The sequence below is a fragment of the Chaetodon auriga genome, chromosome 5, assembly GCF_051107435.1.
Source record: "Chaetodon auriga isolate fChaAug3 chromosome 5, fChaAug3.hap1, whole genome shotgun sequence".
NCBI lineage: Eukaryota > Metazoa > Chordata > Actinopteri > Chaetodontiformes > Chaetodontidae > Chaetodon > Chaetodon auriga.
This window is the reverse complement of record NC_135078.1, coordinates 23985109-24195908: the sequence shown is the minus strand read 5'-3', so window position 1 is coordinate 24195908 and position 210800 is coordinate 23985109. Positions and strand designations below refer to the sequence as shown.

The following is a 210800-nucleotide window of genomic DNA, read 5'->3' as shown; positions in this document are numbered from 1 at the left end:
TGTTTCAGCTGACAGGCATCAGCCAATAGGAAAAAGGGGTCTGGACCACGCCCTTACATGTTCCACCCATTCTGCTTCACCAACATCTGACTGCACACACGCACACACACACACACACACACACACACACACACACAGAGTTTTTCCCTACCACTGGTTCAAATGAGCAAAAGTAAGTTTTTCTGCCGTAATTTCAGTGAAGTATCCTGATTAACTCTGCGTCACCCGTCTTCTTGTTGCATTCAAAATTGCACGTTTTCATTCACTTTGCCACTTTTTTGTTCTTTATTTTCTGTGTTACGTGTTAAGTGTTAATTCCCAGAAGTCCACATTTCTCAAAACAGGCTGGCTTTGCTTTGTTTTTCTCTGCACACAAGAGTCACTTCGGGACAAGGGCAGCCCGGTCCGGTCTGCTCCAGTTCTGTGACTCATTTTAATCATTTGGAGCGGCTGCCAGAAAAAAGAGAGACTAAAAGGCTTCTCTCATTTCATCTAAATGAGTCAGTTTTTGGCAGGCGGTCTCTTTTCCCTCCAAATAAGCAGAGCTGAGGCAGTGAGTGCTTTGCTCATCGTCACTGTGAGCTGAGCAGACGGAGAGGAATGTGTGACACACATCGGTGCAATCGCCTTCTGACCAGTTCGCCCTCTGCTCGCCATGTGCTCGGCTGCTGCCTGCCTCCAGCTTCTATTCACAGCGACACCACAATATGTGATATGGATGTTTATGAGGTAAACGTTAAATGTGATCTTAGCATTTTAAACACCCTGTTGCAGGAATGTGATTTTTACATCTTGATAATCCACTGGAGAACTTGCGCTGGATGTTTAATGTGAGACTCTTTAAAGAAAGGCACAGCAGCACAGCAGAGCCACTTCCAATAGACACAGTAAATGTTAGTATTGTATGTTTCTGCCACCTCAGACATGTTTAAACTTTACATTTCAAACCACACATGTCAATTTTTAATTCGATGTTGAGACTAAAGTTAAAGCTTGAATAAGTTGAGGCTCAAAAACTGCTTGGTTAAGATGAGGAAAAGATCATGTTTTGGATTAAAATGTCTGGTTTTGTTGCCATGAACACGGCTCTTATTTGAACATATTTCAAGCTTATTGCATTCATCTTGTGTCCGATATCTTTTCAGTTATTTTGCTGCCCTGTGTGACAGTGTGCACGTTCTCAGCCACGTTCAGGTGTAATTTGGCTTGGAGGATGACTGATTTTTTTGGGGGAAAAATAACTTTCATTCAAACATCGATGACCACTGCAGAGTTGAGTCACGGTGAGACAGGAAATGTACTCATTTCAGGTTTATTCCTGTGGTCCGCTAACATACATAAACACCCACACGCCTAACTGTAATGCTACTAAGGCCACACTCCGCATGTGCTTCCCTCTGTTGTTCTTCACGCCTGCCGACGCGCAACAACAGGTGTTGGACTGCAAACAATATGACCTACGAAGCACGCGGCACATTAAAAGATCACATTATCTCTGAATAAATGCTTCCTGGTAAAGATGTTCAAGGTACTATCAACAGTGTGATATTGAGGTGAGAGAGGGAAAGAGGTGGATGGGTGCAATTTAAGGTTAAAGTCGGCGTCCTGTGCTTGTTCTTTAACCTCCTTTTGAAGTCTATCCTCAGCTCTTTGATGCAGATCTCAGACTCCGAGCATGTGGCTGGGGGGAAGTCATGGGAATGGTGGAGAAGATACAAACCTCCTATGAAATACCGCCATTATCTTAATGAAAATTACACTTTGTGCTTCATATCTGAGTTCTCTTCTCCCTCGTCACAGTAAGTCCATTGTTCCAGGTTGGTCAGTCCGCTTCCCCGCCACCAACCCTCAGGTCCTGCACTGACTGCCTTACATTTGACATTTCATTACGGACACACAACAATAGCTGATATTGTTCTGGTACGCGGTCAGAGCCTGACCGGCCGGTTACTCTGCCTCATGCTGCTGCTGCTGCTGCTGTTGATGCAGAACTGCTGGATCAAACCAGCTGTGACTGGCTGAACACACACAGAGGAACCAGTGTGACATGATGACTGTCTCTCTCTGATGTGTCACTTCCTTCAGCTTGGAAAGGTCACACGTCTCTCCACTGAGGTCACCGCTGGTTTTCACTACAGCAACTTTCTCCCAGCTTCCTTCCTCTTTTGCTTAGTGGTTGTGCTGTTATCTGTTAGGCGTGCCTGTAGATGCTAATAGAACTGCTGTAAGTGATATTTGTCCACATGATGGCCCGCATTTCCACTTATTGTGCTTAGATTGCGGTATTTATAGAGTGCATTCTCACCGCTGAGGTCAGAAAGTGCTCTTTCTCTCTAGGCAAGCAACGTTTATTCAGTTGAGGGGCAATGCGATTCGTCCTGCTTTACTTTGAAATGACCAAACTGAGATTAGAAAATTAAACATAGTGACTAAAGTGGCAGGAAACAGGTCTAATGAACGCGATAACATAGAAAATGGCGCCGCCGCTGATCATTTTCATTACTATGAAGATGATATCAATGATGATGATGGCAGTCATGGTGGTGATAGTGGTGTTAGAATACTGTAAATGGCCATGAGAGGATGACAGCAGGGCAGCTATCTGTCGCTCACGTGTATGAAGCTGACACAGAAAAAAGCGACTGCTGGGTGATAAGCAAAAACTGGTCTCAGCCTGCTCGACTGAGCAATGCACGCCAGGGAGAGAGAGCATGAGGGAGAGTCAGAGAGAGAGAGAGAGCCAGACAGGGAGAGCCGGAGAGGGAGATTCAGTTAGAGAGTTTGGTACTGACTCGCCACAGATAGCTTGCAACGCTGAAATACTTTAAGCTTCTCCTTCATAGCATAGATACAGATGTACACAATCCCTTTTATGTACATGCACACAGAGCAACTGGCTTTGAGCAGACACGTGCACGCTCAAGCAGGATTGGGTGTGGTGATGGTGGCGGTGACAACACAGCCTGCAGAGATCAGTCCTATGGACGTGACCTGCACCGGGACATAGCATTGCTTACAACAAGCAAACAAAAAGGCAATTACATCACACGCAGCTTTGATCCTGTGAGGCTTTTTCATTCAAATGCACACTTGGGATAAAAGGGTCGCGAGATGAGTTTCAGGCTCGGAGTGAGGACTGTGTTTCCAGCAAAACAACTCATCTGTCCAAACGTGATGACTATTTCGGGCTGCTGGAGAGGGAATGTACTATATGGCAACCAGCAGGGTACAGCTCCAGTGTCAAATTTCAATCACCTGAAAGCATATATACAGTAACACAGTGGCGCACGGGCATGCACTGAGGGCGATACAGTGATTTGCACACACTCTTATGTGTAAACACGCGTAAACGCATGCATGCCCTCATACATTTTGAGCACACGCACACAAACAAACAAACACATGGGCATATATATCTGTATATATAAGTACAGATAAGAGCAACCAGCAACATGCCACACAGGAGACAATGTTGTTTACTCGCCAAACAGACGGCATAGTGAGAACAAGACAGAGTGTCATTTGCAGACATGATATGTCTACTCCCTTTGGCTACGTACGGCCCAGCATTTACGGCCCTCGTTCGACCATGTTGGCAAAGCCGCCATGGACAGTGTAGCCTTTCACTTTGCAGAATCGCATTTCATAGAGCAGCTACAGCCTGCAACTACAGCATGTTGTATCTACTGTAATGTGGCAGAGACACAGCGAAAGGCTATACGGAAGCTGAGTAAGAGAAAGTCTGTCTTTGTTATTCGTTTTCCTCCACCACGGTTGAGCTCGTCGTTCTGGGCCGCTCTGCTACTCCCCGCCGTCAATTTCAATCAATAAACCTGCTCATTTCAATGAAGATGCCGTATTGATCTATGATGTCTATGTCTATGGCTCAAGACACCCTGCTTGCTCCGGTGTTCTTGGCTACAACTCTACGAGCTCTCTTTTAATCTGCCTGACCTTTGGAGTTAGTGGACGGAAAGAGTCAAAAGGTTACGTTATCTGACCTGAGTGTCAGCAGCTTCAAACGAAGGCCAGACTCCTACAAAACATAGCCGGCATTCAACGGCTCAAGTGCACCTCATTACATTAATACAGGAGCACTTAAGTTAATTTCAAATGGCTAGAATGTGTTCGAACATGAAATGGAGAATCAGATGATGTTGTTGGTTTATACCTTTCACTGTAAAGTAAACAGTCCATAGTTTTCGATAGATGCTAAATAACACAACTACACTGATTAAAATCAGGATAATTAATACATTATTTATAGTTTAATACATTTAAATATGTGATTTAAAGGTATTAAATCACATGAATACCAGACTAAATAACACTAGATGGAAGTTACTGCTGCTACTCTGCTAAGTGAGCTAGCTGACGTTAGCAGGAATTTAGCTGGGTTTTTTTTTTTTTTTTCCTCCAGCATGACTTGATTTTACACTACAGCCTAAATTAGCAAAACAAATGAACAAAATATTTGTTCATCAAAGTGGATATATTTCAGTTACAGATATTAGATAAACAAAATTTAGGTTTAGTTTTAGCTAGCGAGCTGTGGCTAGCTTGCCAGCTTGCATTCACCTGGGCTAAGCTTAGGCGTCTTGCTTCCAGCTTTGCAAATGCAAATTTTAGATCCTGTTTTGACCAAATATACATATTTCCATAGCAAAATCAATTATTATAATATAGTAAAACAGATAAAATTCAGCTTCCAATGTAAACTTAATTTTGACCAAAATTTGTAAGGGTGCTTCTGTGTAGGCAGGTTATAAAAAATCTGTTTTGGTGTATCTTTGATCGCTAAAACATTGCCATTGAAATGATCTAGGTCTTATAATTATATGTTAGGCTAATGAATGCTATATTTCCATATTTGGCTGCAGAAGGCCAAAGTCTTCATCTAATCACCCAAGAATAAACACACAGTTTTGAGGCAGTGTGACTCCGCTGGCACTGCTGAAGCCACCGGATACCCTCCAGGAGTTGTCGGTGATGTCAGACACATTGAGGCGGTGATGAGTGCGATGCAATTGACGGTGGATGACCGGATGGTCTGGGTCACTTTGGCTTGTCGAGGGGTGGAAAGAAAAGCACGCTCTGATCTCATTATGGAAAGGTCATCATTTGCCGTCTTAATGAGGGGCCATATAATGAGCACATACTGTTTGCCTGCGCACACACGCATGCATTTACACTGATGTAGGTACATATTTGCATCATGTCCTCACTGTGGTTATTGTCTTTTTCCTCCCACAGACATGTGGACAGATGGAAAGACAGCACGAACATATGCAAACACATGCACAAAAGCTCTCTCTCATTTAAACATGTTTACTTTTAGCCTCCTCCCATCATGCAACTATGCATAGCACGCATAAATAAAGTTTGTGCTGACTCGGCGTCCTACCATTTTTTAGCTCTGTGGTGTCTCAGGGAAGGTTGACAGGAGCATGTGGAATGTATTAGGAGTGTAAGCGCCATGTGCGTAATACACTGATTCACAAATGCTTACTAAAGGTGCAAATCATCCACATCTGACCTTGACCAATTCTGAGGCTGTGAATGAAGACAGCAGTGCCTGCAGAAATATCTTGCTATGGCTGTCATGCATGCATATCTCACCCTCAGTAAGGTATGTCCGTATCTGATGCATTACTACTTCGGTCTTCTCTGGGATGTAATTCTCTTTTAGTTAAATCTCTAAAAATCAGCTCCCATACCCTTCAAATTACCTGCAAGCAAGTTATTGATTATCAGACAGACGTCAGAGAGCGCTGATTGATTGATGAAATTACTCCTCCACTGCCATGACACTTCTAATGAGGTACGTATGCTTACAGTGGTTTGATGCTGTCTGCTACGCGGTGAGAGTCTGAGTGCATGTGCATTTCCTCCACAAGAAGCTCAAATTATATGCAGCACAGATCATTTTAAGGACGTGAAAACAGAGAAGCAGGGACGTTAACCAGAGCAACAGGTAGCACACATTAATTCTGCTTGTTTGTTACGCCGCTGCCTCCTTCTTTTACCCATCTCTCAGCACTACAGCGACTCCTGACTCGCTGTCTGGCTGTATTGATTCAGCTGATGAGGGCTGCTGCTGCCAGGCTTTTATGCGTTGACCTGGGACGCTGTATTGTAGTCTGACACGAGGTGATGCATGCTCCATTAAAAGGTCAGACTAGTTTATATTCACCCAAACTGTATACTTATTCACAGCCTAAAGAATTCAAGGAAGGTTTTCTTACGTTCATTATGCTGCAGAGAAAAGCGTGAAAACAGTCAAAAGGTGACATTATCACATTTCGGAAATTCACACCCTTTCCATTGAATTTAAACAATGATGGAATCCATGGAGACTGTTGTTTCCATGATAAACTTTAGCTGAACGTCATTGAAAGTATATGAATAAACACAATGCCATTTCTTATTGTTTGGTGGCGTAACTTCATCTCTGTGAAAGACAAGTGCGTTCATCTCTCCTGAAAAACACCCATTCATAACTCCACCAATGAGGCCAAGCGAGCTGTAAAAAGAGAGACAGTTCTTAACATAGGGCATGAGTGATGAGAACCTGAGCTCTTATCATCACCCAGTGTTTGCTGTCTTCCCTCCTTTAATCTGTTTGACAACCTTGCGTTGAGGATGTGGTGATTCACTGAGAGCTGGAGGTGCACAGTCATCATCTGAGTATCCATACAGGCAGACTGGAAAAGAGCGTGAATCAGCTGTTGCCTGCTCGTCTGCTGTCTTATCTCCGGCGTTCCCTCTGGGCACAGACAGATAGAGAGGGCGCACAGACGAGACGAGACCAAGGACTTCCCCATGTTTGCCTCTTGTCTTGTGTCTCTGGGACCAAGGCCGGTGGGTTGGGACATCAAGCTGTGCCTGTTAAATTGCTTTTCACTGTACAGCTAAGAGAGACGATTTAGATGGTTTGAACACTTTTACTAAACCTCTCAGCATCTCATCAGAGACTCTGTGCCTGCAGAAAAGTTTTATTACTTTTATATCAGCCACCAAATCAGTGCCTCACATACCTGAAAATGTCTCATTCAGACATCGTGCACTCAGGAAGAACCAATTCCACAACAGCACATCGCACATTTCATCATATCTAATCCTTGAGCTAAGGTTCATTCTTGACCTTGGAAATAGTCATTTCAAAGGAAGTTCTTATCATAATCAGACTCTGAACTGTTGGTTACGTCACTTTTTATAAGAATTGAACAAACGAAGTATAAAGAGTTAATTAGGGAGCTTTACAGGGGGTGGCAGGTGGAACCAGGCTAATTGTGCTAAGCTAAGCTAACCATCGTTGGGCTCCAGCATTTTTAGCTTTTAGTATCAATCTTCTCATCTCAGTCTTGCATGAAAGTGAATAAGGGTCTGACTATTCCTCTATGACCAACAACCACCTGTTACATTATTATGCCAACGAACAAATCCTGTTTATTAGCAGCAGTCTTTCTTTTCATCCCAACTTTTGATGAGCTTTTCTGAAGACTTCAAACATCCATTTCTCAGCGTGCATGAACTAATTTAAGCTTGGTTACTGATCAAACACTTGACCCCCAGCATTAGATAAGATTGTTTCTGCACACTGTGGTTAATTACATAACTAAAAGATGCCATGTGCTCTGGGTTTCCCCGTCGTCAGCAGGTTTTAAGCAGCAGTTCATTTAGATGTGTATCAGAAAACCAAAGGTCTGGAGGCCTTGGTGCTTCTTCTGCAGCACATCAGTTTTCTGTGCACTATTCAGAAATTAGTGATGTTGGTTTCTCTGTGTCTCATTAACAATGATGACATAACACAGTCTACGGGCAATGCAGTTTACTCTAATGGATACATAATGGAAATATGTCTGAGCTCTAATGTCGCCATGATGGCAGGCTGCAATAGTGCATGAAAATTAATTGCTTGTGTCTTAACTGCTTTTCTTAGAAGGAGGTAAACAATGAGACAGGCCCCTCAGAAATGCAAGAATCATGTTAAATGGACTTAAGACTTTGCTTTTTCTTTGTTTTTCTTCAAATCCCAGAGGAAAGACGCTTCGAAGACGGGCCTCAAAAGTGATTTAATCATATTGCAGAAAACAGGGAAGACGTGCACACTGAACATTGTTGTGTTTGAAGGTATAATTTGTTCAAGGGTAGAGGTGTTTCTGGGACTCCCCGTTGCGAACACATCCCACAGTGTGCTTGCTGCTTTGCTCTCAGTGGTGAAAAATTGCCACAGAGGTGGACAGAAAAACAAAAACAGGGGAAACAAAGAGTTCTGCACCTCCTGCCAGGCTGCCTCTCCCTCTGTAGACAGGGGAGATCAATAGGTTTTATAGATTTCAGAGCAAGGAAACACTGGCTCTGATTCACTTCCTTAATAAAAATACCTCATGTGTGAAAGAAGAAAAAAAACTTTCTTCTTCCCTCCTATTCTTCCCTCTACAGTCTCACCCCCATTAGCCTGCAGGAAGGAGAATGAAGTCATTAACCAGTGGGAGGTAGATATATAAAGAAACAGCATTTTCTAGCCAGTTCCATAGCGTCAAAATATCTTCAAGTAGCACGCTCGTGGCCTGCCGCTGCTCGGTTTTCTCTTGCAAACTTCTTCTCTCCAGCAGTAAAAGTAACAGCCTCTCGTGCGACCAGGAGCCAAGTGCAGCAGTCGAGGCGATGTCAGATGGAGGTTAAAGGTGGGCGCAGGGGTCAAGTAGACGTCGGATTCCAAGAGGTTCAAAGCTGCTGTTGAAGTTAAAAGGGGAATATTTGCTTGTACTTTCGACCCACATGCCCCCGATTCTTCACAGAGCAGATCAAAGACGAGCCTTGGCTGCGTGCTGCTCGGTGAAGCTGATTCAAACATGAGTAGTATAATTCAAATTTTACAGTATTTTAAGTATTCTCCACACTCCAGCAGAGGGTCAGTGTGCAGTTTGTGAAAGGCCTGCGAGGCAGCGATCATTCTCACAAACCATCCTCCATGAACGTGTGACCTCTGACCCCACAGCAACTCACTTACATAACCATCAGAGGCACCGTCCAGGAGTGAAGTGCCTGTTTGACAGATTACGAGCAGGAAAAATGGAATCAGCACAGCCAAATGTAAAATATATGGTAAATCATTTATTAACAATGTTACACAATTTCCATCCTCATCAGTTCTGCTGAGGGCACGTCTCATTTTCTAGGTCTATACAGAAAAAAAAAAAATCCAAATATACATTCAGAAAACCATCAAGGACTTTAAAAAAAATTAATTTAGTAAAACATTTATGTATAGGTTCATATATATATATAAAAACAGATGTACAGTAAAAATCACATACAGTATCAAACATCTATATGAAAACGTTCTATTCAAAAAACTGTTTTAGTGCAAAAGTATTTTATAATATAAAAATACTGTGTTGTAATTTGTTTCTGATATGAAGAATAGAGGGCGTGGGGTGTGTGTGAGGTGAACAGGTTAGAGGTGTGTGTCAGCGATGGGGATTCGTCTCAGCTCGACTATCTGCGAGTTGGTTACGCTCCCTCCGTCGTGGCTTCCAGGGATGGACTCGTTATCGCTGACGTTAAGGCCGGTCCCTGAAACACACACAGCTGCATTACGCATCTGTCCAAAAACATGATCTTCTTTGTGTTTGTGAGAGCTGCACGAGCGGGGTAACAGATGCACAAGAGGGAAGACCCAAATGCAGATGCTTGAGGCAAAGCTGCAGTTCAGTGATTTTAATGCATAAAACACCAAAATGCAAAAGCTTACAGGGACGAGGGAGTCCAGACAGGCACAAAGCAAAAACCCAAAAACACGAGGAAACGGGCTGGCAGGCTGGTCACAGCACAAAGATGAACTGGCAAGGTTGGAGGGAGAGCAGGGACAGGCTAACGAAGGACAGGTGAAACCAATCAACGATCACAAAGGCGGGAAAAAAACAAAGACAGGAAGTACACATGACACAAGAGGAGAGTGAACCGTCAACATAAAACAGGAAATGACCAAACTCGAGTTCTTTATGCAGTGTGTGCAAGATTTCTGCAGTTCAGTCACATGAATTTTGAACAGTGTTGGACCATCGGATATCCACAGTTTCATCAGTTCAGCTGAAGAAATGCACACAGTTGATCATCTGAGGATCATCTGTCACATTTGTGCAATTAGTGCTAACATGGTATTATGTGATCAATACTGTTTGTCATGATCAGACAGCGTGCTGCACTCGGATCAGTCGTGCTAATAAATGGAGCAGAGTGACAGACTGGAGGTAGGCAGCGAAATAAAGTAAGTCATTATGAGTCAAAGGAGAAAAAACAGAAAACACAATCTCACTAATGCTCCACAGTAAGGACTCAAGATCACATTTCCATATGTAGAAATACTTGAGGCTACTACAGATTCACCACCCACGGTCACCCAGGCATGTGTATTCTCTGCTGTGGGCATTCAGCAAGAAGAAATCATAGTTAAATCCACCAAGAGGGTTACAGTATGTTCTCAGTCTGTTTGTTTGCAGGACATCTTAAGAGCCTCCAGGGTTCATTGTGCTCGGCTGAAAAATGAGGCAACAGACCAAGAAACAACAGACGAGTTTCTGTGTCAATCCAGTGACATTTTTAACTGAGCTAACAAAAAACTGAACAAGAAAAAAATGTAATTTAAGTCTGGATCCAGACTCACATCTTCAATATCAGGATAACAAACTTAGAGAATTATGCGACCCTGGTCTTCTTCTTTCTTGCTTCCTAAAAAAGTTGCTTTGGTGCTTCACTTTTCTCGTGTTTAAGCTGCTATTCTACAATATTTCTTAATTTCAGACACTGAATAATTGTCCCTGCGTCGGTAAGGGTTGACAGTTGCCGCTAACGATGCCAAACGCAGCCTCCTTGTCGTTGGTTCAGTCCTTTGCATTGTGCATCAAACGGTAGCCTACAGAATAAGGCGACCTGTGACTTCTGTGTCATAACCAGCGGAGCGTCCAGCCCGGCGATGCGTCATGCGCTCAGGTGTGTCAGGGCTCTTTCTGACGCTGAGTGTTGAGTACAAGCTGCCCTTTAGCAATAAAACCAGCGCGTTAATGATCAGCTCTCACTCGTACTGTGCTCAGAGTAGGCGTGCGCTCCTGTGCGCGTTAATGGTTCACTACCAAATGAAGTGTGAAGACCGTCATTACAGCACTACTCGCTGACCTCCGTCAGGCGGTGCCCCGTTATGTAATTGTGATTAGGGAATTATCTCTACTGCTGACTGACTCAGATCAAACCAGGTTACAAGTTCAGTGTGACACGTGTGGACAGAGAAGGTCAGAAATGCTCTCATGACAAGCTGAAACACTTGACCCAAGTTTAGCAGAGAGGTTGTTTTTAAGCACATTTGCGTTGCATTCGAGTGTCCACACAGCAAACATCAAGTGTCTGCTTGACAGTTATGTGATGCTGAGGCCGTGCCAGAGGTCTGCGACGAGCCAACTGATTTGACTTAATTAAATCTAGCGAACTTGCCTCTTTGCTACCCTGAATAATATGAATGATCTCTCCATTCTGCTGAGCTTGCAGGCGAGGGGGCCAATAAATTCCCTGGCTTGTCTGCCGCAGCCTCAAGGCTATTTAAGGTTGACCGCCACGCCGGCTCAGGCCAGCAGGGAGAGGTCAGGAGCCAGAGACGAATGTCCCGCTGCTACAACTGTCCACTGGAGATGGGACACACGCACACACGGACAAACACACACCTCTGGGTCTGACTCTGTCTCCATACAGTCAATACGAGGTTGTCTCCGTCCAAGACTTTGCGTAACACTATCCTTCAGCCTAATCCACCTTTATTAACACCCGTCAGTCTCTCGAACTCACACCTGCTCGGAAGGACTTTTAATTCGGCTCTCTCCATGGTTACAAACTTTGTTTTTCTTAGATGCACGCTAGCAGGTCTCAAGTGGACGTAGAATCATTAGTTATCGTTTCACGTAGATCTACGTATTCTCTAATTCTGTTTTCTGTGTCACAGTGATCTGGGACAGAGACCCCACATGAAAAACAGATGTTCTGTGGAGGATAAACAGCGGATATATTCTGTGTGCTGAGGAATATGTTCACAACATGACTTTGTGGCGACTGGCCAGAGTTTGAGGTATTAATAAGCAAGTTATGGTCAGTGCATGCGTACCTAATGGCTCTTTGCCAATTGGTCAGAAGTTCGGTAAAAGTTATCAAATCAGAAGAAAGTTCTTTTTCGAGAGAATAAAAATTTTGTGTTGTGGAAAACATTTTGAGACAGCTGCATGTGAACGACCTTTCCTGACCTTAGTTTTTACTCTTTACTGTAGCTTCAATAATAACGATGATCTTTTTCATTTACAACCATCAGTGTGTTTGTGCATTATCTGATGTGTTCTTGCTGCACACACACCGGCGCTGCACTGAGGTCCCTGAACAGACGCTGTGAGGCTCCAGCCAAGTAAAGTTTGATGTAGGTTTCAAGTTTTTAAGATTTCAGATACATCTCTGATGTCTGACCTCATCAGCTTCACATATTCACCTTCAACTAGCTGCTTGTTAGCACACCTATTAGCAGCATATTGACTCTTTTTTAGTCATTATAAAGCACGTATTAATGCCTTATTCTGCACGACCATATTCTACAACTGCTAGGCTATTAGCTAAGAGTTTTCCCTCCATAATCTCCTCATTATTGCTTATTGATAGCAACTAAGGAAGGTGTTAATAACTTAACCCTTAATAATTCTGACATCAAAACGTGCTTTATATAAGTGCTGTACAATGACAATAATGCTGCTAATAAGCTAAGAGATAATGTCGAATATGTCGAGCTCATCGTTCTCAAACGTCAAACTTTTTTTCTACCTGTTGAAGGGATAACGTTTACTTAATCTGCAATGAGACTCACATGTTTGAATGCTGCAGGAGCAGCGCCAAACAGCCGAATAAATAAGATGTACGTTCTAAATTTGAGGCTATCCTAACTGATTAAACTAATTTGAGGCTCAGATTAGATTTACAAGAACATCGCCGCATTTATTCTGCGTTAACTTAACCAGTGACAGAATTCAGTTTATCCACATTAACCGCTGAGGTGAGACAGCCGGCTCCGCGTGCACCTTCGCTTCATCTCAGTGGTTATTTTTCCAGTGTGTGAAAATGAGCCCAGCGGAGTCGGTCGCTCTCCGACAGCGTCTCACATTAACAGCAGAGGAGAGTCCCGGCGCTCTGAAGCTCCTGTTGGCTGCAGTCCAGCTGGGCCTGATTCTCATTCGGACGCTGTGGAGCAATTACTCAGTGATTTGAAAGCGTAAGGAGTGTGTGTGTGTGTGTGTGTGTGTGTGTGTGTGTGTGTGTGTGTCTTGGTGATATATCAGTGAGCAGTTTGGATGCTCAGCTCATGAAACATTGATGGCAAGAGAGGAAGAATGGTTTCCATGGCAGCAGAGAGATTTAAGGTAAGCAGAGGAATGACGATGTACATGCACGCACACACACACACACACACACACACACACACACACACACACACACACACACACACACACATAGAAAGGCAATATTATTTCTCTCTGTCCTTGTCTCTACATGTATAACCTCATAACATCTCTATTTTTCTGCTTCCAGCCACATGAGCCACGCCTGGTTATAAAGTCTTTATTTTGGAAGCATGTTTTCCTTGAATGTTTAAAAAAGTATTGTGGTCAACACATTGCATTGTGGGGATCTTTTGCACGGCACACACTGCCTCTGTTTTTATATTTTGTGGACAAAGTTTGGACAGAACACGATGTTTTCATGCTCTCAGTTGGACTGAAGCGACGTTTCTCGACAGACTCGATATGTAACAAACGAATCTTGTAAAAGCTGGAGGAGACTTCAGGAAAACAAAAGAGAAATAAAAACCTGGAAACTCTTTCACCTTTCTGTGATGACACTGCTGACATCGAAGAGGAAATTAAATATTATATTGTGCTCCAGCCATGTGTTTTTACTGCTGCGTAATTTCCCAGAAACTTCTTTGTTTGTACTGCTGCTATCTCGGTCAGTTCTCCATTAAACCTCAATGGGACTTTCCGCTTTAAGGCAGCCTCAACAAATTAATAAACTAAAACCAATATGCACCAAGAATGAGATATAATGTGACTGTCTGGATGCATTTCAGTAATTTTTATAAGTCTCTGAGGTCGAATAATGGGACTTGGAACTCATCACAAATCGAAAATGATGTGGAGAAGAGAAACTTCTTGTGCTGCACCATAAAAACAATATGAAAGTGTGTGCGTGCTGGTGGGATCCTCACCGGTTTTTAAGGCAAATATGAGGTCGTCGAACTCCTGCGACTCCTCGTCTGCGGCGACCAGGTTGGTGTTGATGAAGCCTCCCTCGGTGGCGTACGTCTCCATCACAGGACTGGGTTTAAAGACGCTGCTGGGCTGACTGCTGGGACGCAGCGAGGCCCGCTCCCAGTCTGCTGACACCTGAAACACACACACACACACACAGCCACATCAGCACACACACATGCTACATGCATGTACTACAGTCGCTATTGACTTGGATTCAGCTTTGAGTCTGAATGAATAACTTTAACCCACATTATCATGTAAAGCAGCTTATATAGAGAGTAAATGTACTTGCAGCTACTACATATCATAGTTGACCAAAAATGCTGTTCAACGCCCAAAAACCTTCACACGGACGCAGGGCAAACCAGGTCGACCATCCTCATCATCAAGCCTCTCACACGCACACAAATACACACACATAAGTAGGATTAGTGAAGCAGAGAATGGCTGTCAGCCGTGTAATCATGTGTGTGACGAGTTAGGGTCAGGCAGGGTGCACGCTGTCCGAGCACCCCGAAGGGTTAAGGCCAACCCACGGGGTCACGCCGGGTTCATGGGGTGAGAGGAAGGTCAGTGGGTCTTGGTTGTCATAGTTTCGGGTAGTTTAGTAGTTTAGGGCTTCGTATTAAATCAGCCGAACAACACAGGACTTGTGCTCCCAGCACAGTTAGACAGATGACATTTTATTTAGTGTTCTGGGGAAAAAATGCTTTATTCATGTATCCGTGCAGCAAAAAGGAGATGATGGGACAGAAGACGGCAGAGAGTGGAATAAAGAGCGACTACAGGGATTTTTTAACCACACAAGCACATCACTGTTTGGGTGTAACTCTCCACTTCTTCACAACAGCTGGGTGAATCCATTACCTCCTGCTGTTTTACGCTGTGTTTGTTTATTATGAATGTCCATGTTCATGCATAAACGTGTGTGTGTGTGTGTGTGTTGTACAAGCGTCTGAGGCTTGCTGGGCTGCCACCAGCTCAGAGCATCTCAGTGGGGCGAATGAAGCACCGCCAGGCACCTCAGATCTGTGGCGTCCACTTTGAGGGGATGACTCAAGCCTTTCAATAAGCTCCTCAACCCCAAAATGACGTTCCTCTAAATCTCTCCTAAACACACTTCAATCTCCATTCAAAGAATCCACTCTGCAAATCGACACTCATCTAACAATGACACTGCCACTCATTGCGGCCTCTCTCTCTGCGCTCTTATCTGTCTTACTGGGCTGTAGCCAAATCATGGAGTGTGCTCTCATGAATAAAACAAGATTACTGGATTCCTCCATGTGGAAAGAGACTGAGAAACTGAGAGGGAAGGAGGAGTTCCCAGGAGTAATGAAGTTAAAGCTGCCCCCTTTCTTCTCCGTCGTTCTCTCCCCCTCACCAGCTCAGTCCTTATAGGGTATTCTCCAGGGACAAAGCTGCTGAGGAGAGCTGCAGCTGAACTGCTGCATGTGTGTGTCTAAGCAGTGCGTGTTCAGTGTGTGTGTTGCATGACAGAAAAGGTCAGAAGAGGAGCTGATGTGGGCGTCCGTGGGAGTTATGAAGACTGACCGTTTACACACACAGTTTTACACAGATGTTACATAACGAGAATCGGTTTGAAGCAGACGGGCCAGAGGAGTGTCGCTGTTGTAAAAACGAGTGACTATGAATGTTCTCTGAGGAGTCACGCTCAGCTGATGTGAGAAATGTGTGGAGGAGCAGCGGGAATGGGCAAATAGAGCCATGGGAAAGAGGGCATGGGAAAAAGAAGGGAGGGAGGAGAGTCAGGTGGAACACGGCGAGGGAAGGTAAAGCCAAGACTGAAGTGTAGTGTTCAAAGGATAATTCCAACTATATATATATTTTAATTTCCATAGTTTGAGCTATCAAGATAATATTTTACTCACACCATCTTTCAAGTGGGGCATGGTGACACTGCCTGAACACAAACCAAGACTGGAGGTGAATCTGAATGATTCAGAGATGAAACCAGAAGTGAGCACACCCAAAATGTCACAACTATGGCAGGTTTAAATTGAACCAGGAAGTGGAATTTGGACTCCTTGCTGCATCTCCAGGTCTCAGCAAGGAAGACTGTGAGCTTAGTGTTTTTATAATCGAGAGAAACGAAGGCCATATCTACAAGCAGGAGATCATAAAATCCATTCAGTTGTGAGATAAGGCCATTGTTAAGAGAGTATGACGAAGCGCAATGGAACTAAACCAAAACTTCTAAGAATAAGAGGTGGAGAGTTTGGCACATGAGGGTGATAAAAACTGTAAATCAGTATAGCCGAGTATGTGTTTACCTCCTCCATGGCGCTGATGAGATTCTGAGTCGATTTGCTGATGTCGCCCCCGACAGTGGTGGGTCCCCCTCCCTGGTAGCTGGAATCTGGACCATCGTGGCCGCTCATCTCCACTGTGTAACTGGCTTTAGTTGGCCAACACAGCTGGTTGTGCATGACGAAGTACACTGCAAACACGTACAGGCCCTGCAGAGAAAGTGGGAAAAATAAGCATTAAGGCATAAGATATGGAATCTGTAGCATCGTTAAAGTGACACTGCAGTCAGGATACATTACTGTTAAACAATGGAAAATGTAACTTCACATCTCTTAATGAAGAATGACCTCATCATCAGGCCATGACATCATTGGCACCCTGATATTCCTGCTTCTTCCACTTCCTCGTCATTACCAAATCCCCTTGGTCAACAGCACCGGGCTGAGAATTACCCCAAAACACCCGAGTGTGAGATACCACAGGGCCATCCCGTATTTCGCAACACCCATCACCGGGCGATGACGGCAGACAGAGATGGAATGCACAAGAGTGTGAATGTGTGTGCGCACGGGTGCGTGCAAACACACAATCCTCACACACAGAAACACACACTGTGGTTCGGTGGAGAAATGGACATAAAGGAGGTTCCTGGTTCCCATGACGGACAGAGAAAAACGACATTTCGATGGTTTGAGAGCAACTATCATCAAAACAGAGATTTTAAACATGTTGCAGCGACAGAATTTTTTAAACATCTCTCTTCATGACGAGACATATTCAAACTATAAAGCTGAGCATTACCAAACCACCTGCTTCTGTTTTATGTCTAACAGAGCACAATGAACCGCAGAGCAGACAGCCGATAAACACAGAACAGTAAACTCGCCCAGCACGCTGCTTATATGAAGCAAAGCGATCATCATTACCCATGTAACCGAGGGATAGCGACACTGAAATGGGATTATAAACAGTGCTGATGTTTACAATCACCATTACAAGGAAGACATCAGGAACCATAACTGGAAATTGTGTGTTTATGGACGCACTGTTAAAACAGGAACATGCAGCTTGCAGGTAGGAAAAAAAAAAAAAGGGCTGCAAATAGATAAAAACACATGGAACACATAACAGGTCATTGGCTGTGCTTTATAGCCCGCTGTTCCTTAAAGAGTGAGTTATGCAAGCCGTCTGTGAGCGCTGCACATCCTGCAATAATACACAGTTCAGGGTTAGGAGCTCAGGTGTGGAGCGATTATACAGTCATGACTTCTTGTTTGCATTTTCTGAGCATGAAATTAAAGAGGGAACCTTCCTCGTGTGTTAACATAAAACAGTGCCCGAAAGCAGCCAGGTGTGTCTTCACGCTATCCACTGTGGCACGGATGATTAGCACAGATCATTAGCGGGCTGTGCAGCCTGAGGGACGGGCTTTACCTCCGTAGGCCTGTTATGTAAGTGTTCCCTCATCAGCGGAGAGGCCACGTCTATAGATATGGAAAGCGCAGACGTAAGGAGAGGAAGGACGGGGAAGGGGGTGGGCGGAGGGGGAGCAAAGCTTCGATCAAGAGAAAGTGAAGAGGGGTGCAGCAAAGACCTCGAGCAGAAACATTTGGAGCCAATAAATGGTGACGGGAAGGAGGAGAAGAAGAGTTAGTGAAGAGTTTCATACAGAAAAAGTGTCTTCTGAACTGGCTTATCTGAGAGTGATAGTGTTGTTTTGGGGTTCAATGTCATTTTTGTTTTAAACTGGATAATTGACGCAATATTCCCTTCAATCCCAACATGGAAAAGTTGTGTTGTGTTGTGTGGAATCATCTTCCGTGCTCATGAAAGCAGCAGATCTATTTCCCCATACATCCTAATTCTTTGCAGGCTCCACACAGCCGATCCCGTGTGTGCGGACACGTGTGGCCCGCGTCTTCTTTTCCATAATAACACCCAGATATCCTGTGTCCTATTTTTAGGCGAGCACAAAGGTTGAATGAGGAAGCGGAGGTGGAATTGAATTGTAATGGAGCATGGTGCTGCTTCACTGCTGTCGATGTTTCACAGCGAGGCAAGTTTTACCGGCAGAGGGGCCGCCGCAGGAGGAGATAATGAGGGGTGGTGCTGTGGTGATTTGATTATTGTCTTCTAATTCAGCCTGATGTGGCACAGATGTGGATCCAGAGTAACAGTGTGGTACAATGGAAAAAGCGGCATGGAAGGAAAATGAGAGAAAAGACTTAAAAAAAAAACAGCGCTCTGTGGATGAAAAAGTCTAATTTTGCTCCTTATCACTGCACGTATGATCAGTGTCACAGCTTGGTTCTATCGACTGCCCTGCTGGAAACTAAAGGTTGCCTTCCACAAACACAGCGCTCAGTAAGAAAAGACTGATCTGTGCTCTGCAACACACACACAGCTGTGCACAGCTGTAACATCTGCGGCTGTTTAATGGCGTTCAGTAATCAGCTGTTGGGAGGTGCGCCACACAACCACATCAACAACAACACCAAGGTAAACATGGAAAATTCTCCTAATGGAAAATTCACGGCATGAAGGAAACAACAACAACCGCTCCACTGCACTTTGCAACAGAGACCTACAACATAATGACTTCCAACCTCAAGGCAACGGATCAAAACGGAAACCGATGGCTTAAAGACCTGAGCAGTGTGTTTAAATAAGCCGACAGAGGAGCAAACAGAAACAGGTGGGACGATATGTAAGTTGAGTGCAGAAGGGGTGACATGACATCTAATCTGAACAGATCTAACGAGGGCGGATCATCACAAGCTTTGGTTGAAGTCTTCTTGTGCAGCAGTCTGCAAAGAGCGCTTTCATCAGAACTTGTTGCAAAGACACCGGGACAAACACAGACGAGACCTTCTCTGAAGGTCTGCGTCTGTTCTGAATCACAACAAACTCACTGCCATCAAGGTTTGCAGAGAGCTCGATGAGAGGCACATTTTCAGGATCCCATTTGCTTTCATTAAACTTCCATTCAGTCTCTAATGGAAGTCCCACAACAACACAAAATGTCAGCCCTCTTACTGCAGCTCTTTTCCCTTCCACAGCTAAATAAATTAAGTGCACACACACACACACACAGACACACACACACACACACAAACAAATCTAATTGCTACCATGCTTGGTTCATGGCAACAGCGTCTCCATCGACACGGGGAGTCTTTCCTTTGCGGTGCTTTGTGAAAACTGGGTCAAATGAGTTTGTTTACTGCTAATCAATGTCCTCGTCCTTTACCTGTCTGTTCCACTCAGATGAATCCTTCTTTAATCCTACTGCAGACCCACACCAAACCCCACAGGCTCCCGTTTTAGTCTGAGCTTTGAGGTTGCGATGCAGGAGCTGGGACTGAAAATCAATTGACATAGTTCTATCCCAAAAGACTTCTTTTCCTCCCAGAGAACGCTGAGTTTGAAAAGTTGGCGGCGAGGGTCAACTCGCCAGAAAATGTCCCTCCAAGGGCAAACTGGATGCAATAGGAGGCAATCTATTAGGCAGGCATGAAGTCCTTTTATGTTGCATTTCTCCTCTCTCAGTAGAAACGTAGCTGATTACCAGCAGCAGGAGACGGGTGTTTTATGTGTGATTTGGTGTGTGTGTGTGTGTGTGTGTGTGTGTGTGTGTGTGTGTGTTTTGTGTGTGCGTGTGCGAATGCATGCCTGTATGTTTGTGTTATTTGTTTGAAGGCAGACGTCGGAGGACTGGAGGCAGAGAACCAGGAGGCCTTGGGGGCCTAAATCAAAGACAAGAACACATTAAGGTCACTCCAGACGGAACAAAGGACTTTAATTTGAAGTGCTCCTATGGGATGATGGCAGTCAGAAGAGCAAACTCGTGTCTAGAAAAACTGTGACAAAAACGTTCAGGGAACAAATAAATGGTCACTGATTCTCTCAGGACAAAAGGGAGCGAGTCACTGAACTGTGGACAGACTTAAATGTGTTCAAAATGTAAATAAAATGTAAAATATCCTGTGATTGACAAACACGGTCATATCGCCACTGACTTAACAAAGCGCACCGCCACACTATCGGTCAGCTGGAGAAACTGACCACATGATGTCACAGAGTGAGACAAACTCAACTGGAGCTCATAAACAAGTGTTAAGTGCGACATCGACTGTTGGCGTTGACATCACTTCTCTTCATCAGTCACTGCACCAGCAGGAGAAGTTGACTTTGGTGCAGCACTGCCGTCTCTTGCACGTGGATGCCACATATCACCGCTGGTTACCACAGACCTCTTATGGCACGCTTTACAGGCAGGTGGTGTCTCTCAGAGGAGACCGCAAACATTTATAGATTAAACAGGAAAGAAAAGAAGCTATCGTACCAAAGAGAGCGGGGCCGGGAGAGCTTCCTGGACATTACTGACTCGAGATGCAGCTACACTCCTCTGCTGCTGATAACTCCTTTGAAACAAGCGCTAAATCAATTCTAGCTAGTCCGAGTCCCAAGTTTTTGATTTAAGCTTCTGTCTCTATGTTGAAGCCATGCTAGCCTTTCCTAAAGCTTCCAAATTAGCACTGGGACATCATGTGACACTGTTTGACTATAAAAGTATACTCAGATGGTTCAGCAGCCCTTTCAGGTTATGAGAAAGCTTAGTTTAGTGAAATTCTCCCACACAGCCATCAAGTATCATAATAACACTACATGGCAAGATTAGACAAGAATAAACTAAAAATAATCCACTTAGTTATGATGATGCACATTTTTGTCTGCATATCAAAACAGTGACACACTACAGATAGAGCCAGGCCGCAGAGAAATCTACGCTCTAATAAAAGCCACTATGAAACACTGGAACCAGTAGCATTAGCTGAGCTCAACCTCTGATCATTGATGACTGTCTGGTTACTCTTTGAAGCCACGGTAGCGGTTTAAATGTCTGGGCTGGCTTCCAGCTGTGAGGAGATATTTGGTGAAAAGCGTTATCTTGTGCCTCATTAACGTGCCTTTATCTCGTCTGATACCGAGAGCACGGAGTCAGAATAAAGACAGGGAGCAGCAAATCAAGAGACAGGCGAATAGAGGGAAAGTAAACAGGCAGAAATACAAATGGAGAGCGGAGACAGAGAGCGGCTCGGTGAGATGTGACACAGTGATAACCCTGCCTCTCTCGCCGCTCCTCAGGCTCTTGTTGTTCTGGCTCGCCAACACATCAAAGCAAGGCTTCAAAGTGAGGTGAAGTAGCCTTCATCGCTCTCCTACTCTCTAAGTCAACAAAACACACACTCATTTACACGCACACACCAGTCTAGTGGCCTGAATCATCAGTACGTTATTTGTGGTAACTTCCAAAAAGCCCTCTGATCATCACAATCCATGAAATGCAAACACAATGAGCAAAAACCGTAAGGAAGAATAAAATCTAATCGAAGCGCACATCCTGATATCATTACTGAGCCCAGTCCCATCCTAACATCCCTCAGCTAATCTGTACAGCTTCAAAATAGCAACATTTGGATGGTAGGTAGATTGGAGATTTGGGAGGTGATATCAGGAGCGAGTGAACCTTTAATGCCGTCAACTCAAGTCAAACCTGAAAAAAGAATGCTTGGCAAACTCCAAATCTGCTATTCAAGCTTGAGGGTGCAGATCAAAACATTTCTTAAATTAGTTTCACTTCATAACTCTGCACTGGGGACATTAGCAAAGACGACAACTTACATTAACGTAGAAGGAACCAGTGAAATTAATGACAAAACTAATGATTAGATTAAGAAGGACTATGATGAACAGTGAACCGGTACATTCGTCTTTTTGGAGTGTATAACCCAGAAGGGAATAAAGAACTATACATGAACAAATACACATGTAGGGAAGCATGTAAACACACAAATAGATTAAAAAAAGTCAACGAGCTCACCAGCAAGCAGTTAAAGATGACGTAGAGGATGAGCATCCACAGGTACCTGTAGCCCATATGGAGTCCCGCCCACAACCAGACCAGGGAGATGAGCAGGAACAGGTAGAGGACCAGCGGCACCTCTGGAGCACAAGATAACAACAGAGGAGGATTAAAAAACTACGTCTGCACAAGTTAGCACATCAAAAACTAAATAAAACAGATAACTGAAGTGTATTCACTTTACACTGTGACACCCTGAGTTCAAGCTTATGATACCTGCGGTGTTAATTGTATGACACAGACACACACACACACACGCACATACAACTTCACATGCTTCACACTTCATGCTTGATTCCAGATGTTGGCGTGGCATCTAGGTTCTGGCTGACGTACAGTATTGTATGTTTCTGAAGCAAAAGGCTGATAACGCCCAACAGCGGGGCAGGAAGAGGAGAAGGTCGGGGTGTTGGAGCTACAGCCTCAGTTCAGCACTGGTGTACAGGCCTTATTCTGCTCCCACAGTCTTAATGAGTGCACGTGGTGCACATGTGGACTCCTGACTAAAGCCCAAAGAAGTGACTGCTGTACGCTGCTGGAGAACAGAAACACAGACACTGAAAACTTCCATGTTTAGCCACTTTGATATATACTGTATATTTAAAGGAGTGGCAAAGTTTGGGTGCAAAGAGAGATTATCAACATGGAAATATAAATGACCACTCTGCCCAGAGCTGGAACATCCAAAGTGCTCACTATTCATCTCGGTTTGCACTCAGTAATCAGCACACCCTTTATTTAATACAGCCCTAACAGCACCCTCTCAAACACATGCAATCCACCACTTGAAACAAAGCATACAAACACGTGGCCTGGTGCTACACTCTTCCTCCTGCATGCTGCATACAGTGAACACACACCACACTGTACACAGCTGAAGAACGTTCACACAGACCTTCTGTATTTGGACAGCGTCAAGTGTTTCTAAGATAAGGCAGGAGGTCTTTGGTGCACGTGTTTCTAAACTGAGCTCTCCTGCTAACCTACTTTCTGTCAGGGCTGAGACACCACATGCAGTGCACGATACACAAGGAGAGCTGAAAGCTGCACCACTGACTTTATTTCTAAAAGTGAGGACAGAGCATTTGTGTTCCTTAAACAATGCCCTTTGTGCTATTCGGGATTCATGATGCGAGAGCTGAAGTGAACATCCTCAGTCTGTCACCGAAGAGGAGACTAAACGAAGGCCACTGATGCTGCACCTCGTCTTCATGGGTTCACAGTGTTCCTCGCAGCTTGATAAAATCATTCCCGATCCTTTTATTAGAACAGCTAATTAGAGGACAAACAAAATGAGTCAACTGTCAAGGGTGAGTCATCAGAGAGCAAGGCCCGATAAGTAAAACAGCTCATTACTATCCAGCTTGTTTCCTTCAGGAGGGAATAATGAAGCGCACCACGATTGAAGCAGCTGCTGAAACAAGTCAAAATACTGTACAATTCAGCGAAGGGGGTGTTCGTTTTAAAGACCGTTTTACAGAAAATGAAAGAGAGGAGTGCATTTGCAATATTTCATAAAGTTGTAAGTGTTTTCATTAGGCATGCAATGTCAGTGACGCTGGATGTGGATTATATGCATTGTGTGTGTGTGTGTGTGTGTGTGTGTGTGCACACTACTTGAAGTACTGTGTTTCCATTAGTGTTTTTCGTGCCACAGAGAACATGATGTTCTATTGATAATATTCATTCAAGCTCCACGTGGTCATATTTACCGCGACCCCACAGAGAGCATGTTTCAAACTGACTGAACTCTCAGCGAATGGAATTCAAGGCGACGCCTTCAGAACCAGCTCGGACTCACGTAAACGCTGACCCTCCGGTGGGAAATGGAAAATGCTCCGGTTCAGAGTGTCACTCCAGCTGTAGGGGAGTGACACTCCCCTACAGCTGGGGGGGTGTAACACTGGCTGGTGTTATGTAGGACAGACTGTGCAGTTCACTTCACAAGTAGGATGGAGACACAGGGCACGGGGCCCAGGTTTGCACAAAGAGCCCTCACTTAGGTGCCACTTCCACCACCCTGTCAGTCCCACTCTGCTCTTGTCTCGCTGCCCCTTTCCTCTGGAGTTATACCGCCTTAGCGTTTCCTTTCTCTTACTTCTAAAGCCTTTCAGACTTCTTTCCTGTAAGTGATTAGTTATTCTCCCAGTGCTGTGGGTGTTGCTGTGCTTCAGTATTATGATTTCACACCTAGTCTCTTTGTGCTTTACACCCACTCCGGGCATTCTGTCTTATTTTGGTGTGTTTGCTCAGAGTCGATAAATCTGCCTAACGAGCCCGCTCATCCGTTGCTTTTCACCACTTTACTTCTCACACTTTCTGCTGCTTCCAGTCAGCGCAACATGGGCTTTTTCGATCTCTCTCTCTTTCTTCTATCTTGCGCGTCTGTCTCCTGTCTCCTCCCTCGCTGGTTTTGAGTTTTCCAACCATGTAAGCACATTCCAGTTTGTGGACAGGGCAGAGTTCCCACAGTAAGAACAGGTTCCTCGAGCCAAATGGAGACTAACTGCAAAATGCTGACTGACTGTTTGGCTTGATATCAGGAGGAAGAAGCAGACAGAAGCAGAGCAGGCATGAGTTGTCCACTGTATGTGCACATATGCTGGTGTGTGCGTGCGTGAACATGCATATGAAAGCCTTCGCACAAAAACAGGAGCGAGGCTCGCTAAATGATGTCATCTCTCCATCTGACGGAGCTCAGAAGAAAACAGTTTAACCCCTTAAAGAGCAATTTCTGCTCCAAACTCTCTCCCCCCCGTCATTTTCTCTGCACATGATCGAGCTACTTTTCCCCACAGGAGGACGGGCCGAGCTGGTTCCTGGTGTGAGAAGACAAACCGAGAGGAGTGCGTGGGTTCAGCAAAAACAGCTGGGCAGAAACTCAAGACGGCACTGACATTACTGTCACAGGGAGGTCAGCAGCTGTAATAACAACAAGCTGGAGGGAGCGTGTGTGGAGCGCTCACGAACACCCCACATGCTAGTAATCTGTGTGTGTGTGTGTGTGTGTGTGTGTGTGTGTGTGTGTGTGTGTGTGAGCTATGGGTGAACATAAAGGTGCAGTACAGCTATGTTTCTTAAATCTGATTGAATTGCAGAGAAAGCAGAATAACACTGAAGACACTGAAGGAATTTATAAGTAAATTTAGCAACTTACAAAGAAAAATAAGCCCAACAGTGATGGAAGAAGAGCTCAAACTAGTTATTCCTAAAAAAAAACAAAGCTATAAAACACTCTTAACTAAACATATTGATTTGAATTCTTGGTATGTGCACAACTGTGAACAATAATATCTAGGACGCCGATAACGAGGCTATGACACGAGAGCAAAATGTAAACATGTGTTTGGCATCCCAATAAAGCAACTGCACGGCTTCAAACACACAAAGCACATAATGCAACGCTGAAGTCGAGCCTCATCCATCACGTGTATTTGTTTATTTCCACATTCCTGACCAATAAATGATCAAAGTGCATTCAGGGAACACCTGGAGCCATAAAAACCAAACAATAATAGTTATTCATTCAACTCTGCGCTGTTGAAATCAAAAGTCTGCTCTCTGCCCTGAAAGAACATCATGTCTTGCAAACACACCTTGTGTGTTCAGCGGGGGCTGTGTTCATGTCTTACCGATACTGGTCCGATTGTAAATTTAGTCTGTTGATGTTTTTTTTTTTTTTGCATCTGGCACAATGTCAGAGTTCCAGTCTTTGCTGAGGCACAGGAACACCACACACACACACACACACACACACACACACACACACACACACACACACACACACACACACGGTGGTGTACTCGCTTGATTTCACTGACGTCAGAAGTCATGCCATATCTTGCAGGGCCCTGTGAGTTTAAACATGTGGGCTTCTCTCTCTCTCACACACACACACACACACACACACACACACACACACACACACACAAACAGCTATGGACCAATGAAAAACACGTGATGAAATAGGTATCATTTATCCTGTTTAAAGGTAACACGTATGATACTACAGACAGAACACATGGAGGCAAACCATGATTTTTAATGCTCGGTCTTTGTCTGAGCGCTGCAAACTGCAGGACTGAAACAGATCTGAGTTGTTTTAACAGTGCCTGTGGCTTTTTAAACCAACTCTGACAAATTGTCGGTAAGTCCAGGGAATGAGCGGAGTCGCTGTCTGTGTTGAGAACAATAAAATATTATAGGCCTCCAACATTTGTTTTACTCCTTTGGTCTCTGGACATGTTGAAACAAAGCCAATACTGATATATTACTCTGATAAACTACAATAAAGAAAAAGAAAGGAAAACTACAACTAAATACAGTCCAAACTGTGTGTGTGTGTGTGTGTGTGTGGTGCTCATTCTCATACGTGCACGTGTCTGTGTGGTGACACTGTGTCATTTGCGTCCCGTTGAAAAACACTGATCCATCGCTGCTCATACTTTGATAAATAATGTTGCCGTCTTGTGTTTTGAATTCATTTGTATTCTCATTCATGAGCGGCCTTTTCACAGTGCAGCTGCTCCACACAAAACTGGAAACACATATTCACACCTCAAGGGAACTGTGCCACACACACACACACACACACACACACACACACACACAGAATAAGGGTTTCTCTGCATCCCACAGAGATATGTCTGTGTGTTTGCAAACACTGCAAATACTGTATGATGAGTAATAGTTCATAATATCAATACATTCTACTACCAGACACATGTACACACACACACACACACACACACACACACACACACACACACACACACACCAAGTTACAGCCCAGTTTCCAGAGCAACTGGGTATTTTAAGTGAAAACATGATCTCTCCCTGACCCTAACGCAGGGGTTTTCGCGCCTAGACCTAAGCAGACCTTGACCACGGCGCTGTCACTATGTGACATTGCTTAATTGATTGATTGATTATTCAAAAGTTCATTTCTACCTGACCTTCCCGGTGACAGAGCCATCTTAAACCTGATTGGTCAAACTCTATTCGATCAAATTTAGCTGTGCCCCGATGGGCCTGTTTGTGTGTTTGTTTCAGATGTCCACATTTAGTGGAGAGCAGAATAGTGCTGATGCAGCAAATCCAGTGTGTGTGTGTGTGTGTGTGTGTGTGTGTGTGTGTGCGGGGGTGAGTGAGTGAGTGAGTGAGACAGAGTGAGTAAAAGTTTGTATGAATGTTTCCAATTTCTGAGTGCGCACGCTGTAAACCAGCATTTACTCAGAGAAGGAAAAAGGCTTACAAAGTATGTGAGTGCATGTGTGTGCGTGTGCATGCTAAATTCATGCATGCACACACACACACACACACACAGGAAGCTGCAGGTTGGCATTTGTCAGAAGTTTTAGAAGCTGTTGAAACCATGGTAGATCCATAGCATCCACAGTGAAATGCTCCCGTCAGGTAAAAATCCCAGACTGAACTTTAGCCTCATCCTGGTTGGTGAATGAGAAAGTATTGATCTCTTGTTCATTATGCAGCTCTACCTACCAGCAGCCCAGCAAAGCACTCTTTGGTTTCCTACACTACTTCACAGGCCACACACAGCGCGTAAGGCAAACTGCTTGCCAGCCAAAGGACTGGCACTAATTCAGGCTTTGCTTTGTCATTGGAGGGCCTTGAATGAGCAAAACAAGCTAAAGCCTGCTGATTCTCACCGATGGCCACTGATTACAGCCACTGAGGATCTTCATGTGTGGGCAAAGCGACTGCACTCAATAAATACGACTGATTTGTACTGACCATAACTCTGTGATGCTTATTTCCCTGCACATCGCATGTGGTAGAAAGGTTTTAGAGCTGCCGTATAAACCCAAAGAACAGACTGTATTACACACATTTCAGCTGCTTTGTTAAACTGAGTTCAGCTCTGTAAATCATTCCATTAAGTCAAATAAGTACAATGGCTGAATAAAAGAGCGACCGTGAGCCGTATTTCATTCGGAAAAGCAGCATATTTTGTTCCTGTATCATGAAACCTTTGGGTACACACACAGCAGACAGAGACGGAGCCTGTGAGCTGAGCAAAACAGGGGCTTAAACTTTCAGTCAAAAATAGGGGTGGAAGCAGTCTAGTTCCTGAGGGCACTGCGGTGACAGGTTCCTTGTTTTTGTGGTTTGCATGTGTGCAGAGTGAGAGATTGTGTAATCGCACATGTAAGCAGTTTCATCTTGAGTTCCTATCTTTTTATGTGCATTCATATTTTCATCTCATAAAGCAGTAGCACAAGAGTTCACGTTCTCAAATCTCTGCTTCTGCACAACCGTGTTCATTTATGCACTTGCGTGTCGATTGGGCACCTGTGCTGTTGGTTCGTCCGCGGTAAATGTCATCGTAGGCCTTCCACTGATGGGTAACCTGGTAGGCGTGGATGAATACGACCAGCACTGCAACCAGACAGATGAGAGGCACCAGCACCGCCGTGCACAGAGCTGCATAGATGTTTGGGATGAAGCACCTGCAGGAGGACGGACAGAAATTGTTTTTTGTTTCAGGGTATGCAAAAAGAAGCAGAGTGTGCACACAGAGAAGAGGAAATGGAAAGAGTGAGAGAGAGAGAGAGAGAGGGAAGTGATGCTAAAGAGCATTAAGAGGCGTCCAGCTCAAAGGTAAGCTCTACAAAACGGAAACACATTACATGCCTTAACTGCTCTATATTCATGTTTCACAAACAGGATCTGCCTAAGACTCACAGCCTTCTTATTCAACAGCAGCAAAATAAGTATGTTCTTAACTCTTCTGAACCCTGCAGCTACAGCGGGATAACATCTGAGGTCAAAGTCGCTTAAAAGTGCTTTTCTAGTTGAGGGACAGAAGAACATTTCGAAGAACAAACAACACGATTACAGCGCGTTGTTTGTTCTTCGAAACGTCTCCTGAGTTGAACGGGAGATGAATACGGAGTGGTGATGTGAGTTCACCTGCTGATCCTGCCTGACAGGCTAAAGACAAATAATGAGATTATAATAATAATAAGATCTTTATTAAAAGCTATCAGATTTGGGTATTTTTTTGCATTTCTTATAAGTATGATCAAGTTATTTCTCTGTTGGCGTGAGTCAGCATGTTTTTCACTCTCTATCTCTCTCCTGCTGTCCTGGGAAATCTCAGCAGTCCCAGCTTCTGTCCAATCATGTTTTTTCACTATTAGAGAATGAGTGAATCATTTTTCCCTGGGAAAATCAACATCCTCATATAAACTGCCACACAACCATCAAAACACTCTTGTGACTTTGTCCTTTTCACAAAACAAGCTCGGCCCCTGGTTCGGTGGGAGCGTGAAAAACAGATAGGACCTCACCGCAGGCTTGAATAACCGCAGAGGAATAATTGGAGCTATGCTAGCCACAACATAACATGTGGTATGCCAAATAAAGCATTGCATCACCCTGCCCCAGCAAGACAGCCAGACTATGAGAGCGTAAACACGCTGGAATATGAATATTTGTTCTGCTGTGGCCTTGTGAGAGGATGAGATCCTACTGTGCCGAAAGTCTCACAAGAAAGTAAAGAGGAGGGAAGGAAGAAAACATGAGGAAGAGGCCCATTTCACAAACGTCACGGTTAGTTAGAAGAAATAAAAGAAAAAAGAAAGTGAGCAATGCCTTTCATGGGCGATTTTCATAGAAATGCTGCTGCTTCTCTTTTGTAAATATACTCTACAGCGTGTACAGTTTGAGATGGTGGGTCACTTAAACACAGGGCCTTGTTTGAGGATCACCTAATATAAAGATAATGATATAAAGGATGTGGAAGCTGTAAATTTACATGTCCGCAGGTAAGAACACAAAGCAGCCTGCATGGAATAGCCTGGCTATAAAGCAGCCGAACTAACGGTGCATCAGTCTGTCCAGGTAACACAGTTGATCATATTTGACCCATTTAAGACTTCACAGCTGTTTATAGATTGTATTTTGTTTAAATCCAAATCAGATCCAAATGATGGAGATTTGCTGCACTATCAGTAACTGTGCCGAAGAATTATCTGCTTCATGAGTCTGTTGAATTTTGCTTTTTCCAGTTGAAATTATCAATGTGTCTTTCATCTCAGAGTTTATCGTCTGCTTTCATGTTCACAGCTCACACTGAACCTGAAACTGTCAGATCAAGGATTATCCATCACTGATCATGAATCCTCCCTGACAGTCATGACACAGATCTTAAAGTCAGGTGTGATCAAATAAGTTCTCCATAATTATCCCGTGATATCGAGAAAACAAGCCGTCTTCTTTTATTATCGTGTGTTCTCAAGCCTTTAGTTTTCTCGAGATAACAAGATAAATTAACCTGTGATCATGACAAAACAAGCTTTTGCTACCTCAAGATAATTAACTTGTGATCTTGGCTTCCGTAATGTGCCACAATTAAAGTTAAATGAGGTCCAACCCGCAGAGCTCACACATAATGTGAGACCCAGCTGGATGAAGCCTGTGTGAGTACACACATGTAAGTCAGCGCACCAGCACAGTGATGATAGAAGCAGAATCACTGATTTAATAGTGCCACTCCCTATTATAAGCTCATCTCACCATACCTTTTTCAGTTGATAGAGTATTTATGGCACAAGTCTGTACAACTGCAATACAAATTCAATCTATATGACAGAAAAAAGGTCTGAGCTTGACACCTGTCTGCACGCAGAGTGAAACTGAGACAGAGACAAAAACGAGACGGCGACCTGTTTACGCTGACGGGGAGAGAGAGAGGAAATTCAAAGGCTGCCTCATTCCCTCAAAGAGGAAAGCACACTTCCAGCGAACCTGACTGCTCCTCTGTGTCCTTGAATCTCTCATGTATACGCTCACTGTGTCACACACGCTCACCCAGAGGAAACACGCAGACACACTCAATCCCAAGGATAACAGCCACGCCTGAGACCACTGGCTAATTTTAGACGTGATTTCAGGGTTCAAACTTCATCAGTTGTTGACTTCGCCCGTCACGCACGCTTGATCGCACACGGACGACGGCCGTTCAGGCACATACGCTGCGACGTCAGAAGTTTACTTTGGCAAATACTACACACATACACACACACACTTCAACATAGACGGACCTGACTGGAGACCACTGTGCAGGTTTTTGCAAAGTGACCTCATCTGTTGTGTTCTGGGATTCAGGTGCTCTGTACATAGATCGGTTATTCTTAGCTCTCTCGCTCTGTCTCACACACACACACACACACACACACACACACACACACACACCCAAAGCCACACAGTACAGGGGTTATTTCAGGTTTCCCCTTCCTCTGCACCCTGTTGTGTGAAAGCCTCCACCCCGAAGGTAAAGACTTGAGTTTCTATGTGGGGTGACGCATTCAGTCATTCAGCTGATTGGTCAAGCTGCCTCCTCATATGACATCACCGCCTCAGGTGCTTTCTGTTTGCTCTACTCCAGCCTGAACTTCACCTGAGCCTAAAACAGAAACTGAAGTCACCACGACCGACTAAGACCAGTTTCAAAAACACACTCATGAGTCCTCCTATGAAAACAGTTTACGTTGACATTGGGTCCACCTGCGTGTGTGTTTGCACGCGTGTGTTTTTGACACTCACACGTCTCCTTGCACCAGGCCGTATACGCTGTGTATGGTCCACCCGAAGCCGCCGAGCAAGACGATCACCAGGACAATGATGACCACAGCAGGAAGTCCCCAGCCCAACAGGAAGTAGAGCAGATACCGCCGCTCTGTGTGCTCGTCATTCATCACCAGCACTTGCCAGAAGTTCACCGCCTGGGGACACAGTTCAAGGGAACAACTTGTGAAACAGACGTGTCGACACCTTCACAGTCTACATCATTTCTGTTGAGAGGAAAGTCAAAATGTTTGTCATTTTTTCTTTTGCTTGTGAGGACATTTGGTCTGCAGAGTGAGTCGAGCAGCACAAGCACACTTTTATCACACCCACAATAGCTATGTTTGCTTTGTGATCTAGCAGGCTTCGTTAGTCTCATGCATCTGATACACTAAGCCCTCCATTGTTACATAAACAGTCTTTGTGAACACCTGTTGGTTGCAACACAGACACAAAGTCTTATCCCCGCGTGAAGACCTCAGCAGCCAATCACGTCTTCCAGAAAGTTTTGAACCTCTGCACCGGTGAGCAGCGATGGGCAAAGGTTAATTTTAAGTTTTAAAGTCAAGCTCAAAGGTTAAAAAAAGGACCTCTCCACTGTCCAGGTTTTGACCTTTACTCCATCAAGCCTCATTAGCACCAAACATTTTATAGCCCGTTAAGACTTAACTTAAACAAAAAGATTTAGGTATTATCTGCAAAGCAATCAAGCTCCTTCTTCGGGTTCAGAGTAATAAACATTATGCAACAGCTATTCCGAACGCCAGCTGATGATGTTTGTGGCTGTCCATCTGTCTGCGAACACTTTAGAGGGACATTCGCACAGAGGGCACTGTGATGCAACGAATAACAGCAGTTTAAGGGATGCTGACCTCTCCCTCAGATAACCTCTGTCTCCCCCGGAACCGCATTCATGTTGTATAACCACTGACACAACAAGCATTCTGCACAAGCAAAACGCAGCACACAAAACGACACTTCAGTTGTGTAACAGCTTGTAACAGCACGATGTCTGTCACATTCAAGAGCTGATTCTCGTTGGCTGTGAGCAGGCCGGAGCTGTTCAGGTACAGTGAAGGGATTACGGTTAACTTTGTGCTGAGCTGTTGCCTCTGCAGTGGCTGCAGCGCTCACTGACTGTTGACGCTGCAGCCTGAGAACAAAGCAATTTTAGCTGCTCACTACTTGGCTTGAGGATTGGTTATGCTTTTGCCTTTGCACTGTGCTGATTGTTTAAAGTGTCACTTCAATCACCAAATAACAAAAAAATCATAATTTTCTTACATCTAGCTCCTTACAGCTCCTTCCTATTGAAGAAATGCTCCCTTGAAAACAGTCCATTTCACACTCAAAGTGTGGCAGAAATCTCACAGCCAAAATCTCAAATTCTTGACAAATACAACTCAAACTATCCGCACTGCTGGATGCCACTCAAACACTCAACCGATCCTTTAAGAGTCACCGAAGCACTTTTGGGAACACGTGACCACACGGCTGGCTGACTGCTTGGCTAGCCTGATGACCGCTGGTGGCCACTTATCCATCCACTATCACAATCAAATACATTTGTCCACGAGCGAAACGCAGGCAGCTATCATCTCACTACAAAGCTGTGAAATTGGCAGCCTGGCTGGCGGTTTTTCTGGCTAACTACCACAGTGAAGCAGCGTAGAAATACTCTGTAGGCCAGTGCTGTGGATTTAGCAGGTCTTTCCTGGCTGGAAGAGCTGCACAGTATTGTTATGTAATATCATGAAGTTTCTCAGCAAACTGAGGTTGCCTCTGCGAGCCTCTGCAGTCAGGAATAAGCCGGTGAGGATGGTGGTTAATTTATTGGCCGTTTTCTGGCATTATGTCAGAGCATATTCCCTTGATCAACTATCGGACGTGCACATCCATACACACGCACACACACACTGCAGTTATTGATTTCTTCTTCATGGTTTGAGATGGGTTGCTGGCGCCTACACACATCAGCCACTTAGCTGAAAGCAGCTACCTGATAGGGGGTAAAAATGAGCGGTGAGACGTCTCTGGGGTCGATACTGAGACGTCTGTGAAGACAGAAGGGTATTAGTGCCACACATCAATGAAAGGCGGAGTGGCAGCAATATTTTCATTGTCAGCTACTATTGTTGCTGACAATAAAGAGGAGGAGACTCTTTTTTGGCAGGGATGTGGAAGAACAAGGGCAATTTAAGAAGAAGTAAATCAGTGTGAGTGGGTGAGTGAGGGTACGAGCAAAGAATCCTGAGTAAAATGTTTTCTCCAAACAACATTGTTCCACCTACTTGAACTCCTTCTCGGGTGAATCATTGTTTATGTTTCTTCCACTCGATCATATCAGCTCTAACTACAACCATGTGTGTTTAAACCTTTAAACCTAAACCTTTTCACGTCAAAACACATGTCACCTCGCTGCCAAGTCTCCTCTTCCAACACGTCTTAAGCCACATGAAAGCCGTTTATCCCTTAAGATATCCCAGAGGCCATCTGGTAAATATTCTGATATGACAGAAAATACAAGAAACTGCCTAAACACACATACAGCTCTGTTGGGTCCCAATATAACCCTGCTGTGGTCGCTCTCCATTAGCTTATTCAAAGGGCTAATCTTATTATACTGCACCAATAATAATATATGTGCCAGGAGAGATTATATCCACTACACAAACAATGATTATGTTCACGAACAAACGTCACACTTTGTGAAAGATTGAAGAGCGATGGAAACAAAGCAACAGTCAGTTACGCACGAGGGGGACAACAAGAGGGGGAGATGATGGAGTTCATGTGGGGACAGGGTCGTGTCGGGACGCTGCTCCGCTGCCCAAGTTTATGTGCTGTCCCCATTTTAATCCAGTCTAAATGACTTGAACGCATTCTTGTTATCCGATTCATGGTTCACAACAGACCAACAGTTGTAAGGGATTTGGAGTAATGACGACAACGGATCACATTTCCCACAATAAAATGTGAAATATCATTTGGGCCGGAGCTTTCGTTACAGTTTTCATAACACAGTGAGCCACCACCCAGGTCAAAAAGTACTACAGTTTAGTGTGTTAGAAGCATAATTCAAGGTCAGGAAAGTCATTACAAGTACGGTTTTACTGTTTATGCTTCATTTGAAGTATGCTTAAGAATTAATATTCAAATTCTGCAGTACTTGAAGTGGAATTTCAAAGTATTTGTAAAAAAATGTATTTTACTGTTAGCGTGTTACAAAATGTACTAATGTTAACTTTTAAAAAGTACTTTTAATAGTAATAAAGAGTACTTATGAAAAGTAAGTATATTTCTGTATATTTCTGACACATCTGTGATATAATACAATCAAGTATTACTAAAGTGGTGCTCAAGGACTTCTTGAGTTTACCAGAGGATGACAAAAATAGCACAATGTGTACATTTCTCACAGTATAATGTTTTTTCACCTTGGTTTGCAGTCTTATGTATGAATTTTGTAAATAAACAAAACAATAAAATATAAAAAAAGTTGCTGATGATCTAAGATATTTTTGAGGTTTTAAAAACAAACAAATGAAGGAGGATTTATGTGAATTAGGTAAATGAATTAGTTTCAGCACAGGGCAGGATTTGGAGGAGGGGGGGTCTGCTGAGGTAAAGGCTCCATCCCCGGGGGGGGGGGGGGGTGTTCCTCTCTGGAGGGGCTGACGGAGTACTCGGGCCCACGTTCACCACATTCCTGAGCTCTATCAGCAAGTCACAAGTCATCGACTTCTCTCTGAAGGATTAGAATGGGCTTAGACAAGATTTACACTGGCAGCTAAAAATCTTAATGTGGCATTGATCTGATGTTTTTTATTAAACTGTATAAAAATGAACTGATAAAACAAATGTAGTACTTTAAGCAGTAATGTAAATCAAGCCTCAACGTCTTCTTCATAGCTTTGTTCTTGGCAGTTTTGTCAAAAGAACAGGGAAAAAGAAATAGAGGGCAGATGGTTGGGGGGGGGGGTGTTAGTAGCTGCTGGGGTGAGGTGTTGCTAAGCGGTACCAGTCTAGGGTCAAGGATCATGTCAAGCAGCATTCTGGTACCTTCATCTCACCCTCTAATCAAAACCTGCCTAAGCCCACATGGTGGAGGAATGAAGTTTCAGTTATTACGTAAAAAACACATGCTGCACGTAAGCGACACGAGAAAGAATGGGAACCCTGTTCATGCCAAGTCATGAGGAAAATGAGCAAGAGAGGGAAAGTTTTACTGACAGGTGCCCTGAAATAAGAAGTAATCATATCACAAAAGGCTGAGATTAACCACAAGAACCTACAGTGAAGAATTAAAAGTGAAAAGAATCAAACTTCAGTGTAAAGTATAATAATAATTAGGACTTTTCATCTGCTCTTCTGTACATCTTTGACCAACAGACTGAATTTATTGGCCCTCTTGAGTTACAGCTCAACACTTGGGTCCCTTGTCTGTCTGTACAGGCCTCGTTGTTGAGGCTTTGCAGACTGGACAGACAGTTTTACACGGTGATGAGGGATGGAGAAACAGCCTCCACCTCATCTCTTTATCCAGGAAAAAGATCAGAAATAAAACAAATAACTCTGATTACATTATGGGCCTTTTGCTGTTACCTGTATGAGCATCCAAAAGAACTGACTGAGGTGGAAATAGTGAGAGAAGAGCGCCAGAGCAGCACAGCTGTCCTCTGAAAACACTCGACCACGGAAAGCTGACACCAGGAAGCAGATCTGTAGAGAAAGAGAGAAAAAGACAAATTTAGAATCAGGTACCATTGTGTGTAAATGAGCCTTCCTTTAGCCAAGGAAGCAGCAGCAAGGTGACGTCTGCAGGTACACGTGCACCTGTTTGCTCTTATTAGAGAACGTGGTGACATTTTCTGACCACCTGACACGCTCGCCCACGCACAAGTGCACTCCTCGCAGTGTCAGCGGGTCATACTGCGCATGAGGCCATGCACTGCTTGTTTCTAAGTCTATACATTTTTAAAGGAGACAGCGGGATTCAAACAGCCCCCCCCCCCCTCCTGAGGAGAGAGATCCTATCCTGCAGACCTGTTACATCACCATGCAGCAAGCTATGCAGGCGGGAGCAAAAATAAAAACATCGACAACATAAACAACGCTGACAAATATGCTCTTTTCGTATCATCCCACACGCACAAAGATTTGTACAAGTCTGTGGGTGCACTGCAGAATCGCCGCAGAAAACAGCTTGTGGTAAGTGTGTGTGTGTGTGTGAGTGTGTGTGAGAGAGACAGCAGGAGAGAAAGCGAGAGAGAGAGTTTTGTAGGCGGGAACGCATCACGGCCAAAATTCAATTTGTAACATTGGAGGCAGGACTGTGTGGAAAACCCATGAGGGCAGCAGAAAATACTGCTGCTCTGCTGTCCATCAGAGAGCTTCATTAACCTCTGGCACTGACAGAGTGCGGTGCCAATGCAGTCGGGCGATTGTTACATAACCCGCAGCCTGTCGGCCCGCTGCCAGCGCTACGGAGCAGAAAGAGGGTGAATGGAAGAGAGCGGGCGCCCAAGGATGTGGGGCGAAAGATAACTTGGTGTCAGATGTTACTTACATCGTATTCATTACACTCGGCAGTCATGCAGCAGCAGACGCAGCTTTGGGTGAAAAAGGAAGGTTTCTGCTTCACACTGAGTATATGTCTGTGAGTCTCTTTACCCCACACACACAGTAATTATCTCTGTTACCTCAACACTCATTTGATTTGACTAAACAAAGCCCAGAAAATTGTTCTGCAGACAGACAAGATGAGCTCTTGATATATCCAAAACAAGCTAGTGTACACTGTCGGTGCCACCCCATGGTTTCAGCTAATTTGTTTAGCAAGACCGTCCCCATAGTAACCAGGTAAATAGGCATGGCGAGCTGTGACTCTCATATACAGGGACACGCAGCGTGTATTTGTTTGCCTTGGTTCGTGTTCAGGTTACTCCTAAGAGAATGACATTAGTGACGCGGCCTTCAGATGACACCATAAACCTTGCCCCTGTGCCTGCGATGACTCCTCAGATGTCTTTTCTCTACACGATTTCTTTTGAAGTGTGTTTTTGCCCTCTTCTCTCCCTCTTTGTGGGTTTTTTCCTTTTTCCTCTGTCAGCCACCAGGAAAACCCTAAATAACCATTCCTGGTTTTTCCAGCTCTTACTAACCCTGTCTGCATCCTCTTGTTGACTAAGGGGAAAAGTCAGGGTCTTTTTTAAAAAAATAAGACTCATGAGTCAGTTTCCCATCCGTGCTCCTAGCCCTGCAGGGTGTGAGTGGGAGGGATGGCACAGGAAGGAAACTCGTGCCTGGACTGCCTGGAATTGTGCCTGAGCGCAGAGGCTGTTCAGGTAGCTTATGGGAACAAAGATTATGCGGCGGGGTTGTGTGTTTTTGGCAGAGAGTTAGCCTCATTCAGCCAAAGGCACAGTATGACAGACCATCTATCCTCTCCAAAGCAAAACAATGGGGAAACTACCAAGCGAGAAATGCTAAATAAACTGCCGGACGCTAGTCACATAATCATAAGCAAACAAGCTGTACATACACGCATGTTTGTTTAACACAAAAGGCTCTAATTTGGTGAAATCAAGCATATAGGCACAGTCAAGTGTAGCATACACAAAGGGGACGGCAGCACACTTTAGGTATTTTTGTGGCTGTCTGCACCAGTAAGGGCACACATGGAACTGGAGTGGGTGTGTTAGAGGCCTCTAACAATCACTTTGGCTCAGCTCATCCCCTCACAACAGCGCTGTCAATACTTCACTTGGCACGGCTTCAAGCAGTGCACCCACACAAATTTACTACAGCCTTTCGTGACAAACCCTAATAGTCTCAGGAACTATTGAACCACTGAAACTACTGACCTGTGCTGAAACGATGACATAACAGGTTGAGAGAAAACGGCTTGTAGGGAAAGGAGGGCAAAGGGCTTAGAAGAGTGTGTGTGCGTGCAGTGGTGTGAATGGAGTTTCTAATGGGTGGCAGCTCCCCAGTGTTTGTGTGTCTGTGTCCTGCATGGAGGACTGGGAACTACCTGGCTCAGGTCAAGGACAGAAACCTGCTTAACAGGTATGATGAACCAGTCTGCATGAGCTGACAGGAAAGAGATCAACAAAGATTTTATTTGATCAGAGCGAGTCTGATCGCCATCTGCCTTTTCAAAAGGCCCTAAAATAAGATGTCACACAGGCACAAACACAAGCAGAAACTTGACCTTACTCTTTATTACTTCTGTGCCTATTACATAATACTCTATTGTCACTGCTCACCAGGGTGAGGTAACATATCACACTTCATGTCATATGGCTGAAAAAGCAGGCCAGAGCCTGAAACTCCATTAAAAAACAAGATCAGAAAGTAAACCACTTAGGACTTACAGTGATTCTATGTGGCTTACAATAACTGATCTTCCTCTGTTACTTCACATGTTGTGCAGAGAGGCAGCAAAGCTTTGTCATTAATCGAGCCATAATGGGCTATGAGGCTAAGAGATTAAGAAAGTTTGGGGGTAGAAAACTCTACGGACCGGCAGCAGAAGCAGTGCAGCGGTTGCTTGTGAGGAGTCAATACCAATAAGGCCTTAAAAAGGATTTTGGAGGAAGAAATCACCCCAAACTTCCTGTAATCTGAGCCTGACATGAACTCGAACCTGTTCACCACACAGTGAGAACAATCTCTACTCTGAAACTAGTGTGAGAAATACGGTGAGACTGCGATAAGGGAGTTACCTCCCTGGAGCTAATTACACTCAGAACAAACAAGCTGAATGTACCAGGACTGTTACTGTGTCCCGAATGCACAGCGCTAACTTCACAGTGAAACAGGAGAGGAGGAGGAGCGGGTAATGGGGAGTCCATCAGGTTTCGTGACAGAGCAGAAGGATCCTTCAGGCAGTTGTCAGCACATCAGCAGAACTGACACGCAAACTGCATTAACTAATTAACTGTGACACAACAACTTCTTAACAGCCTTTGATGATATAGTCATGTGTGAAGATAGAGGGGAGTCCTCGGGCAAATCAAACCCAAACTACATTCATTTGTTCTTTGTCATTCCTTCGTGTTTCTTGAGCACAGTGAAGAGACAGAGACAGAGTCAGCAGCAATGCTACAGGGCTACGATTGATACGGATATGGCTTTTGTCGAGGCCTATTAGCTGGGATAATCTAAGTACGTACTGAGGCCAAAGTCACAACTGTGCCCATTGTTCAGTCAATTGTGACAACAGCACAGGTACATGTCAGCACTGCAGTGATGACGACCTGCCACAGGGGTAGGTCAGTAGGGTGGGGTGGTGACAGGTGTGGATGTGGAGTTCATCAAAGCCCTACATACTGCTCTGTCCTTTGTCCCCAGGCCACCTTCTCTTTTGTGTAAGACACTCGGAGTCGACTTGTCTAGACCCTCAGGCTACAGACTTATTAAAAGCAGAGACTGGGAGGTGCTGCAAGACTAAACACAAGTCATGTCAGTGCAGCATCTTGTGTGCGTGCTCTCGTGTCTGGTAGAACAGGAATCACCGAAGCTCTCACACATAATGCCTGAATGCCACTAATTCGTTCAACAAAGATTACATATCAAGATGCTGCTGTCACGCACGTGTGATTTTGCCGGGAACACAATGCTGTCAGAGAGCAAACGAGACAGAGAGAGAGAGTACGACGTGCAGAAAGGAAGATATTACTGTGGGAGACAGAGGCCATGAAAAGGCCTTTGAGAAAGCATATACAAAGCAGCATATGTGGCCTTGTCATCAGGCCGAAGAACTCAAGCCTGAACTATTGGTCCATCTCCTCTGCTAAATGTCCAATCAGAGAGCTCCCCTTTGTTCTGCGGCCCTGAAGCACCCAGGAGACTTTCAGTTTGCTGTTCCTGTTTTTATTGCAGATCCACTGCTGCCTTGGGAATGATTCTGCTTATCTTTAGATGAGATTTAACCTCACTTTGACATGATTAGCAGGTCTGAGAGAGACAAAACGCTCGTCCTCAAGTTAGCAGTGGTAAATGAAAAACAGCAAATCTGCATAACGGCAAATGGCGTCACCTCAAGAGGGCTGAAACAAAGAAGAAGAAGATGTATAATCAATGTCCATGCACAGCAAGCAGAGAAAGCTAGCTAGCTAGCCAGCCGTCTGCCACAGAACACGATATGTCAGGAGTTGTCATTTTTACCTTCTCCAGTGTGTCATCTTGAACAATCCCCCAGCTTCCCCTCAGATCCATACAAATCTCGTAGGTGATTCTGAACTCAAAACTTGCATGCTTGCATCTCTGTTATAGGGCCAAACAAAGGAGATGAGAAACATGCTGCAAAAACAAACTGCACACAGGAAACACGATATTTTGGAGCAGCCACTTTGTGCTGCTGCTGGTTGCAGCTCCCATTCTCCCAGTGAGTTTTGCAGCTGATCGATAGCCTGTGTGCTGACGCTAACGTAGCTAAGTGTACCAGTGAGGCTAAAAATAGCATGTGCCTGATGCATTACATCACTGAGGGAATGGGGCCTTAGCTCTCTGCCTGCCAGACTATCCATCTACACTCGTGTCCAAAACACTTAACCTCCACCTCTCCCCTCCTCCAGCACCCCGTCTCCCATCCTTTTCCTCTACCCGCAACTCCCTCTCCATCCTCTGCTCCACCCTTCATCTCATCTCCCCCTCCTCCTCCTCCTCCTCCTCCCTTCTCCTTCACCTCCCCCTTCTCTCTAACAGCTACCGGTCTGATCTAGCTGGTTCCAGCCTCAGCCTGCACCCTGGGTGTTTCCTCTTATTCCTTTGTTCAGAGAGAGATAAAGCAAAAGAAAAGAGAAATGTGAGATTATCATCTCACCCTCATTCACTTTATCATTTTCTCACGGAAGCAATGGCGTCAAAAAACTTCCCTTCTCGACACCATCACGCCACCTCTTCTCATTCGCAGGTGACCATTTCACACAATCCAAGCAACTGTAGCAAAGGCAGCATAAATATGTCAAATTGCATATTAATCTTCTGCTTTAAATGAGTAAGGGGACTGGAAACTGCATTAATTTCAGTGCCACTCTCACTCCTTTTTTCTTGCCTTTCACGACCAAGTGCGAGCGAGAACCACCAGTCTCTCTCGTGCTGCAGCCTCATGGGACACGCGTGTGTGTTGTTTATGTACTGAAGCACACGGGACAGCGAGTTGCAAGAAGCGGGTCACATGGGGATGGCTGATAGCTGGGTTAGTGGGCCAGTGTGTGGAAAAGGAGGAGAGATTTAACATTTGCTGACAGGACATGTGAGGTTGCTAAAATAAAAATAAGTGAGGAATAAAAACAGTGTGAGCTGCTGCATCTTGGCGGCGATGGAAAATGAATAAATGTCAGTGGTGTGAGGCATCAAATGCCACTCTGAGACACACACTGGGGCCTTTCACTTTAACAGAGCCTCTGTTGCTATATTTTCAACATTTTGAGCCTCACTGGACACCAACACACTGTGCATGCGTGCTAATGATTAGCTCTCTCAAGTGTTTTTGCAATAGCATGCCCATCTCCTTAAGGTCAGCATGTAGAAGTAAAGTTCACGGGTGTTTTGGGTTGAACCTCAGGCCGAAGCTTACTTGCTGAGCCAGCTGTTGGCAAATAAACACCCACTCCCCTTTAGTCTGTTTCACATTCAAACAACCACAACACTGCATCTACACTTGCTTACGTGAGCACAGGCCGCGTTACAGTAATACATGCCTTTGTGCATCTGTGAGGCCGGAGGGACGATATCAAGAGCTTTCAGCATGTATTTTGGGAATGAGCCTGCAGGTTTCGGAGTTTCAGTGTGATCTGGTGTCACACAGCAATAAGGGACTGTCAGCACTTTGAAGAGTACAAGGCGGCTGAAACAAGCTCAAACATTGTCAACAAGTTTACAGTGTCATTAGTGTCATTGTTTCAAGTTGAGGGAATGCGGAAACCAAAGAACAACCCAGATTTATGTGGTGTAGTCTGAAGCTTTAAAGCTAAAAAGTGCTAAGATATTCTGTATAATACCTAATGCCCTGCACAGTGTATACCTCTGTTGTACTATGTTACAAAAGAAGCCAAATTAATGCATATTTTCAAAAGCATCTTTATTTGTGATTGTATTCATCTGTGTTTTCTCAAATCAAACCCTAACCCTCGACGTATAGATAAATACTCCCAATGATATTTTAGCCGTTGCTGTATCTCCTACCAACGCTCATGCTAAACTCACACAGAGACCAGTGCTCATGCTAACTCCCCCGTACAGAAGATCTCAGCAGTACCACCCACATGATGCACATTTAGCTGCATTCCAGCAGGCCTCCTCTCCTGTCTCCCATTCACACTTCAGTCAAAGAGCGTCTGCTGCTGGGAACCTGCTTTCCGTCACACCAGGGCTACTTTCAAGAAGCCTCTTGCTTTTCCTTCCTCAACATCTGGTGTGAACCAGTCTGGAGAGCAGACAGAGATCTCTTTGGGCTGCAAGGAACTAGACACACACGCACATGGATTCATGTGCATACACACACCTATAAAAACACAGCTGCTCAAGGTCAGCTTCCTGAACACACACACTCGGTGGGTCTACTTTGCTCTTCCACAAAACTCTGTGTGTGCTGATGTGCTCTAGTGCACACACGATGTGGGTGTACACTAACCCACAAACACACTTCTATGGTCTACTGCCACGGTTTGACCATTGAACATGGTGCTATTGTGGATGAAATGCCACACAGCAAAACATCATGAAGACATGACCAGATTCATAAATGGTGCTGTGTCTTTGTTGCATGGCTTCAACAGCACAGCCCATCATTCCTTTTCCATGTGCAATGGATTCAGAATCCGAGGCAGAGAGAGAAAAGGGGAGTGGTGAGCTCAACAATATGTAACATGTCTTTCTAATATATGCACAAGTATGCTGATGTGATTATGAGAGCCCCATGTGAGTTACAAGACTTAAGCTACTCGTGTTTGCAAGAAAGCACAGGCAGACCTTTTTATGGTGACCTGTTGCATCACTTCCAGATCTGGAGCACTAATCATATTGATCAGGGAGCCTACGTAAACCTACACAGGCCCACTAAAGCAGCCTCATCCACTGCTGTCCAACAGGTCATTGATCCGGGAGGGATCCCTTTCATGCAAACGGGCTCATCTGCAGCAGCTCAGTGTCAGTCAGTGGGTGACTGTGAGACCAATCAATATGTGAAGTCTGATCAAGTTAAATACTGTATGCCCATTCATGCTGCTTCTGCACACAGGTGCACAATACACTCCACTTCGGTACCTCGCTGTGTAATTCTGACTTAATCAGAGCCACAGCTGCACTATAATACACTGCATACTATCTCCAAGCCCCCTTCAACTACCCAGCTGAGACTAACATAGCTCGGAAGACTCAGTCCTACAGCTGTGATTTAACTGCAAACAATTTCAGAATTTTGTATTCAGCTAGTTCAGTAGTTGTCTCTTATTCATGGAAAGAATAAGAGATGGAGGATTTGACTTAAACCACTTCCGTCTGGACATCAGCGCAGCAATTTCTGAGTGTGCTCCAGAAAAGGTCTAGTCATAAAAAAGAAGAGCTCAGGGGATTCATTGAGCAGGCACTTCATTCAAAGCGCCTGTTGAACTTGGCTCTGGCTGTGGAGCTACAGTGACCCCTACAGGTCAAAGAGACCCCGAGCTGAAGGCTGGGGCTGTGTTTGTGATGCTATGTATTCTGTATGTGTGTATGTATGGCGGAGTGGGTTAAATGAGTGGCTAAGCGCTTGTGGCCATCTGTGTATGCTTATGTATGTTTGTGCCTTCATTAACGCGAACATATGCATGTGTTTCATAATGATGACATCACAGAGCTGCTCTGCTACTTGACAATATAGTAAAGAGCATTTAAGTGCGCGTATGAGTGAGCATATTCACGTGAATGTGCTGGAATATGTGTGTTTATCTGTGTATGTTTGCCTTGTGTTTGTTTCTGTTGCTAAGATATGTCTTGTTTGTGAGCTTCTGCACTCGCAGTCGGCAGCGCGCCTGCTGTTGTCATCATCATAAACTCATAAATTATTAAATTACACCCAGGCTGAGACTGAGATTCAAGATTCAAGCAAAGCTAAAGACAAACTGACAAAGTGGGTTGATTACAATTTACTGATAAGCCAAGAACAAAAGGCCTTATTATAGATACAGTTTTACTTGATTACCATTAGCCATTTCCTTCCTCCATTCGACATTTCCTGATTCTTTGAGGAAGTTAGGCGACTCTCATTCTCTATTTCAGGCCATGAAGCTGGCATCACAGAGCTTACTCTGTCTCTCTCTCTCTCTCTCTCTCTCTCTCTCTCTCTCTCACCCTCCCTCTCTCTCTCATGGTTTTCCAGGCATGGGAAGACCTCAAACGACTTTAAAGGCTTTCAACAGAATCATCACAAATAATGAATTCATGTCAATACAAAATATTAACAGTACAGCATGTGTAAAAACAGATATTATTCATGTCAATATGCAGTGTCATATATTACAACAAGTGGGGAACATCCTGTTCGGTCTAACCTAGAAAACCAGTGCAAACATCAAGCTCGAGCGGCAACACTACTGACCTCAACAGTTTCAGAGGAAAGCATGTTTTCACTTCTCTAAATCTCCACTCACACTGCACACAAAGGTCTGCCAAGACAAGCTGTCGAACTCCAAAAATAGAGCAGGATCCCGGGGACTTTGACAAATGCAGACTCCCACTTTGTTTATCATTCACAGTGTCAGTAGCCTTTTGATAAAGTCCTTGATGGCAAACTGAACGACTCCACAGAACCAGGTAAAAGGTGCCTGCTGTAGCACAGAGAGTTTGGGAAGCACAGCACTTAGCAGACCAACAATGACTATTGTTACGCTTTAAACTGATTTCCTTCAGCCAGAACATTTACAACACCTTAAATTCTTAAGTTATGAGCCTGTCATAAAAAAATAAGATTACAGGGGTGCCAGCAACTGATAAATGATATAAAGCCTTGGCTTGACTTGCCAGAAGTGATTTCACATCCAGATATTGATCTGTTGATTGCATTTATCTCCTGAAGCAGGTAATGAATGGGAAGCCAATGTGTTACAGCTCAGGGATAGTAATAGGTCATATCTGTTAGATATACAGTGGATTTAGTTAATTCAGAGACTCTGTAGGTGCACAGTGCACGGTCAGCCTGTGGAACATACAATTCATGTAGAAATATCTTACTCCATATTGCAGCTGAATGTCTATGCTTTTGTGAATGGTTTGTTATGCTGTCTCAAGGTGTGTATAACTGCGAAATGAGAAATAACTGCACTCGGCATGGACAGCTTGGAGGATCTGCTCCTGGTTTTGCGCTGTCTCACATCTCGCAGCTACCTGACAAGGCAGGAGCTCACTGTCGAGCCGAGATGAAGGTGGATGGCTACAGCGGCCTCCTGTTTACTGTGCTTTTTCTGGAAATAGAGGAAAGTTCATGGAAGTGTTTCTAGGGTCACCAGCTGTTAGGACAACACACATTTAGCAAAAACGAGAGTGTAACTTCCAGAGTCCAGAAAGGGCAGAGTGTGGCGCAACACAGTGGAAAGTTAGAAAACCAGCACCATTAATTCAACTTATCATGGATACATAACTGTCAGTGCTTGCAACCTATGCAAAAGCACATTAAACGCACATTATTATACTGCAAATACTACACGGTTAATGGGGTTCATGGCTGAATGTAATCAGTTTCATATTACTGGTCAACAGTTTACCGAGGAAAGTTGTACTGGGCTGACAAGGGTGGCCTGGATTAGCAGAAAATGGTGTGTGTGTGTGTGTGTGTGTGTGTGTGTATGTGTGTGTGTGCATGTGTGTGTGTGTGTGTGTGTGTGTGTGTGTGTGTGTGTGTGTGTGTGTGTGTGTGTGTGTGTGTTTCATCCTGATGTCAACCTCATAATGTAAGCCACATAGGACTAATGTCTCACCACCGTGGTAGATAAACAACTAGACAGATTCATGAATAACTGCTCCCCTTAAGGTGTTTGTGCAACAGTACGTGGGTGAGGGCTACAGGCGGTGGTTACTCTTCTCTTATGACAGATTGTTGATGTTCGCCCATACTGTGCAAAACTGCACACAGTGTGACCTGATGAGACCTGAGGACACAAATTAGTTGAACATTGCTTTATGTTCTCATGGAAGTACAGAAGTAAAGCATGGGTGATCTGTGGTCAAGATGTACGTGACAAAGAAAAGGTCAGTGTGAAAAAGCTAAAGCATTAGCTGAACTTTTAGATTTTATGGTTTGATAATGCTTAACCTGACTTCACTGTGTGAAGTCGACTGTCTGCGACGTACAGGTGTGAGTTTAGCATCCCTTTGACTGCCCCTTGCTTTATCCAGCCTGCACAGAAGATGAAGATTATCAGGCTAATACAGACTACAGAACACATGCCACATGAAATCTCATTACTTTTCAGATCAGAACAAAATGTCAAACATCTTCAGAAGCTAGTGTAGTTTGCTGTGTCTGCAAAAAAGATGGACTGCTTGCTGTAAAATCAGATGGCCTATCTACAGTAAATGGTTTACAGACCAAACACTGCAGGCGCTACACATTTGGAACTGATCAGTGAGTAGCTGGGGTGACTGCGCAGTGTTATTGATGCAAACAATGCAGGTTTCAAACTTTTCCAAACAACCTGATTTACACATGTTTTTTGGGAAATCTGACATCTGACAGGCCTTAAGGAAAGACGTGAGAAAGAAGAAAACTCCACAGGGTACCTTTAGGGACTGGCAGTGATTCAATTGTTGATGATTTTATTATACTTTGATAAAAATGGTGCTGGCAGACATCCCGATGTTTGGTGAGTCTCTGAGAGTGAGGCCAGGGTCTGTAACCAGTATGCAACATGTGAAAATATCGTCATTGCTCAAACGATGAGTCACACAGGATGTGACCAGCCGGGGAGACAGAGCGAGGCAGACTTTTTGCAGCTTGTAATGTCGCAACTTCCAGCTAAGCCCAGCAGCAGCCAGAATGATAAAGGGGGCGCAGAATAGAAACAGCGGCATTACTCATCATTTTGTGGAATAAAGGTGAGGTGAGAGGAGAAGGAAGAAGCTGGGGGGGGGGCAGAAAGACAGATGAAAGTAAAACAGGAAAATGCAGATGTGAAAGAACATTTTTAAGGGAAAAATGAGCAATTAGTTCGTACGTTCGCGCCTCATTTTTCAGCATTGGGCAAAAGAGAGAAGGTCACAGTGAACAGCAGGAAGAAAGATGCTGCAGAGGCAGATCAGGTGAAGAGGAGTCAGGGCAACACCAGGCACAAGGCGCTGGACCAGCCAGTAATACGAGTCTCCCAAGAGGCCGTCTTCACCTCTCCGCTGTCCTCTCCACACACTCACACACGCACACACACACACACACACACACACACACACACACACACACACACACACACACACACACACAGTAACACAGGCCCTGACTGCTGATACTTTATACCCCTCCATCACTTGCCTGCCATTAGCTCACGCTGACAGACAGTAAAGAGCTTAGAAATGCATTAAAATCTTATCAAGGGCATGCTGTATACTCTATCTTGCTGATTATTTTTGGATCATGACTTTAAGTGACAATGAACATTTTCATTAAAGCCTTAAGGGACCTTTTACTTGAAGCATCTGAGAAAAATACAGTGGAAGAATGTGAAAGTGGACCGGAGAAGGAATAAGTAAACACAAGTTTTCTTCTCATTCTTTCCCCTCCTCTGCGTTCTCATTTTGTCCCCAAACACTTGTGGGGATAAGCGTGGAACACGATAAGATAGAGGCATATTCTCTGACGTCAACCAGAGAGGTCGACACTAACTCTGTTTATTGATGTAACGACTGATTGGTTATGATGGGAACAGATGAAATTCCTCTGGAAAAGCAGTCACTCACTTCATTACAACAACTTGTGTTGATTTTACGTCCTGCAGAAAAAGATGCGGTGAGGTCTTGGATTACGCAATTCACATAACCCCCCCCACCCCCACCCCTCCCAACAGCAATCAGGCAGCTTCTTTATCCTGCTCAGAGACGGGACGTCAGGGTTGTGGGTGGTGTAAGGGAGGGATAGAAGTTAGTGTTTATACGTGCGTGTGTTTGTGGATTGAGGTGCAGACGTCTGAATGCTGGATCCAGTCCCAGAGCTAACAGGAAATCCTTTATAACCAGAACTAAGAGTCACCTAAACACCTCCCAGATACTGGAATAAAGCACTGGGACCACTGGGGTAAACACTTGACTGAGTGTGTGGGAAAGGCCGTCTGGGATGTGGAGGGCTGTTTAATTACAATGGATGAGAAATCAAATTGTGTTTTGTTTGCAATAGAGATGGAGATTAGATTTTCCTTTCCCACACCTGGATACGTGTGTTCAGGCACACACACACACACACACACACACACCTCCAAAATCCCACTCTGTATTTGACCAGGTGGAAGGATTTCAATGAATTATGAGAATTCTGTCAATCAGATGTTATTTATTAAGAACACCACTGGGCTGGGGAGCATTTACATATGTTTACTGGCCTTTAATAAAATCATACCGTGTTGAAATAACAGGCCTAAATTGACTGTGGTGCCTGTGATTATCTCAAGGCTGTAAATTTTTACGGTTGGTTTAATGACACTACAGGCACCAGTATACAGGGCGACAACAGAACCATAACATCTTCACCTTTCCCTGAAAAGACCGCCAGTGACCCGTGTCATCTGGGAATCTCTTTATCCATGGCCATGAAACTAGTGGGAAAGGGATGAATCTAAATGGGATGCTGAAGTGCCCGAGGAGGTGAAAAAGATGAGAAAAGGAGAGAGAAAGGGTATAAATAAAAAGAGAGATCAGCCATCTAGCTGTGTTTTAAAGGAGGCCTCTAACCAAAAATATCCATCAGTGCTGTGACCTTGCAGCTTGCGACTGCCACTGATTTATTTTCTGGCAAAATGAACGCAGATGTATGACGGCAGCGATCTGTCCCCCGTAGAAAAACCACATGAATACTGATCTAAGAGTTTACAGTGTGGTTTTATTGCATCTAGGCCCACGTATAACTGTAGACCAAATAAACATTCAGTTCAGGGCTAAAACATTTGGGGAGTAAAGCAATGATGTATTGGAGAAAAGTTATGCAATGTGTTTAACTCTGATGGACTTGTGATGGTCTAGAAACATGATTTCAGAGAGGTAAAAATCAAATAGGAGGAAAACAAATACAATCCATGAACACAGATCTTCTTTGAGAGATAGAAAAATTCTCAGTTTCTAAAATATTTCTTCAATAACTCACAAAACGTGCATGAACATGTGCACATTTGTACTGTACTTACATACTGTTTTAATGTTCGTTAATTATTGAATCTGGGCTTTATTGCTTCTTGTATGATGAGGCCTGACATGACAACACATAACATCCAACGCACATTGACATACATCCACTCGTACGACCAGGTGAGGCTCACTTACACAGTACATATGCACTGGGTAAATTTCCACTCTACACAGACAATCTTCAGTTGTCTTGCTGAGGGGAGGACAAACTGCTGGCCGGAGCCAGAGACTGTCACCACACAGCCTCTGATGTGACAAAGACGTGCGCACACACACACAAAACCACAATCGTTCACAGCGAGAGGACTCTCCCTTGAGGTGGTGGCTGGACAAATCATTATTATCTCTCAGTAGGAGGTCTGATGTCTATATCCATGTCAGCGGCTGCTATCAGTTTGCCTCTCTGACAGCGACAAGACACTGGCAATATGCTGCTCTAGACGTTTGAAGAAATTTGATGGACGTCTTTTAGCTTCACTCAAAACTTAGGGAAGCAGTAGTGATGGAACTCGCTGTGTGTTATGTGGCCCTACCAGCTGACAACAATGAATACATAATTAATTGACTTTCATTTTTTTTGATTATGCTGCCCACAGGTGCCTGATGATGAGATGAGGCACATCCCTCTCACTACTGTGGCCTGTATTCTGTGGTTCCCATACAATGGAGCTATTGTGAAGGTGCTTTTCATTTATTCTTTGGAAAGAGAAGCAAAACTGGGGATGTGAAATATGTGATGTCTGGAAACAAGAAGGAGATGGAGCGTCACCGCGAACAAGATAAAAGGAGAAACTAAATGCACTTTGCTTGCTCACTTGCTTGTATCCACACTCAGGTTGCCTTCCTTTCGTTCGTGGTTTAAGACCCTTGATGTGACATTTTCTAACTAGAAACAAACAGACAACATACTGAGACAGTCAGACAATTAAAAACTACGTACACTGAACCTCGAGCCTCCACTTTCTCCATCTCCCTCATTTGCTCTCAGCTCTCAGACTCCACTGAGGGGCGGGATGTTATTCTTGTTCTTTCTAGCTGACTGTAGCTGTTGCAGAGAGAAATAAATCAAACGGGCAGCTTTAATTTTCTCCCCACAGAGGGCAGCGTCAGTGACTAATTACAGCCCAGCCACCACAGATGGAGAGCCCTCTCTGTCAGAGGTGGTTGGAGCTGGACCTGACAGTTCAAATCAATGGTGAGGCGCGAGCAAGGCTGAGACCCGCAGGTTCGGGAGACATTTCGGTCACTAATTACATTTTGTGCTATCAAAGATGCGAGATCTTTGGCCTTCTTTAGCAAGACGTTTCACTCTAATCGCTTCCTAATGGCTACCTTGAGCCGGGATACATCCCAAACTCAAAAAGACAAAAGATGAACAAGTTCAATAGCAGAGGAGTGGCTTTAAACTACCAATGAAATGTCACTGCAGGGCCACAGAGCTGAGAGTTCACATAAGTCCTTACAAACAAAGACTCTCATGATGCCTCAAAAAACACACAAAAATATGAACTGATCTCTACAGAGATACTTTTAACAAGTGCTGTCTACACATAAATGAAGCGAAAATGAAAATTTGGCTTTCATTATCTGTGTACATTATATGATATTTTCCTGAAAAGAGGCAGGATGTTTCACACGTTTTACTTATCATTTAGCCTCTAAATCCATTGTAAGTCAATAAGTGAGTCAATACAGATTGACTTTCTTAGTTTTACTTGTGTGCTTAACCCTATGGGAAAACAAAATGGAACTAGGAAAACCTCCTTCCTAGTAAAACACTGAATATGGGATAAAATTTTCCAGTGAAGCAGGTGATTTCCACAAGGACACAACACTGAATCATAAGGACAATTTATCATGTTGTAGAATTAGGTCAGTTGCACACATCGCCTTGTGCATGCACGTTTTGACAAAGTCAATCAGTCGTGACGGTCTACAAATGTTCTTGGACAGAGAAGAAAAAACTTCAGCTGCCGTGCATTTATATAAAAAGGAAGTTTAGTTTTTTTTGTTTCTTGCTAACCACCTCACATCTAAGATTAAGTGCATACTTAAGTGAAGACAATGACGTCAATGGGTCTATTTTAATTCAGCACATCCTGTACTGTGAGCCAACCATTACCTCCGAAATATTCCCAGCAGTGCCAGATTTCCATGCAGAGGGTACATCTTATTACCAGAGAGCCCATTCAGTTAGGCCTTCAGTCAGGGATTCAAGCAGGCCTTCATCGACTGGCCTTGACCAGAACGCCACAGAAACACAGCCTTGTATTTTCTAAACTATAGCACCATCTCAGACATGTGTGCATCCAAGGAAGAGGGCCTTAACGTGCAGTACAGTACCAACGAGGAATCAGAACAGGACGGAATTTTCCATCCAAAACCCTTTTAGGTTCAGGGGCTCTGCCTGGGCCATAAACAGGTCGAGCCTTAGGTGGTTAGCCCCCAACGACAGTCTGCTTTCGTAGGGGCTCGTGTTTGTCAACCAAAGAGAGGGGGGACCAGTGGAAAATTACCAGTCCCGCACTCGCTCACGCACACACACATGCACACGTACACACACAGACATGGCCGGGACCAGCCGAGAGACTGACCTGCAGCCACATATCTATCTCGCTCATTGCTTATGTGACAGCTTGCGTGTTTAATGGGCGAGGGTGCGGGGGGCATGGCTGCGTTGTCAGGACGCGCCGGCCCGCAAGCTACGCAACCAGTGACATTCAGCGATGTGTGTTCACGTCTGTGTATATGTGTGTCTGCGTGTGTGTGTGTGCGCGCTCTCAGTAAATGTAATAATATTTTAATTTGAAGGAGTATGTGTGTGTGTTTTTAATGTTTCTGTCATTATTACCCGTGCTGCAGCTGTGTTAATGCGTGTGAGCTACTGATCCATTTAGCACAGAGAGATGAATGCCTCCATAACCATTTGCAAAGGTTCCCTATCCATCTACATTTAAGAACTTCTATATGAATGGATGAAAATGCCACAGAAACTGATGCAGATGGTGCGGGAGTATGAAAGTCTCAGCTTTCATAAGCTGTGAATTGAGGGTGTTAGTGCTCATTGTGACCTTTATTGTAATGCACTGTACACAAGATGTGAGCAGAACTGTATTACCTGGGTTCCAAGGCAGCTCAGCATCATGTGAGTGAGCAGTTTGGCAGCAAACATGGGGAAACGAGAGCACAGCACGTGGGATATAATGGCCAACGCAAAGCCTGAGGAAGGAGAAGTGAGAACCAATATTAATGATAAATGAACTAATTATTTATATAAACCAGCAGTCGCTATTTATAGCAATGTGGGAGGAATGTGGAAGATAAAGCTCGAAAAGAAAAAGAGAGCTGAGGAGAAGGGCAGGCAGGCAGTGGGCAAAAAGGAAAGTCTCAGGAGTACAAGTGAAGACATATGAAAACAGACGCAGTGTGTTTTATACCTGAGATGCAGATAAATCCCGAGGCGTAGAAGGCGTCGTTGTAGGATGCAAGAGTGGCAAACTCGGCGTAGGCCGTGTAGATAGACAAGTGGGAGCAGGCACATTCCACATAGCTCCCACTCTCCTTCACAACCCTGCAGTATTGACCATCAGAGGACCAGCTAGAGGAGAGAGGAGAGGAAGAGGCTGCAGCATCATGTTTATGAGTACGTCCAGTTCGCTCTCAGGTGTTTGGGCTTCTTCAACTGTGTCACCTTTACCATTCAAAGATGATGTGTGACAAACCAGAACATTGACAGCCAGGAACTGAATGAGCAGTTTTCGAAAGGAAAGCTTAAACTATGCACTGCAACATTGACTTCGACCTTCCACTGACAGCAACAAAGTCACATTGCGACCTTTCCCTATCAGTGGCTTCTCTTCTCTCTCCACCTTCTCCATCTCAGTCATCGCATCTGTTTTCGGGGGTTCATCGTCCTAAGGAGCTGTTCCGGCCAAACCAAACCTGCCAATTCTTGACTTGTAACAGCGTGTTCCAGCCAAGTCCCATTGCACGCCCCAGGAATGTCCTCAACAAACCAACTCTGAGTGGGAAGATTCAGAGTGAAGTGGACTGAATGTGGAGATATGGAGCACAACGATGTGACTTCCGTCACAGCCACAGAGAGGCCATACTGGGAGGCTATTGCCCGTCACTTAAACAATACGAACTACAGTACCAGAGAGAGCTGATAAACAACTTACTTGAGATAAATAACAATTAGCAAAAGACAAAAGTTTCAGTGGGCATAAACTAGAACAAACAACTTCAGCCACTGATATTACCAGGTAACGCTGAAGCGATTCATGGCCGTATCATTGAGAACAGAAACATTTTGGGAGTCACCTTGTTGTTTTCAGTTCATTTAGAAAGGCTGATGGATAGGTGTGTCTGTGGTGGATTACCTGGCGGTGGTCTGGTTCCACAGAAGGCACAGAGACCGGCCAGGTTTAACTTGCCGACCAGGGGTGTGAATACGATACACCACCTCATTGCCATCTTCCAGGGGTCGTGACCCTCTGTCCTGGAGGCTGGCTGAGAACACCTAGATATAAACAAAAGAAGAGAGGAGGGTTCAACTGTTGAGCTGAAAAATTAATGGCTGATTATACTGGAGTAATACTGCCACCTGCTGTTTTTAATCAAACACACTTTCCAAGAATCAAATAACAAACAATTGGAGGCAAATGAGAAGTCTAATCATCTCTGTGTGTCCCTACCTTCCCACTGAGAGCAGTGGTTGTATCATTGATGAGAAACCAGTGCTCAGTCCTAAACTCGGTCAGCTGAATCCGGCTGAGGTTGCCACAGTCTGCGGTCGAGACTGCTGGTACTGGCAGCAGAGTATCCGGGAGCTGGAAGAAGTCTGCATTACGGCCCCTGAACTTGTGTCCATTGATCTGTGTGGGGTACCATTGGAAGGCAGAGATGGTCATATACGGACATGTTTCCAGGATGGTGCCCCTTCTGGAAAAGATCACACCAAGAAAAACGTGTAACAGCAAGCAAGAAAACCTCACAATTAATATTTAAACAGAAAATCCTTGTTGTTTTGATGTAACATGCACAGCGAGGTAGTGTTTATCTGTTAAGACCAACATCTTTACAACATCTTAAAATTCAAAAGAGGGATCTCCACTCCACACCACTTTTCACTCTTTGTGATGATGGACACTCACATCTCACACTGACTGTGCGCGAGCAGCGAGAATGCAAATCGCTCGGCCACCTCAGCAAGGTGGCTGAGGCCTCTGGTGTCCGCTCTGCTGGGATTGGCCAAGGCGCACAGCAGGTCATAGGTTAAATTGCGGCTACTTTCCCGTAAAGGCGTCCTCTCTGCCTCGGCAAGCACCTGGCTCAGAGGAGACAGAGATAAATAGAGAAGTGGATAGAGACCTTTTTGTCAGTATTTGCAGTCAAGCGACAATGCATTGAGGAACAGTTCGCTCCAGTATTGCTAGCAAGTTTCTAGCACTGATGTACTGCATGTGTGATCTGAATTTCAGTGCCTTATTTATCTTCTGGCTCTGTCACTTTCTTTGGTTTAGGCCTCAGTGTTATGCAGCTTTCATAGTGAATTCATGCCTCTTTTTTCCCTCCTCTCTTTGTGCTCCCACGTCTCCTCATGCCGTGTAACTCATTTGTGCTGTCTCTGCTCTCTCTTCCGTCCCCCGCACACTCCGTCATATTAAATTACAGTGGTGTCTCCGCTTGTCTGGAGGCTGAGCAAGTGCTATACTGCATGTAGACTCTAACATCAGAGCGGTGCAGCGCTCAAACAGTGACAAGTGAGACCTTTTCAGATGACAAACTAGTCCTCAGATCTGTCAGAGCAGTGAAGTGGGGCTGATGTATGCCCTTTAGCGTAGAGCTGTCTGACACATGCTACACTGACTCACTAGATTTAGGGGGTGAGAAAGGAAAATCATGCAGAGGCAAGTGTTTCCCTCACAAGTGACTAATTACACAATAATTTCTGCAAATCTGTAATCTGCTACTTGCACCAAGAGCTGGGAAAGACCGATAAAATCCAATATATTCAAGAGCAAATATGTTGAAAATTAGATGACTAAAACTTAAACAAATATTTAAAAAATCATAGACGATACCTGGATTCATATCATGATATTTATATTGTGAGGGGGCAGATAGAACAGTTAGATGTTATCTCATATCATACTATTCTTTCTGCTCAGCGTCAAAATGGCCTTATGGTTTTGGTAGAAGTTGACAGGAGTTTTTGTCCTCAGTCTCACATCTTCTTACCTTCCCCAGAGCTTCGAGCACAGCGGCCATCTGCTCACGAGTAAGAGGTGCAGTGACTTTATTGATCAGTTCTTGCAGCACCTGGTTCAGTTTAGCTGGGTCAAGAGGCTGATGCAGTTGGTCCAGTAAGACCCACACGGCTTCACTTGCTGCATTTGACACCACAGTCACATTAGCTACTCCAAACTGAGGGTGCACTCTGGCTCCCCCTGTAGCATTGTAGAGCTCCACCTGGAAGCGCTTCGGTGTGGGCAATGACGAGGCGAGGTCAGGGGTGAGGTAAATGTCCAAAGATGCGTTACGGTGGCCCACATCGAAAGTTAGCCTACCCTCCTGTTTGGGAAAGTCCATCCCTGCTTTAGCAGGCCGGATTATAGCGGGACCCACCACCTCATCTCTGGAAAGCTCCTGGAGGGAAAACAGAAAGGCTTTTTGTTGGATTGAGTCATGTTAACCAGCTTACAAAATAAACTTACGTGTAACCGAAATGTAAAAACAAAGACAAAATGACAAGGAACCTGAAAACAGTCAGCAACTGCTTCGACTGCTCTTGACCACTGAAAGCAGACTTCTCATTCGGCAAACAGCGTTCACATGGCCTGCATTCCAATAGCAGCACATGTAGATGAGTGAAGCTGACATTGTTGTGAAAGCATAATGTAAACCAAATGAGGACTGGGCTTTCATTATGCATCAATCCTTTTGTCTCGCAACATGCTTTGGTTCTGAGAGATGAAAGCAGATGACCTGGTCATGTGTCTCAGTGAGGTTTTTGTTGAGTGCACTAGACACTCTCCTACTTTGATCTCCAATATCAAAAAGTGAGAGCGCTACTGAATACTTTATGGCCCTGAAGTACATACAGCCATGATATCTCTAATAGTGGTGCCTCGGAGAAGAGGAGGGTGGCAACGAGATTAAAGAGGTGAGGAGAGGAGGAAACATTGTTCATCATAAGAATCAATAAACCATGACAATTATGAATAATAAACATGATAACAAACAGGTGAAGGACACACTGAAAGCTTCAAGGGACCACCGTCAGAAGAAAAGAAAAACAACTACTAACTTCAGTTTAGTTCAATGCCCTCCATTTCTGGATTATATCATGGAAGAAGTGTGAGAAAACATTCTCACACTGTGCAATGGATCGTAGTATTGGTGCTCAGTTAGTACACATAGCATGACAAAGTGAAGTCTTTCTAACTGGCTTAAAAAGCAAGTGTTATGTAAGAGACAAATTAGATCAGTATACCATTAGATTTGTGTCTGCTTAGCATGTGGGAAATCAGGTCAATGAAGCCAGACCGGACAGAGACAGATAAACATGCTCAGGTGTTACGATAAGTGAAGAATCTTATTTCAGCTGGTTAATGGTTGGAATATTATTAGCCTGAACTGAAAATGAGATTTCCTGCTACACAGAATGACACATCCAAGGCAAAGCTGAAAGAACAAGAAGTACGCCCAATAAAAAAGTAAGAGAGCAGTGTTGAATTCAACCAATTACAAATCCTCTCTCAAACATTTACACAGTGCATGTTTGTGTGCATTTGTGCAGATTTTAATTGTATTCACATGTATGCATGCATGCCATGTATGATGTATGCTTGTCCTTTAGGATTATACATCTGTTAATACTGACCAGAGTGCGGTATTGTACAGACATGACTGAAGCTGTGCTTGCTCGTCTGTACACTTGGAGACTGAGCCTTGTGGTCGTCAGGGTGGCAATGGGCAGCCTGTGGCCAACAGCAAAGTACACGAGGCCTTGTGGATCGTCGCTCTCTGCCAGGGTGATGTTGGCAAACCGGGTGGTCTCATTAATGGTTGCTCCAGCACCCACCTGATAAATCTCCACCAAGAACCACGCTTGGTACTCTGGGTCCTATGACAAGAGAGGTGAGTGATATATTTCGTGCACCACAGCTTTTCTTATGAATACACAGACAACAAAAATCATTATTCCACCATATTTGCAATCTATCCTTATACTGCAGGATTCAAGGTCAGCAAGATATCGACATGTTGTTGCAGTGCTTTCACCAGGGGGCCTCTGCCTCTCTCTCACCTCATCGTCCTGGACCTCCACAGTGAGAGCACAGATTATCTCTCCTCTCTTACACAGCGCAGCTCCTGAGGTCTGCACCAGCTGTCTGGTCAGGTTGACTCCGTTGTTGATAAGAGTTAGAGTGTCCTTGCTGAAGGTAACTCTCCAGAAAACCTGCAAATCCTCAAAGGCTCTAAACAGAGAAGGAGTACACAGCAAACAGTAAAACTTCTCGGTTGCATTGTAATACGGAACCATGACGGTTTGTTTTTAACATTCATGTCAAACAAAGGTTGTTTTGTTACCTGTTTTCCTGTCTCTGCAGATGGAGGAGAGCAGTTCTGTTCTCTGAATCCTCATCGAGAACTTGGCCCTTCAGGGAATTAAGACTAAACCCTATAATACCGTTGTGGAAGTCGCTTCCTGGTATGGACAGAGAGAACGATAAACAGAACGAATGCAAATTAATTTCCTCACAACCTCACTGGTTTATTTTTGTAATCGATCACACATGCAGAATAATCAAATAACCTGCCCACTGCAGTGATTATGTGAGAACTGAGGCCCAGAAGAGCAGCTGGAGACTAATGTAGCAGTGATCTAATGTAAATCAGATGGCATCAGTGAAACCGGAGAAGAACACTGAATTACTCATTGAGATAACATTCACATGTCTCTGAGTCCATTTGATTAGACCCAAAAGACTCACTTGGGGTTAAGCTAGTGCTATAAACAGAAGAAGACAGAGTCCAGAATACATATCAACAAATAAACATGATGTAGGATTTTTAATTGCTGGAACAAAATGTGAGCAGAACAGCAATAAATACACCTTATTTTTATCTTCAGTCTAGCTGCCTCAAACAAACTATTTTTTTAATTATTTTACCAAGGATGGTGATCTTGGCAAAAGCTCCAAAGCCCTGGTATGGGCTATCTGTGATTTGCGCTCCTCCCTCTGGATCACTGAGGTAAATGAAGAATACTTCCTGTCCCTCCGGCTCTGAGTCATCCAGGATGAGGAGGACGACTTCTGTCTCATTCTGACCAGCCTGGAACGAAACTACGCTGGACTCCAAGCGGAAATCCTGTTCTTCCTTTGCGAGGGTGCCAAGAGGCTCCAGAGTGAAGGGAAGAGGTGTTGTACTTCCATCTGGACACAAGCGCACAGCAACACAACTTAAAGCAAAACTGTAAACACAGCAGCAAATTATCTTGTAATACATTGTAATGGTGCAATAAAGCAGTGCAACAGAACAAACACACACCTCCGTATGCTTGGACCCGAACCCTCACAGCTCCAGACACACTGTCAGACCGGCGCACCCTCAGAACCACCCTCCGCTCCTGCTGGGTCTCCTCATCCCTGTCCTCAGGTATCTGCACCACGTCAGGTCCAATACTCAGCACTCCTCCGGTCACATCACTGGCCAGGATGGTGACCGTGGCCACACTGTGCCGAGGGTTGAGGCGAGGAGCGGCATCTGCCCAAGCTAAATCTGGAGTGAGGACTTGAACATCTGTAAGGTTGACGTGAAAGTGCTCATCAGCCTCTGAAATGGAGTCGTCAAGTATTGAAAGGCGGAAGGAAGTGTTGGTTTGGCGAGGTGAGTCAAAGACCAAACGGCCATCTGGCACTGCAATAAAGTCCTCTCCTGCTGCTGCGCTGCCTGCTACTGTTGTATAGGACAGGCGGGTGCTGTTGCTACGAGAACCGTAGAGCCTCTGAACATAAAGTGTTATAGTCTGGATGTCCTCTGCTATGACCAGCTGGCGGGAATCGGGGGAAAACTGGTATATTCCCAGAGGCTCCACTTCTGCAACAGTAAATCCTGACCTGTGCAGGGAAACAGATATCAGCAAATATGTCAATTGTATTGATGATTTAAATGAGCAACATTAGGAAATTGCCTCCTCAGATGGTGGCAAAGGGAATAACGAAACCACACCACAGTGAAACCATTACCTGAGCTTGACAGTACCGGCTGCAGAAGCGCTGGACATGGCAGCACTGAGGTGTACAGCATAGGAAGCCGGCTCAGATGCATCAGCAACAGCTGTGAACGATATGGCTTTAGTCCTCTCTCCATGGGCAAGGGTCAGTGAGCCTGAATATGAAGAAAGAAGCACGTGACCAAGATTCAGGGCTGTCATTAGTCCATGTTAGTGTTTGGTATGAGGCTACACACCAGATTAGAAGTGTTTGGGTCGACAGAAAGCAAGTATATTCTTTGAGGGTAGTACATCAGATCAGAGATGAAAGCTCAAATATGACTTTACCTTTACCGAAAATCATTTGAAAGAAAAAATGAAAGCAGTTGAGATAATGTGTGAGTCTGCACTGCTGCAGAGATCGCTCTCTCTCTGGGTGTTTTACCTGCGCTTGGGGTGATAGCTCCCAGTTTGAGCCCAGGTGGAGCCTGTCCTGAAGGATACCCAGCCTTCCACTGCACCATGATGTCCCCAAACAGCCCCGTTCGTGTCACTTTTGCTTCACATGTCCCTGTTTCTATACTTGAAACCTGCAGAGCCAGGGATCTAAAGCCAACCTGCACAACAGTACAGAAGACAGTTAATCACGTTGTTATCTTATTCCCTCTATTACTGTGAAAACAAAAACAAAATAAATCCATTGTTCTTATGATTCTGTTGTATTTTTTAGCACTGACCTTGCATTAAACCTTTACATTAGAATATTCTGCACAAAGACAGTGTCTCTGTATTGTGTACACAAGGTCTGTCATATGGATTTCATTGTTAGCAGCTAAATGTGTTAGCCCTAGTGTGTTATATGGACCTTCCACAAGGCTTGAGTATTCACAGAGCAGTCAAGGACTCGGCACTAACTCAGTTACAAAGGTTTTATGTAAGTTTTAAATCATATTAAAGTCTGTGGAGAGAGATATCACAGCAATAAGGCCAAGTTTGTTGTCTGGTGGCTGAGACATAATTGAATAAACTGTAATGATCAAGTTTCTGTCAGTGTCTGTGTAAATGACTCTACCTTGACAAACAGAAAACAGATGCATCATGTTTGCAAATTCATACCCACATTGTGGGAAGGTAATATTCAATGTAAGGAAAACTTCCAAAACAAAAAACTGTAAAGTGACGCTGAGTTTATGACCAGAAGAAACGTACACCCTATGAAATGTCCTTGATCAAGGCACTGAGGCCCCAACAACAATGAGAAGTGTCCTCTGCAGAGGGCTCAGTTACAAAAAGAATCTCTCTCCTGCAGATAAATCATACACAAACAAACAAAAAACCCACAACCACACCTCACCTCTGAGCTGGCGGCTTCTTCTGGCACAGTCACTGTAGCAACACTGGCCTCACGGAGGAGGCGAGGCGGAGAGCCGAAAATAGGGCTGACTAGCCTGACATCAGTCAGCTCTGCTGTGAAGCTCTCACCCACTGCCAAAAACACCTACAGAGAGAAAAACAGGAAAACTGACAAGTGTTATATGGGTGCTTAAAACAAAATAAAACTAGGTATTTTTAAAAAGATTTCTCTTTAATCATTCACAGAATTTTAAGTCTTGATGCTCATGCTTACCTGGCTGCTGATGGGCACAGTGATCGTACTGAAGGTCTGTCCCTCTCTCAAGAGCAGCCTTCCTACAGCTTGTCCTCCCAGTATCTCCTCGATGGCCATCACTTCATCTATCCCTCCACTGATCCTATAGCCCACACTAGCGTTGCCAAACAGCCCAGCCAGCCGTGTCACATTCATAACCAGAGCTCTGGTGACTTCAGACCCTGACCCCATGACTACTATAGACTGCTGCTCGGGGTTAAGGGAAAAGACACCGTGGGGCTCATCGTTAGCGCGCACCCTGAGGTTGAGAGAGGAAGATTCATTTCAAGTTAACTCAAACAGACTTTTTTTAGTCAATATACGTTATTGAGCAAAACTGAGCCATCACAACAAACCTGATGTGCGCTCTGATGAAGTTCTGATTGGCATCCAGTGTTGCCCCACCCTCCACAGCTGTGAGCCGGACAGTGTAGAGCTCCTCCAGCTCTGGCACTGTATCGGGCATCAGGCTGAGGACAATTTCTGCCTCCCTTTGGCCTTCCAGGATCGTCACTGAGCCAGCTAGGGCTAGGAAGTCACCTGCTGTATCTGAGTCACTCTGTATCTGCCAATGCACCTGAGGTGTGAGAGAAAGTATGGTTGTGTTGACATGTTAAAAGTGGCCATAAAGAATTAAACTCAGCTAATTCAAGCACTAAAATAGGAAATTGTTGATAAATAGTCAATGCATATTGATGCAATCTTACCGTGATGTTACCCATGACACCCTCTCTGCGTGTAACCGACAGGGAAATGTTGAATGGGCCCTCTGCTTCTGTGGATTCATTGTAGACACGCTCTCGAAGAGCATCCTCAGTAAACTGGACGATACCATTTGGGTCACCAAACTTCTCTATCTGGGAGACAAAATAGCATTAGGAGAGAGCAGGGGTGAGTAAGGTGCTGCAGACTGCATCCAGGTTTCATTTGGCAAAAAGTGATTGCGATCTTAACTGATTCATAATGGTGAAATCAACACAGCATGCACGACACAACACAGTGTCACAGTACCTTTAGTGTTACGGAACCAGCCTGAGGATCAACATCCAGCTCTCCGGACAGAATGCTGAGCTCTATAACAAAAGTCTCTTCCACCTCCACCTCCCCATGGGGGAGAATCCGCAGCTCGATGGAGCGCGTCCCTTCCTCTCCATCCCTGAAGGAGAAGGACCCGTTCACAGGCTCTCTGATGTCTGTATTGACAGGAGGAAGGACCTCTCTGCTGTTGGGGCCACGGATGATCCAAGCAACCTGTCAAAAGGTAAAACCAGTTTGAATCAGTGACTGTGCGTGAAGAGAAGCTGAGAGAACTTTTCTTTTCTGGCTGGAGACGTCGTTCCTCATACCGTTGCATTTCCCACGAGGCCCCCTGCTCTCTCCAAAACAAGACTGAGTTTCAGAGTTGAGTTAGGGTTGACCACAGTGATTAGGCTCTCGTTAAGGAAGCGAACCATCCCACTTTGAGAGTCACTTTTGGAGATGGTCACCCTGGCAACACGTTGAGAACCTAGAACTGCTCCCCCTGTAGCTCCAACCAGCAGGACCTCAAATATCTCTGCATATTCGCTGGGGGAGATAATTTCAGTGTTAAACTGGAATAAAATAACATCTTCACGCATTATACTCTCAAATTCATGTTTTTTCTTTTCTCTACAGTTCAGCTCACTGCCGAATGTCTTTCCAAGTTAAGTTGATGTATCTTATTAAGATTTATTTTAATAAATTTTAATTTCTGCTCCCACCTGTCCATGTCATCGATAATAGTGACATTGATGTAGCTGGTATTCTGGCCATGGATGAACACCACTGAGCCATTATTCAGGATGTAGTCGAGGTCAGGGGTTGCGCTCAGGCCTCTAGAGATGAACTGAGCTGAGATCGGTCCATATGAGCCCACTCTCCTCACCACTGGGATCAACACAGAGCCCACATCCTCCTCGACTGAAAGAAAGACAGCCAGAGGAAAACATGGATTTCACATAAAGCAAATAATCTTTTAAACAGCTCCAAGTAGAGTTTGTTTGCACTCTTACCTGTAATGTCAACAAAGTCCTGCCTGAACTCCAGGATACCCTCGACATTGTCATTCTTAAGTATGACCACAGCAAGAGAAGAGATGTTGCCTACAGCTGGAGGCTGGTCCTGCTGGAGACCTGACTCCCTCACTGTGTAGTCCACATCACTGACCACCAGAGGGGGACACAGAATGAAGAATCACTGACAAGAAACCTTTGACAGTCACACCAACAACTATTTTGACTAAATGAAGGTTCTACACTGCTTACATTATGAATGACTATGACTCTCCAGCCTCATTTGCAACATCCTATTACAAGCTATTATTCAGCTATTATTATATTATTAAAAATTCTATCCAACAGTTATTAAGCTGCTCCACCTTGTCGAGTTACTTTACCTGACATTGATGAGCGCCACTTCAGTGATGTTGAGGAAGAACATCTCAGGCCACTCTGGAAGATTGTCATCCTGGATATGCAGCATCACTTGTTGTGAGGTCTGGCCTGGGGTAAAGAAGAGCCGTCCTGAAGCTGGAGCGAAGTCCACTCCGCTCACCGCTGTGTTGCCTGAGGTCTGGTAGGTCACCCACACGCTGCCCAGGCTGCCAAAGGAGCGATTAACTGTCACATTCACCTGCGGTAAAGGGAGAAAATCAAATAGCTGTGGATTAGGTTTCTAACTACACTATATCACATGACTCCATGTATCAGTCACAGTTTGTTGACCTCACCATCCCCTGCTCCTCAGTTGCCCTGATCTGGTGTTGGGTGAAGGAGAACAGGCCGTGGGGGTTGTCACTGGCAGCCATGATAATCTTGGCATGTCTGGCTCTGGGACTGATTTCTAGTCCAGATGTGGCAGAGGTCAGCGTAAGCTGGTACTCACGGCGCTCCTCGGGGAATTCATCATCAATGGCCTGGTATCATGATGGACATGACAAGGATGTTTTTATGGAAAGCACAGAGACACATGTATACCCTGCAATCTATACTACTCATTACCTTTAGAATAATGGTGGCAACAGACTGTCTGTCCCTCATGGTCACAGTGCCAGAAATCACTTCAAACTCAGAAACCACAGCTGGAGTGATATTCCAGTACACCTGGACCTCTCCAAACACACCGGGCCCTCGCACAAGGCTGGGGGATACACACAAATATACACAAGGATTTTCACATTACATTCTCCATTAATAAACAGAGGCAGCGAATTTTAAACCTCTTATTCGTCTTCCCAGGTTAGTGATACAGTTTGATATTTATCTCACCTGATCATGGCACTACCATTGTAGTCTCCCTGAGGTTCTCCAATGAGGATGTTCCTGGAAGGCTCAGCTATTCCAATAATCCCCAGGGCAGCCTTGTCTGCCCTGATAGTGATGGTGGCCATGCCTGGAGGAGTACATGACAGACCAAGGTAGTGAAGAGAAAGACATTCCTGGAAATACTGTCTATTTCTTAAATGAACTGATTCACTGGTGGACAGTGCGACATTTCTTTCATAAATACTGACCATTTAAGGGGTCGATGACAGCGCCACTGTCAGCAGGAAACAGCCGGACAGTGAAATGCTCATCTCCTTCCAGTAGAGTGTCAGCGAGGGCTCTAATCACAAATGTCTTCATAGACTCACTCTGTGAATTACAAAAAATATTTGAGACTACATAAAGAAACTGCTTGATATATGTGGTGGGACAGTGACACCACCACTTTCATACTGTACCTCAGTGAAAACAAGAGTTCCATTGAGAGGTGAAAGGTCATCTAGAGCCTGGTCCTCCAGCTGCCACCCCAGTGTCACTGCCCCCTCGCCTCCAGCACTACGTAGAACTGCTAGTGATGCCACCGCAGCCGGATCGTCCACAAACTCTGGCTCACTGACAGTAACCTGAGAGAGAATAGGTAGATTTAGATAAGCTCAAGATCACTGTGATATTAGAAGGATTTAAAATGGTGTTTATGCTTTGATGAATGGGGAGGCATCAAAGTATGGGAAGTTAGTTTAAGTCCTCAGATCACAAATGTGTTGATGGAGAAAGTGTCCTCAAGTATAAGTAGTTTAGACTCACCTCCAGTTCCTGAAATCCAAATCGTCCGAGAGGTGAGTCGTTGGGTGGGATGCTGATAGTTAGAGAGGTCACTTCTCCCAGTCGAGCTCCACCAATCACACGCAGTAAATTCACGCTGAAGGTCTCCGAAGCCTCCACCTGTGCATCATCCAAGATGGTGACGGCAATTGTGGCTTCTCTCTGAAAATATGGGAGAGGAAACACAAGCTAAGACCAGGAATAACCTGTAATAACCTGTGAGAAAGTCTCACATCATGGCTTGATGTGATATAGCAGGGCCGAATCTAAAAAAGGACAATTACCTGCCCATCTTGAAAGGTGATGTTGCCAGATGCAGGGCTGAAATCATTAAGGTCAGCAGTGATTGGCTCAGCCTCCCAGTAGATAACCAGTCTCCCAGTTGTACCAGCGAGTCGCACCACTGACAGATGGAGGACATTGTCTGGTGGCGGTATTTCATATGCCAGCATGATTCCAGTCATATCCTGAGAAGATATTTAGAAATTATGTTTCATTAGGGTTGAAAATTATTGGCAATTAATTATCTTTTTGGTACATTTAGTCTTGTTCATGTCCAAGTCGTAGAGAGGACCCTGTGCTCACCTCAGACACACTGAACTGCAGAATCCCTCGAGGGTCATCATTCTCCTGGATGGTGACCTCTGCTACTTCCATTCCAGGCCTCTTAACACTGGGCTGCCCTGCTCCCACTGACCCACTAACCAGCTCCACACTGGTAATGTTTACCAGGAAACTCTCTGCCAGCTCTGGGATATCATCCTAAGAAAACACACGTACATACACATACACTAAGTAATGGAAAAACATGCATGTGTACGAACAGATGCTCTCTCTTAGAAAAGCATTCACAATTTCATTTATAGTCTTTGTCACTGAATTTATTTCTGTGGTTATAGCTGCTGTTGTGCAATCAGCAGTAATTTTAAGATTTATATAACTTCCATACAACAATAACACAAATTCACAAGTTCCATTAAAGGTTAAATTGGTCAAAAGGCCCACAACTGTGTCTGCTAGGCAAAAAAAGAATGAGAGAAGAAGGGCAAGAGAAAGGATAGTTTATGGATGAATGGAACAGGAGGAGACGAGGAGGCAAAGCGCTCGATTTATCCTGCTGTCCCGCCTACACTGTTACAGGCTTGTCTTCGGATGGTCACTAGCTGGGCTGGTTTCTGTATGTATGTTTAATCCTGAAGGCACGAAACAGGTGGCAATCTGCATGAGCAGTCTGAATGGGCGTAAGTGTGGGAGGTGTAAGATGAACAATAGGAAGATTCTTTACTCAAGTAGATTTAATAACCATCTCTATCACTCAGCTCTCTCCTTACTGGTAGGATTGTGACAGTGACAAGGGCCACGGTAGCACCATTCATCATGGTGATGGTGTTGTCTTTGGGGGTGTAGTCCTGTCCTGCAGTAGCTTGGTTGGATGGGGGCTGGTACAGGGCCGGCCTGGTCTGGTAATGGATTTCCACCTCTCCTGAAGAGCCCTGCTCCCTCACTATAGAGAGAGTCACATTGACTGGAATCCCTGTGGGTTGGGAGAACAGAGAGGCTACATAAGCCAATAAACATAAAAATGATATTTCCAAGACCTGCCATGTCACGGAAGATGGCAATAACAACCTGAAACAGTAAAAATCCTTCACAGCTCAGCTAATAATATATGAAAGCCAGCATTAAGGTATGTTGCTCGACTTCTCTTACATCTTGGGCCGGCTTCCAACACACAGATTAAGACAAATCCCAAATTACTTCACATCCTGGAAATCACTGCAGATCTCCTTTACAGTAAATCTCAAAGTGAGATTACTGTAATAGCTCCTTAAAAAAACCTCATGCAAAAAATAAAAAAAAGTTGGTTGGTATAAAGCAACCAGTCACACTTACAGCAACCGTTTCTGGAGCAAAGTTTTTACAGTAAATAAGACTCGTCTGCACTGTGATCCAGTAAAAACACACATTTACTGACAAATCGTCACTCATTTATTCATTCTTACTCTCTGGTTCTTGTGTTAGTGTAAACTGGGAGTCCAGATGCCATCCAATCACCCCGTAGGGAGAACCATTTGGTAGGATGATGAGCAGAGCTTGTGCCCGCTGCTTGTCAATGACTGCCGCCTGTCGAAGGTCCTGCAGCCCCACAGTGGTGACATCCATGAGGGTGATAGTGATGCTCTCCCTCAGCTCTGGGACACCATCTGCTATCACTGTCAGTGAGATGATGGCCACCGACTGGCCCTCTGAAAACGTCACCTACGACATAAAACATACAAAACATAAAGCTGCCATTATTTATTTTGATAAGCATTTCATTTTCAAACATGTTGTGACTACATACAGGACTGTGACTTAATTATGATACGAGGTCAAGGTGTCCTCACCACTCCTGAGGTGGGGTAAATGTCTGGCAGACTGCCACTGGCAGCCCAGTGAACAGTCAGTCTGCCAAAAGTCCCTCTTTTCCTCTCCACACTGAGAGGAATTTGATGGTGTTGCTCCAACTCCTCCACCTCCACAGACAGAGAATTCTGCAGAGAGGTAATGATGATAAATTTCAAAAGTATAATAGATTTACATAATGCTTAAAAAATATCACTGAAATTATTCTGATATGGTCTAAGTTAAGTTTGACACAATGGCTGTAATGAATGACACTGTCTAAGCTGTCTAATATCAAAAGGTTTATGTGCTTACCTGAGCAAAGCCGATGACTCCATGGGCATCATCATTGGTTGGGACAATGACAGTCACCTGACCACCAAATCCAATCTCAGCCCCGCCCTTAGGATTCTTCAGGCCGACCTGGAAGAACTCCTGCTCCTCTGGGATGTCATCATCTATGATGTTCACGGCTATCTGGAGCTCACTGTCACCTGGAGCAAAGTGCAGCTCCCCAAAACTGAATGTGAGGAAATACAGAAGACACACCATGTTTCATTTGTTTGTGACTTATTTCTCCCCAAGCAGTTTTTGCTTTCTGAGCTTTTCTCTCTCTGACTTCTGGATACCTGGGTATGAAATCAGACTGATTAGAGACAGAAGTGAATTCATAAACAGTGGAGCGATTCTCCTCAGTGGAGGCCAAGAGGGTCTTGGTGGTGTTGAGGGACGGGACCATGAGAGAGAGGAAGCTAATGGCTGGAGGGGCCCTCAGGATCAAGGCGAGCAGGTTGACATCAGACCTCCAGGAGTACAGGGACGAGCCATTTCTTCCAGTGAGCACGACACAAGCTATGAGGAAGAAAAAGAGTTAATCAGGATGTCTGTTCAATAGATTTTAATAGTACAGCTGACAAACAAAGCAGGTGTGATATTGGTGCTTACTGATCCCAGAAGAGGCAGTGAAGGGGTGAACGGAGGTGAGGTCTGGGTGAGGGATGGACTGATAAAGCTGTGGTGAAGGCTGTCCGGAGCTCCACCGTAACACCTCACAGGATGGAGAGAGACCTGGAGAAAGATGCAGGAATGCACGGAAACACACACAGATTAAGTTTCTTTCACGCTAGAACGACATGTTTATGTAAAGTAAGGACCAGTCGGACTGACACACCCAAGACTGACAAATTACAACCTCTGAGTTGCTCAGTGGCTCTGCTCCACGCTGAGGCCTTTCCCGTAAACCCACAACAGGTCTGAACCAAGAAAACTCACTGCTTTTGCAGACTCAGAGGGATTATGTCTCATCAAAATATACAGAGCATAGTATAAATACATGATCTGGCCTCCATTGTGAAATTTGTCGTTTTAGCCGAGACCACATAACAAGGCTGTTTTTTCTGTAGCAGACACATAGTTTCTGTGCGCCTTCTAAAGTAACACCGATTTGTTTGTACTATCCTAACCAACATCTAACCGCCGAAACATCCACTAGAAAGTACAACCACAGAAAACAGCATCTCATTATTGCAAAAACACAACCATCCTCTTAACATACCGGAGGCTAAATGCACTTCTAGGCCATTTTTAAATATGTAATCTCTGCGCAGCAGTCTTTTGCAAAAACTGGCACATACATTTGAAAATTAATAATCTAGCTTGACACATCAGTTTCCATATGTTTAAATACAAAGAGCTACTTAAATAGGTGAAATACACATAACAGCATCCATTAATGGTATATGACATTAAAGCAAGACAAGTCACCTTCAATCACAGCCAACAGGAGAGTGTCCTCTGCTCTTGTGTTGATAGTCTCCACCTGAGTGGCTCTGCCGGTGAGCTGGAGAGGCTGTAGGTTCTCAAATCTTCCATTGGTCCACTGAAGCAGGAGGCAGCTAACATTCTGTCTGTCTATGCACACCACCAGGTGGGGGACATCTGCATGAGTGAATGGAGTTACGCTGAGGATGTCCTGTTCGAAGTCAAGAGTCTGTAGGAGGGTGAAGGAGCCTCCAGTCCAAACAAAAATCTGTGGCATGAAACGAATAATAACACAAAACTTGAGTTCAGGTGTATAAGACTCTTCCAGTTCCTCCAATGTTTAATGATTTGAAATAACTGAAAACAATTCGGATCTGTCTAAACAGCAGGATGGTCAACCTCACCTGGCTTGATGCTATTAGATAATCTCTGCCCTCAGTGGAGAAGTGTTTCACATCCAGAGCTTCAACACCTAAGGTTTGCTCCTAAAGACATCAGATTGCCTCAAATCATATGAAGGTAACACTAAACAATGCCACAGGGTTACAGCAATGTACAAAAATGTGACACCAATGGTGTACCATGAACTGAAGTTTATACTCACCAGTGTGACATTGAGGTCCTTCTGCAGTTTGAAGATGCTGAGGTTGGCAGCAGGGGCGAAGGGAGGGCCGTTATGTGTGACGCCTATGTAGGTAGAACCATTAACCGCAAACCCAACACAAGAGCTGGGCTCCTGGATCCTAACAGACTGTAATGACCGAAAGACAGAGAGGTTTGTATGCTAACAACATGATGTGAATCAGCTAATTGTTATTTACCCTCAGTCATATGTGTTTATAGTAGGGATATTGTGTACTGGTTGAGGGATAATCCTGCTGTCAGCCTACCTCTACTGGCACAAAAACACCCTGCCACCGATACAGAGTGGCCAAAGTGTAGGAAGATCCAACAACGGGTCTCCTATCCAGCCTCAGAGCCAGGAAGGAAGGTCCTTCAGGGAGAGAGCACCAAGCTGAGGTGGGGTTGTCCTCAAAGCTCTGGTACACACCCATCACTGAGAGGTGACCCTCTGGAAGAAAAAATTAAAAAAATCATCAAAAATCATGAAAGAATAACTGAAGAAAAGAGGGGAATTCATGAGTGCTGGGGTGACTTCTAATGAAAACGTTTCTGGGTCTCACCAGAGGCAGTAGCTGTGTCACCCTGCGTCTCCCATTCCACACTGACAGCTGACTCCAGACCATTACTGCGAGACACGGTGAGGAAGACTGTTCTGCCACCTTCCTCAGCAACCACTTCTGTGTTAGTTCTGTTCAGAAAACACACACTGAATCAGACTACACAAACATGCTTTTAAATGAGTATAGCTGTGAGTGACCTTGTGTATTTGTATGCACTTTCACAGCTACACATGCATGTGACACTATATACTGCACGTGTTGAAGATATTCAAAGCTTCTGATCCTTTTGGTGAAACGGTATTAACACCTGTTGATAGTAGGTCCAATGCGGAACAAGCCAGAAGGAGCCAGGTTCTCCAGGATGGTGACAAGAGTCTGGAGTTGGTCACCCAGTCGTGCACCTCCTGTCGGGTTGGACAGGGTCACTGTGAAGGTTTCGTTCCCTTCAGGCTCAGCGTCCAGGACAGCCCAGATCTCCAGCATCTGAAATGACACAAACGACAAGTCTGATAAACCAAGAAATGTATATGCTGTTTCAAACATAAAACGCATTTGAAATTGATATTTGAACAAACAAGTATATACTGACCACTAAAATGAACTATAGAATACCATTTCTTAGCTTGAGCTCTTCACAGCCAATAAAAATCTACTTTCTCTCACCTTAAATCTGACTCCATCCTCCAGCACCACAAACCCTTGCGCTGGCATCAAATCGCCCTCTGCTAGACTGCCGTTGGCATCAGTGATGGTAAACTGAACAGTTACGGTGCCAAATGTGCCTTCCTCAGGGTTTCGAACCACGTACAGGGCGGCCACGCTCTCACTCAGCCCCGACACAGACGTGGGCTCCCTCAATAGGAAATGCTCGCTGGTGTTAAAGGAAATGACGCCATGTCCATCGTCACTAGCGAGGATATTCACCGTTGCTATAAGAAAACAGAGACATGTAGCTTAGGGAAAATAACATCTTAGTTACAGTATGGGTGGATAAGAATAAATTGTTGGAGCGATAAACAGTTGGTATAAGACCTCTTGAACCTCACATGTTGTTAATCTCCTAACCCTCTTAACCCAAATCTCTACAGAGTCTTGATGATGAATTTCACATTTTGGTTTGCACATTTTCACTGAATATGCACGAGGCTGATGCTCCACTGTCTGTCCACTGGAAGCTGAATTCTGTTCTGCCCTCCTACCTACCTGTGGTATTGGTGCCCAGCTCCAGCCCAGGTGAAGGCTCGGACAGGATGAGCTGGAATCTCTCAGCTCCCTCTGGAATGGCGTCATTGATGATCTGCACTTCTACAAACTTATACCTTTCACCATCAACAAAATGGAGCATCTGGGGGAGACAGACGGGTTTTAATTTTATCTACAGTCATGGTATATCCAGAAGGGCAAAGTCAAGGGCAACTGGACCTGCTCTAGATTCTTGAGAGCCTTTCAGCTTTCATCTCAGGATGAACAGTTGCCCTTGACTTAATCCTTCTGGATATTAATGCTACTACAAGTACAAGATGTTGTGCTGTCTAAGTACGTGTGTGTGGGTCTGTGGTTTTGTGTCTAATGTTTGAATTCTGTTTCACTGACCGTTTCACTGGTATTGTAGTCCAGTCCCAGTTGAGCTTCAAGATTTTGAGCGTAGAAGAAAAGAGAGACGTTTCCATATGTCCCCTTGTTCCTGTAGGCCACTAGAGTCAATCCCATGATTGTTTCATTCACTTCAAACCTGGAAACCACAACACATTTGGATAAGAAAAACTTAATTTCGAGCATGTGCAAATCAGCATAGGATGTGTTATTGGTGGGTGCATTTCTTACATGGTGTTTGTCCATTCAATGACTCCTCTGATTCCATCATTAGCTGCAATGCTAACCTCTGCCACCAAACCCTGGGTGTCTGAGGTAAATATGAGGAAAAATATGATCACCTTTAGACTGTCAATTGTTTAAAATGACTGTACTGCGTTATTAGTACATTATTAGAGGTATTAGCGCTGACTTCAGGGCTGTAACTACAGTGCAGGCAACAACAGCAAGAGGAAACTGCTAAGGACCTAACGTCCGTCATGGCACATTTGAGCAAAGGATAACAACTAAGAAGCGTCTCCTGTAAGTGGCTTGGGAGGCTGAGCAGCCAAGTCTTTCGGGTGGACTGATTTATGACCCCCTGAATAGTCCTCCCCCATTCACTCTATGGCCAAGACACTGGGAGGCCAGCAACGGGTTTAGTTTGGCTTTCTCTCTGCTCACCACACAGTGCTACTCAGCTCCCACCAAATCCCAAGGCTTCCTCAATCATGGAAAGCATCAATCTCACCATCCAAGCCACATAATGAGTGCTGCCAAAAGAGTGGCAGAAGAGCGGTGTTTACCGCGTGTCTCCATGCAGAAGGCTGATAGTATTCTGGGAGCCTCCAAGCGCTGCTCTGCCTGGAGTGTTCTGTCTACTCATCACTTTCTAAAGTTACTCATTCATAAAGTGGACTGTGGTTTGGATTATGTAAAAGCAGTAGCAGTAACTACCAAGCTCTTTCATGGTGTGTTTTGACAGTCAACTACAATGTTGTACTCGCATGTACCAAACAGAAATAGTGCTTCAAACTACATGACATTTTAAGCAAAGCTTGTGGACATATGAATGTGTAGTTTACCTGGCAATGTGCAATACACAACCTCTACTCATCAACAGTGCAAATGGTGAGACATTATAGAAAGAAAAGAAGGAAAGCAATTTCATAAAATTACACAAAATATAAAACATACATCAGAAATAAATAAGAGAGTGGAACAAAGAGAACAGTTGTGGAAATCAATAAAGATTATTTATATTCAGATCAGCTCTCCATACCTAGTTGGGGAACTGTGGCAAGAGTTGTGATGAGTACTGCTGATGTTACGTTGACCAGGAAGAACTCCTGGAGCTCTGGGATATCGTCCTAGTTAAATTAATGGAAATGAAAACCTTTAAATTCCACATTTAAACAAATCTGCTTTGAGGAAGTAGAGCTTGCATCAGGAAGAGAATAAGAGGTCATATAGATTAAATATTAATTTTGTGATTATAATGAAAGAAGTACGATTGCAAACCACAGATGATGCAGATTCTCTTTATAGCAATCAAAACGAAGTAAAAGAATAAATGATGTGGCACAGTGAAAGGACAAATCATGCCACAATAACGTGACCAGGATGATGATGGTGAATAGGAAAATGAAAGAATGTGGACAGCCACAGTCTTTACCTCCAGTATGGTGACAGGGATGGCAACAGAGGTCTGTCCATCCTGAAGGATGACAGAACCAGTACCAGAGATGAAGTCTTTTCCTGGGTCAGCAAGAGCACCCTCCACCTGGGACAGGTCCTGTAGCGAACCTTTTATAACCTCATAGGTGATATTCACCACTCCTGTACACAGCATTTAGGTATAATATCAGTTACAAGGTAAAGGATAACAATGGATATACACACAAATCATTAAAAGAGTACATATTCTTGCGTTTCATACTTGACCCACTGACCTGAGGCTCCAAACTCTCTATTGACGTAAATGCTTATAGTTCGGTCCCGTTCCTCTGTGGTCACCCGAAGGGATGATGGGGCGATGGTCAGCAGTCCATAGGGCTCGTCGCTGGTGTCCACAGTGAGCACCGCCTCACTGCCCTGAACATCCAAAGCAGCATGGCCTGTCACCACAACACCTGTGTGGAAGTCAGGGCAAAGTTAACCTGTGCAACAACTCTGAGCTATGTGTGAATTCATTTCATGTACAACTATCAACCACAAGGAGCAGATGCATTACCAAAGGTTTGTATGTTGGACAAATAAACTTTGTATTCATCTTTGTCTTCTGGAGTGGCATCATCAAGAAGCTGCAGAACGATGGTGTCGTTTAGTTCTCCCTGTAGAAGACACACCCCAAATACACAGTTACTGCTGGAGATACCAAATCATCAGCTGTTTATTTGATTCTAAAAGCTCTGCAGTTGCTGGTCTGTGCCAAAGTCTGCATCACCATACAGTGCAATACATATATTTAACTATGAGTTTAAAATAAACGATGATCTTCATCTAAGAAAATGTATTTACCTCAGTAAAGAAAAGTGTCCCTGAGGTTTGGATGAAGGTCCGGTGTACAAGAGGCCCTTGTACAGTCCAGTCCACAGTGACATTACCGAGACCAGGAGCTGTTCTCAACACTGATAAGGACAGCTTCTCACCTGTAATAGGAAATATAATACAGTCAGCCCTTATACTCAAAAGGCAAGATTAATCTAACTCTAACCCTTATGAGTGCATAAGCCCTTCCTAATCAGTTTGAAATCTACATTTGACTGATGTGAATTTGCCCTTGGCCATTACCTAAGTTTAAACAGGTTTGTAAAGATGAATACATGCATGGACTTCTAATGTGAATCCTTATTCTGTAGATGCCAATAGAGGCAACTCAAGCTCCCTAATTGTATGGATTCTTCTGAGGGAGACTTGAACCGCTCATGCATAGAAAATTTCAAGATAATGACAGACAACCACAGGCTCCACCTGTCGTTGCTCAGTGCTGTTACTATGAGTGCATGCCGTTACATTTCATTCATACATAATTAGGGCACATCTCTAATGAGGAACAGTGGAAAAGGTTTGGTAGTGATAATGAGCTTAGACATACACGCTATAGACCGAATATCCAAACCAAATCATCAGAAATGGCTACCCACCTTCTCTGGCGATGATGGAACGGGAGGCTGGATGGAATCCTACTATCCCAGCCACATTATCGTTAGCCAGTATCACTATGGTTACAGTGTCAGAGCTGGGCAGGATTCGACTTCCTCCCTCCGTATTAACAAGACCAATCATGAGGCTCTCGTTGTCCTCTGGCTCAATATCGTCTCTGATTACTATCTCTATTGTCTTCTTCAGCTCACCTGTAGGCAGAAAGCACATGCAGCAGTAGTTACGTGCACATGCTAATGTTCTTTTAATTCCCTCCACTGTTAGATAAACACCTTCAAATGTCAAGTCAAGAACCCCATGATAGACTGAACCAATGAAGATTTAACAGGATGTTGTCCCAAATGAATTCTGAGATGTTGGTTTTTACATAATTCTTGTGTGATCCACATACCATTGAAGACCAGAGTCCCTCCAGTCCCAGTGAAGTCAGCTTCAGGTGTGGCCTTTCCTCCAACAAACCTCCACTCTACAGTGACAGTGCCCAGATTCCCTCCTCTCCTCTCTATAACCAGGGGCACGACAACACCGGGCTCTTCTCGAACCTCTAGATAGAGCCCCTCGTTGGTGGCGTTGGGACTGAGGCTGTATATCAAAAACACGCCAAACGCATCGCCGTTCATCCCTATAGTGACCACAGCTTTGTCTGGCTGGCCAATGGAGGGTAGGTTCTTCTGAGCCACAGTCAGATTTATCAGCTCTACCTTCAAACAATACAAACAATTATTTGTTATGCAGTTTGCCACAAACCTAAAATAAAATGCACGTAAAAGAAACATACAAATAATAACACAGGTTAATATATATGTGATTGGGTTTTACCTTTAAGATCTGTATGGAAAAGCTCTCGTCCATTTCAGGGAATTTATCAGTCAAGATTGGGACTGAGAGGTTGGCGACCCCCGACCCATCATCCATGAAGGCACTTTGAGCTGTCACAGGGGTGTAATCGCTCCCTGCCACAGCCTGAGCACTGAACAGGACAGCAGCTGCAGTGACGTTTTTTACATAAGTCATAACCTGAGATTTAGAAGTCAGCTGGCCAGCCCCCGAAGTTACCCAAGTGCAAGATGCTGGGGTCACCCCTGTTGACAGAGAGAAGGCCTGGCATGCACGCTCTCTCAGGCAAGCAGCAGCACATGCAGCCAGGGGGTCGCTCTGACCAGTGATGTTCACCGTCCTAAGGGGGGCGGTGGATGGCACGCCTGGTTTTGGGAGGTCATAGTACATGAGCAGGTTCTGGCCATCAGCCTGAGCCAAGCCAACAATGTCAATCTCAGAGGTGCTGTACACGATCTCCAAGCGTCCAAAGTGGCCACCTCTGGAATAAATGGAGGTGGAAAAGGAATTTTAGTAGGGGCACACAAAAATACTTACAACAAAAGTATTCTTCCAGAAGAAAACATTAATTAAAAGTACCTCCTGTGGACAGTAATATTGGCTCTATAAACTCCCTCTAGTGGCTCTTGAATGCGGTAAACAGATTGGTGAAAGAAGACTGTCCCATATGGGTTATCATTGGCAGGCACTATTATGTCAACAGATGCATCAGCTCCAAGGTTTCCTCCATTACTGGCACCAGTAAGCTCCACCTTAATTATCTGGAATAGACAGGAAGAGTGTATCATGTGAAATATTTCAAAGGATGTACCATTCACATAATTCACAAAAGCTCTATCATTGTCAGCTTCTTACCTCAGTGATTTCAGGTACATCATCGGCTAAAATCTCCACCCGGAGCGTCTTCATGGTCTCTCCGGGAGCAAAACTCACCTCTCCCGATGTCGGTCTAATGTCCCCAACTGCTAGTTTACCATTGACAGTGGCCCGCCATTGGACAACCACTGTGCCAATGGTACCAGCATTACGCACTATTGGCAGTGTGACCTCTTTGGAGTTAGATCCTGGTTCCTCTATAGTAACTGGAACAGCTTGGAAGACTAGGTAGAAATAAAATAATGTTAAGAACTTGATTAAATATGAAGAGAATGAAACATATCCTGGATAATGCGTACTAACCGAAGGCACCAAAAGGGTCATCAGAAGGTAGAATGGTGATGATGGCACGTGTGAGCTCCCCCAGCAGAGCTCCTCCAGTGGTCTGGTTGATCAGCTCGATGAGAAAGGTCTCCTCAAGCTCAGGGACCACATCATTGATCACATAGATGGGTACAGATTTACTGGACTCCCCTTCTAGGAGGACCACATCAGTGGAGGCTACACTGTAGTCCTCACCTGTAGGAGTACACACATGGACATACATATGAACACGGCCTGTCTGCTCACACACAAATCACAGATAAGGATTCAACTCTATACTGCAGACTTACTGACTCTGGCGGTCAAAGGCACTGCTCTGAATTTGACTGATACGTCAGCAAAAATCCCACCAACACGCGTAACGTTTATTATGGGCCCAACGTAGTGCTCAGCCACACTGACAGCAGATGCCGACAGCTGGAGGATTCCAAAAGCATCGTCGCTGGCCTCCACTATCACCTGGGCTACGATGTCAGTCGTGGGGCCCAGAGAAGGGGAACTGGAAACTGAGGAGCAGTAAAAGGATGTATGATCAATATATTGTTACATGTTTGAAGTGTCATTACATCTTCAATGATTATTTCAGGTAAAATCTCCCTGTACGGCGCAGCGTCAGTGTCTTACTGAGCCTCTCCTGCTCTCCTTTGATGAGTTGAACACTGATCAGCTTCACAAACACTGACTCGTCCCTCTCTGGATCCTCATCGTCCAGCACTCGCAGGGTGATGTTTGCTTCACTCTGATTGGCCAAAAAAACAACAGAATCCAGGAGGGGAACAAAATCCCGGCCCTCAGTGGCTCGACCCACCCCAGGGGTCCTGTAAGGTTCCGGCTGTGCCTCATTCAGTGTTGCATATGTCACTCGCACCTAGATAAATTAAAGGGCATCCGTCATACTGGTTTAGTTATTTATTAAAAGTTAAAGAAAACGAATCGTAAGTGGCTTCAATGAGGACATACCTGACCCATCAGGCCTCTCTGCCGCAGGATGGTGAGGGAGACAGTTGAGTCGGCTTCAGGAAGTCGGACAGACCTTGTTACATTATCAAACACAAAAACACCATACGGGTCGTCGCTGGCGAGCACAGTAAGAGTAGCAGATGTCTGGACACCCAGGCGACCATGGGAGACGTTAACTAAGGACACGGTGAAGTTCTTGTCCAACTCAGGGATCTCATCATGGGCCACACTGATGATGATGTTCTCTGATGTCTGACCTATACCAAAGGTGATGCTCCCAGATCTGCTGAGAAGCTCCCCGTCAGAGCTGGGATCAGCCTCCCAGTACACGGTTACATTGGAGAGGTCACCAAAGGACCGATCCACCTGGGAGAGAACGAAAAGAAAGCACTGCATGAAGAAACTCATATCTTTTTGAGCCTCACTGGGCATTGCCTCATTTTTAAACTGTGTCTTACACTGACCTGCAGGACCACAGAGCTGCGTCCGTCCTCAGGTTCCGTCCCGTTAACAGACAGGGATTCAGGGCTGAACTCAAACACTCCATGGGCATCATCAGAGGCAGCGATGGTCACTGTGATGCGGGATGCAACTCCCAAGCTGGCTACACACAAAATACCAGATATGACCCTCTGTTACTTTTTAATAAGACATTTTGGTTGCATTTTTAAGAGCTTCAGTCACTTTTTACAGTGTGTGGAGGTTATTTCAGAATAGGTGACAGCAGCACAAACATAGTGGAAAACACTGGGGTCTCTGACGCATCATGTCACCCACTTACCCCTACTGCCTGTGAAAGGCTACAGTATTTGCTTTTCCCACATCGCTCTCTTTGGGTACTTCCCACAGGGGTCACAGTACAATGTAAATGCCACAGAAAGTTAAACACACATTCATGTGCACCCACACACCTAGAGATGTGTGTGCATGTATGTGTTTGCACATCTGACCTTTGTCTGATCAAGTTCATTTCTGAATTAGATCAACACCTAATAATCACCTGATAATTTGAGTAATATAGGTTTCAGAGAACAGTTTTTATGCGCCAAATCTTGTTTACACAATTTTATCTAACCAGCCAAAAATATTAGTCTGGAAAAAAACAAAAAAAGAAACAAAAAAAAAACAAAACATAATAATGACCACATATAAATATCAGATCAAAATATTGATTGCCAGCAGCAGCAACATGTCACTTGATCTCTAATGCAACCAGATTTTGAGATATGCAACCTGCAGGAGTGACAAATTGGTTTGGGGGTGAAGGAATGATGACAAGAGGCAGTTTGGGAAGTAAAGGAAGGGGATACTTACCATGGTGGTGATAGGATGGAAGGAGGAAGTCAGAGTCACTCTCCCCACTACCACTTCCTTCACTACGCAGAAAATGATCCACTGATGGATCACACATGAGGATCAAACAAGTGTCACACCAGGTTCACACCAGAAGAATGGAGATTGAAGGGCAAACGGGAAGGAGGGTAGGCAGGTAGTCACATGGGTAGGTGGGTATGAGGAAGCACACCGGAGCACAGCACACAAAACACACAAAAACAGGAGGGCAGAATACAGGATCAGTTCAGCTCTAAATTAGGTAAAGACGGGTTTCTAATAAAAATCTACTGAACAAAAACAAAAAAGGAAAGTAGTTCTGTGGTTCAAAACCTAATGAAAACAGTATCCTGTGTTTTGGCATCATGGCTTTGGGCTCAAGTTTCTCACCTCCTCCATCAGCGTTGTAGAGCTCCACTCTAAAAATCTTGTCCAGCTCAGGGACAGGATTGTCTACGATGGTCACAGTGATGAACTTTAACCTCTCCCCTGGAAGAAAGTCCAGCATGCCCTCTGAGTCCTGCCAGTGGAACACACAGAAAGAGGAAAAACTCTCTCTTCATCCACCGATCAGTTTACGTCATCGCATGTACACATGAGTTTAGAGACTTTACTGGAAGCTAACCTCATAGTCTTCAGGGCTGGATGCTGTGAAGGGGGTTGTCCTGTACCCTACCATGACCCTTCCCAAAAGGCCTTGGGCTCTGGCCACCACAAGACGGACTTGTCCATCTTCCTCGTTAACAGTTATGTGGGCAGGTTCTGACGCTGGAGAGATCAATCCCTCCCCTGGAGGGCTGGACTGAAACTGCAGCAGGCCTGCATCAGGTGAGGGTGTGTGACAGGAAACAAGGAAGAAGGTAATGAGAGAGAGGTGGGATGGAAGACGGAAGGCAGGGAGTGGGGGAGGAATAATGCGTATGACAGGGAGAAGAGAGAGAAGAGAGAAAATTGTACTTATATTTAGCTGGCCCAATAAACCACTTGTCACAACATAATCTTAGGAATTTGGATCGCTTATTTCTAAAAATAGCAACATGGAAAGTACAACAGTGCTTTTTTGGGAGGATGTGAGTGAATACCATAGGGGTGGTCACTAGCGGTGATAGTGACAGTGTTAACAGAGTTATTTGGGTCGATGCTTGCACCACTGGTCGGGGTGGAGCCTGGCTTCCCGTCACCGGACTCTGCTGACACCAGTGTGACCTGAAAGGACTCTGCCAACTCTGGGAGGTTATCGTCGAATGCCAACAGGTTCAGAACCTGATGGAAAAATGTTAATATAAAGTTAATCATATTACTATAAAATGTGGTCATAGTCATCTATGCATGCATAAAGTATAAGCTTGATCATCAGCTGACACCTGTTGCCTCATTGGTAAAGTCACAAACAACCAACCACTAGGTGGGGCTGGTTGTCTAAAAACGTTGCATTTGGGTGACTACAAAATACTGCTGTTAACTGGACATGCAGTATTTAATTGAAATCAATCAGCCGGATACAGTGAACACCAGGTACATCACACTTGCTTTTATCAACTGCGTGACTGCACTCAATGTGACCTGGGATTAACTCACAGGGGTTTTCCCGAGCTCATGTAAGATCACATTAATACAGGTCCAACCACTGAGTCGCTCTCACATACACAGTACACACACCTCAGAGCGCTGTCCAGGCAGGAAAAGCACAGCTCCAGTGGCATTAACGAAATCCTGGTGGGCTGCTGTCTCACTGTCCAAGCTATCCAGTGGGGTCAGACTGTAGTTGACGTAAACGTGGTCCAGAGATCCCCGCATGCGCTCGATCACACAAGAGACAGTGGAGCCCTCCTCAGTGGTCTATGAGGACAAACAAGGAGATAAAAGTGTTAATTCATTCTGAACCACTGGAGGAAATGATAAATACCGAATGCATCTAACTGCAGTCCTTTAGTTTGTAATGGCTAAATGAGCCAATCTTGCTAATTCCAGCACAGTTATAATGTGATTTGGAGAGAGAGCACCTGAGAGCCCACATGCCTCTACGTCTACGTATCCCCAAAGGATCAAAGACATGAAGATGCTCTAGTTCTGTCGGAATGCCATCCCCAGCCCTGCCACCTGTTGCGCTGATGGAAACGAGGAACTAGATCTCCTGTTTCCAGTGCTGGAACTCCTGATCAACTTCTACAGGAATGCTCGGACTGACAGATCTGCTGCAGCTTCACCAGCTGTCGCTCCACCTGAGAGGCATCCAATCCAACTAAAAACAGAGAGCATGCTCTCTCTGCAGCCAGGCATGAAGACATGAAATATGCAGCAGGACAGGGACCGACAAACCAGGTTTACATTACATGTGTTTCTATGTACGTATTTTATTTTCTCTGTGGACACAACTGAGTGATGGCATTGACAATGTTACTGCAATAGTCATGTAGACTTTCCAAGGCTATTAACTTCTTTGATTACAAGTCTGGCTTACATTAAAGGTGTTTCTGCAGTGTTTGTGAGATGCTCGCAGGTGATCCACTGTATGCCACTGGCTCAAAACTGCACACTTACATCAGGAATGCAGGCACCGGTGAACCCAAAGAGCCCGTTGGCATTGTCACTCTTCATGACTCGCAAAATAGCAGTGGGTCTGGGGTAAGGAAGGCGCGCTCCACCATGAACTGCAACCAATTGTAGATAGAACATCTCCTCTCCCTCCTCCTCATTATCATCCCTGACCTCCACGACAAATGACTTCTGCCTCTCGTCCTGCCGGTACCGCAGGTAACCTGAGATGTTACGCAGGTCTGTTTTAGCAGGCTGGGTGTGAAGCTCGTGGATGTGGCTGCGGTTCAGCTTAGTACTGTACAAGCGAACATCCTGGAGGAGGCCAGTGTACCGGTGCTCACCCTCAGGGTCCGACCCAATGAAAACTGAAGCAGGTCCTGGAGTAGAAGTACGCAGAAAACAACAGTGCATGATATTTTATAAGTATATATAGTAAATGGCAAAAATAAGTAATGTTTAAGCTGTGTAAGAGGGTAATGGTTCATACAAAAGCAAAACAAAATCACTAAATATGCCTCAAGCACAATGTACAGAATATGATGTGATAAAGATGATGTCCAAGAAAAGGTGCTAGAACACAAGCTACCATCAAACACAAAACAAATAAATTACATAATTTTCACACTGAGAATTTTTTGGACCAGAATGTGATCTTTAACATTACCCTAACAAATGTAATTTGATCATATTATTGTTAAAGGTGGAAGTAATTTGGTTGCGATGCTGGAGTGTACTGGGACCACAGACAGAATCTTGATTAAGACCATCAAATGCCTCTCTATACACATAGATACATGCCAACTCTATATACTTGCTCTATATAATTACACCTCCCATGCCTATCGCTTCCCCCACTCATACAAAATGGGACAAATGCAGGATATCTGCCACACTGAGCAAGTACAAAGCCCTGACACAAAGCAATTCCTTTGTGGGTTGAGTTACCAGTAGCAGACAATAACCCATGACATGATTGATGATTATGTATACATGTACTGTGATTGAAGCTAGCCAAAGAGCCATTAGAATATTTCCCCTCTGGGAGCTTTGGGTCCAACACAGACTGTGACTATTGTCTCTATTAATTGAAGAGAATAGGACGAAAAGAAGATGCCGGCTGATTCCCTTTAGGAGTAACAATATCCAGCAGTGCTGAAGCTAAGTGGTCACTCAAGCATTGCAGAGTCCCAGTAGAGCTGAACAATGAGCAAGTGACTGAGAGGTGGGTGCGTGTGTGTGTGTGTGTGTGTGTGTGTGTGTGTGTGTGTGTGTGTGTGTGTGTGTGTGTGTGTGAACGTGCGTTACTGTGTGTGAGCGTGAGCATGCATCGAGTACGTACGTAAGAAGTTAAGACTTGTTGTCATTCCATATGTGAACAATGAGAAGGAAGCTTGAAAGCCTCTCACACAAACTCACGCACAGACTCAATGACATCATCATTACAAGAACATTGTGCCTCTCTGCAACTGGCCATGGTGCTGAGACACTGACTGGCATTTTGTAAAATAAATGTAATGTACATGTAAAAACCGAATGAGACAATATACATTTAAGACTGCAAGAATTAAAAAGAGCAACTTGATCACAGCCTCCCATTCCAACTGAGTGCAAGTATCATCATTTTTCATCATTGAATGCATCACTATATCATTTGATATGGAGTTTTCAAAGCAGCATGAGACAATTAGCAGTAGTACAAAGACGCCAGATTTTGACAACATTTACTAAACACAGTATCGACAAACAGGAGGAGGAGACATAGTGATGACATAAGGCCAAACTGGGTTGACACTATGCTATGTTTGATAAGAATCTGTTCAAAAAAAAAAAACTCACCATCAGTGATGCCCTCTCCCTTGATGCTCCTCAGTCCTCCAGGAATAGGGCTCCCATCCAGGAAGAACTCAATGATCCCATCATCCACAGTAATGATGAGATGTAACCAGGCATTATTCTCTACAAATTTCTCAGCAGTGGCCCGGGCCACCTGCGGATTATTTGATCCGATCACCGTATAGTACAACATCACAGTGATATGAGACTCATTGGTGTGGACCTTCACTCCATAATACAAGGTCCCATTCCTGGTTCCTTTGCAGACTATGAAACCATCAGTGTCTGGTCTGGGCACCAGCCAAGCAGAGAAGGTGAAGTTGCCAACAGCAGCAGGCCCATCTTCTGGCGAGATGGTCCCATAAGCTCCTGGAAGCCCAGAGAAAAACCACGTGTCTGTGGCTGAGTGGTGTCGCCTGGCATGAGGCCTGAGCTCAACCCCGTCTGGGAAGGAGGCTAGAAGGAGCAGGTCATCCATCAGAGGAAGGCCCTCTGGGAAGCGGCCAGAAACAATCTCCCAGGCAACCCGCACATCACCAAAAGTGCCCTGCTGTCGGAGGATGGTAAAGGAAGTGACATCAGCCATATCATCCTCCGAGAGTACATCTTCAGCTACTTCCTGGTCCAGGTTGCTGTCAGCGATGGCAAAGACACCAAACGGGTCGTCGTTGAAAGGGATGAGAACCGAGGCATTCAGGAAAGTCTCGGCCAGTTGTCCGCCTTCCCCTGGGTAACCACCTTGAAGAAATGATGAGAAGACAAGAGCTTCAGGGTTTTCAAGACAAAATCAGAAATGAAATGAAAGTCATTTTTGGAATAGTCAGTACTGAGATTTTATAGCTGATGACTCAAGCCAAGCTTCATGCTAAGTTTTAACTCAGTGACAGTGATTGTTTGTCATGGAAGCTGCACTTTTCCCAAATGATCGTTTCACAATTTTACATTACATTATCTCTCAAATCTGTCACTCTTATCTTGAACTCACCTGAGATATTAACCAGCCTGAGGACGAAGAACTCATTGAACTCTGGAAGCTTATCTGAGATGGCCTCTAGGACAATAGGCTTGGCCTCTTCCCCTGTAGTAAAGGTGATGGATCCAGATGTGTTGGTAAACTCCTGGTCCTCCTCCAGAGGAGTCACTGAGTCATTTGCAAACAGCTGCCAGAAGACTGTGACATTGCCAAAATGGCCCCTTGCACGCTGGACACTAGGACAGACAAGAGAAGAGATTCAGTAAAATATTAGAGATGAAAACATCATATCCCCAAATATCTGTCAGCTTCAGAGTTTCGTCAATGCACAGAAGTTGAATTAATTTGAAATAATTCTTCAAAGCATGAAAAGCTTTGGGCCTGTTCCTTACTAAAAATGATTGGTCTTGCCCTCCTCGACAGGTTTCTCTTGGGCCTCCAGGGAGAAAATCCCATTGGCGTCATCGTTGGCCTCAATCACCACAGTCGCTGTGTCTGCTCCATACACAACAGCATCGCCTGTGCACACACGCATATTATCAGGTTTAGATCGGAATAATATATTGATGCTATGTCAGCGTTTCTGCAGAGATAGAGACTGACATGGATTGCACTGGCCTTATTATTATTACCATGCTAAATTTCATGCAATAGGGGGAGGCTGTCCTCATGAGACTGCAGTAACTTCTTGTAAGTAATACCTCAAGTGTCCAGACTATGAGTAACAAGCATGCACATCTGCTCAACAGGCAAGGTAAAAAATATCCAGGTCCCAGTATGAGTTTGATTGACTTCTAACATGAGGGTTATGGACTTTAAACACAACCACTACGAAAGACGATCCCCTGGCATAAACCAGAGGCTAACCCTTACTCGACTCTACTTCATGTCAATCAGTAAACAGAGAGAGGCCAGTGGAGTGGCCCGTCTTTGTGTCTTAGAAAGTCTGGAGACTGGTAATTAAGGTCCTGTTGGGGCCCACTGGTCTTTCATTCCCATCCCAAACACACAATGCTGGGATTAGGAGAGCTTTCAGTGTCACAACAGACAATGCTAAATATCCCGGCTACTCCTCGCTGTACATATACAACTGGCATTAAGACAAGCAGGGATAACCAGGAAGGCGTGATTGCCTGGTTCTTCTACTATAAATCACACTGAAAAATGAGAAAAGCAACTGATTTTCAGGTGTTTTAATCCTCAGAGGGTATGCACATGATATTGTTTTCATCATCTCAAGCATAAGAGATATGGGGAGCATCCACTATGTTACATAATATCACTATATTACATTCCTGACATTAACACTGAGTCACAGACAATATCTAATATAAAGTACACCCCTGTGCTAACCACATATTTAAAATGAAGCCCATACTCACCGGTAGCATTGTAGAGAACAATGTAAAAGGGCTCATCCGTCTCGGGTATGTTGTCGTCTTCCACCGCCACAGAGATGTTCTTCATCCATTCACCCACGTCAAACACCAGCAGCGTGTCATTACTCAGCATGGTGAGGTCACCTGGGGATGCCTCGCCGTACTCCACACGGTACATCACTGTGGCAACAAAGTCTGTCCGCCCTGCCCTCAGGACAGTGAAGTTGGCCACGGCCCCTTCCCGAAGCCGTACCACCACAGGTTCTGAGGAGAGACAGAGGGAGGAGAGAGGAGTGAGTGACTGTAGCTATAACATATCAACATATTATGACAGCCATTCAGAGGATCCTTCACAAACAATAGTCAGAGCAGCATCCTTACCAGAAAAGTAAATGGGGTCATCATTCTTATTAATGTGTAAATTGGCACTGAGTATGTTTCCGAGCCTTGCACCACCTGTAGCATTTAACAGAGTGATGGTGAAGTTCTCCATGTCCTCTGGGACCTTAAGTATATAAAAAAAAGAATTAAAATTCAAACAAAGAAATGTAACTGAAATTCGGCTTGCGTGCATTTTTGACTTTAGTTTATCATTTTACCTCATCAGGTACAGAGAGGAGCGTGAGGTTTTTGAGGTACTCCCCTTCCTCAAAGGTGATATTTCCCTGGAGGGGGCTGACGTCTCCGGACAGGGCCGGCTCCAAGACCCAGGACACTGACACCTCTCCAAAGTGACCCCTGTTCCTCACCACAGGGTACACCGCTGATGGAGAATCAGAATAGACAGAGATGATCTATCTTGACACCGAAACCTTCCTTAAAGTCATAAACTCCTTTGTGCAATCTTCTCTTAAAATTTTACTGGTTGATCATTATGGTCAAGAATCTGGCTCACAGTTGAACTTTTTCATCATATAGCTCTCTTGTATTGCATGTTGGTGTGCTAAGAGCAAACACTGGTGACACATACACGCTGAGATTCTTATGCATTATAAAAAAATGACATGGGCAACTCTGCTCATGTTTCTGTTAGCTTGCGCCTAAAAGTCGTTTTAAAATACAAACTCTTCTCATCGTTCAGCTCATCCCACATGCAGAAAAACATTCTGTGACTCACTCCAATTAGGTCCATTTTAAGTGTCAACGAGAAACCACTTGACACAGACAAGTATCACCATTATCTAGAGGACTGCTACTTCAAAGTACCCTGGTGCATCTCGTCCTCTTTGCTTTCATTGATGGCCACCGTCAGTCCTGACTGGATGAACTCAATAACACCAAAGGGGTCGTCGTTCTTCCGCACCGTGATGTTGACCTCCCGGTGGTCGCCTAAGCGACTGGGTGGAGTGCTGTGGCTACTTAGTACAACAGAGAATGTCTCGTCCACCTGTATGCATGCACACATGCATGCACGCACGCACACGCACACACACACACACACACACACACACACACAATTTTCATGTAGCACATACAGGTTTAAAGCACATTTTAGCCTACGGGAAGAGTTGTTTCACTTGCTTAAACAATCATTTACAACTATGATTTTTTGTGAATCAAATAGTTATTATATCAATTTCAATGGCCAACACTGAATTGATCATGTTCTTACCTCAGGCACCCCATCAGGCCTCGCCACCAGTGCCACCACCACCTCCCTCTCCCCTGGTTTAAACTCCAGGATGCCCGTGGCACCGTAGAATTCAGCGTTGCCTGAAGGCATGACAGCATATCGCACCAGCTGTTTCAGCAGCTGTCCCTGGGCTCTGACCACGTGCAGCTCCACAGCTTCCCCTTCCTAGGTTTGTTTATAGTTTTCAGGTGTCATGTAAGCAGAACCAGAGACAACAGACAAAATAACAATATGTTGAGTTAAATGTAACAATCATTCACACTGTTTGGAGCTGGTTAGATATTTTAGTTACACAAAGAGATAAAAATCTTCCAGCTTTAAGTTGCAGTTTGCAGACTTACACTGATGAGCCATGGGCCTCTGGAGGATGGTGAGAACTCAAAGACCCCCCCAGGATCATCATTCTCCACGATGACAATCTCTCTGCTGGTGAAACCAGCTTTCAGGATCTGATTCTCAACATTACTCCTGGGAAACACAAAATACACACATACACACATAAAGGGTATTAGATCATAGCAGCAAGTGACCCCTACTAAAATAAAGTAATTTGGCCTGCTTGAACTGCTCCAAAGTATACAAAGCATCAGATGAACATCACCTGAATTCTGCAGAAAACTGACATGGAGGTTTCTTGAACTTTCTCTTTTGATCACATGAGAAAACAGCTCAACTTTAATCTAAATTTTGTAATGCATTCCTTGCATTGTGTGATGCTAATTCATTACTGGTTCCACATGCCGAGGTCCTGCTGTTTAGACCACTTTTAATAACAATGTCAGTCAACGCCATGCCTGCGTCTTTATTGCTCCACGGGGGTGTATGTATGTGTGTGTATGTTGAGAAAACTGGAGCCAAGAAAGCATCACATGACGGGTAAATTAGAGACAAAGACATGACAGAATGAAGCACTCCAAACAAACAGTCACGGCCAAGGCGCTGCATGCATACAAACACTGAGCAATCTTTGAAAGGGTGCACAATCAACCCAAACACACAGAGAAGATTCTCTATTTACTCCCAACAACCACTCTCCTTTGGGTTCCCTTTTTTCACACCATCGCTGAATCCCGCCACACCACCCCAGCCCCCCTCATCCCCACGTCAACCAAAGACCCCAGAAATTCTGAAGTAGGCCCTTCTCTGAAAAACAAAGTCCTGATTCACACCACACAAAAGGCCCAGGTTCATTCCACTCTCCACTTACCCGAAGTACACTATAAAGCGTGCAGTCTCCACCCTGCAGGGGAGGAGTGGGAGGGAGAGAGAGCTGCTATTCTCATCAGAACATAGACTACCAGATGAAGCAACCCCCAAACCGCTACCACAAACAATCTCAAACACACACACACACACACACACACACACACACACACACACACACACACACACATATATACATGTATATCTTTAGAGAGCTAAAGGAGGGATGGGAAGAGATAACACCCACTCAGATTAAGTTAGTGCTAAAAGATTACACAATATCAACTTGATGCTCTAAACCCTGAAAGGTCATTGTGTTACATTTACGTTTATGGGCAGTATAGAAGGGTCTAATATCCCTTGATAATAATTAACCTAACAAACAACTATCATGAACTGCACCTTTCCCTGTAGATTAATGTCCCTACCTATCCAGAGTGAGCATCAAGGTCTCGTTGACTTCTGGGATATTGTCAGCCATGATGGTGAAGTTGATGGAAGCATCACTCTGCCCTGAGAGGAAGCCCACAGAGCCGTTTAGAGGCGCCAGGTCTTTAGCAGTTATATCCACACGATTGGCTCCGACAGGTTGAAGACTCCAGAAGACTACAGCCTGACCGTCTGTCCCATCGCGGCGCAGAGGGAGGCTTACCTGCAACACCAAACATCATCAGAATTGACCTCCCATACATACTGTGTGCTCATACAGAAAACACACTTTCTGAACACAGATTAGAGGCAAGGACAAGGGGAGCTTTTGTGACTGGCAGCATGGTAGCTATAAAGCCAGTGATTAGAGACTCCTGTTAGTTACAGAGGCAAAATGGAATAGGAATAGAACAGGAAAGCTTTATTCATCTTTTACAGTGGTGGCTAATTTAGCATTTACAGAGTAGATGAAAACTGATGAGCTCTGATGCAAATTGAAATCTTTTACAATTAATTAAATTTGACATTTACTTTCACATAATGTTAGATATAAATTGTTTTACATGAGACCAAACACTCAAAGTCAATACAGACAAGTACCACAGAACTGAGTGTATCCACGTGTAGTACTGCTGAAAACAGAGGTTATATCTTACTGTGCTGGTGTTGCTGTCCTCTGGTTCATAAACCACTACTGTGGTGTTACTTGTAAAGCCAATTTCCCCGTTAGCAATGTCAGGGGTGACAGTCAAGGTCAGGTTTAGAGGTCCCCCAAACCTTGGGCTGTTCGAAGGAATGGGAAGGTTCACGTCAACCAGCTCAAGTGAATTCAACTGGGGGAAACAGAAGAGCTCAGTTAATAGAAAGCTCAAACAGGGTAACAAGGAGATAGATGCTTAAAGAGGAAGTTTGGGGAAAAAAGCATGTCACTACATTAATTTATTCATGAAAGTTACAGCTCTTTCTCATGTCTGTTCTGTCACTTTTGAACATGAATGCCCCGTCAGTGCTCCATTCACTCCTTTTATGTTCGTGCATGTATGTGTTAAAGGGTTTGACGCAATTTTGGTTCTACAGAATGTGAAGGGGGCCTTCCTTGTACTTTTTGCTGGCTTTAAGAGCTGGGTGGTGTTGTTAATTTGGACAGTTGGGCAAATCCCACAGCAACATGCCAGATTTGAGTGCCAGTGTCAAACCATTCACACATGCAAATGAGGCACTTAAACTTTGGATGGTACTGATTTGGCCCGAAGTGCCAACACGAACAGAGAGAGCACATTTTTGGAGGTACAAGTAAAATGTCCCCTGAATTACAACCTAAAACATCATGAAAGTGGAAAAAAAAAAAAAAAAACATACACACACTCTGTCGCTTATGCGTATCTTGTTTCCAGCCGTGTTACCTGTATTAAGAAATGAGCTCCATTCTGCAGAAAGGCATCATTCCTGATTGGCAGTGTGACGTGTACCATCCGCTCACGGGAAAACACCACATTAACGGACCTGCTAACATTCAGAACCTGGTCTCGGGCCAGTGCTGGGTCTACTGGGCCTGCAGGAATGTAGAGAGCAGTGAGGGCCATAGACACATCACCCAGCGTACCACCATCTCGCAGGAAATTTAGCGACAGGAAACGGCCCTCGGGTTGACTCTGGATGCTTTGCTCTTTGGCCGGATCAAACCGAAAAAGCCCGAAGACGTCGTCACTGTCCTGGATGTAGAACACGATCTGGAGGAAGAGCAGAGAAAGAGCCAGACGAAGAGTATGAATAAAATGAGCAAATCAGCAAAAGAAAGCTGAAGTGGGCATTCATTACATTTTGACTAATGAGGGAATGATCAAAAACACATTCTCTGAATCTTGTAGGAAATACAAAACCTAACCTTGTAACTTTGCTCAAACAGTGCCTCACAGGTTCCTGTTAGTCTGTAAATTGCCCCCCAAAAGCTCAACCAAATCCAACTGTGCAGTGAGGAGGAAGCTGATTGATCATTGGGATGCATGTGGGTAATTGCAGACACCCAGATTTACCATTAATTACTTTGGAGAATTTTGTTTTGTATCCTGTTTTGTGTCGCTAACGCTGTATCTTGGGTAATAAGAAGAAGAAAAGAGAGGTGAAGAGCAGAGAGAGGGAGGAAAACAAGTGAGACTGAAAGTAGTAAAACAGAGCCCTGAGCTAACTTTAGAGAAGCATCCTCTTTAATTAACTCTGCTAAGACTGCTAGAGTAGTTTCATGAGTCTTTCAACTGAGGTTCATTCATTTCCCTGAAACCCGCACTTGTCTGATGCATTGCCTGGCATGCTCACAATAGCCAAATAACAGCTCAGTGTAACATGTGTGATATGTCATTTGCAACATTAATCACAATACACACTGATTAACTTGTCCAACAGCCTAATTCTTCAAGGAATTCCTTTTGAAGCGACGCTTTCTGCACAGATGGCAAACAGACCCTATAACCTCACAACCTCAGGCGGCGCTCTGGTGTGTGTTTGAATGTGACCAAAGCAGAGTTTGTCTGCATTTTATCTTACGCCTTCAATATAAACAAGAGTTAGATCTGCCCACTGCTTTCACACATGGCCAAGAGGCTTGGACAAAGATGGAAGCTATAAAAAACCTGTCACCATTTCACCCACACGTTCTAAAAAAAAAAAACAACACACAGACACCACACACAGAGTGTGCCTGCTGTTTCCGCTTTGTTTTGATTCAGCCACATTAAGGGAACACCCACGGAGCGAAGTGACACACCAAGGGGTCGACATTTGCAAAACGTGCCAAGTTTGCCACTGTACCTTACAGTACCTCACACATGCATAACACATGCATAACATCTGGAGGATATGCTCCCTAACAAGTGCAGCCTTCAGTCTCTCTTCTATTATAAAACCCCTTGTAGAAACACAGAGTCGCTGTAAACAGATAAATAAAAACTGTCCCATCAAAGATCTCGTCTGAACTGACCTCCATGGGTTCGTCAACCTCTGCATTTCCGGTTACAGTATCGGGCAGCAGCTTGAGAAGAAAAGCTTCTGCTTCTTCGGGTAGATCATCCGCCACAATGTTTATTGGAATCACAGCCGTCACCTGACCGGCGGCAAATCTCACTGTTCCCGCCGCAGGCATCAAATCATCCGACACAGGGGAGGGGTCACTGGAGTTCCTACTGATGGACCAGTTAGCAGATACGGCACCATAACTGCCTCCATTTCTTACAATAATGATGCCTTCAAATCTACGGGAATAGAGAAGTAAACAAAGGATGGTTTAAGGCACAACAATCTGATGTTTTCGCTTGCACTTAAATTTAGACTGAGCACATGAAAGCTGTTAAAGATGTTACAGAAACCATTCAAAGAATAAAGAACATATGCCATCCCAGTCTCATGACTATTCAGTTATCCACCTCTGTGTCAGGTCTTCATTGATGGTGATTGGCTGAATGACCGCACTGCTGCTGATTGACAGCACACCGTGAGGCTTATCATTGGGCTCGATGGTCACTAGCACAGCATTGGGTGATACTAGCACAGCATCTCCCCTGATGGTCTCCTCCAGCAAGACCAGATGGAAGGATTCTGCGATTTCTGGGACGTCGTCATCACTGATCTTGAACAGCAGGCTGGTCTTGTAGACAAACGGGGGGAATGTAACTGTTCTGACTGGCTGCAGGTCGAGGAAATCCACAGCTGGTGTGGCGCTGCCCAGTCCTTCACCACTCACCACCATGTAATCTACAGAGACCTAAAGACAGTATAGTCCAGATGGTTTATACAAAATTGCACTATATACTGTATATACTGTGCGCATATAATTAAAGTGGATGTGGTATATTCTTTAATGGTCAAAGGTCTAGGTAAACAAAGAACTGGATTGATAGAAAGGAACCTCAGTCTCAACGGAGCCAATGAGCGGCCCATCCTCAGTCAACCGACCACGGGTCACATTGAGGGCAATGACTCCAGCGGACTCCGGTACTGCCATGATCGAGTGGGAGAACCGCAGTGGGCTGTCATTACGGCGGATTCTCAGCTGGACGCTGCTGGCGTTGGGCCTGAGGAGGGCTCCACCTGCCACACCCGTCAGCCTGACTGAAAACACCTCATCATCCTCTGGGATCTGACAAAGAGAAGGAAACACGTCGACATTGGGTTGTATATGTTATGCAGCTATTTCAAAACACTATGTAACTTGTAAAAACATGTTTGCTCCTTTCAAACGTTGAAAAATTGACCTTTAAAAATGGCGAACACATTGGATAGCCTTGTGCCAAAATGCATTTTCCAAATATATCGTCCCTCCAACTTTTGTCAACCAAGAATCAAACTAACAATGTCTAAAAAAGATGATGGAGGGACGGGTGGAAGGACAGATTAGTGTCAGTTAGCTTTAAATGAGGAGTTTATTCAATACCTGGTCATCCTGGATGAGGACACTGAAGTACACGACAGCCTGTCCAACAGGAATGGTGATGTTCCCTCTGTCTGGACTGAGGTCCTCAATGGCAGGGTTAGGACCTTCAGAGATCTGAACAGGAGGAGTCACAGCGATGGAGTGTCTATTATCATGAATACGCTGCATATAAATAATGGACTATTTCCAACCATGGAATTGCGTACATGTAGTCAAATAATTGCATGTTCGTTGTTTGTAAGGTTTGTAATGTAATTTGAGACGAAGTTCTCCAAACTTGAGTTTGTTTAGCCAGTGGGATAAACTTGGAAAAACATCTTGAACACCATTTGTCAGAGTATAACAACAACACTGTCAGTTCTTCTTAAATACTACAAAGCAGAGTGTCTCAGGTTTGTTGGTTTTATGTACAGTGCATGACCCTCTCACCTCAAAGTTGACGGTCACAGTCCCATAAGTTCCCTTTTCTCTAATTAAGGTGAAAGGCACAAAATGATTCCTTCCTCTTGGCTCATCGACTACAATCTCTTCAGTCTGGCATGAAAAGAAATAGAGCCCCAGTCAGGTTAATTCAGTCCTTTTCAACATTTTCTTACTCACAATCATAATAAATGAATTTAATAAACCAAGAAAAGTGTCATGTTTGAAAAATTACAATAAGAAACTAACACGAGTTCAAATGGGCGGTGAGGAGGGAGTAAAAGAGAGCTGAATATCTCTTTACAGATGATTCAAGGACATAAAGAAAGTGACTTGTATTGAAAGAGACAAGAGATGCAAAGGCAAGTGATCAGAGCGAGTATAAAGTGGTGCAAGCTGCACAAAACCGAATAGTGTATTCTGTTTCAGTAAATAAATCTGATGCAGCATTAAAAACTATATTCCGTGATAACAAGGAGTAATAATCACATTCGGTCTCAGTGCATTTGGAAGTCCTTATTGTGGTTTTGAGATTTGGAAATTAAATCCCCTTCTGTTTGTCTACATAACTCAAGTTCAATTTGCCATAACCAAAGAAATTCAGGAGAATGCAAACAAAGAAGAAAATACAACAAAGAAATGCTAGACAGGAATTAATTCAGTACTCTAACATAAGCACGTCTCCCAAGGCCAGGAGGCCTTTATTGATTCTAAGCAAGCCAGATCATTATCCAGCATTTGAGACCATCTGGGGGTGGTAGGGCAAACAGCTCCCAATATACCACAGCTACCATGGAAACACTATAAACTCCCACTGATAAGTGAATCCAGGGAGTGTTGTGGTTTTAATTGCCCCTGGAAACCCACAACCACTAGATGGTCACTTTTCCCACGACCACAATACTGGCATGATTGAACCCCTCTCTGCCATAGTGGGTCCAAATTACTCCACCCCAACCCTTTACCTTCTACTACTCACAAACATCAGGGGGCTCAGTTCTTAGAAGAATAGTGACATACGTAAGTGCATGCCCAGCTAAGTTTTACAATCCTGGTGGCCACAGGCTCGAATCTGATGCAGCGACTGACATTTTGACAGTAGGATGAATTTATTATCAACCTGTGTAGTTGAGGCTGGTTTTAGTAATGGACAATCAATTCAGCATCTGTTACACACTTTAAAGGAAGCTGCCAGTTTCCTAAAGGGTGAAGTCCAGACAGCTTTGGTTGTCCTGAGAAAAAACTGTTTAAATTTAAAGAAAAACTGCAAAGACTTGGTTTCCTGAAGCCTCCTATGCTCATTTTCCAAACTATCGGAACTTGGCTTCGATAGTGGCCGATCGCTGGTAGCTAACCCTCCAGCAAGTGTTCAGCGAGTTTGGAATGCTATACGGCAAGCAGAGAAGTTGCCTTTCAGGAGAAAATGGAGACAAGCTCTGTCTCCTCCATTGTAATATAACAGCTCAAGAAAATCAAAATCAAACGTGATGAAGAATGGTGAACTGATGTAGACCGAATGAAGATGCATGTGGATCACAGGGGTTTCTTACTGAGTTGAAGGCAATTATTCCAAAGGCATTGTCATTGGACAGGATGGTGATGGTTGCCTTGTTTGGTGTTCCCAGTGTCACGCCATTAGAGGAGCTCTGGAAAGCAGGGAGAATTGAAATGGTCAGATAAAACCCGGCCAGATATACAGCACATTTATACCTTAACACATGTTAACCTCCCCCGACACCGGTGCTCGTGTGAAAAACCAGAACGCCTGCCTTATCCACTGTCTTCACTTCAATTCTGTGCTCGCACTGAGAGACCCTGGTGAGAGGGTACAAAGACAGGAAGTACTGGTCTCAGCCCAGTTGATTTGACAGGTTATCTCACAGCGGGGCTCCTCTTCAGGATTTGTGCTGTGCTCTGTGATCTGGCACTAAGACCTGACAAACGTAAAGTCTCGGTGTACTTAAAATCACATGGTGACTTCACGAGGTTTACACAGTGTGTTTTTAACTTGACAAAAAGAACCATAACCTATGATCTGCGCAAGAAGGGTTTTCCTTTTTCTGAAACCTATTAAAGAGAAGACCACAGCCTTTCCAAGGTTTCCATTAGGGAGCTTACCAATGTTTTCACAAGCATCTCATGGACCAACTTTGCTCAGAACCACCTTGTTTGAACTCAAGTGCACAGGCTTCCACCAAAACTTCCAAAATCCCTTACAACATACAAACATCTGGACACAGGCTAATTAGCATACGTGCAGGCACTCTGGAAAATGACTAGGAGACTTTGAGTCTTGACATGATGATAAACAGAAACAATTTTCTCCCCCAAACAATTTTGAAATGTTTTCCATTTTTCTCAGCCAAACACAGTCCAATTGAAAGTCGGGAGCAAAACCACTGTGTGTGCGTGTGTTAAGGTGAGAGCAAGCAAAGGAGAAAATGAAAAACAAGAAAGTGCTAAGGCCTCTTGCATTCATCCCTCTATTCAAACAAGGCTTTTCCCAGCTGTAACAGAGCTTTCTTTCCGCTGCTGAGCTCTTGTAGCGGTCAACTCAGACACAGAATCCACATGCTTTCACAAAGCCAAGCCACTGGCCGAGCCAGGAAGCTGCTCGCACACATACACACCACTCTCATGTGCCCAACTACATAAACGTACTAAAATATACAGTTATTCATGCACACACATTGGCTACGTCAAAGCCAGCTTTGTTACACACATGTAGTACCACATAAGCCCTGCCTCCCCTCCACTGTGAGCTTCTCCCTTCTGTTCCCACACAGGGCTGGAAGGCTGCACCTGCTCTGGCCCACAACAATTCTACACTATTTCTATATAACAAGTCTTGTTCTGTCGTACTTCAAACAAAGTCTGATATTTTCAACTGAATATCTTCAATTGAAACTGATGTTACAGATTTAACTGTCAGAAATGATGAATGTACCCTGATCAACTCGCTATTTCCTCTTGTGCTTGATCTATGACACCCCTTTGTAGTACACATTTATCCTCGGGACAGCCCTTCAGTAAGCCGATAGGATAGCATTTGGCCAATGCTTTGTCTCCGCTGTAGTGTAAACAGGAGGGCTAAGTGGGCCTCATCTGGTCTTTCACTCTAGTAGCAGGCTAAATATGGGCTTGCGCTACTGGATTTTAACCAGATGTCACAAAAATGCAGCATCAAATTGAAAATGTTGTGAAGAAAGTTACTCTTGCTGACAGCTGTTCAGCATTGTTGCTGTTTAGCAAATGTACATAGCTGACAACCAGTGATTCACAATGACCTTTGCCTTAGGTCTTTTAGCGAGGGATAAGACAGGGGGACAGCAAGACCAGGCCCCCCGAGCTCATCAATCAAACCTGACAGCTAAAGGCTACATGAAACCATGGAGATAGTCTCTAGGTGTAAGGCATCCACGGCTGCGATGGTAATTCCTTTGACGAGGATTTACAATGTATACACATTAAAAATTATTTTCAAACTAAAGGTCTGTGGCTATCTTACACAAGACTACGCACAGTGGCAAAAGCACAACAACGTGCTCCAGAAGGAATAAATGCAACCAAATCCATCTGTTTTTTTTTTCTTTCAGTAACTGGAATTGAATAAAGTTTTCACTTCTGGTGATATGATGGCTTTGGTATTGTCAACAAAAGAGTCTAAAAATGCATGAAAAGATTTTAATGTACTTGTTTGTGAACCCATTCATTCATTGCAAAAGACTGACCTTTCATGTGCATTAACGTGTCACTTGCAATGGTGAACACACAACATATACAGAGATGAAATCCACGGAACGGACATGCCCATCAAAGTCAATGTGGACAGTGAAAGAGAGAATCACTTTAATCTACTGTGTGGTGAGTCTCTGGCTGTCAAAGTTAGTTTCTTTTCACAAAGGTGTCTTTTAGTGGGGAACCTCAGAGACACACACAACATTTGGCCCCACCCAGGCCAGCCCTGACAAAGTCCTATAGAGCAGAGACATCAAAGACCCTGCAGCTCACAGCCTCCCAGGCTTACTGTGGCTGCCGCCTCCACTCTCTATTGCTTAGTGGCTGGGTTTAAGACGGTCTGGGGAATTAGAACAGTGGGACTTTGTGGAGAGGAAGCTTGGGAGTGAGGGAGGAAGAGGAGAAGGAGTCATCAACAGTCCAGAAACAGACATTTGGTACAAAAATGCGACATACTGAAAACTGCAAAGGAAAAGTTGGCACATACGCACACATGAACTTACAGACAAACAATGGGCATTTACCTGTAGGGTAAGGTTGAAGGTAAATGTCTCATCGGCTTCAGGCAAGTCATCATCTTTCACAGCGATGAAGATGGTCTTACTGGACTCAGTGGACAGCAGAAAGGCTGCAGCATTAATGGCTTCAAAGTCCCCGGTGTCGACCCCCTCCAGCTGGATGAAACACGCAAACATAAAACTGTGACGCTCAGCATTTAACTGAAGTTAGCTTCCTGCTTCTATGCCTGTTTTCTGTTCGTTTGAGATACTTCCTACATTTATTTGAAAGTGTGAAATGAAGACAAACAGGAAAGGCCCAAGAGAGATGGAGACAACATGGCACAATAGCTCAAAGATGGCTGTAAACTCAGGATGCTGCAGGTACATGATTTGTGCCTTCGAGAACTGAGCCGATAGGATGCTCCGGGCTTGATGTTTTTGCCTGTTTCAGCACTTTCCATGAGCAGATCTTTTGCTCCTTTCTCTTTCCTTCCTCTCCACTGACGCCTTTATCTGCTTGATCTTTCAAGTTTCACTGTGCTTCTGTCTATGCCTATTAGTTTCCGGGAAAGAAAGTCTGATATTACACAGTATTTTGTTGACTAATAAGGGAGCCCAGGTATAACAATTCAGGTAAGAAGAAATATGGTAAAGATATCAAGAAGCATAGGAAACCCCCCAACCACACTCCACTGAGTGGCCAGCTCGCCTTACCAGACACCAACTGTGAGCAGCTGACACTAGCCCCCATGTGGAGAACATAAAGCCAAAACACATTCAGTGACTTCCAAGACAGTTTCTACAGACACACTGTGTCTGCACACTGGCCACCGTCTGCCATAAATAAAAAAGTCCCAGATTCTCCTCACTGGACATAAACATGGCAGCTCAGCAACATGGCAAGGTGACGAGATAAAGACAGAATAGGTGATTTGACAGGTTGACGAGTAGTAGGAAATGCAATGAGTCATCAGCGCTGAGCTTGTCCTGTGTCTTACCAGAACCAAAGCAGTCACATTGACCGGGTCTCCCACTCTCTCCACAACCAGCCGGACCACAGCTGTGCTGCTCTCGTTGACAACAAAGTCAGTCTGGCCCAAGAACCGCAGCGTGGCTGACTCAGACGAAGTGCCAGGGATGGACAGAGCCAGAATCAACCCAGCTAGCAGGAGGACAGGGAGCATTCCTACGAAAAGGGAAAACATGTGAAGGAAATTTAAAAAAAAGTTGGAGGAAAGCTACATAGACATAATACATATACTGAAATAAAACAGAGGCCAATATGGGTAAGTTCTGAGGAGTTTTATAAATGAAGACAGCTACAGAAAGTTCATTTTTAGCTCATTCAGTGCATACATAAATACAGTGCAGATTCAGTGTTCAGATCTGTTCTAATACTCAATAACGCTGCATAAATTCAAGCCAAAAATGAATATGATCATCTACTCATAATCACTCAGACAAGCAACTCACTTTGCAGAAAAACTCACATCAGATCAAAATCTTAGAGACCTCTGTGAACAGTACTGAGAGTAAAGATGTAGGATGGAGAGAACTCAGAGTAAAACAAGAGAGATGAGGACAGCAGGGAAGCTTCCCTGCCAAGAAATCACAGACAAAAATTAAGACTTATCAGAAACATTGTCTGTGATGAGTAAAATATCCACTTCATGCATGGTGGGCATGTCACCATATCATTAATTCTAATAAAGCTGATGTTAAAATTAAAAAAATACACAACCAGTTTACATTGAAACGGATCTACAGGCAGTACTGAGTGGCCAGATGTTCAACAAGCCTTCTGAAAATGTGCAGCCAGGCTGACTGGCAGGCTTGCTGGTCATTGTGGTCTGAATGATTCATAACATTATTCCATAATTTCAACGGCCGTTGTCCTCATGTTGTCATAACTGTTATGGCAGTTGTTGTTGAGTTTATTCTTCTGGACCACATGGATTTAATGACATGCCAGAATAAATGTGATCACTCAAGGTACTTTCAGTAATTCAGCATGAAGCCTCAATTCTGCGCTGCCAACACTCTCTTCTCTCTCTAATTATCTTTTCTGCTCTCCTTCCTCCTCAAATCATCCTCATCTCATCTGTCCTCTGCTTTCCCTCTCCTCTCCTCTTCCTCTGTCCTCTCCTGCTCAGCTCTCTCACCCAGAATAATCCTTAAGATGGATGGAGCCACTCAGACAGTTGTCATGGTTAACACAACAAAACAACACAGCATGACAAGCGGGGTGGAGCCAGCTTACAGCTGAAATGCGGCGACTCTGTCCTGCCTTTCCCCTCCCTGCTGCCTTTTACCCATCCCATTCATAATCTGCACCACACAGCCTTGCCAACAGCATGAACACGTGAGGTCTTTTAAAAAAATATTTGCTCTTAATTACAAGGTTGAAAAAGAACATCAGCAGCTACGGTGGATGAAGTCATGCTGTTTGGTTCGTTTTTCATAAGCAGAAATCGTTTAGGAAAGTTGGACATTGAAAATATCCCATTTTTCATATGTTCCATTGCTGTTATATCAATCTGAGTTATTCTCAGTATTGGCCGGTGTTTAAATAGTAACCATCCATCAATCAGCTTGTCAGCTCAGAGAGGAGAACAAGACACTGTATCAGCATTAGAAGTTGTTGGTTGACAGATACAGTCAGAATCAATTGATGCAGATGTCATGAGTGTGTGTATGTGACAGGGAGAGACAGCATATGCACGAGTGTGAGAGTTTGTATGATAGAGTTCATGTCAAGGGGCGTGTGTGTGTGTGAGTGCGTGTGCGTGTGTGTGCATGGGTCACACACATGCCAGCAGTGGAGAGATTGCTGGGAAATCCATCAAAAAAGGATTTAGAGCTCTTGGGTAGCGGGGCTGGACAGTGGGGAACAGAGGGTGAGGCTAAGGGGGATGAGAGGTGAGTGTGTTGCTGGACAAAGGAGGGCCAGGGCTGAATAAATCCTGTTATCCACCCCTCTCTCCGTCCTGGGGTTGAGAACTTCCTGCACCACTGACCGAGAGCTTGAATTAAAAGCTATAAACCTTCTCTCTTGCACCATGTCACTGGGACTGCCTCACACGGTATAAGTCTACACTAGTCTAAGCTACACTGTCATCAGCAATGGTGCACCTGAGGGTGTAATTTCAAAGCATGTGGACACCTGCTACTGTATATCTACTTGCCTGTCAAATTGATTTGCTGTATATTGCACGGTAACGGCACCAAATGTCCGTTTTGTTCATAACAAAACATCGTCACATCATTACAATCTTACCATATAGAAGAGAACATTTTCAGGGGATCTCAGTCTCTACATTTCATGTCTGCTTTCTGTTTTCAGAACAAGAAGTCTGACTTCCCACAAACTGTTTCTTCAGAAAATCTTTGTGCCTCAAAACCTCACTTCCAAATGATTGCCTAACATTGCTTAGACCACAATCTTTAAGATGGATGGTAGCAAGCATCCAACCCTCTAACCTCCTAACCCCTTACTCCAAAACAGGGGGGTGGTCTCTTTTACATCCACTGACCCTGATGCGGCACTTCCTTCAAAGTCCCTAATACAAAGCAGATGCTATGTAGATGGTGCAGGTTTTATAAGCGGCATGGCAGTTTTTGTGCTGGCATCATGCATTGTGCCAACCCTGACCCCGGGGGCTACAGGGGGACCAAGGATCTGTCTGTCACAGCAATAGGCGGCATGGAGTGCCTGGCGCAGACCTCTGACATTGATAAGGCTGGGAGTCAGAGTCCATGTAGAGAGGTGTACAGAGACACAGTTGCATGCATGCGAGCGCACGCGCACACACACACGTTTGCATACATGGATGCATTTGCAAGAGCTGGCACAGTCAGCATATGCATCCAAAATGCACGGTCTCAATGCTCAGACAGACAGCTGGGTGACAGGCCAGAACACTGGAGAGCTCTGAAATGCATGAAAACACACTGTCCATCACAAATATCCTGGGCCAGAGAAACACAAAATTATGGCTGGGACCAGGACTCTGGGACCTGGCGCTCCAACAAGCCACAGACAACACCACAACTAAAGAGACTTCACGTTCTGAACATCCAAAATTGCTTTTATTGACTTATTCTGTGAGTCTGACCTCAGTCAGCTGACTTTTCTTTTATATTGCATTACTTTATTTCCTGGAACACACACAGTGTCCAATAAATATGTATTACCCACTAAATATAGTACTGGCTAAATATGTGTTGCACATCACTGTAGTCATCCACAACAGAACAACAATCCATTTTTACTTGTTGTGTACTCTTTAATACGTCATCAGGCTCAGACAAAAATGAACCTTTGGCCTGGAACAATCCTGAATCATTCTTCACAAACAAATGCCCAAAGCTGTCGTTTAAATCGGATTATTATCTGGTTAAGCCTTGACCTTGAACCTGCTTTCACCATAACCATTTTTGTCCAGTGCATAATACTTCCAGCTAACTTCTTTCTTCTTTTCAATATGCAGAGTGATTTAGAATTATGGTCCTCTTACACAAGAAGGCTTTGCGCTTGCCAGGAAAGTTTCTTAGCGCTGGGCATTGAGCTACAACATGAGTGTCAGTAAGTCCACTCGTTCCACCAGCTAAGCTCAGATCAAAGCTAAAAGGAACAATGCATAGGCGCCGCACACATACACACATGCAAATGCACACACAAACCCACATATACTATATTTAGAGTATCCCTTCAGCATCCACTTTCAATTAGTCACTCCTCTTCTGATCTCTGTCACACATCTTATCGCTTCCTTCTGTCTTGGAGACATACCCCTTTTCCTGTGTCTCTGTGATGGATCACTCAACACCAGAGAGCATTCTCTGCAGGCTCAAACGTGATAAGCGCCATGGCCAGTCACAGTGATAGTATCAGTGCTGGTCAGTGGTGGTTTGACCCCGTCACCTGTCAGCCCTTCTTAAAGCAGCCTACCGGTGTAAAACTATTACATCAGATCCTTTGCAGACACACCAGACACGCACACACTCACTCACTGATCTATTGGATATCCCTGTCAGAGGTGCTGAGGAGGTGTCTGGTTGCAGGGCTGCTCCTGGGGTCAGGGCTCAGTGTTGATGCCTCTAGGGTTTCTCCTGACAGTGGCCTATGTGTCGTAATCTCTAGCATCAATTATTCACTGTGAGCCTGAGACTTCACAGTCAGAGGATGGTAGTAAGCGTGACAGTGCAGGATTCACGGAATGGAATATGCCATGTGCCGTCTGTGGTTGGTCAGCTGACTGTCGACATCACAGTTTGACAGTGAGTGACCTGAATTTCTCCTTGCAAGCTAAAAAATCTTCTTTGTCACAAGAATCACAGAATTTGTCATCCTTTTTGCCACTTCAGCTCACCAGGAGCTTCTCGAGGTAAAGTACCAGCCTCTGTACAGTACAATCATTGTCAAGGACTTTGCCTTTCCCCTAGTTATTTAACTGAGAATACTCGGTATTGGAAGCTTTAAAGGAGGAAAGCAATACTCTTACTTCCTTTCTGGTAGAGGGTGTGTGGGATAACAGTCTGTCGAGTTTTAATCAAGGGCTTTCCCATGAGGCATCCCTGCCCTGAGGCTTCCCTGGTCCTGAGACGCCCTTGGTGAGGAGCTTGTGGTTATATCCGGCAGTTGGTCACATGCACACACACTCACACACACACACACACACACAGAAAGGGATCTCCAGTTGTCTGACAGTGGGAGGCCTGCAGTGGGATCTCATTCATCAATCTTACAGCTCTGGTCGGTGATCTGGAGTCAGTCTGGCCACAAAAAGAAACTGCTCTGTCATTAACATCAACTAATATAACAGTGTTCCTGGAACACTTGTGCGTCTCCTCAGGACAAATTCACATGAAAAACCAACAACACAAACAGACACTATGGCTGATACTGACAGGGATAAACAGATAAGCAAACAGCAACACACACACACACACACACACACACACACACACACACACACACACACACACACACACACAGATGATGTGGTAGACAGAAAGGCACACAGAAAGAGCTGATAATAGGCCTTCATGTATATCAATCTGCATTTATATATAATGTAAGGGGTGACGTCTGATGAAAACATGTGAAAGGTCTGCACGCTGCAGCTCCCTTAAGTGCAGTATAATTGTACATCCACCAAGGGGGATATGAGCAGTTGGAAAATGGAAGTGCCTTGTGGTTGTATGGCCAGGTTATTATTCAAGGGTCAGACTAAACATGAAAAACTCCTTATTAAAATGCATTGAAAAAAAATTGTTTGTTAAAGGTCTCCACACCTTAAACTCAAAATGAAATCGAAAAAATGAAATCGTATTATTTAATGCCTATAAACAAAAGTTTCTCATTTCTCATTTCACAGGCTGCTGTATTAGTTCACTTTTATAAGTCTCAGGCTATGTGTTTGGCTCAAACCCACGGTGCCTTCTCTGCTCTGTTTATTGGATTGTTTTCTGTTTGAGCTGCGCTCCACGCTAAGCAATGCCACCAGCCCAATGTGTGTCGGGTCCTACCTCAGAAACCACCCACCGTCCGTTCTCAGCCCGGCACAGCCGCGGCTGCCATACCCGGTCAACTCACAAGCCCATAATTGCACTTCACATGTAGTTTCTCCCCCTGGTATTTTTAGATCAGTCAATGTTCTCGCCATACAGGGAAGTTGGGGAGAAGAAATTAAGAAACTTAATAAGCGAGTAGAGCTAAAACATAGATCATTAAATCTGACAAAACTCTGTGTTACTCACTGGTCTTATTTTGGAGAGCTCTACCCAAAAACAGAATTCTATTTATTTTGAGGAGAAAAACAGAAAACCTACCATTAGTCCAACAAGAAGGGGGGGAGAGATTTTTGGGGAATGGGGATGGCAGTCTGCTGAACTGTGGCCAAATTATGCCATTCCACATAACGGGGACAAGAAAACACTTGAATGAATACCTCTCTAAAGAACAAAAATGCATGAGGTCAGCCTTCCAGCCATTGTCAGACAATACTTTTCAACCAGGCATTTCTCCTTCAGGGGCAAGAGGCTGCCAATCAAGTGTGCATTTTACTGTGAAAAAAGAAACAGAGAGGGAGAGTTTTCCTGAGGTATTGTCCACACAGCCGTGGTCGACTGCTCTTAAGTTGAGCCAATAGCATCTCTCGTCTCTAACTAAAAACAAGACTTTTTTCTTCTTCTTTGAAAACAGTGGGAAGGAAGGGATATAGAAAGTGGAAAGTGCTTCCAATTGAGTAGGAACCAGTGCGTGAGCAATTTAGAGCATTTTCCAGTTTGAGCATTGGCTGACTGATTAGCCTGTATGACACACAGTGATGGAGGCAGACAGAAAAGCACTTTCAGGGGATTAAACAAGGTTGTGCTCTCCACAGTCTCGCAGACCAAAGGGCCAAATTAGAAAGGGTATTACTTCATTGCATGTAACCGGTTGGGCCTGGATGAAATGCTAATTGCATTTCAAAAGAGTTCCCAAAACAGAGAGGCAACCAAGAACGGGGGTGTATTTTCATTGGAGAAGAAGCGGGACTTTACGATTCACTGACCAGCACACAATTTTAAGGAGCAGGCTTTTGTTCGCTCATGCTCCTTTTTGTGTTTCATGTGCATTTCTAAAATTGCCACAGTTCTCCATTCTTTTGTTTGTCCCACTTTTTGGCATGCTGGCCTCCTCTCCCAACTGAATCCAAACCATCCTATTCAGACTTCCGTCTTTTCTCTGCGCTCTCCTCTATCACTCCTAAACAAGGAGGCGCACAGCACACACATCCTCGGTACAGTAGGTGTGGGAGAGCCCCTCTTTGAGGCCTTTGCAGCTTTGGAAAACTAAGGGCCAGATGGCAGGATTGAAGAGGAAGCAAATCCCTACACAAGTGTGGTCAACAGATCCCGATTATCATACAGGAAAAATAACAAAAAGAGCGGTTTTAAAAAGTGCTGCTCAATGCTTTCAACTGTGACTGTGAGCGGTGCACTTACAGGTGCCCACAGGTGCATTCCATAACATTTCAGTCTGATCTGAACCAGTCCTCCTCTGCAGTGCTTCACAGAGCACACAGTGCAACAGAAAGATGCAGGGTGCGTTCCATCGTGATCTATGTGATCCTGATCTCTTGCCATGTTGTACTCACAAAGCTATAATCCATAATGAAAGGCATCCAGAGAAAGGTGATAAATGCATCTTTTTATGACGATAAACACACACTGCCATCTCTCAGCCGTGCTTGGATCAGCAACCCCCACCTACTCGTGGAATTCCTCTGCCGTGACCAACTACAGCACAATGAGGGAAGTGAGAGATAAACAGAGAAAGAAAAGAAGAGAAAGAAAGAGGGGCTGGTGTAAGGGACTGGGCAGATGCAGGGGGGGTGTATGTGTGGATGAAATAATACAGAATGGGTCATACACACACACTGGGGGATGGCAGAGGGTAATGGAGAGAAGCAGGAGTTTCGGATGATCAATCAAAGAGTTGGTGACCCACACCAACAGGTTTATGTTTTAAATAGACGCTCTGACCCTTCTTTTCTGAAGCGCACTTATTTTCATTTTCACTCTGTCTCACGCACACACACACACACACACCCACACACACACACACACACACACACACACACACACACACACACACACACACACACAAACCCTACTGGGAGGCAGTAGTGGTACTCACAAAGACGGAGGTGTAAAAGGATGGACAGGCATGATGTCCTTCCAGCCAAACGTAAAGTGTGACCCACTTCAACCTGGCCTGTCTAAATTAGTTCAGGAAGCAGGGACCACCAAGGGATGTGTTCCATGTGGCTCCCCTGAAAACATGTAGGCGAGGGGTAGAACTCACAAGCATTTATGGATGGACAGAGGGACCCATGCATGTAGTGGCCTTTAAAGAATGTGACCAGTGAAGAGCAGCCAAAGAGTGTGTTCATTCATCAAATAAGGCTGTGGAGCAGATTTATCGTTCAGGGATAACAAGTCATTCAATGATCAAAAAGAAGAAGAAGAAGAAGAAGAAGAAGAAGAAGAAGAAGAAGAAGATTTCCTGCTTTACAGTCCTCAAGACTTAATTTAATTTGTACAGAGTCTAGCCAAGCTAATGTGAACCAGAGGCCAGAGGAAACAGCTAATCCTAAATGTTTTTTTACTTTTCACTATGTTTTGACATCTGAGAAAGGATGTTGCTCTGTGTGCTTCCTGCAATGATTTTCCATCCAGTTTGCAAGTTTAAATGAAGCATAGGTGCTTCAGTTTAACAGGATTTCAATGTAATTATGATAGAATGTGCTGAAAATGTTTGAAAAATGTTCAAAGTTAAATTAATATTTGACTGTTAGTGATTAATTAAAATATCTGCGGTTGAGTGTTTTTTTTTTATTGATCGTTGTTAGACCTAATAGAGGAACTGGTCATGCGTGATGCTCAGCACAGCAGGTAGGAGAGGCTCTGAGGCCGACCTATGTGAGGCTACCGGCTTTACTAACATCACAAGAGGTCAGAGTTCAAGTTTAATACTCGAATGGAGCAGCTGAGCAGCTGTGGGAGGGCTCCCCGCTGCCCCTACGGAGCACAAGATACAACAATAAGAGTGTGCGTACGTGTACATGCGTGTGTGTATGTATGAGAGCACGATTATGAGAGTTGACGGCGAGGTCATGACCGAGGGTTTGCTGCAGCGACCATACTACCATCCTCTCACCGGGAACAATATGTGGTTGGTCAGGCCCACTAAAGAGACCTCAGGATTGTTGGCCATCGCTGACGGCCCACCGCTTTCCTGTCCCTCTGCTCCAAGGGCAACAACTACTAAAACATGATACTGTCTCCTGTGCGTAAGCATGAACTGTCAAACGATTTTTGAAAACAAAGCATTAAAATCCCAGAGAACGTTATAAGAGACTTATTTACGACTTGAATTTGTCCATTCACTAAATCTAAAAATCAACCTTCTCAGGGTTTCCGGACATGTTGGCATCAGACCTGATGATCTCAGTCAAGTCAAACAACAGGAAGATGTGAATGAACTTGCATAGTTCCGGTCTTATTTGTCTCTGGGGAGCACAACTGTTTAAATTCTCACCCATTATTTTTAAAAACACAAATAATTTTGAGATGTATTTCAAACCTTCCACCTCTCAGAAGCTTTTGCTCAAAAAAAAAAAAAAAGTCATGTGAATTTGGTTTGGTGTTTCAAAAATGTTAACACCTTTAGTCCATACACTCACATAAGCATCCAGTGAGCCCAGTCAGCTCCCAGTATAGTTAAAAGTGGCAGGTTTATGGTCTACATCTGTCTTGCACCATGCGATTATGAATTGTTCTACTGCATGTACTTCTAAGGAAAATGGTCAATTGAGGGAGAAGTGGGAAAGTAGGTGCAACATTTTATCCTCTAAAGGTGTGGAAATGAAAACCAGACCATAACTAATAAGAGGTGTGTAGTCGGCATAGGTCTGCTGGTTTTCTCCTCCAACACCATGAAAAATGTAAATCCAGAGCTCTCACTGAGGAGAATCAACATTTTGCAAGGTGCTTACTTAAAATAATGCGCTATAAATTAACTTTGCTCTCCTCGGGCATGAGTTTTCATGTGATTATTAAAGAGGAAGACGCAGAAACATGAGAAAAAAAAAACTTGTGTTTTAATCTAACTATAGTGCAGATATGATTGGAAGCAGGTCAATATGGAATTACTGTAAATACATATCTGTACATCTGTACAAGCCAAGCAAAGTTCAAATTCAACTTCACATATGTCCTCCATGCAGCAGATTAAGACATCCTTTACAACTCATGCCCCCAACAGTGATCCATGGTGCACAGAGGCAGGCACAGCCTGTTGCAGGGTGGTTCAGTGTATGTAGAGCCGTGCCTTCAACCACTATTTCCCTCTATCCCCACACGCTGGGAATGCAAGCCCTCTCTCATCCCCAGCAAACATCAATCTCATCCTGTGTGCAATGTGCAACACTTCAGCACCTTTCATCAATGAACAGCCTCTGTTTATGGCACTGTCCCCTTTTGTACTGCACAGCCATTAGAGAGGGGAGACAGAAGGGGAGAGAGGCAGGCAGTAAAACAGTTTCCGCCCAGTGAATCACATTCAGACCCTCACACAGGCGACTGGGGGCTGACCCCTGCCAGGCGATGACATAAACACAGACAAACAAAGGACCTGAGCTCCGAGCAAGTGGGGATCTTAGAGAATCCAAATCTACAGAAAGCAGACTGTGACCTGTGCGTCTGTGATGATGGAAATAGAGATTTTAGGTCTGGGTATGGATATGAAATTGTGAAAATTTCATGGCAAGTTTTGCTGCTTCTTTGCAAACAAAGGGAGAAGACTGTTCTTCTTCATCTGCTTCAATGATGTGAGCCTTGTACACAAAGACACATTTCAGAAACAGTTAACAGTGAAGGCTGGCGCTGAGGAGGAGCAGGTGTAAGTGCTGAATGGATACAGAGGCAGCTCCCTCCCTTCCTCCCCAGCGAGAAAAGGGATTTAACTCTGCTGAGGCGCCACAGAGGAGGCAACAAAAGAGATTTGCAAGGGACGCACCAAGATGACATCATGTCAAATCAATTAGCGATAAGGTGGACATATTCAATTATTCAAGGACTGAAAAACCCCACCCCATCAGCTGGTGTAAACTGTGGAGCCTGCAACATCTGCGTAAAATACGCAAAGAAGCAGCAGCAGCACAATGAGGCTCCGGGCAGCACTCGATTTAACAGTATCAGCACATGTGCGCAACTCAAAGTGTGCCAAGATTACTTATGGCCAGAGTAAGCCTATAGATTAGTCAACGGAGCCTTTATGAGAGGGTCTCCAGCTCACCATGTGTGGCAGTTCCCCCTGAATTGTTGTTTTATTTCAGTGGGAGAGAGAAAACCCACACAAAGCGCAGTAATCACACTGGAGATCCTGGATGTAACCATGGAAGCGTTTGTCTCCGTCCTCAATGGGCTACCCGGCCATTCATTTACTGATTGCGCTGAATCAATATTTAGGCTTTTCAATTTTATTAGCTGCTCCGAGGGGGATTTCTGGCACAGCGCGAAAAGAAATTAGCGGCGGCCAACCACTTTTAATCGTTTTCTTATAGTGTTATACAATATGTCTGCTTGAGCTGTCTGGCATAATTGATGAGGAGTATCGCTACTCATTTGTTTCCTTTATTCTCGGCACTATTAATCTACCGCTGGCAATAGCGCCTGGAGTCACCGATCATTACTGACTGGATGAAAAATAAATCATCTCGCATCCTTTCTTTGAAATTATCCAGCAAAGTTTGGCTGGTCGACGCACATCCGTACTATCAGCCTACACTCACAATGACAAACAGGAGCATCTGTGGAAACAGACAGAAAATGAATCAACTTACCTGACACCTTGCTTGGCCTCTCTGTCCAAGATAAATTACTATAATATATCTGCTGCTGAGGATAACATCGATAAGTGCTCCCAGGGTCCTCAGCTCCGTCTATCCTCAAACAGCAGCCAGTAGCTGCATCATTTTGTGTTGAGATCAATTCGGCTTTTCCTTCGACAGCTTTGGGCTCCCGGTGAACAACATGGGATGAAGCGCGTTTGTCATCTAACGGGACTGAAGCCGGGACAGATCAGCAGAGACGGAGCGGTTCCCCTGTGTGTTCAGGACCTTCTCCCCTCTCTACACACAGCTCCGGGCTCCTGCAGCCATGTGGGGGCTGCTACTACTGTACACACACACACGACTCACTGTCCAACAGGAGGATTAGTTTGTAGATACTCAGGGACTCCTGCTCGTCCCCCGGTCGCTGCCTAATGAGACAAGATGTTTTAATCCCATTTGTCTCTCAAGGGTGTTCGGTGTGGTGGTGGACAGCTCCACCCTGCGCACCGAACAGGCATGTGTCCTCATGCTAGCGGTCCTCCCCTCTGTTGTTGTCACTCCATCAACTTTGCTAGCTGAGTTCACCATGAGTAACTTGAAAGCTGAGAAACTGATATAAACAGCGATAACACACGCAGTTTTACGCGAAAATCTTTAGCGACCTGTTGATTTTGTATAAATACGTCCTAAGATGTTTTTTAGGAGGAGCAATGTCACATGTATTTTAGACTTTAACAAGCTAACTAGCTAAATTTATTCTGCATACCCTCTTGTAGCCTATGGCTAGTATCCTCATTGACAGGGCATTTAGCTTAGTTAGCTTAGCATTAGGACAGCATTAAGATATTTGGTAATTTAAACATTGAATTGGCTAATACGGATACGAATAGAGATGTCTGAAGAAGAATAATCCGATTCCAACTTTGATCTAAAGTCTCTGAGCTTGGTCTGGCCCCAACATGGATGTGGAAGAAATAGAGCTCCTTTAAACTATCAACTTGACCGTTAGCGCCATCTCGCGATTCAAAGTGAAGGCCTTGTTGGGGGCGTCGGCGCTACGTCATCACGCAAATATTCTGTTGACGTGGCGTGAGCGGTAGCGCTTCAACAGTAGCTAGTAGGTAAGTTGACGAACCGAAGGGAAGGTGAGACCGAAGATACTCCGGTCGAAGTATGGATATTATTCAGGTCAACTGATTGATCTGTGTTCACATTTTCAGGTAAAGGCGGTCGTTGACGACTTCTTCCAAATATATCAGTCATCAGCTTTAACAACTGGCCGACAGAATGTGCAAATGTTACTAGCTAGATATCATAGGTGGACGCTAGTTAGCCCTAGCCTAGCTTGTGCAGAGGGCTCATAGTTTACTGTAACTGGACGTGCGCTGTACATCACACTCCTATCAGTACAAGATCAAGCTGACAGTTCATATAGGATATTGATTTACTGTCTTAAGCGGACGTATTTCTAAAGTTACGTAGTTAATCCCACTGAACGACGATATGGTCCGGACTTGTGTTGTGAAAGAACCTTAGGTAGGTATGGTTACATAGCCATGTTAATCGCTTTAGTTAAATAGTTAGCTAGCTATCTTGTGTTTTAATCCACAGTAATTCTTTACAAGCTTAGCTCAATCATACCCCTGAACGCATATAGAAGGAGTTGATTGTCGGCGTGTTTATGGTTAACACCTTGGATTGCTAACGTTAGCTGCTACCGTGGCTAACATTATCTTCGGCAGCAATCTGGCATTTGGTGTAAAAGTAGTAATCTGGAGTGAAATATGCCTTGCTCATAGGTTACTGCTGTGATAGGGGAAGAGATGGGTAACGTTATCTGAAAAGATAAGCTGTGTCCCCTTGGTCGTAAGGGTTTGTGAAGCAGAAATATTACATAAACAGGACCTTGACATCACTAGTATTGAATGTACTGCCTGTAACGTCACGTATGGAAGTGGAAGAGGCCAAATCTCATCTATCTCAAGTAAACATAACTGACAAACATAACTGTCAGAGAAATGGACGTCATGTTTAGCTAGTATGCTAAACATGAGAAAAATAATAATTAGTGAAAGTGAGCTTCTGCCTGCCCCTAATTGCAGGTTTCAAAGAAAGAAAGGCATGTTTAGTCTTGTATGGTGTCATAAAGTTCACATAGGCCAGCTTTCATGCAGTCTTTATATATATATATATATATATATATATATATCTGTGCAGTTTAATTGATTATATTACAAACTTTGTGTCCACTGTAATCTTTGCCCCATGCTGTGAAAACAATGACATTGTCGTCACCTGCATGCACTATACGGCCAAATTTTTGATGCCCCATCTGTCAAATTGCAGTAGTACGAGTTTGCTTGTGTGCCTTGATCGAAAGTAGCATATTTTACAATATACCCCGCCTTTATTTTAAGCTGCATCCTTGTGTGAAGCCTGTTAGTTCAAACATGTTTTTCATGTTATTTCCCCTCAGGGTAAAGCAAACCTTGTTGGTATACCCACAGAAAATGTCTGACAAGTTCAGAATTTGATACTCAAGCCTGTCTCTGCTCTTCCAAATACAGTGAAGAAAAAATGTCCAGTAGGAGCCAGCACTATGGGTTCCAGTCAGCCACCATGGTGCAGCCTGCCAATGGCGGTCATGCCTATCTGTTTGGAAACAACGGCTCAGAGAATGACCTTTCAGAGGAGGACGCGGAGAGCTATGAGCTGCGGCCACGTGGCAGAGAGAGGCTGCGGAGGAGCACCTCCAGAGAGAGGATGGAGGATATTATCTACCTGACCAGGGATATCCAGGAGGGTGACACCCTGAACAGCATTGCCCTGCAGTACCATTGCTCAGTATGTCTGTCCTCAAACCTGTGTGTGTATGTGTGTCTTTCTTTCTCTACTTGGGAGTACCCACTCAACTCTCATTATCTTATTTCTTCTCTTACATTGCACATATTCACAAACATTCTTGGCCCTTACACATTTTATAATTAGCAATAAATAAATCTGTGTTACTTTTATATGAATTAACTAACCAGTTAGTCTGTAGACTTGTAACACTGACAAGCATAACACTAATTACCAGAGTCCCAACTGAAATCCTCATTATTTTAACTAACCAACAGCCAACCAATGCATCATACTTGATGTACAATAAGAGAGCTAGAGCGTCACCAACATTGAAGCATCAGCCAGATGTTTCCATTGAAAATGCTCTTTAAAAAAAGAAAAGAAAAAAACACTGTACACTAACTGCCCAGCACCAAATGGCAAGTAGACACAATTAGTGAATAGCTGGTGAACATAGAGGAGCATTCAGCAGGTGAAGAGCCAGATACTTCCCTCAGGAATGGGTAGAGACCAAACAACAAATGGAGAGTTAATATTGGATTTACATTCACATTTGGCCAGAAACACATCTCCAAATGAATGATAATGTTGCTCTGGAGCTGCTGGGTGTGTACATCAGTAACCGTTTGCTAACAAGTTCACCATATGAACTTCAAAGGTGATGATTTTTGTAATTTCTTGTATTAAATAGTTTGGATTCTTATTTCCAGCCATCTCTTTGTAGAAGTTTGACTGCACTTGGTATTTTGTCTCATGCAACGTTCTTTGCGACCAGTGCAAAGAACGTTCTGCTTTTCTGTTTTAGTGGTTGACTCAGAATCCAGAGAGTTCAGATGACAGTAAATGTAAAATAACAATTTGTGTCTGTATGCGTCATAGTAAATCTGTCTTTCTTATGTGCCTTTCCTAGGTGGCTGATATAAAGCGTGCCAACAACCTCTTGACAGAGCAGGACTTCTTTGCCCTGCGGTCGGTCAAGATTCCTGTGAGGCGCTTTAGTGTCCTCACGGAGACTCACAGCACTGGACCTCACAAATCTGCCTCCCCCTCAGGTGCTAGGCGCGCACCCCAGATCTCCTCCATGACCTCCCTCCCCTCAGAGTCCTCCACAGACTCTTCTTCTTCCTCTACCGACAGTGTAGAAGGATTCCTCCTGGAGAAGGACAAGGACATTGAGAGGCTGGTGAAATCCACAGGTCCGTCTCGGAGCAGCCTGAATGAGGTTGTGTCATCCTTAACACTGCAGCAACAGCAGCCACTGCTTGGAGAAGTTGAGTATAAACCAGCACAAAGAAAGGACCCTTATTATGGGGCAGACTGGGGCATGAGATGGTGGACGGCTGTGGTCATCATGCTGGTTGTTGGCATTGTCACACCTGTGTTTTATTTGCTGTACTATGAGGTTCTCATGAAAGCCGACGTCAGCCATCATGGCATTCCTACACAAGGTCATGGCGACATGCCTCATGGACATCTCCAAGATAATAATGTGGATCTTCCTGTTGGATAAGACAGCTGTGCAGGGACTGGACCTGGACAGCATGCTGGAAATGTGGTTAATGGAGATCCACATGGACCGGAAGAGGCAGGAGACGGTGAACACGGAGGGCTTGAGAAAACATAACAAGGGATTATCACTTTACATATGAATTTGTTGCTAACTCAGAGAGCTAATAAAACTGGGTGGATGTCCCCATTTTGAGTAGTTATTATAGATTTAATACAGCAATGCAATCTTTCTGAGTGGGACAGTCACTTTATAGTGGGAACAGTCTTTTTACACAGGGTTGAGGGACTAGGAATAAGGGTGTGGCCACAGTCATTCCTCGTGTCTATCCTTTCACATTTATATGCTTTGCAGCAAGTAAAGTATAAATGGGCCAAAAAAAGCAAATGATATGATTGTCTCATTTTTTTCTAAATGATGGATACATTTCAGAGTTGTTCTCCGTGTAGTCAGTAGAATTGAGCTGATGTTTTTGTCATCTATGCTGCTGCTTCTCAGTAAGATACACACAACTGTGAGACGGACAGCAACACTAACCAGTTTCTGTGTATTCAGTAATGAGGCAGTGGCCACACCCTTAGAGAGTAATTCATTCTGCGGATGTGGTTTTAAAGCAGTTCTTACTCGATTTGGTCCAACTGTATTTTTTTGCCATGTTAGAAATAGTGTATTTTCCAACGCTATTGCTGCCATTGTGTTGAATATAGAGTTAATTTATTTCGAGACTATTGAGCATTTGCCTTTACTTACACGATCAGTATTCGGAGCAACCAGTTAAATTATGTTTTTGAATTTCCATGAAAGTTGTTTGAATTTTTCTTTCCTTTCGCTTGCTTGGAGAGAAATGCGTTTTTTTGTTGTTTTTTTTTCCATTTCAGAAAACCTCAAAGAGCATGGTGAGGAAAATGGGAAATGCACAGTATTCCCACAATGACTCATTCTTGTAATTACGTGAAATTTTAGACTTTGTTATGTAGCCCTTTTATTTCATCACCGTCTTCACTTGACACTTCATGAAATGCATTACGTGTTTTTTAACAGTACGTGCCTTTCAAACTGTGGATATGTGCTACAGGCTGGAAAATAAATACATCTATTTTGAATAAATTATTGCCAGTACGCACATAGTTTGCTATTTCTTATTTACAGAAGTCCTTAAGGAAAGCTAGCCTCTCAAGATCAAACAAAGCAATCAACCATGACTCTGCTAAACAATATTCCCACCTGATCTCCAACATTTAACCAATAGAAATGATCACATAATGATTGTTTACTTGAACAGTGCGTCTTTGCGTGGTTGAGTCACACTTTCTCAGTATGTTGCTTCACCGTCCATATTGTCATCGCTGTCTGCAGCAAAATCTTCGCCATTGTCAAAATAGCTTTCAATGTAGTCGTTTTCCTACAGAGAAACAAAGGAAAGAGTAAAATATTAACTCTGCTTTTTACATTTCGACCATATTAAGTTTGCCGTTAGCAGGTTATCATTTGTGATCTAACCTCTTCAATATCCTCTTCCTCATATTCTTCTTCTTCAAGTTCTTCCTCATCATTCTCGTTCTTTGTTTTCTTTTCGGTCTCATCATCTGAATTTTCAAGGTTCCCGTCGTCTTTCTTTTCCAGTTCCTGAAATATTGACAAATTGTGCGAAACATTTATTACCTCAGAAAGACACATATAGTTCTCGTTAAGCACATAAGCATCCTGAGCTCATATATACTGCACCAACTCGACCTTTTCATAGATGGGCACTTGATAAATCACATCAGGAGAGAGTAAACAGTATGTGTAATGCTTGGGAGCTGAACACAGAACCAATAAGTGCAGAAAAGCTTACATCTAATTTAGTCAGCATTTCCTCTGTGTGTTTGCGTGAGATCACAGGTTTCTTCTTTGTGCCTGTTGGATTTAAACATTTGGTCTTTATTCTTATAGTTTACCATAGAATTACATATATATTATGTAATGCATATATTACATAATGGCTGCAATATACCTGGTTTAGGGTGCCGTCTTTTCGTTTGGGGCATCAATTCTTTTGGGAAGAGGTTCCAGTCTAAAATATCAAGAATAGTGTTTCCGTTATTTTCAACTTATTTCACTATTTATTCAAACGACAGGTTGTTGTGCAAGTACCTGGAGACCACTCCTCATCCTCCATCTGGCTTTGCTTCAGGTATCTCTCTGTGTATTTCTCCACCTCTGTTTCATATAAACAAGACAAAGTTTCTGCTTCAGTACACTCTTAAACAAATCCCAATTCACCCTTACGTCACATTCAGCAGTTTATCAGAACCATGAGTCTATCAACACAAAGCCCTGGCTGCTACTCCTGATCCTCCATCCAGCCACAACAGTTAATCACAGTTTGAACAGTTTTGACTATACTGCTTATTATGGATATATTTAGCTCAACACTGAAGACGTGAACTCTGCCCTATCAGGCCAGACCATAGAAATTATATTAAAACCATCAGATGTGGTAGCAGCTGTAACTCAATATTCCTCCATAAATCTGCCTTTCTCCCCTTTTCCCAGATATGATCTTAATTAAATGTCTCGGTTCCTAAGTGCTGCATTATCTTCCCTCACAGCCCGCCAATCGTCTGGCCATTGCATTTCTATTCGATGTCAGATTTCTAATGCACTACTCTCCTCACCTGCTTTATTGGAGGGAGGTCTGATGTTGTGCGGAAGCCGCTGCATCGTTCCCCTCATTTCCTGTTTTAAGGCCAGCATGTAGTCCTCATCCTCGCCAGCTTTAAGCGGCAGGGGCTTAAAGTCTGTGTTCTGCACGAGAACAGATAGTGGAAGGGAGATGACAGCAATCAGGTATGAGAGATATGTTACAGTTATCTCATATCTTCAGCACATTACATTTTCGATTTTAAGTGATGTGAGTGCCATTTCACACAGTCAAATTCTGTACAGTAAAACAGTACCAAGTTGTGCCAAACTGATCTTACAATTAAAACTTAAAGAGATGATATAAGCACAGTTCAAATGCAGCCCAAGATGGATTCCAACCTGCTTTTGTTTATACATCAGAGAGACAGATTTCAGCTGTCTCTCTGATCTGTCAACAAATACTGCTGCAGTTAGAGTTAGACAATTGCTTCCTTCCAGAAGAATTTAATATACTGCAATGTAATATGTCATCATGGCATTTGTGTGTGTGTGTGTGTGTGTCACGTTGTGGGGACATAAACCTGGGAACGCAGTCACAGGTCAGGTGCAGACTTGGTTTATGGTAATGTTAGGTCCAGGTTAAGGTAACGATAAGTCTCCAGGAATGAATGTCAGTCTATGTAATGTCCCCAAAAAAGATGCAAACACCAGTGTGTGTGTGTGTGTGTGTGTGTGTGTGTGTGTGTGTGTGTGTTCGGTACTTACCGGAAACAGCGGGCTGGGCCCCACCCTGGCTTCTGGCATGTTGCCCCTGCCGATGCCCAGAGCCTCAACATGGAACGTAAAGGCAGCCACTCCACGACCCTTGCCAGCCATGGCTGCAAGCCCCCTCTGTCCCTGCAGCACAGAGTCCACATGTCTCCATTCAACTTCACTGTCAAACACGTGTACACACAGCAAGTTCATGCACCACAGCCTTCATCGCCTTTTCTCTCACTTTGCCCACTCTGCAGCGCCGGTTAACACTGAAATACATTAGAGACATGTACATACACAAAAAGTTGTAATACTCACTACGGGACTTAGTAAATTGCTCCTAATTTGGAGACGTAAAATCATACAAGTCTGTGTAGTTCAGGGCTGTTGAGCGGCATTTAGCCTTCACTAAGTCTTCATGTTTTCACTTTACGACTTAAACTCTCATTAACATTCAGCTACTGTTTGTTCGGCACGTAAACGAACTCTTCAAATCACTAAATTTAACGGAAAACCTGATGAAGATCTATCCAGCTTTGCTAACACCGGCGTGGGAACCTCTGCTCACACTACACTCAGCATTAGACGTGACTTTAACTCACCCCGCCCCGCGCGTGACGTTCAGAAGGTGTGGTTTATTTACAGCCAATAATAGCGCGTTCTTGGGTGTCGTCACTCATCGGCTCATCCAATGATATCACTCTTCCGCAACAAGGGTGTGTCGGCGGCCACCATCACGTTAACCCCAATGAAAACATATCACCTCGAGCTACAAGGCTAGCTACACCTCTCCGCCACAAATATCAGCTGACAGCGCACCACCAGCACCAGGTTACTTCGAAAAGTGCATGAACTGGGATGTCTGCAGCCGACTGGTACGCCCACAAATCGCTCGGAGACGGACTCTTCTGGATCCAGGAGCGATTCTACCAGTCAGATAACCGGGCCAACATCTGGCTGCTCCGCGGCTCACACCAGGACGTGGTGATAGACACTGGTCTGGGCTTGAGGAGCTTACCTGACTACATCGACTCCAAGGGGCTGCTCGGCAAAGATCCGCAGAGGAAGAACCCGCTGCTGGCCATCGCCACCCACGCCCACTTCGACCACTCGGGCGGCCTGCATCAGTTCCAACAGGTGGGCGTCCACAGCGCCGAGGTCGATGCCTTGGCCAACGGAGACAACTTCGAGACGGTCACCTGGCTCAGCGACAGGGAGATCGCCGAGGCTCCCAGTCCAGGATGGAGGGCAAGGCACTACAAAGTCAAGGCTGTGCAGCCTACGCACATACTGCAGGAGGGTAGGTAGGAGATATATCAGCACATCGCCTTTGCTGATATGATTTATTGTAGTGGAGTGGATCTGTGATCAAAGGCCAGGTCGTAAGGTCTAAATGCATTTGCAAAGGGATAAGCATCATGGTCGATACCATTAGACGATTTTTAATGGGTGCGCATGGACTCAGTAGCTTCAGTGTGCACATTATCCTCTGCACAGAATCCCCCACAGGAGGATTTCATCGCACAAATAAAAATTACAGACACACAGCATGTAACGTGCAGCAGAGAGGTGCAATGAGGTGAGAGGGTGTGCTAACATTTTTCATCAGGCATGGTGCACAAAACTTATGTTACAAGGGATGCTGTATTTGCTTAGGCAGGGTTACAAAGAGGTGTTGGCCGGTCTTAAACAGGTAGAAATGTATTGTATGGACAACACATAGGCTACTGGGTAAAGAATGCAGACAGGTCATTTGCCAAGAGCCCGGCCTAATTAACAGTTTGTGAGATGTGACAAGAAGAAATCTTTTTTTTTTTTTTTTTGTAAGGCAGCTCCTATGCTCATGCTTCACCTGTATTTGCAGGGCATCTCTATTTTTAGCCTGTGTTCTGATGGCTATGGAATCCGTTTCTTCTAAGAAAAAAGGAGAGAGGGTGAGAATGCAGAGACAGGCCGCAGTTATGGAAAGCATCCCATAGAGTATTAATAACCTCCCAGCACTGATATATCCATCACCCACTGCACTGCTGCCAGATACACACCAGATCGATCACTAATAGATTAAACTCACATTCTGCGACTTTTCTCATGATAGTTGTTGCACAAAGTTTAGATCTCATAGGATGCTGCATTTGGGATGAGCAGCTTTGTTTGTTGCTGGAGTTTGGATCGAAACCTTTACCCTTTGCATCCTTAGTGTTCTCACAGAGAATCATTTCTGCATCGTCAGTCAATACACTGACTGGTTCTGCTGTGTCAGAGCCTCTGCTGCAGTGCAGATGGTATATCTCATTGTTTGGTTTGTCACTTTCATCCTCCTGTCACACTGTGCCACTCACAGCTGCTCTGGACCAAATCAATTACATTCAGAGTGTCCTGGACTGTGTATCACGGTGATATGAGATGACGTGTGGAAAACACAAATATAACCCTGACTTGATTCCAGCCAGCCGTTTATGCAGAACATAAGGATTTAGTTTGGATGAAGGTCTGGGAGTGTGACGCTTATGCAGCTGAAGTTATACTTCTGTGTTTGTATGTGCAAATGATTTTGGTAATACGATCCTATGTCTTCCTCTCACCTGTCCAGGTGATGTCATCAACCTGGGTGACAGACAGCTGACAGTGCTCCACATGCCAGGTCACTCTCGGGGCAGCATCTGCCTCCACGACCATGACAACAAGTTGCTTTTCAGTGGAGATGTAGTATACGACGGCTCCATGATCGACTGGCTGCCCTACAGCCGCGTCAGTGACTACATCAGCAGCTGTGAGCGCCTGGTGGGGCTGGTGGACAGCGAACAGGTAACACTGAAACACGCCACGGGGTGGCCGCATCATTTTACATCAGAGATCCATTATCTTGGGTCAGATTAATTGAGCTTGTACGCACAAGGAATCCAATCCCATGGTCTAAAAAATGTTAGTTTCAAAAAGACCTGTTTGGAACATTCCACAGGTAAACAGGTTCATTGGTAACAGGTGATAGTATCATGATTGGGTATGAAAGGGGCATCCTGGAAAGGCTCAGTCATTCATAAGTGAGGATGGAGTGAGGTCCAGCACTTTGATTGGATGAGGGATATTACTACATGAGCTCAGGAGCAGGACCTTTGTCAAACTGTTCCCAGTAAACACAGTTTGTTTGACAATGATTGCATTTTATCTTTTACACAGCGTGCCAGTTTTTTAAAAAATCAGGCTTGCAGTGTGTGCAGTGCATCATTTTAAAGTGTTTGACAACTGGCCAATTTTGTTAAACAGGTTGATCAAGTCCTCCCGGGACACTACAACACCTTTGGTGCTAAGCGGCTCCACCGGCTTGCATCCACGTATATCAGCCGAGCTGGAACGTGCCCTGCCAAGTTCTCCACGTTTGCCTGGGGTACTCTGGCTGGGGTGGCGCTGCGGGCATGTAATCCACGGAGTGCCTGCTAATGAGAGGGGATCACAGAGCTGGAGGACGCATAAGTGCACAAAGAAAAGGGTTAAAGTATGGAGGACATGAACGAGGGCGAGCAGAGGAGACACCTCATTTATCTGTAACTTGATGTAACATTGTTAATTTACTTATGTAATCCAACAGAAATCATATTATTGCCAAACGTTGTGTGAAATGCCCCTATTGGGTTACATAAGTCAATAATCAGCATCATATGAAGCATATAATATAAAGTATTTATTAGTGTGATTCTGTTCTATACTGATGAGTATGTATTTATTGGACCGAATATGATTATATGTAAGTTTTTTTTATACTTTAAGCAGTTGTGAAGTTATAATAGCACAACAATGGTACAACTCTGCACTGCAGACAGAAAGCAGGGAGCTTTAGGTTCCCCTCTGAGGCATTTGAAACAGAGTCAATATGGCCATAGTATTTCTCTATGCATTTTACAATGCTCAGTGAAGACTCAGTGTCGACTACCTCCTATGTTTGTAACAGTGCTTTGTACTATTGACAGATCTAAGGCTTTGCTATCAAACATTGACAATAAAGCATCTGCTCTACCTGCCCTTCTCAGTGCGTCTATATGGAACTTTATCTTTAACGTAAGACAGGATCGCCTCTGGGATTTGTCGCTGGAGGGAGAAAGAGAGAAGAACAGAACTTGATAGAATATGATCCATCATATGGGCAAAGTGCAGAGAACTTTTACTTTACTCATCTAACAGAGATCATATAATCTGTGCTACAATGATATGAGTAAGGAATGCATTCATATATCAATAAAATAGATTTACAATGTATCAAGATTAAGTCTCTTCGACAAAAATGATGTGAATGCATGAAGAAACAGAACAGTCATGAACGGATAAAACATTTATTATAATTAACATTATATTATTTAAACATGAGATTTCCACATTTCTTATTTTATGTTTGCCTTCTAGGACGGCGTACATGCAGAACACAAAGCCTGCTAACACGGGAAACTCTTGCAAGGTTATAACATTCAATGTTATCTATTGGTAACAGTTAAAGATCTGCACATCATCTGTTAACACTATGATAATCAGGTATCAATATAGCTGCATTTATAACAAAATCAATAATGTAACAAAAGACAAAGAGAGGTTTATTTGTTAACTTAGAAAAATTAATTTACAGTAACAAATGCTCGTTTTTCAAACATCTGACAGTTTTAATTCTTAGTAAAAATGGTTGCCCGAGTTCTGAGGGAAATAAAATCCACAGTAAACAAGAGAGAGAAGAAGAGGCTTTACTGCACTGACAGTTTTCACATGGACGCCTTCAGTCACATGATTCTACTGCTGAGAGTTGTGTAAATGACAATAACTTACATAATAATAATAATAATAATAATAAAAACAGGTGGCAGTGTAAACAAAGCATTTTATTCTTGCTCTTACTATCATGACCTCATGGTTGACTGGAGTTTCATGTAGGTACTCTGAAGTTGCCTCGAACACAGCCACCATAAAATAATTTCTAAGAAATGTTGCATAATATTTGATTGGTGGAGGTTTCACATTTTATTGGAAATTACAGAATCAGGAACCACTAATACTGCAGTGAGGCAGTGTGGCAGAATTATAAGTATGGCTTGGGTTTTGAATAATACTTAAGCTTTGGTTAATTTCGGTTTATTCTGGGGTTTGTTCTGTATGTGTGCGGATCTATTACCCAGATCTGACGACAGCCTGTGAATAGTGTGCAGATAAAGGAGTCAAAATTAAGACCAGAGCTCAGATTTTTACCCTGAAGGAGATCACAGTAATAACCAGTACAGTAAGTATGAGCACTTGCATAAAGTTAAACTTTCACCAGATTCATTGTTGAAATGATCTCAAGTAGTACAACATTTTAACTGTGAGTCAAATCATGCAAAAAAAAACAAAATGGTGCATAGTAATTTTAGGAGAACCACAAAGATAATCTGTTGTATGAATAATTAGATACGTACACTGAAGTAGATCACAGTACAGGCAACAGACACCGACCCTTCCCTCCACACTGAACAGTTTCTAACAGTTGAAACAGTTGATTATACCTTATGTTCATCCTGGATGTTCATCTTGCTGCATGCTCACTTGCTTTCATAGCATAAACACCGCAAACCTTTATAAAATACAGATAGGAAACATCCAGTCAAAATACTGCTAGTGCATTAATAGAGATGACCTTGAAACCAGGATTGGAGTGGGCAGGACGGCTGATGCAGAGGACAAAACTAAACCTTCTCTAATTTCAGAATAAGAGTCCAAGGACAGACAGTAGGCCTTTAGTATCACTTTCTCCCAAGCAGCACGACCATGATTTTCTCAAAGCAAAGCAGAGTACCTCCCATTTAGTTTTGGACCAGCTTCAAAATTGTGGCGACCCAGCAAAGTGCAGAGTCGCCTGCAGTGATTGTCACCTGTCTTTTGTGTTAGAAGACATTCCAGTTTGCCCCAGGAGGGTCTCCCATGATCCGTCCTCCACCGGGAGGCAGGCTAGAGGCAGCTTATCCCCCTCAGGGCTGTGCGTGTGGCCCAGTAGATTGCCTGAGGTCGGTTCACAAATGTTAAGCCAGTTAAATCATGGTTTAATGAGCACTGGTACCTTTCGGCCAGTGTAAAATGTCCGTCAGGCAAAGTTCACACCTGACTCTGGAGCCAGTTGCGAGGATCGAGTCTGGCCCTGAGGTTTCTGAGGCTGCGGCGAGCCGGGGAGGGCCTCGAGAAGGGGGCTCCCTCTGATGACTCAGGGCTGTGACTGCCCTCACTGTTGCTGGAGCTGTTGCTGGAGGTGGAGCTGGAGCAGGAGAGCGTGGTCTGTGTGCTGCGCTGCGACCGCGGCGATCGGGAGGAGATGGGGAGTGGGGCGAGCAGCGAGGAGGGAGGAGGCTGGCAGGGGCACTGCAAGGTCCCTCCTCCGTACCCCCTCCCTCGAAGGGTGCTGAGTTTAGCATCCAGAGACAAAGTGCGTGGCCTCAGGCGGGAGGGGGATGATGACAGGAGGGAGAAGTTTGACGAAGGCTCGGGCCAGCCGTGGCGTTGAGAGCAGGGACTGGTGCTGCAGTGGCTGTCGCTGTCTGAGGTCAGGCTTGCGTCTGAGGACAGCAGACCCAGCTGTGGGCAGCGGTGAGGGCTCACAGGGCTGCGGGGCAGTCGGTGGGGGGTGCAGGGGCTGTGGCCAGAAAGGCGGGAGGTACAAGGACGGGGGCGGCCAGCGCCTTTGGGGTTGCTCTCGTCAAACACAGACATCCAGGTGGGGGAGGTGCCCAGCTGGCTGCGGAGCTCCAGCTCCTGCATCCTTCGAGCCAGGATGTCTGACACAGTGCTGCTGAGGTCATCAGATGATTCAATAACTGCAGGAGAGATGCAGCAGATCTCATCATCATACTGCGACTGCTTCAACCCATTTCCAACAGACAGACTGAAAAAATCAGTTTGTCTTAAATATGAGATTCAAGTTTCTTATGAATTGGTAATCCAGTCATAATTTAAGATTAATTTAAAGTTTCTCGCACATTCATAAAGCAGGGTGGGGATTAGGATAATTCAATGCAAAATGAATGAATATTTTGATCTTACTTGAAGTATGGATTTTAAATGGATTTAGACACATTTGCATTTCATGAACCATTACTTTGTAGTGTTTCCTTGAATCTATATGAAAAAATTAGAAGTGTCCAGATTTGTCAGGAAATGCATTTTACTGTAGTGCAGAAGAATGAAAAAAAGTGTTTTGTATCAAAAAGACAATAATTTAAAGACTTCAACTCTATTTAATTTTCTGAATAACGATGAAAAAAGAAGATCATGTCCTGCAATGCTTTGCAGTATCTACTCACTATCAGCCAGATGAGGCCGATGCTGGATTTGCAGTAAATCCTGGACTTCAGTTTTTACCACAACATAATTTCTACGGAGCCCTACTCCTGTTACTTCACCTGTCGTTGTAATAGGACGAGAGCAGAGCACGAATCTCAGCAGACACAGCGTTATCCTGCAGCAGAAGACCCTCACAGGAGGGTGTAGCAAGAGGGGCTGCCGGGAGGGGGTTAGGAAAACCAAGAGGGAGGATGGGGAGAGAGAGAGTGGATAGGAGGTGTGCAACAGGTGGAGTTCGGTGTTTTGATGGTCATGACAGAAATCCATAAAGGTTGATGAGTGTTTATTAAAGAAAAGAATGTTAACGAGCGAAGAGAGAACAAAAAAAAAAAGATTCGTTCAAGGATAAAGATAATTCACCCGTTAAAAAATTAATGTTGTAAGTTGATGAAAAATGTGGCGTTGTTCATGAATAATGTATGAGGACACAAGGAAATAATAAAGAAGGACAAAGAGACAAAGCCAAGGAGTGATGGATTCAAGACACACGAGGAAAATTGAGAAGGACAAAGAGGGACAGAGAAACAAAGGACAGAGAGTGAGTCAGCGTGTCAGAGATAAGACCCTTTCTATCTACAGAACACAGAAGTAAAGCAGAGTGTGAGTCTGAGATATCGGAGAGGAAAAATTTAATTGTGACGGCATCTCTCATGCACATGGACCCGAGGAATTAAAGCTGCACACAGTCACATGCAACGCAGGCACAGCGCTCTCTTTCCCTGCCTTCCCTTCCATTTCGTCCACGTCCGGCTGAAGTGACCAAAAACGTTTCCTGACTGCGTATCCACAGATATGATCAGGAAGAGGTCTTACCCATTTCGTGATAGAGCGAACCCTGTTTTGGTGGGACAGGAGCCGGTTTCCTTGGTGACGGCAGCTCAATTTTCATTAAGTCATCACAGCAGTGCTTCCATTGGCCTAAACGTCGGAGACAACAGTCACTTTCAATGCACCACGCAGCAGATCCAGAGCATACAATATTATATGTCCTTGGTTGGATGTATCACACACACACACACACACACACACACACACTTCCTCTGCACTTACTCATGTCATAGAAATGTTGCCAAAAGGCCTCCATCCACCGGTGTGTGTCCTCGCGGCTGTCTGTGGTCAGCGTGTGTGTGACCTCCTCGCCTCCGTACTGGTTACTGATACAGATATTCTGAACTTTACTGTGAGGGTCTTTCTCTGAAGCACGTATTCTGGTCTCCTGAAACACAGGAGCGACAAAGAATACAATCATCTTCCACAAAATGACTACAATCAGGAGTGAATGCCAGCGCTCCTGAATGAACAAAATTACGTGCCGCAACAAGTGATCATTACGCCAATTGTAATTGTGAGTCCCCGCTGAAAATAAGCCCTCACTAATAAAGCCACTAATTAGTCCTCTTCCAAACCATTTCCCTTCAGCAATTATCCAACAAAAGGTGCAGACTCCCAATTCCCACCTCCTCGTTCTACTCCAAATGCGTCTAAGCCTGTTTGTGACCACAAGATGGCAGTGTTGGTCCATCGGTCCATTTGTCACACTGAGTTACCTCCTCTTCCCTCCTCAGATGAGCCAGACAACTGACAAAAAAGATCATACAGACCCGATCTGATGGACTTGGCTTCAGGTCAGCTGTGAGCTCAGGGTCAGAGGCTACAAAAGAGTGAGTGAGTCACTATGGAAGGAATGAGAAGCCCCACTGGGATCAACTCTCAGACACAGACACAGGAAATAAGATGATCGAGAACCTGACTGGCTCTTTGCATCGGTGCCTGGAAAAATGGACGGATGGGAGAAATATGACTCCTGATTGGATGAGCTTGACTGCTGTGTCTTATTGTGTTTGCAAAGACTCGAGAAGATACAGAGCAGATTTAATTTGGGAATCTTTAAAGCCTTTTATCCAGACTTGCCTGCTCTTCTCTAGCCTTGCTGAGCATTTACACAGTTATGCCTGAAAGCTGAGCAAAAGAACCGGTGTTATGCTCTCGGCTTCTGAGCAGCTCTACTGGGGCAACTGAGGGCTAAGTGCCTTGTTCAAGGGCACTTTAATGGTAGCTACTAAGAGAGGAGCATCACTTCTTATTTATTTATTTTTTGGCTCAGAGTCTTCTCGCTGGCTTGAGATCCAAACTGGCAGCAATCCATAATCTCAGTTCCTCACCAGCTACGCTAGCAATGCCTGAAGCATTACCGAAAACAACTCAACTGGTTCTGTGAGGCTGAATCAACCTCTGGAGTGTTTTACTCTGTTTCTCAGTTTTTCCTGTGATTCCTTTGCTGACCTTGTTGATGGCAATAGTGAAAGCTGGCTCAACGTTGGCCTCTACATCTTCTTGCCGGTGGTAGCAGAAAAGGCTTGTTCCTTTTAGAACGGCATTGACTTCTGTCCAACTCTGAGGGTCACCACCCAGCTGCTGCGAGGCAGAAAAAAGGATCAGTTAAGTGTGGAGTAAAAACACAAAGAGAGATGGCAACACAAGATGGAGAGGAGGGAAGTGGAGGAGGAGACAAGGACAGAAATAAACCCGGACAAAAGCCAAAAATTATGGAGACCCTGAGAGGAGTACACACACCTGCCAACTTACCTTAACTTTCAAGCATCCACTCATCATCTGCTGGGTCATACAGAGAGGCTGCGCTGCGAGGCGGCAACACATACTGCCATAGAGCGGCAGCCAATAAGAACACTCTTCTACAGGGGGAGAGAGAGATAAATAAACATCATTAATAAATAAAAATCTTCCCACATGACATTCAGGATTCACACACAAACATATGCATCCACACGCAGAGACACACAGGCTTCTTCCCCACGTCGCACTGGCCCCCCTTTAGCACACAAAACAAGGCACGGGGGTGTAGAAGACTGGCAGCTGCAGGGAGTGTCATGAAGTGCAGCAATGAAACTTTACAGCAGGCTGAAGGGCCAATGAATAAAACACTAGGGGCCTGTCTGTCTGAGGTCTGGGCCCTTGTTAGCCCACATCATTACAGCTTTACACAGCAGTCACCTCACTAGCACAGCCTTTATTGCAGTGACCTTGACAATAGTTGTCTGTCAGAGAACATGGGAGAGGACAGAGGAGGGGGAGGAGAAGACACCTGGTTTAAGGGAAATTATTAAAATGCAGGGAGGAGAAGCGAGAGTGTGATGAGAAAGAGAAGGGAGAAAACGGACAGATGGCCGCTTTGGCAGGGCAAAGAGAAAGATGGTGAGGAGACAGATTGATGAAGGCTGCCACTCACCGTTGCCTGAGATGGTGAGGTCATGGGTGCGAAAGCTGTCCTGGATGTGTGACAGCGACAGGGTGGTATGAGCTAAGAGGTGGTACTTCGGACCCCTGTCAAGACACACGGAAAGGATGACATTTATTCTGTGTGTGAGCATACATGTTTATAAAGGAAAATGCATTCCTGTGCTCTCTGAAATACAAGCTGTTTCTCCCTCTAATCTCCCTCTATTCAATACAAAACGTTAACTCAGTGTTTTAAACTAAACTTACGGGACAGAGGGAACTGGCAGCAGAAGAGGAGCTGACCCTCCATTGCTAACAGGACTACATGGTCCAGGCTCCATGGCTGCCCGGAGCTTCTTCCCAGCTGATCGCCCCAGCGAGGAGCTCAGTTTACTGGCGAGTTTCCTTGGCGTGCTCCCTGCTGAGTAGTCGTCCTCCGAGCAGCAACTGTAGAGCTCAACGCGCAGCTCAAAACCCGGACTGGCTTCATTGCTGTGAAAAGATACGCACGTGATGAGCATGAGCGCATCAGGATGCACGTGAGTTTTTCTATATTTCAGATTGTGTGTGGTTCCAGGGAAGACAGATCACTTACAATACGATGGTGTTGTCAAAGCAAATATCGGTGAGTGTCCGGTCTACTATCACCATATCTGTGTCAAAGATCTCTCCTCCCAGCTGTAGCAGGCAGAACACTGCACACCGGTGAAGCTCTACAAAGGACAAGGCAGAACAAAAGAGTGGGGGCGGGAAACTGTGAAACACAACATTCATGAGACCTCAGCTTTCATTTAATTGCATCACTTGCAAACTCATTTTCAGCTCAAAAACTGCATCACCTCCAACCCCCAAGATGCAGGTAGGTGTTTGACGGCAAAGGCCGGGGGGTGTATGAACTGAGTAAATACCGTTCAGCCCGTCTATTTGGCTCACAAGCACTTCTACTTTTGTTAGCTTCAGTTCAGAATTCTCATTGGCCAGCTGTGCTAAGAATTCCTGTGAAGCATTGTTAGCTGTTTTGTGGTGGAAACTGAAGCACAATGGTCTTTAATGTTGCAGCAGCCAATGGTAGCTGGAATACAACAGCTGCCTTCTGAATGCAAAACTAAAGCTATTTCAGGGAATACGCATGCATTGTAAAGAAGCTGTAATACTCTTTTTGGGCATGCTTTGCTATGATTATGGGTAATTGGATGAATCCTTGTGCTGAAACACAACACCATCATATGCATAATAACAGTGAGATGTAAGAAATAGTACCTTGGGTATCATTGTTATGAAAAAAATATAAACAGTGTGGCACCTGATGGTCTACTATCTTTCTACTGTTGTGTGCTTTTTTCTTCTGCTGCTGCTGCTGCACAACCAAGCTCAATCATTTTGCTACTCTGCATTAAAATTCAAGGTTACCGCTGAAAAGGCTGGGAGAGGTGGCCCGCTCCTACCTGTGTGCCTCCCCGTCTACGGCACATTGACTCTTAATATTCAAACTTATTATTCCAAGTATGAGCTCAACACTGAAACAAATAAAATATGATTGGACATGTGAGAGAGGCACATGCTTTACTCCTCCCTGCCTCCTGGGCTCAGTTTATGTCTCGGTGTGTTTAATGACCTTGACTAACAGCCTCATTAAGCTTTGTTAAGACTCCACTACCTGTCTCTTGAGTTCATTTATATGTGCAGGTCATGCAGATTAATTCCATTCAAGTTGCCAGGGGAGAGAATGAGCACTGAGACTGTTTGCACGGGGGTTAACCCACATTGACTCCATCAAGAGGGGGTGGGACAGCAAACAGGCATAGTTTTATCTTTCCAATGCACCATTGAATCCTAATATTGCTATAAAAGCACTTAAATGTGACCTGGTTCACAGCGAAACTCAACAGGACAAAAGACTTAGGGAGCTCCTTAAACACATAACAGATTTCAGTTGTCTACTTATAATGACCCAGTTCAGCGCCTGTGTGCTGCTCCTTCAGAGCCAAGAGGCGAAGCCAGCAGGCCTGAACAGTGGGTCGGGCTGTGCTGCCAGGAGTGTCTCACGTCTAAAAAAAAATAAATCAGTTCCTGTAAAATATCTGGCAATGCTGCAACAGATTGTAATGATCGGCTCCAGGAGCTATGTGATGGACCCAGCATGGAGTAGGAAAGAAATCATACTGTATGGTCTGTCTGCACAGTTCTGTGGGTCAGCATATTTTTAAAATATGAAACTAAAAGTCCACATCAGTGTTCAACCCTCCAGCAAATGATAAAAGGCCATTAATTTTCTTCAGGCATGAGGGATTGCACACTAACCCCTGAGATTATACAAAGCTTTCACACACATTCAACATCTTTGAATTAGCCTTTTCATAACCGTGTGAAGGCACATACCACTCCCCTCAGAAGCCAATCATTAATAAATGCTAGAGGCATAAATGATTAATAACCCATCAATGATCTTCTTCACACGCATACAGAAGTGGCTCCTCACCTCCTTTGTTCTTGAAGTACTCTGTGTCTTTCCACATGAGAGGGATCCGAAGATCTGTAACGACAACAGGCAGAGGATTAGACCACAAAAATGTTAATCCCCCTTACTGCCTAACTGACATGTGTATCTGTATCTACCCATGCTGCCTTCAGTCACTGGTTAACATGTCCATAGCTAATTAATGACTGTGTGAGTGTCTGCAGCCTGCTCTCCAGCTGGGTGCCAGACATGCAGCAGTGCCCCCGTAAACCTCCACCCACAAACACACATCTCATTAATATTCATTTTTTACCTTCTCATCATGTTCTAAAAACAAACACAACGAGAACGTCTTGAAAAAAAAACTAAACGCTCTCTCCTGTTGTCTTGCTTCCTGGTGTGAATGATCTGCCTGCAGTGCGATACAAACAGAGCAGCTTCCTAATCATTCATCTGACTGCCCTCTCTCATACTGCAATGGGCAGCATCTGCAAGTCACCACGTTCACCTCAGTCAATAAGGAGAGAATGAAACATCCTCTAATAGAGAGAGAGGGAGAGAGGAAGCTGGGTCTCAGCCTTTGCCTGACAAGAGGAGCTTTGCATTAAATCCCAACACTAAATGGGTCACAAAGATTCTACTCAGTTCTCCACAAAATGTTCCCTCTAATCGTTTTCCGCTCATCTCCGTTTCATAAATACAGATTTCTCCAACAACACAAACATCCAGACAAGGCTCTTCTTGCCTGAGATGGCCACTTTTCCTTTGCACGGGAGCCTGTCGTCCATCGGGCCGGCATCGGACGACCTCCTCGTGACCTTCTGCATGACCTGAGCCTCCTTCATCCTCTGCAGCTCCGACATATAGGCCATGATGCGCGTGCTACAGGTCTGCAGGCTCTTCGCCGCCTCCAGCGCCTGGTCTTTCTGGGAGCAGGCGGCCAGCAGCTTGCAGGCGCCGTCGCGCATCCGGATCTCATGGTCAATCTTCTTCTGGATGTCGCTGTCCTGCAAGGACAAGGGATGGCGGAGTGGGGAGAAGGGAAAAAAGAGAAAGTGTGAGCAAAATGGGGCTTAAATGACAGATAATGGCACATTTGAAAGAATTTTGACAAATAGAGGAAGACATTGGAGAAGTTAGGCATGACTTCTCTGACAGATAACGGCATTTTTGGGAGAAATGAAGGAAGATTAGAGGACTCTTGTCTTCTCGGTCTCTTGTGGATATATTAGTGAGGTGTGTCTCTGAAAGCACTCAGGGGTGCGTGTGTTCAGTGGTGTGTGTGCAAGTATGTGAGCGAGACAATATTCAAACACATGGCCTTTTGCCCCCTTACCGGCGAGCCCACCCCCCACTGAGCAGATGCTGAATCATTTAGTGCAAACTTATTCACTGCACATACAGAGAGGGAGCAGCCCGTCTCAAGTGAGAGAATAAAGAATGAAGCTGTCAAACACTGAATGCCTGCAGCCCAAATGAGAGACCCCAGACACACAAATGTACACATACACTCTTAGAGGTTTCAAGCCACTGTGCTTGTCCTCAAGAGAAAAATAAAATACTATTAAAGTGAATTTGACCTGGCTTATCTAGGGCAAGAAAGCCATCCTGCCTGTAATTAAAAAGACTCTGTACACTAACGCAACAGTACAAACACACCGTGGACACATGACACATACTCACAAGCCCCAACACATGAAGCAGTAAAGATTTCTCAATCCTAAACTGTCTGGCTCAGTCTCTGGTGATGCTGCCCAGAGTTTAAACAAATCTCTAAGCCCCTCTTCACTCTGTCAGCAGAGTGAGAGGGATGAGAGAGCACAAAAGGATTCAGCAAATCAAACAAAGACCAAGCAAAAGCAAAGCTGGGTTGACCTTGAGTCTTTGTGTCAGTGCTCTTTTTCAAGCTCAAACACCTTTGAATCATGCATTTGCACATCAGTTGCTTCAGTCCGGGGAATATCGATCAGTAAGGTCGGTTCAAAGAGCTGGTTAAACAAATTAGGAAAACGTTAAGTTTATTTTGTGTTTGTGATGAATGAGTGAACAAATGGTGTGCAACATCTGCCCAGCTGCTGAAGTGTGTGTGTGTATGTGTGTGCCCGACCTCTTCAGTGATTTATTAGCAAGCTCACACTCTCCTCACAAATAATCTCCAATGCTCCTTTTGCCCTTCTTTTCTCACCCCTCTCCCTGCCTGATAAATGCACCTTCTCCTCCTCTGCTCCGATATTTCTCATTTATCTCCTCCCTCTCTCTGCCTGATTCTTATGAATTTTTTATCCTTGTGATTTAAGCTTTTATACTTTCACTGCTCATTTTCTTCCGCCCTCTCTCACACTCCATCCGTTCCACTTCACTGTCCTCAATCGGCTTTTCTTTCTTCTCCTCCACACCCTCTCTCTACCTGCCTCTGCATTAGCGCCAGTCCCACACTTTGCTCAGCAGAGGCGCAGTGGGAGAAGAATGGACATAAAAGTACGCATTTGGACATTCTCACTTGGACGCAGTGCAGTTCAAAATGAGGTTTCTGATTAACCGCTGAATCGGAAAAACCAACTTGCTCCTTCGGATGTAACCACATTTTCTCTGCCTGGTGGTGAAAGCTACACTAACAGCTGTAAATCACACATAATATCCTAGGAACTACTCTCTAAAGGAAACCACCAAAATGTTAAACCGCTGTCAAGACCAGTCTGACATGCATTACAGAATCACTTACTACAGTTACAGTATAGCATTATAAGGGATGGAGGTTATTACAAGAATGCTCCTCATACAAAAAGCCAGAATGAAGGATTATCAGAGAAAACGAGAGCATGATTGAGTGTATTTATACTGATCAAGATAATGATCAGTCTAGCTTCATGTAAAAGCCACACTGAACATAATGTAGCTGCACAAATAAGTCATTAAATAAACACTTTCACTTACTGTAAAGCAATTATACAAGTCTTTGAAAGAAAGGAGACCAAATTACAGCAGCCGTCTAAACACAGACATCAGTTAACTGCTGAGTGGCTGCAAGGTACAAGTGGAGAATTCAATTTTACAAGTGTTTGTTTAAGACTTCATGGAGTTGGTTTTCTTTCATCCAAGTGTCTGTTTTTGGAGAGAAAATAAGTAATTATAACTGAGAATGGGAGAAGCAGATGAAGCGGAAGAAAAAGCACGCCAAGTCTGCATTCGTGTTTTTGATATTTATGCAGTGAATACTTGGACTGATGCTCGAAGAGAGAGCCTTACAATAGAGCAAGAGAATAACCTGTGTATTTTTGATCACCAATAAGATTTGAGATTCCTGCACCCACACAACAAACTTCCAGAGAAGACAATTTGAATAGACCACTTTGGACTTGTCATCATTTTTGGCATTTAATAAATCAAGCCATTAATCGGCCTGTTGAAAAGATTATTGATGTATCAGTTGATTAGAACACAACCACTAAACAAACATAAACAAAGACGAGGAAAACATGTAAATTCGAATCAAGGATAAAGAGAGAAACGAGAGAGAGCCCAGCTCAGGCTCTGTCCAAATGTCCTTGTCAGTGGTGGCACCACAAACCATGCTCCATGCACCACTGAGCCGGAGGCAGGCCAGCCAGCTTTGAAAGAATGCACACACACATATAGTACACAAACACACACACACAGAGCAAAGGAGCTGTCACCACAGTCAAGTTCCATGCAGCGGGTCTTAGAGTGACCTAGGAAGAGGTCCTGTATTTATAGCAGCTAAATTAACAGGCTTCTCCTGCTGGGGATCTCAGAATAGAGGACGAGCAGCCTAGATCTAACTCTAATCCACACGTCTGGCTGTATGTCGGGCCAACAGAACACAGCAAAGTGACATAAACACCCACAGACGAGATAAACATGCCACAACAAACAGGACAAGCAGGAGAGAGGATGATGAACTCATTCTCTTTTTAGATCCGTTCACAAATGCTCAAACGCACACATAAATTCAAGCATAAATGCACACATATTGTCACAGTGATTCCCTCACACAGCGTCTTTGGCGTGGCAGGTGTTAGACCAGTGGGCAGTGCCAGAGAGGCTGCCTGCCTGTGACGGTGGCGACATGGACAGCAGCCAGATAGAGGGGTGAAGCAAGGGTGGATGGACGACAGGGATGCAGCACATTTTGGGTATCAAGCGGCGATGCAGAGGGGGAGGTAAAGCTGTCAAGGAAAACACAGGAGGGACGTGAGGAAGGGAGCAGAGAGGAGGGAGAGACAGAAGAAAGGAGTTGATATGGGTTGATGAGGCGAAAGGTCTGGGTGGAGTGTGAGAGGCAGTTGAGAGGAAAAAGATAAGAAAGGGAACTGCAAGTGGGAGAAAAGAAGGAGAAAGCACTGAATGTGAAGAGACAAGCAGGATGCAGGGTGAGGGGACGAGGAGGGAGGACGACAAGCGAGAAGGAGGCAGATCAAGGTGCTGGACTTGAAAGAGGAGACAGGAATAATGGGAAATACACAGAAAGTGGTAGCAAAAGGGAGCTGGAAATCAGGACATGAAGAGACAGAAGAAGAGGTGGTGGGTTCCATATGAGTAAATGTGCTGCCAAGGTAATGAAGCATGAAGCTGTGTAAATGAGCAGGCGTGGAAATAATTGGCAGAGAGACTGTCTTTGTCTGAGAGGACAAAAAGACAAGTGTGTCACGTCAAAACCTGACAGTTGCACTAATGGGTAAAGACAAAAAAAAATCATAATTACTCATTCACAATTAACTTTGAAAAAGAGTTATGACAGAAGTTAGATCAGCTGAATACTTCTGCAAACTTATGGAGTTTTTCAGGCTAAATCATGAAGATGTCAGGGCAGCCAGGCCATTAATTGGGGGGCTGGTGGTCCAGTCCCTGTCCACATGCTGTCCAAAGAGGACAGCCAGTGTGCGTGTGTGTGTGTGTGTGTATGGAAACAGTTGCTTTAAATAAAAGCTTTTCAATCAGTGTACTAAAAAATGTAAATGCATTCAATAATCTACTGTTTTGGACATATTTTTCAATAAATAAAACAACAGTAAATAGTATTTGCTTCAAACAACAGTACATTTTGAAAGCATCACTCTATGACACACATATGCATGATGCCAATGTAACCTTTCAGCCGGTAATTTGATGCCTCAGTAGATACCAGATGGTCACTTCCCCTGTCACCTCTCTGTCCCCGTCTGGCCGTGTGTGTTGATCCTCACTTGTGTGTCTGCGGCTGCGATCTCAGAGACACTAACACATACACACACCTACACAAACACACGCATGCTGGTTGGGGATTTGACGGCGTTGCAGATGGTGTGTAATGGTTTGTTTACGATGTGTTGTTCTGCATGAGTAGGCTTTCCTGTTCAGATCACTGACCCTTGACCTCCGACCTCTATCCCTGAGCAGACCAGACGACTGCAGCTCCAGCACGGGGTTGGCCCACGGGTTTCGCTTTAACTCACAAACGAGAGACAACACAGTTTGCTTTGTGCAGCTGAACCATACTAATTCAAAACACTTGGGAATGAATGTGTTTTACTAAATTGTGTTCAAATTTCGGAACAAAACGATTCACATTCATAATTGTGGAAGGCTGAAACTCATTTTAGAGCTTAAAATAGAGCACATATTTCACCAGCGTATTTTTAGCCACGTGAGCAGCGGCTCACTATGGATGGGAGTTTCATTATGTGGGTCTGCTGGTCAATCCGTTGCTTTGGTCCTGAGAGAAATATCTTGACAACTATGGGATGGATTACCATGAAGGTTGGTACAGATATTCATGGTTGACAGAGGATGAATCCTCCTGACTTTGGTAACCATCTGACTTTTTCTCTTGCGCCACTATGAGGTCGATTTTTGCAGTTTAAGTGCTGTCAGTTTTTCAATGTGTCCAATACTTTGATTTAGGACTAAATTCCAGTAAAATTAATGACATTCCCAAGAGCCTCAACTGTACTTTGTGTTTGGTGCTAACTAGCTAGCACCACTAACACACTAAACCAAGATGGTGAACAGGGTAAACCTTATACGTGCTAAACATCAACATGTTAGCACTGTCATTTGACACTGCTGTGTAAAAGTACAGCCACACAGAGCACAGAGCTGCTAGCATAGCTGGAGAGTCTTAGTGTTGTTAGATTACAGCAGTTTAGAGAGGAAGTCTTGGGTTTTGCTGTCTAGCATGTGCAACATAATATGCTACACACCTGAAACAAATGCATTTAACATCATTACTGATACCAGTGGAGAAATTGTCCTTCTGCTCATCTTCCTCTATAAGGAGGTCAGAGATGAGGAAGAGGATGGCTGACATCAGGATGGAATCTGCATCCTCTATTAAACCGTGCCACCTTTTTCATTTCATCTTTGTCGACTCTGATGTTGTTTTCTTTGTGAACAGACAAGACGCCGCAGCAGCCGATACAAAAGCTGGTTGGACAGACAGAGTGAAAGAGGCTGACTGCACAGAGAGAAGTGTGAGGACAACAGTGGAGAATAACAGCAGGACTAAAACACACTAAGACAAAAAGGAAAAAGTCTTGCTCACTGATTCACACACACACACACACACACACACACACACACACACACACACACACACACACAACAGCGCACCGTCACAAACAATCTGTCAATCTTCACGGCCACAGATGCAGACATTGACACAAATGTGCTCAGCCTCTAGTTCACCAACACAATCAAGAACTGCAAATTCCTAACCACTCCCATACGTCGGGACTTCACTGACCAAACTGCTGGCTTTCAATTAGCCAGCCACAACTATGTGCCTCGCCTTCCTCTCCACCCTCTTCCGCTACTTTCCCTCGTGCTCGCTCTCTTCCCCTTTTCCTCTCCCACACCCAGAGCACGGCTGCAGTTAAGGGTGGATGGAGTGGTTGAGAGTGCAGGAAAAAGTAAGAGATAAATGAAGAGAGAGAGAGAAAAAAATCAAGGGCAAATTAGCTGAGAGAGCGAGAGAAAATGAAAAGTGAGACTGAACACACAAGTAGGCTATAGGGAGAGCTGGAAGGATGATGAAGAAAGACGAGTGGATAGAATAAGGGTGAATGGATGAAATCATGTGGAGGGTGAACTGCTGGGATGTTGGAGAAATCACATGAGCAGACTGTCAGTAACACACAACACATGTCACTATCATACTCAGGCCCACCGACACATACCAAAGCACACATGAAGTGCAACTCGTGCACATACTGTATGTGCAATGAATTTAAGAGAGAACCGAAAACAGACAACAAACCCAAACCACTCAAAAACAATGGCCCAATTCACCAAACAACGTCCCTACAGTGTTTCAGACTCCAGCTGCCGCTGGGAAGCCAGGGCACGACAACACTGAAGGGAACTGGTTGGGTACTGGTCATGAAAGACAGAGAGGACGGGGGGAGAGAAACAGTAACTGGGTGGAGGGTGTGCAGTCGCCTTTACGACAGCAAAGCTGGCTACAAAGCAGCCCAAGTGTGTTCAGTGCCAGGGCACACTTAACACACACACACGCACTCCCAGGGCTCTCTCATATGGCAAAGTGCGCCGTGTACTCCGGCCTAGGTGCCAACACACTGATGTCATTATTGAGGTGATGGCTATAGAGTTTCAACAGCGGACCAACTCGCCCTTATAGCTGGACCACTTTGGACTCTCCCCCTCCCGACAGCTTATGCATTCAATTAATGGCTGACAATACAGACTGTTTCAGCTCTGCCTGCATGAAGAGCGATGTGTGTGTCTGTGAGGGCTTGTCCACATGTGCTTGTGTGTGCGAGTGTGTGTGCAAATGACTTTGCAGCCAGCTGTCCTCACACAAAGGCAGTGTGTCTCAATGCAGCTGGGTCCCAGCACACACTGGGCGGAGTCGGAACAGAAAGTGCTAAAGAGAGGAATAATATGCATGCGTCTGTGTCCTAAATCATGTTTTATGTACATGCAGGAGGTGACGGAGTACGCCTGTGTACCAAAACAAGTGCATGCAAGCGAATCAGTGCATATTTGTTCTGTGTGTGCACTTTGTTCTTGCAAGTGCATTTGTTTTTTGGCTGCTGGCCCTAAGGAGAGCAACAGTGGAGTGAATTTCAAGCTATAAAACAAATTGTTTAGAGCTACGAGAGAGCACAGGGAGCTTAGAGTCTGCCAAGCAGTGATCACTTCAGCAATTTATAGGCACACTAAAGCTTGATGGCTCTTACACGGCTGCGCACAGCCTCAGCCTAATACATCGAGTCTGCATTATCATATAGTAGCATAGTGGGAGCTGGGAGAAGCAGCAGGCAGGCAAACCGAAAGCAGAATCATTTGAAGGCAATGTATATGCGATAATAAAAGGAAGTGTGTGAGCACCTGTGCGTGTGTTAGTATATCTACTGCATGACTGTGTGTGGTCTCCCAGCGTATAACTAGCAGGCCTGGAGAGTATGGATTTATGAAAGACTGTGTACAGGTTCCAAACCAGACTCATAAATAACTGTGGGCTGGGAAAAAAAGGTATACATTCAACCAGCAAGGCAGTTTATTATGAGTAACAACAGCACAAAAACACTAATAACAGCAGGACCCCCTCCTGTTCCTCCTCCATCTCATCTTTAAGAGGACCAGGGGAAACAAACTGGACCCCATTCAAAACACAAAACAAGGCTATGGTCAGATATAATAAACCAGACTGTAAATCCTCTCTGACCTGTAGAGCTGAATCTACAACAAAATCAAGAATTCAAGGAGCCAAACGGACCATAAAAGGCTGAAACAAGCAGCAACAAAATGTGATGGTAATAATTGTACTCTTGCGCAGTTTTGGCATAGTTTTGTATGCTTCACAGCTCTGAAGTGAAGAAAACACGATCCGCAGCTTGTGATGAGAAAGGAGACAGAAAATGGACAAGTGTGGTCGCCAAGCAGCTTCCTTTTCCAAGCAAACAGTGATGGAGGAACCCTAATGAGAGTAACTGGCACACTGGCCTGTCTGGGGGCTGCAAGAGGCAATTAATGAATAAAGAGACACACACACACAGCAATATTATAACCTCATCAGTGAACTTTACTGGCACAGTCAGCGTTATGCACTGTAGGCCTGGAACACAGCTACTGACTATTACACAAGTTGATACTGTTATTAACTGATTAGCCAGCATTTCCTGTAAGCCAGAAGCCCATTGAGAGGAAGAAGAGGGGGGTTTAGCAAAAGGAACGAGTATGAGGCAGGTCACTCTAAGCCCCTGATCAAAGACTGCTGTGATCTCTCTTAGTGAGAACACTTTGCTAGTGCATGTGGAGACAGAGTAATGGGGATTTAATCACATTAAAGATACACATATGAAGCAAAAAGATACTGATGGGACGCTGTAATCCACCCTGCGCTGGAATGCTTCATGTGTCGTCACGGCCTGTTTTTCTCCAGCACACCAAATCACTGGCTGAGGAGAGGTGTTAGTCTGTGAACGGAAGCTGGCCGTGTCACAGAGCGCTTGCGCTGATATGGCTGTGAGGGGGCCGGGCGGAGTTTGATTCGATTCTCCCATGAACCTCAGTGAGTGTGCAAGTGTCACGGTGACTGACAGCTCTCAGTGTGACATGTTACCTCACACCTCGGGTAAATGCGGGGGAGGAGAAGGACACAGTGACAGGCCTCAGATTTGATCTCCGCCATGTGTCCAAGCTGGCCAAGCGCAATTTTTCAAAGTCTCGTTCACATTGTTCCCTGTGACTGGTTGGTTGTGTGTTTTTGAAATGCAGAGCGTGTACTGGTGTTTGCTCACGGCACCATTTTCCTCTGCAAGAAAATGGCAAATTAATTTGGGGCATACTGCAGGCATTAGAATCAACAACTCCCCTGCTGCAAGGACAGAAAAAACAGAATTAACATGAACCTCTACAGTACACACAGCCTCTTTCTTCAGTATGTTAATACTCAGGTCTCTTTTTCCTTTTCATGTCAGCAAACACAAATGATATCTTTTCCTTTTACACTGACACCCTTCAATCGTGAGGAGGATGTAATAGGGTGGAGCGCTGCAGGAGTGGGAAGATAAGGACAGACGAAACGGCAGATGAGGAACAGCTAAAGGGTCAAAGGGTGGGAGGGCGCAGAGGGTGAGAGGTCACAGCACCGCAGTTTCCCGGAGGAGAGTGGCATCCCTGCTGGGCCCCGTCCCATTAAGCTCCTTTTCATCCTCATTGGGGTGAGGGGTGGCTAGTTATCTCACTACCACAAGCCCATCCTAACACTTGCTGTGTGACACGCTGTAACACATTTGTAAAGCTCTCATTAGTTGACTTTTGCAAACATGCACACCCGAACCCCCCGCCAATGAGCAGTTGCAACAGCCTGACACAATTTCAGCGACACACACAATGCTCGACTCAGTAATCCCAGGCTTTCCTCCATGTCTGAATCAGGATGAGGAAATCGGGTTGAGCTAATTAGCTCAGCCGGCCTAACTAGCATTTAAGCCTGCCAAACTCTCCCCCCTGTTGTCTTTTGCTTCTGCTCTCTTTGCTGTGCTGCAGACACACATGGAGAGGTGCAGATAAGTGCAAAGCATGTGGGGCTAAGAACATATTAATGCGGATAAATCTGAAAATGCATCATTCCTTTCAGTTTTTTTTTACCTTCTATTCACATTCAAATGTGCTCTTTAAACTGTAGATTTCAAAAGACTTGTTTTGCAGTGTAGCATGGATGGCAAAACAGACAGCTTCTATGAAATCCTAACATCAGAGGAGCAAAACTATAGATGGACAAGTGTGCAGCAGAAGACAAAGAGTCGACACAACCAAACAAAAGACTGCTGCACACCATCCTCCACATATACAATTGGAAAAATGTATTAATAATGATGTGTCCTTTGTTAAAATGTCAATAATTCCAATTTTTCTGATTGCAAGTGTACAAAACAGTATGCATGAGTATGTTGTTTTATAAAATCCTAACATACAATCTTACCATATCCTTCCCCTCTGCCCACCATATTTTGGTCTTAGTGTTTGACAGGTTTGTCAGGGGCAAATAAACTTAAGGTGAGGAGGAAGAAGAGATTAAGAGTTTTTTTCTTTGTGTGTGGGGGGGGCATTTTAGTTTGGCTTTTAATAAATTTTAGCTTGAATGGAAAACTCGTAATACTTTCCACATGTATGAATCCAGCCTTCTTATTCAAACTGAGTAAAAAGCATCAAATTTACGGTGAAGGCTTGTCATGCCAACAGCTTTTTGACTGGCAGCTTCACTAGCAAGGTATTTCTACCCTGTAAGCACACAGATGGTCCACACTCCATATATATATATATACTGTGTCCACTATTCTCTCTACTCCTGTCCACTCTCCCAAAATACTCACAATACTCCACAATTCAATTATACTTATTACCATAATGTAAACTTGGGTATCAAAGGGGTAAAAGTGATCAGAAAATGTTGTCTGTTGTCTTAATCCATGCAAACGTAGTTATGTTCTCCGTCCCTCTCTCTCATCGTGGGTGTGCTTTCTCTGAGCCCCACTTCTAGCCAAGAGCTCGAGTTGAAGCTGTTTTTATCACTCTCTATTATTCATCACTGGTGATACTGTTGCCTTATTTAGAGTATATGGTCACATGTGTGTGTATATAAATATATGTAATCACATGTGCTGCCCCCACGTGAGATCTGTTGAAGGGGAGGGGAGGTTTTTGTCTGTCATGAAGGAGTACAGGACAGAGACAGACAGCGACAAGGCAGCAGATACTGTACGATGAAGCCGTGTGTATCTGTGTCCTTGAATCACTAGCGACCAGCATGAGCCCCTGAGTGAATGCGCTTCATTATAATATTCATGAAGCTGCAGGACTTCTGAGCCGAGTTAAAGCAAAACCGGATATGACTAAAGTGAACCTCGCCCCTCTGCCCTTGGGGTAAAATGGCCAAGAAAGGGACAGATGAGGCCCGTCCGGAGGGTGTCTCTCAGTATATGTGTGTGTGTGTGTGGGGGGGGATTCCAGCTAATGCGCCGATGAAAGCCACTTATCTCACAATTGTAACCATATTCAGCAATGGTTTGGCAGCAGTGTTAGGACCCTCCATTGGCTAGCAAGAAATACAGACTTTCATAACGGAGAGGAGCTGGATCATAAATGCAACACACACAGCGTGGTTGTGAGGGGCAACTTTACAGCCTTGTGGAAAGCCATTAATTAATGGCAGCCATGAATTAAGACCTGAGGAATATTGCTATCACTGCATAATAAGAGTAGTATTTGTTTCACTGCCTTGATTAACGACAGTCGCATTAATGCCACAGGAACACGTGTAAGGTGAGATCCACTCACAGTCTGTCATGTTGGTTCCTCCCTTCTGCCACTTTACAGCACTTACAGCCTGCTCTGGTTACTAATGGTCCACATTAACCCTTGGAGTCTCCGTGTGTACGTGTTATGCATATGTGCGTGTGCAAGCATGTGTGCCACTTCAGTGTGAGGCAGTGAGAAAATGAGGTGAGGAAGCGAATGAGGGCAACTGAGATTGAGGAGTGAAGAGAACAAGAGAGGGAACATAGTTAATTGCAGAAAGTGTGTGTGCATTTCTCTGTGTGTGTGTGGCTCTTATCTCTGCCCTCCAGAACAACTTAAACAGATTGGGGGATCAAAATTTACATACACGCACACAAACCAGCAGAAAACTCAAAACTTGTGCACCCACATTTACTGCAGCACTTATCTGCACACTGACACTCCACCAACAGACACAAGTTCAGCATAATATTTATTCAGCCACAACAGAACAATGCACAGCCTCGATGTGCTGACATGTAAATGTACCACAAGCAGGCTGACGTGAACAGAGCCAGTTTGATTCACACAGGGTCTTACACTGCAATTCAAAGTGAACCCCATTCGTCTTTCCTGCTTCTGTCTGCTGTGAGGGAATTAGTGCAAAGCGCTCATCTACAGTGGACGGATACACCATGCAAACAACGCATACAGGGCACTGAAACACAATATTGAAACATATTTAAGGTGAAATTCAGAAACTGGACCAATAATTAAGTCCTTTCATTAAATACTGGATAATTATTTTAGCCTGCAGTCATCTGATCTGGGAACAGAAGTGATGGCAGTTCCTCCATAAACACAACAGTGTCAAAGCTACAATGGTTTAATTTGCACTCTGCAGATGATATTATCAATTTAAATTGTGTTTCTGTGCACCTGGGATTGAATTTAGAGAGGTTCTCTGTCCCGTGTTGGGTAGACGCTGTTTCCAATAGCTTTACAATCCAGAAATGTAAAAAAAAAAGATTCAGAATATTGACTATTGGTCAAGTCAGACTAAAAATATAACTGGCAGATATTGGTCAAGTTTTTCCAGTGTGGAGCAAATGCAGAACAGAGGTCAGGACAGTCTGTGACTGCACAGTGTGATGACTTCAGTCAGTCCACACACGCACGTGCACACACACACACGCACACACGCACACACACTGAGAGAGAAATAAATAAATGCTGGTAAAAATGTTTCATTGTTCAGCAGCCCTGCATCCCTTTCATATTGTCTGGTGAAGCAAATCCATGAGCTATTTTGTGTGCTCTGTCACACATGTTTCACACAAAATCCTCTCTGTCTGCAGCATCTAACCACAACCCACAGCGAGGTATCATCTGAGCAGCATGATGTGCGCAAGGAATGGTGTGTGTGTGTGTGAGTGTAAGAGAGAGAGTGTAACGCTGTATCTTTGATATTATTATTATCGATTATATACGGTCATGCCTGCATTTCATCAGAGGGCCATGGGAGCAGGATAAAGGGGAGCCTGGATGGATTATCCATTAAGTTAGATCTCCACAGATCAAGTGAGTGTGTATGTGTGTGTGTTTGTGTCTATGCACAATTTGGTGCCTTCGCTCATATCTGCGACATGGGAGCAATTCCGCTAAACAAACAAAACCTAATCATGGATTGGCAGCGCGGATGCAGAGGAATATGAAAGCTCGCACACACACAACAGGTAGCAGTGTTAAACAGCCTGTCAAACCGTGCCGTAGAAATGACTGACAGCTCAGCATCTGCTTCCTTGGAAAGACATGACAGATAGACGTGGACCGGGTCTGAATGTGATCCGCTGCCGGCAGCTCTGCATTAGCTGCTCGTCTGATTATCTGTCTGTGGGACTGAACCCTCTCCTCCATGACCATCAATCCCTTCACAATCTCCCTCTGCATCGTCAGGCCATCACTCCTCTCTAATTGTCTGTCTGTCTGTTTATCTGCCTGTTTGTCCATCACTCCTTTCCTCATCCACTGAATTGGCATCATGAGGCCAGGCCATCAATCTGCTGCTGCATAAATATACACGCTGCATAAATATACACGCTGTCCCATGTATGATTCTTATAATATACAGATCCACTCCATCTGTCCTCTCTTCAGACTCTCTCTTCCATCTCTCACTCTCTTTCTCTTTTCTTTTTGAGGCACTCGTGTCAGGACAAACCCATTGAGGGCTCTGCCACAACATTTGCTTCTAAAAGGAGAAAGAAAAATAGGACAGAACATTAGTGAGAGAGCTCTGCCATGCCATGGCATGTCAGGGCAGCTTTTGAACTGGCTTTGTTTAGCTTGTATTTGAGTTGGGAGGCCAGAAACCGAAAGCAGGAGAGGAGGACTGAAGCTGGAGGCAGAGGCTGTGAAACAGTAAGAAACCCCCAGAGAGAGGAAGAGTGTAAGAATGTATAAGTGTGACTTTAAAGATCCATAATTGGGTGGGCGGAAGGGCAATATTTTGGTGGAGCAGGATATAAGTGGCTCATTTTTCACACTATTCCTGAGACAACTGGCTCAAGGAGACACACAAACACAGTCCAATTCACCCCTCTCCTCATGCACAGCTGCTGTCATGCCATACAGCACATAGAGTAATGGGTTGCAGCCCCTCCCTGTGTCTCTCAGGCTGAAGAAGTCCTACCTATCTCAGTCCCAGCAGCTGCCTCCTGGGAAAAAGCAATGGACAATATCAGCAGAGGAAATAGAATGACCTCTACTGCAGAAGCACAGCAGCACAGAGCAGCGAGGCAACAAGAGCAAGAAACACACACACACACACACACACACACACACACACACACACACACACACACACACACACACACACGTGACTGCAGAGGTGAATGAAGGCTGGGGAGGGAAGAGAAGGAGAGACAGACACACACACAAGCAGAAGAGACATCCAGGATACGTATCTTGTTAGAGAAGAAAGAGAGAGACAGAAAGCTGGGCGTACAGACTGAGACTTGACTGCAGGAAGCTCCTCTGCAGTAAGTGGTTATTGATTGGAAGACAAGGGCCGAAGGATTCTATGGCCAGCGAACTGACACGGGATGCTGACACCCCCCCCCCGCCTTTCTATAATTGCAAACACGACGAAAGGCACATACAGAAATGCGCTTAACAGACAACAGTTAAACAGCAGCATGCGATGAATGCGGTGAAATCGCTGCATAACTGAGTATTGAGACTGGACTGAGGCTGGACTGAGTTTTGAGGATGATGTGTAGCAACACTGAGGAGAAGCTTTGGCACATGAGTGACCTTTTCACTACTAATGATCAGAGATGGCTGTGGTTGTAACAGTAGTAGAGACCAAACGATCGCGCGTCACATGCTTTCCATGCACTGCACACACACAGAGATACACAGAAGCACAGGCGGCATTCCAGGAATGGAAAGATCACATCTGTCTTACTCTCTCAATCTGTGAGTGATGTTGACGCAGGTGACCTTTTAAATCAACGTGAGGCTAAAATCTAAAGTCCAGCTCTCTCTCTCTCTTTCTCGCATCAGGAAGCAGCCTGTCATTAAGTAAAGTGAAGGCAATCAACGGACAGAGATGCAGCCGAGCCGGTTGTTTGCTTAATCTGAGCGTGGATAGAGTTTCAGTGGTGATAGAACAGTTGATTATAGGAAGTGGTCAGAGCGAGCAGTCTGTCGGTCAAATGTGCTCAAGCTAAGAAACTACAATGACCGCCTGTCGCACACACTCAGCGGGGCGCCATGTTGAGGAAAACATATTTTGGTAGCCCTCCTTTCTTTTCGGGACTTTCTGTGGTTCGGCATGCGTGTGTTTAAGTTTAAAGCATGGCAAACTGCTCCTGAAATAGAAATATGATAGAAACGTCCCTGTTAAGTGGATTGGCCAGACAGCTTTATGTGAAAACCATGGAATTTTTATCATTTTATTTGTGTGGGGGAGAAAAGGCAATGAAGAGCAAAAGTGCTCTCACCTGTAAAAGGTCTCTACTCCAGTATTCAGTTTTAAGTGTGGCTGTTTTTGCGCTGCCAATTCAAGGCCTTTAGGAAAGATTTATTCACAAGAGAGGGGAAAGGTTGACGACTGGGAGATTAAGTCATTATTGCAGTAATATCCAACAGTTGTCACATTGTTCCAGCTATGAGAGGCTGGGAAATGTGTCACAGTGCAGTCAGGAAACGTGGAATTAAAAGTTCAATCCCCCTACTAATGGAAGCACCAGCACAGAGAGAGCCAGAGTTACAGCACAGAGGGAGAATACGTTATTATGTATGAAGGAACAAAATCATTAGTTGCTATTATTATTGAAATGGTCATTGTGCCCACAGGAAATGTGATTGATGCAACATCGCCTGTCCCTGTGGTAAAATCGCAGTCATAAGATAATTGGTGCAATTTGGGATATATTGTAACAAAACTCCTTTAAAAATCGTGCACTTTAAATAATAATCGTGATTATTATTAGAAGTCATGACTTGTATAACATGACACATCATATTTCACAACTCATTGGGTACCACTCTTTAATTCGGCATAAATCTTAGAAACCAATTAAACTTTTTTTCCCTCTGTAAGTTCATATTTTACAAATGGTTCCTATATTATTCCCTCAATCTTCTTCCACTTGGCCAGAAAGAAAAATGGTGGTCGGTTAACAGCAGAGTGAGTCAGTTCTCAAAGTTGGATTTGTATTGATTAAACCCTCTGGTTGAATCAGGCACGTGTCGACTTTATCAAAATACTTTATTGATTCGAAATAGGTCCTGATCAGGTTCAATGAGGAGCGGAGGCTCGAGAGATAAACGAGACAACTTTAACATGCCTGGGTTTAAAAATGTGTCTCTGCAAACTGTTTTAACAGCCCATTATCAGCGTGGACGCGCTGCAATCAATAGCGGATCAAATGATTTGCCTCCACATCCATTCCGATCGCCGACTGCGTGATCTGACGCTGACGAATAAACCCAAAGTGTCACGTGCATCACAGCTGATCGGCAGTTGCCATTTCATCCCAAAACTTAAAGTGCTCTGAATCTTCCGGCTGTAAACATTTGGAAAACAAAGCGAAAACAAAAGCAGACCTTACCCTGTGATTCTTTGAGTTGTTCATCCTATCCAAAGAGGAGCACTCCGATTCCCAACTCTCCAAAACTGGCAGCACGCGGGCGCTTTACGCAACACCAAGGTCCATTAACGTCCCACACACCCCGTGAAATACCTTAACTCAGATTTTCCCTTTGAGGCACCTCCATTTATAGGCAAAATGAAATATCCACTGACACTCCTAAAATAGCTGCCGTTTATTAGCCTCACAAGTTGTTACGGACCCGCGCTCGGATCACAAACCCCGCTCTTGGCGATCTGGGAACGGCAGCGGTCATGCGTCTGAACCTCAGCCTTCATTATCATTGTCGTCGTCGTCCTCGCTCCAGAGCTCCAGTCCGGATTCACACAGACCAGCACCGGCACAAGGGAGGATAAAGACTGACCGGCTGATGGACCAACCGAGAGCCGTTCCCGAGGAGGCGGGTGTGTGTGTGTGTGTGTGTGTGTGTGTGTGTGTGTTCCTAATCTGTGTGTACGTTAGCTGCGCGCAAGCGGAGCAGAGCGACAGTGGCTGTCAGGGCTCCAGGAACCTCCAGGGGTCCTTGAGGAGCATCCCAGGGGCGTTGGAAGCGATTTTAGGAGCAGTGTCACCCCACTGACATTCACCAGACATACAGTGAATGAGATAATAAGATATTTTCCTCAGGGGTTTGTTGTTGTCAGCCAACTGTAGGACACACAGTCAAATCCCACAAGGTTCCTGCGTCCCTGTGAAGTCTTACCGAAAGGCAGCGCAGGGTCTAAAGCTATTTGGGAGAAACTGACATAAGAAGGATTTGGCAGCTCTGAGTTTGGTCATAGTTTGAAGTGGGTTGCGAGTGTGTCAGAAAAATCCACTGTAGTCACTCTGTGCCTACACCGCCCACAGTGGAAAAAGACGCTTTTCTTTTTTTAAGTTATGACTCAACTTTATTTTTTTTTTTTCACAAGGCACTGGTCAATATGCTGTTTGGATTGCTGCAGAGTGCAGGCAAAATGTAATATGCTGCTGTAACTTTTTCAAAGGCATTATCTGCATTTTTTCTTAAGTGCACAGAGGGTCTAAACAATCTTTCCCCTCCAGTTTCAGTAATTGCATGATGCAATCAGATACTCAGCAATAATACTAATAATAATAAAACCTTATTTGTGTAGCACAAGAAACGCAGCTCAAAGTGCTTCACATAAAAACCAGGATAGAAAATTCATGGGAAAAAAGATGGAGAATAAAACCCCACTTGATACTGATCTTGGAAATAAGGATGAAAATAGAACACTAGAATACTAAATAGATTACTGAGACAATCACAGCAAAATATCCAGTTCAGATGCAGAAGGATACAGAGGAAGATGCTGCTGCTATCAGGTGATGACCCTGCTTATACAGAAAACTACTCATTCCTCATGAGGGGTAAATTAGGAGAATAATTCTACTTGGAACTAGACAGTGAATTAGACTAAAACCTGGTCTAAATATGAAAGAATAACACTACACTATTGAAACACCACAGTGTCCACAGATAAGGTTGGCCAGCAGCCTAAAGTTGGTACATTTGTGTGAAATACCATCCAGACAGAACAACTGGGAAAATAAAAATCTTCATCCGTCTTCCTCTGCCCTTGCGCCTGCCTCTGCTTATTGCCTAAGTGCACACCGGGAACTTGTCGTGCAGTGGAGTGTATCGCCCTGTCGACCGGTGATGTATGGGAGTGATTTGTGGGCAGGTGGATACGGAAAACACAGATGAGTCCGGCTGCAATTAAGTGTGGGAATAAACCCGGGGTTAGGGTGAATCAGCTGACTGTGAGTTTGCTCCAGGAAGTCTGCGGCGGAAAGCTAATAACAGCGTTCAGGACAGCGTTTGCAAACATAAGGAGAACGTTATAAAACTATACCTCTGCAGGAAATAGCTGCAAGGCATCAAACAGTGCTACCACTTTTTATTGTTTCAGCACTTTCCTAAATGTCAGCAGAGCAAAATGGATACCGCGAAGGAGGATAGAAACCACACCACTTGTTTTGTTGCGTGCTGTTTGTGGGTGAGATGAGAAGTGGAATGAGATACAAAGTCCAGAGATGCAGCAGATGACATGTAGGAGGATCAGGATGGAGGAGGAGAGAGTCAGTCTGTGGGCTGCCTTGGCTAATGGCAACAGAGCAGCAAAGTCCATCTCAATGGTGCAATCATGCATCTGTGCATCTGGCTGAGTGAGTACGGCTCTTTACCTCTGGCGAAGGACAGCAGGCGAGGGAGGGAGGGCTGCTTTGTCATGACATTCGCCTCATTGCATGGACACTCCCACAGAGAGCAAAAGCATTTAACGCCAACAAGGATGTTAACAAGGCCATACAGTATTTAACATCTACCTTCTTATGCAAATCAACCTGTCTCTCTCTCATCTCTCTGTCTGAGCAGACGTGTGCAACGAAAACAAGATGACCCTTGATAACTCAGGACTTAGAGCTGTAAATATCCCACAGTTAATCAGATTAAGGTTTCATCAGCAAGTAACTGTGCCAGAGAGACAGCCAGAGAAGTGCTGCCAGAGACAAATGTACACTCACAGTTCTCTGTGAACATATTCAAGAATCGGGATGTAAGATAAGACACTTGCTTGCACATCGTCAGCCGCAGTTTTCCCATGCTGCATGAGTCAGAGGGACCAGCTGAGTGACTGATAGCATCATTCCCAGTGTCATTGCACTGCATTTCACAGGATGAGAGGACATTCCTCCAAACAGACTAACCTACACAGCCCTCTCCCTCTGAGACTCGAGCACTTCCTATTGACTCTCTGACAAGAGTGTTTTTCCCCAAACAAGCCCCTCTCTTCCTCTCTGCTGCTACTGTACGTCCTCAAGATCCCTTCCTTCCTACTGTAGATAGAGGAGCCTGCTGTAGCCACGTGTCTAATTATAGAGCATTTCTGTTTCATTTGTAATCTTCTCATAAGCTTGAATAAGAATGAAATCTTAATTCCTATCACGGCCCGGAGGAGTGACTGCACAGTAAATAAGATTACCAAAATTCATACTTGGGGTTTGTGCAGATTGGAATCTGGTGCCTTTGTTGACAGCAGTTGTTGAGGGACAGACCTGTGTTTCTCTTTCACATATTTCACCCTCTGTTTTCACAGCCCTTTGTTTGAATAAAGGTCTCTGGGCAATTTCACATAAGCTGACCCAAAGGAAGCACTGAACCACATGGATAAGCTTCAGTTGCTTTATTGCAAGGTGCCTGGGAATAAGAGTGAAAACACGAGAGTGTGATACCTTTGTCCTCCTGTTGCCACCATATTTTCTGACCACTGTTTGTTTAATGGTGGTACAACCCTTACAATCATTTCTATTTAGCTAAAGAGTGCAGTACATGTAGATTACACTAAACTGTATCACTCATTACTGATTACTGAACTAAAAATACCAGAAATTGGGCTTGGTCCCTGAATTGTATGGATTGTGGGTTTGGGGCACCCACTATTAAAACATACCTCAGTCCTTTTATATTAAATTTGCAGCCATATTCATCTATCCTTCATTTATTGCCTCTCGTATTGTCTACCTTTCATTATTCATATTATAACAGAATCTCAAGTTTTTAGACTTAAGACAGAAGAAAATAATTTACAGATTTATTTGTTCAAGTGGCCTATCAGCCCCCTACTGGCCATGAGAGGGCATTGCAGCACCTACAGACACTGAAGCAGGATCATTCTCCCCTCTCCTTACTCTCATTGCATAAGTGTGCTTTGTGTTTCAGAAACTGTGTCCATATTGTTAAGTGCCAGTCATTGTTTTGTCTTTTACACAAGGAACAAGAAGCGTGCAGAGACCTGCTTTCCTCCCAGCGTCAGGCAGCCCGAGGTGCTGTTGTCTAACCTCAAGTATGCTGGGAGTGGACAACAAACAGGCATGACGTCGACATCAAACGCTAACTGATTCAAGCAAGATATGGTGTTCACTCACATCACAATGCCCTGGCATAGATGCATAGCTGCTGCAACCTGTACCTTAGTATTATGCAAGTTAAATCAACAGTGATCGTATTCAAAACTACATACACTGACTGTCAGTCTTGATGGGACTTACAGTGACAGCTGTGGCTGCCAACTGTGAGGACATGAGCTGTGCGTGTGTTTAAATATAGGCCTAAAATAGTGCCTCAAAAAACCCACATGTGTAGTTACGCAACAACCAGCCTGTGTCCAGTGACATACTGACCAATGGCACAGAGCCTCAGAGGGGCGTGGTGCAGCAGGGGTTAATAGGGGTCTTCAGTCCGGCTAGATATGTCTCAGCCAATGATACTGAGCCATGCTTCTCCTCACAACCAATAGGAAGCCCTGTCCAGTTCCTTAGTCCGTCCCAGTGATGATAAGATGGATTAACCTTTTCATCTCCTAATGATGACAAGGTTAAAAACACATGCACTGACATATGGGCACTTTTAAACTCCAATAACAAGCTGAGGAGGCTTGACAAGCTTTTCTTAATAACTTCACAAATGGAAGGGGTAATTAGTAGAAAGGTGTGTGCGCTGAGGTGTGTGTGTATGCAAGGAGATCGCAGAAAGGAGAACAGAGTACGGAACCAACAGCCTGTGTAAAATTCATTTAACTCTCAGAGTATTTCACACACCTATCCTACACAGACACACACACACACACACACACACACACACACACACACACACACACACACACACACACACACACCTTCTCCTAATGTGACCCTGAGCTTTTGACCCCAAGTCCCTAACATGACATCATCCAGCTGGAGCGTTTGTTCCACTGATCTCATCATGGTGAGACAGAGCTGCTGTGTTTTGGGGGGGGGGGGCTTTGTTTGGGGGTGGAACAGCTCAGCCATACCTCTCAACACTTCATACCACAACAAGAGGCCCCTTTCAGGAGCCTTGGCCCTCAGATCTACCTCAGCTCCTGCTGACCCGCCTCCAAACCCTGGAATTCCCCTGTGACTGGTTTGCCTTGGCGTGTAGGTTTTCCTTAACGGCGCAGCCATCCGTCTTCTCAAGGCAAGGCGTCCAACATCAGAAGTCACGTAAACCTCAAGCTAGTTTCTTGTTGCAGTGATAACAAAGCCTTCTGCAGATGCTGTGAGGCCATCTGCTCAGCTTGCCCTGTGTCACAGCCAAACTGCAATTTATGTGACGCTATCGGGTCTCCAACAGGCGCTGTGACAATAAGACAATAACGTCATTACACTGCATATGACAGAGAGAAAAAATCCTGTTTTGTCCTCGATGAAAGCAGAATGGACTCTCAGATGGTCAGACGGCAGCCCTCCAAATGCTGACAGAGTTCTTCCACCTGCCAAACACACACGCACACGAGCACAGCAACTTAGGGCCAAGGATCCTGCAGCATCCAGCGATTCAATTAGACACTTTGGCTTGCTTAAACACGCGCACACACACACACACACACACACACACACAGCCCCAACAGACGCAATCTTCAGGGTCGCAAGGATGCTGGTGATGCTGCGAATGCGATCCACCTCAAGGGAACGTTCACTGGGGAACGGGTTGTTTTAATGGTGGTAATTGTTTGTTTAGACAGCTTCGTACTCGTCGTCCGCCTCTCTGACTTCCACCTACTCTCCGTTCCAGGGCTCTCACTTTGCATGGCAACAGTGTTGAGAGGGACAGAGAGATCAGAGATCAGAAAGACAGCGATAAACATACAGAAATATACTGAATCTATTCATGCACACTTGAAACTCCCCCACATATCATCAAAGACACAATATCTATAAAACTGCTGCATGAACTATAAACTTGCAAACAACCACGTATGCTGTGCAGTTTATCTCACGACGCACACAAACAGATAGAGCATAAATTGTATCCATATGGACAAACACAAAAGCACATCTACAGGCTCAATTAAGCACATTACCAAATGCTCTTTTTAACACAATGTGTGTTCACACACATTTTCAAAGACAGCCATCTGATTAAACAGCCTGCGCCGCCAGCTGCATCTCCAGGACGTGTTCAGATGTTCTTAATTACATGTTTTACAAAGAGATAAAACATTTTTAATATCGCCACTTGAAAACAGTGATTCGTGAGCTGTTGACACGATAAGTCAAACATAGCTTTAAATCCAATCTGTGCTTATTTGAATAATGCCTGCAGTCTCAAGTTAAACAGCTTAAGTGGCTCCAATTTTCTTTGCAGCTGCAAAAAAAAAAAAAAGAAAAAAGAAAAAATCTTTTAAATACTAAAAGTGAAGTGTCTCGTGCAGTGTGTGCTCAGGTGAAAGCAGGAGTGGAGATGGAGGATTAAAGAAAGGTGATAATGAGGGGTGAGATAAAAGTATGTGGGAATATGGGCTGAAAGATGAGACAGAGCCAGAGGGACGAGAACGGTGAAATTATCAAATAGATTTTGGCAGAGATAGCTCGGAGAGGGATGTGAGCGACAAAAAGAAACAGGCTGGGAAGGCGCAGGGAGTCGGGTCGATGTTCCAATAACAGCACCTCTCGGTTTGGCTTGGTGTTTTCTCCTTCTCACTCTCCTGGCTCACGCCTGCTGTTTTTCAAAGGAAGCTGGCTCAGGCCGCGGCATCTGACTGGTTCCTGCTCGCACAGAGTGGCTATTCAGACCTGTGCTGCTCCTCCTAACCGCTGCATGGGCGACGGCTGGGGTGGAGACTGAGGTACAAGGGGGATGCAGCGCTGTGGTGAAGTCCAGGGGGGGTTAGAGGAGGTGCAGAGGTGAGGTTTGAAGCCAGAGGGTTTGGAGTCAGAAGGCTTGAGCCTGGCAGGAAGAGAGGAGGGCTTGGAAGAGATGGCTGAGGGTTAGGAGCTAGATGTGAGGTTCCAAGAAAGAGAGGAGGGCTTGGTAGAGAGTGATGGGTGTGTGCGAAGTGATACAAAGCCTCCTTTCTCCTCTACCTCATACACACACACCGTGCCTACTTCTGGCATAGAGCACTGGAAGAACTGGAACCTACTGTAGCTATCCATGGTACAGATGCCAGAGACACACTTACAGATACGCAACGCACACACACAGCAAACAGACTAAAACCCATGTACATAACACTTACAAGGGAACAAACCTGGCTGTTTCCATTAATGTTGGGCTGCTGCACTACTGTAGGAAACTCTTCCATCTAATTCTAAACAAATGCAAATTAAAAAAAAACTCACATTCACTGTGAAATCCAGGGTTATAAACCTAATGTCCCTAATCAAATCAAAGCACTTTGCTTAATTATATAGCTTACAGTATTGGCTTATTACTCTTTGCAAATATTTGCTCACACACAGTCTCAGAGGCACACAGACACACACACAGGCGAGCTCAGCAGGGAGCGGTGTTCGATGAAGTGGTCCGTTGTGGAGGAATGCGTTTTGGCTCAGATATGGCTGTGTATCCCGTATCACACGAGAGCGAGCACTGTTAGCTTTAGCACACCTTCCACTGGAGCAAGCAGGTCCGAGTGTAACTTAGGCTACCTAAACAACTCGACAGCTGAACTAACATGCACACACGCTCACCTACAGATGCACACACAGATTTCAACTGCTGCCTGCTTCTCCATGGAGGGCTACAACGCTAAAAGCATTCATTAATCTCAAGGACAGAAAATGCATTAAAATAAAGAACGACCAAATTAACGGTGATAATGATGAAAAGGAAAAATAATTGAGAAATTCAGGAATTGAAAAAATTTGGATTATAGGTCCCAGTAAGCAGGAGATTGAAGCTCAAATCGGCATGGCAATGTTTTGCTGTCCAAGTATAAAAAAGATTAACCTTTGCTCTCACTACAAATTCATCATGAGGGTTGAGATTCTTCAGTCTAGCCAGAGTGCACAAGAACATACTGGTTACTGTCCCAGAGGCAAGCAAGCAGGCAGGGATTAACTGCTGTCAATTTGGCCTTTGCCTTCCAGGACCTCCTACATTTAGAAGGCATGAGGTTTGTGGGGTCTAAATATCTGTTACCAGGGCTGATACTTAGAAGGCTAACAGGAGGGAATTGGCAAAATAACCACAGTGAATATCCTCAGACACATGACAAATACATGCAAGGGAACAAATGGAATCATACAGGAAACCTGCAATTACAGCAATTTCAAATAGAAACAGAGGTTGCACCGATCCGGGTGGGCAGACTGACTCCTGATAAGCCCCATCAATCAATCAGTAACGCAGCATGACCAGTGATCTGAGATGAAGAGAGGCTGCATGAATACTAGCCAACAGATATTCAAGGCCTGCCTGTGGTGTCTAGAATCTGCAGAACTATCTGAGGCACGGCTGGCCACAGCTAAGTTTAGGGTTTGGGAGCGTGTGAGAGGTCAAATATGAGTCCTGGGTGAGGTAGCAAAAAACTCCCACCTGACCCCCACACAAGCTCACCCTCGTCAACAAGCGTCTGAGTTTGAGCTTCCATGAATGCAATGCGTTATAGTCAGTCTGCTTAAGGACTTCTGTAGAACATGTAGAAGCTGTAATCTCAACCTTACTCCTGGCATAATATCCCGAGGGATCAAAATGCATTAAAGGAAATCCCGTTTGATTTTAAACTAAAATCTAAAAGGGGCTTGTGAATGCTTTGGATTGTTAGCGCTCTCTGATATACAAGAAAGCAAACAAAAGATGTCAGACTCATCAAAGATTTTCAGTGTTGCTCCTCAGCAGATAATTTTGGGAGTTTCCAACCACATTTGCGCTGTAACATGTTTTCATCTAGCTGTGCTTCCCAGTTTGTGTTCAACAAATAGTGATGGATCAGTTCTGAGACCTAATGATGCAACAAATACAACAACTGCAGCAGACTGCAAAAGGGAATCTCGTTAATCTTTCATCAGATGATATCACTGCTATGATCAGCGGCAGACAGAGCTGGAGCTAAATGTCCTGGGCTGCACCCCTTCTGAGTAGAGCACAGCCACGCTGACCCGGTGAGGTCAACACACATACACACCCACACATAGAGAAAGTATTGTGCCTTCACAGACAATGACTGACTTAGAGAATGAAAAGTCAAAGTCTGCCTTTATAAGTTGGGCGAAAATGAATGACCTCAGAAAGCCTTTAACATTTAACTCTGGCAAAGCCACGATCCATATATTCATGGCCGGTCTGCAGGCTAAAATTAGACCAGGGAGAAAGTGTCCATCTACGGCCCTCTGGCTATCAATGGGGAGAAGGGGACAGGACGGCGGGACAGAGCCTGAGAAGGTGAAGAAGGCTCAGAACCAGGAGAAGAAGACAGACGTTAAAAGATAAGCAAATAAAGTCTATATATATGTGTGTGTATCCGGGTCTACGGTGACAGGAAATGGTGTGTATGTGTCTATTAATGGCAGTGTGTTCAATGACATCATGTTGTCCTTCCCAGTGGGAAACAGTAATTACACAAAACCATTTCCTGTTTCCCATCAGCCACCTCTGTTCCGAGGGAAATCCTGTACTCTGTGGACAAAATACATTTGACACTTTGCATGTGACTAAAGAAAAAGCACTGCAATGACTGTCTTATGGGCCTCATAAGAGAGGAGAGAAAGACGAAAGAGAACATGCATTGGAGCCAAGAATGCATTGCCTATTATAACGGACTTGTTAAAACCTGAACAGCAGAAAAGTTACTTCCTACTGAGCACGAAAATAACACAATGGCAGCTCTCTCTCCCCTCCTGACACAGCAATTATAGATGCCTGAGGAATGCTGCAACCTCAGGACATGCATGATCTTCGCAGTTTTTACATTTTCTGGACAGAAAACCTCATTCTCTGAGATGACCATCGTAGAAAAACAGTAACAAACAAGCAGGGTTTCTGAATATATATGTATATTTTTATGTGTGCATGGAGTGGGAGTGGCTTTCAGTTGCTTTTTACGTTGCTGCAGGGCAAAGCAAAGGGAAGAGGAAAGGGCTTACTGTGTAATAACGACCCAACAGGACGTTTATGAAAGACTCTGCAGCAAAAAAACATCCATAGCTTGCTGAAATTACAGTTAGACTGTGGGCCGTGCAGTTCAACAACATACAAAGAATCCCTGTCTCATAAACCCACCCAGGCAGAGGAGACTGGGGGGAGGAGAGGGTGACTGAGTGAGCAAGCATGTGAGCAAACAAGTGAGTGTTTACCAGTAAAAATACTCATGAGTCGAAGAAGAGCACGACTCTGAATCCAGCAAAGCAAAATTCTCCCTGAGCTATGCAGCGTAATGCCTCTCTGCAGCTAACTCTGACCTCTGAACTCCCTCTGAAGGAGGAGAAGCGACAAGAGAGTTTTCCCACAAGGCAAAATAAGGCCTCATGATCTTGTTATTACACATTCCTACGCTGGCAATTGCATTTACAGAAATAAAACTAGAACGGAGACAATGAATGCTCAACGAGCTTCAGACAGAGATGCCTGTTAGACATTCCGCCATAATGCCCTAGATTCAATAATCAGATAAAATACCACTTCCCTGACTATGTCCCAGCTGTAAACAAGTTTCCTCACCAAAGGAGGCTCTGTGACAGGAACTAATGAACAGATTAGTGGCCGATCAACTTGTAAAAAGACCTTGTGAGAGCTGGTTTGCGCGTTTCAGTCTACAGGCACTACAAAAGCATCAGGGAAATCCCTTTAACTCTGCACCCTTGAGCAGGAGTGGCTCTCGAGTTTAATGAGAGTTTCAAAGACAGACCAACATTTAGGCAACCATAACATCCCAGAAAGTGAAAAGACTCCATCTTCTCACAAGCTGAAGATGTCAAGAGTGTGCTATTTCATAGTCAAATATCTCCTCTTCTGTGATAAAAAAGCCAGACACCTGGCACGCTCTGCGGCACTTGGCACAGGCTGATAAACAAAGAAACACCTCACACATGAAAACCTTGCCAGACTGCTAGCAGGTACAACACACCAGTGAGTGATATCACCTCTCCTACAGTCTCTGTGTCACACAGCTGAAGGCTTTTTGGACTGGAGTTCAGTTCATAGCGAGAAAGCAACAATCTACTTTTTTTACACCTCTAAACAGCTGCAGCACAGACAGCCAATGTCTTTTTAGATCATGGGCCCAGAAAACAAAGCATATTAGAATTTCCCTTTGAAATTCCTGAAACATTTCCAATGGCCATGTGTCTCCTCTGCCTTTCAACTCTGTCAGGAATGAAACAGACACATTCTTCAGCTATTTCCTCAGAAATTGTTTGTGGAGATTTGCAAAAAAAAAAAAAAAAAAAAAAAAAGAAGAAAAAGCTGGCTAGATACTGAATTAATGATAAATGCAGATAAACGCTTTGTCGTGTTGACTCCTTTCTGTCTTTCTCAGACCACAATACAAGCCCACACTCACAAACACACACATTCACACACTCCCATAGGGACTTATGAGGCCCATATGTGCAGCTGTGGACTGTGTGTGAACCCCAGATGCGAGGGGAAACACAGAGAAGGAGAGATGAATGGCATGCAGTGTCGTTTTCTGTTTGCTGTCAGAGAGAGCTTTGCCATCTGCAAACGGGGAGACCACACCGGCGTCGGCTCGCCTTGTTTGTTACATAGAAAGATTCTTCAACCGACCCCTCTGTAAACTTTACAACACGCCGAGGCTGCAGACTCAGTCTGAAAAGAAGATTTCAGTTATGATAGCGCCTGCTTGTGTGTGGTGGACAGCCAATCAATCAAGAAAAAGAAAGTAAAACAGTCTGAGACATGATTACGCACAGATCTGCCAGTGGCACACCCCACAGCTTTGAGATGTGTAAAAACCGGTGAGAAAAACAGCAATAAAAACGCGTGCAGAGCGTCCGAGACAAATGACGGTCAACTGGAATTTGAAATCAACTTTTACCTGTAAACTGAGTGCAATCTGACGGATGTACATCATGTTGAGGTCCTCCAATATCCACAGTTTTTCCTCCATGTTTGCGAATTTATCAACTGGCATCCTTTAGGCAGATATCCACAAAATGACTTCTTCTTGCAGTTAGTGAACTCAAAGCGCTACCCCGCAGGTACCGGGGAGAGAAAGTTCATTCTGACAGTGTCCCGGTCCGTCGCGACTCGTACAATCAGTGCGTAAAACAATGCGTAAAAGTTCCGCTCCTCATCCAAAACAAGACTAGTCGCTCCGGGAAAACAGACTGAGGTGGTGTGGATGACAGCATCGGCTGCACTGTAGTAACCCTGTCCATAAAAATTCCCCCAACCCGTTCACGGCGCGTATTCTTCTCTACTTTTCTCTGAGCAACAAAGATCCTCTCAAACACCCACAGTCAACACCCAGCGGTAGCGGAGGAAGAATGGAGCCTTTTAAAATGCAGTTCTTCTCTTTGTGTCCCTGTGTCCCAATTGTGAATGCCGGCTGTCCTCTGTGTGACAAGAGACCTCTCCACAAAAGGGCATCGCCTCTGCGGGAGTGATCGGCACAACTACTCCACTGTGTGCGCCCTGACGCTCCCCAACTCGGCGCTAAATTAACCCCTGCGACGCGCCACTGGTGATGGTAATGAACTTTAAAAAAGAAGAAAGAGGGGAAAGAGAGGGAGAGATTACTGTAGCAGCCCCCACGCCCTTTTAAACAAACAAATAGCAAATACCACACCACCACACAAGCGAAGCGGGGTGGGGAGCTTTGTTCTTTTTACTGGCTTGGTGATAAATGGTGAAATTATAACCGTGTCAGCTGGCGCTCGTCATGAGGGGAGGCAAGAGTGAAAATGAACACCAAGAGATGTTATCTAACACTAACCCGATTCAGAAACAGTCTAGATGTGATACGTTGGTGAAATCAGATCAATCCACACTTAAATTTAATATGAAAGATTAGTCCAGCTGCATCTTTGTGCTGTTGTTTTAAAAATTAGATATATCATGAAGGAACTGTGTAGCTTAGTAGGTCACAGGGTCACAAGCATTTGGCAAATTCAAATGCATATTTCATAACTCAGATCCCCAGTGTCACAGATTGTTTTAATCTTTTATCACTTAACCCTCTTAAATATTCATTTTAGTCTCTTCTGGCTGTTCGTACCATCTCCAACAAAAATATGGGCTCCCAAAAGATGCGTGAACTTCGCATATGGTGGTAGGTAAAATTAGATGGTACAAAAACATGAGAAAGTTGTTTTAAATGAATATATATTTCCCTACTTTGAACAAAGAACATTTAAAGTCATGAGCCAGGGAAAGAACAGTCTCCCATCGCCCCAGCTGTTTGGTGGCCAGTTTCCTCTGACCTCAAAACAAGAGAATCCCAAAGTTTACTCCAAACTGATGGTTCCGCTTCTGTCCTCTGGGAAAAGTGCTTTACAGCCAATCTGCCTTTGCTCCTCAGAACATACACAAGTAAAAGAGCATTCACCCCGTTCTCTTCTTCGGTGCGTTAATCCTGGACCTGACACAGCTGTGTGAGAGAGAGAGAGCGGGGAGAGCACGTGCGTATGCTGTGTGTAATGTCTTTCCGTGTGCCGTGGGTGAGATCAAGCTGTAAACCACAGGATGACCGATCAACAGGAAACCAGTGTCACATTACGCACTGCTAACGGAGACACATCAGCCAAAACAGACACATTCTTCTGGTATTCACTATCACCAGCGCAGGGGAGTGGACCAGAGGGCTCCAGAGGGTCACTGACTGATTTCAGGAGCTCATCATGAGAAAGAAGATCACTTCTTACATGAAGATTATAGAAAATAAAGTACTGAGATGACTGTTTCTATGCATGTCATGTTGACATGGCTTTTGGGATCACCCCTATCCACACACATGCCCATATGGCACTCCATCACTCTGAAAGCACTCTCTCTGAACTCCCTCACACAGGGCAAACAGTGAAAACAAAGCAGCTGTAAAAGCCCTTTCACCTCAGACGAGAGGAGGAGAGGAGCCAGGGGTGCCAGTAGCAAGCCGGGTCGTTTCCCCAAGAAAAGCCTCCGGAGTTTAAATCACCCGGCTAATCTGTCGCAGACACCAACATACACATGGTAAGAGAAGAGATTTATTGTTCTTGAGGTGGAAAGAGAAATAGCTGAGGTGAATGCACAGAGGGAGGCTTATGGGTGCTCACAAAACATTCTGGGCCTCCTGAGTGAGAGTGTGTGCATGCGTTCGATTCACAGTTGGCTGCGAGTGGATTCATATCCAGTCAATCCCCTCTGAAAGTCGATCCGCGTGCTGCTGGGCTGGAAAAATATTCAATTAACAAGAACTACACTGAACGGTGTTAAAACAGGCTCACAGCTGCTCTCACTTCTTCACTGATAGGTGTGGATGTTTCTTAAAGAGTGAACAAGCAACAGGACAACAATATATTATTCCAGTGCCACTTAATCCATTTAGTCTTTCTTTAGTCTCTTGATTACACCGGCAGCAGTTCCTTGAAGCAGAACATGCAGCAGGTAAATCTGCCTGCAGTAAAACACAAAGACAGACACCTTATGACAAAAGCCTAGAGGCTGAACAAAAACAGACAGAAAACAGCTATTATCTCAATGACAGGGCACGCTGGCAGGCAGGCAGGCAGGCGGGCGGGCGGCTAGCTCAAACACAGAGCATCGCTGCTTCTTGGCCAGGAGCCACCGAGGACAAAAAATCAGGTGTTCAGAGTCAGTAGATTAGCCGTTAATTTAGAGGCGTGACAACTTTCAGCCCGACTGGGATTTTGCTATGTTAAAATGGTGATTACCTACTGATGGGATGTGGATTAGCAGCTCGTGACTAAAGGCCTGGTCCGACTGTAACGGGGCCAGATGTGCTAAACTGGCCGCCATGAGGGAGGAGTGAAACCAATATATTACACAATCGGTTAATCCAACACTAACTCTGAGCTTTAATCAAAACAGAGAGGATTAGGTAAACATGAATCACTTGTTCCATGAAAAGATTAGAGAATTTGGATAAAATCCCTCCTCCCCAACACACATGTGCACACACATACACACACATACACACACACACACACTGACCTTTGAGTTATGGTTTCTGAGGGGGTTGGACTGCCTTCAAGACAATAGCCGGTGCATTTCTTGTTTCTGAACGGATGTGTGGAGGAATATGGAAAACTTCCTGTGCATACACCTAATCAGCTGGAGGAAACATGCTGGAGTCGGAGCTGAGGGTCAGGCTGTCAGCGTGTGGTGCCGCGCCAGGGAGATATTACCGACAAGTGTTACGTATAAAATATGTATATATAAAACATTAGTTGTTGGTCAATCAGGTGGATAATGGTGATGAGAAATGAACTGAGGATGGAAGGAGGCTGTTGAGACAAATGGAATCTATAAAATTCACTGTAACACAGGGTTGGCTGTCTATTCCTGTCAGCTTTACTATCTTCCTCACCAAAGCAGCTGCAGAGATCCAGCAGCACAGGAGAGCACGTCTGATAGGGCAAGAAAACAAGCTTTCAGGTGATCAAACAGGTTGTCAGCTACAACATTTGGAGGTAAAAGCAAAAGTGAGTGCACCTGAAATGTTCGCAATACAGTCTGGCAGTAATAACCCTCATTGCAGGAAACTGTGCATGTGTGAACCCTGATGAATATTTCCATTGAACAGTTTAGGCAGTAACTTCACAGTTTGCCTTCGTCTCTCTTCCGAGTAGGTTTGTCTAACCCGGGTGTTTGTTTAAAACCTGTTTGATCGCCTTCATCAGAAGTCTTTTAAGGGACGATGCTGCTTAACTTGTTGAATTTAATGTCATTATTTCTGACAGGAATAAAGGCAAAAGCTAAAACAAGACTCCAGTTGTAATAAATCACAATAATCCTTTAATATCAGCAGGCTCCATATACTTCAGAGCCCAGCGTTCAGACAGGCAGTCTACAAAGGACAAAAAGGAGCCCTGAGGAGATCCATATGATACTCCGCAGAGTGTAAAGAAAACAAACACGCTGATGATTATCATAAAAATGTCATTTTCAACTTCTAATCAGCACCATCTTATCGCCTCCAACGCCACCTTTTATCTTCCCAGCTCTAGAGTCTGTGCTGAAAGGTTAAAAGCTGCCTTTAGTCTAATGCAGTGTGGCAGCAGAACAGGGCAGAGAGACAGGGGAGGGCCCAAGGCCAGCCGGGCCCCAAACCACAACAAAGGACCCTGACTGTCATCTAGACCCAATCTGAAAACTGAACCCCACCCACACCCCGACTCCCACTCACCAAACGAGACATACGAACACAGACACAAACTTACACGCCCAGGCATAAACAGACATAAGCACACACTCTGTGGACCATGTGAACACAGTACACACACACACACACACACACACACACACACACACACAGATTGACAGAAGTGTCTCAAAATATGAGTCAAATGCAGCTGATCAAGGTTTGTCTGTCTGATTACGGCCTGTCGAGCCAACGTGCTCCCTGTTGTTTCACACAGAGGCCACAGACATAAAATACGACGAGTTATTACAGAGCGTTGTCCTCGGTGCACTTTAACACTTTCAGACAGCTGATGGCAGAAGGACAGTGAGAGAAACGGAGACGATCTCTCAGCTGATAAGGGGATCATGACAAGGTCACCTTGAAGGAATTCGGTGCCCAGTGCCCACCCCAGGTTTCTTAAGATCTGGGGACCTTTTATTGAACATATAAGAAGGGAGAGGGTCCAGCCTGGGAACTAACTGTATTAGTTTGCTTTGGCCCTCAATCCACCTGTGGACATTTCAGTCACTGTATGGACTGACATGCATTTGTGAACCGTTTCTGTTCGTTTTATTTTGTTCCAGTCAGTTATGTCTATTTGTTTGTCTTTGTTGTAAAAAGGAAACATTTCATCAATAATATATATTTACATAAAGAAAGATCCAATGAAACGCCCTGTGAGTGAGCACAGGAACAGAGAGAAAAACGCTCTGATCGACGGAGGAACAGACACACAAAAACTGGCCGCAGTTTAAAAGTCAGTCTACTTAAAAAAGGAAAAAATCAGTCCCAATAGATTTGAATATCACAGGACTTCAATTACACGCCTGTGCTGCGGCAGGTACCGGGTCACATCTGTTCCACTTGATGACAGCAGCGTGTGACGAGCTGTGAAACCAGACGTATCATGAGAGAAATCCCCCTGGAGGTCAGCTCTCAGTTACAGAGCACGGAAAACCTGCGCTGACAGCTACGCAGCCATAACTCAGCACAGAGACGCAGTAATGACATTGTAAATCTCATCGACGGTCTACCTTGTTATTAGGTGTATCAGTTTCAGCCTGTAATGTCTGAGAGATCTAACTTCTACTTTAAGATTAGACAGAGGGGATGTTATGATGATGCATGCCGTAGAGAATGTTCTACTCTATATGCATGATCAAAACTTGAGTAATGCTGTGAATGAAATGTTGGACGTGGACCCATAAATCATGCAGCTGGTGCTCTTCTTCTACTGGAAATTCCACAGTGAAGAAAAGGATGCATGCGTCACAGTCCGCGGATTAGCTCTGAAAAGGTGGTGGAGTCGCCTCGCTCGTCACACACGGCGAGAACAGAACAGGGAGTCTTCCTCGCAGCTGGTTTAAAGGGCCATCTTATTTCTCAACGTGGCCTCTTGTACTGTTAGCCATGAAGGAAAAAAAAAAAAACGGCAGAAGGACTCAGTCGCACACATACCTATGGAGACAGTTGAGCATTGTGTCAAGAGTAAGCAGCGCACTGTGGCTGCTTCCCAGAATTATTGCTGACTTTCAGGAATGCTGCCTCAGCCAGTCACAGGAGACTGCAGCATCTCATCACTCTGAAGAACCGGGCAGCTCAGTGAAAGAGAAACTTACTTGTTAGGCAATTCATCTCCATCGATTTCTACCCTCAGGGGTGCAGCCTGTGCAATATGGAGCAGGATACGTGTGGATTTAAGAGGATATGTACACTGAGGCAATTCATTTAGTATTTAAAACTGTAAATGCTTTTCCTAAATTGCCATCATTGGCTGTAAGGTGAATATGAAGTGAATGTCAAAGCTGTGAAGGAAAGGTGAATAAGAAGAGAGGAAGGTGCGTCATGGCTGCTGCAGAACGTGAAATGGAGCAATGGCTCCCTCTGCAGCAACACAGCAAGATGTGCTACCATGTGAAGCACAACGCAACAGCCAGGTAAGCTGCACAGGACTTCATTAGTTAATAATAATAATAATAATAATAATAATAATAATAATAATAATAATAATAATAATAATAATAATAATAATAGATTTGAGTCCATATCATATTGTTAAATTTCAACAATTATAATGAGAGAAGACAATGAATGCTTGAGAAGGTGATGTGTTTGTATTGCTTTCCAACTCAAACCAGACATGATGAGGACGAGCTCTGCAGACACGAGCAGCAACGAGAAAGCCAGAGACAAAGACAGACACAACAAAACTCACTGTTCTATATAGTATAAATAGAAATTCTGCACTTTTATTCGCCGTGAGGTCACTTCTGCCAGACTACAATAAATGCTTTCAGCAGAGCTCACACCATGAGGCTGCTGTTTGTAGTAAAAGTCTGTCTGGATAAAAACGTAAACATCTGCAGAAACAATCTGAGGATCCGCAGAGGAGACATCAGGGAGGCCGTATCTCAAACTGAGAATCACAACATCTTTAACGGTTACTGATTTCTGGTCAGCTAGGACGAGGGAGAAGAGAGTCTAATGAGGCAATTGACTGAACAAGGCAGTGAACATGATGCCGATATGTGTGAACCAATCCAGTCACTGTACTAATACACTTGCACAATGCACACTAAGCCGCTGGAAGCCTCCAAGAAGCCTTTGATCAACTGCAAGATGCAGGTTGAAATGTGAAATTAAATATATGCTTTTCTGTGCTGCCCGGGATGTTGAGGGAAAACCATTGGCCAATAGCCTCTTGTCTCAGAGCATAACTAACAAGAAACAAAGGATATTTGTCCATGAACAGAGCGCCTCCTTGTCTCTCTTGGATTATGTTTTTGTCTACTGATGTGCCTCTGCCTCCACTCTTAAACCTCTAGATTCAGTTCATCACTCCACCCTGTGATTCATTACTGGTGACAGTTCTGCTCATCACTGCAGTTTGTATGAAAAGGCTGTGGGAATCTCTCACAGTCAGACATGACAGCCACTGGTTTCCATTTATTCACAAAGCCCTTAATGGCAACGTGTCGTCATACATCTTATTAAACTTAGACTCTGACCCGATCACGTGATTGGCTGACGCTTCCACGTTCAAATGCTTAAAAACTGCTGGTTTTTTGCTGCACACACTTTTACAAACACACATTAAAACTCCACGTTTTAGGCAGCGGGTAATGCTCTTGTTCAGGGTTGCATTGGATTTAGCATTTATATTTAATGTCGAATGGTGTTATTTTAGTTGGCTTGCTTTCAAGAACACATATTTGAGTTTTGTTTATTACTTGGTGGAACATAACACAAATCATCAGCCCTAAACATCTCTTAGTCAGCTGGTATTCTCATCTGGCTGGATAGTCATAACTGTGGGGAATTCCCAGTTGGAGCTGCGTCTGGATTACATACACATACACACATGCAGCACACATACTCTACATACTGTATGGTTATTTAATCTACATATTTTTTAATTCAATCATCAGCCGTCATTTAGTCTATTCAAAGTAAGAAAATACTAAAAAAAAAAACAAAAAACTTTAAATGCCTTATTTTGTCCCACTAACAGTCCAAAATTCAAAGATATTCAGGTTATAATTACATAAAACAGGTAAAAGCAGCAAATCCTCACATTTGAGAGGTGACAATTAGCAGATATTATTATTAGAATTTTGCTTAATAACAATCCATCATTAAAATAGTTGATAACAACTTATAATTTTCAGTCTAGCTGATTAATTGACTAATTGTTTCAGCTCTAATTAGGTTGCATGTCAGTGTGATACACAGGAACGGTTGATTACTTCAAAAGAGCAAGACTCAGTAGTGCAAACACTGCAACTACATTACATACAAACTGTGAAATACCTGCTTAACTTTATTTATTTCTTCTTGACAGAGCCAGTCATGTCATTTTTGAGACTGTTTCCAATGAAACAGATTAAACATATTACTAATAACTAATTTGGTTATACTGCGATGCCATTTTTAAGTGCCACACCTCTATTAATGCTGACAAATGGTGCTAATTCAACCTGATCCACCTTCTAGGAATGTTTTGGTCATACGACTGTTGCTTCAACATTCAAGTCCTTTTTCCACTGAAGGACGGTGTGCTCGTTGATGCGTCCTCAGCATCGTTCACACCTCCAGTGAAGGTGATTAAGCGCCCAAATCCACCTGAGCGAACATCTAGACAAGCTGATCTCTTCCTTTTTCTTGAGATAGGCAATAATGGAAAAGTAGCGACAGACACGGTAAAAATAATTGCTGAGAGAGCAGGAACAACACAACGATACAACAAGATCTGACACCGCACCGTCTGCCACTGGGCCCGGTAAACAAACACATTAAAACACAGGCATGCTGGCAGGGGCTAGTACACTATGCAGCATGCAGGGAAGGCAGACATGCATAATAGACCCATCTGCTCTCATAAAGTCAAACACCTGCTCGGCATCATCAGAACAGAGAGCAGCATCATTGGTGGTTGAGCCCCTTTGCCCTCTCCTCTCCGCACATACATCCAGTGATCTCCTGGCCAGGGTACGCTGAAAAAAAAATCTCCTTTCATCTACGACGCAATTTAGACTCGATGCTGCACTAAACACCATCAACTCAGTGCCTACAGTTGCTGGTTATTGTACACAGTTCACAGCGTGTGGGTGACTTAGCTTGAACTCATCACTTTGTAGCTCAGTGAGATTGCACAAAATGAAAACAATAGTCCAAATCAGTGCAGGAGCGGGCATGTACAATGCGCCTACCCACTACACACACGTACACACACACACACCTCTAAACATTCCTCCATATTGATTCCTTTCACAGCACATTCTTCTGTATGAAAGAGAGGCCCTGACTCCATCTATTTCACAATAACATCAGGCAGTTATGTGATGTATAGGAGCAACGGATAAAAAGCCTCTTTGCTCTGAAGAAAAAAAAAAAATAATGGGAGAACAGACTGGAATAGAAAGAACAGTCAAAAGCATGCAGCACAGTGGGCTGACATCGACATGCCCCATATTCTTCATCCTTAATGACCGTGTGGAATTGAAGGTTAATGACTTGTCCCTGGTGAAGTTACAGGCTAAACTTGGAGCACAGTCTTGTAATGGATTCACACAGAGCGCAAAGTGACTTTCGCTGCCGATCTGGGTTTATGCTGCCTTATTGTAAAGCGCCGCGCCAACTGTAGCTCACCGTTGACCTGTTTGGTTTACGTTCTCTATACAAAATGTAACAAAAGCCAGACATATCTGCTACGTGTGTTACTTCGTAAACCACTGTTATAGCAGGGGGGGTAAAAGTCTCTTTTATTTTGATGATTCCAGTCAGATTTACAAGAAAACCCAGAAAAAGAAGAGGAAAATGATGCACACAGCATTTTCAACTATTTCTCAAAGCACCCAGCATAGCATGTTTGTCAGCGAGTGGCATTTTTGCACAAAGAGACAAAGCCTCTCGTGTTTCTAAGCTCTCTGTGATAAGTCAAAGGGGGCTGACAACAAGTGTCCTGGACTGTAAATGAAACTACACGTCGGAATCTGTGTGTGTGTGTGTGTGTGTGTGTGTCACTTTGTCAATGTTTAACAGAGCAGCGCAGTGGGGGTAACATTCGCAGAAAGGAGATACCTTTGGCATGAGGCAGTCACGTTCTGCTGTACAGTCTGTTACCGCCGTGCTTGGTGGGTTATGGTTCAGATCTCTGCTGGGACGCGTATACGAAGAGGAGCAGTTAAAATAGACCGAGAGAGAAACGGACGTAAAACAAACAGTAATCTTCTCTGGCTGTCTAGAGGTAAAAACAAAGGAGGACTTCCTCTGTGTAATCTGGATCAGGAAAGTGGGTTAGCCCTGCATGCCAAAAAAGAGCAATTTTCCTGCTATATCAAGGGACCTGAGCCTCAAAGAAGTAGTGTGGCCCACATAACATAGCTCTCCTGGGGAGGGGAGGCATTGTGTTTGATAGATTGGGGAGAATGAAACAGTGGAAGGACATGAAAGCTCACAGACGCAGGAGGCAGAGCTAATGGTTTACCTGCGCTATGTTTCTTTAATGTTAATCATTTTCATTACACTTAATCTGGACGAAACAACACCTTCTTTCACTGTGTTAGATAACTTCAGATGTAATCTAGTTTCTTTTATAGCTCTTTTACTGAGGCTCAGTGTCATTCATATTGCCTGCGATTGCTTAGGGACTGATCCAAAATCCTTGCATTGTAGTATTTCTCCAAGGAACAAGAGGGGACTTGAATGGCAACCGTTCTGGGTCGCTCTGATTCACCAGCATTATCCACTTCACTAACCAAGGTAGTAACTGAATGAGACAGGTCTGATGATGCATGGAGGAAGTTTCCCATCTGGAGGAGTGGGAAAGGATCCAGCGATTACGCCACCTCCATCTATCTCTGCATCTGTCTGTTAACCGAGTCACTGCCTGTGACAGCCTCGCTCAGGACAGCGTACACTGTGTGAACAAAGCCTGTCGACGTCTGGGAATATGCAATGGACCTTGCTCAAGGAGACACTGCTGCTTAGTCACTGTCTGTAGGTGTGTGTGTGAAACAGAAACTGACAGAACTGCAGTTAGCGTGAATGACTAATGAAGAGTTTGAAACAGCAGCTTTCTCTCATAATAGAAAAATACATAAACATGTATGAACTGGATGCTGACAGTATGTGTGACTCACTCCCTCTGTGTCTGTGTGTGTGTGTGTACATGCATGCATCATCTATCTTTGCTCTCTCTATTAACGCCTTGTTCACAGTGAAGTCCTATAACGTACCACAAAACGCACTGTGGCTGGGTGGGGTTCACTTGAAACATCTTGCAACAGACCTTCAGCTGTTAAACTGCACCCTGACACCAGTTGCCACATAGAGACACAGGCCACTAACCACATTCCAAGGCCAAAAACACTTATGCCTGAAACATGCACGGCCCTCACACTAAGGCGGTCTGCTCTGGATCTATGTACAGCAACGAGGACCTGGAAATAGATGACTGGGTGGCATCAGACAGCAGCAAATAAGGGAAAGAAAGAGGAAAAAAAACGGCCTAGAAAATCTTAAATGCAATTCAAATGACCAATTTTAACATCTCTAAGCCAAGCATTAAATGGTTTGTCCAGCATGTCCCGTTAAGGAGACTTTGATATGATGCGGCTGTGAAGGGAAGTGCTGTCCTTGGGTCTGCGGAGGACATCCGCTAACAATGACATGAATGCTACCTGCATGAGTTTGGGTCATATGAGTGCAGAAAGAGCAGAGAGTCTTTGAGGACTGTCGGCTGTACGTATAACGCACGGTGCGAACAAACAAATGAGCCACAGAAAGAGATTATCATGGCGTAACAGCAAAGACATTACATCAAACTACATTTGATGTGTGAAATTTCCCTACAAACAAAAGGTCATTGTGTTCTAATAATAAACCACAACATAACCTTGCCTTTTGAATGAAAAGATAAAGATTGTGCGTCTGTGAGTTCACCAGCCAGAGAAGTAAGAACCTTTATTAAATGTTTTATTTGAACAATAAAGCTTTGTTCTCTCTTTCGCCAAACTTATTATGCAAACAGTCCAGTCATTACCATGGGAACAATAGCAGGACATTGGCTGAATTTTACTCACGGCTGGAAGAAACTGAGATTAAACAATTTTTCATTTGTGCCAGTGCTGAGAGGCTGAGTAGGAACAGAGCTCCACAATGATGTACACACAAAGCCTGGGTAAAAAAGTTAAACATTTGCTGGTTAAAATATCCCTCAACATACCAAGAAAGCCTCCAAGCAGAAAGCTCCAGTGGTCGCGCTTTGTTTGAGAGAAAGGGTCTTCAGAGGGGTAAACTTTTCCCTGGCATCTCCCCTGAACCCCTGCAGTGTTCAACATGCCAGACAGCCCTGAGGGTGCGCGCACACACACACACACACACACACACACACACACACACACACACACACACACACACACACACACACACACACTTTGGAGTTCACAGAGATTTAAGCACTACTGGGTAGCCCCACACTAATTTAGTAGATTGGGCTAAAAATCCCATATCACAAGTCTCTCACAGAACTCTATGTAGATCAGACTTGGCATCTCTGACCCCTGCAGAAATCTGGTAGAATACATCCGCTCCTCCAGGCCCCCGAGCCCCTTCGCCTGGCATTTCATGCCCCAGCACAGGGTTTGGTTTTGGGCTGCCGTGCAGTGATGGCCCTTTGTTCTCTGGGTACACAGAGCTGCCTTGAGAAGGAGACTCGGGGGGAAGTTTTGGCATTCTGTGAAAACGGCTCTTCTCTCAATGGGATCATGGTCTGAGGTGCTTCCTCTTTGCTGGCAAAAGTGTCGTCCTGGCAACATCTATACGACCCCTCTCCCTCTGTGTATGCGGGGAGGCAAACATATGCTTACATAAACAGGCTTAGCTCATCACAGGTTTCTGCCAGGCCACATTAAACACCAGCAGAAGCCACACTGAGAGGCTGCTGAGCAGGAGGCTGCTTACAGTGCAAGGCCTGCCTCTGTGAACCATAAAACATACATCCAAGCATCTGGAGAAAACATATCAGCTACAAAACATCTCAGACTTGGGAGGAATAACACCAGAACGCACTTGTTTCCACTGATAAAAGCAACACATTCCTCATACCTGAAAAGATCAGAATATGGAGGAAACATTTCTCTAGTTGAAACGAACTTCTTCCGCAAAATGTATGACAAAAAACCCCCCCAAAAACGTTGCATCACAGTACCTAAATTTGAAGATAGGAATTACTGCACTACTGTTGTGACCAACACATTCTTTTTAGGGTGGGTGAATATGTGCTGAGCAAAGGGAACACCCACAGTATCCAAAATTTCACTGAAGCCACTAGTATGTAGAGTGTGGATACTTCCTGGTGAGAATATGTGGATCAACAGGGTGGAGAAAGGCAGAGCACCAAAACCAACCACGCCGCAGCCTGAAGCTGTTAAAGATTTTACTCAAGCACACATGGCACACTCCCAGACCTTGCCATACACTCCTGAAGGCTGGGAGAGAGTGTGGGTGGATGGGTGTGTCATTACACACACATCTAACCACTTCCTGGCCTTGCATAGCTGGTGGTGGCCACAGCGCTGTGGACTTGCAGGGATCATGGTGGAGTTAAAACATAATGCGGAGTAAGAGCATTGAATCGGACGAACCATTCCATCCACACCTTCATAATAAAATAACTGCGCTGGCCCGGGCTCCCGCTGCATGCCTGGGTGGCTTCAGCTGAAACAGCGGAGCCGACGAGGGCCGAGACAGAGCAGAGTGCAGACACACAGTGGTGGTGGCCTTGCGGATCAGAGGGGAGGGATGCAGAAAGCAGATGTCTTCTCCGCTCCCACTGAGAGCGGCAGGCCGAGGATCGACAGGGCGGCTGCAGAATGGATTTCTGGACAAATGCTGTATGAGCATGTAATCGTTTGCTCGGTTTTTCATTCTCCTTGCACTCTTTGGCCATATTAGCCTGTCAATTCATGATGCGCACACAGCAGAGTGATTCAGCACCAACGGTTCTCAGAGTCAGAACACAGCAAGACAGACTGTCAGGACATCTAAACTGGACGCGTGGCAATATTTTAAACATTTTAATCTTTTATTTCCATAACTGACTGCAATAATTAGACACATAGTCCACAGAAATCCCTCAGATCTGAGTCTGCAGTTTCAAGATTAATGATACCAGTCACTTAGGCTTACAAAATCAGGCTCTTGGCATTTAGCTCCAGGCCCGTTAACACACTCTTTAACCATTTTACTCCATTTAAATCATACTACGAGTGTCCCTTTAATACAAACACGTGTATTTAATGCTAACTTCTTAAGCTAATTAAATATACACAGTTCATTGTTGTGAATATGGTCTAATGGAAGTAAGAGTTTAGGTTTAGGGGCATGTAGGGACAGCCACAACCTGTATCCTTACTGAACACCGCTTTTTAAAGGCCCACATACTGTACATACAAATGAGTGTGCAAAACAAACTCATGCTCACTTTGGTTTCAGTCCAACAAAGGAGTCATTCTGTTAGCTCATTCTCTGATAACATGTCATTGACCGGCAAAAATTCCAGACAAATCACCTTCTACATACACACATCTACAGGCTCAAACGTTGGCACAAATGAACACACACAAATGTTTTATCCCTTGGCACTGTGAAAAGAGGGTGCTTTCACATTGAGGTGGCCTGCTTCATTGAAATGCCACAGACTGGTTCCACGGTGGCATTGAGAGAGTCCTAACACACAGAGCCGGAGGAAAGTCCCAGTCTCTGAAAGAGGATCATTAGCATTGGCAACAAAGCCAGAGACACAAATTAATCTTGTATGAGAACCAACTGAGAGCAGATTACAGAGTTAAGGAAGCAATGATTGTTGGTGTGAAAGGAAAGGAAGTCTTTACCCAGATAAATAACTAATGCAGAGACTAAACAGGGGAAAGGGATAGGAGTAAGGGGTGGAATTATAGATGAATGTGATGCTTTGGCATATGGCCGGTCAGTCTCTTTTATCCCATTTTTCACTTCATTTTTTCTAAAAAAAAGTAAACAGTCCTCCTCTTTCACCTCTGCTCCCCCTCACCTGCCTCTCACCTGAACCGCAGGGCATAAAAATACATCAATAAAAAACCAATGTGTGCTGCTGCTCATCTTCCTTTTCACAATGCCTCTGAGGAAAACTGCTTACACTAAACCCGAAAACACATGAGATCATTCACTCCTGCCTGAGAGACGATGTAGATTTGACCACATTGACACTACTGCACCACCAGGAAGTGTTATGTGTCACTGGCCTTTACCGGCTCGTGTGTCAGATATGAACTCATGCTGCTCAGAGACCAGATCAGGCTAATTCTGACTGCGGATCAATATGACGGAGCGTGCCGGGCTCCTCGGGGGTTAGTGGTGTTTTCCTATGACTTGAATTATAAACAACTAGGGCACATAAGTGGACAAAGTGTATGCCTGCACACACACATGGACAGGATGAAAAAGCAAGAGCGATTCAGAGAGGGAAGGAGCGAGACAGGATCGATACCATATCTTATCCATTTGCCGTATTGCACCATTAACATTCCTTAAGTATCCTCTTACCATTGAGCCCCCCCTACTGCTCTCTCTTCCATGCACACATCCCTCTGTCTAGTTTTACCAAAACAATTCACTGAACTTCTAAAACTGTGTACATCTGAAATGGGGGTTTAGTTTTAATTTAACAGAAGCAAACACCCCAAAGACAGGAGCATGTTTCTGACTGAAATACCAAATAGCAGCTCTCTACAGTCAAACCGAAGCAATACAGAAAACTGCCCACGGCTCACAGGCGAGTGTGTGTGTGTTTGTGTGAGTGACACACAGAGAGAGGAAGAGAAGGGAGAAAGACAGAGGGAGGGCTTTGCATCAACACAGCATTAAAGCAGCCTGTGAGTAAAAATAATCAGAGGTTAGATTGGATGTCGCGTCTGTGTCTGCTCTGCCGACGAACGGTGGCTAATATGAAGCAGATGTTGACATGGGAGCTTTGCAGAGAGGAAGGGGAAAACATGCATGAAGAGCACCACTTCTAATCCAGCGATAAACAGCTGAGAGGGATACACAGGCTACAGCTCTGACCTAGTTCTCAACTTTTGGCTGCAGCCTCTCTTGACTGTTCCCTTGCAGGTGACTGGCCGCATGCCGCAGTCAAAATAAAGCAGTTCAAAGATGTACAGGTGAGCCAAGGGGGTGGAATTAAGGGTGGGAATCACAGAGCAACTCGTGATACGACAGGATCATGTCTCGAACAATAATGATGGTATCGCGATACAGTGTCTCTGCGATACTTGATATATTGCAAGGCAATGCAGCACGATGTCTGTGTAACTGAAGAAGAGGAAAAAATACCTCTAAAAGGCAAAAAGCAGGAAGTGTCCATGTATTACCTGCATTGTGGTGTCAGGTTCATTGGATGTGACAACTGGGATGAGACAATGACAAAAAAGGGCAAAGAGCGCCTTTTTAACACACACACACACACACACACACACACACACACACACACACAGATGCAACTTGTCCATATCCATGTGTGGGAAGTCAAATTGGGGGAATTAGTTTAGAGTACCTGCAAGTCTTAATAAAATCTGGGGTCAGTATATTGATAATGTATTACAAGAGAAAGTAGTACAAGACACTGATAATCGTATTTGTGTCTGGTTACATTTCCAGGTGCTTTCAGAAGAGCAGCTTTGAGGTGTTATTAAGGGAAAATGTTTTAGAACAGTTGAACAAGGTAAACATCAAGGGAAGACAAGATCTCTTGAGAGCCAAATTCTAACAAAAAGTATAAATGAACTTCGTAACATGAGCCATCGTGATTAACTAATGTCATGCAATAACCACCTGAAGGCGCAACCCTCACAGCAAAACTGCAGTAAACACTACCAAGGGAGATGGAACACAGCATAAAGCACATTTAAGTTACTACCAAGCCACTGCTGAGCAGCACAGACACATTTCTAAGTCTCTGCAGGAATATTATTGGTTTCTGTTAAGAGTAGGGTAAAATGCAAAGTAGTTTGGAAATGCAGCAATTAAGAGCTTTAACGGGACCTGAACGCAACAGCACAGCTCCCCGGTGCAGTGTAATTAAAACGCCGCACAAAGCAAAGCACACACTCAAATGCCTTCAGAAGAAGATTAAACGTGTGCCAAATAAGTTAGTTTGCAGAGGGAGAGAGATCAGTCAAAGTTGTAAACAGAGAATCCCCCATAGCGTGTGTGCGTAAGCGCGTGTGTGCGCGCTTCTTGTGTGTGTGGCGATAACTGGCGGACAATCAGAGTCTACCTGTGATGTGTCCAGGAAAACGCTCTTTCTGAACTTCCCTCGCCGTATCTCCATTTCAAGGGCAGAGCCGCGGGCTACGGTGGCTCTCGCTGTTTGATTTCGGCAAAACATCGTCTCCGCTTCCTGGCAACTTCACAGATAGTCCTGCGCGCACCGTATTAGCTGAACTTAAAGTGAGCGCAAAGGGAGGAATCGCTTCGGAAAGTGCCAAACAGCACAGCGCGGATCCGGGCGGCACAAAGCGGCCCCACCGGAGAAAACTCTCAGGAGATTTAGGCAAACCCCGAATCAAACACTGTCGTTGCTTCTGATGTAGGAGCCGAGACTGAAGCAAGTCCACAAGCAGTGGATAAAAAAACACACAGCTGACTTTTCACGTTTCCAAACACTGCTCCTTGAGCGTCCAACTGACACGATGACACCCCATGTGGTGCAGCTGAGACCTAACTTTGCCCTGTCCTGTATCCGGAGACCTCTACCGGCCGTGGTTGGCCTCCACTCTGCTGAGATTTACTACCGCAATCTCAGATGACTGCTGCAGGCCTGTTTGTGCAAGTCATTCAGACCACATGTGCGCACGACACCAGTTGTTTTATTAACATCTGTGCGCCTAATTATTTCATTATGGCATATCAGTGTGAAAATATACAAAAAAAAAAAAAAAGCCTACATGAGCTCTTTTTGCACTGCCTTTATACAGTTTGCAACAACATATATTTAACCCCTTTCACTCATAAGATGTCATTAATATTCCCTTTAAGTAATTTCACAGTGAGAGCATTACCCCACACTGTAGGACATTAATCACTGTACTTAATTTAAGCTGCATATCACACTTAAATGTGTGTGGTGTGGTTTAAATGAACCAAAATTTATGCATGAGATGAGCATTGCAAATAGAAAAGCTATTATCTTGGGTGAAGTAGTCAAACAGATGCCATTTTTAGGGCTGCACCACTCAATTAAATGAAAAATTTCTATTGAGTTCAGCTTGGCATGTTTGATATCACTGGAAAGCTTTGCTAGAATAAATATGGGTGTAAAAGATGTTTGGCCAAATAATGAGCCTTTGAAGGACGAGTCCAGCAGTATGAATCCACCATTTAAAAAGCTCTGATGAGGAGCTTTAAAAGAACAGTATGCTTCAGGTGATGCTTTTCAGCTTCTCTTTAGCCTCTAAGTATTTGTAGCCTTCTCAGGGGGCTGTAAAGCGGGTGGGGGTGCGGGGGGGTGGGAGGGCTTTGCCTTCACAGTACAACATTCTATTTACGATCATCTGCAACAGAGCATGAAGATCCAGCAGGAATGTGAATCACAATCTGTGGCGGCACCAGGACTTCACCGGACCTGCTGTGAGTGGAGTTCTGAGGGGTCAGAGAGTCATCGAGGATCCGTCTCACCGAGGTCACATCCACATCCAGAGCGACCGAGGTCTGCTGGGATGACACAAGGTGACGCTGCTTGTACGGCCCCATAAGAAGGCACATTTTATCCACTTGCAACCTTCGAGCTGTGAAGCCTTGTCTCATAGTATGTGTCTGTTTATTCTCTAAGTTTCAAGTATAGGCAGTGTACTAGACAACACAGCCTCATATCAACTGATAGTCTGTCTGAAATGCTTCAATGCCACAACACTTTCCTTTCTTCCACTTCTCAGTAATACCTCGACCAGATCAGAGTTGATATTACAGAACCCATTGTGTGGTAAAAAGCCAGTGTTCAGCACAGTTCCATTTATCCATTTCCTGGATATTCAGGTACTGTGACCTACAGTATCGCCTGAAACTATCTAAATAAAGTGTGATCCATTTAAATAAGACACAATCAAAAGGCAAACTCAATTTAATTGCGGGCCATTGTTCACTGTGATTTTCCTATTTACAACTTAACTGATTAACACTGGGTTGGCAATTACCTCTAAAAATCCACCTGGAATCATGGTGTCATGTTGTTATGGTGAGCATGTTTGTTCATTTTGTCTAATCCATAAACAGCCTTGATGCCAGAATCCGTCTGCCAATCATACAATCTAAATTTAACGTCTGTTTACAGTCTCTCGTTTGTGTTCTTTGCAACAGAAACAATATAAATAGAGCTGCATTCCCTCCTGATTACTGAACAGTTTGGTGCACTTTGTTTACTGTGAAACAAAGTCTGGCATACAGTTTAATCCAACGATTTAGCACAGACCAAACTCTTAGCAATTGTGCTTAATAGTCCAAATTTATCTTTTCCTGTCTCAAAAAACACTTACTCACCTCTGTCGGGGTTAATGGTGTTTGCACCACAATCTTAAACATGTAATGATGACTGGAGTTCTTCAATGAGCTGCTCGATCTCAATGGAAAAAGGGAAAGGGGCTTGTGCAGCCCGTTTCTCTAATCTCCCCCCAAGTCTCTTATTTAAAAGCAGGATGTTTGTTGATGTCGGGAGCTTGAGTAAATAGCTGAAGGCGCTGTAACTCATGCAGCAATGTGATCTCACTTGGATGCCTGTCTGTTTCCTAGAAGGGACTATGTGAAATGCAGATTATGTTTACATGCCTCATGCTGCTCTGGTCAGTAGGGGGTAGACAGTCACAGAGGGGAACAGTGCTTTCCCAAGCGAGGTCTGACCCCCTTTTAACTCTTCTCTGGGATCCACCGAGCCCTTTGGGCAGCTCAGTTTACTGCAGAGTCAGGCAAGCAATGGGCTTATGTGCAGGCTTTGCCGTGGCAGATTTTAAACCCATCTGTGGGGGAAAGATAGGTCTGGTTTATCGGCCCTCGTTTATAGTGCATATTCTATTTGTAAATCCCACAAACTACATTTTCTCTTGTTGCCGTCACTCTTTTCTCTCCTGTCCTCCCTCTCTTGCCCACACAAACAGGCAAAAACAAAAGTGACTGCTACAGTGAGAATCAAATGCAGCAGCCGACACTGGCGCAGTTACAGTGGGTTATAAAATGCCGACCACAGTCAGTACACAAACAAAGGGGCCGCTCTTCACTCAGAGAGCAATGGCCATGGAGCAGCTGGAGGGAGATCACATGGTACAAAAAACAGGAGACAATCATGCTGTTACATCGTACCACAAAATCCTATTGTTTCTCTCTCTCCCTCCGCACGCACACACAGAGTATATGATCAATTGCCCACCAGTTTAGAACCAGAGGAGTGGGTGTAAGCAGGCAGCAAATCACCAGTGTAGGGAATATGGGAAATCAGTTTGGTTTCCTTTTCATGGAATGAAAGCGCTACAGGCTGAGCAGAATGATTGTGGCTGTTCCCACTGTAATTACATGTGTTTTTCTATATTCTAAATATACTCTCGCATACAGTATTGGTAACCACCCCACTTCCTCTACTGCTCTCACATTATTAAACCTCAAACATTCCAGGAACGGTTTTAGAGATAACTTGGGAAAATAAATTAAATCAAGGGTGCGCGGACACAAACACGGCACTCATCCCACACCATTATAAAACATTAGTGTGGTGATACCAAGAGCATTAAAACACCTCAATGTTCTCTCTCTGACCTGTAAAGGCCCTTTTGTCTTCATTTAAGGCTTGCACGTTTCAGACTGCCCGGTGTAGAGGACGTAAAGGGAAATGTGTTTCAATGATTTTAATGTCTCAATAATTTTGTTTAAGAATCAGTCTTCATCTGCACAACTGGCCCGACGTGTCACACTGTCGGTAGCTGAAACCTTGCCTACTATCTCCATGAAATATTCACCCATCTGACGTGAGTTGAAAAGCATTATGATGGATGCGATCCTGTATTGGGTTGTGTTTGAGGGAACACCTCAGGGAAAGCAGAGAGCTCAAATGCAAGGCGTATACTGGAACGATTCTTTGAATTAACTGTGTGGAAAGCGCCAGTGGGAATGAAGCAGGACTCACGTCTGGCTCGCAATCAAACTCTTAGAATGCCAAGAGACACAAGTGTACAGCAGACATGCAATTAGGAGTGGAGAGTGCGTCTCTGTATGGCTGTGATTCTCTACAGGTTTAAACTCAAGCTATTATGTATTCATGCCACATTTTCCTGTAACGTAAATACATTATACTAGTCTGACTTCTGCTGGACAATACTTGCCATTGCAACCACACGTCATGGAGTCTGTCACATATACATTATCCAGTCTCCAGCGAGTAAACCCCTCCTCTGATAATTAGTGAAACAAATGGAAAAATAGATTTCTGATGCCTGAAAAAACGGCTATAATTACACACATCTACCGTCCATTACTGTCATTTTACAACAGTGCGTCGATCCCACAGTGCAATAAAAATAAAATATTGAGCGAGTTATCAGCTGTGCTCTGAGACCTTTTATTTCATCTATTTACAAAGAATACAAAACTCTCCTCCTTGAACTCTGATGAGCGTTCTGCTCACAACATGTACACTTCATTTACCACATTTCTGAAACAAGAAGAACACACATCAGGCACAATGTGGAGGGTGACTGCTGCTCCAGGTGATGCCCTGAGTAACTGAAACCATGAAATCTTGCCTTGATCATTTCATTTGTGGTGCAGTTTCGTCCAATTGGCAGCTTCTTTGCGTCCTTGTTTCAACCCCTGTACAAAAAAAAGATTACGATGTTAATATGGCTCCCCTTTTAAAAATCAAGGACTCCCACCTATTATGAAGCCAAAGGCATTTGATGAAAAGGCTCTTCTGGTTAAGAAGCACAGCAGCAGAAGTAACAGAAGTAACTTCGCCAAAAAGGCAAACAGCATCCACATTACCATATATGCCCACTGCTCTTTGCTAAATAATGCAGGAGAATGAACCTGGAAATAAAAGCTGTGAATCCCCCTTTACAGCCCATAATAAGTCGGTTAGCTTCTGTGCACATACCAAGTAGTATCCTGTGTGATATCCACTCATGTACCAGGAGATGAGCACGCTGCCCAAGGCCTCGTCATCCACCATGTCAGGGCTCATCGGTGGAGGGGGAGGGATCATCTGAGGCAGAGACGTCAACAGAAGAGCGAGTGTGATCACAATGCTCAAAGCTGACAATACGTGTTGTCTGTCACTAACGTGTTAAACTGACAGCAGCCTCTCAGTTTACCGGCTGGATGAGTAAATATGTGCCTTTTACATGCCCACTGCAGACCCCATTACTCAAATTAAACAGTAGCTGCTGCAGCTTTTGTCTCTGTAATTAGTGTAAAGATATACTCACTGGTGGACCAAAAGGCATCATGGGGGGCCAGGAAGGAGGTACGGGCCCATGACCACCAGATCGTCTGCTTCCTCCCTGGGAGAGGATGCAAAAGACAAAAAGGTTGAAAACAAACGTTGATCTCACTGTGATCAGTTCCCCTGATCATTCTGAAAAGGACGTTAATGGCTCAAACAAGCGTCTTTAGTGAACTCTGCTTTCTGTAAAATAAGTGCAGTTTGTGTTCTTGTAATCTCAGCAGCTTCCATATCCCCTGGAAGGAAGGCTGTGGATAACAACATTTTTGTATTCCTTTTTATGACTTTGATCAGAGTTTAAACCAATTATCATAAACGCTCGTTCAATTTATTGCAATCCAATAATACTCCTCAGCTAAATGTATATGTCCCAGTTTTACTGTTTACGCTGTAAAAACTTTAACATGTCACTGTAGTATTAATGTTTCAGCAAAGAGCTAAACTTCTCACTGAATTTAAAAAAGCATAAAAAGCTTTATTCTCAATTTTAACATTTTATCTCAAGCAACAATCACGTCTGCCAAAGATGTAAGTTTCTGGTCCAGTTTGTGTGTCAGCAGGATTACGGAAAAACTACCAACCTGATTTTCATGAAACTTGGTGGAAGGGTGAAGTAAGGACCAAGAAGAATCCATCAAATTTTGGGGTGAATGCATGAATCATGTTTAACTTTTGTTAACATTGCGCGATGGGGAATTTGGCCTTAGCGGAATAAATGCCGTACATCTTAACAACCAGCAGATAGCAGTGAAGTTCAATAGTGACAAAACATAGACAATTGTAGAAATTTGATGACTGCATGTCACAATCCACAGCCAGTGATACCAGTAATCCTCTGAGGTAGCTGACACATGCAGTTACTCAAACTTCACACAGAAAGCAGGCGTTATGGACAATTACACAAGTACGCTTTTCTCAAACGAGGGCATGACTATGGGAACATAAATACACACATACATGCAACTAATTATACTCTTACTCACATCCAAATGTGAACTCTATGAACTCCACCAGAGATATTACAGAAAAATGTGAAAACTTTACACTTTGTGAGAAGAAGAAATAATGCCGACTGTGAAGTTTGCACTTGCAGATTTGCACATCACAGAACAGGGGGTCTGCATTTCCAGGTGCCCTCCTGGTTATATGTATGAAAATAGTCTATTACAAGTTCATTTTGTTTGCAGACTAATGAGAAAAGGTACTGAGTCGCTCCTCTTACCGGTCTGAAAGTGTGCATGGGAGGTGGGCCCGGAGGAAACCCGGGGAAACCAGGAGCCCACATGGGAGGAGGTCCTTTGTGGGCCTTGGACTTCTGGGGTTTACTGTGGGGCTGGTGTTTGTGTTGGTTTGGTGTGGTTGACCTTTCACTCTCCTCTGCTGACGATTCTGCCCCATTTACCTGAATTGCAGAGAGGGATTGTTTCTTGTTTCTGACAGCAAAACCTTTGACACTTTTACAGTAAAGAAATTTCAGTCATGCTCTCATATTCTGCTGTTTGGACATCATATAATACCTTTTGCATTTCAGTAATATGAATACATCACCAAAACAAAACAGACTCAAGAGTTGGAACATGCACCATCATTAACCTGTTAAATAAACAGATAAGAAGGTACAAATAAATGAAGTCTTACCTTGGTATTTGTTTCCTCATCAGCCTCAGAAATCTCTGAAAGCAAGTCTTCAAGGTTCTGCTCCTCCTCGTTACCGTAACCTGTATAAAGAACTATACAAGTGCCCCTCTTTTCGTCTATGGAGGAGATGGTGGCTGCATAGAGCTGGCCATCCTCAGACCAGTAAGCACTGCATGAATCCCCAACCTGCCACTGAGACACAACATCAACAGTAATTAAAGTCAAAGTGTAACCATACTGTCTCCGTTGCCAGCTGGTCTGATGTAAACCGAATCCAGAGTAACAAAAAGGGACGAAACACTAATTTAGATCTCTGTCACTATGATGCTGACTCCAGTGCTGTCACTGAGACCCCTACAGGCTGTCAAATTATATATGTATGTATATGTATGTGTAGTTTTTAGCTCCTGTTACACACCTCTTTATCTGGTGGTGCATTGGTTCTCTTCCTGCTCTGGTTCCGTTTGTTGTTCTTGCGTTTTTTTCCTGGTTGGCTTTTCTTGGAGGGTTGCGGCTCATCCTCGCCTTTCAGAGCAGTCTGGCACACAGAGCAAGAGCAGAGATATAAGTGGCAAAACAAAATGTTTCATATGCGTATACACTGCAGAACACCTAATTTACCTTGAATGATGCAACTGCCTTGTCATAGGCCTTTATCAACGCTGTGTCATCCCATATATCCGAATCATCACTCTGGAAAAGAAAAGAACACATACAAAGCCTCTGCAGATGAAAGATTTAATTCAACACAGGTCATATAAGATGGAAATGCATTGTGGACTCTTCCTGTTGCTTTTAATTTATCCTGTAATTCTCTCGGCCGACTTTAAATGCAGCCAATTTTTGTTGCATCCCCTCCACTGTGGAAAGGATGGAGGTCCAAGTGCAGCATCTTTGTCAGGCTAAGGCTAATTCACATAACGTCTCTCCAAGACGCTGTATTACAATATGTCGACTAATGAAACATGTCATCCACGCTGTGGATTTTTAGATTCATGTTTTCAAATCATTTCCTCTTTGTTACACAACTTACTGGTTCTCGGCGTTGATTTGTAACTAGCTTAGCTTCCTAGCATATCGTATCAAATCTATAACGGCCCACAAAGGTTCACATGTATTGTCATTTTATGCACAGTAGTGCATCATAACTAACCTGCCCAGCTCCGCGCATGAACAACACGTCTTCGCATCCATTCGCCATGTGAAATTAGATTTCACTGCTAACCGCTAATTGCTAAACAACTAACGAGCAACGTGCGTCGAAAAGGGTGACGTAGTACTGTGGCGGTGACGTATATATCATGCGACGCAGTGGTTGGCGTGGCAACGACGGTAACTCTGATAGTCGGATTCTCCGGCGCAAACAAAACAAAAAAAATCGAAATTACTGTTGTTTCCTCGACCAGAAAACATCGGATGCTTTCTTGCGTGAGTTTCTGAAGATGACTGGTTCCTCTCTAAGTTCTTTGGGTGCAAAAGTTGTCGTCGCTACATCCAGCGACGAGAATCACCCACCAGAAAACATCACTGACGGGTGAGTGTTAGCTTAGCTAGCTTAAGTTGTTTCTGAACTCCCGCCGCACGTTTGTCGCTAATGGTAGGCGTTCGGTGTCTTCAATGCTACTGAATCCCAAACCTATCGAATTATTGGTAACAAGTTATTGCTTGTTTGTCCCTTTCACCCAGGAACACCAAAACGTTTTGGATGTCCACCGGGATGTTTCCTCAGGAGTTCATCATCCGCTTTCCTGAACCCACAGTGATTTCTTCTGTGACAGTGGACAGCTACAATGGTGTGTACACTATATTGGGCCATACGTGCTGTTACTATCAAACAGATTGTTTGAGAAATCCAGCAAAAAGATACAGTTAACACAGGCTGTACCATTTTCCTCAAAACATTCAAGACATACATTCAATACAATTGAATAAAAGCTAATCTGTTAAGATATACCTACTCATATCGATGGTATTAGTAAAACTGTATATAGATATTACATCTCCTAATATTTATAGTTAATGTCATAACATTAAAATTTACATTGTGGATCATAATTTATATTCCAAAGTATGAACACTCTGGTGACAATGACAATGGTCTAATATTTCACATCTCTTAAATGGACAAAATGTAAACACAATATAAGCCTTTGAAAACATAAAAATTGCAACCTAACACATTCTAAAACTGAAGGACAAATGCGTGTATGGCCAGCTTTGGCTCATCATCGCTTTAATCTGCCTGACTTGTTTTAAAATGAAGCTATGTGCAGTCACGGTCTATAGGGCCGCATGTTGTGGTAAGACTAAGTCAAGGCTAAGTTTTCTGTGATTCACCTTTACTGTATCTCTTTAGATCAGTAGTGTGTGTAATCACAAATAAAGAGGCCTATATAAATTCAAATCAGTTGAGAAACAAAGAATTTTTTATTATATTTATTCCTTAAACTCTTTGAATGTAAATGTGATTAAAACTATGATTTACATGGTCAGAAATGACTGACTTGATTTAAAGATATTGGATGAGAACTGATTGTGTGGTTACTCGAAGCAGTAAAAAAAATGTGTATAAACAAGACTGAGAGTCTGGAGCCATGTTACTGACACTGTGAGGCTGTGCTTTGAGCTAAACACACACAGTGACAATGCTAACATGCTGATGTTGAGCAGGTATAATATTCACAATATTCACCATTTTAGTTAAGCGGATCAACAGTAGGCACAAAGTGCATCTGAGGCACATGGGAATGTCCTCACTTTTACTGGCGTTTGGTTATAAACCGAAGTGTTGCACAATTTGGAAGCTTGACTTGATGGTGGTGCTAGATGAAAAATTTCATGGGAATCCATCCATCAGTTGTTGAGACATTTCAACACAAAACCACAAATGATAACCTCATGATGGCAGTAGAGGAAAGTGTCATTAGGAATCATCATCTGGGGACCATGAATGTCTGTACAAAATTTCGTACATCCAGTGGTTGTTGGGATATTTTAGTCAGGACCAGAGAGCTAGCATGGCATGCTGAAATTTTACTGAATTTTAATACTATTCCCATGCTCATGCTTGTCAAAATAAATTTGTTCCTAGGTATTAGTATCAAAATGTTCAGTTTGTCAGAGCTTATATATATATATTTATATATGTACGGTTGTGTTTTTTTCTTTTGCAGTCAAGCATCTAAAGATAGAAAAGAATACCACACAAAATGCTTCTCAGTTTGAGTCTGTTACAAAGAAAGGTAAGGGGGGCTCCATCTACAGTATCTGCTTGTTTAAATACAAAGGAACTCGAATTAGCTTTAACAAGGTGATTGTCTTATAGAATTTGAACATACAGAGGGACATCTTCAGTCAAATGCTATTTCGGTAAGTCTAAATAAAAATACAATATTTAAAACATACTAGGAGTGAATAGAATTAATAGATAAAACAACTACATGTCTTTATTTTTTTTCTTTCAGCTAAATGGAAGCAGTGCAACCCACCTTCGTTTTATCATCACCTCAGGATATGATCACTTTGTCTCAGTGCACAGAGTCAGTGTACAAAATTGACATGCTTGATTGTTGTGAATTATGGCCTTGTGGTATTTTTTTGTAAATATATGGCTTTATTACATTATTTGATATAATTGTAAATATGAGTAGATCTCATTATATGCTCAGTCTCCTACACACGGGCAGACAGCTGTAACAGTAACTGGAAATCTGATAAGCATTTTCCATGAGTATGTGCGGTAAATTGATTTGGAAAACCAATTAAAGGCTAAACAAAATAAAGTTTATCATCTTAATCTTATCAGTGAAGTTCCAGTCGCAGACAGAGCTAATGATTGAAAGGTGCATTTTTAAATTTGACCTCAAATTCTGAAATCGGCCTGAAAACAAATACAGAAAATGGTATTTGTGCTTACTAAATGTTAAGGATTCATGTATGGGGCTTTTTTTGTTTTCTTTTTTTAATCCCACATTCATCTGTTCCTGCTAATTTCACAAACTGATAGCTGGCAAAGCTTTAGACTAAAATAGTTGGACTGTGATGAATGGCAGAATTACATACAAAGGAAATTTCTCTCTGTGTGAGAGATAGAGTTAATTAACTAATTTTGGGCAGTGGGGGCTTAAACTGGCATCAGTACAGCCCCCCCCCATGAGCCAAATTTTACATCCCCATAGAAATCGGGAACCTTTGGCGATGCAGCTGGGGGGTTGGGGAACCAGATGGTTTCCCAGACATCCAGTGAGTCTCTAAAGACTGCAGACCTATTCACACAAAGTATTCAAGCCACCTCCTGTACTTATATCCTCCTCGTACACACACACACACACGCACACACACACACACTTTCATGCACACTTGCACACTAACACTTACTCCTATCTACCTCCATTGCCATTTCAACTTGTCAGTAGCAAAGGGTTCAGCAGTGTGTGAGGACCCTTTGGGACTCCCTCCCCAATTACTTTGCTGACTGCGGAGGAGCGTGGGGATTTGCTGAGGCTGTGTTTGCAGTAGCTTGGTCTGCATTCAGGGCTCCAAATAAACCAATAAAAATATGAAATACATGCCTGAATAACTAGCCCCCTGATATTTTAGAACAACTAATTGCTTAGGGGTATGGCTGAGATATAGCATATTTGAGTATGTGAGTGTGTAATGAGTAATGAGGCCAAGGCAGAAACTGATACGGTGTTACTGACTCATCTATTATTTACTGGGATGGAATATATATTATAATGTTAGAGGTGAGGGTCAGTCCATGAAATGAAGTGCAAACTCCCTTTCAGGGGAGTACAGTTTTTTTCCTACAATGGTTCAGACTTATTACATTTAGTTGCTGAATATTTAACCAGAGATCCCTTTTTTGTATGTTGAGCAAGTTTGCAAATGCGCCTCCCCATCACTAATGAATTCAGCCTCTTTTGTGCTTGACTGTCAGCCGATCAGGAGAATCACAGCAGGAAATGAGTGCATTATTATCATGTCACTGCAAGGCAGGGCTAAATTATCAGCCAGTGTCTTCTGACAGCTGCCTAACTGCTGTCCAATCACGGCGAGACATCTGCTGGACCCCAAGTCTGTATGTTCAGCTGAGTCCATTCAAAGAGATGCATATCATACGCTTCCCTAAAAACCTCTCTGCTACTACATGTCATAATTGAAAACAGTAGATTATGTGAGAAAAATAAATAGTGAGAGCTGGAATTGTCTTGTAACATAATGTCATAATGTGCCTTTTAAAATCATTTTTCAAACTATTCTGCTGTGAAAGTACGTTTGAAATGGCTGCGTAGTTGTGTCACAAAGCACATGAAAACATCTGTATTTATTGCATGCAATCCTGTAAGTGTAGGTGATGATTCTTATACGGTTATTTTGAGTAAGAAATCCCACCGCCCACCCAGCTCCGTTATTTTCTTTCATGTCAAACCAGCGACTTTGAATTTGTTGTTATCTCTTCTGTGTGGTCCCCTTTCATGCCAGTGACGGAGCCACGCGCGTTGACAATGGGCCTTAATTTGATTTCAGTTTTGATTTGGTCCAATCAGCTTAGTTATGACAGAAGCTGAGCTGGAAGGAGCTTCTGTGTGAAGAAGGAAATGCTATAAAGGCTGAAATTAGATGATTAGACGGGAGAGGAAAACAATCTTCTCATTATTTAAGTCCAAGAGGAATGGAGAATGATAATGAGGGATTGACAAAGAGTGCAGTTGACAGCTTTGAATATATATCAACAGCATTCATATTTATTTCTAAATCCAGCATTTGCTCGTGGAGTTATGTCATGAATAGTGAGTGTTTGACAAACTTTTTTTGTTTCAAAATCCAGCACCGCTATACATTTATAGCTGCAGCACTCCGGTGTGATGTACCTCATCAGAAATACTCATCCATACATCTTTCAACATGAAGTGCATTAAAGGACAGTTTTAGTAATAATTCAAAGAAAACACAGTGAAGATTAGTCTTCTTCTGACAAAAAGAGCCCCGAAAAGCGTCTGTTTGCTGAGATAGATGTAAAATTCACTTTTTGAGACAAACAATTTCAGTATACAGCAAAAAGTAAATTGGCAAAGGTGTTAGAATAAGCACTGATGCACAAATGACAAACATTTGTTAAATCACCCGTGTTTGCACCCTAGCTTGTTTGTTGGTGCTTATTTCCAATTCTATCAGAGCGTACCGGCTGTTACGCTGAGGCTTTTTTTTGCCCAAGGTTTGCAAGTTGCCCTGCGTTTGATTTTTGTTGATTGAATTCCAGGAAATGTTCATCCTTACCATGGCTGCAGTATTGACTGTCCTTTTGCTACATCCCTATTTGACCACTTTTCTCTCCTGAGTCCCAGAGCGAGGGCTGTAAAACACTTATCAGTCACCTCAGTTTGAGTGCCACTGATTACAGCGCCTCACCTTAGAGTTCCACTTAGTCTGTCGGCCTCCAAATCTTTCCTGACATGCTGTGGTAATGTAATGTAATGGTGGCTACCTGTGTAATCTCAAGCAGCCTCACTGCAGAGATTGCCAGACGTTCCTGACCAGAGCCATGTGTGCATATATTTCTGCCTGATAGTCTATGTGAGCCCCTGAGTATTGAGTGGGTGGAGTAGTTAAACTTTTGCTTCACAAACTACTTTGCCCTTGTGGGAAGTGGAATAGCTCCAAAATAGTAGAGCCAAATGGCCGTGGCTGCTGTGAGGAAGGATTGTTTGTCTCCAAGTGGAGCAGTGCCAGCTAACTCTCACAAAGTTAGATGAACAATGTATGGAGAGAGATAGACATTACCGGGAAATCACCCTGTTTCCTTTGTTTTTCTCTTAAAATATTTGCTTTTATTGTATTCCGTCCAACCCCCTTTAATCCATCTCTCTCTCTAAACACACACAGAAGCACAAAGTGAATCCCAACATTTGCATTTGCCCTTGTATCTGTCAGATGTGCTCTCTAGCGCATACTGTGCTATATGCATATCTGTATCTGGACTCAACATGGCGTACTGATAGTGTAAGAAATGGTCTATTCTCAGTGTGGTTCAGGCATAAGGTTTGTTTCATGCACATGTCACAATGCAGTGACACTGTCCACTAATCCAGAGAGTTTGTAGATGCAGCCATAGAAAATTAGCTTAAACACAGTCAGTCTGGACTGCAGGTAACCAATTTCAGAAATTTGTGTTCATATGGAAAATAGTTTCTTGTATCAATGTCTGTTCAGTGGATTGATTGTTATTGTATGAGTGATATTAGATGTACAAATGTAGCTGCACTACCTTGCAAGATGAATTTATGATCTGAAATGTTCTTAGTAACACAAAGGCTGAATTTTACAACATCCAGAGAAGACACACAAGATATTATAAAATATATTAACCTCAGTTTTGTCTGTTTGCATATTGACATTTTCACGGTTGAATTTAAGGATGAAGCTCAAGATGACTTTAACTCATATTTTGAAGTGCAGAACACGAAACTGCTGTGTATATATAACAAATATTCACATCACAAGACCTGTGGTTCATTTTGAAATGACTCAGAAAATGGTTTCAAACTCTTTTCCATGCACAAACCGTTTAAGGATGACCAGTGTGGGAGAACACGGTAACGTGGACACACAAGGGAGAGTAAGTGAAGGTTTAGCAACCCGGACTCACAATAGATGATATATCACTGCCGTTGTCCATGCTGGAAGGGACAGATGTAAAGCCACCATCATATTTCTCATGTGTCACCAGGCATTAATCATGAAACAGATAAATCGGTTATTGTCTGGACTGTATTAATGAGCAACTAATAAACGGTGCTTAAAACTACAAAAGTGTGCATGATTTTAATGATGCATGATCCTGTTAGACAGCGTGGTAAAAAAATAAAACATTCTCATTTGAGCATTAAATAACTTAGTATTTTACTTTTAAAGTCCTAACAGTGTCATCACAAAAAACTATTTTATTTTATTTTTTGGGACCTGGACACAAAATAACACTAGTTTATGCACATTCTATTAAATAACCCTTGTAAAACACTAACTAGCAGTGAATGATCTCCAGGTGTTATAATATCATAAATATCTGTGGTGATAAAACAGTCAAGTGCCCAGTTCTCTGATACTGAATGTGTGAGTGTTCCCGTCAAATCTCTGTGGCGATAACGTCGTCATATGTTTGTAACCCTGAGCTGTAGTTGATGTCCATGCCGAGCTCTGTCCGGCTCTCCAGTTCAGCGGTCAGCTCCTTCAGGATCCTCTCCAGGTCCTGGTTCTTCTTGTGCATCTGCAGGTAGTTGATCTGGAGCTGCTTCTGGTACTTGATGACCCTGCCTTTCTCCTTGTTCCATGTTTGCCTCTCCTTCTCAAAGCTGTTGGCCAGCCTCTCTTGTGCGTCCTTCTCTTCCCTGAGCTGCTGCTTCAGTCTCTCCACTTCCCTCTGGAGTGACTCTGTGGGGGCATGTCCGCTGTTCTCCTCCCCTTGGCCCTGGGCGGGGGAGTCAGAGCCTTGGATTAGTCTGTCCAAGGCCTGAGTCTGGGCATGGGCCTCAAGGTGCAAACTGTGCTGCAGCCTCTGCTCTTTGGCCATGGCCAGATCCTGTTTCATCCCTTTAATGTCTGTCTCCAGTTTGCCCACTTTCTCCCTCAGCAAATCAGCCTCATTCTTCTTGCGCTGGAGTTCATTTTGGCACACCTGAATTAAAAACGTAAAATATTCAGACACAGGCAGCAGACTATTTTGATTGATTTAAGAGGTCTAATAATGTGAAGTGTCAAATAAAGGCACGTATTAAGCCTGTCATTATTTGTCTGCTAAAACATGGACGTTGAAAGCCGTCTGAAGGTCACAGTTGAGTGTAGGACACAATAGCAGGCATCCTTACTAACTAGAAGTGTTTTCATCTTCTAAGCACTGTGTGGGCATTTTATTCACACGTCCTTATTGTGGAATGAACTGCCATTGAATCATCAACAGACTAACCTCAACCTCTATGGTTCGGCAGTGGAGTTTGTCCTCATGCTCTTTATTCTGCTTCTCGAGCATCTCCATCTTTCCTGTGTTTTCCTTCAGCGACGCCCTCAGGCTGACAATCTCATTTAGCTTGTGGCTGACGTCCGCCTGGCAGTCTCTCAGTTGCTGCTTCAACAGTGAGATCTCCCCTGTCTTCTGGCACACCTACATTTGACAGAGACAATTATGAGGATGAACCAGTCAGAGTAAATATTGTGTGATATGTTCCACACACTGGCAGTTAAAGGCTTTTCAGTAATTCTTTTCATTTTGATATATTTCTCTCCGCCCACCATCATGTACATTTCTACAGCAATAAGTTTTGTGCATTGGATTATGAAAGCACACAGAAAATGGTTGAGCACTTGAAATTGCTTTGTGCACACAGTGTCATAAATGTATGAATACATTATATTCCTTCATATGAGACTATGATCAAAAAAACTTTCATTGTTTCATGTAATACCAAATGTAAGCTTTGATGAGTAAAACTAGTTTTTGGCCTCTTCTGGGCAGTATGACTGTCTGTAAACACAATATTGACATATTATCAGCCTATTAAGTTGTTGGCAAATGTGTTATTTGCCTGTTCACTTCCAGCAGACGCAGAGCAGCATTTTAAGCCCTGTTTCTGGCAAAAAATAAGTCAAATATTCACCCTTGTTTTTCCTCTGTTTTGTTCTCCACCAGCTCCTTAGGGAAATTTCTGGCTCTTTAGCTGCTGAATGCTTGCGAGCTACTCACTAACTTTTATTTTTGTCTGTGGTTTCGTGTTGGGCAGGTAGCATGTAGCATGTAGCTGGTAGATTATCAGAGCTTGTCTTCTGAAAACAGTTGGAAACGAATCTGATGAGAGACTGGTGATCCGGTGAGACTGGACCAAAACAGTAAAGTTGCAGGCTGCAAAACCAAAACAATTCACTGAAAGATGCTAAAAAAGCTCCCTAGAGTTGGTTCATCACTATGAGTGACGACTTTAACATTAGACACAGTCATTTAATTCATTGCTTACGCAACAAAAATGATTAGCTCACAATGCTAATAGCTGAGAAACTCTTAGGAACTAAGTTTGCAGCTCAGATACTTGTACAGGCGAAGGAAACTGATTGCAAAGCAAGATGTTTTTGACTCATGAGAAAGTATGTAATGCTCCTGATGTTAAAAGGCAACATTGTGAACTGCTGAGAAAACTGTGAAAGGAGAAGTTGCTGTCTCTGACTCCTTTATGATAGATTTCTGTTTCTTGTTAAATATGATGCAAAATGGTAGATTTTTCTTCCAGTGATGATGGAATAACTTTATGTTCCCACACTTCAGCAGCAGCCGCCAAGGTCGTACCAGATTGTGCTGTATGCTACAAGGTTTCAAACCCATCTGATATCACACATATGACTCATGACTCACCTCCCATTGAGTTTCCTCCAGTGTCGGAGCGAGCTGTGTGTTCTCGGTCTCAAAAGACCTCAGTCTGAGCTCAACAAGATCCTTCTGTTGGGTTAGCTTTGAGACATCCTCTTGAAGCCGCTCCTTCTCTGCCTGCACAAAAGTTGATTTCATATTTCACTCATTTATGCAAGAGTGGAAGGTGCTGAATTTCTGTGCATCTGCTAATGCATCTTAATTGATTCATTTGGAAGGGAGAAGGGCTGTTGGGATGATTATGAATCAGAAGTGAAAAGAGGACGGGCGCTGACCTGGAGCTGCCTGACCTGCAGCTGGAGTGCTTGCTGGGTTTTTGCAGCCATTTGGGACACTTGTCGTAGCTTTGTGGAGCATCGCTGCTTCAGCCCTTCCATCTCCTCAGCGCAGTACCTTTGTCTTTCATCAAACAGCTGACAGGTGTCTGCTTCCTTCTCCTCAAAACTGACCTATTGTAAGGTGAAGACATCTCAGTAAGAATTTGTCAGACGGGTGTACAGTCTAACTTCTGATGAAAAGCACTGATTCTGATTAAGAGCATGTGCTGTTTCTTGGTGATGTGACAGCTTGGTACCTGTAACTCCTGGAGTTCAGACTCTCTCTCCAGCAGCCTTTGTTCCAGACGTTCAATCAGTGACTCATCTGTAGTAATGGGGGACCGAATCCCACCTGAAGCTTCAGACAGAGGGCTTGGCTCATCTGCAGAAAGTGGGTAGCCAGCATCCCCATTTGCCTTAGATGCCAACCCCCCGCTGTTTAAACCAGCCCTGTAGCTACAGTCAAGGTTAGTGCTATTCCCGTTGACCCATGGAGGGAAATTGGGCTGCACTCCCTTGCTGAGGCTGTTTGCGGGAGCCGAGTTGCCATCATTGTGACTGACAGGGCCTGTAGAAGCACTTAGGCTGCCGCTGGTGCTGTGGGTGGGCAGGCTAGACATAGAGTTGCGTCCGGAGTCGGAGAGAGTCCCTAAAACGAAAAGAAACGACATTTTATTTTATTGTAATTTGCCATTCAACCTGAATAAGCTCATTTTAAGGCAGCGGTTTATAGAGAAAGACCTGAGAAAGTGTCTTGCTTGTGTCTATTGTTTGGACTCCTTGCTTTCTCCAGAGGACAAAGGATGTGGTCCAGGCTGTTGTGGCCTGTCTCCGTGGAGGACGTACTCCTGGGAATCACATGCTTGAATGCAGTGGAACGGACCAATGACTTCTCAGCAGAGGTCTAGAAGAGTGATATGACACACAGTCAGGGGTGCTCTTTCCTATTTTTGTTTTTATATTCAGTGGCTCATCTTAGCTGACAGCACGGCAAAAAGCAAGTCCTCCTCTACTGCTACAGAGAGTACAAAGAGCCAAGGATGGGTCGCACTCTGCGACTTGAAAATCATAATGAGTGGCTTTAACAGAGATAAATATTGTCACGTGCGAGAAGTCTGTACAAATGGAAGAGATAGATTTCGTCCAATCGTGTCTTTTCATATTGGAAATGGAGCCACTGAAGCGTGCAGGAACTTCAAGCTGCCAGTTTTAAAAGCTGCAAGGTAATAGTTGCGAGCAAAATCCACTTGACTGTCGTAGGAGAGAGGACTCATTTCATAGATGAACTTGTACTCCACGTGCCCCATCTCGGCTGTCCAAGAGCGTCACAAAGAGTACCGTACCTCCCCTCCTCTCTGTCCTCCTCTCTTCCCCTCTGCATCCCACATCTCTCCCCCATGTGCTGTCTCAGGGAAGATGAATAGCCCTTCTCTGTGATATTAATAATATGAGCTACTGCTGAAGTGTAAGAGGTAAAGCTTGTGAGCTCAGCATTCCTTCTCACTGATTTCATGACTGGGATGCCGTTCCTCATTTTTTCTTCTCTCTTTCCTATCCCTCAAACTCTCTTTGGCCCCCGATCTCTCCCTCTTTTCTCTCTTATTCTCTGCTCTGTCTCTTTTAACGCTGCTTCCTATTCCTCTCCCCTCTCCCCCTCGAGCCCCTGAGGAATAAAGACCTATTGAAGGAGACTCAGTTTGCCTACGTATTCTTGGCACAGAAATGACTCCTCTGAGGAGATCAAGGCATTCTTAGGTCATTAATCTGGGAGGGGGTGATTAATAAGCTGGGAAGGTTCAACATAGGTTATGAGGAATGGCTGCTACCAATTAAACTACCTGCTGTGCAGGTTTTATCCTCAACTTTGCTGTGAGGTTTTCAAAGTCTGTAGCTGTTATACAATATGACTTCTTAATAGTTGTAAGAATAACCATAGCAGTGGCTCCAGACAAGTAAAGCACAAAGCTACATTTTATGAGGTGATGAAAATGGACATAAAATCTCACTTGACATCTAAATCGAATGTTCTTAAAGAAACGATTTGACATTTTGTGAAATATTTTCATTTGCTTTCTTGCAGAGTTAGATGAGAGGATTGATACCGGTTCATGTTCGCACACTAAATATGATGCTACTGCACGTAGCTGATTATCTTAGCATAAAGACTAGACACACAGCTAAAAACCCAGTCTGGCTTTGTTCAACAGCAGTGCCTATCAACACCTCAAATCTCACTAGTAACGACTGTTTATCTTGATTGTATATTCTGTAAACAGTGTAGAAACAACAGTTTGCATTTTACAGGAGGTTACACTGTGTGCCAGACTGTTTCTGTACTGGGAGCAGATGCCTCCTGGAGGTTTCTGGTTTAGACATAGCCTGGCACAAAACCCTTCATAAATGGAAAATTATTGTTTTTAAATTTTGTTTTTTGAAAATAAATAAATAAATAAAATGATATATCACATATAAATTAGTCAGAATTTTGTTACCTTTGCGCAGAGCCAGGAAACTGTTTCCAGTCTTTAAGGGCAGATAAACCTCTGCAGGCTCCAGCTACATATTTATCATACAGATATAAGTTCGTCTTTAATATCCTCATCTAACTCTTCCCAAAAATGTTGAAATGTAATGTTGAATCATATTTTTTGGGTAAAGCACCTGAGAAGAAATAATGTGCATTTTGCTCACCCTCTCAGTCATGTTTCCAGACAGGAGCAGCAGTTTTGGCTGCAGTCGTCCATCTGATTCCCCGTCTCTTTTCTGTCCACCTGCGTGGTCTTCCATTGACCCTCCTCTGTGGTACACTGACCTCTGTTTATGGCTCACCTTGTATTGGACAGGTTAAACATGTTAGACTTTATATTTTCTAAATGCAGTACAACATACATGTAATATATTTCTTAGACACTGAAACCATGGTTCTGATGCCATCTGATGGCACAGGAGCTTACTTTGATGTAAAAAAAATCTTCACTTCTTCCTGACCGTGAGTGGGACAGGCCTTTAGAAGGATGAGTGCTGGACGAGGAGCCCTGAGTGAAGCCGCACTTCAGTAACCCGTCAAGGCTGCAACCTCCACTCTTTCTGTGATGGTTTATTCCCTTTTTTAGCCTATGGTCAGTCGCCTTGCAGTGTTTGCTGTTGAGGCTGTTGCCGCTGATGAGGCTGCTGACACTACCCATGGTCCTGCAGGCATAGGTGAGCGGAGGGTGGGGCTAAAGTCCAGGTGGCTAAGTTATACAGAAGTGGAAGAAAGACACAACTCATGACCCCCGAGAAGTACTGTCAGTGGCTTAATCTGCAAGACAAGAAAGGGATAATGCACGTTAAATGCAGGGAATGTGGTCGATCCGTAAGCAGAAGATTTTTTTGCATGAAATGACAAATGCATGTCATAGATTCCTTTGATGCTTATCAGTGTTTTACTGTTGTTTGGTTTTATTGTTTCCTGCTCAGTCCAGACATGCACTGTTGAAGCAGGTGTGTTAACATTTGCAAAACAAACAAAGTGAAAAAGTCTGTCTTGGCTCTCTGCCTGGCTTTGTGTGTCTAGATTTATGGCTCAGCCGTTGAATTTGACAAATAACCCTTTGGGTGCCCTTCCTCTAAACTAACTGGCAATTAGGCTACTTACTGCCTGCTCAACACTTGGCTGATTCTGCCACCTAAATAACGCAATGCAACAATTTTGTATTTGCGGTTGTACTTGAACGTAGACTAGACAGATCACACAGTAATGCTATTGGTTGGAAGTATGAAATAAATATTGGATTAAGCACACAGAACATGGATTTGTGCTTTTAACATTCTCAGTCATAATACAAGGACATTTGTTCACAGAGGTACCAGGGATGCTCTCTATTCTCTGTCCCCACCTCCCTTTTAAAGACAACCAGTCCCCAGATGTTGCTAGTCATGATCTCTAACCCACAGGGGAAAAGTCCCCTCAGTTGTGACTTAGTAGCAAAGGGCTCTATACCGGCTGATCTGGCCTGTGAGCGCCCCTGACCACCTGGTCCTCATCCTTTAAGCATTTTATAATGGCCACACCAACAAAACGTGGGACTAATGGCCTGCCGTAAGTCACTTTTTAGTCTACATTGCATTTGGCTTGAGGCTAATGCATAATTATTGGTTGCACGGTCGTGTTTGTAAGAATACGCATAGCTGTCACTGTCATTTCCCTGAGGGGTTTGATGGGCATGCTTGAAGAGGAAAATGCTGAATGAAGGAGGGAGTGCTGATCAAGCCTGTCACTTTTCATCGTCCACAAAACAATGATAAGCTAGATGAGACATGTAGAAAATAGATGTTTCATGATGAGGAGAATAATAGGAGCACTGGAGACAGACAGTAAGTGAGACAGAGTAACATGCATGCAGAGGGAAGAGGCAAAGTTTCAGTGGTTGCTACTGCAGAATGAAAAACCGACAGTTATAGTCTGTTTAAAGTGAGTACAGGAGAGGAAAGATAAAGCAGGACTGCGAGAAACCTTCTAATCATGACAGAATAACAGTCAGCTGGAGGTCTTCCAGCACAGCTTCAGTTTCGATTTTCTGTTTCATTCAGGATGAAATTCAAAATATATTCTTTATATTAAACAGCCACTGAAAATCTTGAGTAATGGTACATGAAGTTAAATTTGTACCTGCAAGAGTACAAAGCAAAGCCACTGATGTAAACAGTCTCTGACATGACTGTGACTGCCTCTGTTCTGCTGTGCCTGGATGGCTGCCGCTAAATCTCAGCGCCAGCCTTCACTATCACTCTCAGATATTAGCATCCACCACTGACACGGGACTGAAGTAATGAAACAATAGATTTTACTTACTGCCAGGTTAAACTAAGCATCCATCTCTAGCAAGGCCCCTGCAGAGTCATCTATCCAGTCCTGGAGAAACTGAACAGGCAGACATGTGTGTATGCCCTTGAATGAACCAGCAGCAAATGCAAGCCTCACATTATCACCACGGCCAGGAGGGTCTGCTAACTGTTCCATGGAGGGGGTGGGTCTTGTGCTTTTCTAGTCGGCCCGTACCCAGCTTTGCATTATAACCGACATGTAAATTCAGCTGTGTGTGTGTGTGTGTGTGTGTGTGTGTGTGTGTGTGTGTGTGTGTGTGTGTGTGTGTGTGTGTGTGTGTGTTTCAGGACCTCTCCCTCTCCCCCCTCAGGGGAACCAGTGTACAACATGTGCTCCCATAGAACTGGCGTGTGCCGCTCAAGTGATTAACTCCCAGCCTTCACAAAAGATCTTTTACACCCCCTGTGTGCCCCCCTCCTCTCCCCACTATCACCCACAGACACTCTGTGCATTGATTCACTGTGTAATAACCATTCACCCCCTCCCTTCTGCCATCAGTCCCTCCCTCATCCATCCGTCCCACTCGGTGCCCTGCACCCACCCTGAACAAACAACACTCCATCTGAAGGAGAAAAAAAGGCGCTTGGCCTCTCTCTTTTCGCTCTTTGTCTGTTGAAGTGTGCCGCTCTTTGTGTGGACTCTTATGTGCCGGTTGATGTATTCTCCCCAAACAGCCCAGGACCATATTTGAGTGTTAAATAAATGACTAGTCCTCACAATGAGAGTGCTGGAGAGCTTCAGTTTTATAGTGATTTACCACCATCCTGCCTTTATGCTGTTTGTTCAGACGTACATGCACAGGCTCACTCTCTCACACACACCTTTACACATGCACACAAACAACACACACTTTCACACAGTCTCATTGCTGGAGTGTGAGTCTGTCTAAGGCAGTGGAGTGTTCAGCATCCCACAGAGTACACATTGTTGACAAAACACCTTTTGGATGAAATACAATCACACATCATGACAGGAAAATATACAAGGTACTGTGTTCCAAATGAACAAACAACAGCAGAAAAGATATGGCCCCAAAGCTCTGCAGCTGACAAAACAAACGTAAATCTTACACCCCATTTTTGTCACAAGTAAAGGTATACGTTCTCTTAATGTGAAGAAAACAGACAGCTTTACCGTGTGTTCACAGGTAGAACGCAGCTGATTCATTAATATCATCACACAAAAAATCGATGGAGACATCGGTTTGTTAAAATTGAACCAATAACAAACCGTGGGAAGCATGACCCTATACTTCGCTCTTTCAACATGTGCAGGCAGAGTTGCACCACAGTTTACGCCATATTACATCATTCTGTCTGAAACTTCTTACCATTAAATCTTTTCACCCCCTAATGAAATAACATACAGTATCTCTGTAGATCTGCCATAATCTTTTTCAGCAGCACTGCTCGCTCATCCTTTCAGCCTGCTACCATTGTTCCTCGATCAGCCCCAGTCAGCCCCCTAAAGCCTATTTGTCTGGACAATGATCCCTCCATTTCACTTTTATGTTCCCACTCACTTGCCAGAGAGAATTGGTCCATTTCACTTCTATTTGACGCAAATATTGAAGAGAATTCAAAATCTTTTTATCGCTCAATCATCATTGCTATTTTAATCATTGCATTTTAATAAGTGGCTTTAGAGTGGACAGTGTGATTTAAGACCTTTGGTGAGATGGGACTGGGGGGGGGGGGCATGCGTATATCTAATCTTGCATCTGATTGGCTGCATGTTTTCCTGTGTCTGCACAAAAACGTGTGTGCACTTGTGTATCTGTGTGCAGGCAGGGGGTGGTGTGTGTGTGTGTGTGTGTGTGTGTGTGTGTGTGTGTGTTCGTGCAGGGTGTCACCCTAGCTTTCGAGCCCCAGCTGACCTGCCTGCCTGCCTGACAAAGCCCTGTCCTGCACAATACACCCCCTCCACTCACGAGCAGAGACACACTCACACATAGACACACACACGCCCAGAGCATGGCCAATCCATTACCACAGCCGGAGGAAGGCAGCAGCGTGCTATAAAGGTCCAGGATTTATACCTGTGTCACAATGACCATGAAACTCTCCTCTGTTCTCACTGTACCTCTACACTGCCACGGTGCCAGATGGCATCACTTTAATTCTCACTGTCTTTATGGTAATTTCTAACAGATGCACGTGTAATCTATCTAGTTCAGTGTGTCTGTTTTTTTAGGTCAGTCTCAGACAGCTTATTGTTCTTTGTTTACGTGTGCCGTCTTCAGCGCACACAGACTTTTGTACACAGCGACTCTTTATTTGAAAGCCCAACCTGCTGAAACACTTTCCATCTGTAACATACTGTTAAACTTTTTGAGAAGGATCATTCTGGAGTGTTTCCAAAAAAGTTGGGACTCTGTAAATGTAAATAAAAACAGCAGGAAATCATTTTTACATTAACTGTTTGCCAACAATGGTTTCGTGTTCATGTATTAATCTCCTTTATCCAATCATGTGTTCACAAAGTGGTGAACCTCGCTCCATCCTCGCTTGTGAATGGCTGAGCCTTTCCAGGACGCCCCTTTCATACCCAATCATGATACTATCACCTGTTATCAATCAACCTGTTTACCTGTGGAATGATCCAAACAGGTGTTTTTGGAGCATTGCACAACTTTCCCGTCTGTGGCTGCTCCTGTCCCAACGTGTTTGAAAGGCGTTGCTGGCATCAAATTCAGAATAAGCAGATATTTACAAAAATCAATTAAATTACTGAGGTAAAAAATTTAATATATCGTCTTTGTGCTGTTTTCATTTGAGTGTATGCAAAGAGGATTAGCGAATGATCACACTGGGGAGTTGTGGCTGTGAAGTTTTTGTAATTTAAAGTTGACTTACTGCCATTTAAACATAACGTTGGAGGACTTGTGAGGGAAGCCTGCCAATGGTTAAAACTGCAGCAGCAGGCGTAGAGGTATCCAGACATTTAGTTCCTGATATGGCTGAAGCTCCAAAAACACTTCCCATGATGCACCTCAACAGCATCTTTCTTTAAGCCGTCCATTTCCACGTCTGTTAAAATCCATACTTGCGGGATATTTGTTAAAAATCCAGGTAAGCACCTCTTTATTAGTCATCATAGAGCACTTACAGTACCTTTTTCTGCAGCACCATTTTCTACAGCTAGAATTTTCTCTAAATAACCTCTTAATTACTGTTTATTGATGTAAGAAAGTTGTTGTACATGAATTATGATCTTGATAACCTTACCCTAACCCCCACAAGAAGGCATTAATAAGTGCTTTATGATCACTAATAAAGAGCCAATATGCTACTAATATGCTGGCTAATAAGCAAGAAGTTATTAGTGAATATGTGTACCTAAAGTCTTATTAAAATTCAAAGTCTCAAAGTCCAAGTTAACCCTCACTAGGACACCATTTTTTGTTTTCTGACTTAAGCATGCGCCCTCCAGAGCCACAGAACGCACCACAGAGTATTCCCTACAATGAAAGAACTGATGTGTAAAATCAGTAGAGTTCCCCTCTGACATGACTCCAAAAAATGCCTTATTTTTAGTTGTATTTATTTATTTAAAATTTGAAATGTCATATTTTACAGGCAGTCAGTACTTTTGACTGATGTCAGTGCAGCAGCTTGTTGATTAAAAAAGATGTTTGTTTTGCAAAGGTTGCCGGTGTGGTGTGTTCAGAGCTGTTTGGGATGTCTGACATCAAAGACTTACGCTCAGAGTTGACTACTGAACACGCAAAAAACTACCGAACTGATGTTGTCTTTTCCACAACATCCATTTTGGCTCATCGTGTGCCAACATAAGCTATATGAGACTGTAAATTCACTGGCAGATCTTGTTAGAAAATCAATTCATTGCTGGTTTTAGTCTCTCCAGAGACTAGTTTATATTAAGAAGATTAAACTTTAACAGGCAGTAGTGAGTCCAAATATTGTCCTATTTCCATGATATAAATGCTGTTTCTGAAAATTGCTAGGAATTAAACCAAACAGAGTGGTGACTTAATTTCAGATGGTTAAATATTCTGGATTGTACCTTTAATCCTGGAGGAGACATCAGTCTAAATCAATCCTTATTATGCTGTTCGATCCTCCAAATGTACGCTGAACATATTGCTCCCAGTGTGATGTAACTCGTTAGATAACTGGAATCGATCCGTGCTTCTCGCAAAGTAACTGATGATTCACATGTAATGAAGCCGACATTTTCCCATTATCCCAGGACTGACATGCTGAAAATTAAACTCACAAATTAAAGCAAGGAGGAGAAGACACTGCTCATATATGACAGCACATAGTATATTTCCAGAGAATGATAGGCTGAATTATTGAGAAGTAATGCTCTGTCTCTTTCTCTAGCATCCTCTGTGGCCTGTCAAGGACCCAGTCTCACGCACACACACACACACACACACACACACACACACACACACACACACACACACACACACACACACACACACGCTTTCCCATCTTGTGTCTCACTCAGTTGTGGGGATGAGTAATGTGGCCTACAGCCGAACATCAGCTGGGAATGAAGTGTGGGGTACAGACAGCCATCTATCTTCCACTTTCACTGCTAACACATCTATCTACTGACCAAGCCTACACACACACACACACACACACACACACACACACACACACACACCCACGCCCAAGCATACACACACAATGGCATCCAATAGTAGCTAATTGGGTAATCCTTTTAGTGCATTGTAAAGGAGATTGAGCATGAATAGGGCTTCAATGCTGAGGAGCAGAATACCAGACACTCATTATCGCCCCAGAGTAAGTAGATGGAATACCAGGCACGGAGAGGGAGAGACACAGAGACAGTGGCAGAGAGAGAAAGAGACAGACATGGAAAGACAGGGAATGTGTTGGAGAGACTTATATTCTGTGGCGCTGACATTGCATTATACATTGAGGACTGCTGTATTGTCCAGCAGTCAATGTCTCCTCTGTGGATGCAGGGTGGCTTAAGAACCGCATGTTCATCTGAATCATGTAAGCAAAACATTTGTTACGCCTTCACTTGATCTCAGTGTCTTCTATTGGCAGCCATGTGGCCGCATCTTTGACCAGCAGCCAGCTTTTAGTGAAGGACCCCTGTTGAAATTAGATTGCATGCAGATGCTATTATGTGCATCCAAATGAGACATTAGGTCAACCAAACAATCAACCTCCTTGGGTTTTAATAGATAAGGAGGTTGTCTGCACATCTCACTGAGTTTGTATGGCTGGCCAACTAATGCTCCGGTAATACAGGCATTTGCATAACCTTGGCAGCTGGAGTATGGAGGGAAATGTATTTTTAATGGAGCCTAAATGGGAGCCTTTAGTGCTGCGACGAGGATGGGAATTGATGCTCATGAATTTAAGGAGTCTTAAAATTAAATATCTGAAATTTCCTTTTATATTTCTTTATTGAGCAGCATCCATCCATACAAGATTGATTATTGCCTCGCAATATGTCTCTGCACTTTTCTGTAATGCTTCAAACTTATGCAGTGCCTTGGAATCTGTCCAAAAATGGTTTTAAAGAGCTCTACGTGTCTTCAGTTAGATACAACAGATCACCGGCCAGCTCCATACTCATGAAATATTTATATCTAAGGCTTTTATCCCACTCTATAAACAGCAAGGGGAAAATGTATTGTAACAAGTGAAGTATTTTTAGACATTTTGAATTATCACGCGTCCATTAACCACGAATATTTACCTTTTCCATTACCCCTCACTTGTTTTGAACAGGCATTGTCATTTATGCATGATACGACAGGCTCATGAATGTGAAACTTCAGCTTGATGGACTGTCATCAAAGCTTTGTTGTGGTGTCAGATTATTGTTTGTGCAATGCTGCAATTGAGCGAGGAAGGCACACTGTGTGCCAAAATGTAGAAGCTGTATTGGTAGAACATTATATTTGGTATTACTGGTGTCAGATCAGTTTTGAGATACATCAGTGATATTACAGTGTTAGATCTTAAAATTGTGTTCCAGATACAACATAGAAATAAACCTTTTTAACTTAGAAGTAACAATGAAGGAAGTTTTACATAAAATCACCTAACAGTAGTATTTCACACACAGTCACACACAGTCACCACTTCTTAAAAGTCTGTCTTATATATATATTTTAGTTTGATACGGTATCACAGTGGAATGACATGCATAGGTAGGTGGAAAAGAATGAGGCCTTTCCTGGCACTGGGGCCCATTGACCCTGCAAGCTGAAGACTCAGTGATAAGGTTGTCATTCTGGAGCATAACCATCCTCCCATCCTCCTAATCTGCTGTGGCTGCGTGTGTGTCTGTGTGTGTGTGTGCGTGTGCGTGGATGGTGTAATGTGGGAGTAAGAGAAGACACAATGAGCTCACTTTCAGGGGTCTATACTGTATCATTCTGAAAGCAGCTGGGAAAATGTGCTGCGGGCGGTACCTGAGCTCAGCTCCCAAATAAAAGCCCCCTGACCTTGTAATGCTAAGTTGTTCATTGTAGGGGAACTCTGCATGGTTCTTTCAACAGTTTGAGGTGTCATAACGAACAAAATCACGGCTGAGACTCACCTGCTGTGCACAGTTTCTCACCTGATTCATATAGCATCATAATATAATTACATTTTAAAGAGGTTTTTCATGAAACATTACTGAAAAGTTGAGAGCCGTGAGATGAGACTCACGATGATGTTGGGATGCTGCACTTCTCTGAGACAGAGCCTTCACTCATGAAAGAATACTGCATTTGGGTATCTGGGACAGTTATTTTAAGACGCGTCTTCTTTAGCAGGTCATGACAGCTCCAACGGTTTGTCACACGCTACAGATATGGAACTGAGCCGCATTAATTCCCACGAAAAAAATGCAAAATAGAAAAGATATAAAGTGACCTGTGAAGTCAAGATATTTCCATCAACAAACGGAATTTACATAAGAAAAACAAATAGCTCAGATATTCTCTGCTGTGCAAAGACGAGAGACCTGTCTTCGCTATACTTTCATCCTCCACACGCTCTCCCTGTGATTCGGTGTCTTTGTTTCTCTCTGTGCAATAAGTTGCAGTACAGAGCAGACCTGAACATGTCTGATCAGGTGCCCTATACTTACCCATTCACCTTGTCACCTGCACAATGCACAATAATTCATGATCTCTGCAGGTCCCAACACATACATTACCGCACACAGGTGTGATGGTGTTGAAATGGGGGGGGGTTGTGTAACGAGGTTGTGTATTCCCCACACACATCTCTTCCACGTGCTGTTATTAATTATACGGCAAAATCAGAAGAATATTGAAGAACAGTTGGGCCAAATTCTTTAGAGAATCATAGGGTGGGACAGACATAAATGAACACACTTAATTCATGCTTAAAACACCTATAACAACCAGCTCTGTGTCCAACGCCATTTATTTCCCCTGAATTGCTGTGTATAGTGTAACATTTGAATAAAGCCCTGTTATTTCACCAGTTTAAAAACAATGGTTTGTTCAGCAGTGGCTGTGCCGAAAGCAAAGAGCATGATTGGCATTTTCTGCAAAGAAAAAAAAAAAAAAAGTTGAAAGCAGACTTTTCAGTCAGAGCTGGCATGTCCTCAAAGATGAGATGCTTTTACTTTGAAATTCAGCTTGCATATTAAAAGTAGCAAAAGACTTGGACTGCTTCCATGTGAGAAACTTTGCTTCAGTCAGAATGTTTAACTATGTAAACAACAGACATAATTCAGTGCGGCGCTAAGATGAACCTAGTTTACATTTTGGTGCTTACTTAGTACAAACAGCTAAAAATCTGAACCCAAGCCACATCAAGAGAGCTCCGCTTAGCAAATCACACATACTGAAATCTGTGGGATCTGCTCGTGCCACCCAGGCTCACTCTTGTTTGAAGTTGCAAGGCTGTGAGCCCTGACTGGGTCTGCACCATCATTTGTCCCCTGTCACATCCAGTCAAACAGCCATAACCTTCCTTTAAGTCTGGCTGGAGGTGACTTACCTCCATCATAGTCTGCCTGCCCCCAGTCACTGCCGCTGCTGCTCTGTTTCCCAAAGCTGTGTGGATCACTGTGGACAGACCACTTCCAGCCGGATACTAGCTGGCACTGCTGGTGTGGAGATCTCTCTCTGGGTCCCCCTCTCACCCCTCTTCAACACCTGGTACGGTGCAATCAGTCCGTCCCATCTCTCATACACTGAACACTGTCACATTCCTCCATAAACACGCTCTTTTTCTTTCTCCCCTCCCTCTCTTTACACTGTATCCTTGTTGCCTCCCTTCTGAACTCCCTCCCACTCTCTCCTTCACTCTGAACATCCAACACTCCCTCCCACCCGCCCTCCCTCCGCTGCTTGCCTCGTCCACCTCTCACACACATTTCCCTTTAGTTGTGCACTGTTTCTTTAGTGTTTTCACCCTTTCATCCCTTGTTCCCTTCATCCATCTCTCTCTACCTGCCTTCTCACTCTCTTTTTTCTCTTTTCCTGGCATTATGCCCTGCGGCTCTGCTATTCATTTTAAGTCACTTCACTGCCTCGGTGTGCCTACATACAGCACATCATCCCTGCCCACACTTCTAAGCCACACACAATATCAGTGTGTTTGAATGTGTGCTGCTTCAGAAGTCCCTTTTATCGTGTGTCCATTTGTGTGACAATATTCATGCGAACCCGTGCAGCCTATATGTGTGTATATGTGCACCTGCAAGTAAGTCAGTTAAGTGGCTACCGCGCTGATGACTCATCCTTGTTGTTACCCACCATGCTCTGCAGCTGTAGATTTAACCTGCTCCACTGCTCCAACTGGCTCCATTGGCTCTCTGGCACACAGGAAGCCGGGGGCAGAGCTGTTGTGTGTTGGTTTATTTATGTAACAGATGAGTTGAATAAATGATCAGGATGGTAGTGCGCAGGTTATAACCCCACAGTGCAGTCTTGGCAGAATACCCATTTGACAT

At 44.1% G+C, this 210800-nt stretch overlaps 8 protein-coding genes across 18 annotated transcripts; 3 read left to right on the top strand and 5 right to left on the bottom strand.

Annotated features, from left to right (window-relative positions):
- Positions 1–9100: 9100 nt before the first annotated feature.
- Positions 9101–112663, bottom strand: adgrv1 (adhesion G protein-coupled receptor V1). Of its 3 annotated transcripts, XM_076730479.1 has the most exons (96): positions 112330–112663; positions 100933–101120; positions 99959–100108; positions 97247–97342; positions 95706–95810; positions 95277–95390; positions 94752–94982; positions 94270–94607; positions 93828–94098; positions 92257–92583; positions 91510–91686; positions 90853–91076; positions 89563–89689; positions 89201–89386; positions 88795–88975; positions 88188–88351; positions 87970–88093; positions 87592–87852; positions 86602–86728; positions 86222–86445; positions 85240–85974; positions 83407–83780; positions 82525–82704; positions 81948–82128; positions 81491–81684; positions 81256–81385; positions 80848–80928; positions 79998–80137; positions 79534–79899; positions 79198–79441; positions 78864–79079; positions 78553–78768; positions 78229–78473; positions 77953–78134; positions 77356–77854; positions 76928–77237; positions 76518–76727; positions 75892–76022; positions 75605–75704; positions 75324–75503; positions 75047–75210; positions 74654–74741; positions 74457–74480; positions 73624–73702; positions 73393–73531; positions 73003–73144; positions 72463–72728; positions 72107–72282; positions 71800–71927; positions 71506–71687; positions 71220–71366; positions 71020–71100; positions 70619–70883; positions 69800–69922; positions 69484–69706; positions 69170–69374; positions 68857–69003; positions 68473–68728; positions 67801–68003; positions 67055–67231; positions 66754–66936; positions 66452–66631; positions 66106–66270; positions 65896–66016; positions 65651–65774; positions 65384–65522; positions 65113–65298; positions 64780–65015; positions 64397–64545; positions 64106–64304; positions 63710–63929; positions 63375–63614; positions 63071–63220; positions 62720–62940; positions 62343–62622; positions 62070–62213; positions 61161–61332; positions 60750–60891; positions 60052–60620; positions 59673–59936; positions 59089–59206; positions 58805–58976; positions 58379–58621; positions 56734–57141; positions 55647–55819; positions 55188–55434; positions 54873–55012; positions 53928–54088; positions 53609–53709; positions 36730–36846; positions 32104–32282; positions 28846–29003; positions 22492–22613; positions 16631–16816; positions 14291–14468; positions 9101–9582 (listed from the first exon to the last, which is right to left on the bottom strand). In XM_076730479.1, exons 2-96 carry the CDS (start codon positions 101116–101118, stop codon positions 9464–9466), a joined length of 18648 nt encoding a protein of 6215 aa, XP_076586594.1. In that variant the 5' UTR covers positions 101119–101120; positions 112330–112663; the 3' UTR covers positions 9101–9463. The 3 variants fall into 3 exon arrangements, with proteins under 3 accessions (XP_076586594.1, XP_076586595.1, XP_076586596.1); XM_076730480.1 differs by lacking the exon at positions 74457–74480; XM_076730481.1 differs by lacking the exon at positions 80848–80928.
- A 768-nt stretch (positions 112664–113431) lies between these two features.
- On the top strand, positions 113432–117790 carry lysmd3 (LysM, putative peptidoglycan-binding, domain containing 3). The gene is made up of 3 exons (XM_076731211.1): positions 113432–113540; positions 114888–115164; positions 116075–117790. The coding sequence occupies exons 2-3, from the start codon at positions 114898–114900 to the stop codon at positions 116672–116674; spliced, it is 867 nt and encodes a 288-aa protein (XP_076587326.1). The 5' UTR covers positions 113432–113540; positions 114888–114897; the 3' UTR covers positions 116675–117790.
- polr3g (polymerase (RNA) III (DNA directed) polypeptide G) lies at positions 117776–121177 on the bottom strand. 3 transcript variants are annotated; one of them, XM_076731215.1, is made up of 8 exons: positions 121074–121177; positions 120065–120196; positions 119332–119461; positions 118808–118873; positions 118668–118727; positions 118509–118570; positions 118172–118297; positions 117776–118073 (listed from the first exon to the last, which is right to left on the bottom strand). In XM_076731215.1, the coding sequence occupies exons 2-8, from the start codon at positions 120173–120175 to the stop codon at positions 117984–117986; spliced, it is 645 nt and encodes a 214-aa protein (XP_076587330.1). In that variant the 5' UTR covers positions 120176–120196; positions 121074–121177; the 3' UTR covers positions 117776–117983. The 3 variants fall into 3 exon arrangements, with proteins under 3 accessions (XP_076587330.1, XP_076587329.1, XP_076587328.1); XM_076731214.1 differs by lacking the exon at positions 121074–121177 and adding an exon at positions 120374–120626; XM_076731213.1 differs by lacking the exon at positions 121074–121177 and adding an exon at positions 120374–120523 and having other exon boundaries at positions 117863–118073; positions 118668–118706.
- mblac2 (metallo-beta-lactamase domain containing 2) lies at positions 120773–124072 on the top strand. Its single transcript, XM_076731212.1, has 3 exons — positions 120773–121355; positions 122646–122860; positions 123320–124072. Exons 1-3 carry the CDS (start codon positions 120914–120916, stop codon positions 123491–123493), a joined length of 831 nt encoding a protein of 276 aa, XP_076587327.1. The 5' UTR covers positions 120773–120913; the 3' UTR covers positions 123494–124072.
- A 294-nt stretch (positions 124073–124366) lies between these two features.
- rtkna (rhotekin a) lies at positions 124367–179716 on the bottom strand. Of its 7 annotated transcripts, none has more exons than XM_076730915.1 (12): positions 179420–179712; positions 133837–134098; positions 133113–133166; positions 131229–131346; positions 130901–131125; positions 130644–130738; positions 129983–130089; positions 129680–129811; positions 128447–128612; positions 128210–128314; positions 127456–127552; positions 124367–126870 (listed from the first exon to the last, which is right to left on the bottom strand). In XM_076730915.1, the coding sequence occupies exons 1-12, from the start codon at positions 179528–179530 to the stop codon at positions 126864–126866; spliced, it is 1479 nt and encodes a 492-aa protein (XP_076587030.1). In that variant the 5' UTR covers positions 179531–179712; the 3' UTR covers positions 124367–126863. The 7 variants fall into 7 exon arrangements, with proteins under 7 accessions (XP_076587030.1, XP_076587032.1, XP_076587026.1 ...); XM_076730917.1 differs by lacking the exon at positions 179420–179712 and adding an exon at positions 150455–151221; XM_076730911.1 differs by lacking the exon at positions 127456–127552 and having other exon boundaries at positions 129680–129808; positions 179420–179716.
- A 4003-nt stretch (positions 179717–183719) lies between these two features.
- Positions 183720–187533, bottom strand: smn1 (survival of motor neuron 1, telomeric). The gene is made up of 8 exons (XM_076730992.1): positions 187413–187533; positions 186881–186952; positions 186678–186797; positions 186260–186451; positions 185844–186023; positions 184605–184679; positions 184274–184381; positions 183720–183990 (listed from the first exon to the last, which is right to left on the bottom strand). Exons 1-8 carry the CDS (start codon positions 187458–187460, stop codon positions 183934–183936), a joined length of 852 nt encoding a protein of 283 aa, XP_076587107.1. The 5' UTR covers positions 187461–187533; the 3' UTR covers positions 183720–183933.
- Positions 187534–187563: 30 nt separating this feature from the next.
- Positions 187564–192009, top strand: hspb11 (heat shock protein, alpha-crystallin-related, b11). The gene is made up of 5 exons (XM_076730991.1): positions 187564–187793; positions 187946–188052; positions 189433–189501; positions 189585–189628; positions 189724–192009. The coding sequence occupies exons 1-5, from the start codon at positions 187702–187704 to the stop codon at positions 189814–189816; spliced, it is 405 nt and encodes a 134-aa protein (XP_076587106.1). The 5' UTR covers positions 187564–187701; the 3' UTR covers positions 189817–192009.
- A 2051-nt stretch (positions 192010–194060) lies between these two features.
- On the bottom strand, positions 194061–210125 carry lzts1 (leucine zipper, putative tumor suppressor 1). The gene is made up of 9 exons (XM_076730990.1): positions 209843–210125; positions 199945–200291; positions 199682–199819; positions 197732–197894; positions 197248–197639; positions 196949–197122; positions 196659–196790; positions 195225–195419; positions 194061–194936 (listed from the first exon to the last, which is right to left on the bottom strand). The coding sequence occupies exons 2-9, from the start codon at positions 200173–200175 to the stop codon at positions 194388–194390; spliced, it is 1974 nt and encodes a 657-aa protein (XP_076587105.1). The 5' UTR covers positions 200176–200291; positions 209843–210125; the 3' UTR covers positions 194061–194387.
- Between the last annotated feature and the right edge of the window lie 675 nt (positions 210126–210800).

Coding starts and splice junctions, on each gene's coding strand:
- lysmd3 (XM_076731211.1), top strand. CDS start 114,898: ATGTCCAGTAGGAGCCAGCACTATGGGTTCCAGTCAGCCACCATGGTG. Junction 115,165..116,074: donor CCCTGCAGTACCATTGCTCA/GTATGTCTGTCC, acceptor TGCCTTTCCTAG/GTGGCTGATATAAAGCGTGC.
- lzts1 (XM_076730990.1), bottom strand. CDS start 200,175: ATGGGTAGTGTCAGCAGCCTCATCAGCGGCAACAGCCTCAACAGCAAA. Junction 199,820..199,944: donor AAGATTTTTTTTACATCAAA/GTAAGCTCCTGT, acceptor GTCCAATACAAG/GTGAGCCATAAACAGAGGTC. Junction 197,640..197,731: donor CAAGCAAGACACTTTCTCAG/GTCTTTCTCTAT, acceptor TTTTCGTTTTAG/GGACTCTCTCCGACTCCGGA.
- polr3g (XM_076731214.1), bottom strand. CDS start 120,418: ATGATTTTACGTCTCCAAATTAGGAGCAATTTACTAAGTCCCGTA. Junction 119,462..120,064: donor GGCCCAGCCCGCTGTTTCCG/GTAAGTACCGAA, acceptor GTTCTCGTGCAG/AACACAGACTTTAAGCCCCT. Junction 118,728..118,807: donor GGATGAGGAGTGGTCTCCAG/GTACTTGCACAA, acceptor TTGATATTTTAG/ACTGGAACCTCTTCCCAAAA.
- rtkna (XM_076730910.1), bottom strand. CDS start 179,530: ATGTTTTGCCGAAATCAAACAGCGAGAGCCACCGTAGCCCGCGGCTCT. Junction 130,739..130,900: donor CTGCCAGTTCCCTCTGTCCC/GTAAGTTTAGTT, acceptor GTGTCTTGACAG/GGGTCCGAAGTACCACCTCT. Junction 128,315..128,446: donor GCAACATTTCTATGACATGA/GTAAGTGCAGAG, acceptor TCCGACGTTTAG/GCCAATGGAAGCACTGCTGT.
- hspb11 (XM_076730991.1), top strand. CDS start 187,702: ATGACTGGTTCCTCTCTAAGTTCTTTGGGTGCAAAAGTTGTCGTCGCT. Junction 188,053..189,432: donor GACAGTGGACAGCTACAATG/GTGTGTACACTA, acceptor TTTCTTTTGCAG/TCAAGCATCTAAAGATAGAA. Junction 189,502..189,584: donor TGAGTCTGTTACAAAGAAAG/GTAAGGGGGGCT, acceptor ATTGTCTTATAG/AATTTGAACATACAGAGGGA.
- mblac2 (XM_076731212.1), top strand. CDS start 120,914: ATGTCTGCAGCCGACTGGTACGCCCACAAATCGCTCGGAGACGGACTC. Junction 121,356..122,645: donor TACGCACATACTGCAGGAGG/GTAGGTAGGAGA, acceptor TCACCTGTCCAG/GTGATGTCATCAACCTGGGT. Junction 122,861..123,319: donor GGCTGGTGGACAGCGAACAG/GTAACACTGAAA, acceptor TTTGTTAAACAG/GTTGATCAAGTCCTCCCGGG.
- smn1 (XM_076730992.1), bottom strand. CDS start 187,460: ATGGCGAATGGATGCGAAGACGTGTTGTTCATGCGCGGAGCTGGGCAG. Junction 186,452..186,677: donor ATGCACCACCAGATAAAGAG/GTGTGTAACAGG, acceptor GTTGTGTCTCAG/TGGCAGGTTGGGGATTCATG. Junction 184,680..185,843: donor CCATGCACACTTTCAGACCG/GTAAGAGGAGCG, acceptor ATCCTCTCCCAG/GGAGGAAGCAGACGATCTGG.
- adgrv1 (XM_076730479.1), bottom strand. CDS start 101,118: ATGCTCCCTGTCCTCCTGCTAGCTGGGTTGATTCTGGCTCTGTCCATC. Junction 74,742..75,046: donor TCCCTGTCACCATACTGGAG/GTAAAGACTGTG, acceptor TAATTTAACTAG/GACGATATCCCAGAGCTCCA. Junction 65,299..65,383: donor TTGCCACCATTATTCTAAAG/GTAATGAGTAGT, acceptor TCATGATACCAG/GCCATTGATGATGAATTCCC.